The 245,076-nt window shown below is 45.3% G+C and overlaps 4 protein-coding genes across 6 annotated transcripts; 2 read left to right on the forward strand and 2 right to left on the reverse strand.

Annotated features, from left to right (window-relative positions):
* Positions 1-17,925: 17,925 nt before the first annotated feature.
* LOC119434511 (transcription termination factor 1-like) lies at positions 17,926-107,519 on the reverse strand. The gene is made up of 12 exons (XM_037701663.2): positions 105,200-107,519; positions 97,240-97,343; positions 88,914-89,004; positions 86,055-86,131; positions 85,803-85,917; positions 85,087-85,174; positions 62,693-62,835; positions 50,110-50,263; positions 43,244-43,327; positions 22,719-22,787; positions 20,759-20,844; positions 17,926-18,111 (listed from the first exon to the last, which is right to left on the reverse strand). Exons 1-12 carry the CDS (start codon positions 106,818-106,820, stop codon positions 18,002-18,004), a joined length of 2,742 nt encoding a protein of 913 aa, XP_037557591.1. The 5' UTR covers positions 106,821-107,519; the 3' UTR covers positions 17,926-18,001.
* Positions 107,520-107,742: 223 nt separating this feature from the next.
* LOC119434530 (histone H3.v1-like) lies at positions 107,743-120,461 on the forward strand. Its single transcript, XM_037701675.2, has 4 exons — positions 107,743-108,309; positions 110,938-111,313; positions 111,780-111,953; positions 119,862-120,461. Exons 1-4 carry the CDS (start codon positions 108,086-108,088, stop codon positions 120,195-120,197), a joined length of 1,110 nt encoding a protein of 369 aa, XP_037557603.1. The 5' UTR covers positions 107,743-108,085; the 3' UTR covers positions 120,198-120,461.
* A 5,889-nt stretch (positions 120,462-126,350) lies between these two features.
* Positions 126,351-155,100, forward strand: LOC119434498 (uncharacterized). Of its 3 annotated transcripts, none has more exons than XM_049671978.1 (8): positions 126,351-126,594; positions 133,393-136,061; positions 137,474-137,524; positions 137,623-137,681; positions 138,419-138,513; positions 149,449-149,517; positions 149,581-149,641; positions 153,999-155,100. In XM_049671978.1, exons 2-8 carry the CDS (start codon positions 133,394-133,396, stop codon positions 154,110-154,112), a joined length of 3,117 nt encoding a protein of 1,038 aa, XP_049527935.1. In that variant the 5' UTR covers positions 126,351-126,594; position 133,393; the 3' UTR covers positions 154,113-155,100. The 3 variants fall into 3 exon arrangements, with proteins under 3 accessions (XP_049527935.1, XP_037557579.1, XP_049527927.1); XM_037701651.2 differs by having other exon boundaries at positions 126,352-126,594; positions 133,393-136,067; XM_049671970.1 differs by lacking the exon at positions 126,351-126,594 and adding an exon at positions 126,649-127,311 and having other exon boundaries at positions 133,393-136,067.
* Positions 155,101-187,395: 32,295 nt separating this feature from the next.
* LOC119434549 (protein obstructor-E) lies at positions 187,396-213,051 on the reverse strand. The gene is made up of 5 exons (XM_037701689.2): positions 212,772-213,051; positions 199,198-199,389; positions 195,444-195,632; positions 190,394-190,607; positions 187,396-187,616 (listed from the first exon to the last, which is right to left on the reverse strand). The coding sequence occupies exons 1-5, from the start codon at positions 212,815-212,817 to the stop codon at positions 187,547-187,549; spliced, it is 711 nt and encodes a 236-aa protein (XP_037557617.1). The 5' UTR covers positions 212,818-213,051; the 3' UTR covers positions 187,396-187,546.
* Between the last annotated feature and the right edge of the window lie 32,025 nt (positions 213,052-245,076).

The following is a 245,076-nucleotide window of genomic DNA, read 5'->3' on the forward strand; positions in this document are numbered from 1 at the left end:
AGGTCCCTTCGCATCTGCGGCGATTTCAAAACCACAATCAATGCTGCCTGCATAATTGAGCAGTACCCTTTACCAAACATTGAAGACATTTTTGCGTCACTACGTGGGGGATCGCCTTTCACAACACTGGACCTTAAGGATGCATATAACCAACTCCCTTTGGATGAGGAGGCGAGAAAGTTGGCCGTGATAAACACTCACAAGGGCTTGTTCTGTTATAACAGTCTTCCGTTTGGAGTTGCTTCGGCTCCCGTGATTTTTCAGCGGCGCATGAAAACGGTCCTGGCCGGCCTTCCAGCCATGCAAGTGTATTTGGACGATGTCTTGATAGCAGAACGTCAAAACGGTAAAGGCTCAGTGCTCCGGGACGTTTTGCGCAGGCTTCAAGAGAATGGTATCAAGCTGAAGGCCGAAAAGTGCCATTTTCGTAAAGACGCCATCATCTACCTGGGCCATCGCATCGACAAAGATGGCTTGCATCCGCTTAAGAAGAACCTAGCAGCAATAGATGACTCACCACGGCCTACGAATGCGAGTGAACTGCGCTCCTTTTTGAGTCTGTTGACTTATTATCACCAGTTCTTGCCACACATGTCAACAATGTTGGCCCCGCTGTATCTTCTGCTTGAAAAAGAGCATAAATGGCAGTGGGGAACGTTCGCAGGAAAATTTGTATCTCAAGGCTAAACAAACACTACTGAGTTCGCCTGTTCTGACGTATTTCGATCCCAACAAACCTGTGCACTTGTTATGTAATGCGTCACCTTCGGGTTTAGGTGCCGTAATTTCGCACGGAATTGGGAAATTGGATAAGCCCATTGCCTTCCATTCACGTATGTTAACACACGCAGAGAAGAAGAATTATTCTCAGCTCGAGAAGGAAGCTCTCGCACTGGTGTTCGGAGTAACAAAGTTTCGAGACTACTTGTTGGGCTGCGAGTTTGTATGGGTCACGGACCACCAACCACTAGTGGGACTTCTACGAGAAGATTGACCTGTGCCCCCAATGGCGTCGGCACATATTCAGAGATGGGCTCTGTTTCTAAGCCAATATCGGTACCGCATCGAGTACAGGGCTGGCAAGGAAAACACCAACGCGGACGCACTCAGCCGCTTGCCCATGCCGATACCAGATGCTTGTCAATCGGGCACCTTGCCAGAATACATGCTGTCTTCAGAGAACCTTGACAGCTCGTTCGTGCCAGCGGGTGCCATACGGGCGCTGACGAACGCAGATGAAGACCTCAGCGTTGTGCAGCACTTTGTACTTAATAGATGGCCTAAACGCATATCACCGTGTCACAATCACCTTCAACCTTATTTTTGCAGAAGACTGGAGCTGTCAAGCGTAGAAGGCCTGCTCTACTGGGGTCATCGCATCGTCGTACCCCGCAAAGCGCGAGTCTCCATGCTCGCTGAGCTACATCGGTCACACCAGGGTGCATCTGCGATGAAAAGACTGGCTCGGACGCTGTTCTGGTGGCCTAGGTTGGATGGTGAGATCGAAAGCCTTGCACGTTCGTGCATCTCTTGTGTACAAGCGCAGTCAATGCCTCATCGCCAGGCTCCTATCTGTTTGCCAGAAACGGGGTCCAAGTGGGCACGGCTTCACATTGACTATGCCGGAACAATAGAGGGACGCATGCTGTTGATAGTCGTCGACTCCCATACCAAGTGGATCGAGGCACTTCCCGTCAGGTCGGCGACCATAGAAGTCACAATCGCGTGGCTTCGCGAATTGTTCGTTCGTCTTGGCTTGCCGCAAACAGTTGTATCAGATAACGGGCCACAGTTTGCAAGTCAGCAGTTTTCCCAGTGCATGACTGCCAACAACATAACTCATCTACGCAGTGCGCCGTACCACCCACAATCTAATGGTCTCACAGAGCGTGCGGTCCGCACAACAAAGGATAGCCTTCTCAAGCACTCGATGGTGAATGATCTCGAAACAAAACTAGCACGAGTGCTGCTAGGCTATCGACGTACCCCACTACCGTGCGGCAACTCTCCATCAGAAATGCTGCTGAACTACGAAATTTGTTCACGCTTGGATACTTGTGTCCCTTCTCTATCTCAAAGTTTCTCGCAGCCTCCCAGATTCCAGTCCGGGGACCAGGTGTGGGTGTGCAACTTTGGCCAAGGGAGGCGTTGGCGTCCAGGCATCGTCAAAAGCACTGAGGGTTCACGGCTGGTAACGGTCGACACTCCAGATGGCCTAGCCAGGCGTCACTTGGACCAAATTTTCCGTTGGGCACCTGTGTCACCCGTGGCCCCAAAAGCGGAGGCTCCCGACACGCTTGAACCCAGCCTGGACAACAAGAACCGGCCGACGTCAACGCGAGAAGGCCGGTCCAGTCCGGCCACTCCAGAACCAACTGGCGCCGTGCCTGTTCCTTTGACAGCCCTTCCAGCTGAACAGGCTCCCTGTCCCCCAAGTCCGCCGGTCTTACGGAGGTCTACCCTACAACGGAGACCCGTGCAAAGACTGCAGTTTTAAAAGAGAGGGAGAAGTGATATGAAGTGCTTGGACGCGCTGTGCTAACACGTGTCAAACATGATTGGTTTTTTTGTGTTACGTCATAGGCAAGCAGCCTATATATATATATATTAGTTTGTTCCCTGAAATATAGGTTGTCATGCGTTTGCTCTTGGGCCGCCTCCGTCACTCTGTCACCCGCTACAACACCACCATACAAGCGGAGTAACATGTTTCTGCATCCAGCAGCCACAATGCATTACTTGTGCTTCGACCAAAACGTAGCATGTTGCCTACTAGAAGCCGAAATATGCACAAGTATTGTGTGATTTGATGTAAACTTCCATCCACAAGTAGTAGTTGGAATATATGATGTAGTTATTTCGTAAGAAATGTTGCAGATCAAGAACAACTGCGCTTCAAAGCGCACAGAATGAGACCTCTATGGCCGCACTACTTGTGTAGCTTCTGCAGCATTGCCTGTTATGTGTGAAATGGAGTTTACTGTATGTTGCTAGCAGCCTCCTGAAGAAGCCACTAGGACCACACGTACTCAATTCTAACACCCCCTAAATTGTAGCGTGCAGCTGACATTAACAGCCAGAAGTGAAAAATGCCTTTACACACACACCAATTTCTAAAATCCAAGAAATTAACAATGTAATGCTTCTGGCTGTTTACTCAGCAGATTCTAATTGTAAACGAAAGAGTAATGGAAATTTGCTGTCACTTGAAAAAAAATTGGAGTTTTGCATGAAAGGTGAAGCATCGATTGCGATAGCAAATTAGTAGACAGCTGTACGAAATAAGGATAGTAGCTTTATCAGCCATATAAACTAGCAAATATTTGCTTACTAACTAAATTAACAAGCATGGTGTCACGCACGCGCAAGCAAACATGAACACATCTCGCTTGATGACCACGCACACTTGTTGTCAAAACGCTGGAGTGAGAAAGTGCGGCAGCAGCAGCAGCAGCGAGAACACAGCGCACACGAAGCTATTAGCACTCGGCACACTCTGTCCCCATTGCAGATCACTTTCAAGATAGGGCCCGCGCGGCTGCGCCATACGCCGCCCCCAACTCCCCCCAGTGCCTTGCAGCGACAAAGGACGGCAAGCTTCCTCCTTTGCGTGCACAAGAGATTGAGCCACCATCATCGGCTCACCCTCGCTTACTTTCACTCACACATGCAGCATATGGTGCGCAGCCACTATGTTATCAGGGTCATTCCACGCGAAACATCCCAGCCCAAAAAGCGACCATCTTTGATTTTCTTGAAAAAAATTGGGCTAGATGGCTATTGTGTGAATAAGGTTTTACCAAAGTATTTTGGTCGAAAAAAAATTTTTTTGATCATGTGAGCGCTCTTTGAAGTTTCTGAGAAGAAGCAATAGTTGGTTGGAGGTAATTTTTTTTATTCAAGTCTGAAACTAGGTGTAATTACAAATTTTATTTTAGCGCATTCTAGAGGCATTCTTTTTTCATATAATGTGATAACTGAATGCATTTTAGAATTTATCGCATTTATTTGGCTCAGTAAAAAAGCAAGAAATGTTACATTTTCAGAATTTTTTTTTACACAGACTGCGGAAATTTTTCAAATATATTTTTTCTTCCTTTTTGCATGTTGCCATAGTGAATGCTAAAAATAACTTGAGATTCTTAAGGCATATATTTTTTTTAGAAAAACGCCTCGAAAGTTGGCAAAAAATGGATTTTTTTGCGAGATTCAGGCCACATTTAAGCCTTAAGGTGCTCCAGATAAAAATATGTCAGATAGGTAAATATGCGCACCGACCTCTTAGCCTGTGATTTAGAAATTTTTGTTCGAGTAAATTTTGTTTGAAGCGAGAAAAACATTTTTGAAGCCAACAATCAGTATCACCAGTAGGCACTGCGTACGTGCCGCCGCTCGCCTCGTCGTCCGCTCGTCGGCAGCGCGTTGCCGTCTACTGACCAGCAGACGGCGGCTAGTATATGGGGTGATCATTTTTAAGATTTATGGAATTTTAAAAAATCGCCTGTAGCACACATCATAATTCTAGTCCTTGAGCTGGATTCTTCGGAGGCGGACAATTCTTGCACGAGAAATCGAAACGCATATTGAACTTCCTCCTTTGCGTGCACAAGAGATTGAGCCACCATCATCGGCTCACCCTCGCTTACTTTCACTCACACATGCAGCATATGGTGCGCAGCCACTATGTTATCAGGGTCATTCCACGCGAAACATCCCAGCCCAAAAAGCGACCATCTTTGATTTTCTTGAAAAAAATTGGGCTAGATGGCTATTGTGTGAATAAGGTTTTACCAAAGTATTTTGGTCGAAAAAATTATTGGAGTAATTGGAGATCGCAGGAACCGCAGAAACTCGCTGTCAAAATGTTGGGGTGAGGCAGCGCGGCACCAGCAGCAACCAAATTGACCTTCAAATTCCTAATAATTCAATAAGGATAGTAGCTTTATCAGCCATATAAACTAGCAAATATTTGCTTACTAACTAAATTAACAAGCATGGTGTCACGCACGCGCAAGCAAACATGAACACATCTCGCTTATCCTTATTATTATCCTTATTATCAAATTGTGGAATGACCCTGATAACATAGTGGCTGCGCACCATATGCTGCATGTGTGAGTGAAAGTAAGCGAGGGTGAGCCGATGATGGTGGCTCAATCTCTTGTGCACGCAAAGGAGGAAGCTCAATATGCGTTTCGATTTCTCGTGCAAGAATTGTCCGCCTCCGAAGAATTACAAACAACTGCTAATTAACTTCCTAATGAATTACTTTATGGCGCATATTACAATTTACGAACTGCAGCCGCCAAGTTTGAAAGACACATCCACTTGAAGTTAATTTCTACGATGACACCAATTTTGAGATGTTACTTCCTAAAGTGTGGGACGAAATAGGTAGGCGTTCCGGTTACTTTTGTGCTTCAATGCACAGATCGGCATTTTGTTGAATAAATCGCCGTTTTGCCCGAAAGTCGAAGCATCGATTCCCATAGCAAATTAGTGGACAACTATATGAAGTTAGGAAATTTGCAGGCACAAGTTGGAATCAGCTAGCGCAAGACAGGAGTAATTAGAGATCGCAGGGAGAGGCCTTCATCCTGCAGTGGACATAAATATAGGCTGATGATGATGATGATGATAGGCCATAAGGATACTAGTTTTAACGGCCGTATAAACGTGTAAACATACGCATACTAAGTAAATTAACAAGCATGGTGACACACGTGCACAAGCAAACATGAACACATCTCACTCGATGACCCCGGAAACTCGCTGTCAAAACGTTGCGGTGAGGCAGCAGCAGCGAGCGAATTGACCTTAGTGCCGCCAGGAGTAGAAGGCTCCTGCCTTCTACGTGGGGAGTAGGTAGGGGGGGACGTACTACTGCGGGCGGCTTTTATCTTGAAAGAGATCTGTGTCGTGAACCGAGTCCGCCCTGCGCTGTGTTTTCGCAGCTTAGTTCGCGTTGATGAGAGTGCCAGCATGAAGGTCAATTTGGTTGCTGCTGGTGCCGCGCTGCCTCACCCCAACATTTTGACAGCGAGTTTCTGCGGTCATCGAGTGAGATGTGTTCTTGTTTGCTTGTGCACGCATGTCACCATGCTTGTTAATTAACTTAGTGTGCCTATGTTTACAAGTTTACACGGCCGATAAAACTAGTATCCTTATGGCCTATCATCATCATCATCATCAGCCTATATTTATGTCCACCGCAGGACGAAGGCCTCTCCCTGCGATCTCCAATTACTCCTGTCTTGTGCTAGCTGATTCCAACTTGCGCCTGCAAATTTCCAACTTCATATAGTTGTCCACTAATTTGCTATGGGAATCGATGCTTTGACTTTCGGGCGAAACGGTGATTTATTCAACAAAATGCTGATCTGTGCATTGAAGCACAAAAGTAACCGGAACGCCCACCTATTTCGTCCCAGACTTTAAGAAATAACATCTCAAAATTGGTGTCATCGTAGAAATTAACTTCAAGTGCATCGTCTTTCAAACTCGGTGGCTGCAATTCGTAAATTGCAATATGCACCATAAAGTAATTCATTAGGAAGTTATTTAGCAGTTGTTTGTTAATTAGTTCAATATGCGTTTCGATTTCTTGTGCAAGAATTGTCCGCCTCCGAACAATCCAGCTCAAGGACTAGAATTATAATGTCTGCTACAGGCGATTTTTAAAAATTCCATAAATCTTAAAAATGATCACCCCATATACTAGCTGCCGTCTGCTGGTCGGTAGACGGCGACGCGCAGCCGACAACGGGCGGACGACGAGGCGAGCGGTGGCACGTACACAGTGCCTACTGGTGATATTGATTGTTGGCTTCAAAAATGTTTTTCTCGCTTCAAACAAAATTTACTCGAACAAAAATTTCTAAATCACAAGCTAAGAGGTTGGTGCGCATATTGAGCTATCTGACATATCTTTATCTGGAGGGCTTTAAGGCTTAAATGTTGCCTGAATCTCGTAAAAAATCCATTTTTTGTCAACTCTGGAGGCGTTTTTCTAAAAAATTATATGCCTGAAGAATCTCAAATTATTTTTTGCATACACTATGTCAACATGCGTAAAGGCAGAAAAAATATTATATTTGAAATTTTTTTTTTTTTGTTTTAGAAGTAGAATCCACTTTATTTCCAACACACTAGTTGGGGGCCCCCCAGGCAAAAAGCTGTCTCAGACAGCTTGACGGGACCTGGGGGCCTACAGAGAGCAACAGGCAGTGGATTTCACTCATTTGAACAATTATACAGTACACAGTACAAACATACAATCAATATGAGCAATATTATAAACAATACAAACAGTTAATATGAAGAAGAACTTGCTTGATACAGGTACAGCATACATGGTGGACACTACCACAGAATGCATAAATACTGCAGGAAATGAAACAGCCAGGAGAAGAAAAGACAAAAAGATCATTGCTTCATTAGGTAATCACGCACCTCTGATTTAAACGTGCCGACAGGGGCACTGAAATCAATGCGAGTTCTTAAGAGGTTGTATAGTGTTGGTATGCAGTAATCCAAACTAGATCTACCGTAATTTGTGCGTGTATGCGGAACTGGTATTAGCCTGTTATGTATGCTGTAGTCATACGAGGAATGTTCTGTATCGCTTGGAAGTTTATTTTTATACATATAAAGAGATAGTTTATAATCATATAACTTCGACGCTTTCAACATATTATGTTTAATGAATAGAGGACCAGTGGGTAATAGGCTCGGGTGTCCATTAAAGTTCTCAAAGATTCTTAGTACCTTCTTTTGGAGCCGCTCGAGTTTGTTATAGTTGGTGGTCGTTGTAGCACCCCAGACTAAAGTACAATATGAAAGACGTGAGTAAAAATTAGCATAATATATTGCATACTTTAATTTCATTGGAATTAATTCCCTCAGTCTGTAGAGGCAACCAACTGCTTTGCCTAATTCAGTCGTGAGCTTATTAACACGCGTGTTCCAAGACATTGTTTCTTCGAACCAAACGCCCAAAAATTTTTCGGAAGCAACGCGCTGCAGGGGCATTCCCTGAAAGTTTAGGGCGAGTTCGAAGTCACATTGTTTATTGAGTGTTTAAAAAATAATATATTTCGTTTTTTTTTATATTTAAGGTTAATCTGTTGGAGTTCAACCACTGTTCAAGGTTAATTAGGTAATTGTTTATTGTTGTGTTTAAGTGAGCTAAAGTTGGTGCGGAAAAGAAAATATTAGTATCATCAGCATACATGACCAGTTTCGGAGAATTAGGCACATCACACAAGTCATTGATGTAAAGTATAAACAATAAGGGCCCCAGAATCGATCCCTGAGGCACCCCGTGTTTTACCACAGTAGTCGGTGACTTGTCATCCCCGACTTTCACGCACTGTTTTCTATTGTACAGATAATTATTTATGAGATCATGGGCGACGCCACGTATACCATAGTCATGCAGCTTTGACAGTAGAATGTTATGGTTTACGCAATCAAATGCTTTCCTTAAATCGATAAACAAACCCACAGTAAAAAGTCTGTTTTCAATGTTGCTAAGAATTTCATCCTTGATTAGCAATAATGCCATTTCAGTAGATTTCCCTTTCTGGAAGCCATATATCATTCATAACACGGTATTTAGTGAGAAAGTTCTTGAGCCGTGTATTAATGACATTCTCAAAAACTTTGGACAGGATAGGCAGAACAGATATCGGTCGGTAGTTTGTTATATCACTGACGGCGCCACCTTTGTGAACAGGAGTTATACGCGCCAGTTTAAGGTCAGATGGAAATATACCAGTCTCTAACATTTGATTAATTATGAATGTGAGCGGTAATGCTATGATAGACGCCACATGCTTAATAGGGACAGCGCTCAGGCCATCCAACCCGGCGGCTACATTGTTTCTAATTCTGGAAATGAAATTTGCGATTTCTTCTGCAGTAACTGGAGAAAGAATAATTGAATTAGCCAGTTTAGTACGTGCTAACAATGGCGTTTTAGTACAAGCACTATGGCTATTCGGAGACACGTAGTCGCCAACATTGCAAAAAAATTCGTTCATTTTTGTTAGGGCGTCAACATCTGTCTTGCCTTGAGCAAAAGCTGCAATATCAATCGAGCACTGAATCTTAGAGTTGTTAGACAAATTATTGATTTCCTGCCATAATTTTCTTGGACTGTTGTATACTTTAGCAAACAGGGATTGATAGTAGGATATCTTTGCCTTTTTCAATTCAGCGTTTAATTTATTGCGGTACGACTTGAATTCTGTGAGCAGGACAGCATCACGTGATTGAACGAATCTATGGTACATTTTGTTTTTAGCTTTTATTCGCTTATGCAAGCTGGTTGTAATCCAAGGTTTGCGTATTCTTTTGCTTCGTCTAGTGTTATGTATCAAAGGGAAGTGTTTTTCATAGCAGGCTATAATTTTGTTCAGAAAGATACGGTAGGCGTGATCGGGATCAATTTGCGCAGTCTGTGTAAAAAAAAAATTCTGGAGACATAACATTTCTTGCTTTTTTACTGAGCCAAATAAACGCGATAAATTCTAAAATGCATTCAGTTATCACATTATATGAAAAAAGGATGCCTCTAGAATGTGCTAAAATAAAATTTGTAATTACACCTAGTTTCAGACTTGAATAAAAAAAAAATTACCTCCAACCAACTATTTCTTCTTCTCAAAAACTTCAAAGAGCGCTCACGTGATCCAAAAATTTGTTTTGACCAAAATACTTTGGTAAAACCTTATTCACACAATAGCCATCTAGCCCAATTTTTTTCAAGAAAATCAACAATGGTCGCTTTTTGGGCTGGGACGTTTCGCATGGAATGACCCATCACCCTTGGACTTTATTGACCCTTTTCGCGGAGCAATTTGTTTTAGAGAAACGAGATGGCGCTCACAGCGGCGCGCCATATGTCTCCTCAGCCACCGCACACGAAAACGAAACCATTACCGCTTCTACTTTGCTTCTGTGCGATCAGCTGTCAGAAATGCAACTGAGTTTTCCCTGACGCACTATGCTCCAATCATGCTAGATTGAATCATGTGGATTGAAGACGTGTGCAGTAGTGGACTGCAAAAATAGTGACTGGCATATTAAGGAATGGAATGAATCTGTGTGGCCAAGTTCGCGGACCGCTGCTGCAACTGTCCGAACGTGTTACCGGCACTTCGAGATGTACGGCTTTCCTTGAGGATACAGAAATTTGCTCATCCACCAGCCTTGTATTGCTAACCTTCAAAGAAAGGGCCTCATCCCCAGAACATCGGCAAGAGTGAGTACCACTCGTTAAACAACGACAAAGGGAGTAACGCCGCTTCCTGCAGTGATGCTACTGCGGACTTATGATTTGGAGCAATTTTTGGAGCATCAGAAATTTCATTTTGGAGTACTTTGGAGCAGGCAATTTGGCATTTTAGTGCAGCTTGGAGCAGCTGATTTTTCACATCCTTAAGTATTTCGAAAAAGCGAGTTGCAATTTACATTCAATTACCTGAATAATTACCTGAATATGTTCTCACGAGAAGCTTCGTAAACATTTCCATCTATTGCAGATCTCGTGGAGAAAAAAAATGCACTTGTGTGCATGCAACACACACAGACACAAATTAATATCATTTCCTATATTGCTAGTTTTCCCAGATGTCATCGGTAATATCCAGAAACAGAAATGATGGACACATTGGCGGCACGCAGTTATTATAACCACGTCATGCTGCGCTTCAAACAAGCTACTAGCTGCGTTTCCGGAGTAGATAACGTCCGCGATGAATCGCCAATTAACCTCGAAGCCGCGAGCCTCGGCAGAAACGGCACTTTGCCGTCGAGCCGCCTTGCAAAGCAGACGCCGCGTCGGCGCCGTGCGTGGCACTGCTAAAGTCACTGGAACCTGGAACTTTGAAAGTACCGCAACCGCCGGAGCGAGCGCACGCAACACTGCGCAGGCAACACTGCGCAGAAAAGATGAGCAGCTCTTCCTCGGGTTTTCTAAGCTTACTACAGTGAAGAACAGCACGATGGCTGTCGCAGTGGGCCCTATGAAATCCACAAACAAAACCGCATTTCGTTTAGCTAGATACGATGTAAATTACAAGTACAGTAGCCGACGGATTTTTCGGACTCCAAAAATTCGGACTTGTTGGATATTCCGGCCTTCATAGATGTACCGGCAGGATTCCCATAGAGCTAATGCATTTTTGCAAGCGATTTTTCGGACGAATCTAGGAGGCAATGTTCGATTTTCCGGACTAAATCGCTCGCTCCGAGCCACGCTACCCGATCTTGGAGGCCGCCATGTTGGATTTTCCGCTTGCTTGGCTTCCAGTGCCCCCCTGTATAGCCTTCAAGATCATTAGATGCACGCTATGCCCTCGTCTCCGAGGCCATGCCCGCTCTTCCTTGGCCGACAAAACGTTCTAAAAAGCTGCACTTGCTTTTCTTTCTTTCTTTCTTTTATTTTTTTGTTGTTGTTGTCCGGTCCATACGCTGTGTGCGGGTGAAAGCTTGCGAGAGTCAGCCAGCAACCGCAATTTATTCTCACACACGCGAGAGAGGAAGGCAGGCCGGAGGCGCGCGCGGACTTCGTTCGCTCGCGGGGCACGGGGAGAAGGCGGCGGAGACGGTGGGGAGTTGCATTCAGCTCTTGCGGCTGCTGCTGACAGAGCTGCCGCGCAGGCACCGTATCTTGAAAGCGATCTGCTATGTAGCCGAAGTGTGCGCCCGCGATCTGCGATGGGTACAAAGGGCGTGCGCCGAGTGCCAGTAGCTTCATATGCGCCGTTTTTTTTTTTTTTAGTTTTTTTGTTTCGACGTTCGCGTTGAAGCGAGAGAATAGACAGCGCGAAGGTCAATATGCCCGCGGTCATCGAGCGAGATGTGTTCATGTAACCTGTGCGCGCGTGACACCGTGCTTATTTAGTTCGTAAGCGCATATTTACAACTTTATACGGCCGATAAAACTAACATCCTTACTTCGTATCGCTGTCTATTAATTGGCTATCGCAATCGATGCTCCGCCTTTTGGGCCAAAGTGCGACATTTTTCTTAAGCCGCTATAAGCCTCATAATTTTTTTCTCTTGGGGGGGGGGGGGGGGGGAGTTTTTCGGACTGTTCGGTTTTTCGGACTGCTCGATTTTTCAGTCCCCGCGAAGTCCGGAAAATCGGTCGGCTACTGCACTCGGAAAGTGAAGCATTCAACTGTGCGCCACCCATTCTAAATGCAAAGCGATCCCGATGCTCGTGTGTCACACAAGATTTTTTCTTTTTTCGGATGACTAGGTATGAAGCGCTGCCACAAAATCGTTTATACGCGTGGATATTATCACTTTCTAACGTGGCTACTGATTTAACCGCGCCCGAAATGTTTCACACAGACCTATTTCTACGAAAATAAACGGTCCCTGACTGCACTACAAGAAAAGGGATGCTAAAACAGAATTAACCAGGTCATGTTCGTGTTGTTTTAAACAACACACGAGAAAATCTATATTTTAATTTTCAACATTGACAGGTCGATCGATCTTTATTGCAGTGGTTTTCTCACTACACTTTGTTATTTTTGACACAGCCGCCCGTATTCCGTTGCTCTTCGAGCCACATTTTGCTCAATTCTGCATATTTCTGAGCATCTCCTCGCTTTGTTTACTCAAGGCAAACGGCAGTATTCAAAGCAAATGCGCGAAGAAGCTTTCCATCACATTATCGCATTTAGGGAGTTCGATGACATACCGCAAGGAGCTTCTCAGCTTGGCAATATCAACAACTTCACCAAGTGGGAGTGAACTTGTCGCTCTTTATCCGGTGCAGCCAGAGATAGCACGGCGCTTGCTGTCGCTCTTTCCGCTTAACTGGTATCGCGAAAAGCGCTTTCCCGGACTCCCGGCGGTTGCTGTACCCGAACGTGCAGCACCCGGGCATTTCCTTTCATTTTGTTTTAAGTCTACAAAAGTTACATATACACTAAATTATACAAAATGCAAAATCTGACCTCGTTGATGACTCGTACGCGCGGCGTGTGCGAGCGATGTCTGTCTGCTTATCTCCTCCGGCGCGGCTTAGATCCGCCATCTATAGTGGAAAGTGATCACCTGACGGCAACTGACCAATCGGCGGCGCGGCGGCGCGGCGGCTAAGAGAAAAGGGCTGCGGTACTTTCCAGGTTCCAGTGACCTTAATTGGGATGTACCGTATTTACACGATTGTAGGTCGACCCATTTTTTCAAATTTGGCAATCCAATGTTGGGGGGTCGACTTAGAATCGAAATCGCACCGTGTACCGCGAGTAACGGCAAGAGAAACGAGAAATCAGGGGCACTACGGCGTGGTTACAACTTTGCACCTACGTTTTTATGGTTACGGTAGAAGCGTAGCGTAATAATTTACTGTATTGCATACATTTTGATTGCGCGCACCACGAGCGCACGGCTCTTGTGGGAGCATCGATCATGGAAGAGCTGCCGTTTAGGGGGTATTGGTAGATGGCGGAAGAGCCGTCGTTTGGGGGGTATTAGTAGTTGGCGGAAGAGCTTTTCTTTGAGATACGATTGTTTTCGACGGCCGCGCGCATCTGTCACTTCTGCTGTTGGGCTGAATCATTGCGCCTGTCATGAGTGCCAAGAACTTTCGACGCTCGTTCTCAGCAGCGTTCAAATGGGCTGCTATCCTCCATGTTGAGGAAACTAACAACTGCGCAGCGGGACGCAAGTCTGGAGTCAGTGAACGTGTGGTGCGGCAGTGGCGGCTTCAGCGTGAGAAAATTTGGCCTCTCTGGCTACTGTGTGCGGGTGGGTCCTCTCTGCGTGGGGGGCAGTACCGCGCAATGTCGAGGTGCGGTCGTTCGCGAAGTGTGGACTCACTTTTGATGACGACGTGCTGTGGGACCGCTGCAGCTATGACGGCAGCAGTACCAGTGAGGTCAACTCTAGTGACGATGAGTAGTCTTAGCAACCCCTTCAATAAATTTCCCTTGCGTGAAATGCACTCGCGTGGTTTTTCTCCCCCCCCCCCCCCAATTTTTTTTTTTTTTGAGACTTGCAATTTTGGGGGGGTCGACCTACATTCGAGTCGACTTACAATCGTGTAAATATGGTACGCGCTAGAGCTTTCTCGTCTCCTGTTTGCAGCCAAGGTTGCAACTAAGGCTCGCCCTATCGTCACGTTGAACGTTTTAATTCCCCGGTGGTGCAATTGGCGATAGACACCGTCAAATCCGAGACTGTTTGGCGCAGTTAGACGCAATTTTCGTCGATTGTATCAGGATGGCGCAGTAAATCCCAATTGGCGCACTTTGGCGCAGTTGGCGCAGGAGTGGAATCACTGCTTCCTGTAATAGTAAGTTTCGTGCATGTTATCTACACTCATCTGTCCCAAATGGCAGGAAAACTTACGCCCACTCTATCGCCGACGTATCAAGAATAAGTGAATGGGCGCACACTTGAATATATGTGCACTGTATACGCATAATAAATGACGGACTACGCCGATGGTGCACGAATGGTCGAAGCTGAATGTTTCGTGACGTTCCACAAGAGTAAGCGAGTTACTAGCTGTAATATATATTTGCTACAAGGTATTACAATATACAAAACAGCTACGTTTCAAGCGTTGTGCGCAGCAAGACCAAATCTATCGGAACTGAGCACACACGCGAGCGATTAGGCAGAAAATAATCAGCTAGTGGCCGCACCGAGGAACTTCACTGAGTCTGAAACTGACAAGCCACTGCTTCAAAATATTTGCCGAATAAAGAACAAAGAGCAAAACACACTAATCCTGACTGAATTCATGAGCGGAATGTTTGGATAGCTTGGAATACATATTTAGCCCCGCTTTTAGAACAAGCACCATATACGCTGCTTGCGCCATTTGGACATTACTTAATAAGCTCTGAAAGCGCTTTTGCATGTTCTCTGAAGCTGTCATCAAAGCTTCGTGCCGTCCACCTAGTCATCGTCTACGATATCTCCGAAAACAGAGGTAAACAAGGAGGCAACGGAGGCAAGTAATGGATGCGTCACCACGTGATCAAACATGGCAGCGCCCATGGGATCGCCACGAAAAGGGTCAATACGGAACATCACGTTGACGGCAGAAATGCGTCTGGAGTGCCAATATACAGTCGCACCCCCCTCAGAATGACAGTCGTTCCGGGGGAGGGGGAAACCGTATATAAGTCGCACCGATGTATAAGACGTACCTGTTCATTCGGTGAGCGATTAAAAAAAATTAAAGTGACGTTTTACTTCATGAATGCGGGTCACCCGCAAGCGTGTAGGTGCCATTCTTATATAATTGCGATCGCAATGATATGGACACTCCAGGTGCATTTCTGCCGTCGTAGCCGCCGCTATTTTCCGTATAAAGTCCAAGGGTGATAACATCATTCCCGTGTGCCGTATACTGTATGTGCGAGCGAAAGCGTGCAACGGTGAGCCGAATCGTGCACAAGGGAGGAAAGCGGGAAGGCAGCACGAGAGGGAGGGGGTGTGGCTTGTACTCAGGTAGCAACTGCGCTGTACCTTGAAAGCGATCTGCAGATGCGACGACTTCGGAGTCGGTCGACTCGCGGTTGGCCTGTCGCCGCTTGCGTTGCTGCTCCATAGTAAATATTCCTGACGTAGTTGCTGCTGCTGTAGTGAATAATGCCCCCACGATGAGAATGGCCGTATCGTTGCTGGGCATCACCCAACTGAACATGTCGAGCATGAACTTTTCTATATCTTTCATAGGCGTTGCAAGGGGAACGTACATAGTCGCAATCACCGTACCGTCAAAGCGTCTTGTTAAAGATGGCTATGCTAATCGCGGCGCGCACACAAGCGCTAATGCGCTCACGTGGTCATTAGGGTGACCTACATCATGTAATGAAGAAGCAAACATAAGATCCGGTGAAAACCGCGGAATAACGCACACTTTTTTTTACAATCCAACGCCGCCAACCGGGCATTTTCATACGACTCCACGAGGTGGTGCCGAGGTGGAGGGACACAAAGAAGGAGCGCCACCGGCCTAGCCTCGCTAGCCTCGAGGCCGGGCCCAACTCTACTCAGGGGGGAAGGCGACATAAAAAAAGGTTGACTGGCGCAAGAGAAGAGAGATAGTGGGGGCTCAGCCAGCTGGGAGGGAGGAGGTACCGTGTGCTCAAAAAGACGATGACGCTCGAGCCAATGCTGATGATGATAGTTTTTTTTGTACACGCGGACACAATCGTGGGGACCCTAGCCCTTAACAGCTTCAACGTAAAAAAAAAAAAAAATGGCTGAATAAACGCACACTCGCCAACTGAAGAACACAAAACAACAGATTGACGTTTCGGCACCCAGTATGGGTGCCTTGTTGACAATGAATGAATGCATGATGGTCTTTAAAAAAAAAAGTGTATACCGCCGAAAAATTTTTTTGGGGGGGACGCGACTTATACACCGGAAAATACGGTAATTGATAATCGCAATAAAAATAATTCTATCAGAGCCACAGTGAATTGGCCAGCATTCATCATCGCTGTCGGACGTCTTTAACAGCCCCAGAACCTCTCACCTTTGGTGCCCTGTATTGCAGTTGAAATACTGCATACCATGAGAACTTAATTTACAGCATGGACACAAATAATGCCTGTGAAATCACAGCTCCTACAGCTGCAGGTGATTAGCGGATGGAATTAAACACCCTTATACCAATATTCAAGTGCAAGGAAAATTCTATTTTATATAACTGATAATTGTTATACGTAACTGGATTGCAGTAAAGAAACGAACGGGACTGACATCAAAATTAATTTTGACAGGAAGTACAGTCCAACCCACTTATAACAGGTCTATTCGTTTCAATCAAGTTTCTCTGCCCCTATTCATAATACATTACACCTAGGCCCTCGATTCACCGAGGCACAGCAGCACACCCTGCACCCCCATCCTCGATTTCATGGGCTGCAAGGCAAGGTCCTGCTGCAGTGCAGTACATCACTGAACCTTACTGTGAGTGGGTGCAACCCGGCACACCACACAAGGCACTGCCCGTACCTTTTCGTATCCGGTGCCGTGTACCTTTTCTCAATCAAATAAATTTAACATTACCGGTTTTAGCAATTTACGGAGGTAACGATGAGCAGCCGTAGCACTGTGAACTTTCGTGTGTTCTATGGTAAAATAAGCCGCTTACTACAGTGTTCCCATGCCACGTAATTGGTCACAAGATCAGGCTACTAGGTGACTGTGCTGAAAGAAAAAAAATCGCAAAATCATGGAGAAAAAAATTAAGATGAGCTGTTTGTTGGTGCAGTTGGATTGTGTTTCTTAGGGGCGGAAGTGAGACGGGAAGGGCGCGCAAAGCTGGAGATGCGATAGGTGGGGCGGTGTGCACGGCACACAGACTGGTACGGCCTTTTTTTTTTCTCCCCAGGATTTTGCGTTCCTCTACCTTTCGGCACAGATACCTACAAGCCAGATTTCATTGCTATAACCAATAATGCGGCATGGGAATATTGTAGTAAGCAGTTTATTTTACCACAGACCACAGACAAAATTTCACAGTGCTGTGGCTGCTCACTGATATATTTGATGTATTGCAAAAACCGGTATTGTTAGAGGTGAATTCGCCTCTACAGCAACTATTACTGCCACTAATAAAAGCTTGTCACTCTAGCAGTTTAGGTCTCGCACTCAATTCTAACATCCGGAAGAAACCGCTATTGTCTGCTCACGCTCGGCTGCACCTGCCTATGTAGAATTTAAACCTAGGCGAAAATACTCATCGGTGTAGTAGCTGTCATGCCTCGCTAATTTCTATTAAATTTGAACACTAAACTAGTCTAACCACATGATACTTAAGGTCAGTAGCACATGTGTACTTGCTGATTAGTGCGTACTACCTTTTAGTGCATAGTTATGCCGGGACATAATCTGAAGGCAGGTCAGATTGTGGCAATACTTTTGCTGTGCTGTTGGTCCTTCAGTATGGCGCCTCCTTGACGTTAGAGCGAGCCATGAACAGAGGTAGTTGCAACTCACCTTTTCAGGGAGAGGGTGCCTTAGAGAGCACTATAATTTCTTCCAAAGTTTTTTCTTTCCCATATTTTTCAAGCAGTGATGGCAGAGCTATCTTGTATAGATTCTTTACTTTAGCTGCAATGAGAATCAAAAGTAAGTTTTCGAATGTTTCGCACAAACACTGCACATAAACATAAAAATAATAAACAGCAAAGGAGGTTGTATCCTCTTATCAACAGACCATGATGAACAAAGAAAAGTACCTCCTTAGCATTTCAAATACTCATGTCACTGAATAAACATTGGAAAATATACAGTTGAGATACTGTATTGAACTTGGACATTTCGAATTATATTAGAATCTAAATGATCCAAATCTCATGGGGTCATGTAAAAAATTCCCATAATCTGATATCTGTCACTAGGACAACTAAAATTTGTACCCTGAGGTACAAATCAAATCCATTGATAGAAATTTATTCAAAAATGAAAATCTCCAACACAATTACTTTTTTTTTTCTACACGGCACCAACCGCGAAAATGTCCAAATAATCAGGTGCTACAACAAAATTCCAAGGGGTAAAAAATATTACATTTCACAACGGCTTCAGCACAGAGTGCTATTTACTGAATCTGCTGAATATTGAATTTACTGCTGAATCTTGCACTCCAGCTCAGTCTCAATGATGTTTTTATACAGTAGACTTCGGTTAATTCAACTCCAGTTAAGGTCTTGGCCAACACCAATACATTTCTACAGGCACAAATGTTCGTTGTTTTGATATTAAAATTGGCCTTTGCCAAATAATTGGAACTTGATTTGTCAGCACACACGTCTGCCCCCAAAGGGGCTCATAAGTGGCAATGTCTATCTTGTCCGCATTTGGGGGACCGTGAATGAGTCAAATACACAAAAAAATCTCCCACCAAAAATGGATATTTTCGGTTTGCCATAGGAAGGTTTTTCAAGCGAAAGCATTAGCTTACAATGAATGATTACAGTATTTACCCAATTGTAACATGTGCCTTTTATTCCAAGAAGATCGGTCAAAAGATTACGTGCACAGTGCAACCGGATACGAAACCAAAACCATGTTCGCAACAGCCTACCATCATCGCCGTTGTCATCATACAATGGCGACAAAACAGGTTCTCGTGTAATATGCGTAGCATGACCGCTTGACGATGTTGTGCCACTTTAAGTCTTTAAATATGAAAGCTAATTCAAAAGATACATTATTTTATATGCTAAATTAGCTGCAACAAGTTGTGCAACATGTTTCTGCCATTCCAAAGAATAGCATGCGTCGCAAGATGAGCTAGCGAAGTGTTCAGTCTACGCATAGGCCGCCATTGTGTTTGGCATTGCGGCAGAGTCGTTCGATAAATCCAGAACATCAAAAGCAGAATGGACCGCACAGAGGACGACATGTTGTGGTTCATAGACAAGTGATTAAATGCTCTCTGAGAGTGATGACGATTGACATGAAATGCAAATAAATTGTCTAAATAAATTGTCATAAATAAATAAGTCTGCACATTTTTTTTTTCTTCATCATACACACAGCTCAACCTAGTTCACAATTAAATGGGATATAACAGAATAAATTGATATAAAGAACCATTTTTTCCACAGCAAAAAGTAACCAGCCATTTCATACAATGTTAACCCTTTGAGGTGCCGTATAATTCTGTCCAGTGAAAATTTAGTTTCAGAACACTTTTTGCATCTTTTGCACCCGTCACATACTTGAAATGTGTGTTGGATGTAAAAAATTGTGAAAAGCAGTGAAAGAAGTGAACCCGCTGCATTTGACGACAGATTGACACAGAGTTGGCGCAAGTTGGAATCAGCTAGCGCAAGACAGGGGTAATTGGAGATCACCGGGAGAGGCCTTCGTCCTGCAGTGGACATAAATATAGGCTGATGATGATGACACTGAGTGCCTAACACCTAGCCCTCTACCTTCCAACTCGTTGGAGCATCAACCACCCGGAGTGGCACAGACTGCAATGTAGCTCTCCTTCATGCATTTGCATTCTATTGTGTATTACACTCCTCGCACACAAACTGAAGGCTGGAGTGCTTAATTTGCAGGATTTCATTAAAAATGAGAATGTTTTAGCCAATGACAATGTTCTAGGAAGCTGACTAAAACTTGTTGCTGGAGTAGTTAGTTCATTATGCATAGGGGGAAAAAAACCAGACGAGCTTTTTCAGTCCTCTCGTGCTTGCTTGTTTTTTGCACAGTGTCTTTTTCCCAAAGCATCTAGGAGGCAGTAGAGTTTCCCTGATCTGCTGAAACATAAACTTGAAATGCTCTATCTCAACTGTAATAAGCCAAAGGCTGAACAATGAACAAGTTTAATTCAAGAGAAGGCCCGGCCGGCAGCTGCCAGTTAGAGTTGCAAACTGCCGCTTGATTTCTCATGGCCTTGCTCTATAGGCCACCTTATTGGTGCTGGCGTCGCTAAGTCACTATCACCTGATGTCACATACCTACATTCATCAAATATGCCTTTTTTCTCGATGCTAATGCCTTTAGGCACTCTTCGCGTTCATGAGTGGTCAAGCAACGCTCCATTCTGGGTGGAGTGTCGAACGCGGCCACTTAGGAGCGTGAAAAGCGGCAAATGGCATTAGCATCGAAGAAAGGCATCGCTACAAAATACTGGCCATGATCTCAAAGCAACAAGTATATTTACAAACAAAGTACTGCAAATCATCACTGCAGCTGCCGTTTAGAAATGCATCTACTGAAGTATATAAGAGCTACTTACACTGAAAATCCTTGCGCTTGTCTGGTGGGAGATAAAAATTCAGTGTGCTTTCCCAATGATACTTGGCAACCAAGGGAGATGGTGCCCTGGAAACAAATGCATTGGATTGTGAACAAAGAAAATGACACACTGCTATGTGAAGACCTCAGTTGTCGATAGGGGTTTTTAACTTATCAAGGCACTGAAAAGTTCTCAGCCTGGCCAAAAAGATACTAAATCTTGAGTACTTTCACTTTATTTCGCATTAGCTCCCCACTCAACAAAATGAGCACAAGTCTTCAGCTGCTCTTTAAACCAATAAAAAAAATTGTGAAGATTGCTGGTTGAGTTGCTGCTCCGCCACTACAATGGCTTCAAAATCACTCAAAAAAAAATTTTTTTTTTCTTTTTCAAGCTTTTTCAGGTTTGGGAACAAAAGTCACATGGAGAGAAATCTGGCAGTAAAGTGGGTGGTCGATGCAGTTAAACCCGAGTTTACTCAAAAGAACCATTGTTCTTGCAAAACATTCGACAGAACCCATGTCATGATGGCTGTTGGCGGTAATGCGTTTAGCATTGAATCAACATAGCGGCACAGCATATTGCTAGCGTCGAAACAAGTTATGTATCAGGTGTGTACTGCAGCGGGACTCCTTTATTGCATTTCCCTTTGAACACTTGGCATCATCTAGCGGCATCGCCGTGAAGCCTGCGCATGGCGTCCGAAATACAGTCGAAGTTCGATTACCTGTCAACAATGACAATGTCAACACCCATTCAACTCACTGAGGTGGAAGAGATCTCATTGAAGTGGAAAAACTCTGAGCCCATTCTTTCCCAGGGAATGTTTCGTTTCTGTTAGCTGGCAAGGCATGCACTTTTCCACGAGTTCCTTGATATTCAAGATTAGGCCAGACCAATAGACGGTCTTTCCGGCTCTTTTTTGACAGCTGGTCAAACACAAGTGTACTTCATGTATCTCCTTTGGACCCTCTTTCTCTATCACTTAAGGATAACCAGCCTATCAACTCTAAACAACATGTCTTCATAGACTGCTAATTCATCTCTGAATGATCAGGACAACTTCAGTTTCACTGAGCTCTTTGGTTGTGCTTGGCCATCCTTTCTTTGTGGCCTCAATTACTTCTTGAAGGTCAGTGTTTCCTGCAAAGTCTCTCTTGAAGTCGTCCATTGTTTCTGGTGACATGAGAACAATGGTTAGTACTTCAAAATCTTGTGAGCAGATAACTGCATCTTTGTTGTTTGTACAGTCTCTGTTCAGCAGATCTGCAATCACAAGTTCATTGCCTTTCTAGTACGTTATTTTTGACACATACCGTATTTACTCGTGTAATGAATGCACCCCCAACTTAGTCATCAAAATTTGGATGTTTTTTTTTCTCCCATGCAATAAACGCACCCTGAACTTTCTACCGTGAAGTTGGAGAGAGACAGTACAATTCGGCATCCGATATGGTGTCCCGCGGGTACGATTGTATCAGATGCCGAATCGTTCCGTGTGTCTCCTACTTTTATTGCAATAGCAATCATATGGACACTCCAAGCGCATTTTTGCAGTCAGCGCCGACGATTGCGGCTCTATTTCCCGCGTTCGAGGGAGGTAAGCGGGGAGGAAACGCACTGTATTTCGTCACCCCATGAGTGACTCTTCGCCCCATGAGTGACCACGCATTTCCTATGCCCCTAAATCTTATTTAATGACAGGCTTAACTATGAGCACACTGTGCCTGCATTACTCCTACAGTAAGAACTCCTGAGCCTAAACTTAAGGTTAAATAATGGGCCCTATCTCTTACAAACTGCATGAAATCTCACCACAATCAGCCAAATAGCTCTGTAGAATTAACAATCACAGTGCTGTTTTCATGAGTTCCTCAATGTGCGTCCCCGTGTGCATCCCTGAAAGACTGTACACACATCAGGGAGACAACGACATTAAGAAAACTGAAATGAACCTTACCATGGAAATGATTCTCCTACAGCTTCCCAGTCAACTTCAGATGACCTGCGTGCATTGAGCTCTCGCATTCTGCAAAAATGAAATGTTCAGTAACTACCCAGCTTCCAAAACCCTCCTAACGCTGTGCAAACAAATCAGCATGACTATTATGTACTTGACTCCTGACTGTGCTAGTGTCCATAAAATGAGCAGTACTGTGACATGATATGTACCTTGCCTTCTGCAACAACAGCACATGACAGCTCTGAAATGGATAAGCAATGGTAAGGTACACAGCTAGGCTATGACACTTCTCTTGGAGATGTAGGGATGGCTTGAATGAAGCATTTAATCTGTGGTTAATTTTATCCACTGTTAACTTGAACTCAATTGACCATGTAATAAGCCTATTGCATATTTTTGCTGTTTCCCAGTGAACATGTTTGAGAGAAAGACTCATGCAGCAGCAACACATAAGACTTGTCGCTATTCGATTTGTGAGCACATGGTGTTGGTGCTAAGCACATTTCACTCTTGCTTGTGTGAAAAGATCTGCAACACATGGGTGGGTTATGGTCTCGAAGGTCTGCAAGATGAGAGCTATCTATCTGGTCAACTCTTGTGGCTGACAAACAATTACCAGGGCTTAAACGGCATATTGTAACGGGCACACGAGGCACGTTCACTTTCAATTGGCGACTCAGGTGCGCCAGCATTAGCACAGCATAGTTTCCATACAGGCTGGTCTATCTCCACACAATGCCCGTTTCTAACTTATCTGCAATAAAAATTCAAAGCAAGTGCTCTGATGCACCACAGCCAGGCGATGGAGCCTTATAACGTTAATGTAGCTATCAGTATATTGAAGACCATACCACATTGTGAGGGATTTGCAACATTTGTACGTAAAAAAAGTAAGTCACTTTTGCGCATTTTACACTTTATGCCAAGATGACGTTTCTGTTCGTATGCAGTACCTCATGCAGTAACTGGAGGGTTAGCATGCGCTGCATGCTGGTGTGAAGAGGTGGAAATGGAGGATGGGGTGAGGACAAACACTACTTAAATAAATCATAATTCTGTGTGTTTAGAGATTATTATGCATTCCTAAGTCCAGAGAATAGCTTTTGGGATGAAGAATAAAGACACCAAACTATAAACATTACAGGCCTGAAGCTGTCATTGCCGTGGTGTTGCCTTAGTTATCGTTGTCAAGCTCAAATGGCTCCACTAATTCTCGACATTCTGTTCATGTTACTGGTGACCAAATTTCTCGTGAAATCTTAAACGCATTCATGCACAAAATAGTAACCAATGAGTCTTCACACTGTTATGTTTATAAAGACTTCATTTTACTTTATCATACAGTTTCTCTTCTACAAGATAGCCGAAATCACAAATATTTAGCTGCTTTAGCAGGGGGCATTCATTTTCAATTTTTTCCACCCTTTATCATTGGCTAGCATGCCGCAGCACACTGTTAGTGCCTAATAACCCACTCAGTGTAACATATGATAATAAAGGAGGATAAATCCAGATAAGAATGAACAGGTGGTCCTGGTCACCATCCCCAATTTTGATGAAATTTACTTTAGGTGCAGGTTTTGGGCCCAGAACAATGATTCTGAACTTAGTTTTGTTAAAAAAAATTTTGCTCGCCTGAAAAAAAAAAAAAATGCACAAATTTCAGCCGTCGAAAACACTTTCGCCGCCCGTTTCGCAATTTCTGAACTTTGAGTGCGCATAGAGAAACAATGGTACACTTCTCGATCACAATATTTTTTTCCCACAAAGAACAAGCGAAATGCTACCTTATGAGTATTTTATTGCACTTGGCTACAAGAGGAACGTTGAGAAAAAAAAATCACAAGCATGGTAAACGGACCAAAATACCTGTAATTCAGGAATTTATTGTTCTAGACTAAAGTGAGGATAATGAAACTCGGTGCACATAAACTTTTAAATCTTCACATTTTTTCGAAATAAGTTTCGTTAATTTGTCAAGCACTGTTGTATTTAAACATTGTACTTAAACATGAGTGGTTTGCCAAAAACATCAAAATTTGAAAATAGTTTTCTGAAAAAGGCCATTTAAAATTTTTTTTTGAAAATCACTCTGGTTGAAGTCAAGGACATTGTCTACCACTGTGCGTAAAAAAATGTTGCATTATTTGAGTACCGAACAAGTTACAATGCGTCAAATATGACCACACTCAGCCTAGCGGCCGCAACAGTGATTTCGTGAATTCCGATTTCATGAGCTATGCAAGAACTCATTCAACGCATTATTAAATATAATGCTGCCAACAAGCGATGCTGTCCTGTGTGGGTTACAACTTTTTTGAACCGCACAATTGCGCATGTTGTAGGCCATGGGTTCTCAAAGTGGGTTCCGCGGAACCCTGGGGTTCCGCAGGCCCCTGCTCGGGGTTCTGCGAGCCACTGATAAATTTTCCGTGGTCTCGCGCTAACCAAGTGGTTAAAACGGCGAAAATGAGGTGCGCTCGATCCACAGTACCTCCGTTACTCATGCCCGAGCGTCAAAAAGCATATCACACTGCGTAACAGCAACGCGCGAACTGCGCAATAAATTCGCAAGCCGCTTGTAGCCACCCAACCTTTGAAAACGGGCATTTCGCCTAAGCTTTGGCACTTAAATCTCGGAGGCCGTAATTTACCAACATGCGCATTTCTCCCGTTTGTAGATAGCGTAGGTGCCGATTGCGTGCGCACTGGCGTATAGGTTGGAGGAATAAAAAAAGAAAGTGAAGAAAAAAATGCGCGAAGCATCGCAAATACGCGCCGCAGAAGAGCAAGCAAGAACTGCGCTAGCGTCCAACCGAAACGAAGCGGCGCACTCCGCATCGCCATGCTCCTCAGTGGTAAGCGTGCGCGGCACGTGATTGACAGCAACGCCGGACCGCTTCGTGCCTAATTGCGCCCTTAAAAGACTTTATTCTTGCGTTTATCACCGCGCGTAACACCGCGTTGGCGGCATGCCGCGTGCCTTCATAAGTGCGTGGTTGCCATCCATGATTGCGTCGATAACCACCGCAGTTTCGTCCGCAGCGGTTGAGGCAAACTGTGGTTTCGTTTTCACTCGGTGCGCGCGTCGGCTGCGTGCCTTCACAAATGCGTAGTCGCCAACCATGGTAGCGTCGATAGCGACCGCGGTTTCGTCCGCACTTCTAGCGAACGATAGTTTCGTTTTGACTTGGTGCGTGCGTCGGCCGCCTGCCTTCTGAACCGCAAGGTCGCCGTCCATGATCGCGTTGATAGCGGCCGCAGTTTCGTCCACAGCGGTTGCGGCAAACAGTAGTTTTGCTTTGACTCAGTGCAAAGCTGTCGAAGATTAAGAGCCCCGGCTACAACGCGATGGACGGACAATTTGTTGGCGAGCAGCTGACTGGCGAAAAAATAATCGGGATGTACGCGCGCGAGGCCTTCGCCGCTGCTAGCGCTAATCAGTCATGAGATGACAAGAATTTCAGCTTCCGCACTGGTCTCGTGCTATATAAACATAAACAGAATTTGCTGATTCATTGAGTAAATAAAAGCGTGTTGACGTAGTTAAGCATTTGGTTATTGCTTTCTTGATACCCTCGATAATGCAACATTTCGTTAATTAGGACATATTAATTCGGTTCACTCGGGGGGGGGGGGGGGGTTCCTTGGCGCATCATGGAGCTTAGCAGGGTTCCCTGGAACGAACATGCTTGAGAACCCCTGTCGTAGGCCAATGTGGCCGAGGAAGAAGGCTGACGGTACTGTTGCCATGTGGTTGTATTTTATTAGTCTGATCTTGCACCTTTTCAACAACATGCGACATTCGATTTCACTGCCGAAGAAGTTGCTTATCCGAAGCAACTGTTCTTGCCACGAAAAACTGCAGTTCCGAGTTATGGGTACGCTTGCACTCCCACATATGCCACGACTGAATACCAGGCCTTGCAGGAACCGCAACCCATTCTCTTGCCTTCAATCGCCTGAAAGATTCAATGGCAGCTATTATAGCGTAAATTAATGTAACCTTTGGTAGCTTAGGAGTCAAAACTTGCACCACATCGGAAGCAGAGTTGATGGCACATACTGCTAATTTGATGTTGGCACAATACATACAGACACATACTTCCTGTGTCGGCGTGGGCGTGACACATTTTGGTCGCAAAGAGTAGAACTTAGCCCGACCGATTGCAGTGTCAGGATGAGCTTCCTTAAACACGCGGTAAGTTCCATGTATAGAGCATGTCATTACATGTTTCGCAATAAATTCTTTCTTGCCATCCAGTATACCATGAAGAGGGATGGGACTGCCCAAAGTCATTTTGGAGCAATTTTTGGAGCAAGTAAAATTGAGTATTGGAGCAGTTTGGCGCAGACAAAATTGCATTTTGGAGCAGCTTGTAGCTGAGTAAATTTCGTTTTAGAGCAGTTTGTAGCAGGCCAATCTGAATTTTGGTGGTATAATGAAAAATGGCAGCGCACTTCGCGAAACCACGATGAAACAGAAAATAAACCACCACAAAGCGCGTTGTAGAAGCACGCTTTGCTTATAGCTACAGCATACTATAGAATATGCAAGAGTGGGTGGAGCGGCGGCACAGCACATGTTTTCCTGTAAAGCGGAAAATATCAGTGGAACTACAATCGAACTACGTGTATATTCCAGGGCCGACGCTCATGATGATAGCGGAAAATGTTCTCAAAATATGATGATGATGATGATGATGATGTATGGGGTTTTTTGGCGCAAGGGCCAGGGATGGCCAAAGAGCGCCAAGAAATGGTATGATGAAGTCGATGATGCAGTGAATGAGAAGTTTAACATGTATCGAGGCTGTATAGAGGCCTAAAATGTTCGCTGCAAGGTACGTAAAATGTACAGGTATTTAAAATAATGTCAATAATGAGTGATACCAGCTATGACCATGATGTATACTCTAGGAAAAAGAAAAATTATAATAATAATACAAAAAAATATGTGTCGCTTCCCTTAGCACTATCACCTCACTGAGACCCTTGGGCACAAGGGAATGGAGGGACGTGCTCTACAAAAACAGTACGCTCGCAGCAATACCCTCTAGATAGAGGGAGGGCTACGAATCTCTCGGGCTAATAACATGCAGTACAACATCATTTAAAAAGTTAAGCACTGCCTTGGTTTCAAAAAGAGGTTCTGGGCCAAGAAACAGTGTCGGATGTAAGGGGATATGTTGTTGGTATGTGTCACGAGCGAAAGCAGACGACGCTTGGTGCGTACGTGTCTTGCGCCTTGGCGCCGAGCTCGCGCTCGCGAGGGGGGCTCGAGCAATAAAGAAGAAGGGTCAGGCAGTCCCTTCCTGGTCTCCACTGTGTCTGGATGCGTCTTATGCCGCCCCGGAACCCATAGAAACCGACGGCCACAACGGCACGTCACATTTGGCGCCCAACGGCTCGGGGTGAGCTATGAAGACGTTTATTCCTTTTTGATGTGGGGTCGTCGCTCGCTGCGCGTTCCTTTGGTCGAACCACTGCCTTCAGGACAGCGTCGGCTCCGTAAACCCAACATGGCGACCGCCCAGTGTTCCATCGATGTGTTCGAACAGTTGGATGACGCCGCCCGGGTGGAAGCCTACAGGACAGCCGTGTCCGAAGCAGGTGCCCTAAAAACCGAAGTGGATCAGCTCCGGCGCGAATTGGAAGGACTGAAAATAATGTTTTCGAATGGACACGACTCCGTCAAAGAAGTCGACGCACCAAAGCCACCTCTTGACCCGCAGTTGCAGGCAAGTCACGACTTCTTTTGCAACTTACTCGCTCCAATTGTGGAACGCATCGAGCGCTTGGAGTCGAAAACGCGTGAGGACTCGGACGCCGAATCCTGCCAAAGTACGGAGACGAGCGCTGCGTCGATAAATCTTCAACGCGGCTCGGGAAACCAACGCGGCAAAGCTAAAGACGAAGCTACTTTATGCATCTCTAACAGCTCGGGTGAAGACGCTCGCGACCGACTTTCAAGTTTCGCAGCTAGCTCCTTACCGCATCTTGGGAAAGATGTCACCGCTTGGTTTCATCAAGTTGATTTTTGGTTCAGAACCTTCAGCGTTCATGAAGAGGTCGCGATACCCTTCATTATCTCCAGGCTCCCAGCTAAGGATTTCACATGGATGCGCCACCATGCAAAGATGGTCAATATCGCTACTTGGGCTGATGTGAAGGCAGCGTTCCGTCGCCGTTACAACATTGACTGTGATGTAACCTCTTTTCGGAGCTACACAACGAGCTGGAGAGTCGTGTACAGACTTTGCTTACCGTAAGTTGGACCTCATGGAACAATGCAATTATCCGGTATTGCAAAAGGAGAAGTGTCAGGTCATCATGGCTACGCTTTCAGACAAGGCCAAGAAACACTTCTTTGACAAGAATTTTGAGAAACTAAATGACATGATAGACTCTTTTCTGCGCTTTGACCAGATCAGCAATACCGAGGAAAACGTTAAAGTTCTGGTTGCGGTTGAACCTCCCACATCGCAGACCACGGAACGCCCCGTTTTGGTAAAGCGTTCGTCTCGGAAGTCTATGCGGAATCGTCAGCGCAAGGAGAGCATGGAGTCTAGCGGTTCCTCAGAAAATCAGCTACCCCAGAAAAACCTACCTCAAAGGGAACATGAAGTGAAGCCGCCTCCGAAGAATCCGACTTATTATTCACCACGTGTTTTTAACAGATCACAAGGGAACACCTCCAGGATTCGTAAACTATGCTTGAACTGCTCTAGAAGCGGACATTTTGTCACACAGTGTCGTCTGCCACTAACTGCAGAATTTTTGAAGTGGCAGGAGGAATTTGAGTCCACCAGCCCAAAAGAGCAGGGAAACGATCAACTGGTGACGCCAATGCCCGCGAGCAGTCATCAGTGATTGAGCAGGTGTCTTGTTCTACAGAAGCGGGTATTTTTTCCGTTCCTGTCATCATCAACGGACAAACGTTTAAAGGCATCTTGGACTCAGGTGCCGTGAAAAGTCTGATTACAGCACCACTGGTTGAGAGACTCAAGCTAATTATTGAGCCTTCGTCCCTGCGTTTGGTAGGAGCAAGCGGCCATCACTTAGAAAACTTGGGTCAAGTCAAAGCTGTTGTAACAGTCGACGGCCAAACATTGCAGCATGAATTTGTCGTGGTTAAGCGGCTACCTCATGACGGAGTGCTTCTAGGCGACGACTTCCTACGGGCCTCAAGAGCCATCATCGACTGGGGTTCACAAAGCTTTGCTTTGTCTGTTCCTCAGATGTTACAAAAGATCCACCTCATTAGGGAGCAAACACTACCTGCTTTATCGCGGAAGTTAGTTCCAGTGGACTGGCATCGCATGTCTAGAGATAAAGATTGTGTGATGGTCATCACAGGGACAAAGCTCTTGTACGACCGCTATTCGGTCATTGTGGAGCCCATGGTTGCAGATGCATCCGAAAAGATAGTCAAGGTTTTGCTTACGAACTGTTCACCCCAAGCCATCGTGCTTCCATCTCAGATGACAGTTGGAGTCGTAGAAGAAGCAGGGGGAATAGAGGACATTGAACTCTCTGTGGAAGACTGTCAACAGATCCTCCAAGTTTCGTGCCTGCCTTCTCCTGAGGATCTTGATGAACCACCAGCCTATGCAGTTGTTGACCCGCAGCATTGCTCAATCCAAATTGGTGACGTAAACTTTAACGTTGGCACAACGTTATCCTCAAGTGAGCTGCAGGTCGTGAAGGAGTTGTTGGCGCAGCATGCTGCTTGCTTCGCACAATCAAGTACGGATGTAGGCTCATGCAAAGTTGAGCAACATTGTATTCCAACTGGGGATGCAAAGCCTATCTCCCAACGACCTCGCAGATTGTCTCCTGCGCAACGTGACCTCGTCAAGAGTCTGATCAAGGACCTCATCGATGCCAACATAGTCCGGCCTTCTCGAAGTCCTTGGGCTTCACCGCTGGTCCTAGTAGCGAAGAAAGACGGGACAACACGCATGTGCGTCGATTATCGACGGCTCAACACAGTGACTGAAGATATTGTTTACCCTTTTCCAAGGATTGAAGATGCCCTGCAGGCGCTCACCGGAAGCAAGTACTTTTCTGTCATGGACTTGGTGTCTGGTTTTTATCAGATAGCCATGCATCCAGATGACATACAGAAGACGGCTTTCGTTACACCTTGGGGTCTCTACGAATTCCTACGGATGCCGTTTGGTCTTAAAGGTGCTCCTTTCACGTGTCAACGAGCCGTCGATACAATCATTGACGGAATTAGGTATGACAATGCTCTCGTCTACATGGATGATTGCGTAGTCTTCAGTCAGACATTTGAAGACCATGTTTCGCACCTCAGGGACATCTTTTCAAGGTTCCAGAAAGCAGCTTTGAAGTTCAAACCACAGAAGTGTTACTTCTTCTGCACTGCTATTAATTACCTTGGGCATGTTGTCACAAAAGATGGTGTAAGTCCTGACCCATCGAAACTGGCAGCTGTTCAGATGTTCCGGCCTCCTCGAACCGTACAGGAACTCCAGTCATTCATGGGGCTTACGTCATACTTCCGGAAGTTTATCCCTAACTACAGCGTTACCGCTGCACCTCTACGATCCCTCCTAAAGAAGAATTCTGCTTTTTCCTGGGAAGAGGATCAGCAAGTGGCCTTTGAGACATTAAAGTGCGCTTTGTGTCAGCCGCCTGTCCTCAAACTATTCTCGGAGAGAACGGAATTTAGGGTGCAAGTACACACAGACGCATCTCGTCTCGGCTTAGGAGGTCTGTTGCTGCAAGAAGATGAAGAGCGACGATATCGCCCAGTGTTATACCTGAGCAGGGCACTTAAAGGCGCAGAGGTCAATTATTCTTCGACGGAACTGGAAGCCCTCGCTGTGAAATGGGCATTAGAACAGTTGCGACCATACTTGATAGGCCGCAAATTTCAAGTTGTCAGTGACCACCACGCCCTTTGCTGGATTTTGCGCTACAAGGAAGGTAACCAACGTCTCCTCCGTTGGTCGCTGATTTTGCAGGAGTTCGACTTTGACGTCACTTACAAATCGGGAATCTTGCACAGCGCACCAGATTGTCTCTCAAGGACACCTCCCATTGTTCCAGAGAAAGGCCAAATCCTTGCTGTATCCTATCCACCACTGCGATACTGTGGCAACATGGGTGAAGAACAGCGTGAGGACGCATTCTGTGCTAAAGTCCTGGATCTGCTTAATGGTGCATTGGGCACAAAGAAGCAACAGAAACGGGCCCAAAAGAAATTTTTGATGCACAATGAGGTACTGTACAGGAGAGATCAAGGTCCGGTCAGCAGTCGATTTCTCCTCTGCCTTCCTTCTCAGCGACAGGCTGAGGCACTTCGAGAAATGCATGAAGGAAGGTACGGTGGCCACATGGGCATCAGAAGAACATTCGAAGCGCTGAGGTCCAAGTACTACTGGCCAAAGCTCTATACGGATGTCAAACGGTATGTGAGTCACTGCGACCTTTGTCAGAGGATGAAGATGTCGACATCGCTGCCTTATGGATTACTACAACCGATAGAAGTGCACAGCCCTTTTCATACAGTTGGGATGGACATCATAGGACCATTCAAGAACTCTCGAGGATATAAATATATCATCGTAGCCATTGACTACCTCACGAAGTTTGTTGAGGCAAAACCCTTGAGGAATATAGAAGCCACGACAGTTCAAAAGTTCATTGAGCGCAGAATTGTCTTGAAGCACGGATGCCCAGCCACGATTATTACAGACCGCGGTACTCAAATGATGGCACGATCTACTGAAGCTTACCTCAAACATCGTGGCATCACACATGCTGCCACTACCGCATATCATCCTGCAGCAAATGGCTTGTGCGAAAGGGCTAACAAGACTATCAAGCAGATGATTGCCATGACTACCGCCGGGGGAGAAAAGTGGGCTGATGTACTCCCATATGTTGTATTTTGCTACAACACCGGGTACCAGGACACGGTTCGCCAAACTCCATTCTTCTTAGTTTATGGTAGAGATCCAGTGCTTCCACTAGACGTTGTTTACAGCCGCCTAGAACTTGAAGAACTGAAAGAAGATTCCAGTTATGGCGCGGTAGTGAGCGAAAGACTGAAAAAAGCTAGAGAACTTGCGGCCGCGTACATCAGACTGGCACAAGAAAAACAGAAGGACTACTTCAACAAGCACCACAAGGACGTTGTGTTCGAAAGAGGACAACTAGTGCTTCTTAAGGCTCCACCCTCCGGTGTTAAATCGACCACATGGTACAACGGCCCTCACAAGGTAGTGAACAGACTGTCTCCCGTGAACTACGAGATCGAACTTGCCAATAACATGGGAACGGACATTGTGCATGTGGAGAAATTGAAGCCCTACCTGAGCCCAATTGCAGAGATGGAACAACCGCGTGCATCGGACTAAACCGTACATGTGTCTGACGCCGTATGGATGCAGTGAAGTGTGTGGTGTAGTATAGTTCCAGTGATTACATTTATTTACGTGTGTAAAAATGGGACGACAAAGCTTACCCTTGTAAATAGTTACTGTTGTATGATTGCTCTTTAAGTTTGCTTATGTTTTAGATAATTCCTGTTGTACCATTGCGAATGTTATGTGTTGTGTTTTTAGTGTTGTAAACAGTCGGGACGACTTGTTTCAAAACCCGGCCATGTCACGAGCGAAAGCAGACGACGCTTGGTGCGTACGTGTCTTGCGCCTTGGCGCCGAGCTCGCGCTCGCGAGGGGGGCTCGAGCAATAAAGAAGAAGGGTCAGGCAGTCCCTTCCTGGTCTCCACTGTGTCTGGATGCGTCTTATGCCGCCCCGGAACCCATAGAAACCGACGGCCACAACGGCACGTCACAGTATGTTAAAGGAAAGTGCCTTCTACGCTGTTTCTGCTTCCCGGCACTCCAGCAAGACGTGGAGTACGGTCAGCCTTTCACCACATCTGCCACAGAGGGGGGGCTCAGCACCAGTTAAAAGGTATGAGTGTGTACCATATGTATGCCCTATTCTGAGTCGGCAAAAGAGAACTTCAGATCGTCGTGACTTTGTTAATGATGGCCAGTTGCCTAAATGTGGCTTATTTACATGAAGCTTGTTCAATGTTTGTTGATCCCTTAAGTGTTGCCAATAGTTTCGGAGTTTTTTGCGCAAGAATGGCTTCAAGTCTGTGGCAGGAATGGGTATGGACGAATTGCTAGGTTTTGTAGCTGTGGTAGTTGCCATTTTATCTGCAAGCTCGTTACCCTCTATACACCTGTGCCCAGGCACCCAACATATTACAACCTGTTGGTAAGAAGCATACATATTGCAGAGCAGAGTAGAGGTCGTTTATAACAGGATTTTTCTGTTTTGGTAGTGATTTTAACTTTTTGACGACACTTAGGGAATCTGTGAATATAATGGCCTTTGGGAGCTTTGCTTTTCTAATGTGTTTAGCAGCTGACAGTATTGCATAGGCCTCTGCCATGAAGATACTAGTTTCAGGATGTAGAACGTTGGATTCTGAGAATGATGGGCCAACAGCCGCGTAGGATACGCCAGCTTGTGACTTTGACGCATCTGTGTAAAACTCTGGGCAGGTGTACTTTGACTGAAGCTCTCGAAAGTGCATGTGTATGTGCGCATCTGGGGCGTGTTTTGTTACATCTACAAATGACGTGTCGCATTCAACGATTTGCCATTGCCACGGTGGTAACAGCTTTACTGGAGCCATTAGAGGAGTTGTAAAGACTGAAACACCCATTTCCTCACTGAGGTTCCTTAAACGCAGTGAAAATGGCTGTCTTATTGCAGGTCGGTTACTAAAGAGGGTGGCACTAGTCATATCATTTATAGCTGAATAAGAGGGGTGCTCCTCGTTAGAGTGTACTTACAGATAATACAAGAAACTGGAGTACGACCTCTGGAGATGCAGTGACCACTCATTTGATTCTGCGTAACGACTTTCTATGGGGCTTGTCCTGAATGCACCGGTTGCCAGGCGGATACCTAGATGATGAACAGGGTCCAGTATCTTTAGAGCGCTTGGAGTGGCAGACTGATACACTATGGCCCCATAGTCTAAGCGTGTGCGTATAAGGCTTTTGTATAGATTCATGAGGCACTTTCTGTCACTGCCCCATGTTGTGTGCGACAGAATTTTAAGGATGTTCATTGTTTTGTGGCATTTGTTCTTTAGGTGTTTTATGTGTGAAATACAAGCTTAGTTTGGAGTCTAAAATAATGCCTAGAAATTTTTGTTCGGTGTTCACAGGCAATCGCAGTCCATGCAGCTTTATGTCAGGATCCGGGAGTAGGCCTCTCATTCTTGAGAATAGAACGCAGGAACTTTTCAGTGGATTTAACCTAAATCCATTCTCGAATGCCCATGTTGACACTTTATTGAGGCCAAGTTGAATCTGTCGCTCGCAGACTGCGAGATTACAGGACCTGAATCCTATTTGCACGTCATCAACGTAAGTAGAATAAAATATATTTCGTGGCATGTATGCACGCAAAGAATTCATTTTTACTATAAACAGAGTGCAACTAAGTACACCACCTTGTGGTACACCAGGGGCGCAATCTTGTACGCGTTCCAAAATGGAACGGAGGCGTTCCGTTCCATCGAGCCGCACATGATTGGCCAATTTCAACCGCGACGTTTAAATTGACCAATCGTGTGCGGCTCGATGGAACGGAACGCCTCCGTTCTGAGATCCCTGAGAGATCCCTCAAAATACCGTAGCGCCAGGTTGTGTCATATGCTTTTTCGATGTCAAGAAACACGGCCAGAAAGAATTGTTTGTGGACGAAAGCGTCACGAATGGATGTTTCAATGCGCACAAGATGGTCGGTTGTGGAACGACCTTCTCTAAACCCACATTGATATGGGTCGAGTAATTTGTTAGCTTCAAGGAGATGTAAAAGCCGACGATTAATCATCTTTTCAAATAGCTTGCAGATGCAACTTGTTAATGCTATGGGCCGGTAACTTGTGACTGAGGACGGATCTTTTCCTTGTTTAGAGATAGGTACCACAATAGCTTCTTTCCATGAATCTGGAATGTACCCTGCTGCCCAGATGGTGTTGAAAAGGGACAGTAGTGCTACTTGTGTGTCAGGATGAAGATGTTTAATCATTGTGTACATGACTCTATCAGGTCCCGGGGCAGATTTCATACAGGTGTTCAAGGCAGCTTTGAGTTCGGCAGTTCTAAATGGTAGGTTATAAGGTTCATTGGGGCTACATTTACGGTTCAATTTCCGGCCTTATTTCCGGCCATTTACGGCCTTATTTTCCGCTACTGCTTTGTGTTTGAGAAATGCCTCTGAATAATTGGCCGAACTGGATACACGCTGAAAATGTTCCCCAAGTGCGTTAGCCTGGTCTTCAAGGCTGTCGCCTTGATCGTCTACCAACGGCAATAGGAAAGGTTGCTGACTTGATAATTTGCGTAGTCTGTTCCACACTTTTGCTTCCTGCGTGTAGGAATTTATACTCGAGATGAATTTTTCCCAGCTCTCTTTTTTAGCTCTACGTCGAAATGCGGTCCAATCAAAGCTAACATTATTTCTGGGTCACGTAAAACTAGAGCCGCAATCAACCCTGCACTGGGATAACGTAAAACTATTCCAATCTGTCTTTATTGCGATAGCAATGATATGGACACTCCAGGCGCATCTCTGCTTTCTTCGACGCCGTGATGTTTTGTATACAGTCTAGGGGCGATAACATCGTCGCCGCCCGCCGTATGCCGTATGTGCGAGTGAAATTGTGCGAGGGTGAGTCGACGATGGCAGCTCAATTTCACGTGCGCAAGGGAGGAAAGCGTGGAGGAAGGCACCGCGTGGGGAATGGAGGGAGGGAGGGAGGCGTTCTCCGGCGGCTGCTGCGTATGGCAATGGTAGGCCCTATCTTGAAAGTGGTCTGCGATGGGGACAGAGTGCAAGTGCTCATAGCTTCGTACGCACTGTGTTTTCGCCGCTTACTTCGCGGTGAAGCGAGAGGCAGTACGAATTTCAATTCACTCGCTGCTGCTGCCGTGCTTCCTCTCTCCAGCGTTTATAATGCGAGTTTCCCCGGTCATCGAGTGAGATGTGTTCACGTTTGCTTGTGCGCGCGTGACACCATGCTTGTTAATTAAGTTAGTAAGCTAATGTTTAAAAGTTTATACGGCCGATAAAACTACTATCCTTACTTTGTATAGCTGTCTACTAATGTGCATCACAATCAATGCTTCGCCCTTCGGGCGAATCTGCGACTTCTTATTCCAAATCCGCCATCAGCCCTTCGCGGTATGTCAAAATGGCTCGGGCCTCGCCCATATGGGCATAAAAGTAGATTGGAATATTTTAACAGTATACTGACCCCTGTGGATAGAGACGCCCGCCCGCTAAACCTGCTGCAGCCCACGCCTCCCTATAATATTTAGTTTGCTCACAGTGCCCTCAGCCTACTTTCTGTTGTTTTGCGCCTCAGCTACGGAGCGCCGCGCCGCTCGGCCCAATCAACCGCATTCTAGTACACTCTAAATAAATACAGCCGCCCTGGCCGTTCCGACAGCAGTGACAACAGCCAGGAGTGGCCGCGTGCCTGTCGGCCACTTCCCGGAAGCACCGAAAAGTACAGTGTTATAAAGGCCCAACCGCATGCACGCGATATTCAAGCGACAGCGACAAGCGACGCGACAGGCACACCCTGTCGCGCTGTCGTGTCGCGGCGTGGAGCAACCACATGAACGCGACATCGCGAAAAAGAGTAGCGACGGATTTACATTGTTGTGCGAATAAATGTTATCGTGCGCGCGTAAAGAAATCTCAATTTTATCAAAAGGTCAATGTTTTATCTATAGACCTAGCTAAAATATGTTATCATCCCCAGTGAAAATCCGTCCCATGCATCCCCAGTGGAACTCCGTCCCATGCTGCCATCTGTTGTGTAAAACTTAAAACACTTTCTCGGCTCTCGGTGGCGTCTCAGGCCTAACAGCGTCAAAACAAAACAACCGATCTCAATAATAACGACAAGAGAGCTCCGATACTTAGTCTTCAGCTAGCGATGAGGTAAAGCGATGACTGATTGTACTATTTATTTTTTGCTGTCACAGCAGAGAGCAAGTTGCAAGAGCGAATTCAGATCGAAGCGGGCAGATTGATTGCTGCCATGTTGTTGTGCAATCGCTGTAGCCAGCGGATGTCGTCGTGCTGACTTCCGGGCGACAAGCGATATTTCCTGGCTTGCCAGAAACCGGCGACACGACCAGCGACAGCGACGGATAGCCCTCCGCGACGGCAAAACCTGTCGCTCGTCGCCGTCGCTCGAAAATCGCGTGCATGCGGTTGGGCTTTAAGTGCGAAAATCACAAGAAACTGCACGGGAGGCGCCGTCGCATGGTCTGAGGCATGTGATCGGCCGCACTCTTTTTCGGAGAACGAATCCGCTCGCTGTTGGCGGCCACTGCTAGAGAACACATGCCAAAGCCGTTCTGGCGCAGCATGGCGCAATTTCGGTCAATTTTCTCTTCGTTTGTATCAAAATGGCGAAATTGGCGCAGGAGTCCCACCCCTGCATGAACCACATCCTTCTTATTTGGACTTTGTTGGCTACAATTAAACTCTTCTTCAGTGTAATAGTGCAATGCTGCTTCGAGATCTTTCTGGTTTACCTTTTTTTTTTTGTGTAAGGGTCAGGGCCGGACCACACACCATGATTTTCTTTGTACTTTCTAGATTTACGGATCATGTAGCGTGTCGCTGCCGGAATAACACGCGATATCTCTTTGATGTCAAGCAACTTTGGCAGCAAAGTTAAAGGACGACAATGCTCACTGAACGACTCCGAAGCTTCGAAGGCTTGCTTTAAGTTGTTCAGCCAGTCTGAACAGGTATTGCAGCTTTCTGTGTCATATGCTGCAATAAACTGGACCTAAGTGTCTTCTTGAGACCATGCCTTTCGCTTGGCATATGAGCTTCGATGTTTTTAAAAAATAAAATGTGGAGGTTTTAGTAGCGAAACATCTGGGCACCGCACATACCTATCGAGCTCTTCAACGGCCGCTTGTTTTGGAGCGAACACTTCCTGTGACGTAGATGCCTCCTCAGACTCGGATGAAACGTCATTTCCAGATGTTTCAACCAGTGTCGATGTATTCTCATGTGTCAGCATGTGCTCAGGAGCCGGGGAAGTTGAAGAACCCGCGGTCAGTGCCTTGAAGCAATTGACACAGTTCCCGCAGAGAAAATCTGTTTCTCGAACAGGAACACTTGTGTCAGGCAGGTGTTGCCTTATTTAAACAATGCCCAAGTACTCTACGCTACGAAACTTCCGCTGATACAAAATTTTCTTCTGGTGTCTCTGCAGATAGTCAGCACAAACCACGCGTTTCAGGCTATACTTTGCGGCTTCAGCCATCACAGCGGAGGAAGAAACATTCGTTGTGCACTGGAGGTGTCCTCAGAAACACTACCGGCAGACCTAATGTAATATACCATGTTGACGCACTGACAGCTTTCGCCTTTCACTTTCTACGTTCCTTATCTCATTCACTCTCCGAACTTCGGTGTCACGCGCAGGCGGACTCTGCTTACAATCGAAGCGAAACTGATGAAACGTGATTTGCCGCCACGGATCGCCTGCTAAAGATTGCTAAGCGCCGTATCGGAAGACAAAGCTTGAGGCACCATGCAACCTGGCGGCGCATTTCTTTTCTGTTTTCTTATTTTTATTTTTGGTCGGCTTCTTTATGAGTACGTCGGTTACAATTATTTTTGAACGACCTGCGTCCGACTTGCAGCACAATAGCAGTGGTACGGCCGCTAGGCTGAGTATGGTCACATTTAACGCATTGTAACTTGTTCGGTACTAAAATATCACAACGTTTTTTAACGCACAGTGGTAGACAACGCCCTTGACTTCAACCAGAGTGATCTTCAAAAAAATTAAAAATGGCCTTTCTTCAGAAAACGATTTTCAAATTTTGATGTTTTTGGCAAACCACTCATGTATAAGTGCAATATTTAAATACAACAGTGCTTGACAATGCAACGAAACTTATTTCGAAAAAATGTGGACTTAAAAGTTTATGTGCACCAAGTTTCATTATCCTCACTTTAATTAGTCTAGAGCAATAAATTCCTGAATTACAGGTATTTTGGTCCGTTCACCATGTTTGTGATTTTTTTCTCTCAAAGTTCCTTCTGTAGCCAAGTGCAATAAAATACTCATAAGGTAGCATTTCGCTTGTTCCTTGTGGGAAAAAATATTGTGATCGAGAAGTGTACCATTGTTTCTCTATGTGCGCTCAAAGTTCAGAAATCGCAAAACTGGCGGAAAAGCGTTTTCGACAGCTGAAACCTGTGCATTTTATTTCAGGCAAACAAATTTCTTTTACTTAAAACTAAGTTCAGAATCATTGTTCTGGGCCCAATACCTGCACCTAAAGTCAATTTAATCAAAATTGGGAATGGCGACCAGGACCAACTGCTCATTTTTATCTGGATTCACCCAGGAATTGAAAAGAAATGAAACTTATAAAATATGATCCCTACTCTTTTTCAGTTGTTTGTTGCACTTGGTGGAAATAACCCATTGTCAAAAAATGAAGCTTACTGAAAATTTGCTCTAACATCTTGAACTTATAACTTAAAGCCTGTCACTGGTATTAATATGCCACTTGTATATAGCACAGCCTTACCTGAGCACTAATATATATCCATCTACTTTTAGCTCTTTTTACTGTAATGTAGTGCCACGGAGTAATATAGACAGGAGCGCCGACTCCGCCGCTGCGCAACGCATTCGCTCGAGACAAATTGTGAAAAACGGATGCTGGGAACCTAGCTCACTTCTTTGCTCTCTCCCTCCGGTCCACTTCCTAGCTTTCGCACATGCTTTCTAAGCCTTCTGAGCCCAGCCTACACTTTTTGCGTAGCACCGTCTGCTGAGGCGTGTGGAAACCATCCCACTGCATGCTTCCACGTACGCATGTGCTATAGTGGTGAAAACGGCGGTGGCCGCAGTGCGGAGCTGCTGGAGTAGCATGCGTAGAGCTTGTCATCTGCTAGAACTTGGCCCCTCGGCGTCTCAATTCGACAGCAATCAAACCTCAAAATATATAATAAACACAAAAAAAAAAAAAAACACATGCACCTGCTTTTTGTGCACGTATGCAAAGCATCTGTCCATCTCCCTAGAAAATTCCTGGAAGCAAGTGACCACTTAAAGTAAAAGACAAAATATGTGCGCGACATTTCAAGTAGCGAGTGATTTCTAATAAGTACTGCAGCGAACCTAAAGAGAATGTCCTATAAGACGAAAAAAATTTTCCTTCATCACTTCGAATCGTTTCTACGATTTTCAAGGGAAGCCAGGTGCAACTCCCTAATGCTGAATGCCAGGAGCAACCAGAAGACGCCAATGTGGAAAGGCAGAACAACAACATTTTGTCTACAACTACACACACTGTAGCATTCCGTTATTCAGGCAGGTGCCGTAATGGGAATTATCACTCGTGCTTTCAAGATGATTCCCACGATTGGCAGCCGGACAGAGACCTGTTCAGCGAAGAGAGTGATTTGAATATGCCTTGTGACAACAATATTGCTGACGAAAGCAGCTGCATTGCAGGAAATGACAACAGCACAAACTCTAATAGTGCAAGCCAAAATGCACTTTTGCCAAAGAAATTTCTGCATCCAAAAAGAGTCAAGCTTCCGCCTTCATGGGACCGCCACAATGTACGAAGAGAATCGAGCGACATGAAAAGAATCACAAGAAATGAAGCAAGCGAAGCATTCGTCTACTAGAATGATGATCTGATAAAAACAGTAATAAAAGGAACCCTTGCCCTTAAAGCTTTTTTTTCACTGTATTCTAACATAGCGCGAGCCACACAGAGTGCCGTTGTACCCCCCCGGCCCCCCCCCCACACACAAGTTTCTAGTGTTTTTTTTTTTTTTTCTTGCATAGTCTTCGTATTTTGTTTATTTTGTGTTTTTTATTTGCTCATGTGCCTAGCACAATTCCCTGTAATCTCCCTTAATAAAGGCCCGGCATGCGATCTGTAAGGTATAATATGAGTAAATGAGTGAAAATGAAATGAAGACACGTTTCTTCTGCTAACATCTCTCCTCGAACTGCAATACCTATGTGTGCTACTGGCGTCAGGGTGTGCTACTGGTGTCGGGGCATGCACTGAGCAGCAGACAACACAACGAATGTGCCAGGAGGTACGGGAGCATGGCCAAGCATGGCTGTGCGCCGTTGCTATAGCAACGGCAGAGAGACTCAAGCTTGGCACAGCCGTGCGCCCATTCCATTGGTGAAATGGAGCAGCCCCCCCCTCACAATTTTCTCTCATGTTAGTGCAGTCTGGCAAACACGTGAACGGGCAACCGGTGTTTCAGGATCTGTCCCTCCCAGATGAGTGGAGCTGGCGCTCCTATATATCATACTCCATGTGTATTGCCTGAGAAAGCAGCCCTACTGTTATGCACGTTCAGACCAGCAAAAATGACGATCTTAATTGCTCAACCTTTGATAAGGTGACAATACTGAGTCACTTGAACTTTCCTTTAAAAAAAAGAAATTTGAGCACAGCTGTATACGTGTTTTCATTTCGCGATACACTGAGGCAAGAAATTTGAGAGCGAAACACAGTTTAAGATATATACTCTTTAGGTGAGGACACTCCCAAACACAATTGACCAGATAAAGTAGCAACGGTGCGTGTCCATTGGCCCGGTGATGGCAGCGGATACTTATTGGCGGGATGACGCAATTTCAAGACAGAAAAGGTTTTATCTACTGTTGCTAAACCGGCCTTTTGTGGGAAACCCAAAATGATTGAGTGACATGCGAAAGTAGGTCACCATGGTGAGGGGAGAGCGTTCGGGAGAGGGCATCGCCTCAACATTGCGTGCAGATGCTGTTCTCTGGTCGCTTGTGTTATAGCGCACTCTTTGTCCATGCAAGCTCTCACTTGCATTCTAACTGAAGTTGCGTCGTCCCGCCGATAAGTATCCATCCGCTGCCGTCACCAGGCTGATGGACGCGCAACCGTTGCTACTTTATCTGGTCAATTGCGTCTTGCAAGCAAGCCAAGAAGTGTCCCCACCTAAAGAGTATATATCTTACACCGTGAACTGAAATCACCGCACTGACTGGCAGTGGGCCAGTGCCGTCAGCACCTTCGCACAGAGGGGCAGTATGGGAACGCCGGCATGATGAATGGCATCGGAGCCAGCTGTGGAAGAAGATGACAAAGGCAAGAGCAGTGGCACAAGCGCGAGGGGCAGTATGGGAACGCTGGCACGATGAACGACATCGGAGCCAACTGTGGAAGAAGATGACGACAAACCCACAAGCAGTGGTACAAGCGTGTTTCCGCGGTTACGCCGAGGGATGGCAACGCTCTACCTAAGAACAGGCACCTAAGAGCTGCGCTCTAGAAGGCTATTGACAACTTGCATGTAATGCTATTGCTACACACAGTTCCACTTGGATAGAAAACTTCCGGAAGAAGAAAAGAAGGCAAAATGTAGATCACATGAAACTGACTTACATGCAGATCAGGTGAATAGAGTCAAATCTGTTCCACTTCCGTTGCCCATTACCAGTAGTCTGAAGCCCCTGCTGTGTCAAGGTCCTAAAGTTGAATGAAAGTACAAGACAGCATGGAACAATCACATACATATAATTCCTAAAGCCTCATCTAGAATCTAGGCATTAGCTTAATGTGTATTTTTAGCATAGTCACAGCCACTCAATCAAAACACGTGGCAAGCCAGTTGTGCTGTCAGATTTCAGAGGCCATACATTACAAATGTTTGCTTGTGTGACAGATGGCGCCAAAGCTCCTCGCATCATGTGAATAACAATTTACTAAAGCAGTGCGTTTGTTTACGTTTCTAGTTTATATGGCCACCGCTTGTCATTCGCTTCAAATACAGTGGAAACAATTCAGCGCTGACATAAAATATTGACGAAATACTGCAAGACATACAGCTTTTCGCATATGAGCAGCGTCGCATCCCACCGAGATGAGTTGATATGAGCAGCCAGGCTTCGCAAACGGCTCTCACTGGTGATTTTGGTATAGCAGGTTCTCCTCGCTTTTTGTGCCGCGTTGCCACTTCCCACTTCTTAAGTGTGCATCGTAAGAAGTGAAGAGTAGTTAATTTTATATCGCTACAGCCAGAACTTAACTAAACTGAAATCAGAAGACCAAAATCAACGTACTGTCGGCCTGGTGTGATCGTGGCCTTTATAGGCATGGAGGAAAGAACAGGTGGTGTTCTGCTGACGTGCGCATTGCACTTCGCTTCAAGTGTGCTACCTTGGAGCATATGGAGGAAAGCTAGGGCGTCTGGTGCATGACCATAGAGTTTCCAAAGCTTCACTTGCACTTATGCCACAGTAGTGGAGTTGCCAGTGCTCTCGCCTTGAAGCCCATACGTCCTTAAAGGTTCGTCATACATCAGCTGCAGTGCACCTTTAAGGGGGGACGCGGCTTTCGCATCGCGAAAAATGGCTAAAAAATCGATTTTTTGAAAATCATATTTTCAGTTTCTGTAACTCTTATTCTATCTGATTCCGAAATATCATCACTGAAAACCAAGTAGAAGTGCTCTAAAAAAATTGTTGTATCAGCCAAGGTGCCGAAAAATTGCGCGGAAATCGCGAAAAGACGGCGTTTTTCAAGCCACGATATCTTCGGAACGGCGCAGCCGTGCGCCGCCATCTTGGTCTCGTTGGAAAGCGCATTTCTCCGTCTTCAAATCTGCCGCTTCAGCTATCTCCTCCATACAGAAACAAGCACACAAAAAGCAAATGATTGAAGGTCGTGCCGGAGCCACCGATTGGCCGCGCCCGCCACGTGACTCCAGCGCGGTTCGCCAGTGGTCCGGTGTTCGCTCCGTGATGGCGTCGTCTGCTCCGCTTGTTGCAGTGTCCTCGCGAGCTCCGGACAGTTTCCGTAATTTCGACGAGTGTTAAAGCGGGCGCTACGTGCACATAGCAGTAGTGTGGCCGATCCGTTGGTTCTTTATTCTATGGCCGATCCCGCTTTTTGTGGACGTCTCAGACCCGCGGCTAAGCATTCCGAGCATCGGTGACGCGGACTTCGCGACCGAGCTTCGGGCACGGAATGCTCGGACACGCGGCTAAGCCTCTCGCGCGTAGGCGTCTCCGACTCGGCGATAAAGCACATCGCGCGCGGACTTCTCGGATCCTTGCCTAAGCATTTCGTGCGTTGGCGCCTCCGACTGCGCGACTAAGCAAATCGAGCGTCGACTCCTCGAGCCCGCGGCTACGCATTTCGCGCGTCGGCACATCGCTCAACAAGTGTCGACTCCTCGGACCCGCGGCTACGCACTTCGCGCGTCGGCACCGCGATCGTCGACTCCTCGAGGCCGCGGCTAGGCATTTCGCGCGTCGGCACCTCGAGCGTCGACTCCTCGAGCCCGTGGCTAGGCATTTCGCGTGTCGGCACATCGCTCATGGAGTGTCGACACCTCGAGGGTCTATTCCTCGGACCCGCGGCTAGGCATTTCGCGCGTCGGCACCTCGGACTGCGCTATTGAGCTTACCGAGCGTTTGGACCCGCGACCAGGCATTTCGCGCATCGGCACCTCGGACTGCGCGACTAAGCTCGTCGAGCGTCTATTCCGCGGACCCGCGACCAGGCATTTCGCACATCGGCACCTCGGATCGACCCGCGACTTAGCACATCGCGCGCCGACTCTGTTATCGTAATGTCACGATATCTAGTAATAATACCTATCATCCACCCCTTCATAAAGAGAACCTCATCATGAGCTCTGTTCACTAGGCCACTTGGGCTGGCACAGACACCTGGCTGTAGAAGTGAGGCATGATACAAAAGTACAGGCTGGAAAGCACCTAGCAGCTGCATTGCTGCCTATCTATCAGTGGCTCTCCGAACCTCCATAGCCATTTTCAATGGAAGATGATTCAGAAGGCTGCTGAGAGCCTTCATTCAGTAACGTGGTCGATTCTACCAAAAGAAAACAATGCCTCACTGACTGCACTATAGGCTGCTATCAATGAGGCAGTCTGCAGATACAACGCTAGAACTACTGTATATTTATGCCCACATAGTTCTGCACCTCACTTGGTTTGAAACCCAGGCACCATGCTCTTTGTAGAGCAGCAGTAAAGAATGCCATACAAACATGAAAAAGGCAGAACGAAGGCTCAGCAGACCAGAGGCCACATGTCCAAGAAGCCCCACGTCACAAAACACATCAAAGATTACAACTTTGGTGTGTTTTAGAGAACTGAAGAGAAGGTGCAACTTTGAGAGCCGTTTTCTCAAAACTGTTTTTTCGCCTTTCTGCTCAGTTTCTGGAGCTGATTACTTCGTTACCGTTTAGCCTATTTTGATTCTGTTTTTTTTTTTTGTCACGTTCCTTGGACTACAGTGCAGGTCGAGACAGTCTCGCATGTTTATCTTGACATTTTATAAATTTATGGCGTGGCTATTCGTTCACCCCGATTTATGGCGTGGCTATTCGTTCACCCCGAAAGTGTGCTTGGTGCGAAGGTAACTTGAAAAATGACTATCTAAAAAATTTGTGTTGCGAAAAAAAAAAGTAAGACTGTCACGACCTTCAACACGCATTGAGCTATGCAATCAATACTCAACGAGCCTTCCATCATGTTTTTTAAGCTCCCCAGGCCCTCCAGAAAGTTCAAGAGAGAAAAATTCTGCTCAATAAAATGTTCTCAAGGTATCACTCTGAAACTTTTATGGAAGTATCAGGGAGACATTCTAAACATTTGTGCCAATTTTCATCAAAATCCATGAAGAAATCAGGAAGTTGATTTTCAAAGCCACGTCCCCCCTTAACTGCGGTAAATATTAAGGCAAAGCTTTCTTTACATACTCTACCTGGTTAATGCTTGGCAGTGATTGTCTGGTGCCTCTCCAGCACAGCGCACACAAGGCATGAAAAAATCTCAAGCATGGAACCATGGACGCATCAATCATGCCAAGCAGTGCGCTCACATGGCAGTGTTTACGGGCAATCTTGTGGTATAAATACGAATGGTGGAATGACAAGACCACCAGAGATGCCTAGGCAGATTACTGAAGAAGCAGAATGTGAAAGGAGAACTGCAGCGCTATGCAGCAAACAACGTCAGGCATCAATGTCAATATCCGTGCAAATGCTTAGAAAGCTTGGCATTCTACGGTTCCACCAACACAGGCGTCAACCTGCACAATTTTTTTTGCCAATTTTCATCCCAGCGCCTTAGCACCTTGCAAGAGGTGAGAGCTGAAAACACCAAAGAAGATGCATGCAGATGCAGCCAAAGTACAGCGACTAAAAGCTACCACGTGCCTGTCACTTGACAAGCGCCTATTTCTCCTTTATATTTTTTATGACTAGACTTCAAGACTGTCACTTGACATCTCCCTTGGAGTCTTTTTCTTTCTCCATGTTCTTTTCGTTCTGCATAGCTTTTATCAGTCGCCAACTTCGTCAGGTGCGTCAGTTATGAGAGGTGTCAGCTGCTGATGTGTATCTGGTGTGCGGTGCTTTGGTGTTACTGGTGTGTGTGCAACATGACAGGCAGGTATCTTTTTTAAAGAAACCCTTTCAAGTAAATATATAATTTCTACAGTGAAGTAGTTTGAGCTCCAGCCTACGGCGATCGCTCTGCATGCTTATTCATTGCTTTCTGGACACTGTAATGCACAGGAGATAAAATGTTTTCTTCTATAAATTTAAGACTACAGCAGTTTTCTTAAATATTTATTTTTCATCCTCATGCATACGCTATATAGTATATTAGGCTTGTATCAAAGACTCTAGTTCTTTTTTTTTTAGTGTTGAGAGATTTCTTTTAATGCCAGCACTGTTTTACCACTGAATTGCTATTTTTCATTCACAAAGAAAAAAAAATGACAAGGTAATTCTGCTTAACTCATGAGCTTTTTAATGTTTACAACATCAATGCTCTATTCCATGCATTTAACCCTTTCTTTACCATGCCTATAGGAATCGATCAATTTGATCAACAGTTTTTGTACGTGTTATACATTTCTGTTGGAATTCTTCTACTAGCGACATCATGCACCCGCTGAAATGATGACTGAACATAAGCTATTTGTCAGATTTGGCAATTTTTGGCACATTGGAGAGTCTGGAAAAATAAAAATTTGACTGAAGGTATCTTTGAGATTAGGCTCTGGTGCTCCCAGCACTTCTTCAATATAAAGAATCAAAATTTGCACTTTGGTCGATTCGGCAAGATAATTTTTAAATGACAGCAGCAGCAAAGACACAGAAGCTTATCTCGGGTTGTCATTTTTCTGATCAGATATATAGGATGTTTTAACGATGTCTCAAACAACGGTAGATGCTCATGAGCGCATTATTTCGACAATTTTGTTAGAGTAATATCAAGTGCAACTTTATTTTACCACCCGTGGGTTGCTTTTATCCATCAGTGCTTCAAAAGTGTATGCACAAATTATTATGAGCAATCCTTCCCACCGTGCAGGGTTTTCACCTACACAAGAGCGCGCAGTCGATTAGAGCGACCTTCGACCAAAGCTTGACTAGCTTTCTAAGCTCTTACATTTTGAACATTCCCTGTTCAAGTGCCCTTACTCATTACTGTACAATATTGTGCAACATTCCACATTACTGCACAGTATTGTACAGGAACTGAACAATGCATGTGGAGGCCCCAGCGCCACCTGGACACATACTAGACCACCTTGCTTGCCCAGAAAAGCTGGTCGAATGAAATAATTAAGTGTGAGAATTCTTCTGCATGCTGCCTGACCTGACAACCATTGCTTAGCAAGCCTAAAGAATGGACTAAAACAGGGACTCCATACAATGAGCCTGCTGCAATGAGTAAAAACAAATGCTCCCTGTACAAATGGAACTTACCCATTTTCATATTTGCGAAGCTACTGCTTTCCCACATCGATGCTAATAAATTTGCATTTTTTTTTCCATGGTCTAACTTACAAAAGTTGGGACCCAGGTGCATATTTTGTATATTTAATATTTTATTGCGATAGCAATTATATGGACACTCAAAAGCAGATTTCTGCCGTCGGCGTCGCCGTCGCCGTGAGGTTCCGTATGACGTCATTTGGAGAAGAAATCGTCGCCGCGCGCCGAACGCTGTATGTGCGAGTGAAAGGGCGCGAGGGGCGCGTCTTTCACGGGGAGTGAACGCACGGCGGAGAACAAACGCGCGTTCTGCGCCGTGCTCGCTTAAGGGCTGCAGAAGTAGGCGTCTCTTTTCTCCTTTACAATCACCATATATGTAGAGCAAACGCGCCTTCTTCAGACGCGTGAGAGGCCGTGGGGGAGGGGGAGGGAAGGGAGGCGACGTTTAGCTGCGGCACCAAGTGCCTATTTATATCAGAGGCTCCAGCAACAGTCACCAACGCCGCACGCATTTTGAGCTAACGCGGGCAAAACGCCGATGGCGTCGACAACAGTTCTGCGTGTTGTTGCTACCAAAGCCGCTCACCTTACTTCGTATGACATTGCTGTGTTGCTATCGCATTCATTGCTTCGCCCTTAGGGCGAAACTGTGACATTTTTTTTTTACACTCAGTACTTACATAAAAAATGAGCAATTATTACTGCTATACATCCATTCCACACACCAGTGATCAGGCTATAATTTTATGTATCGCAGCATATGTTCAGACTACTACGTCTTGAAATAAAATGTTAAAGCATAAAAGCACCAAAAATGAGCAGATTTCTCCTGATAACGAAAGAGGTGAACACCTCATAAGACTTCTACAGCTTGGATATGCTCAGCATGGATCAGGATATAAAAAACACAGCAAAGAGGGTGGTAGGTGTGTTGAGGTGGTGGGTGCACCGACTGCCCCTTTTTGTGCTTAATATTTACATAAAAATATCAATTGCTGTCTTCCACATGCCAGTGGGCCCACCTCTGCCTCTTCCCAAGAGAAGCTTGTGCATATGAAAAAATCATGTCACTTGCCAACAACCTAGAAGGTCAAGGATGAAGTGCACTGTGCCAAACTGTTTCGCAAACTGGCTTGGCCCAGCGAATCAGCTTGTGACTGATCTTTTACTCTCTGAGCCAGAGGGAAGTCAGATCACAATGAACATAAACCCAGATGAACAGGAAGCTTTTTCTAGTTCAGTATCCTGGTGGGCACAGAATTAGAATTTTGAAAGCAACTTATTTAATAAAATGAGACTGAACTTGCATCCTATCTTTCTGACAAAATTTAAACATTTTCTCAGCCTGACGGCATTGCAAGCTCCCCCAGGCACATACATTTCAGCAAATAAATCCATATATATTTGCAGTCTGCCTAGTGTTAAAAGGCAAACCACAGTACAGAACTATCCTCCCAGGCAAAGGGCAAGTCAATGGCAATTTACTTACCAGCGCCTCTTACACTGAACTGTATTTCGACTTTGTACATGACGTGCAACTGCCTGCCAGTCAATGTCCTTCAGTTTTGCCTTGCCATTGCCAATCTGAAGTTCAACTGCCTCCTTGAGAAGGTCATCTTCTGATCTTTCCCACTTGCCAGTTGCTGCCAAAGGAAAAAGACGAAAACTAAACTGCAGTTGCTGCATCGATATGCCATGCTGACAAGTTCATAACATTCTAAAGACCCAATTAATGCCTACCGCATAAGCATTGCATGAATGCGTTACAACCAATTTCTCCATGCCTTTCTTATTGGCAACAGTTGGTAGACTTCAATCAAGTGCTTGCCATACTTTAGGCCTCTTCAATTTGTCGTGCCGGACTGCTCAGGACTACATGAGGCACTGCTTTCAGCCAATGGATATTGGTGCACGCAGCTTTAAACATTCCTGGGCAATCTGGCAGTGGTGGCGGCAGAATTTTTTCGTTGAGGGGCAAAGCATTGCTGTATGTTGGGCATGTTGGTACTCTAACTTGGAAAACATTTTTAGTGCCAACGGACGAGGAAAGAAGGAAGACGTTGACAACACAATGCGCTTCGTCTTCCTTCCGTCCTTATCCGCTGATGCTAAAAATGAATTCCAAGTTAGGGCAAAGCATGACTCTCTAATTTTCGTTTGGGGTGCAGGAGGGCACTCCAACATTTGGCAGTGCGTGGTGCTAAAAGGGGGGCGGGAAGGGGGGGGGGGAGGAAGGAGGACATTTTGGAGGCTTGGCCACCCTCTCGTTCACTTTTAGAGCTGTCCTTGCAGTCTGGAATGACAAGTTGAAGAGACTCCTAGACACCTGTTAAGGTTTATGGAGGTGAGGGCTAGCGAACTAAGCTATGGCCCTCAATAATGACACCGGGGAAGAGAAAGAATAAAGCGGCCCTGCAATGTGCCCAAGAAAGCCTGTTCACCGACATTAATAGCATCCCCATGCTGCGATTTTGTGCACATTGTGCAACAGATGGTTGATCTGCAGTGCTCTGATCATTGGTTAAAAAAGTACAGGGTCGTCAAGGTAAATAAGAAAAATTTTTAGGTGAAAAACGAACATACAAGATAGAACAAAAATTAAAAACAATATCAAGGCATTTGTACAAAACTTTGTAAAAAGTTAGAAAAAGCCTTGTCGATTGAAACTGTTCAATATAACCTCAGTCAACTACCACATCCTCCTCAAGCTTATAGACCAAAAATTTTAGGCTGCAGGCATGCCTCACTCATCGCTGCCCAGGTTCATCATCAGCTGCTTTACGGATACCTTCATGCCGTTCTTGGTGGTGTGGCATTTAGTGTTAACCTTTGCCTCAATGACACCCCACACATAGTAGTCAAGTGGGTTGCAGAAGGGGCTGGAGGGAAACCATAAGTCGGGGGACCAGCAAGAGCGCACAGTGTCACAAAGCCCCAATTATGTGTTCCTTGTTTTGTGCGCCGGAGTCGAGTCCCGCTGGAACATGTATGTACTTCCTTCCAGGGGCCACCTTGTACATCCAGGGCTTCACGACCATTTTCAGCACGGATAGCAGTCAGAAGTCATCCTCAGACCATCCTAAAAAATGTGGGTCGCCATGACATCACCCTTAGTGCTCGCCACACCCTTGGTGTTTCCCACCAAGGCGGGAAATTTGTTGTGCATGACTGTGGGTACGCCAGTCACATTCGGCGGATCATCGTCTTGTCTTGAATGAACTTCTCGTCTGTGAAGAACCTCAGGAAGCCAGCAGTGGCGTGCTTCAGGTCGTTTAGGAGAGCCTGGACTTTCACCTTCCTGTTAAAAGCTCAGTTTAGTTGGTGGCGGTTTCTTCGAACAAAGGATGTGCACTGCAGGTCGTTATGCACTGCCAAGTGGACTTCATACCCATATTGCTTTTCAGAGGTTGTTCATGCTGAGACTTAAACATTTGATTTGTTGTTTCAATTGCAGGGAGGATATGCTGTTCTTTTGCTTTCACTTTGCCTTCTGTACTTGGATTGGTCTGCATTGACATCTTCCTGTATGCTACACTTCCCGAGAGTCTTGGCAGTGTGGTACACTTGTGTTTTCTTGTAGCCAAACCCTGTGGTAATGTTCTGCGGTGGCTTCCCAGTGCAAAGTGATCCACATATTGCCGCTCTCCTGTCAGATTCATGGCTTATCGTTGAGGCAGTCACGAAATGCTTATTATTAGGTAGTTCATCTTTGAATGACGTTTCTGTACAGGGAAAGTGCGGCCCCTTATCTTCGCTGCATTGTTGCCAGTCTGAATGTGAAAAAGCTTTGAATTCACCTCGACAGCCTGTAATGTGTTAGTTACGTTTGCATGATATTGAGAGTACTGCGAAAAAACTATGACATTATATTTTACAGCAATTTTAACTATCGCCTAATTATCATGACCGCCACGTGGAAGATGTAACCATGGAAACAATGCTATCAACCCACTACGCATATGGCACGCTAACTTTTGCCTTGTGGAAGCTGTTTTACCTGGTTAGAACCATAGAAATGACGCTATCAGCAAGCTGAGCCGGTGTCCACTACGTAACATTAATGCCCTACTGCTGTTTGGCGCTGCAGTTCTATGTCATGCGAGAATAAAATATCCCATCAAAAGCTGCAAAAATTCTAGTTAATAGGAACTCTTAATTAGCTTGTAATTTTGAAATTTTGACTGGTTTTTACTATTCAGTATGTACCAACTGACCCAGACTGCTACTCTACAGTAACCAGCATATGCAATGCGGTCCTGTACAAAAGGTTGGGGGCCAGAGACGGCATTTTCTTACGTTTTGACTGGTTGCTCGGATGATCTCATTTTGTTCTCGCAACGATGCCAGGTGTTGTCGTTTGAGTGCCTGGATAACAGCTCTGGCTTTTGACTCAAGGTCACATGAAGGTCGCTGACAATGGGAGCTAAAAGCATTTCATGCTTAAAAGTTACACTCCAACAAATAATTTTTGAAGTAGTGTTATAGGTGGTTATTTGTGTCAGAAGTTCATACCCACGAACTCTTCTAATATGTCAGGAAGACTCCTGAATTTCCACCACCCATCCCGACTGTACAGAAATTACTCAAAATCTAAAAAGAAAAAAATTACAGCCTTTATCAAGAAGCACTATGTATTTGTAAAAATGAATTCGCTGTGTACAGCATGCCTCTCAACTCTCCTGAATTAGCCATCAGTGCAAGGATTTTGACAAATTTGTTTGGCTGTATGACTGAGAAGAATAGTTCCCAGAAATCGGAATTTCTGATTCTTGCACACAGACAGCCACTGGTTTAACCTTGTAACAAAAACCAGCCAGTAGGTGTGCCACCCTTGTCAAACTAAGCCAAATCAACAGGTTACGATTCAATTGTAAGGCTGCCATTTCAGCTACACAGCTAAGATAATTTCAGCACATTGCACTGTCATTGCTGAATTGGTCACAACCCTTGCCAAATGTAATGCTGCAGATAGGTGGTCAAAATCGTGGTCTCCAAGACTGGCACAAGGCAATGCCCTCAACAGTGCTTATGTGTCCTTCGTCGTGTCTTCGTCGAGTCTTAACAATCCATTGGCTACTCTATAACGCCTATATTAGTGTGCATACTAAAGTTCTTTTTCTTGGGTCCCCCAACTGTACAATCGCCTTAAAATCTTGACCGCATTATAATCAAATCAATTTATTTATTTATTTAATACATACTGCGAACACGAAGTCAATGCAGGGTGGATAAAATACAATATTAGGTCACAAGAAGTAAAACAATGCCAATACAACAAAATGCTGCAGCAATACAGCAATAATGCTGAGTGTGCTGTGTTATGTGCTCTCTCTCTCCTCCCTATCTTTCATTCCCCCTCATCCCGATCCCATGTGTAGGGTAGCAAACTGGTTGTGCTGAACTGGTTAACCTCCCTGCCTTTCCTTCTCCACTCTTTCCTTCCAAAAAGTAAACAATGGTGATACAACTTTTATAAATGCAAGTCATTCCAGTCATTAATGGTGCGTCGAAAGAAAGAGTATTTAAATAGGTTGGTTCAGGCAAAATAGGGGGTTAGAGCATTTTGGTGATGTTGGCGAGTAGGTCTCGTTACTAGTGGACTTGCATACAATGCCAGGTCGAGTGCCAATTTGTTATGAAGTAACTGAGAAAGAAAGGCAAGCAGTCATTTTTTTCGATGCGATTCAAGTGTAGGAGTATTATTAGACCTCATTATTTCATTTGGCGAGTCAAACGTCGAAAATTTTTTGTAAACCAACCGAATGTAGTTGGTTTACAATCTTTGGGTTCGTTCAAGTTTCTTTATGTTACATTGAGTGCAGGAATCCAAGATGATACAGGGGTACTCGAGCTTCAGTCGAATTAAATAGCAATAAGCGAGCATTTTAGCAGAGGATGGGGCGTGTTTAAGCTTGTATTTGAGAAAGCACAGTTTACGGAAAGCAGAGAAAGATATATTTTGCACTTGAAGGTTCCAGGAAAAGTTGCTGCAAAGGGTGACACCTAAATATTTATACTAGTTAGTAACTTGTTTAAGTGCAGAGGAGCCTAGCATATAACTATAAGAGAGAGGTTTTCTTGCGGTAAATGGGAAGAAAAACACTTTTTTCAACATTCAAGGTCATCCCCCAGTGAGTGGACCAATAGAAAACTTTACTGAGGCTATCATTCAGATCATCTTGGTCACTAGTGTGGGTAATTTCTTTAAACAACACAAAATCATCTGCAATAGTCTTATTTCAACATTCAGCTTTACAACATCAACAATGTCATTCACGTACAGGAGGAACAACAAAGGGCCCAATACACTTCCCTGTGGTACCCCAGATGTGACTGGAAGACAAGTCGAGTGATGCCCACCTACATCCACAAACTGTTCGCAATTGCTTAAGTATTCAGCGATCCAAGAAACAAGCAGTTCTGGTATGCCATAGTTCTTTAGCTTAAATATTAGTTTGGAATGAGGTACCTTATCGAAAGCTTTACTAAAATCCAGAAAAATTAAATTAATTTGATTATTTTCAATGGAAGAAACAAAAGTGTGAACGACCGTCACTAGATGTGTTACTATAGAATTTTTCTTTCTGAAACCATGTTGAGAGTTGGTTAGAATTTTGTTCTCAAGAAACTCATTGAGGGCTTTTGCAATAACAAGCCTAAATAGTTTACAGCAACTTGACATTAGTGAGATCAGGCGGTAGTTTTCTAGAAGTAGTCGGTCACCTTTCTTAAATATGGGCACCACACGGGCTGTCCTCCAGTCCTTCAACAAACTCGAACACGACAAGGAAGCATGAAATATGATGACAAGGTACTTTGTGAGAGGTTTGGCATATCAGCAAAGAAAAACATTTGGTATGTAATTGGGTCCAGAAGAAGTCTTAGTTTTCAAGTTATACCCGTGCCACACGGGCAAAGTAAAGTGCACTTTGAGCGAGTGCACTTCAGCGCACTTAGTGTCACTTTGGCGGCGCGCTGCTACACGAGAAAGAAAAGTGTTCTTTCAAATTGATGGTCATGGCGATCGGGAGTCAGACGGGAAAGCATATATTTGTTAATACAAAAATGTGTGCACGAAAACAGTTTATTATAGTGAGAAACAACATTTACAATCCACCTTTAGAAGCGCTGGCAACGACGTCAACTTGACCAGCAACAGTCAAAACGACTCAATTTTTCCAAACAACTGCGCAGCCGTTACCCGGCGTGGTCGTGAACAGCTCGAGAACGAGAGTAGTTTTTTGCTGTTCTTGTTTTTTTGTGGTGTGACACATTTTACTATCTTGTAATGTTACCAATTTAAAACAATGTTATTAAAAATTAGTCCCAACTTTTCTTTCAATAATACTTTACTTATTTTTTGCTCATTGCTAACGAGGCTACACACTTTGCCACCGCGAAGTGAGTTCGCCGTAACACACTCGCCGGCGAGTGCGCCCTGCAGTGTCACTAAGCGTTCCCGTGTGGCAGCCTGCGAATGACACTAGCCGCGAAGTGCACTCGCTCAAAGTGCACTTTACTTTGCCCATGTAGCACGGGTATTAAGTAGCATTGAGAGCACTCCAGGGTAACTAATAACATTTGAAAAATTTGTAATTGCAGTGTCTGTGGCAGCGGGAAAGCCATCAGTTGCAGCAGAAAATACGCTGTTGAAGTATATATTGAATTGTTCGGCAATGCCTGTTTGTTCGTTAATAATAACGCCGTTATCAGAAATCTGTGAAACTGGTTTCTTTTTCTCACTCAAGTAGTTCCAAAATTTAGTTGGGTCGGTTTTAATAACGCTTGGTAGCGTTGTACTGAAATAATGTTCCCTTGAACAATGCAATGAACTTGCAAGTCTTCCGCTGGTTTATACTATGACGTTAAGTGGTGCACAGTTCTCTTTTAATCTTTTCAAATTGCGTTTTAAATGGATGATGTCTTCCGTCATCCACAGCATTTCCTTGTGTACTTTCTTTCGTTTGTTCGGGACAAACTTATCAAGGCAATACCGGCACATGCTCTTAAAACATTCCCATAAAGCGCCAACATCATTGCTATCAAATCGGTAAAAATGCCTCCAAGTTATCAATAATTGACGCATCATCCCCACGTGAGTAATCTTTGTAGTAATGTACAGCAGTTTCTCTTTGCACTTTATGACAAGACATCGGCACAGAAACATTGACTAGTTTGTGATCAGATAGCCCGTGCTCGATATGTACAGTGTAATCAACAATACAATGGGGAAGTAACACTAAATCTAATACAGAACTGCAAGAGCCATGCGCCCGAGTCAGCTGGTTTACGACTTGGATAATATCGTGCTCTAACATTATGTCAAAGATAACATCTACGTCATTTCCGGCATCAAGCCGATCCCAATTAATACCAGGGAGATTAAAATCACCAGACAAAATTATTTTCTTGTTTTTATGCTGGTGCAAGTGAACCTGTAGTTTGGCTAGGAATTCTGGAGCGACGTCGGAAGGCCTGTATAAAGCATAGAGAATAAATGTGTGCCTATGAAAAGAGTTTGACGCACAAGCATTCGAGTTCGGCAATGTCATTCAGTACAATAGCATCTATTTGATTTCTAATAAGTACCGATACTCCGCCACCCCTAGTTAAGCAATCCCTGCGGAAAACAGTACAAAGAGGAGGAAACACGTCGTCATCAGATATTTCAGTATGAAGCCCCGCTTCTGTTATAATAGTAATGTGCGGATCGTGCTGCATTAGGAGTAATTCCAATAACTCAGTTTTATTTTTAATGCTGCGAGAATTCATATTTAACAGGCAGATCTTTTTGCATGTAAGGGCAGTATCACGTCATGCTTCTGCCTGATCATTTCGACAATCTCTCATTTTTACTCTTATGTTTCGACTCTCCTCCCAGATATATAGGTCTCTGTCAATTTCAAGTTTATGATGAATCAAGCTTACTTTTCTTCCTTGTTGCTTGTCTTGCTTTGCGCTGCTCTAAAGTAGTTTGCGTTTCTTTAATGTTGACTGCAAATAATCATTATGAATGAAAATACTGGACCCTTTAAGTTTTTTCGCATTTTCCAGTATTATCTTCTTTTCGTTAGTCTTGTAAATGTAAATTCACTATTTGCCCATCCCTTTTGCCTAGGGATGGGCAAATAGTGAATTTGAGGTTTGAAGCGAATAGTGATTTGGTTGAATAATTTTGAATCGAATAGTTCAACCTATTCACATATTACAGTAAAACCTAGTTAATTCGAATTTCACGGGTCCGAAAAAAAAATGTCCGAGTTAACTGAATGTCAAATTATTGAGGGTATCCAGAAAACAACACGCAAATGCTTACTACAAGTGGAATGGATAAGCAAATCCTTTTGCTATTTTGCACAAAAGCAGTGCAGAAGCTATAATTCTAGTCATTTCCTGAATGGTTGGCTCTCGCAGCGGCGATCGACGCCTCGCGACTTCCTTCGCAGCACGGCCGCGGCGCGCACCATCATTTGCGACACGCTTTGCACTACTGCGCGCACATCCCGATTATTTTTTCGTCATTATGCTGATCGCCAACAGATCGCACGTCCATCGCGATGTAGCCTGTGCTCTTCATCCCCAACAGCTTCATCCCAAACAACTGTTTGTCGCAACCGCTGCAGAGGAAACCGCGGCCGCTATTGACGCGATTATGAACGGCGACTTTGCGGTGCTTAAAGTACGCAGCCGACGCACGCACCGAGTCAGAATGAAAATACCGTTTGCTGCAACAACTGCAGACGAAATTGCGGTCATTATCTATGCGATCATGGATGGCGACTACACAGCTATTTAGGCACGCGGCCGACGCGTGTATTGAGTCAAAATGAAACTACTTTTTACCGCAACCGCTGCAGAAGAAACTGCGGCCGCTATTGATGCAATCCTGGATGGAGACTATAAAATCCCGTGGCCAACACGTTGTTATGCGCAGCGGTAAGTGCAATAAAGACACAAATAGGCACGAAGTGTTCCGTCGTTGCTGTCATTCACGTATGATTTCTGCCGATGACTATGGCGATGCTGACTTCGCCGCTTCATTTCGGTTGGACGCTAGCGCCGTTTCAGCTCTTTTGTGTGGCACATTTCCGGATCTTTAATGCAAAAATGTATAGCCTTCGAGATTTGCAGTTGATCTATGGCAGCCATGACGTAAAGCATAGCCTCCGAGATATGTTTTTGCACCAACCGTCTGTGGCTTCTGGCTGCCTATTCAGGAGTGCCGAATAATTAGAAAATATCGAATACCTGAATTCGAATCGAAGCGAATAGCAAATAGAGAATAATTCGATCGAATATTCAACAATACCGAATATTCGCCCTTCCTTACAGTTTTGCCCTTTTGATTACCAAGCCAGTGGATACGCCCTATCAAATCGCATTTCACTTCCATTTTATCTCAGAACACTTCCTTATCTACTGTTTCCTTGAGTAATGCTTGTTTCATTTGGGCCCTCCGGAATGCCATGACTAACAAGGTTAGACTGCCTGCTTCAATCCTCAAGGTCTGAGAATTTTTTAGTCTGAAAGCTTAAGGAATGTTCTATTGACCAGAGTGATGAATGCATTTGGCTTGCCTGGTCTGGCATAGCTGAGGTTTCAGAGAGGTTTCTTTCAAACTGAGCAAACATATGATGCAATTCACTGATGACATTCTCAGTTTTTACAAGTTGAAATTTTAGCTCTAGCATCTCATTCCGAAGGGTAGCTTGCCCATCTAGCAGTTGTTCATACAATTCCTTCTGAGTGGGGCCTGGGTTTTGCTTAACGTCGCCACACAGTAGAAGTCTACAGACGTTAACACTGCTGTACGCAATTTCAAGACACTGTGTGGGGCACGGCAGGATCACAATACAACGGTTGTCACTACAAAACGAAATATCAATATATAGCTGACCTGCACAAGGCAAAGTAATCGCTTGGTTAGCGGCATGGCAGTGCTGTGTCCGCCGTGCCCACAGAAGTAAAATCAGTGCATAGCTTCTTTTATACCGGGAGCCTCTGATGATGTCACACCACGAGGGCCATAAGGTGTCGTCAGCAGCGTCGTGCTGAGGAACAATGATGACCTCGTGTGGTTGAACGCAAGATTGTCGAGACCATCGTCGAGGAAATGATGATCAAGTTGCGTGCGTCTGGCTGTTATCATCGCAAAACCGATGATACAATGCACAAGGCAAAGTAATCGCTTGGTTAGAGGCATCCAGTGCTGTGTCCGCCGTGCCCACAGAAGTCAAATCAGTGCATAGCTTCTTTTATACTGGGAGCCTCTGATGACGTCACACCACGAGGGCCATAAGGTGTCGCCAGCAGCGTCATGCTGAGGAACAGTGACGACCTCGTGTGGTTGAACACAAGATTGTCGAGACCATCGTCGAGGAAATGATGATCAAGTTGCGTGCGTCTGGCTGCTATCATCGCAAAACCGATGATACCCTGCACAAGGCAAAGTAATCGCTTGGTTAGCGGCATGGCAGTGCTGTCTCCGCTGTGCCCACGGAAGTCAAATCAGTGCATAGCTTCTTTTATACCGGGAGCCTCTGATGACATCACACCACGAGGGCCATAAGGTGTCGCCAGCAGCAGTGTGCTGAGGAACAGTGACGACCTCGTGTGGTTGAACGCAAGATTGTCGAGACCATCATCGAGGAAATGATGATCAAGTTGCGTGCGTCTGGCTGTTATCATCGCAAAACCGATGATACCCTGCACAAGGCAAAGTAATCGCTTGGTTAGCGGCATGGCAGTGCTGTCTCCGCTGTGCCCACGGAAGTCAAATCAGTGCATAGCTTCTTTTATACCGGGAGTCTCTGATGACATTACACCATGAGGGCCATAAGGTGTCGCCAGCAGCAGCGTGCTGAGGAACAGTGACAACCTCATGTGGTTGAACGCAAGATTGTCGAGACTATCGTCGAGGAAATGATGATCAAGTTGCGTGCGTCCGGCTGTTATCGTCGCAAAACCAATGATACCCTGCACAAGGCAAAGTAATCGCTTGGTTAGTGGCATGGCAGTGCTGTCTCCGCTGTGCCCACAGAAGTCAAATCAGTGCATAGCTTCTTTTATACCGAGAGCCTCGGATGACGTCACACCACGAGGGCCATAAGGTGTCACCAGCAGTGTCGTGCTGAGGAACAGTGACGACCTCGTGTGGTTGAACGCAAGATTGTCAAGAACAGGCTGTAACCCATCGTCGAGGAAATGATCAAGCTGCGTACGTCCAGCTGTTATCGTCGCAAAACCGATGATACCCTGCACAAGGCAAAGTAATTGCTTGGTTAGCGCCATGGCAGTGCTGTGTCCGCCGTGCCTGTACTGTAGGTTGTAGGTGCCTGTACTCTAGGTTGTTCAAATAAATGGCATGTCTTGTTTGTAGCTTTATTTTTTCTGCTTGCTTTGTATGATACCTCCCCTCCCACGTCCGCCCACCTCTGCATGACAAGTCTCCCTAATTTTGAGGTCTCGAAATTGACAGGTATAGAGGTTTGGTTTCCACAGCCAAGTTCAACACCACTTATTAAAAAAGTATTCAATCAAATTTCAGCCTTAACTACACATCTCCAGTGGATGCTCACCATCAGCTGTTGCTGTGCCCAGGGACAAATGCTACGCAACAGAGAAAGTGGTTAGAGGGATTCTGGGATATGAACAGACAAGGCTGAAAGGTACAAGCAGTTATTGATAGGGAATCAGTTCTGCAAGGCACTTCTGCACTATCCACAAAAAGCAAGTGCACTTGCATCTTTAAAAGCACCTGCATCTTTAAAGGGCTCCTAAACAATTTGACATTTTTTTACACTCTCTTTAATAAACATGCACACTGTGTACATTATACAGTGACGATCATCTTTCCCGAAAATGTCGCGCTACCTGTTGCGAGGAAGCCCCACAAATAAAAACAATCTCATGCTCCTCTCCGCAGGGTTTTTTCCAGCCCCTTCGCATGTTGTGAAGCCAACAGGGTTTTGCACGTGATGTTACCAGGGTAAATTCACCAGCATGACGACTGCCAGCTGTGTATTCTGAGAATGGAGGGGCGGGTCCACTCACTCGGCACCGCTGAAGCTTTTATAAAGCTTCCATTCAGTCGGTGGTGCATGGAGCACCGTTAGAGGCAGACAACAGAGAAACCTTTCTTCTGGTGTGTTGAGGCAACCCGTAGCTTTCGCTGCACTGCAGGGAGTTGGTGAGGACACATGAAGAGGAGAGAGCACCAGTGGTAAGGGTAGTGAAGGCAAGCGATAAACCGCAGTGGTCATGTAGTCATTCATGAAATGCCTGTAACTTTACAATCAAGGCATCATTTCAAAAAAATAAAATAAAAATATTGCGGCTGCATGTTCATTGCAGACTGGTACACAGCTGCCACTATGTAACATCGAGCTCAGGGTGGTTAAGGGGCCCTTTAACTCCAGAGCATGCACCTGCCTGCTTTAAAAAAGAAAAAATGAAGTTTTTTATGGGCCAAAACCACGATCTGATTATGAGGCATGCAACAGTGGGGGACTCCGGAAATTTTGACCACCTGGAGATCTTTGACGTGCACCCAATGCACAGCACATGGGTGTTTTTGCATTTTGCCCACATCGAAATGTGGCCGCCGTGGCCAGGATTTCATCCTGCGACTTTGTGCTAAGCAGCGCAATGCCATAGCCACTAAGCAACCACTCCAGGTCGCCTGCCTGCTTTCATGAGAACATACAAAATGGCAGTAATTAGAGACTGAACAAAACTTGAATGGCTTTTTTTCTTTTGAAGGACAGCAAGAACGACCTCTGGGAGTAGGCCAGGAACAAGTTAATTCAATTTTACATAAATGTAGCAGGATGTAGCAGGTTTAACCTCTTGGCAAATTTTGACACACTTGAGACAGCAATCACATCACTGCATGTGCTGTTTAAGCCTGCTGTATTGAGCTTAAAAGCTTAAGAAATTGAAATTAATACAGGCAGTTCCTTCCTCAAAACTTACGTAAGAGCGCCTAGCAAAAGCTGCCCTCATGACATAAAAAAACTATAAGCTGAGCTTTCTACCGTTCTTATATTACATGAATACTCCAAAATACATACCAAACGTTTCTTTGTCCTTGAAAAAACGAAAAGCACTTCTCAACTGCTCTGCTGCGAGGCCCATCTTCTGCGCCATATCAGTCCATTTTGGTCCAAGCCTGTCATACAGGAGCAGCACCTGCTTCTTCTGTTCTGGAGTTAGGCTGAAACAAAAGGGTGATGGAAGTGAGAAGAGTCGCTTGCTTATTTCTGTAGCATACATAAGGGTTGTACAAAGTACAGAAGAATCTCAGTGCTGTACTAAACATGCTCTCATATGTCAAAAGCAGTAGCATTTCTGTAACTATTTTAAAAGCAGTGAACGTACAGAAGTTTTCCATATTTACAGAGGTGAAAGTGGCCAAGGATGTTAGCAGCTCTGGGAGCAACAAATTTGCCAAGCAGGTTTGCAGCCGGAGTTGTCCGTCTTGAAGTAAATCGGTTAAGCTCAACATGAGTGACATACAGGCAGATTGGGGAAGGGTGTTCTTTATTTGATTTTACAGAACACTATTTACATACCGGCTATGGCAACTAAACATTCTTCTCCTTCTTTCTGCGATTTTGCGTGCCAAAACCAGTTCTGATTATGAAGCACGCCGTAGTGGAGGGCTCCGGATTAATTTTGACCACCTGGGGTTCTTTAACGTGCACTACAACGCAAGCACACAGGCGTTTTTGCAATTCACCTCCATCGAAATGCGGCCACCATGGCCGGGATTCGATCCCATGGCCTCATGCTTAGCAAAACAGTGGGTAATCGAGCAGCTTCTCAACTGGTAGGAGCACAAATGAACCCAAGGAACCCAAACGAAGTTCACTGTATGTTGACAGGTTTCTGTTCATGCTAGTCATGAGTATTTTTCTTGTTGCGCACAAATAACTAATACCTGTGTCACACGAGCACTCGTGAACTGCCTTGAACTAAGGGGGCACGAGCGAGACTTCCTAAAGGAGTTTGATGTCAAGGTAGTTGTCATGTCACACAACCATTCGCAAGTTTTTCACAAAAGCTGCCAAGGGCACATTAGGTGCTGCTCGGTTTACATACACGCACAAAAATTTTAGCTCTAATTGCTCTTTGAATTGTTTTTACCTAAAGTTGTTTCAATAAATTATTATAAGATTTTTATGCAAAAATTTGACTGCTTCTCTAAAAAGTAAAAATCACTCAATAAACATCGACTCCTAGAGAAATGCTGGCAACCGTGTGGTTACCCGTGTTTTTGTGCAATGCGTGGCACGGATACTAATTTTTGCTGTTCTTGCTGTAATTGTGTGCCCCGACTGCAACATTTTGTTCCCGGCCACTTCACACACATTTACGAAGCACAACGGAGCACAACCATGACATGACACGCACAATAAATCTCACATTGAACAAAAGAAGCATGGAGCCTGTAAGAGTTTTAGTTTGCAAACTTCTTACCATTAACAGACTACCGGACTACCGGAGACGTAAATTTGAGTGGCTGGGTTGGTGGCACCACTAGGTGGTTCAGAGCTTCACCAGACAATCACAGAGATATTATGTACAGTATAATCTCGTTGATACGATCTTCACGGGAACCGGAAAATAAAACGTATCATCCGAAAATCCTATTATCCGAACATAATCGCATATAACAAAAAACATATTATCCCGAAAAACGTATTATGCAGAATCTTATCAACGAGATTTCAATGTATTATACTTTACTGCTGGTGTAAATTTTTGGCAGCGGTGTAATCGTGTACATGTTGCCTTTTTAAATTATTATTATTTTTTTTACAAGAACACTCATGGGACACTAAAACATATCTACTAGTCATTGTGGTTAAACGAAGCATGACAAGACATCGCTACCAGCGTCCAGTAACCCGGTACTATAGAACTGCCATTGTGTATAAAGAATTCCGGACACCCTAAAACTTTTTTGTGTGTTCAATCGAGGAGCGCCCTGGGTTGAGAGTACAGGGAAGCTGCAAGCATAAATGTGATCAAGAAGAGTTTGAGCTGATCTGTAATGGAATCAAAATTGTTGCATTTACAAGGAAGAGTAAATTAAATAAAACAAAATTAATATTTCAGTTCTATGTCAAGCACTGTGAGAACGAGAGTAGTCCCTTCCATAGAGTTTCATACAATAATTACTAGAGAGAACTCTGGCGCTAGTGTCTACGGAAGCTGCAAGCGCAGCAGTTTAGCCAGCATGGGAATGATGGTTAGGACACAGATTTGCCTAAATTTCGTCTTTCTGGCTTGAAATGGCTTCATGACTTAGTCAAGTCATCATATTCAACAAAGCACTGTGTTATAAACAATTAAATAAACATTATCACAATTGTCCGACAGCCGGATTCGAACACAGGACCTCTAGCACACAAGCCCGATATTGCAACCATTATGCGACAGACGCATACAAGTGGCATAGAATACTCTCAAGAATTTCTCGTGGCCAAGCAAGTGCGTTTGGACTTGGCCACCTCAACAGGCTGAACCGCTGCACTTAGTCGTGATTATGCGTGTTCGCAGAGTCTTCTGCATTTATAAAAGTATAAATTGTTTTGAAATTTAGGACAATGAAGACAGATAAAGCATGATAAACAAAGCCCCAAGAACATCTGAATCCAGAAGCACAAAGATCAGGAAAATCCATGTACTAAGCATCACTCCCATGGTGGCTGAACAATCGTAGCTTCCTCTAGTAATTATTGTAGGAAACTCTATGCTCCCTTCAGCTGCCAAGGGAGATTGCCAAACTACCTTCACCAAAAGTTCATTAAGCTCCCTTAGTGAAAAGGCGGCTGTGTAACACCGAGTACATCTCCCTGAACATAAAGACAAAGGAGAAAAGGAGTTAACGGGTGCCTATGTAACACAGGTATATTATTTAAGTTTAACTACCTACTTTTATTAATTTACGTAATCGATAAGGTGTACATGCAATGCTTACGGAGGATGTTCAGAAATAATAACAGCTTTTAGAACAACCTAGGACTTGTGTGGGCCAATTTTCCAACAAATAAAGAAAGCCTGCAAAATTGAGAAAATAGCACATGACAATGCATCCCCATGCCAATGATACCAGTGGTCTCATAAGTATACATTGTCACCCAGTACAGTCGAAACCACTTATAATGATGCCGGTTTTAACAATATATCGGATTAAAAATCAGTAGCCGATGCACAGACATTTTTCATATGTGTTCTATGGTAAAATAAACCATTTACTACAATGCTCCCATGCCGTGCTATCGGTTATAACAATTAAATCTGGCTACTGGGTGCATGCGAAAGGAAAAAGAATGCAAAATCCTCAAGGTAGGGGGGGGGGGGGGGATGCAAGCCTTTTTGTCACACAGGACTTTGTGCTGCAAGCACCACCCCCACACGGCACGCCTTTGTCGCATTGCCTTTAAAGAGAGAAAGAAAAGAAATATAGAGAAAATGAGGAGAAAACAAAGGTGAGCTGCTTTGCCAGTCCCTCCTTTGTTCCGCGCACTGTAAACAGCATGCCTTCGTCGCATCGCATCACTGGCCTCGCCCGCCCCTCTTCCACCCCTCCCGCCGACAAGGGGAACAGAGAGGGGCAACTAAAGCATCAAAAAGGTGGGTGTGGCGAAGCAGCTCGCAGTATTTTTTTTTTTTCCCCAATATTTCGTGTTCATCTTTTTTTTTTCAGCGCAGACACCCGGTAGCCAGATTTATATATTATTGCCAATAATGAGGCATGGAAACATTGTAGTAACCTAGTTATTTTACCATAGAACACACACAAAAGTTCAGGGTGGGCAGTTGCTCATTGTTACATTCGAGTACTGTTAAAACCGGTAATGCTATTGACCCTTTTCGCGGAGCAGTTTGTTCTAGAGAAACGAGATGGCGCTTTTGGTGGCGCGCCATACGATGCCTCAGCGACCGCACACGAATAGGAAATCATTACAGCTTCTACCTCACTTCTGTGTGATCAGCTGTCGGAAATGCAACTGAGTTTTCGCTAACACACTGTGCTCCGATCATGCTGGATTGAATCATGTGGATTGAAGATGTGTGCAGTAGTTGGATGCAAAAATAGTGACTGACATATTAAGGAATGTAGTGAATATAGGCGACCAAGTTCGCGGACCGCTGCTGCAACTGTCCGTACGGCTTTCCTTGAGGCTACAGAAGTTTGCTTATCTGCCAGCGTTGTGTCGCTACCTTTCAATAAAAAGGGCATCAGCACCGGTACTTCGGCAAGAGTGAGTACCGCTCGTTAAACAATGATAAAGGGAGTAGCGCCGCTTCCTGTCATAGTAGGTTTCGCGCACAGTATTTATACACATCTACCACAACTGGCAAGGAAACTTACGCCCACTCTTTCGCCAACGTTTCAAGAATAAGTGAGTGGGCGCACACTTGAATATATGCGCACTATATACGCACAATAAATGAAGGTACTACACTGATAGCGCACGAATAGTCGAAACTGAATGTTTCGTAAAGGTCCACAAGAGTAAGCGAGTTGCTAGCGATAATACATCTTTGCTACAAGGTACTACAACGTACAGAACAGCTACGTTTCAAGCCTTGTGTGCAGCAATAACAAATCTATCAGAACGGAGCACACCCGCGAGTGATTAGGCAGAAAATAATCAAACAGTAACCGCACCGAGGAACTTTACTGAGTCAGAAACATGAGAAGCCATTGCTTCACAGTATTTGCCAAATAAAGAACGAAGATCAAAACACGCTAATCCTTATTCAATTCATGAGCAGAAGGTTTGGATAGATTAAAATACATATTTAGCCCCGCTTTCAGAACAAGCACCATATACGATGCTCGTGCCATTTGGACATAGCTTAATCAGCTCCGAAAGCGCTTTTGCATGTTCTCTGAAGCTGTGGCCAAAGCTTCGTGTCATCCATCCAGTCACTGTCTACGATATCTCCCGAAACAGAGGTTCGCTAAGCCGCACCGGCGTCATACACATTCATTGTAAACACGGAGACAACGAAGGCACTTGAGGCAAGCAATGGACACTTCACCATGCGATCAAACATGGCAGTGCCCACGGGATCACCGCGAAAAGGGTCAATAAGTGGAACTGTGTTTCTTTCTTTCTATCCAAATAAAATGTTTGTATATTTGTCCCTGCTGCTTTTTTCACGCAACTCGGTTATAATAATTATCGGGTATAACAATGGGATTTTGTTCCCATAGACACTCCCATAGAGCCCGGCGGCCAAATTGACTGCAGCGTGCCAAGCGGTCGGCATCAATCACTTCCGTTTTCGATTTTGGGCACGCGCATTTTAAACGCTAGCTAGCACGCCGGCTGCGCCCCAACCCCCTTTTTTTTCTTTTTTCCTTGACCGCGCATAGTCTTCGTGCAGAATCGGTTTATTATTTGGTAAAAATGATTGCGAGCGATCTTGTCAAGTCCCATTGAATCTGTGCCACGTGCAATTTCACAAAGTAGACGCAAGACCCCTTGTGAAATGAGGAAATATTTATTTTGCTCTATATAAAAGCTCGTTCCACACTTTTTGTGCGTTCATGCAACGTTGTGATCCCAGGTAAGCAGTAGTTCCCGTATGAAGCTCCACCGGACGGCATCAGCTGAAAGAAAAGTAAATTAGAAGCATGTTACATTTACAAGTATGTAACAGCATGTTACAAGCACGTGTCATTCTGGTATTAAGACATGAATACTGCGTGTAGAGGCGAAACGTGCGAAAGCAGTGAATGGGCGGAAAAGCAATTGGCTTTTACATACATGGCGTATAAAATATCCGACTCATCCCAAACAATACCATAAAATATGAAAACATCCGATTTCCAAGCATTCCCCCATTTCCGGGCATTATTTCCTGCACTTTAGCAGCACAAATACACGGGCAACTTCGAGTTTCCAAAACTTGACCTCGGGCGACGCGACGGTTCGCTACATACAAGAGACAGACGCAACAGAGGCTCCCAGCCGGACCATGCTAGACGTTCGCAGAATGCATTCTACTCGCACTCAAGACAAATGCGTGGGCACAAAGCCTGTTTTCAGTCCTTTAGAACATGGAATCATCGAATTGCAAGTTTCTGATATGTTCCTCAACATTATCTTTTGCACGTTCTGCCAGCGCCAGCAACACACTCCCATGTTTTCACTCTTGGCAATCGTTCATCGCGTTTTCGACAGGCATGAGTACCGAAAGAAGGTATATGTTGTTGCAGGGTCACAAAAAACGTCACAAACTTGTCCCTCAGGTTCATTACATGCCAAACTAACTTTGTCACCACGGCCGAGCTGCTTATCGTTAACTGCATCACAGTGCGCTGTGCGGCCAGCGTGCCTCAAAAGTACCCCAAAAGGTAAAGAAATTACTTTTCAGTAATGTCTGGCATCAGCGAAAGCGGTACAAACTTCTCCTAGCAAGTTGCACTAGACTAAGCACCACGGCCGAGTTGGTTCTTGCTAACTGCGTCACAGCGCCCTGTGCGGCCAGTGTGCTTCAACAGACCGAAATAAGTTACAATAATCCCCTAGGAAGCGTCGGAAACATGTCCCAGTACGATTCACTGACTCAAATTAAATGCGCCAGGACGGCCGAGCTGTTTTTCGCTAACTGTGTCTTAAGTCTCGGTCCCGTGCTGGAAGCCTAATTGCATTGTAGACTGTGAAACAAAATTTCTCACCTTGCCGTAGTCCAATAGTGCAGTGGTGTCTTGTCCCAGTGCAGAAGGAAAGCAAGAGTACACCGGGAGCCCAGGAAACTAGGCTATACATTTTAAAAAAAAGGAGACAGTCAGGTCGCTGCGGGCGAGCGCTCAAACACGCAGCCATCCTCACTCGCTTCGGTAGAGTGTCTGGCGGATGACGCATGCAGCTGGCGTGTCATTGGCCTGTCGCTAAGTAACACAAGAAAAATAAGTCGCAAAGTTTAAGTTCATTTATACGCAAAACGTTGTAGTTCTCGCGGCAAAGAACTAAAAAAATAAAACAATGTCTGTTAATTTAATTTCACTTTCTTTTTTTTCAATGCTCGCGGCAGCTAACGTTCGGCATCAATACTATAGCGTGACATGTTTCCTGTTGCCAGTTTTTGCCAAGTGTCCCCTCTTGTTGAATTTCTTTCTCTATGTCGGCACATTCTACGCAACATTGTTGCGTCAGCGCCTGTGTGTTTTCGATTTGGCCAATGCTCCCTGCTAATTTATGTCCCAGCCCCATAAAAAAAAAAAAAAAAAAAATTACGGGGTTTTACGTGCCAAAATCACGATCTCATTATTAGGCACGCCGTAGTGGGGTACTCCGGAAATTTCGACCATCTGAGGTTCTTTAACGTGCACCTAAATCTAAGTACACGGGTGTTTTCGCATTTCACCCCCATCAAAATGCAGCCGCCGTGGCCGGGATTTGATCCCGCGACCTCGTGCTCAGCAGCCCAACACCATAGCCATTGAGGAACCACGGTGGGTGCCCAGCCTCATGCGGCTGCAGCTGTTCCACACGATAATCAACAGCTCGCAACTGCCCAGAGTGTCCCTCTGCAGCAGAACTCGCTGAATGAACCCCACATCTGGATTCTACAAGTTGAAGCCCAGTTACGTCTTCGCCACATCACTAGCTAGGAGACGATGTACCTGCACACTATTTCGGCTCTACCGCTTGACGTCGCAGAAGACCTCACAGACATCCTACTTTCTCAGCCCCAAGAACGTCTCTATGACCACTATAAGGAGGTCGTCAACCAAATACAAAGCAAAGTAAGAACGCAGCAGGCTGCAGTTGCTGCTGACGAGCTGGGTGACAGGTGGCCTGTGACTGTGGCCATGTGACAGCTCCTCAGTGACTGGGAATATGTTAGCAGAACCTTACTCCTTGAGTTATTTCTCCAATGCTTTGCCTGAGGTGCCTGACATCGCTCGTCAAGCTTGCCAGACTAAATGAACAAAAGCCAACTTCTCGCTTGTCTAGTATTGCTGTGGTGCTGCGGTCGCTAGTATATGGTGGTCACCAAACCATATGCCCAATGATACACAACTTTCATTTATTGAGAGCTGCCTCAACTCATCACTTGCAAGACCACACGAATAAATGGTGTCCAGCGTGATCAAGAGAAACAGTGCAGGGTGTCCGAAATTTCAACCAACACTATGGTCAGGCCCTATGGGGTGCGCAATCATGGCATGATGAAATCCACATAATAGTACAAGTGTTAACAAAGACCACTCCTCACGCAAAAGTATCTATTAAAATTGCGCAAAAGGGCTTCTTCGAAAAATTCAGCAACAAAGGATACTAGCTCTAAAAATTAAGAATCTGCTTGTCAATCCCAGATAGAATATTTTTGTTATTTTTTAATATTAATGGCTATTTAAAGCCGAATGCACAAGTCATCAAGTTGACCTCCTGCAATTTATATTTAGGAAATTGTAGGTAGCCACTACATTTCGTTAAGAAAAAAATTAAAATTAAATTCTGTGCTTTTACGTGCCAAAGCACGTAAAATTTAATTATGAGACACGCCACAGCGAGGGACTCCGGATTAATTTTGACCACCTATGGTTCTTTAATGTGCACCCAATCCCCGGTACACGGGTGTTTTGCATCGAAATGCGGCCACCGCGGCTGTTATTTGATCCCACATCCTCGGGCTTAGTAGCGCAATGCTATCTATAGCCATTACGCCACCACAGAAAGCACGACGCTTAGTTAAGTGGATTCCCAAAATATTTCTGGCAGAAAAAAAAAAAAGTGTCTACCTCAGCGCCCTAAAAATTTTACAATGCAAGGTGAGACACGGTGCCCAATAATTTTTTAAATACTTAAAAAAAAAAACACTTTCATGTGTGCCCCCTATAATTCAGCATATTATTACTTTTGCTCTATTTATTGTAAATCAAGAAGCACAACTTGGGGCTGATCTGAAGTTTATAGAACCTTTAACTGTGTTCACAGTCATTGTATAATCTGACATTGGCAGTATAAAACATAAATAAATGAATAAAAGTGTCACGCAACAAACACTAGGAAGAAAGAGTGGTCCCGAATTTGACAAAATGGCACTTTTGTCATGTGTTCTGCTGTAAATGTCACATTGTTGTGGGCCATCTAAAAAGATCAATGATAGTTCATTAGACAGCAGGACCCCTAATAACTTGTTTAAGGGAGTTCAGTGAAAGTATTTTTTTTACATACAAAAAAAAAAAAACATAAAAGTTGGGTCACTGCTCCACCCACTATTTCTTGATCTGCAGAACATCAATGAAATACACCCCTTAGTCTGGTGAGCAATTAATGTGCTGACAGTGTTTTTTGCTATACCAAAGCACTGCAGGAGTGCTGGACATGCAGCTTTCATCACACTGCCACGTAGTTCTTCCTATTACGTTTTACAATTAAGCACTGCACACATGGAGTAGAAATTTATGCTGTTACAGGTGTTTCTTCAAAAGAATGGACCTTTGTCAAAGTTGCAGTAGAAGCTTACTTCATCATGGCAAATTTTAAGTCGTATAGCTGCCCTATAATAGCCAATGTGGACACGTTATTACAACAGGGTTTTAATAGTGTAACAAAATGCATTAAAGGGATCCTTAAACGATTTTCACGATTTTGTACAAATGTACTGAGTCGTTAGAGTAGGTCCTTCTGATCATTAATTGACGCATCTAAGCGTGTAATTTATTATAAGGTTTTAAAAAGGTACATCGCTACCAATCGCAGCACACCAATCGGCTGAGTTTTGTGACCAAGTGACGCGACTTGACCATAACACGTCAGTATGGCCAGCTATCCGATTGGCTGCCCAAGGCGTGTCATCGATAATTTTCCCAACATTATGGTGAACAAATGTTGTTCGTAATAGTTTGGATGTTAGTTAATTTGTTTCTATAAAAAGAAAGTAACAGAAAGAGAATGCACAAGGACATGTATCACTACACTAAAAGCACTTCCGACCCACAGCAAGTGTTGTCTGCTTGTGTTAAAACGTGCTCCGTGTTGACGAGAGCTGCGCAGTCAGTGTTGGTCTTGTTCTGTATGTGCGATATGCTGTATGTGCGAGTGAAAACGTGCGAGGGGAGCCGACGACCGCGTCTAAATCTCGCACGCGCAATAAAAGCAGGGAGGAAGTGCGCCTTCTTCCGTTGCGCTCGAGGCACCGGCGAGGGAGCGAGGGGGGAGGGATAGCGGGGCGTCACGCGGTCGCGCAGGCCGTATCTTGAAAGCGATCTGCGTTGGGGCAGAGTCTAGCAGTGTAGGTGCGTCGGCGGCTCGTAGCTTTCTGCGTGCTGTGTGTTCTCGGCGCTCAGTTTGCGTTGAAGCGATAGACAACAGCACGAAGGTCACTTCGCTCGCTTCTCCAGCGGCGCTTCCACACGCCGCCAGCGTTTGACAGCGCGTGTCCACGCTCATCGAGTCTGATGCGCCACAGCGTGTACCAGTGCGTCGGCAACATCAGCTGGAAAAGGAGAGAGTGCCGGCTTGGCGGGCTAGGCCAGCTGCAGCAAGCAGGCAGGATCAGATTTGAATGAAGGGAGGGGGAAAGGTCACGCCTGCGGCGGCAAGATCGCCGGGTCGAGGGATGCAGGGCCGCCTCGCACACGGACGCACGCACACGTGCGCTCGCTTCGAATTTTATCGCGGCAGAGAAGGTGCTTCCGGTTGCTGCTCGCGCAAGAATGACAAAATTTGGGGCGAAATCTCTAGGTGGTCGGAGGCGAAAATTCATTATATCGAGGGGGTCTCCTGCTGCCACTTCGTTACGTAGAGGTCTCAAATACATGTGCTTCTATGGAGTAACGGCGGGGAATCGAAAAACTTCGTTATATCCAGGAATTCGTTATATGGAGGTTCAATATAAGCAGGTTTAACTGCATAGCAATAACGAAGAGTTTTCTACTTTGCTGCTGGCTCAAATTTTCGGCAGGAGCGTAATCTTGAACACGTCTTTTTATATATGTGATGAAGACACGTCGTCCTTCATCCCAGCGGTATGGAGGGGCTTTAGTTTACGCCTCTGCCTATCCGTCAAAACACCCAGCTCACCGGTGGTTACCGGAATACCGGACACGCTCGGCTCTGCAGCAGAATGCTCGCAACGCACGCTGCTTGATCACTCTCGCTGGGGATCGACGGCCGGGCGGCTAGCGGAGAGGTTGGAGAGCCTTTGCGTGCTGGCTCCAAGACAACCAGAAGTAGACAACAACACGTCACAACATGACGTAGAGCCAGCGAAGGCGGCGAAAGAGTTAAGGAGGAAATGCATGGCTGGGGAGGAGGGTAACTTGTAATCGTCCGTAGCTCTCTTAATATGAAACGCTTCACTTTCACAATTGTGACGCGAATGTTTTACTGTAGCTGTACCCTACGCATCTACAAAATTTATCCGAAGCGTTTCAGGGACCCTTAAAGGGTCCCTGAAACGCTTGACCATAACACGTGACGCGACTTGACCATAACACGTCAGTATGGCCAGCTATCCGATTGGCTGCCCAAGGCGTGTCATCGATAATTTTCCCAACATTATGGTGAACAAATGTTGTTCGTAATAGTTTGGATGTTAGTTAATTTGTTTCTATAAAAAGAAAGTAACAGAAAGAGAATGCACAAGGACATGTATCACTACACTAAAAGCACTTCCGACCCACAGCAAGTGTTGTCTGCTTGTGTTAAAACGTGCTCCGTGTTGACGAGAGCTGCGCGGTCAGTGTTGGTCTTGTTCTGTATGTGCGATATGCTGTATGTGCGAGTGAAAATGTGCGAGGGGAGCCGACGACTGAATGAACCCCACATCTGGATTCTACAAGTTGAAGCCCAGTTACGTCTTCGCCACATCACTAGCTAGGGGACGATGTACCTGCACACTATTTCGGCTCTACCGCTTGACGTCGCAGAAGACCTCACAGACATCCTACTTTCTCAGCCCCCAGAACGTCTCTATGACCACTATAAGGAGGTCGTCAATCAAATACAAAGCAAAGTAAGAACGCAGCAGGCTGCAGTTGCTGCTGACGAGCTGGGTGACAGGTGGCCTGTGACTGTGGCCATGTGACAGCTCCTCAGTGACTGGGAATATGTTAGCAGAACCTTACTCCTCGAGTTATTTCTCCAATGCTTTGCCTGAGGTGCCTGACATCGCTCGTCAAGCTTGCCAGACTAAATGAACAAAAGCCAACTTCTCGCTCTAAGCTATGTCCAGCCTTTAATCTATAGTCTCCGCATGTTGTAGCTTATGTGTATGAGAACACAACCCACCGAACACTAACAAAAAGTGTCAGTAACAATCACTTGTGTTCACTGGCTACAATGCAGCTGCTATACAGCATCAACTAGCATTAGAAAAAAAAAAAAAAAACACACACACCTCCATGGCGAACTAAAGCCTTCAATTCTTTGTTGGCGTGTACCCTATGTGCTGGGTTCGCTCCTGCGACTTTCAATATTTTTTACTGTAGCATAAAAGTTGCTTCCCGTACGGTAGACCCTGCGTATAAAGAATTGCGCTGTGCTAAAAGGTCATGCTATCTTGCAAGTGCATGCAGGGGCTAAGCGTGCAGTTGTGTTGAGCCAGAAGCCAGTGCTGCATGTAATTTATGAATCTATTCTTTTATTATGGAAATTGAGAACAATTATTATGCAGGAAAGCTGACTTGCAGTGCTGTAAAGAGCCTAATAAATTCGTGGGGAACCAACTTACGTGAATTTGAAACTCGAGCAGTTTAATCAGTGATTTTCCATGACTTTACTCACTAAAATAAAAAATACCCTGACATTTCCACGAATTTTCCAGCTGCTCAGAAATTCGACTTTTCCAGGTTTTCGAGGTCCCTAGCACGGCTGCTGAATAAAAAAAAGGTGCGGCCTGCTGCGTCGCATCGCCATCAATGGGCAAGCGCGTCTCGGCTAAGTTGACAGTCGTGGCCGCTGTTTTTGGTGAGGATGCCACTGCTACGGTACGCAAGACAGATGCCGGCTTGTGCTACAATGTGGTTGCCTCAGGATTTATGCGTGTTGGTGTGCTTTTTCGTGCGCATTCTCATGTGCTTTTTTTTGTGTGATCGTGTGTGTGAGCAGCTTGCCTCATGTTTCCTGTGCTTGAGTACGGTTCTTTGGTGTGCGTGTGTGTGGCAGACGGTTTTTTCTAGTGGGTGATGCCGCGAAGCTGTTGTGGGCCGCTGTGCAACTGGAACGTGAGAAGAGACGCAACTGTGAAGTACCACGAACTCTCCTGCGATCTACAGCGTCGGGAAGCGTGGCTGAAGAATATTTCTCGACAAGGGCCATCAGGGAAAGGAAGCAAGTGGGAGCCAAGAGTCAGGTCGCTGGTATGTTCATTACATTTTACTGAGAATGACTATAAAAAGAACACGAAGATTAGGCTCTTGCTTCCGACTGCGGTCCCGACTGTGTTTCCCGGTTATCCGCTGTACATGCAAAAAAAGAACGCACAGCCCAGGAAACTTTTCTTTTTTTTTTTTCGAGCCCAGGAAAAACAGCGGCCACAACTGTCAACTCAGCCGAGACACGCTCGCCCACTGGCGGTAACGGGACGCAGCAGGCCGCACCTTTTATTATGTAAAAAGAGCCACGAATGGATTGATCAACTCTGGGCTGTCCAGAAGGCCCACAATGCGGCAGTGGGGCTTGGCCTTCCAATCCCAATGCGGGAGCGGCCCGCAGTCTTGCCCCTATGAAAACGGGATGAAGATTCTTCCGGACCTCAATAAATTTTACTACCTACCTACCTAGCGGCCGCGCCACTGCCAGCGCAGAGAGAATATTGAAACGTGCGAGGGGAGTTCGGTTGACGAGAACAACGAAGCTGGGCTGGATCGGGTGCCACACCGTGGACTGTTTTCGCTGAGCGATACCTTCGCATTCATCATCTTGTAAATAAACGCGATCCACCGTCTTGAAGAAACACGTAAATCCACTCCCGATAATTCGTAATAGAGCACTTCTTTTCATTTCAGGTGAGTCGAGCGGGCAGCCTTCATGGAGAGCATTGAGGCTCACTCTACAAAAGATTGGCACTCCTAGGGCAGACTTTTCACATATGTGGGGTAATCGGCACTTCTAATAACGACTTCAATATTCAACCTGTAATGTGCAACTATAAAACGCGTTATTTACGACCTGATTAGAGTCACTGTCGTGCGTACAAATGCGGCTGTGGGAATGCTTCTCCGTGAACGGCTGTACCCGAGCAGTGGCGCCAAAGCGGGCGCGAGGAGAACTAGGCCCGAGACGCCGTTTCGGCTCCACGCAACGGGCCGCACCTTTTTTTTTAATCCAGGGGCCGTGTCACTAGCCACCCTGGGCATTTCCCATACAAGACACCACAGCAGCCACTGTCACAGCTGCTTTCGTCAACGGCTGGGTGGCTTGTTTCGGCTGTCTCACTAAAGTTACGACTGACCACAAAAGACAGTTTGAATCCGCCCTCTTCACTGCTTTTGTGGCTATACTGGGCCTTCATCATATACATACCACAGCCTACCACTCTTCTGCAAATGGCATGGGTGACTTACAGCTCAAGGCCGCACTTTCCAGACATGAGCCACAGGAATGCTGTACTGCCCATCTTCTGATTTCTCCACTTGGCATTCACTTCACTTTAAAAGTGTATATCAGCTGTTCGGCAGCTGAACTGGTGTACGGCGTTCCCCTGTGGTAGCCAGGCGAGTTTTTCTCTCCATCACCAGATTCGCCACCGGACATTTAAGACTACATTGTTGATCTTCAGTTTTTCTTATATGATGATGCTGCCATTCAGTTTCACAGCCACCTCAGCCCTCCTAGCCAGTTTTTCTTACATGACGATGCTGCCATTCAGTTTCACAGCCACTTCAGCCCTCCTAGCAAGGAGGAAAAACAGTGCGGTCTCTCATGTAGTTTTAACAAAAGAGGACAGTTTCAATTCAAAGATGACTGGCCTTGACATCTCTGCCTTCAGGTACCGACAGAATATTGAAACCTACAGATTACATTTACTGCATATGAAAGTGTTTTTAGTGAGTGTACTGTACCTGCAACAAGCTTTGGATATACCGCATTTACCCGCATATTGAATGCACTTTTTTACCACAAAAATATGCGCAAAGTTGGGGGGTGCGTTTACTATGCGGGGTAAAAGCTTTAGCGATTTTACACGCAAGCGTAAGTGGCCCGCTAGTGAAATTGACGATGGGATGTTTGAGGCCGCGAAGGAAGCAAGCACCAGAGGAGGAAGGCGCCTAGAGGTGGAGTATAGAATCGTGCGCCAGGGAAGGTACAAAGGAGCGCACTGAGAGCGCGGCAAAGCAACACCACCTAGAGGAAAGCTTAAGTGGTGTTGAGCGAAGTGGGGAAAAAGAAAACAGGCGAAGCATCGCGAAGGAGGAGGATAGACGGAGGCGCGCTGGGCTGACCTCCTCTGGCGGGTGCTATGGTAGCTGTGTGCAGAATGGACATACCGGGTTTGTCTCGTGATAACATCATCCTTGCGCGCCGTATGCTGTACAGTAAAATCTCGATATAACAAACTTCAGGGAACCGCGGTAAATGGTTCGTTATTCTGAAAAGTCGTTATAGTGGAAGTCCCGAAATTAAACATTCCGCCCATTAACTTATCAGGTCATAAGTTGTCACCATATGAGCTATCCACGAAGACGTCGCTGGTGGCTCTCGGCCCGCAATGTTGCTATTCGCCATAGATTCCGGTGCCACACACCACCGAAGCACCGTGTGATAAGACTGACGCGCTTAAAACAGACGCTGACACCGAGAAAACTACCGACAAAAAGGATGTTCCATGTTGCCTCCAAAGCGCAATGTTTCTTGTTTGTTTATTTTCACAATCCTTGCCGTGGACACCGCAACTGTCTCGCTCGAGGCGGACACCTGAACTATTTTAAAGCGCAAGCGCGCATAACTGACACCGCCCGAAAAGTACGAAGTGTGACCGTGTGGCAACCCCGCGAGTACGGAGGTTACATTTCTTGGCGCGCGTAGCTAATACGGCTGCAGAAAGCGCGAAAGAGGAGCGCGGAAAGAAGGGCGAAAGAAGGAAGAGACGCGCCTCTGTTGCTAGGCGACACTTGTCTGGGCAGAAGATGCGCTAGCAAAACCTGATGAGTCGTCACCTCAGCTAGTGTTCGAACGGTCCTGCGCGTCACAGTTGCCACTTCGGGTCCTTCTCAGAAAGAACGGCTCGCCTGACTGTTCAGCTCACCCACTGTTACTCTGCCTCGGAACGAAAAAGCGCGAGTCGAGAGCCAAAGTATTTTGCGGTGATGCCCGAACCGATGCGCGCCTTCTGGCCCCGCTGGTCCTGCTGCTCTACTGAGCTGCGCTGTTGGAATATCCGTCCACACGGGGCCTTAGGGCACACTGCGCCGCTGTAAAGCGCAAGGGCGCCGTCCTAAACCAGGGACCAATCCATTGCAACGCACGCCGGCATGTCATCTGAGGGCTGGGTAGTACGGAAAAGGCATGCGCGAGAGAACCTGTATGCGCGTGCAGGTGACAGCCGTTTCCCTTGTGACATGCGGCTGTCACCGATTGGCGTTATCATCGCGCTGCTTTCGGGTCTTTTTCGGAACTCGTGGAGTGATTATCGTGCGTGGGCGATTGGCCTTTCGAGAGGCAGCCGCTCTGCTTTCTGACACGCCGATGCTGCGTGCCAGTGTAGTTTTTTTTATTATTATTATTTTTTTATTCTCAGGCGCTGTCTCAGGTTTTCCGGACCTGTGCGCTGCGGCGTACGCTTTCTGCGCCTTGTCATCTGCTAGCCTCCTGTTTCGGCTGCCGTAACTGGATATACGGAAATCTAAGAATCCCAAATTTTGGAATATGAGCTTGCAGTACTGAGGCGTTGTTAACATGACAAGGAAACTGAATAACGATGGTTATTCTGAAAGGTTCGGTATTCTGAAGTTCGTAGTACTGAAATAGTGAAATATTTTTACATTGAAACTAAGAGAAGTCAGCAGGGTATTTCTGAAAAGTTCGTTAATGTGGGGTTCGTAGTAACGAGATTTTACTTATGCGTGATTGAAAGCATGCGATGGTGAGCCGACAATGGCGGCTCAATCTTGCGCGCATAAAAGTGGGGAGGAAGCACGCAGTTTTCCCACCGGGGGTAAAAAAAAAGGGAGGGGGGTTTACTCTGATCACCACATGGTGTTGGACCTGCATTTTTTTTTACTTTCCGAGTGCCGTATGGCCACTGTGAAAGCGATCATGTCAACCTGGAATACATCAAAAATCAAACAGTAACTTTAATCGCCCACTCATAAAAGTATAAACCCCAAGTACAAACGACGTGATGGAGATGGCTGTCACGTTCGCTTGTCGCCTACAATTGGTACCCCACTTGAGCTACAACTTTGAACGACGACTCCCCAGTGTTTCCGGTATGAGGGCAGCAAATATGCGCCGAAACTGGCGTGATGCGTGCTTTATTAATTTAAGTTGATGCGTTTTACTGTAAAGAGCAGCATAAAATATTTCTGAAGATCTTGCAGTAGGTTCGTAGCCTTGCATGTATCAAAATTTAGTCGTTTGCTCATTCCGTGTGACAATCGGTAGTACCCGACTAATGTACAGCCTCCCGCATGTTTAACTATAGCGCAAGCGTCCATCACACGTCATTTTAGCGCCTTAAAGTGGCGATAATCAGCGAGACCGGCAGAAGTACTCTCAGGCACATTAAACACTCTCCTGTGCAAGAGTTGTCTAATGCGATGTTCCCGTCAGGAGGATGCACGACCATATTATAGTGTTCTAGCGCGATACAGTTAAATATGCGGGAGGCTGTACATCCAGTTCCGGCTTCGCGCTATTGGCTAGTTGCTCATAGCACTTCCGAGCGACAAGCGACGAATTCTATACTCTTATCTCAGTGGTTCCTTGCAACTGTGGAAGCTACACAAATTTTTAGCGAATAGAAAGGCCGAATGCCCCTCGAGATGCGCTCATCCGCACCGCGGCGTCTGTTCAGTGTCTGCTTGCCATCCTGTCAGTACGTGCTCCATGGTTGGTGAACTAACGAAAAAAAAAAAAAAAAACGCTTGGCTGTGCCAACCATAGACTGTCATGCGAAAGCCATCGCAGCCGTTGCCAAAGACCTTGGCCTTGCGATGCTGGTATGCAACATCCGCAGCTAGTCGGGCTTGTCACTGTTCATCCGTTTCGGCAACGCACTTGGCACGGTTGTGCAATCTGTCGTTCTCCAATCACTTCTGTCGTTCTTCGGCAGTTTCATTGGCACGTTTCAAAGCCATGAATTGTCTTGTTTGTTGCTGCAGTCACAATCGCTTGCCACATCTTCGTCAGTCAACTCCTGCTGCCTCTGTCATCGATCTCGTTGTTGTTCGCTGCGCTTGGCGCGACGAATCTCTTTAGACATTTCCAACGATGATCCTGATTCGCTTTCCATATTTATTTCACACATACGCACGCAGGCATTTGTGTGAAAAGAAGACAAAGAAGAGGCTGTTCACACGAAATGTGCATATGGAGAGGCTTCACATAGACAAAGGAGAAATCCAGGTTGGTAGGCTAGTAGTGCTTTCACCTTAAAAATGTTTTGACGCCGTAACCGTAAGCCATGTTTACATGCATGTGACAGTGGGGCTTCCCTTCACCTGTACGCTTTCCCTGCAGTTACCTTACAGCTTTCTTAGCAAGTAGTAAGGGCAAACGCTCTCATCAATGTTCATCTGCACCAGAGTGTCAGCTCGGCGTCTACTTGGCATATGCTCGCTACCATCATCACGTACCATGCTAGAGCGGAGGAGTAAATCAATGATGCAGTGAACAATGAGGCCCTTATAGCGTGCCCGCATTGTGAACGCATCACCAGTGCTAATACTGTGGCGCCATCTGCTCACTAGAAATCTAAACAGTTTTATGGCTTGATGCCGTGTCTGAAGTCCTAGAAGCGTTAAAATAAACAGCCGATCTTGATACAGTGTAGACCGCTTATAACGTAAGTCGCCGGAGTCGTGAATGTCCGCACTATAAGCGGTACCGCACTATAACCAAAGCAACAATTTTCAAGGCCCACACATATGCAAAACATGTGCATCGAGCCGCCACGCGTAAGCGACAGTCGAAGAATGCGGCTAGAACATTTGCATTCAATTTACAGTCGAATCTCGTTAATTCGAACCAATCACGCGGCGGCGCCTCTGACCGACATTGCTCCGGCACCGCCATAGAGTAAAAGCTTAGGGGAGACCCCTCAATGTCGCGCGCGAACCAAAAAAAGAAAAAAAAAAGTGACGGACATTTCACCCTCTCTCAAATGGCAAGGTCGCCGATTCTGCGTTGCGCCGGAACATGCGTGTACGTGCCGACGTCTCAGCCACGCTACCGTAGCCATGCGTAGAAAATGGCAGTAAACCCTTCTTTCTCCTTTATGCTTCCTATACTTTCTAGTCACGTGTTGACCTCGCACGCTGCAGCTATGGCGCAGAGGGAAGCAGCGGTGCTGTCCCAGGCCGGCCAACGAAACTACCCCCACGCCGGCAAACGCCCGCTTCCTGATAACGGCAGAAAACGAAACTTCGGGTAGCTGGTGCCGGGCCGGCTGTAGCGGCGGCGGGCGCGCACGGTGACAGTCAAAAGTGAAGGAGCTACGAGGGAGGGCGAGGGGAGCCACCGAAGCGGCAGAGTTGCCAAGGCGAAATCCGCGTCCCTGCCACCCTCCTCCCTCACATTCCACGGTCTCCGCGTGCGCCCTTCGCCGTGCCGTGCCGGCGCCACCCGCTCGCTCGCTGAAGTTTCGTTTACTGCCGTTATCGTGAAGCGAGCGTTGGCCGTTTCGTGGCCCTCGCTCACTATGCGTGCCGTGATATTTCACGACTCAACTCGCACTCAAGATTCTGGTTTTAGCCTCACTGGCTGTTCGTTCGCACCACGTGCCCTTCTCCTCCACTTAGTCTCTTTCTTCCTCGAGCACTCCTTGGGGCGCCCGTTTGAGGGGAGTGTTCGCCGTCTCCGCTGACTTCTGTACTCCCAGGCAGCCGCACTGTAACATGTATTTCGTTTCCCGCAACTGCACTATAAGCGATACGTGTATACATGGAGTGCTATGGGAAAATTAACGGGAGTCTGAAAAGACCGCACTATATCCGGTCCTGCACCTATAAGCGGTTACGTTATAAGTGGTCTATACTGTAATTATGACAAAACATACAGGCGAATCTCGATAATTCGAACTCGAAGGGGCCCGAAAATTTGTTCGAATTAACGAAAGGACGTATTTTTGAAGTATTCGAGCACCATAGCAAGATGAACGAACGGTGCGAGTTGTGAAATTTCACGGCGCGCAAGCGCATAGCGAGTTGCGCCCACGCCAGCCAACGCTCGGTTCCCGATAACGGCAGAGAACGAAACTTCAGGGAGCGGACGGCGCCGACATGGCGACAGGCGTGCACGAAGACCGTAGAAGGTGAGGGAGGAGGGCGGCAGGAAAGCGGATTTGACCTCGGCAACTCCGCCGCTTCGGTGGCAGTGGCTTCGGTGGCTCTCCTCGCCCTCTCACAACTTTCTCGCAGCTCCCTCATCTTCGACTGTCTCCATGCGCGCCCGCCGCCTGTACAGCCGGCTCGGCGCAGATTAGCCCGCTCCGTGAAGTTTCATTTTCTGCTGTTATCGGGAAGCGAGCGTTTGCCCGCCTGGGGTCTCTCCTAAGCTTTTGCTCTATGGCGGTGTCGGAGCAATGCCGGTCGGAGGCGCCGCCACGTTATTTGGCGCGCTGCTGAGAGCATTGTCGGTCTACGGTATGTTCGAATCAACCGTCGCAAATGCTTTCACGTTCAAATTACCGAGCGTTTTCGCCCATTAAAATACACATAACTCTGACGGGACCAGAGCGTCAGTTCGAATAAACCGGCAGTTCGAATTAAGCGTGTTCAAATTAACGAGATTCGACTGTACTTAATGGTTTGACCTGAGCTTGAGATGAGACTTGATGGTGACAGATTTTGCCACTTGTTTCTTGCTCACAGGGCAGACAGCCAGTAACAAGTGCGAATTCAGATCGAAGCAGGTGGTCGGCGTTGTATGGGCACTGCCATGTTGCTAGGTGATCACAGTTAGGGTGGCTATTATGGCCACCGGCGGTAACTGCCACAAGGTTCTCAATATATGACTTGCATGCGCAAAGGTCCTAACATGTAACGTAGCGCTGTACCGTATCATGTAGTGAGCAAAAATGAAACTCTAGTGCAGCCCATATTCAGCCTGTTACGCCGGGAACTATATTCTGCAGCGCAAGGATATTGCTTGTGTGCACTTCGTATCTTCGGCAGTGCTGCAAAATACTTGTGAGGTGGAGTATAGATTTCCAGAACCGAGCGATCGAGCAATAAGAACAAGCGATCTGTTCGCGCAACGACCCATTTTGTTGCTCAAAGTTGTTGCTCGTCGCCGTCACGCACAAAATCACTCTCATGGGGTTTGGGTTAAATTCATCTAAACGTGTTTTCCTTTTTTTTTATGTAATTTGTTTCGTTTTTTAGACAGAATTATTCTTACATTTCTTACGGCTCCTTCCATGCAGAAAAAATTGGTTGGCGATTGTACTTTTTTTGCATCCAAGATTGAATTTAGTGCAGCGAAATTTTGATACATAGTAAAGTGCCAATTTTACGAACTTTGTTACATTAAGGTTTCACTTTAACAAATGCTTGGTAGAGTACAGGAGTAATTTAATTAAAAAATTCGAATCTAGCTGTGCATTGTGGTGGGTGCAGGTGTAAGCCACGCTTTAAGTGACAGCCATAACAGATTGCCACTGTGATTAGAACACAAAAGAAATCTCTGGAGCATTTCATATTAAAAAAACAACAGATGCATAAGCCAGCCTTTAGTGGTTTTGCTCGACAGAGTTTGCCCTTTTGAACCTACGGGCTGCACAATCTGGAATATCTGAAGTTTTGTTTTGTCTTTTGAATACAGTGTAATCTTATACGATCTTCACGGGAACCGGAAAATAAAGTGTATCGCCCGAAAATCGTGTTATCCAACATATCGAACCAAATCGTAGTATCGGGAAAAGAAAAAGAATTGTGTTATCCCGAAAATCGTATTATGCAGAATCGTATCAACGAGATTCCACTGTATAAGTTTGCTTAGCATTTGCTGCTATCATTTTTTGATCTGTCGACATTGCCACATGCATGTGCTAACTTAGCATTCAATAACCCACTCAACCTTTTCTGTTCAGTTGGTATTCAGCACTTCGTGTCTGTAATTGTTTCCTTCAACAGCATATCTTTTCATCCCACACTTCGTTCTATGCAAAACTTTTAAATCATTAGGTGAATGGCAGAAAAGAGTTTGTAGATGCAAGGGTTTTCTCATGGTATTTAAAATCTTAATTTTTGCTGCCTCAGAGAGGCATTACAACTGAACCAGACAACTAAAAATTTTTTTAATGAGGAGAGCACACTTACACTGCCTTTGCAGGAGGGCCTAAAGGATTCAACAAAATACGAGCCCGCATATATGCTGAATGGATCGTTCTGCGTGGCAGTCCTCTCCCTGAAAGGCACAGAATGCTCTGGTAAACATAGATGCCACTGCTGCATCACAAAAATTACAGTACTCTGTATTGTTCACCATAATCACATGCATTTATGCAGGTTCACATATTTTTCTGCTGTTTGCTTCTGTGTTCCACATAATATACATTGAGCCTCTATTTCCATCATAACATACACAATCCAAACAGACTCTAGAGTGAAATCTGACTGACTCGGTACAGGAATGCAACCTGTTGTACCTGTGAAGCACAAAATGTTTTATTTGTCTATGATGGATATTAGATGTCCATTAACTACCCAGTGCCGACTTGTTGAATCAAGGCAAGCAATAAGATCAGGATGCTTTATTGCCAAATTATTTAGTTTATGAAACTTGAGCATTACTGAAAATTTGGAAAGTAAATGTCTCAAGCTACAAAAACCACAGGTGGTGAGACCTGAGATAATGCTTTTGTGTATGCTTAGACTTACATGCCCAAACAGCAACACATAATTCTTTAGGTTAGCTTTCCATCCAGTTTACTAAAAAGACACTTCTCAAATGAGCAAATATTAAATTAAGTTTCTGAAAAACATTCAGCATCTAACTAAAATTTCTGATATACATATAAAATAACACACATTACCCAATATTCGCAGCAGCTTCTCTTTTTTAACCAAGTCTTTTACTTCCTTCTGTAACGCCTGGTCATGATCTCCACAGTGTCCCACAATCATGTAAGGGTAACGAATGTTGTAATACTGCAAAGAAATGGCAAGTAAATAAATAAAAGTATGTTTCTGTTTCTAATTATTGAACCTGGGGTTACATGGCAGATTTCACACAAAATCCTTTAGAATATCAACTACCTATGTGCCATGCAGTAAGAGCCACTTACGTTTGCTATGTCATAAATGTTCCTGAGCAGAATGCGGTCCTCCTTAGCTGTGTACTTTCCATAATCAATAGTAAGCCCTGCAATATAATTATTGTGACACAACCTTTCTCATCAAATATGAAAAAGACACGAAGATTTCATTCTGACACCAGAATTCATGGATCAGTGGAAGAACAAATATGTAACTTTCTCAAAAGCAATGAGGTACAACACTGTCACATATTTGCTGCAAAGATAGTTCTAAAATTTCACTTGATCACTAAAAGTTCCAAGACAAATGCACTCTGTTTTCAAGGTAAGCTTGAAACTATTGCACAGTTTGTTAGAAATCTCCAAGATTTGCATAAAATCAGAGTACTGTATAGCCTACTTAGTGCTTATAATACGAACTAATTTTAGTAATACAAAATAAGCTAGCAGTATTTAAAATGACTATGACAGCATGACAACTGACAAGTGGGAAAGCTCACACATGGTCACATCAAAAGTTAGCACAAATTACTGATTCATGCGGTGTGAACTGTGTGTAAAGATTCATGGCTCGTGATGGGGGGTTATTTACAAGGTTCCACTCTGACGAAATTGAGCCCATGTTTGGCAAGCCAGTCATTGGCTGAATGAGTGGCTCAGGGAGCAGCAGCACACTAATGGCCTCATTAATGCGCCTGGTAACATGGCTGCACACAAAGCAGTCAATTGTTCTGTTTAGAAATGATGATGAACACAAGCTCATACCGTGCTTACAGACAAAGAAGGATCCTGCATCAAAGAGACATCAGTTTCAATTTCAAAGCAACAGCTTGATATTTTAAAGGCTAAGTAGCCATTTGCAGGTATGCTCATGCAACGCCTTCATGCGTGGCAGGCATGCATGCTTTAGGCTGGTGCATGGCTTCTAGATAACTAATCTTCTGTGCTCTTATATTTTACTGCAACAGCAGTAAAAAGCTCGTAACCAGGTTGGCTACTTCTCTTCTTTCTGTTTATTTATTTATTTTTGTTTTGTTTTTTATTTCTTTCAGTACTCTCAGGGCCAGAGGCATTAGAGAGAGGAGGGGCATACAAAATCGGCGGCAGTTTCCTTAAATTTGTTGACATCAGTGATGGCAGCGATGAAGGCAGAGAGACGGTTCCAGTCATTTCCAGTTCAAGGAATAAATAAATTTATACAAAGGCTAGTTCGGCATTGCGGTATTCCTACCTTGAAGTTGTGGTCAGTGCGTGAAGATATATAAGATGGAGGGAGGAGTAACTTATCTTTGAGAATAGGGTTGGTACAATAAATTCTATGAAAAAGACATAGGCGAAAATATTTACGGTGCAGAGAAAGAACGGGAAGACCAAGTGCTGATTTCATTGCAGATATGCTTGCTGTTCGAGAATAATTTGAAACGATAAAACGGGCAGCGAGGTTTTGGACAGACTCTAAAGTGTTAAAGTTATCTGATTAGGATCCCAAATGGAGCATGCATATTCTAGTTTAGGCCTTAAGCCCAGGACGAAAAGGCGAAATTTGTTGCAGCCATGCAGTGATATAGCTGCAATGATTTTATGTATGAATCGAAGTCATCAGCCTAAATTTCTCGATCACAGTGGGTCTAAACAAGCTGTGGGAATGTATGCTGCAATAAGAGAATGCTAGTCCTTCTCCAAGAATTATCACATGGCAAAGGAAGAGCATTTTCTTGTCCTGAAATCCTCAGCTAAAGAACTGGCCATCCAGTTCAACAGCATTGTTAACAGACCATATTTGATGAGCTTCGTTTCATCAAGCTGACCCAAAGGTGAGAATGAACACAAATTCACCCCCCAGGCCACCTAGTCGCACTCAAGCTGTAGTTTTGAGAATGCCAGTTGTCATCATTTTCAGCGGGCACAGTGTTCTTGCCCGATTGTTACGGGTCTAAACTAACGGGGAGATGTAACAGGGTGCCATTTAGCAGCACATGTAGTGTCCCTGGGCAAGTAGAGAGCAAGCACATGCGCACCTGCACACCTTGGCAATAAATGCTTTTTCTTCCCAGCCAGCCATCTGGAGAGTCATGTTTCTTCACACTCCGAGCTCACAACAAATGTCAGGCCAAATAAAGCCTGAACAAAATATTTCAGTTGCAAAAAGTCTCTTGGTTAATGCTAATAAATGGCATGCTGGAGTCAGGCTGCAAACTTATTTCTGTGTACCAGACTGCCGAGTAGTGCACACATGGGTGACAATTATCACACGAGGATGACATGTACTTTAGGTCACTGACCCTGGCCCACACTATGCATTTTCCAGGTGGATCCAACCTTGTAGATGCGGATGTAACTTACTTATCTTGGAGAAACAAGTGGCAAACAAATGGCAGTGCCACTAACCATGGGTGCTGCCATATCAACATTAAAATGATTGCCGTCAGGTTTAAATATGTGCAAGATGGCTAAGACATCTTTTTTTTTTTTTTTTGGCCCTGTCATATATGTTCATTGTGACAAGCAAAGCAAATAGGCCCAGCCTAAACAAGTGGAACCCTCTTTGGTGATACTGGTAGAAATTATTGATACAAGTACAGGTATTACTAGGGAGATATGGGCCCGTGAAACAGGCTCTATGAGAAGACTTTAGCACTAATTTTAGAAAGCATAAGTCTCTCGATAAAGCTATAAAATCACAGTACAGGCGGTTCCTATGCTTATCCATAATATCAGGGCCAGTAGTGTACAATTATAACCTTCAGTCTCCTGCCACTTCCAGAACAAAAGCCCATCTGAATTTAGTAATAATAATAAATAACACTACTATTTAGAGTATGAGCTGAATGATTTTAAATAATGCTGCTATGTTAAATGCATATCTAAAATACTGAAATAATACGGTACCTGTCTCTTCCTTGTAGCACCTTAATGCTTCTTGTGATGGCTTCGTTTTGTCATGGATGGAAGGGAAGCCATGTTTGCCATGCAAGTATTCCTAATAAAAAAAATAAACAAAAATGCCACAGAAGCTATAAAACAGAGAAGTGCTGCAGGTTATGCAAAGCTGACATAAATGAACTAACCAATTTACTTGTTGCCATGGGCAACTACTCTGACACTAATTAGAATTATATAATTTTACTGATTTTCAGATTTGATCGATTTATTAATTAATATTCATTGGCACAAGGGCCAAATATGACCAAATAGTGTCATGCAAAATAGTGATGAGTTGGTAATGGAAATATGTATTGCGAATGGTAGATGTAACATGGCTGTAAAGAGGCCTGAAAATTATTCGCTACAAAGTATAAAAAATTTAGAAGTATTAAAATGATGACAATGAATAGTGATGTGTGCTATGACAATACAAGTTCCCATACAAAAAATGATGTAAAATGTGCCGATAACAGTAGCACTAGTGCCTAACCAGAACCCTTGAATGCAAGGACTGGGAGGCGTGCTCTAAAGAAATTCACAGAAGAAACCTCTAGTGAGAGGATTTGCTACGAATCTATAGGACTGATAACTTGCAACATACCACTATCCTGTAAAAAACTTGAACTAACTTACTGTCAAAAAGTGGTTCTATGCTTGTCATGGCATCCCCATGAGTGCAGATATTGACTGTGGAAGTTTTGGTGTCCAGCATTCATGCAGCATTCACCTCTTCAGAATAATGTTCACTGTATAGAGTTTTCGTTTCATATTTTTTATATATATCTGCCTTTATTTTCCTGTTATATTTAACTATGTTTACTACTGTTATAATGCTGTTTTACTTTAGCCACTACATTTGCTTTTAACCTGCACAGGAGGTCCCCCTGCAACCTAGTGCTCTCGGACCTCCTTCTGTATATTCATCTGTACATTGTTTTTTGCTGTGAACTTAATAAACTTGATTCTGATTCTGCCAAGAAACATTGCCGGTTGGAGAGGAATGTGTTGTCTGTACCCAAGGGGAAAATACTTTTCTCTTTGTGCTTCCACTTCCCAATATTGAAAAAGACATGAAAGACCGCGAGTGTCTCGCCACATTTATTGTAGATAGGAGGGTCATCACCAGTTAGCAGGTAGGAATGTGTGCCATAGGTGTGAACTATTTTAAAACAACAAAAAATAATCTCCATTCGTTGTATTTTTGTTACAGGCTCACATTTTCCCAAGTTGGGCTTAATAATGTGTAGTTTATGAAGTGCTTCACTGTGCCACATACATTGCCAATAACTTCTCGGTTTCTTCCATAGGTAAGGCTTCAAACTTGCGGTGAGGATAGCTATGGAAGAGCTGCCAGCTTTCGTTATAGATATGGCAATAATGTCACCAAGAACATTACCTTCGATGCCTCTATGCCCAGGTACCCAGCATATTATGACTTGTTTAGATGCACAAACAACACAGCAAAGTAGCAAATAAAGGTTGCTAATTACAAGGTTTTTTAATGTTTTTGCAGCAACATTAAAGCTTTAACAATGCTTAAAGAATTGGTAAATATTACAGCCTTTTGGAGTTTGAATTGGTCTGCGTGTTTCACCGCCCACAGTACTGCATAGGCTGTAAGGATGTTTGTTTGGGGGTGGAGTACATCGAATTCTGAGAAGGATGCACCCACTGCTCCATAAGACATGTCATCATGCGATTTTTATGAGTCCTTGTAATATTCAGGGCAAGAGTACTTCGACTTCAGTTCTAGAAAGTGCATTTGAATGAGTGCATCTGGAGCTTGTTGTGTGACTTCAATAACTGATGTGTCACATTCTACCAGCTGCCACTGCCACGGTGGTAGCAGCTTCACTGGAGTGATTAGGCACTGTTCAAGTAGTAGAGTACCCATTTCTTCACCGAGTTTCTTCTCACACGCAGTGAGAAGGGCTGCTTCACTGTAAGTCAGTTATGAAAAAGTGTGGCACATGTCGTATCGTTTATGACGGAATAGGAAGGATGTTCACAGTTTGAATTTATTTTCAGAAAATATGTAAAACTGGCATATGACCTTTGAAAATGGAGTGACCACATGTTTGTTTCTACATAAAGGCTTTGTACGGGGCTTGTCTTGAAGGGTGCAGTCGCGAGGTGGATTCCTAAATGGTGAACAAGATCCAGCATCTTTAAAGCACTGGATACAGCAGACTGATAAACTATTGCGCCATAGTCATGACATGTCACTGCCCCATGTTGTTCGTGGTAGCAGCTTTAATAAGTTCATTGTTTCATACATGATACGGCCACCCCATGATGCCGAGCTGTTGCCTGAAGTTCAGCGAGACTAAATTGTCGATTGTACGCCTCGTTTCGCGCACTTTTGCATTCAAGGCGCTATCGCTCTGCAAGTTCTTTGAACCTCAGGAAAGTTTCCGTGTAATGCGATGCACTGGAGATTTGTTCAAAGTGTTCAGAAAATGTGCCTGATCTTCCAGGCTATCACCTAGTGTATTTACCAGGGGCAGAGGGTGTGAGTGCCGACCTTTTAATTTATTTATCCTGTTCCACACTTTCCTTTCATCTGCGTAAGAATTTATATTGAATATGCACGTCAACGTGTTTTTCTGCCCTGTGACTTTATTTGTTTAAAATTGATGAGGCTTCCGACAGTTGGAGAATTATGAAGCAATCCCCAAGTTTTGTTTTGATTTTTGCATGCCTTCCGGCATTCATCATTCCACCGGGGGACGCAACCTTTATTAGCTAGTCCATTAGTTTACTTGATACATTTCGTAGCAGCATCAAATAATAACACTTCGTTAAATATGTCACAGCATTGCCTATAGCCCTATACTAAAAGCAGCAATGTCTTCTCGACTTAGGCATGTAATCTCTTGATTTAGTTCTAAATTGGCTGAATCGACTTCCTATAAGAAAAAATGCAGGGAGTAAACATCCCATTTTGTTAGATTCAGAACTATACGGAAGTGGTCACTTCCATAGGGATTCCTAATAACGCTCCACTCGAGGTATGGCATAAGTGTACTCAACACTATGCTTGAGTCTGTAGAGCAGTATGTTTTGTGTGTAACAATGTGGTACGTTGGTTCATTCTTATTAAGTAAACATGCACCTGAAGAAAAGAGAAAATTTTCTATCAGGCACCCTCAAGCATGGCAACATGAGTCGCCCCATAGAGGGTCATGAGCGTTTACATCACCAACAATTATGTATGGCTCGAAAAGTTCATCGATGAAGCTCTTAAATTCGGTTTCATAAAGTTGATAACTAAGAGGAATGCATATATAGAACAGATGGTTACTAGCTTATCGAACAGCACCGCTCAGATGGCAACTGCCTCAGAGGCGTTCAGAGTTTTAACAGCTGGCACTAACTTATCAACTATACTAGCCACACCGCCCGACAAGGCAATAGTGCCGTCGCGGTCTTTGCGGAAAATGGAATATTGCCCGAGGGAGTTTGTTTGTGTTGATTTCAGGTATGTCTCCTGGAAACACAGCACCTTTGGAGTAATATTGCAAAGAAGGTCTTTAACATCATCAAGGTTGTGGATAAGTCCGCTGACGTTCCCCTGCAATATTTGTGTATCCATATTAAGAACGGTATTTATGATGTGTGTTTAGGTCAACATAGCTTAGGTTACAGGGCCCTTTCTGGGCCCCTTAATGCGGGGTTTGTCTTTCTTGCCACAGTCCTGAGACTCGCGACGGTCCTTCAGTGCTGGCTGTGCTCTATGGCTAGGAGTAATGCACATTGCCTCTTACAAGGTGCTAGACGCCCGCTCTTGGGTGCGGTGTGTTTGCCGTGAAGGCCTCGTCTCAACAACAGACAAGGCCTTGGAGCCTAACAACCCGGAGATTGATGGGCCCTCCTTCAGGGACGGCGAAGCAGCGCTGGCTGCTGTCGCCAAGAGAGCTCGTGGCACTGCCACGCCCACACTCTTTGTCGGCCGGGCAGATACCGAAGCCTGCTGCGGCATTCCCCCTTACACACCGTATAAGCATACCCTGCGGTATGAAGGAATGAAACATGTTGAAACGAAATCTTATCTTTCACTCTAAGTGTAATGATATCTTATTCTTTTTTCCCCGTAGAACATGATTGGGAATATGCTGCATGACCACCATTGCAGTTAGCACAGTGGAGAGTGCAAGTGCAGTTGTCAGAAGCGTGTTCTTGTCACCACGTTTTGCACAACTCAGCCAGCCTTGGCAGCATTGCAAGCCATGAACAAATCTTTGGCACTTAAAACACCTACGTGGATTTCGGATGTATGGTCTTACTCATCTCTTTGTGTGCCCTGTTTCAGAAGATTCTGGCAGCACACTCAGAGAAAAGGTGAGGATGAGGTGTTTTGTAGAAATTTATTTGTTGTTGCATTTGATCGTTAGTATTTGCACTTTGACAACATCCTGTTGCTTCCATCTCTCGAGTAGTTCCTCCCCGTTCCGTTTCAAGAGACCATCATTTGATATCACACCTCTGCATATGTTCATTGAGTGATGTGGGATTACCGTGATTTGAACATCACCAAAACCCACAAAATTTAAAATCTTTTCATGTTGGAGCATGTCGTGTACTATCATGATCAATATGAAAGGGAACACAGGAGTGCATGGCAGATAGCCTCGAACCCTGCTATGGCGATGTTTTCGACGGCGGCCGCCGTGCAATGTGGAAAGGGGGACTCTGTTTTAATAACTGTTGGTACTCCCACCTAGGGTCTGTTGAGACAAAGTGCGGTACTTCTAATCGCCAGCACACAGTGATAACTGTTTGGTATTGCGGTTACTGGTAACTTTGTGCGCCGAAGCGTGGCCAAAAGTAGCACTCTTTTAAGGCGTAAGAAACTCATCGCGTCAATTGATATAAAAAAATTTGATTGAAAATACGAGCCGAGGTCTAAAAGTTCTGTCATACGGTTGCACAAAGAAAAAAAAAAGAAAAAAAAAACACATGAAAGAAAAAACAACGACTCGCTTTAAGTCACTGTGGCACATAACCGTCTTACCAGCTTTCGGCGGCCAGTGAAACGCCGTAAGCTGCCGTTTTCAACAAACGCAGGCGCGGTAGGAGTGCCAACAGTTAGCGGAAGGGCATACCCCTTTCCCCTGTTTTCGACAGCGCCATCCGCGTATCGCTCTAGCTCGGTTTCAAGGCTATTTGCCACGCATTCGCGTGTTCCCTTTCATATTGCTCACGATAGTACCTTAAGAAACAGGTTGCCCCTAGCCATTCTAGTGACTTTGTATCCAGGACCCAGTGTGCCGGTGAGAAATTTCATAACAGTGAAAGGAGAAAGGGTTGAAGCCGAGGCTAAAGCGGCGTGTTGGCTTCGCCGAGGGGCCTTAAAGGTTCAATACGCTCAACATTGGCTCAACCTCCAGGACCCCTTTTCCCCGGACACGGCTAAGCCACGAACGGTTAAATGCAGGGGGGGGGGTCCAACCCCCATGCGCACGAGTCTGTGGTATCGCAACACACCAAAAGCCTGCTTACGCAGCCACCCCTGCAGGGACTGATGTTCAGATCTTTTCATCAAAGTTTTACATCCATACATGGTCACTACTAATCTCTCATGCTTCGTTTTTTTACAAAATGCAAATTATTCTCTAAAAGTACTGGCTTAAAATTTTTGTCTTGTTTTCTATTTCTTGAACAGATAGCTGCTGGCTTTGTGATTATGGTGTGAAGCCTCTTGGAGTGGATACTGTAATTGAGCAACTGCCTAAACTTTGGATTAGGTGCGTCAGAGCCAACAATGCTTGTGGGGGCTCAACAGTCATTTGATGTAAACCCTATTAGCTTTTTTTCTTCCTGGCTGATGTTCAAGATAAGGTCTACCCACTGCTGCTTCTATCTAACCTCAATATGATGATGATAATTATGGTCTTGCTCTTAGCTCCAACGACCAATGTGAATGAGCATATATGCAGAAGATAATTCGCCGTCTCTAGATCGAGGCTGAAATGACCAGCATCGTGTACAACATGCTCTGACAAGAGAGGTTTGAGTACTACTGGTATATGCGAGGTACTTCTGGGCAAATCTGAGTTATGTTGACAAAATCTGCATATATTGCAAAATAAACCTTGAAGATTCCCTTTTCATACCTATATATGTTCCGATTCCCTCTGTCCAATTCTACGTGCAAAACAGAGATATTAAATAAGGAAGATTGTTCGTGCTTGCCTTGTATATTAGTTTACAGACTCGAAAAGTTCGGAAAAAAGCATAAAAAAACTAACTACGAGCAACATCAAAACATACATACAAAGGTCAAACTTCTGCAGCAGTGCTTTGAAGTTGCACGAACATGTTACACAGTGCACCTCATTCAGAAAAAGACCTTGAAGCAATCAAGAAATACAACCATGTTCACCTTCCTTACTTTTTACATTCTGATGAATGACTGCCATATGGCATAATGTTTTATATGTACTATCAACATAAATTCAAATGCAAACAAGTCAAAAGCTACTAGAATGAGTTGTTACATTTCCAGGTTCCCCTGCATTCTAGATAGTGGCCTGATTCAGGTCTCAAAATGCACATTTGAGACTTCACTATGCTTAGAAACCTTATGATTACACACAAGTGTTTTGAATCGTTTGTTCCTGTTCGTGTTTCAATTTATGCTGGTTGTATATTGCAAGGCCTGTGTTGTGTAGTATATGTTTTATGGAACCTACCATCATTTATCAAGCAAACATAGCTGAACGTGGCACTGTAGTGAAGGCTGGCTTTTGGGAGCATTTCAATTGTAAGGCTGTACAAATCCATATTACGTGGCAGATGCTTGTACGAAGCCACGTATGCTTTCAACCTAAAATGTGGCAGTGGTGCACACATTTTGTAACTTGATTAGATATAAATTTTAGCAGAAAATTCCATGTATAACATTTAGCTTAACAGTACACGTTTAATCTTCTCTATTAAACTCAACGATAAAGAAAAAGCTTGTGAAGCTCTTCATCCATGTGATTGAAAAGTTTAAATAAACAATACAAAGCACTCAGGTTAGCATGCCTTTTTGACATCATAAAAACTTTGGTTGAGCCGTATATCCCCATTGTCATGCTACTAACAGCAAGAACAATCATATTCAATTTGAAAAGCACCAAAAATACATAAAGCACCGAATTACTACAAAAAAAATCAAATTTTATCAAGGAAAATTGTACTGATGGCTGTGAAGTTTCAGCAGTAATCAGTAGCTTAAATTTTAACTGCCTGCTGCATTCTCTGAAAAAGCGAAAACTAGAAATTTCCAAACAGTTACTTTTAGCAAAGAACAAGATTCTGCTTCTAGTGTAAATTCATGCATGTTTGCAGATAAAATTACACTAACAAATCCCATTTCTTTGCAAGCAGCCAGAATGTTAACCAGCTGCAAGTTTCTCAGCTACAAGAAAGGCAAGACCAGAGCAGTATTTACTGTAATCATGTGCAACTGTATACAGGGAGAAACCTCTACAAATGGGAAGAGTACACAGATTGTGCGGACACAGCTGCAGTGCTGGCAGCAAGCAGCAGAGAAATTTCAACACATGCGCATACAACAAAACCTGCAACATTTCATCATTTGCTGCTGAGGAATCTGAATTTGCCACAGCAGGAGTAAAATATGTTGCCATCTTTTTGAACATTTTTTAAAGCAAATACGAACTGTTAAAATGTGCAAAGAGCAAAAACAACACATTTGCTTATTTTTTAATCGTTCAGAGAGAGAAGCGATATTATGAAACAAGTATAGCCTTCTACAGCACTCAACACATGCCAGCAAAGACATTTAATCATGTCAGTAGCAAAACTACTAAATGAGCCCACGCACCGGAAAGTGGCATGTTAACTGGTCTAATTTGTGCAGAATTCAGGGCTTCTACTAACTGTGGCACAACCTACCATTACACAAATAAACTAAACATACCACCAAATTATAATTGTCAAACGAAAACTGCTCATCTGCTTCTTTTATTAAACAAGTCAATAGCTCCAAAAAGCTGCTTATAGGAAATATAGCTGTACTTTGCGATGGATAATGATTAATCACAACCGGCATAGCTTAAAGAACTCTGCAGCATTAGAGTGGCAGTGGTCAATAAGTTGCATGCACAACCTTCTGCACATTGTGTGCATACACTGATTATGCCAGTGGTGGGTAGTAAATGTCAAATAAGAAACATATCTCGCATTTGGGTGAGAGGAGGGTGTGATATTCCCTACCACACTCTACCCTCACTAAAGTAAAACTCCAAACACTCGTGCATGCACAATAGATACACACCAAAAATTCGGGATCAGTAGGAGAGCTTGACACTTCGCCATGCTTGCGAAATGCTGCTTCCGATGGAGCTGTGTCAAAGAGCTCGAAGCATGGCTCATTTAATGCTGAAAAAAAAAAGTGAATATTTTAAACAAAGTTCGGCAACATTAAAAAAAATGGGCTAGGGGGAGTAGGGATAAATAAACATAGTGTCATGAACCTGCTCATGAAAACGGAACACTTTTGATTACCACAATTCATTAAATTGTTGCTGCTACACCGATTTTTATTTTTATGTCACACTTCCTCAAGATATTACAATATATAGAGAGATAGAACACTGCAACTATTTAAAAGGTAGATTGCTAAGTTATGTATTAATACAGTTTTGAAACAGAGCATATCTGATCTTAACAATTGATACAAATGAAAGCATAGCTTTGAGGAAAATATACAGGTCACTGTGCATGTGATTATTGCTGTGCCATGCAATGTGGCTTTCGTGGCTCACTTTTGGATCTACGAAATTTTATAGAGTGGGCAAAGAAGAAATTTTTTTTTTCTCAGTTTCTATGTGAGCTTTCATGTGCAAAGCTCTGCACTGTTAAAGAGAACAAGTGGGAATGGGGTACAAACAAGTTTCCCTCTGTGACAAGGCTGGAGGTCAGTGGCAGTGTTTAGCTGCCAAAACAAAAACACATCCACAAATTTCATTAATTGTTATGACAGCAACATTACAAGCAGGTAAGAAATAACTTCAAGATCGACACCACGCTCAAGCCCCCTGAAATTAACATCGTGGCTAGACCACTGCTGCGAATGCTTGGATCTTCAGGTGCAACAGGTGGTGCTCATACCTGCCTGCATACCTGTATGCTGCATTTAAGAGAAAAATTATTTTAGATTTATTAGTAAATTACGCCTCTATAATACCAGAAAAGCTATTCTTGCCATGAAAAGAGGCTAGGTAAGCTAGGAAAGATGAAAAAATGAAGGAAAAGTGGCAAGGACCCCTTTAAGTTCCTGCACCAGTTTGCTGTGACATCATGAATTTTGACAGCAACTGCTCGGGCTTAGTTAATTTTTTACCGGTAAAGATTGGCTCCATCCTCTGTCAGAGCATCTGAGATGTGATTCATGATAGCATGCATGGTTGTACTTCCTCAAGGCACACCATCACGCTACTCTGAGAGGAGTCTCTATTGCATATCTGACTGGTCACCGACTATATTAGGTTGGTCCTTCTTATAACCATCCATGCGCTTTTGCCAAGCTGTGCACTGTTGAACTAGGAGCATATTAAAAACTAATGTGTATGTGGCTTTACTTTTAAAAATTTTCTTTGCAAACAATTCAGTCACTTGTTATATAACATTCTGGTCGGCTTTAACCATATTATTGAAGTCCAGGGGAAAAAGTCCCAGTTTCGCCCGAAAGGTGAAACATCTAATGCGATAGCAAATTAGTAGACAGCTATACGAAGCAAGGATAATAGTTTCATCGGCCGTATAAACTTGTAAACATTCGCTTACTAACTAAATTAACAAGCATGGTGTCACGTGTGCACAAGCAAACATGAACACATCTCCCTCGATGACCGCGGAAACTCGCTGTCAAAACACTGAAGTGAAGAAATGCAGCAGCAGCAGCAGCGAGCGAATTGACTTTCGTGCTGCCTCTCGAACAATGCAAGCCCTCGGTGGACCTAGACTCTGTGCTCATCGCAGATCGCTTTCAAGATAGGCCCTCGCGGCCTCCGTCAGGGCAGAGACCCCAGCTGCGGCTGAGACCATAGCCGTGGCGCTAGTAATAAAGCAACATCACAGAGTGGGCAGGGAAGTTCATGTCGTTACCAACTCGCAACAGGCCTGCCGTAACTTTACCAACAGACAAACACCGGTCTGGCGGCTCAGATTCTAGGCCCGAGGCTGCAAGAATCCCATCAAATCAGGTGGACGCCGGGCCACGCGAGACTGGAGGGGAACGAAAGGACGAACGCCTTAGCTGGAGCGCTAATCAACCGAGCGGGGCAAAACCAATCGTCTCATCAATCCCCACCCTTTACCTTCGTGCCACTGCCATCAAATTACTGCGACCGACTCGAGATCCAGCGACTAAACCACAGGATTTACCCTCCCCCTCACAAAAAGCTCAGCACTGAAGAGGCAATAGCCCTCAGACTTACCCAAAAAAACACATTCCCAAACCTACACAGATACAGCAAAATATACCCACAAACATATCGCGGCATCTGCCCCTGGTGCGGCGACACACGCCCTGCACTCTTTCACATCTCGAGGGGGTGCGGAGGCAAACCTCAACATTTAAAGACGCCTAACATGTCATTTGAGCGGTGGTAGGTACAGCTGACCGGCGATACCCTGGCGGGACAAGAAGCTCTCGTCCAGCATGTACGTCGAGCAGCCATGGCCAGTGGAGTCCTGGAATGTGGGCACCACCCACTCGTCCTCAAGATCAACGACCTCAATGGTCTAAATCAATGTCTTTTCTCTCTCTCTCTTTCAAGATAGGGCTTTCAAGCAGCCGCCAGAGATGAACCGTCTCTCCCCGGTGCCTTGCGCACGTAACAGCTCAGCCTCGCACGCTTTCACTTGCACGTACAGCATATGGCGCACAGAGATGATGTTATTGCCCTTGGACTTTATACGAAACATCACAGTGACGGCAGAAATGCGCCTGGAGTGTCCATCTAATTGCTATCGTAATAAAATACAACAGTTCAAGGGAAGGACTTTACAAGATGCTAGACATGATAATATAAGTGATCTCAAAGGAAGGCTGTTCAAGATACAGTTAAAACTCGATCTAACGAAACCCAATTTTACGAAGTTCCCAATCCTAACGAAGAAATTTCCATTCCCCGGCAGGTACCCATAGAGTTCAATCTTGTCATCAACCTGAATTAACGAAACTAAAGGCCACTAAATCCAATTTAACAAAGTGCTTCCTGAAATAAATGAGTAAAAAAAGCGGTGATTTCTATCTAACATTGACACAGATGGGTTTTTCTTCGAGCATGCGCTCTAACGCTATTGCGTTACAACATCTAGGCGCCCTAGTCACGGTCTTTGTGCCCGCGTCTTTGCATATCGGCAGCCTGTCACAGCGTCACGTGACCTGTGACAGGCTGCTTGTGTGATGTGCATTGCACATCACACAAGCAATTCGGGCCGCCCTGGCAGACTTTTCACATGCGCCAGGCGTGGGTCAGCAGCAAATACAATGCTGCGGTAGCTTTTGGGTGTCGCCATGCTACAATTTTATATTTGGAAGGACCGAAAAATCTCTTGACTTTATGAACCTCCAGATTTAACAAAATAATTCGAGTGTGGTGATCACTTCGTTAAATCGAGTTTCAACTGCATTAACATTCCCATTATAAGTGAAATACTGCAATTTTATTGTAACAGGATGCACGGTGAAATGTGAAATGATATGAGGCAAGTTTGATTTAGTTATTGATGCTGACCACTAGGACAAATACTCCTTCAGTGTTCAGCAATACATTTGTTAATAAGAGCAAAGAAGTAGCTTGCGCAATAAGAAAGAAAAACAAAGTGAGACGATAGAGGGCGCGTGGCATGGGAGTTCTTTGTCTTCTTGCTAGAATAAACGGCAGTGTAAGACACGCTGTTCTCGCCTCTTCGAGTGTATTGTCCTTCGCCGTACTTGAAGCCTAGTCTTGGGACTTTACAACATCAGTACAAATACTTGTTGGCAACAAGTGGACCTACCCAACATACCATTTGAAGAACAATGCCTGATGTGATAAGCTGGCATTTTTACATTACCATGCAGTTTCAGACTACACCAGCTAATTAATAAATATTAGCATCATTTTGTACTCTTAAGGTGTCCGGCCTATGGCAAAGCCAATATCGCAGTTCAAGAAACAAATTCATCTGCTATGTTGTTGGCATTGGTCATTTTACTGGGCATCACTTTTCACGCGAGTGTTGGAACTTGTATGTAGAGACAATTCATATTGCAAGTCCAATGCAGTTAAATTGAGACAGTCTCAGATTTCAATTTTTGTAACGGTTTCCTCCTGGAGGCTGTTCCAATATTTTTCTACAGGTGCAAAAATAACTTGAAATTTTTTACGCAGTTTCTGGGAAAGTTGCAAGAAGCGCGCAGTCACACACACATGCAGATGCGCACAAGGAAAAGCACTGTTACTTCACACACCCCTTAGAATTACCAAAGGAAAAGAGGGGCCTGTTTTAGTAAGTGACTACCAGAGGCCAACAGTCACTGAAGGCAAGGAAACCATAGAAGAAATGAAGAAGAATTTTGCTTGAAGCAGGTTAGTTGGTTTTTCAGGAACTAAGCATCCAGTGCAAACATGAGAGCCCCCCCCCCCCCCCCCCAACACAAATTACCTTCATTCTTTTTCTTTTTTTCTCATTTATAGCACGTCATTTCTTTAATGATGATTTACCTTTACACACAGCCCACAAGCAGCAGCAAACAAACAAGAGCAGACTGACAAGCGACACATTGCTTTCAGATCACAGTGACTTTCTGAGCGACTACACTGTTGCTGATCACGCCTGCTTCAGGTACTTGTCTGGATAAACTTGGTCGAAGAAGGTACCCCACTGGTGCTCTTTCACAATCGGAATACTTCCAAGGGCATTGTAAGAGACGAACAAGCAGAACGTTTAGGTGAAATGAGCTTATTTATCGTAAAGCTTGACAAATCTTAGTATAATCATATAGCGAGCCTGAATTCGTAAACATTACAAAAAATTAGAGAGAGTTCGCAGGTATGCTCTTGGATATGGCTACTGGCCACTTTGTTAGGTGCTTTCCACACACCTATAATAAAGTGGGTTCCAATTTTAACAGTTTTTGAATTTGAAATTAAGCACAGATACCGAAGCCTGCTGTGGCGTCCCCTTACACGCCGCATCAGCATACCCTGCAGTATGAAGGAATGAAACACGTTGAAACGAGATCTTCTCTTTAACTCTAAGTGTAATGATATCTTCTTTTTTCCCCGTAGAACATGATTGGGAATATGCTGCATGACCACTTTCGCACAAGGGAGAGTGCAAGTGCAGTTGTCGGAAGCGTGTTCTTGTTCATCACATTTTGCACAAGTCAGCCGGCCTTGGCAGCATTGCAAGCCATGAACAAATCTTTGGCACTTAAAACACCTACGTGGATTTCGGATGTATGGTCTTACTCATCTCTTTGTGTGCCCTGCTTCAGAAGATTCTGGTAGCACACTCAGAGCAAAGGTGAGGATAAGGTGTTCTGTAGAAATTTATTTGGTGTTGCATTTGATCGTTAGGTCTTTGCACTTTGACAACATCCTGTTGCCTCCATCTCTCGAGTAGTTCCTCTTCGCTCCGATTCAAGAGGTCATCATCTGATATCACATCTCTGCATATGTTCATTGAGTGATGTGGGATTACCGTGATTTGAACATCACCAAAACCCATGAAATTTCAGATCTTTTCGTGTTGGAGCTTGTCGTGTACTATCGTGCGCAATATGAAAGGGAACACAGGAGTGCGTGTCAGATAGCCTCGAACCCTGCTATGGCGATACCCGGCGGCCGTCGTCAAAAACAATGTGGAAAGGGGGACGCTGTTCTAATAACTGTTGCTACTCCCACCATGGGTCTGTTTACACAAAGTGCGGTACTTCTACTCGCCAGCGCACACTGATAACTGTTTGGTATTGCGGTTACTGGTAACTGTGTGCGCCGAAGCGTGGCCAAAAGTAGCACTCCTTTAAGGCGCAAGAAACTCATCGCGTCAATTGATATTAAAAAAAATTTATTGTAAATACGAGCCAAGGTCTAAAAGTTCCGTCATACGGTTGCACAAAGATGAAAAAAAATAAATAAATAAAAAACATTAAGAAAAAAAAGTGACTCACTGTAAGTCACTGTGGCACATAACTGTCTTTCAACGGCCAGTGAAACACCGTAAGCTGCCGTTTTCGACAAACGCAGGCGCGGTGGGAGTGCCAACAGTTAGCAGAAGAGCGTACCCCTTTCCCCTCTGTTTTCGACAGCGCCCCATCCGCGTATCGCTCTAGCTCAGTTTCGAGGCTATTTGCCACGTGTTCACATGTTGCCTTTCATATTGCTCACGATAGTACCTTAAGCAGCAGGTTGCCACTAGCCATTTTAGCGACTTTGTATCCAGGACCCAGTGTGCTGGTGAGAAATTTCATAACAGTGAAAGGAGAAAGGGTTGAAGCCGAGGCCAAAGCGGTGTGTTGGCTCCACCGAGGGGCCTTAAAGGTTCAATACGCTCAACATTGGCTCAACTTCCAGGACCCCCTTTCCCCGGACACCGCTAAGCCGCACACGGTTAAATGCAGGGGGGGGGGGGGGTCCAACCCTCCATGCACACGAGCCTGTGGTATCGCAACACACCAAATGCCTGGTTACGCAGCCACCCCTGCGGGGACTGATTTTCAGATTATTTCATCAAAGTTGTACATCCATACATGGTCACTGCTAATCTCTCATACTTTTTTTTTTTTACAAAATGCAAATTATACTCTAAAAGTACTGGCCTAAAATTTTTGTCTTGTTTTCTATTTCTTGAACAGATAGCTGCTGGCTTTGTCATTATGGTGTGAAGCCTCTTGGAGTGGATACTGTAATTGAGCAACTGCCTAAATTTTGGATTAGGAGCGTCAGAGCCAACAATGCTTGTGGGGGCTCAACAGTCATTTGATGTAAACCCTATTAGCATTTTTTCTCCCTGGCTTAAGTTCAAGATAAGGTCTACCCACTGCTGCTTCCATCTAACCTCAATATAAGGTGTAGATCGAGGCTGCAATGACCAGCATCGTGCACAACATGCTCTGACAAGAGAGGTTTGAGTACTACTGGTATATGCGAGGTATTTCTGGGCAAATCTGAGTTATGTTGACAAAATCTGCATATATTGCAAAATAAGCCTTGAAGATTCCCTTTTCATACCTACATATGTTCCGATTCCCTCTGTCCAATTCTATGTGCAAAACAGAGATATTAAATAAGGAAGATTGTTCGTGCTTGCCCTGTATATTAGTTTACAGACTCAAAAAGTTTGGAAAATAACTACGAGCAATATCAAAACATACATACAAAGGTCGAACTTCTGCAGCAGTGCTTTGAAGTTGCACGAACATGTTACACAGTGCACCTCATTCAGAAAAAGCCTTGAAGCAATCAAGAAATCAGTTCACTTAACCAGTAATTCTCATCAAGAGATACAACCATGTTCACCTTCCTTATTTTTAACATTTTGATGAATGATTGCCATATGGCATAATGTTTTATATGTACTATCAACATAAATTCAAATGCAAACAAGTCGAAAGCTACTAGAATGAGTTGTTACATTTCCAGGTTCACCTGCATTCTTGATGGTGGCCTGATTCTGGTCTCAAAATGCACACTTGAGACTTCACCATGCTTAGAAACCTAATGATTGCACACAAGTGTTTTGAATAGTTTGTTCCTGTTCGCATTTCAATTTATGCTGGTTGTATATTACAGTGTATATAATCATATAACAAGCCTGAATTCGTGAACTTTACAAAAAATTAGAGAGAGTTGGCAGGTATGTTCTTGGATATGACTACTGGCCACTTAATTAGGTGCTTTCCACACACCTATAATAAGGTGGGTTCGAATTTTAAGTTTTTGAATTTGCAATTAAGCACAGTCCATTTGCACATTTTCTTGCAATGCCAGTTATAAGGACTGCTTTAGGCACCTCATGTAATGAATATGAAGACCTGAAAAATGTTACTCATCAATTTTGACATCTTGCATGCACACAAATGTGTGCTTGTCATGTCACTGCACCTCGGCGGTGTCAGTAATGCAAACCATCTTTTCCTTGTTTACCTGTGGTTCTACTGAGGCAACCTTGTAATTTCGGAAGCGGATTACTTTTCCTAATTGCTCAAATTTACATAAAAGACAAAAAACACAACTCACCTGCAGTTTTTCCCACATGGTTCTGTTTGCTTGGCTTCAGTAGAATGTCAGATTTAGACATTGGCGTACGTTTTTTTGAACTAGACATGCCTGGTGAAAGGCTTGACAAGGAAGCCGTTTGCTGCGTCTGCTCTGGTACGCTAACACTAGACATGTCCCCACCACCCCATGTGTCAGGATCACTGCCGTTGCTGCTAAACAGGGCATCACTTTCACCTGTTAAAGCACTTTCAAATCTTGGGGATGCAGAAGTAAAATTGACCGCACCCTCTTCTGACAATATCTTGCCCAATTTGCAGGAGCTGTGAAGCGTCAGCTTTTTCTTTGTATAACTGGCATCTGCACTTTGCACAGTACTGCACTCTTCTGGTACCAGCACTGCTGACGTGTTCTCCATCGCCTCAGGTAAATCCACATTGATATCAGGGTGGATATCCCAAAGCAATGCATCACCATCACCTAGGTTGGCCAGCTTCCGCTTCTTTTTCTGTGAAGAAATCTTCAGAGCTTTTGGTTGGCTTTTGTCCTTCCGTGTATAAGTGTCAGTGTTATTACACTGAGATGGGTTTTCACCCTCAAAGAGAAGTGATGTTCCCAAACCAACTTTACTTGGCCTCTCGTGCCGAAGGTTTAAATGAAGCATCTTCTCTGCAGCATCTACATGTCCTTCAGCAGCACTTGTTTTGTACATTTTCCTTTTATGTTGAGTTGCCACATCGCAGTTTTGATCGTCCATGCAAGATAGCACTGCACTACTTCCACAGTTACGAGTACTGTTGTCCTTAAAATTTCTCATTTGCTGATCTGCACTTCTGTCAGCCTGAATGTACCTTTTGGTATCCTCACACCTCTTTCTGGATGGAGTTCCTGTAGTTTTACATTGGCTATTGCCTGCATCAGAGATTGTGGCTTCATTCTCAGCTTCAAATTTAGCACGGTCATCTTTGGCATTTGACAATGCAGTGCCATACTCACGAGTCTTACCACTGTAATGCAGTGTGTCAATTTCAGTACGACAGATGCCATGCTTTGCTTCATGCTTTTTTTTCTTTACCTTCTTGCTGTCTGTAACATAATATTCACAAGTATGTTCATCCTCCGTTTTCTTCAACTTTCTTTCATGCTCGTGAGCTTCATAAAGCAATTCCACATTATTGCCATGAACTTCAAGGCCTACCACAGTTTGTTGAACACAAGGCACCCCCTCTACAACTTCACTGCTACCTTCAAACACCCTTCGTTTTTTCACCTTCTTGTGTCTCCTTTCTTGACCCGCCTCCACAATTTCATCACTAGCGAAGGGGTGAGGGTTTAAGGTTGCAGGATGTTCTTCAGAAAATATTTCTGTTTCAACAAAATCAGAATTTTTTACTGCAACGTCCTCGGATTTTTTCCTGCGTTTATGTTTCTTTTTTATTTCGCTGTGCTCATCACTATCATACATGAATTCCCAATGGGCTTTTTTTGTGCTCTTTTTGTTAATACCAACTGCTTCCCCAATGAAAGTTTCCTTAGCCTCAGTAGTTGGTGATGCAGTACACAAAGGTGGCTGACGCATCTTTTTTCGTCTCCGACATTTCTCTCCGGTGCTCTGACTTCCAACAGCTTCATCCTCGCTCATGTCGATCTTTTTTCTGTGGCTGCACTTAAGTGCGAAGCGACTTCGTCAAAGAACACAGTGTCGACGAGGCTTTAACGGAATATGCAGGGTGAATGACTTCAGTTAATACAACGTTGTCCTCATGTCGTACACATAGATTGCTGTCAGTGTCAATAACAAATGTGACGTTGCAACTCACCAACGTGCTTCTCACATCTTCATATGCTCGACTCGAGAAGTTTTGTTCATTCTGTAGGTCATTCTGCTGCGCACTGGTTGACAGCAAGCGAGTTCACGCATTTCACGATCGTCTGCGATACGTTCACGCTTCCTCAGTAGTCGCATGCATCGAACGGCTGTGTGGCTATTGCAAATCTGCTGAATAGCTAGCTAGACGCACAAAAGGCACAAGCGCAACACTCGATTCACTCGCCAACAAAAAGGGTGAACCACACTACCGTTATCAAGGATGACAGCAGAGAATCTGCAGAGGGTGGCGTTTAAAGGTTCAAAACGTTCAAAACAACGCGGCAATCTAGGCCCTTCAATCTTCCTGCGCCTGTACAGTAGCACGTTCTGTGGGACGGCTTCGAGTTTCCGCGTGGTTTTTCGCTACTCTGGGCAGGGAGAGCCGTCGCTAGGCGGCGGTGGGGGAGGCTTACACGCGCGGGGTGAAAGTGAAATACCTGGCCAAAACGCTAGTGCCATTCAGGTTCTGCTCTCAGCACACTATATATAAAAAAAGAAAGAAGTAATATATTCTAGGCACTATAGTTGAACAACGCGCGGTCGGCGCATTTCGTTGAGGGCCAGAGCACCAACGCGCTACGGCGTCACTTGGCGCCACTATCATGCCTTCTCAAAATTCCCTAAACAATTCTATCCCTAGGTACATACAGCTAATCATAGAGTTAACTCTATGCCACGTGTTATGGCTAGGTACTAAGTTGGTTCTTTAATCTATGGTACTACTAGGTACCTAGGAGCGTAGTGTTGTGCGTTCTTTATTCTATGGTTGTGAAGGCATGATGGTTGGCCTAGTTGGGTTGGTTCTTTATTCTATAGTCCCTAGGCCAAAAGAACTCGGTGAACTCTGCAATATTCGTTTTCCCGTGCTTGTTGGAGCGGGCTTTTAAATATGTTACGGAAAGAGTGGTGAGTGCAACGAATGTTCGTACTTTAAAACAAGTGCAAGAGTTGTGTGCGGGTGGCCGTCGACACTTCAAGCAGTTTGCTTTGAACTCTCATGCCCCGCAACGCAGTAGAACTGCTCAGTTTTGACACACATGGCATCACAACGCTTTCTACACTCAAGTGCCAGCTTTGCAAGCCGCAGCTCAAGCTCATCGCGGCCGCGTCCAGGCAGCGGCCAGTGGCGAACTCTTGCAAACTGGGCGATGTCAAGATCGTCATCGGAGGCGTCTCTCAGTTCGACTATGTTGAAAGAAAGTGATCATGAAGATGACTTGCCTAACGAGTCGCAGGCGCGTCAGCAACATTCACTAGCAAGGTCAGTATTCGAGCAAGCTTCTGACTGGTGTTGCAGAAGTCGCGGGGCGCGGTAGCGCTGAACTTAGCGTTACAAGTTGGGGTCTGGGCGTGATTATATTTCTTTAACGGTTTATGGGATGCGGAAGCGTTAAATGGTTCGTTGAGCGAAAAAGCCGGTGTCTGTAGCAGCAAAACGGCACCTAAATTCCCTTTGGCTGCGGCGCCACGGCACGAGCGCGCCTCGACCGAGTAGAGCGGGCGGTACACATGTTTTTCGCTAGCGCGCCAGGTGTTGCGTGAGGGAAGAAGGCATCGCCGCAACCTAGGTCACCCTTGCTCTCGGAAGCCTGTGTCATCCGCGCTTTCCCTGTCCGCTCAAGCTTTCGCCTGCGTTCCAACTGCGCCTCAGTAAGGCCAAATCAAAACGCGCTCGCTTGCCCGCGAGGAGTTCATAACTCTAAGGACCGCTCAGCGGCGTTCAATGGCATTAACGCTTTCGCATTCACAACTCGTAAGAAGTGCTTAGGTGTCCTCGTTTTTTTTTTTTTTTTTTTGCTAGTTTTAACAACGTGTCATTATTTCGTATTATTGGCGGCGGGTGCCTCCAGGACACCAAAGCGGCAACGGGGACACCAAAGCTAGAAACCGGACTGGTCCATGGGTTGGGTACCAATTTTGTATGTGAACACCCCCTGGCACGCTCCAGCCTCGGCGGCCCCAACCCACGGACTGCCCTGCTTCCAGCTTTGCTCCCCCCCGCTGCCCCTTGGGTGCCCTGGGGCTGTATTCTGAAACGTTCGCCTAGGCGAAATCAGCATGCGCGCTGATTGGCTGGTTGAGCAAATTGAATGACGTCGGGCTCAACCACCCAATCAGCTCATCCAATTTTGCTAAAACAGCCAATCCGCGCACGCCTGAAAGCGAAAAAAGAAATTTCGCCTAGGCGAACGTTTCAGAATACGGCCCCTGGAGATCCTGCGCAGCCCGCTTTATGATAATCTCATGTGCTCTTCTCCTGAAGCCTCCGTTGCCGGTTACATGTGCCCTCCTGGAGCAGTACTAGTAAAAAACCCAGTCTATTGTCACGACGAATAAAGCACCCCACAACGAAAAAAGCCCCCCGCAACTTCTGCATCACCAGTCAGAACCTTGCCAGAATTCGTGCTCATAGTTTCATATATGAAACTCGAACTCTGGTGCTCTAGTGTACTAGATTAGTTTATACATTGTACAGAGACAAGACGCTTGTTTAGAACGCGCTCCTGACAGCCTAAGCAGCAGCCAAAGCATTAGGCGACCAGTAGGCCATGAGGAGATGTCATCTCGTAAATGTAGCCATGCATGCATGCATATGCACATTCTGCCGGTTTCGTACCATGTGTTATAGCTAATGTCGCCAGCGTAAACCCGCCATGGTTGCTCAGTGGCTATGGTGTTGGGCTGCTGAGCACGAGGTCGCGGGATCAACTCCCGGCCACGGCGGCCGCATTTCGATGGGGGCGAAATGCGAAAACACCCGTGTACTTAGATTTAGATGCACATTAAAGAACCCCAGGTGGTCCAAATTTCCGGAGTCCCCCACTACGGCGTGCCTCATAATCAGATCGTAGTTTTGGCACGTGAAACCCCATAATTTAATTTCGCCAGCGTAGCCCAGAGCACGCACCTCGTGCTCTCTAGACGAGTGTCTTGAACTCTGTACTAGCGCCATTTTATAAGTCGGTGAACCTAACATTTCGTATGGGTCGTCTAACTTGGGGCATTCGTTTAAGGATGGTTTAAAACAGTAATTCAGTTTCTCTTGTGCTCTTTATGCCAAAAATTAGAAAAGCAATTCGTCAGGCCAGCTCTATGCAGCAGAGTCACTTAAAAAAATGGTGCAAATTTTGCTCTTCAGCCTTAGCTGTTCTGTGCACTGCCTTGGCTTGTATTACTGACATTATTTTTACTAAAATGCAAAAGGCGATACTGAAGATGATAGGGATCCTACAAAGGCTGGAAAATAAACTCAATGTTACCACGATTAGAAATGCTGCTCTTATTTCTGTAAAAACTAAGCATGCAATGAGCGCAGTTGCGGTAAAAATTATTCCAGAACATTCCTCTCTGACATCCCCTTATAACTTATTGTAAATTTGGCTTGTCTCCGGTTGCTTGTAATTAATAATAGGTCTGTATGGAAAGAATACAAGCTCTTTATTGACTCGGAAAGTGCTACCTTCAACTGAAGCTTTTTGCTGGGGCCTTATATGATAGTATGAACTGCATAGGCATCATGGTGTCATAACTGTCTGTTGCTAGTTGCCATAAGTTACTGAGCTGCAACAGCCTAACCTAGTCAACACTGTACACTATATTGGCTGCATGGTTTCGTTTGGTTTGTTTTAGTAATACATCTAATTTGTGTGCATTTTTTGTGTGCTTATGTTAATACTGTAACCAGCCTCACTTGGAGGGTTAGCCTGCAACAGAAAGCAATTCAGCCAAATTTTTTTATTATTGCATTAGATTCCTCCATCATTTGCAACAAAGTTACATGAAGTGTTGCAAGTGTAGGCAAAAAGCACAAAGCCCATAATTCTTAGGCATTATGTGTAGCAGTTGTTTTCTTTAATACGGGAGAAATTGCAAACCTTTGGTCATGCAGGAGCCCCCAGAGTCCACTGAGTGGCAACGCAAAATCCAAGTTACAGCATGAAAACGTGAAAAGGAAGCGAACGATAAGTGGAGCTGGCTTGCCTCCAGAAATGTCACCGAGAAAAGTATCCAGGCCTAAGCCTGAGAAAGTGGCAAGTTCCAAGGCCTCTCCATATTCTACCTCAGTAGCCAGTCCAGTAGTTGCAACACCTCGCAAATCATTCTGGAGTACTTCTTATCGTGAAGAGGCTGCTTCTGATTCCTCGGCACAAAATGTTCAGAGTGACAGGAAAAGTGTACCTGAAGAAAAATCTGCTGATGGGTTCAGCAGAGCAAGGAAGGGACAAGCTAATACAAGTTCGCAGTTTTCTACCAGAAGTCAACAGGTAAGACACCTGTTGATTAGGATAGGAAGTACCACTGACTTTGAAAAAAAAAAATTAACACTTCCAGCTATTAGTTGCTAGTATGAATCTGGCCATTAGCAAACATTTTCTAACAGCTAAAAAATTGTTTTGCATTTCTTCTGCTCTGGTTCCCCTGCACATGGCTTGGATGTAAAAGCTATGTGAAAATAAGGCTAGGGTCAAGAGTTTTTAACTTAATGATGACTGCTACAGTGGCTGCCAGTTTGCAGCAACATGGGTTGTGATTTGTTACACGACATGCTGCAAATCGTAATGTACATGTATTTTGCTCTGGCCGGTATGAGATGACAACTCTACTGTCACTTTTCAGCATTCCCTTAGCTTTGAGTTTACCCATATATAAGTGTGGTTATTGCAAATCTTTAAAACAACATCGTTAGCAACGCCTTGTCGCATGCAGTTGAAGACCTAAGAGGATTTGCAGGATCCTGCACCTGGTTCCTCTCGTCATAAAGATGCCACTTCAGGGCTTGAAAGAACACTGGCCTCAACTTCAAGTAGCAGGATGACATTAAAAGAAAAGCCTGCTGTCAAAATCAGCACAGTAAGGCATGGACATGAATCTTCCACTTACCAGTCAACAAGTAAACGCAAGCAGGTGAGTGTAGATATTTCTTTAAAAGAAAAAAAAAGATAAATAAAAAGTGCATTTCATCATCATCAGCAGCAGCAGCCTATATTTATGTCCACTGCAGGACGAAGGCCTCTCCCTGCGATCTCCAATTACTCGTCTTGCGCTAGCCGATTCCAACTTGCGGCCATAGTGTCTATGCTACACAGCTGCGTGGTGTCCGAGATTGCACAGGTGTGCCGTTGCGATCTCAGGTCATGCCAAGGAGCTGCATGTTAGTTAATGCATCACTTCCGCAGTAATGACTGTGTTTGTCTCTCTCTCTCTCTCTGTGTCCCCCCCTTGATGTCAGTATTAAAAATGGCTGTTTTTGCAAGCTTTTTAGAAACTTCCCCTGGTATTTCAAACGTCAAATTTTTCAGAGTGTCCTCTATATCTACATTATCTTCAACTAGGTTTTTTAGGTGGTCGAAAATTTCGTTGCAGGATTGCTTAAATCTTGTGTGGAGTTTGAAGTGGCTCAACGATGTCAGTGTGGCTTAAAGTACCTGAGGCCACTATTGACACATGCACACACCCATGAGGAAAGGTGCACAAAGATGTCTGGTTTGCCGAAAAACCTTATTTCTTCTTAACTTAGGTGCACAGCCTAAAACTGACAAGCACACTGTGGGGAATTTCAGGTTTCAACTGCAGTCCTCAATTATAATTTACATGTGTAGGCTGCTGTGATTTTTTTTAATTTTTTTTGAACTCTTGGGTTCATATACTTTTGCTCACAGGTGCATAACTCATCCCGTTCAAAAGGCCCATCTGCAGTCGCCTGTTAACGTGCTCAGTCGTGGTTACCTCTGGTATAATCCTGATACTTGCATTCCTGAAAATGCCATTGTTATCCTCTATTAATCAGGCCATGCTGCTTAGTAGACATGGAGGGATGAGTATTTTAATGGCAGGAAATATATATCTCTGCCAGTGCTAGTGCTTTCTGCACTAGTTCAGGAAGCACAACACTTTCGACATTCTTTATTAATGTGCACCCTTAAAGGAGTAATGACATGAAAATCTTGTCTCATCTTTTAAGCGAAGCGTTATTGGCTCATAAGTTTTGGCGGTGGTGGTGGTGTCACGCAGAAAAGTGGGCCGATCCTGGTGATAGTGCAGAAAGGGTCCAAGCTCAATGGTACATACCAGGGGGAAAAAAGAAACAAAGAGAGAAAGGAAGAGAGAGATAAAGAAAGAAAATCGCCAGCCCTTCCCCTGTCGAGAAAATGGGGGTATGCGAAGGTTGTCGTGTGTGTACTTGACCTACTACTTTCCCTTCCCTTTCCTACTACTTTTGTTTCCCTTTCATGCAACTTTTCCTTCCGTTGCGTTGTACGTTTTCTTCCCTCGATGCATATATTTAATAAACGTTTGTTTTATTACCATGACATGTCGTGAACTTTACGTTACCCTGACGAAGGTCAGATACACACACGACAAACTTCGCATACCCCCCTTTTCTCAACAGGGGAAGGGCTAGTGAATTTTTCCCCCCTTTTTTTTTATAGAGCTCTTGACTTCATAATTATAGTAAGAAGCCTCAATTCCTCGAGAGCGCCATAAATAATGAATTGTAGTTCCTTTTAATGTGACTCAATATTAACAAGTACAGCATAGCAGCTTTGGATGATAAAAAGGAGACTATTCACATCACCGAAAGCGGAGGAGGTACTTGCATGGTATTATCAACAGCTGAAGAGCGCTCCAGTGAGCCTGGTGCAGGGATTGAAGGCTGTGCAATGACCATGTTGCCAAAAGCTGCCAAATTGGCCCTTCCAATTGTACACTTCTCTTGGAAACGAAGCGGTACCTGCGCTTCCCTCTTGTCCTGTCGAGTGCTGAATGGATTCAGCTTTCGGCAGCACGGTCATTATGTGTGTACGTATATGCATCAGTGGTATTTGGTACTACGAGAACACCACATCAAGTTTTGGTGAAGTGAATGGTCTCCTCTTTTTCACGTCCAAGGTTATGCTGCAGTTCGCAATTACACTTTTGAACTGGTCACATTGAAAGGTAGCGTAATTATTTCTTGCATCTTTGAGGAGTTTGGGCTCCATAGTGTAATTACCCGCCATGGTTGCTTAGTGGCTATGGTGTTGGGCTGCTAAGCACGAGGTCGTGGGATCAAATCCCGGCCACGGCAGCCACATTTCGATGGGGGCGAAATGCAAAAACACCCGTGTACGTACTTAGATTTAGGTGCACATTAAAGAACCCCAGGTGGTCCAAATTATTTCGGAGTCCCCAGCTATGGCATGCCTCATAATCAGATTGTGGTTTTGGCACATAAAACCCGAAAATTTAATTTAATTTTCTTTCCATAGCGTAATTACTAGGTGAACAGCTATCCATTAAAGAATTAAACATGTCACAAGTTTTGTCATTACTCCTTTAAAAAAGGAAGAGTTGGGTCTTGGACCAAATATGTTTTTTTTTTTTTTTTCAATCATTATTATTCAAATTCTGCTGTAAGATTGTAGATACATGTAACTTTACATGCTTATTTTAAATATATGTGAGTTCCATTTTTGTTTAATTTGATTTCCTTTATATACAAGATTTCCTGACTTTATCTTGTGAACTTTGCAAAAAAATAGTTCTTCAGATGTTCTTAAAAGGCATCAATGGCTCTTGCGTGATTCGAGAAATCTGATTAGACAACCTTGTTGTACTGTCTACTTTCGAATATAAGTTGCGAGACTTCCAAAAAATGTTTGACGTCAATACTCGGGAGAGTGTTTTTTTGCAAGTGGGGGGGGGGGGGGGGGCAACTCTTGTTCTAGGGTAGACAGATCAAATTAAAACAAAATTAGATAAACAAAGATAGGGCTTATATTTGAAATAAGCACATAAAATTACATGTATTTACAAGTTCTCATCACCATAACTTGAACAATAACGATTTTAAAAAATTTAGTCTAGCACTTAACTCCTTTCTTAATTTGACTGTCAAAAGGCCCATCTGCAGTCGCTTGTTAACGTGCTCAGTCATGGTTACCTCTGGTATAATCCTGATACTTGCATTCCTGACTATTGCTCCTATACTATGCTCCTATACTATTGAACTTTGATGTTATGCGGGAATCAGTTTCCCGTGAGTTAAAGTACAGGCATCTTGCAAGCTCTTTGTAGCCAACGACATGGTGCCATGATTGTTCATTACTGGTTTTGGAATGGAGGTGTTTACCGCTTTGTGAATAAAACAGCCCATCTAGATGGCAGGAGGAGATTCTGTAAGTTCGAAGCCTGGATAGTTGTCAGCAAACATTTATAAAGGTTCTGGATCTGTGAGTAGTCAAGACACTGCATTTCTAATAACTGCATGTCCTAAAGCACCAACAATCTTCATTGTTAATGTTAAGCATGAGCTTGACCAGGCTTCCAGGATGCCTTGGCATGTGAAGACGAATTATGGCACAGTGAGACTCGAGGTGCCTGCCCGGTCACTTCCAGGTTTCTACTCCAGGCAAAAGGTAGCACGTCAACATGACCAACAGTAAAGTTGCAGGGAACTGTTACTGTATGTGCTCAAGCATATGAAGAAGCCGCTCTTGTCGCTGGCAATGTTTTGTTAGTGCATGAGAGAGGGTGAAGTTCCTTCTCCTGGAGAATTCTTGCTCTCAGAGCACTTAACCAATAGCTTTTGCCCAATTTTTGTAACAGCTTAATGTGGAAGAACTGAAACTTGAGTGAGTAGGTAATTATTCTTGGTTAAACTGCAGTGCACACAAAAGACAAGAAGGTTAACACGTTCACTGCGGCAGAATTTTTTTAGGTCCTGATTTACATGCGGCATGACCCACCAGTGGGTCACGGTGTTCTGCATCTTTCTCAGGCTCCAAAGAGCCTGAGAAAGCGCCGCCACCATTGCTGCTAGTGATCGGCACCTTCATTTGAAAGATGTTTACCTATTTTTGGCCTTTATCGTGTGGTCTTGCGGTGAACCATGAAGTGCTGGCCATCAGAAAGCGGACTTAGCTTTCTTTTTTTTTAATAAGACTATTTAATTATTAAATAATTATATAAAATTAAAACTAAGTAAAGCTGCTCGGCAGCTTTATACAATGTTTGCATGTTCATCTTAAAATCCTACTCAGATTGTCGTTGAAGTTTACTCATTTCAAAGGTGTCACTTGAGTGCAGAATTGCAGCATGCATGTTTAAAATTATAGGTGGCAGTTTAATCATAGGTGACAGTTTAAAATCATAAGTGGCAGCTTTTTGTGTGTGGGTCACAGGTGGGTCACGCCGCACACATAATGCAAACACTTTCATTGAGTGCGTCATAGGGTGGGCCACAGCATTTCAGCTCGGCCAGATATTCTTGTATTTGTAACCTTATAAAATAAAAATATGTGCTGGCGTGGAGCAGAGGTAGAACACCCGGCTTCTAATCTGAAGGTCGTAATTCGAATCTTCCTCCAGTCCACTACATTTTCAGACATGCAGTGGCGCCTCACACCGGCAAAAAAAAAAAAAAAATTTGCCGAGAGCTAGTGGGGCTATACTAGTCCAGGTGCAACCAAATTAGGAAGGCCCACTAAGCTTCAACAAAGTCACTCCCTCACCAGAACAGGAATTGGCCTTCCTGGTACAGTATTCGGCCACCACCTCCATCGTGTCACAATTAACCCATGGCCCTCAGTCCCCAGCGGCTGCGGAGCACTTGACCAAGGTGGCGGTCAGACCTGTGACGTGGCAGAGAGTGCTAAGAATCTCTGGATCCGGACAGACCGCCACTGGAAACTGAATCTGGCAACGTTCAACACGCGAACGCTCTCGAGTGAGGCTAGCTTAGCGGAGCTGTTTGAGGATTGATCAGGCATTGCCTGGGATATATTGGCCTTAGTGAGGTTGGAAGAACTGGTGAGGCCTATACAGTGCTGACTAACGGCCACGTCCTCTGCTACAGAGGTCTTCCAGATAAGAGAGAATTCGGGCTAGGATGTCTAGTCCATAAGGACGTAACGGGCAACATTGATGAATTCTACAGTATTGATGAGAGGGTAGCAGTCGTAATAAAGCTGAATAGGAGGCACAGAATGAAGGTAGTAAAAGCCTACGCCCCAACCTCCAGTCACGATGATGAAGAAATGGAACAGTTTTATGAAGATGTTGAATTAGCAATGAAAAAGGTGCAAACTCAGTATACTGTAGTCATGGGCTACTTCAATGCAAAAGTGGGGAAAAAGCAGGCTGGTGAGCAAGCAATTGGCAACTACGGCATCGATTCTAGGAATGCTAGAGAAGAGATGTTGGTAGAATTCGCGGAAAAGAACAGGCTCCGAATAATGAATACGTTCTTCAGAAAGCGCAGCAACAGGAAGTGGACCTGGAAAAGCCCTGATGGAGAAACAAGGAATAAAATAGATTTCATACCCTCTGCCGATCACAGCATAGTGCAGGATGTAGAAGTGTTAGTTAGGGTAAAGTGCAGTGACCATACGTTAGTGAGGTCTAGGATTTCTCTCAATTTGAAGAGAGAAAGAGTAAAATTAGTCAAGGAAGAAATGGGCCAACCTAGACGCAGTAAGGGTAAAAGCAGACCAATTCAGGCTGGTGCTCGCAAACAAATATGCAGCTTTAGAACAGGAAGATGAAGACAACATAGAGGTAATGAGTGAAACTGTAACTAGGCTGATCTCAGAAGCAGCAATTGAAGTGGGAGGTAAGGCACCAAGGCAACCAGTAGGTAAGCTTTCCCAAGTGAAAAAGGAACTAATAAAGAAACGACAAAAGATGAAAGTGGCAAACTCGAGAGATGAGATAAAATTCGCTGAACTGTCAAAACTGATCAACATGAAGAAAGTAAGGGATATTCGAAATTATAATGTGGAAAAGATTGAGGAAGCAGTAAAATAAGGACGCAGCATGAAATCAGTGAAAAGAAAACTTGGCATAGGACAAGGGACAAGGCAACATGTATGAACTGAAAGATAAGCAGGGTAATATCAGCAATTTCGATGACATAGTAAAAGCAGCGGAAGAATTCTATACTAACCTGGTACAGTACCCAGAGCAGCCAAGCTACTTTCATTCGAAGTAGTGATGAACAGGATACAGAGGCACCTTCTATAACTAGCGATGAAGTTAGAAGGGCCTTGCAAGACATGTCCAGGGGAAAAGCTGCTGGAGAAGATGCAATAACAGTTCATTTAATCAAAGATGGAGGAGATATCATGCTTGAAAAGCTTGCGGCCCTTAATATGCAATGCCTCGCGACTTCGTGTACAAGAGAGCTGGAAGAACGCCAACATTATACTAATCCACAAGGAGGGAGACGTTAAAGAATTGCAGAATTATAGACCCATTAGCTTGCTTTCAGTATTGTATAAAATATTCACCAAGATAATTTCCAATAGAATCAGGGCATCACTTGACTTCAGTCAACCAAGAGAACAGGCTGGCTTCAGGAAGGGGTATTCTACAATGGATCATATCCACATCATCAATCAGGTAATCGAGAAATCTGTGGAGTACAATCAACCTCTCTATATGGCTTTCATAGATTATGAAAAGGCATTTGATTCAGTAGAGATACCAGCAGTCATAGAGGCATTGCGTAATCAAGGAGTACAGGAGGCATACGTGAATATCTTGGCAAATACCTGCAAAGATTCCACAGCTACCTTGGTTGAAAGTTACCTATCAAGAAAGGGGACAGGCAAGGAGACACAATCTCTCCAATGCTGTTCACTGCATGCTTAAAAGTATTATTCAAGCTCTTAGACTGGGAACGTTTAGGAGTGAGGATCAACGGCGAATATCTCGGCAACCTTCAGTTTGCAGATGACATTGCCCTATTCAGCAACAAAGGGGATGAATTACAACAAATTATTGAGGACCTTAAACGAGGAAGTGTAACAGTGGGGTTGACGATTAATACGCAGAAGACAAGATAATGTTCAATAGCCTTGCAAAGGAACAAGAATTCAGGATCGCCAGTCAGCCTCTAGAGCCTGTAAAGGAGTATGTTTGTCTAGGTCAATTACTCATAGGGGACCCTGATCATGAGAAGGAAATTAACAGAAGAATACAATTGGGTTGGAGTGCATACAGCAGGCACTACCAAATCCTGACTGGGAGCTTACCACTGTCATTAATGACAGTGGTAGAATGCAATGATTGTACGGTTTTCTTTTCAATTGAAAAGAAAAGTGTACAATCATTGCATTCTACCGGTGCTAACATATGGGGCAGAAACTTGGAGGTTAACAAAGAATCTTGAGAACAAGTTAAGGACCGCACAAAGAGCTATGAAACGAAAAATGTAAGGCCTAATGTTAAAAGACAGGAAGAGAGCGGCGTGGATCAGAGAGCAAACGGGTATAGCCGATATTCTAGTTGGCATTAAGAGGGAAAAAATGGAGCTGGCCAGGCCATGAAATGCGTAGGATGGATAACTGGTGGACCATTAGAGTTGAAGAATGAATACCAGAGAAGGGAAGTGCAGTCGAGGACAGCAGAAAACTAGGTGGGGTGATGAAGTTAGGAAATTTGCAGGCGCAAGTTGGAATCAGCTAGTGCATGAAAGGAGTAATTGGCGATCGCAGAGAGAGGCCTTCGTCCTGCAGTGGGCATAAATATAGGTTGATGATGACAATAAAAGTTATATCTCTGCATTCAAGTGCCGTAAAGTTATCACAGCCGCAAGCAGATGAATACATGTAATTTGGCTGCCAGATAGCAGGAATATAGGCAGTGACCCACGACGCAGTGAACATGTTACCATAAGAGGGCTTGGTCTTTTGTGCACGCTGCAGTTTTAACACGAAACTTAATGCAGCTTTCTTTAGGCACTGAGCTGCTATTCTTACAAGGGCTTGTGAAAATGACATTTAAGCACTTCCATGCTTTATTGTAATCAATGTCCTTTGTTTCCTGCAGGTTACACCGAAAAAAGCTGTGAGAAAGTCAGTAGGACACAAAGTGATGCGAGAGATTGAGCGTCACCGGTCATCTACAGCGACGCTTATCCCCTGCCTTCCATTTGCTCGTCTCGTGCGCGAGATTCTTTTTCGTATAACTGGTGGTGATTTTAAGATGCAGAAACTGGCCCTGAAAGCACTCCATGAAGCCAGTGAAGCATTCATTGTGGCACTTATGGAAGGCACTAATGTTCTGGCTCATCATTCTCACCGTGTCACAATTATGAGCAGGGATTTAGATACTTTGCTTACCTTGATAAAAAGCTATGGCAACCTGCAAGGCTGCCTCTCCTAAAGGAATTAAGATGCTTCTAATGCGAAATAGTCATCCACTAAAATGAAAGATTTGCCAGGTCTGTGTGGTAAGAACAAAAATAGTGAGAAATTTTAATGGCTTTTATTCTGCTTAACTCATAATCACGTTTGACTTATCAAGTTACATTGGAGTGAAATTTTTATTCCCGTGCTTGTGTTTTATTGTATACTATTTGAGCTGTCAAATAGTACAAATAAAGTGGTATAAAATCTGCAAGGTGACCTCTAACTAATATTCACTGAATATTGGCAGTATGTTCTTTGCTATCCATTCAACATTTAGCAAAAACACCCAACTCCTTACGGTCGCCGCTGGTGATTGATGAATGGGGTTTGACATCCCAAAGCAACACAGTACTATGAGACATGACATGGTGCAGGGCTCCAGGTTAACTTTGTCCACCTGGGTTTCTAACTCGGTAATGTGCACACAATGCTTGCGACGTGAGTTATCTTACATTGCACTCCCGTGGCTGTGGCAGCTGGGAATCAAACCCACAACCGCGTGCCCAATAGCAGAATTTGGCTTCTGAGTCGCCATGGCAGTCACAGTGGACATTCATTCATCAGGCACTTAAAGGTATGTACTCTGAATGACCGTGAGGCATCCCGGGTATGTCCGTGTGCTATCTAAAACTATTTAATTTGTGAAACACTTGACTAAGATGGCAATACTGCTCTGCTGTTAACTGCTCTCAACTACTGTAAACATGCCCTTCACTGTACAAAAGTGCCCTAATATCTAGACTACTTTAATTGTAGGCTATACATAGGCTGCTTGTAGTTTGTCAAGTTTCAAAAAACATTGATGAGCACCAGAAATGCTGTGAGAAGCCGTAGTATGCTAGCATGGCATCCTCACTATATACTCTGCATGAAAACACTGTGGCAGCATCCATTCCAAAGCAGCGAACATATTCGAAGTATGAGAGAAGCTGCACCAATAGTCAATAGTGTGTTGTCTGGAGATAAGTCTTCAGTACCAAATTATCATCCGATATCTCTTGCTAGCACTTTGTGTAAGTTGTTCGAACACATTATCCTAAAACATAACCGTTTTTCTTGAGAAACTAAATTTCTTGTCCCCTAATCAGCATGGATTTCGTAGCGGTTTGTCCACTATTACACAGCTAACCGAGGTAGTTCATGACCTCACACTTAACATCAATAATCGCGCCCAAATGGACATGATTTTACTTGATTTATCAAAGGCCTTTGATTGTGTATGTCACAGTAAACGAAGAGGGATTAGTTTTTTTCATGGATAAAAGATTTTTTACCCGCCGGGGTGGCTCAGTCAGCTAAGGCGTTGCGCTGCTGAGCACGAGATCGCGGGATCGAATCCTGGCCGCGGCGACCGCATTTCGATGGAGGCGAAATGCAAAAACGCTCGTGTACTTGCGTTGTAGTGCACGTTAAAGAACCCCAGGTGGTCAAAATTATTCCGGAGCCCTCCACTACGGCGTGCCTCATAATCAGAGCTGGTTTTGGCACGTAACACCCCAGAAAGAAGAAGGATAAAAGATTTTTTAACCAACCGATGCTTTTCGAAAGTGTTAAATCAGAAACAGTCCTGGTAACTTCTGAAGTTCAAGGTTCCGTTCTGGGACCACTGTTATTTCTAATCTTTATAAATGACATTACAGAAAAATTGACTAGTATCAAGGTCTTTGCAGATGACTGCATTATTTATAAGGAAATTCACAGCATCACAGACCACCTTAAACTCAATGCATCCCTTGATAAGCTAATAGACTGGTGCGCTAAATGGCAAATGTCCATTAATCTAAAAAAAATCCGTAACCATTGCAGTAACACGTAAACAGAACCCGTCCCAATTCACTTGCACTATTAATGGTAAACCACTAGCGAATGTTGAACAACATAAGTGTTTAGGAGTGACGTTGACGTCTGGCCTGGGATGGGACACACACGTTGCCACACTATGCAAAAAAAAAATGAATTAAAATTAAATTATGGGGTTTTATGTGCCAAAACCACGATCTGATTATGAGGCACGCCGTAGTGGGGGACTCCGGAAATTTGGACCACCTGGGGTTCTTTAACGTGCACCTAAATATCCAACACTATGCAAGCTGTTCTATGTAAAAAGATGTTTAAGAATGGCAGCCACATCCTCAAAGCTACTAGCATACACTACATTCGTAAGACCAGTGTTAGAATATGCTAACACAGTTTGGTCTCCTCATTTCCCAACTAGTACAACAAAATTGGAGTCGGTACAGCGCAAAGCCATAAGATTTGTGTATAACAAGTATAAACGCACGGACTCTCTCACTAACCTTCTGGCTTCTGGCGTTAGGACACTATCCACAAGGGCAAAGCAGGCACGTCTCAAGTTTTTGTACCAACTGCTGCATGACAGCTACAAGATAGATGTGTCTAAGTATGTCGCATTTTCACAGTCGCACCAGACTTGTCATAAGCATAAATATACATTAACTAAATATTCTTTCAACAACGACTCGTTTGGCCAATCATTTTTTTCCACTTACGATACGCGAATGAAATCGGTTAAAGCCATACGTCACGGACGCCGAAGCAGTGTCCGCTTTCACAGCAAAGTTAGAACATACATCTAACCTGTAGTACCATTGCCATTGCCGCGCACACTCTCTCATTTGAACGCTAGTTCCGTTTTCTTAGCTTCCTGCACTTATACAATGTATTTCCTTTCCTAATATTTGCTGGTGATGGCCGATGAAATGTGTACCGGTTTTCTTGGTGAAAGGGGAAATTGCTTATGCTATTGCACATAACTTCGTTCTTGTACTATCACTTACTTCTTTATTCCATTCCCACTTTTGTAACAGATTGCAATCCTCTGCCTGGTTGTGCTTCGCTTTTTTATTTTTCAGTGTTATTTCGTGGTGTTTGCACATTGCGCATGATCGATACGGCGTAGATTCTCTTTGCTTGGCAAACTGGTTGTAATCCTTCCTCGGTGGCTGTGCTTCACACTTTTCTTTTCTGGCTTTTCTTTTTGTGTGTGCAGCATGCATGTTTTCGAAATGTTAATTTGAATTTGTGTGTGATCTTTGCTTTAGATACTCTCTATAGAAGCTTGCTATCTTTTCTTTTTTCTCGAATAATATTTTTTTCTCTTGTAAGCACGACGTGCTTGATTGTGCACTGTTAAACTTTATTACAATATTGATGTTTTTTGCATGGAAAACTGCTTAGACCACATTTATTGCTTTAATGCTACCCTGGCGGATGTGCTTTGGTATTTCTTTTTTTGTACAGTGCGCATGTTTTCAAAATGTAGATTCTTTTTCTCTCTTTTTTTCTTTTTAAACATGATTATCTGTGTAATGCCCACCTGGGGTGCGATCGCACAAACAGCTCGCTTTCCGCACGTTCGGTTTGACTGCTATGTCACAAAGTGGGAAAGCTGCGGTACCGCCCCGCTGTCTCTGACGGCCGCTGACGCAATCACAATTCTGACCGATCACGAGAAGGCAAGCGAAGGAATGAAAAAGCGAGCTGTTTGCGCAATCGCACCCCTGCTATGCTCTCAACTGAGAGTGGCAGTATTGAAAATAAAATTAAAATAAAATAAATAAATATTGCACGCAATAGGGACTCCTTCCCTTAATTGTGCGAGATCTTAGATTGTGTGTGATTAGTAGTCTTAAAGGCTTTGTAAAGAATTTCTAGCCTTTTATGGTCTGTAGCACTGAACACACAACTTCTTTCTATGATGTAATAAATGTGAAGGTTCAATGGACTTGGACACCCACTTTGGCATTATGCTTTATGTTCTATTATGTAAGGTTACCCAGCATATTCTCCTGCATGGATCCTTGGACACATGTGCTGTCAAATTTCGGGACCATAGTCCTTTAATTCATGTCTGCATGTACTTCAATTGGTATAGTGCGTATGCAGCTAATAAACTGAGATCGTTGATACACCTGGTTTGGTCTTACAAACTATAACAAGCATAAGACTTGAGCAAAAAGAAGAGCTATATAAGAGCTCACAGTAAACATAAACTTGCCACATGAACCAAATGGAGTACACATTTTGTGCCTCTGTAGGCTATGAACTTGACAAAGTTTCAACATTTTCAGCTCCAATGCATGTTTGCAGCATGTGAAGGAACCTTCTGGTATAAGTGGACAGTTTGACACTGTGGAGCTTCATTGAAATATTATTTGTAGACTAACACATAGTCACAAAAGTCAATTAGGCATAGTATGCATTGGCATCAACCTCTGAATATGTATACTTTATTTTCTGCTTTTGTTGACACTTGAAGCATATTTCGTTTTGTATTCTTTTGCTTTAATGACGTAGGTAAAATCCACCATGTATTTACAGTGCTAGCAATTTTTCATTGGTTTTCTTTCAAAGGGTTGGCTGTTGTATTAGGGTGTCCAAGCTATTATGCATCGTATCTTCTAAAGAGACAGGCCATTCTATGCCAAGATAACCAAGTGCATATTGTTCACAGTTGAGTAGAGCAGCCACAGTAACTTTTCTGATGCAATTGAATTCATCAATTGCAATTAGCTAATTTTTTTAATTACTTCTCTGCGTGCTGTCGATGAAGAACTTGCAGAAAATTGAAAGAAACTTAAATCTGGCATGTTTTCAGCCAGGTACATTTTGCCCGTTTATTTTTTTCCAGCTGATAATTTAGAGGCCTGCGAGAAATAATTAAAAAAAAAATACCATGTGACTAACTGTTCGCCCGCATGTGACCCACGGCCGCTGGATAAAAACACCGTGTTTTTATCCAGCGGCCGTGACAGGAGTTAGCAAGCGCACTCTTTCCACGACGGATCAACCACACCTCTTTCCTTATCAAGAGCAAAAGAAGCAATACTAGATATAGCAGTTGAAGCACTAGCTGGATTACATTTAAGAAAATGTTTTGGTCTTCGCAGCTGGGAGCACAGTCTCGATTCAATACAGGCAAACTTCACAGGAAAATTGAGCCTGAGTAGAACTACCAGCGGCTGCGCCACGTTCCTCAAAATTCGTGCTCAAGCACGTCAGTTCACTTACTCGCGCATTATCCACAACAGCACGTCCCACGAAGGACGCTTAAAAAAATCTTTGCACGGCAACGGCAGCAAGCGTATAGAACGATCAAGCCTTTCGATCATTAGAGAAAAAAGTGCTGCCTAGGTGAAAGCACACGTGTGCATACACAGCAAATTCAACAAACAAGAGCAACAGCCTGAAAAACGGAATAGAATGCAGGGCCGGTATTTTGTAGCGATGCCTTTTCGCGCTTATCGCGCATTGACAGTGGTCAGTGCGACGGTCCGCTTGCGTTATCAACGGGATCAGCCGGCCGTGAGCGGTGGATGATAAGACTAGTATGGAATAAGTCGTAAGGCATCGCTACAAAATTGCGGCCCAAGTGTAGCTCGTGAACGCAAGCACAGACATCATCCGGTTCTTTCAGCGCAACTAGAATATTGCAGCACGTAATCAAGTAAGGAATTATAAAAGCAACAAGAGTTGAAGCAGCGCGCGCAAAACTAGGCGATAAGCTGACACTAGAATAATATTCTAGCACATAATAAAGTAAGGAACCATAAAATTATGTTTTAACTTAGCACAAAAGTTTAAGCAGCGCGCGCAAAACTAAACCGGAACATGCCATACTCGTTTAAACTAAAGTCCCTATATATTTTTGTGCTTTCTATTTTGCAGGAAATCTAGGGACTTCAGTTTAAACAACGACGACGTGGGACTAGCCGGGGTGGGTGTGCGCGATGAGTTCGCATCGTTCGCGTCCTCGCCAGACTTCCAATGAAGTTCTCTCACGCTCACGCACTCAAACCACTTGATAACTGGGCTGTTACATTCATGGTATATATATATATATATATATATATATATATATATATATATATATATATATATATATACACAGCAGTTTGTTTTCATAGAGTTTCTAGTGAGAAACTCTATGTTTGCGTGTATGTTCGTTTCCTTCATACAACAGTGTAGAAACTCTATGGTTTTGACCACGCGCGTGTCAGCAGTTATCGCCAAAAATTTTAATTAAATAAAGCATTATTTTAATTTTATCTTGTCGAAATGCTCACTCTAAACGTTCAATTTTTTTTTTTTTTTTTTTTTTTTCGTTTAGCGCACATAGAGCGCTGCCATCGCAGATGCTAGATCATCGCAGCTGCTTTAGCCAATCACATAGATTGGGCGAAAATTTAAATGCTGAAACTTTTGCAGCTTTTCCCACTGCATGATCATATGTGATGATTGCGTGAGCACATCAGAAGTTGAAATGTAGTGTCGGGAAAGCAAATCATCGCTTGAAAATTCCGGAATATAGATTGAAGCGAAAACTGCAGCATCGAATGGCATTGCTTCAGGTTGGTCAGCGTAAGATTGATCCTTGTCGTCAAACGTCACTCTGTTTCTTTTGGTTAACTCTGGATTGTGGAAGTTGATTGTACTTCCTTTTTTTTTATTTTTTTTTTGTTTTGCGCCGGGGAAGTTTTGAATGTTTCTTTGTTCTCTGCGTTAAGAATATGCTCTGCATGCTCAGGCCCTGAGCTTACCCGTGGCCTTAGCAGTCGGTAGCATGTGCGATAATGCTGCAAATTTAAATTTGCGCATCGTGCTGACTGGATCGTAACTTGCGTTTTATTTCTTCTACATTTAAATATACTCTAGTTTCCCGGGCATATGGTACAAGGACGGGTCTAAGGTTAAGGGAACACAGACGACACGGGCGCTTGTCCCGTTCTCGCGCCACTGCCACACCAGCCTTCATACACTGTTCTCCTCAGTTACGTCTCCTTGCCGGTTCTTTTCAACTGAGGCACGATGATCTGACCACCTGGGCTTCTTCGGCGCGCACAGGAATCTCTGAACACGATTTCTCTCATCTCATCTTTGTAGGAGTAATCTGAGCGTCAGTTATAAGCAATTATACTTTTGCATACACGGGGAGAGCACTGAACATGATATTGTTAAACGAAGTTTCAAATGAGTTGATATGTTTGCTGCACATTCCTGAACCTTAATTTGGTACAGGGCAACGGCGCACATCCAAAACTGCCGACTGATCATACCAGTGCACTCAGGTGGGCCACTAGAGAGTCTTGGCGTGACCATTTGGTAATTTTAATTTTCAAAAACAAATCAGCTGTGCTAAAAATTTAAATTGTCAAAAACAATACTCTAGATGCATTGCTTTGCTTATTTTGTTGCATTATGTTTGACTGGTGCAGAAGCTGTCATAACATTTTTGATAGCTTTATGACTGCAAGATAGCACATATTATGGCTCATACTGGATCCTGTTATTTCAAGGCTTCTGTTGGGTTTCACTATTATTAACCAATGCCCACTGGCAGATCTGACTTAGGGTAGCAGGAAACCCTTCTGTGAAAAAGTACCATAAAGAAATACAAATCACAAAGCAGCAGCCTCTGAAGAGAGTTGTATAATCTGGCTCCTAGCTCAAATTTAGAGCTCTCTGCATGTGCTGGTAATTGAGTTTACGCAAAGCTTAGGGGTTAGTTGGTAATCTACAACTAAGCATGAAAAGGAGGCTGGGATAACCAATAATCCTAATTTTCTGCATCTGTTTGTTGTCCCTATCTTTTCGTGCATGTTTATGGTTGTTGTAGGGTTTCTGTAGCTCTGAACCACTCTGATGTTAAAGTGGCAGGGCATTCAGGCTATCAGATTTGTTTTGTGTAATGTGCATGTTCTGCAGCGATACATTAATCATGCTGCAATTGGCACATGTCAATCTTCGTGATGCTGACAATAATGTGTGACGGTGACTTGTATGCTTTTATTATTAAAGCCCACACCTCTAGTGGGAAAGCACACATTCATTCATTTTGGCATAACTAGGGCTGAATATGAAAACTTGCCATGAAAAACAAGTTTTCAAGAAACTAGAACTTAAGAGTGTACTGAAACACATTACTTGAAATCTGATTTTTTTTTTTTTTTTTACTTGAAATCTGAGAAACCCGCTGTTATTGGTGCTGTGGCTTTCAATGAAAATATTCCTGAATAAATGTTTGAAAAGGGGCCAAATATGAATGGAAATATGAGTGCAATGTTTACATTCCCCTTAACTCATTGGTTCCTTTCAGCTGGAGTAGCACTGATAGAAATGCTCTGAATACCATTCCTTTCTTTCTTTTTATATTACTTACCATGGTAACTTTTTGAGATTGGCATCTGACAAAGGTGCCTGAAAGTGACAGGTTGGGCGAGATGGGTTAACAACCGCTACTTCGCCGTCTCCTAGAAAATCTGGAAGCATGTGCATGCATCTGCAATCTTAAAGTCGCGAGTTAGTCATAGTCATGCACAAATGCCCAGTGGCTGACATCTATGGGCAGTCATGCTGTCTGTAATATCATTGCTGATGTAATATATGACAGAAAAAGAGCAAGAACCTTGAAAGCAGCAGGAGAGAGCAAACAATCTATTGTGCGAAATTGTAGGCTTCGTGCTGCATGCAGCAGAATATTTGGCTCTCATGTTCACAGTAGCATTGTCTATAGATTGGGAACAGTTCCTTTGCATGGTCAAAAATTGTTTCAATGGCCCTTAAAGGTTAGCTTGGGGGGGGGGGGCTTCATGTGTTGTGGCTAAGGCTCAAAGGTGCTGTATGGGTGTTTTAGTTATGCACTCACCTCCATCTTGTGCCTCTACTGTGCTAGTGAGGACTTGGCAGGTGGTCATGATGGCAGTCTAGGTGGAAAAAGTGGGCTTACATGCCAAATAAGATTATTTGCCCTTACGGATGTAACCACTAAGAACCTTCTGAAACCATCAAAAATCAACTGCTGCCAGTTCAGAATGGGCAAATAGGAATTCAACTTGTTGGTTATTTCATCTGGGAATTTTTAGAGAATTCATAAGATGAGTGATTCTTCTGAAATGTAAAAATGACAACTTCGTCAGTGATGCCACAGTATCCAGCTCTTGTAAATTGTGTATGTATGCCAATGAAAAGGGCCAAACAGCCTTCTGATGTTGCCTACCAAGCATTTACAGTGGGAAATGTCTTCTCAATTTGACTGCTCGAAGCAGCTGGCATATTTTGCAAATGTAAATGGTTATGCAGCTGGAAAGTGGTGGTGGTAAATTGCCAAGATGAAGCATTTGTGTTGCTTAATCAGTCTTTGGAATCTTTGAGTACACCGGCATATTAGCACTTGTGAAAAGAGCAATAGCTTGCAGATTATGGCCTTGACAGTACAGAAATAGTTTCATGGTTCGAAACTGTGTAAAAAGGGCTTTCACTAGTAAACTTGATGCCACTGCTCAGACATCCAGTTTTTGTGAGTTCTTTTAGTTACACTCAAGCAAATAGCATTTTTGCATTTAAAAGCAAATGCTTCCCTTGTGGGGAAGAGAAAACCTTGTATGGGAAAGGGGAAATTTGCTATTGATAGTTTAACTGTCTTACTCAAAGCATAACTATTCCATGGCAGAAGGGGAGCCTTCAGCACTTATAGGTGGTCTCCTTCCCAAGGACTGAACAAGCCTAATGCTTGTTAGTTTCAGCACACTGACAAGAAGCGACATATTCGGCATGACATGACTGATGATCATTGTAGCCAGCTTGTCATTGAAATCTGCTGTATAATTGCAGAGGTGAACTGCTTGGGGTCCTAGCTAATTCATTTTATTGCAACAAAAGTTAAAAGCTTGATACTGGGTTTGCTGCGTCTGCCCATTCACCTGTATTTTCCATTATGCCGCCAGCGTCATGCCATGTAACTGTTATGTCGTCATTGTCGGGCAACGTCTTCATCCTCAGGTTTACTCTCACTATGTGGCAAAGAAAAACAGAACTTTGCCCACCAGCACCACTGTGGATAAAACTCGTGGAATGAAAGAGCTGAATAATGTTAAACCTTACCACTGTTTTTCTTGTCATACTTCTCCCTTCATACACCTCTCCTCACTGTTCTTCCCTCTTCCTCGTGACACCACTGCGTCAATTTTTCATAGTCTGCTTCGTGTGTTTCATGAGCTGCTGTTCGCATCTCGGCATGGCTTGTGAACAGTGTGGTTAGTGTATAAACATTGCATGACAACAAAGTTGTGGCCTGTGCAGTGCATAAACATAAGCGTTCATGATATTGCATGTTGCATAGAATGACAATAAACAAACTTGCCCACATCAAATTTAGTTTCATAGCATTTAATTAACCAGTTCACAAAAGCTTCATTCTACATAGACTTCAACATGCACGTTGGATCTGCATAATTTTCTTTATTTGTCAGAAATTGGCATGTTTGTAGCCTTTACCACTGGCACTGCTTGCTGAGCTCTTATAGGTTGTCTGCCATTTTGCATCTTTGCAGGAGAAAAAGTTGTTTAAGCATGTTGCTGCAAGAAAAAAGAATTTAGCACTTTTGCTTAAGATTTATGCAGTTTTTGAGTATATTCCACTCAAGCAGTGCGAGTATAACATAAAAATGGCAGGCATAATGGTAGGAAATGTTTGTGTCCGCTAAAACATAAATTAGTTGCAATTAGAATGAAGTGAAATAATTTTTTGTGGTCATGGTTACGTGAAAGTGTGTCGCTATTTCCATTGTTTTACATATCTGGTATAAGGTTTAACCCTCTCTTTGTGGCTTTAAATGGTTGCCACTTGTAAAATCAAGTCCCCATCTTTTTGGTTCCTTGAAAAAACAAACAATGTTCATAACATTATTCTGACAAGAAATATTGTCATTGTTGTGAAAAGGCAAGTAAAGTTTTGTTGAAATCATCACAGAAAAAGAAAAATATAAGTGGTACATTTTTTGAATATTCTGCTAGAAAAAGCACTTTTGATAGGGGATGCTGCCCAATAAAGAAACTAGAAATTAGGGCTGGTATTCCATAAAGATTCCTTTTGTTCAATTCTATTCCTTTACTATTCGAGGTTCATGGCTGATTGTTACCAGCGATAACGTCTGCGGGGTGTCGCTTGGACCACTGACAAGGCACAAAAAGGCATTGGATTATAGAATCGTTACATTAGCTGGCCTAGGCCTCCAATGACAATTTAAAAAGTATGTTGAATGTTAATGAACTAAAAATAAAAAATACTGGTATTGGTGACGATCATGCACCAAGTATACCACCAATTTTAAAGTCTGCTGCTTCTTGTACAAAGATAAAGTGGGTTGCCAAATCTGCACCATGCTTGATGATAGCACTATGTATTGAAGGGAGCGAACCTTGGTGGAAACACCATAATTTTACTGGTGAAGCAGAAATATTTAGGGTGGAATGTATTTCCAAATGCTGCTAGCGTGCATGTGCAAATTTTGGAGTGAGCATGGAGATTGCACAACACAGCTTTAGATTGTTGTTCTGCTTGCACTTTATTAGTTTCCCTGTTATGTTTACATTCGGCACAGAAAAGCTAATTGCAAATGCTTTATTTAAAGCTCTAGCTGAGCAGTATAGTAATATAATGTGATGATGTTTTACATGTAGAAGGTACATCTGAAATACGATGGACACTGTAGCGGAGGGCTAAAGATTTATTTTGATCAGCTGAAGTCCTTCAGTGTGCTCTGAAATCTTGGTACAGCCGATACTCATTAAAATGAAGTTAAACCCGACGTGAAAATATCTTCATCGACAAGTTATCTTTTGTCCACTTTCATGTCCTCTTTTCTTTATTCTTATCTACTTCTCAATTTCAACCAGAGCTAATTAGCCCTGTGCTTTCCTTGCCTTCATTGCCTGCTGGCTTTATGTGGTCGTGATTATCAAAAATCGAGTCCCTCTATTTCCATTCTCCTCATTCATTCACATTGAAGGCCTCAAATCTGGCAGCCTTGATGCCATTAGGTAGCATACAAGGGTTTATTAGCCACGTGCCTGCTCTCCTAAGTTCATGCATTGGGTGACGCCATCGGGCAAAAAAGGATGTTCCACATCAGCCCACCATGGCTCTGAGTAGTGCTGGCTAATACTCCCAGGGCTAGTTCTAGTAAACATAAATACCCAAGTTAGTGGACAGATTGATAGCCGTAACACAACTGGTAGTGCAACGCCCGTGTAATGTGGAGGTTGTGGGTTCGGCACCGGCAGCATATGTTATCTTTTTGTACACTTTCATTTCTCCTTTTCTTCATTATTTTCTACATTTAAATTTCAACCACAGGTAATTACCCCTATGCTTTCCTTGGCTTCATTGCCTGCTGGATTCATATGGTCGTGAATAAATCATTACCTGCCACGCACGCCCTCCACCCTTCCATCCTTTATTCAGGATACATTCCACTTCCTTCAAATCATAGATTCCATTAATTCAGCACAGACACTCTCTGATCAGTCTATTCTTGTAACTTTGGCTGTCTCTCCCCTGTACACGAATATACCTATAACTGAAGGGGTTTAGGCGCTCTCTAAATCACTCAAAGATAGCAAGCACATCCCTCTGAAGTCTACCGCTCTTTGCTGAAGCTAGTCCTCATCTCTTAACTATCTTGAATTCGATTCAACCTGCTACTTACAGATTTTCGGCACCAGCATGGGAACCCTTTTTGCGCCGACTGATGCCAATATCTTTATGAGACAGCTAGAATCAGAACTATTAAAATTATCCCCATTAAAATTTGGTACCTATCTCCACTACATAGATGACATCTTCATTATATGGTAACAATAATTTTTAAGACCCTGACGAAGACAAGTCTTCTTGTCAAAATGTTGGCTTAAAGTGACATTCCTTGTTCGACTACTACTCATCACACCATTAGAATGTAATTGTCATGTCTAGGAACCAAACCAGCAACCTTGCGCTTAGCAGCTGAACAGCCAATACGGCAGGTGTTGCTGAGCAGTCATTTGCCTGGTTGTGAATAGGCAAAGGGAAGTGAAGTTAACTGACATCCATTTCGGGAAGCAGTTTTCGAGTGATGAATGTGTAACATGTCTATGCCTTTTTTTCTCTCATTTTTTTCTTTCAGCATATATGCATGATACATGGGTTTAGGATAATATCTATGTTGATATGATAATATCTATTGTCATGGGTATGCAATTGATTCCATAAAGCAGTTTTGTTGCTTTGTTCTGAGTTCAACTTTTTTGAGTTGTGTGCCTTTATGAAGAAAGTCCTGCATGAGAAGTTACATCTGCTCTTGTTTTTTTTGTTTTTTTTTTTACCCTTTCAGAATGGAAAGCCAGAAAACGCCTGTTTTAAGGAAGATACCATCCTGGTTGCGGTCCTTTAGAATTTCAAAAGATGCATCAGTGCCTGAGGACAAGGAAGGCAGGCCTGCTTCCTGCCAAACAAAGCGGTTTCTTCGTTCTTACCGCCGAAGTCTTGGTTCAAAAAAGAGTGGAGAGCAAGGGGAGGAAAATAATCATGAAAGCCAAGATGTTGCTAGAGCATCTCTGATGTCAATACGTAAAATTTGGGCTGAAGAGGCAAAGGCACAGGCATTTAGTGAAAGGAGCACATCTGAACGAAGATCGAAGAAGTCATGTGCTCTGAGGAGCAAACTTCTTGGAAGCCCAAGTAAAATTCCCATCTCGGAAAAAATGCAGGCACATCAAAGAGGGCTTCAGTCTTCTTTGAATCACAGCTGCAATTCTCCTAACAAAGAAAACTTTGCTCCACCATCTGCTGCAAAATGCAAACACTATGGGAACCAAAGTTCAGTAGGAAGTTCTGATGGTAATCTTGCCTCAGAAATTGTGTTGAGTGCCGCAAGGCATGCGAAAAATAGAAGAAGTTTGGCAAGAGAACAAGATGTTTGGAGAAAAGCAGTCAACAATATAGGCCTCCCTAGAACATCTACAGAATTGGGGCAGTTACCCAAAGTTTGCAATGAACATTTGCTGGGGCTATCGCCAGTCATGGGGCCGCCAAGGAATCAAAAGCATGAAAGAGTTAGAGATTGGGTATTATGCAATGGTGACTGGAGCAGTGGCATTTCAGCACAGCATGCTTTGCCTTATATGCAGCACAAGCGCCAACCAGGTCACCTTGCTATGGAGGAAACAGTTCCAAAGTCTGTTGACTGTGCTCCTAAAGTTCCACCGAGAACTTACCTTGCAAAACTGGCGCACGCTAAGGCACATCTTGCAAAAACTGCAGCCCCTTTGGCCAATTGCAAAATTCCAGCAGCCACACAAAATCTTGGTGGAGCTAAAAGTGGTATCTCTAAATATGGCCATTCTCTAAGCAATCAAGCAAGTCAAGACTGCTCTTTGCTTTCAAGAGTAGCACAAAAACAGCAAGTACCGCATGAGAGACACAGGAAATTGTGCGCTGAAGTTGGCACGCGCTCACAGACACTTGCCTCAAGACTTCAGCAGCAGCCAAAAAGAGCTGTTAGGCCGCAGATTCAGCATAACCCAGTCTATAGCATTGATTGTACATCAAGAGCGCAGAAGCTAAACAAAAACTGCAGCACTGGAGCAACTGATGTTATGGCTGATGATGAGGCTACAGTTCTGAACTGCAGCTGTGAAAGGTGCCTTACGAAGTTTAATGCAGCTGGCAGACAAGTGCCCGGGAGGAAGGGTGACTTTCATACTAATTATCCACATGTGATGGGACAACTAGCACTTAAAAACTGTTTGTCAAAAAATGGTAAGAAAGCTGCTACTTTGAGTCATCATTGCGAATGCTGCCAATTCAAGAAGACATATGAGGAATTAAAGGTTGCTGATGACAAAGTAGGATATTCAATGCACACGAAACCTTCATGTGAGAAAAATTTGGACCAGGCAGCTAAATGCAGCACTAGCAACAAGCATGCATTTCAGTGCCAGGATGAGATAACCAAAGTCATTGAGGAAGCTGTAAAAGCAAGCATTGAAAAGTTGTTATCAGTGAATTCAAATCCACAGCTGAGTAAGGCACGATCAGTGGAAAATCTCCACGAGCAGGCAGAATGCAAGAAGGCTGTTGCTTCACCTTTGAAGTACATTCTTCTCTCGTCATGCAGATCTGGCACTGCAGATTCCCTGTTAGACTCTACTGAAGAAGTTAAAGTGGACAGTGGCATTGCGTCCTATCACCAGTCATGTCTCACTGTGGGAACAGTGAAGAAAGTGACAAATAATAGCACTGACACTGTGAACAGCTGTTCACAGTGGCACCAGACAAAGGTTGTCCTGGAGCGAACTGCATCACTCCCATCATTAGTAGAAAGCAGCAGTCCTGAAAAACTAAGAGTATCAACTGCTTTCATAAAGCTTGTAAAGAGGGTGAGTTTAGGCCAAGGTAATGAAGGAACTTCATCACATCACAGCTCCTTTTTAGATGTGACAATGAACCAGGGAAGCGTGGCATCACAAGAATCATGCAGCCAATATAGCAGTGGTGGTACTGAAGGTTGTTGGCAGACTGCTGAAAGTCACAATGCAGAAGATTCTTGTAGCCAGTCAGAAAAAGTTTGTGACTCAATGGTTCAAGATGAAGGAAATGTGTCAAGCTCACGCACTGCTGAAAATGGCCACCTCGGAGAAGAATATAAATTTCAAATGCAGCAATCGGCAAGTCTACCAAGACTTGAGCTTGACTCGTCTAGCTCAAGTATAGGTAGTGCATCAAGCCGAAAGCCACCCGATGGCTGGGAGAGAACACCACCATCTGATGCACCTGATGTAGTTGATATCAATGATGATGAGCCATCTGAGCTAAATCCTTGCATACCTGATGCACAAGGAGAATGCTTCTCAAGTGATAGTGAAGGAAGTGATGACCAGCACATTCTTGAGGAGGTGATCAGGAAAGGCATGGGTATGACACCACCAATCAAATTACCAACCAGATGTCCGAAACTGGTGAAAACTCCTAGAAAGTTCAAGTCAGCTGAAATGTTTTGTGGTAAAGGTACGTGCATTTTTGTGTATGAATATGTGAAAAAGTATAGGGTACAAGCGCAAATACTATGATGTTCCTGAACTGTTCTTGAGTAAAATTGATGCACCTGCATCATGTATGACAGGCAAAAAAACTGGTGAAGCAGTATTTAGTTAACTTTTTTTAGTGCACAAAAAATTAAGTACAGCTTCTGATAGCAGTAACAGAAGTAATATACATCAAGCATTTGTGACTTGGCTTACTGGTAAAAGTGAGATATTTATTTGCATATCAGTGTTAACATGTTCTGCAAGAATGTGCAAGGTGGACATACGCGTGAAAGGGAAAATTGGAATGCATTTAAAAGTAACACATAGCTACACGGAAACCCATGCAGGTTCCTTGCAGCCTACTGCAAATTTATCGTATAGGTATGTCGTACCTGCCTCGAACAAAAGACATCCTTCATGTGCACCATCTCTCTTATTAGGCTAGACCCCTTTTTACCCTCTTTTTATGAAGTCAGAAGGCAGCCAGTGAATTTTCTCACCCTCAGCAGGATTCAAACCATAGTGGCACCTCTCACAAACAGGGTATATTCAGAACATGACTTGCCAGAATTTCCGAGTAACTAAATCTATGGAGTACATAGTCTTGTATAGGACGAGTTGATCGACAAATGCTTTCAAGTGCAGCATGAATATTAAGGGGCCCCTCTCCAGGTTTGGGCATTGCAAATAGACAAGCCTTTTGTGTAGATCACATGGTGACAATCGTGTCTGCAAAGTATTACACCGATGTATGCTGTAAGAGCTGAAAATTCAGATGAAAGTCTGTGTGCCCTTCTAGGAGGAACCATTCTCTCTGCCTGCAGTGTATGAATAGCCAGCAGCAGTGGAAGAAACTCTAGTATTCCCATGAAATGCAGAACTCGCAGAAGTGCCACGAGAAATGTACTGCACAACAAGTGATGAATTGATGGGAACAAATGGGAGAGGTGATGATTGTGACTTAAAAATGTGGGCTCTCAGCTTTGATATGGGAGAAGAAAGAGGAAGAATGTCACTTGCACATGCTGGTAGAGACAATGGGAGAGAATCTCTGCTGTGGACAGGGCAGTTTGCATTCTCACACCATTCACTGCCAGTATTTCATTTGCTTCGATCTCCGCTATTGCTGAGCCTTCTTTTTTTTTTTTTTCTTGTGGTAGGTCACTTCGTGGACAGCACTCTACAAATTCCAGAGTGTAACCAAACTTCCTAATGGGGCCTCGTGAGAGGCCTGTTAATGTCTCGATGCAAGCTGCATTGTTTGCTCTCTGTTTGGAAAGTCAAGAGCACTTCTGTGGCACTACACTAATGTAACTCTTCTAATTACACTTGTAAAAACTGTTATCTTCCAAGACATGTTATTTTTTACTTTATTTCACCTTTCAGCAAAATTGAAGCTGGCTGCCTATGTAAACAGTGGACATGTCACTGTACATGGTAAGAATTTGTGCATGAGCACCAAAAGTTACTATAGTTTTGTTTCTGTTGTATGTTTTACAATGGTACTATGTGACGTGTCTGCTTTTCTATTTCAGTCATCAGGGCGGCTAAGTTGGTGACTTCCCGAGGAGGATCTGCAAATGCTTACATTAAGGTAGTAGAACAAACCGCTGACTCTGGCACTGATACCTCTAGCACCATTATTGATTACTGTAGAATCCTGTTTCAGTGACTCGGCAAAGATTTAAATTGCACTCCTAGTTAATGTGTCAGTTATAATTAAATGCCAGTGATTTCCTTTGAAAAAAAAAATCAAATATAAACAACGAAACCTGACAAGCCCTTTAACTGACGTAAGTGGTATTGGTGTGTCAGAAATGCACCATTTTGATAGGACCACATTCGTCTATACCCAAGGCTACTGGTGGTGTTTACAGGTATACCATAATGCATGTGTTGTCCTCTGTGCGTCTGTTAATAGCTAAATTTGTTGATTTCGCAATTTTGTGGCATCTGGATATGTTGGTGCAGTTTAATACACAATCGACGCTGGTAATTCTATGGATAGTTCTAGACTATTGTTTGTGCACAGAGACTTATAACTTAGTTCTAAAGCAGTGTCGTTGGTTGAAGTAAGCTCTTGGACTTTGCTTCTAAAGAAGCTCCTTCTATAGTAAATACTTGGCCTTTGCTGATTGGTTGTAACTTGGTTTTATTGTAATGTGCAAGTGTTATAAAGAAAATAAGCTGGAGGTTATTGTTTTTTATATGAGGCAGCTAGGTAACATACCTATTAGGTCGGAAATGTTGATTATGTTTTGATGTTGGAAGCATTCTCTTAATTTTGATCATGTAATAAATAAATCCACAATGTTCTCCTTTAACTTCTAGGTCTCCCTCCAACCAGATCACATAAAAAGAGCTCACTGGAGAACAGCTGTTGTGAAGTCAAGCAGAAACCCAGAATTTGACCACAAGTTTTCATTGTGAGTGTGAGGTTCTTAAATTGTCAAATCAACTTAGGCCTTATTGAAATACTGTAACTAAAAATTATTTACATTCCGGTGGCTTTTTTTTACTAGTTATAAAAATACTGGCATGTAAATTTGTTCGTTAATGACTTTTTCGAATACTGTTTTGATCGAACGTTTGGCAAATGGGTGACTAGCAGTGTAGTAGTACATATTGACACGTGTACTTCTTTATCCTTTTTCCGGGGACTATATTTCACCCACTAACCTAAAGTTATCGCTCAGTGCAAGACATGCCTGGATGATTTGGAAGTCATTTGAATGTTATTGTTGATTTTATGTGTTGTGTATGTTGTTGCTGAACTGTAATCAGACTGCATACACGACACGAATTGTGTAGTACCTTTTTTGAGCTGTGTGGGTACCAGCAATTACGCTGGAACGTTCGACAAGTCATGTATAAAAGCCAATGCGCTTAATCTGCAGATCAGATTATTGCCGATCGCTGACTGTGATGGCTGCTATCATTGTGCTTCCAGCGTCACTTGCTTTTATGGGCACAGGTAAGCCCAATTAAAAGTTGGTTTCATGATTCACAGTTTCCCTGCTGTGTTCTTCACCGTCACTACATTGTCACACTATATTAGCTTGCCTTGAAATTTGAATGGTCTTGTTTTGTTAATTTCTTAATGTTACATCATTTATATAAACCATTGTTGAAATGCAACCTTGTTTAATTTGGTGGCTGTAAAAACAGAACGCCATTAAAGAAGTTGCAGTTTACACCCAGCGGCTAATGGTTGTACTATTATATAATTTGGTGACCATGCACTGCAAGAAGTTAAAGAACCTCTTGTTGTGGCATTTAGGATGGCTGGAAACATTAGCTATAGTGTAGATGTAGTAACTATGCAATAAATGCTCAGTTTTATTGTGGTATTTATTTATTTATTTTGTAGTTGTGTAAACAAACATGCACGTCAGGTGTACTGCCATCGCTTTTCATTAATAATGTGCAAGACTAGAGCCTGAGCTGTTGATGCTGGCTGTTTGTGTTGCTAACCGTCTCTTGGCTGCTTAGTTTTATTAGTAAAACCCCCATTACACCAATCACCGTGGCGCTGGTTGTGCAAAGAAAAGCACAGGCGCATACACAAAGGGGTGAGGATAAGCAAATGTGTGTGGATGGGGTGTGCTGGCTAAAGTTTTGCCGTAAGTCAATGGTGCAGCGACTGGAGGTGGTGGAGGCACAGTGGCATTTGCAAGCGACAGCGGTGCGGGCACTGGTGCATGGGCTGATGGAAGTACTTCTGGCATCTGCTGCTTGATGGAAGGCTGAATCATTAGTCAGGTAGCCAAATGTTCCAGTTATGCGAGGGAGAAGAGACTGCTGGCAAGCCATCTCTTCATGCATGAACTTCTTTATCTGCCTAGCAAGGTTAACTGATCATTTCTGAGAGCCAGGCCAGCTTGTCTCTTGAGGAAGAATGTCGAACCAAAACCCATTGCTTGCAAAGCTCATTGAAGCTTCGGCACACGTAACAAACACCAGAGACAGTTTTTATATTCTTCGCGATAAGCATGTTAAACATGTCATCTATTCCCTTTAATATATGTGCTTGATTTTTTCCATCTCAGGCACCGATGGGTCCACTCGTTTGCATAAATCAACAACATCATCAACGTAGCTCGTGAAATTCTCACTGGCCTGCTGTGTTCGAAGCACTCGCCGTGGCTGCTTAGTGGCTATGGCATTGCGCTGCTAAGCACGAGGTCACGGGATCAAATCCCGGCCGCGGCGGGCGCATTTCGATAGGGGCGACATGCAGAAACGCCTGTGTATCGTGCCTTGCGCGCATGTTAAAGAACCCCAGGTGGGCAAAATTAATCCGGAGTTCCCCAGTATGGCATGCCTCTTAATCAGATCATGGTTTTTGTACGTAAAAACCCCAGAATGTTTTTTCGTGTTCAACTTCAAAGACATTATTCAGCTTGACGCTTCTGGACAGCAGGGTGGTTAAACACCTTAGTGAAAAAACGGTCTTGAATACAGACCAGGTTCTGATATGCTTGTGGCTGCAGTACCATAGATTGGCTACAACAATCAGTTTGAATATGACTTTAAGTCTCATGCTATTGTCTTATTGTGCCAGCTCACCTCACCCTGTTGTATGAAGACAGGTAGTGTTTGATGTCCTGGTCGATGGTGCTATGGAAGAAAGCCAGATCTTGATGGCGTGTTGCACCAGAGCAGATGAAAACTGGTGGCACTGCAGGTGATTGAATGCTGGTGTCATTCTTGCAATCTTGAAGGCTATCCAGCATTTCCACCAGTTTTAGTTGGGGTTTTATTCTATGCGCAAAAACACAGTCAGTCAGTGCCAACAGCGCAGATTCAAGCCTTGTGCTCTGGTGACAAACAATGGCAGCCTGCTTAACCTGTATGTTCAGCTGCTTCACTACAATTCATTTATTTATGCAAGTAACCTGCAGTGCCTAATGAAAGGCACTGTTGTAGGGGGGTACAACAGAATTATGCATACATACACAGACGGAATAATGGACAAAAGGCACAATAAACATGGAATGAAACTAGTATTAATATGAAAAATGAATGGAGCGCTCCTTCTTACTCACATTTTTTAGTGTGCTTGGCTAGCTTATCCTACTTAGCTATTGTGCGCAGGAAGGAGTTTAAAAAAGCACCTTTGTGACATTGAATTTTCCTAATTTCAAGTGCATGGTCACGACACCCAGATAAAGAAGAGAGAGAGCTAACAAACAGCATGTTAAAGTAGTTTAGCCTTAGTGAGTATGTCACCACCTTTAGAAATGCTTTTGTTTTCTCGAAAGAAGTATGTTTTTTATTTTTGGCATTATTTTAAGCACTTTCTCCCATACAACAAAAATGCATTGCAGAAATTGTTTCCTCCTTGTTTCGTTCAAATGGTAGAAGCAATTTTTGAGATGCCAGCGACTGCAATTGTATGGTGTCCGAGAAACATTTTTTTTTGTGCGCATATTTGAATGAATGAATGAGTTTATTTTCTCCTGTTTACAACAGAAAGGAGAGAGAGAGGTTTACTTGAAGAAAGGCAGAGAGGTCGCCTTGAGCGTTAGTTTGCTCTGGCCTGCTACTCTACACTGGGGAAGGGGGGAGGGGATAAAAAGAGCGATGAATGATGATGATAAGATTAGGAGGTGCGTATATACATGTCCATCACGTTGAGGTCATACTAGAGCCGTGCATGGAGTCCAGTGGCTTGAAGGAAGGCTAAACAGAAAGGAAGCAGAAGCTAAAGGCCATGTGGCCTGACAAAGGCTTCTGCTCCCACAACAATTTGGCACGCAGGCCGTACGCAGCAACATGTATCATTCAGACATACTAAAATCAACTGGAGTATCGCGAGACAGAATATTATTTTTGTGAAACAGAACATGTCTACAAGAAATATGAATAACCGATAGAATACTCAAAGTACGATACATTTTGTTTCAGACCAACTGCAACCTGAAAGCAAAAGAAACAAATGACTGACAATTTATACTGCGGTTCTAATCAGACAAACTCAATATTGTTCAGAATGAGAAAAGTTTTGTATGATTTATTCGAACATTCCATAATTTCATCTTCAAAATCACGCAGGCGATTTAGTAGTGAAGGTGCCTGGTAACTGACTACAGTGTACACCGCTTATAACGTAAGTCGCCGGAGTTGCGAATATCCGCACTATAAGCGGTACCGCACTATAACCAAAGCAACTATTTTCAAGGCCCGCACATATGCAAAACATGTGCACCGAGCCACCACGCGTGTGCGACAGTCGAGGAATGTGGCTAGAACGTTTGCATTCAATTTACAGTCGAATCTCGTTAATTCGAACCAAATCACGTGGCGGTGCTTCCGACCGGCATTGCTCCGGCACCGCCATAGAGTAAAAGCTTAGGAGAGATCCCTCAATGTCGCCCGCGAAAAAAAGAAAAAAAAAAAGCGGCGGAAATTTCACCCTCTCTCAAATGGCAAGGTCGCCGATTCTGCGTTGCGCCGAAACATGTGTGTACTTGCCGACGTCTCAGCCACGCTACCGTAGTCACGCATAGAAAATGGCAGTGAACCCTTCTTTCTCCTTTATGCTTCCTCTACTTTCTAGTCACGTGTTCACCTTGCACGCTGCGGCTACAGCACAGAGGGAAGCAGCGGCGCTGTCCCAGGCCGGCCAACGAAACTGCCCACGCCGGCAAACGCCCGCTTCCCGATAACGGCAGAAAACGAAACTTCAGGAAGCTGCGCCTGCACGGCGGCGGGCGCGCACGGTGACAGTCGAAAGTGCTACGAGGGAGGGCGAGGGGAGCCACCGAAGCGGCGGAGTTGCCGAGGCGAAATCGGCTTCCCTGCCGCCTCCTCCCTCGCATTCCACGGTCTCCGCGTGCGCCCTTCGCCGTGCCGTGCCGTGCCGGCGCCGCCCGCTCCCTGAAGTTTCGTTTACTGCCGTTATTGTGAAGCGAGCGTTGGCCAGCGTTGGCAGTTTCGTGGCCCTCGCTCCCTATGCGTGCCGGGATATTTCACGTCTTGCACTCAAGATTCTGGTTTCAGCCTCACTGGCTGTTCGTTCGCACCACGTGCCCTTCTCCTCCACTTCGTCTCTCTTTCTTCTGCGAGCACTCCTTGGGGCGCCCTTTTGAGGGGAGCGTTCGCCGTCTCCGCTGATTTCCGTACTCCCAGGCAGCCGCACTGTAACCGGTATTTCGTTTCCCGCAACTGCACTATAAGCGATACATGTATACATGGAGTGCTATGGGAAAATTAACGGGAGTCTGAACAGACCGCACTATATCCGGTCCTGCACTATAAGCAATTACGTTATAAGTGGTCTATACTGTAGTTGTTTTCCGCAATTAGGTCTTATTTTTGGTGTTCTCATGTTATGTTGTCGAAGGCTATAGTGCGGATTGGTGGGTACATTCAGGATGTACTGGGATTTGTTTTGTTTAATGTATTGCAGCAACTTGTAATAATACACCTGGTTTGCCTTTAACATAGAATGTTTTATAAAAAATGCTGTGGTTCTAAAGTTTTGTACAAGGCCATAATATCCCTCGAATGCATGTAAGACTCTTTTTTGCAGTACTATCAATTTATTATAATTTTTTTGCGAAGTAGTGCCCCAAATTAATATGCAGTAGGTTAATCAAGAATGAAAGAGTGCGTAGTACAATAAACATTGCAACCATGGATTAACCAGAGTACTAAGTCTGTATAAGCAACCAACAGTCCTGCTTAGTTCCATGGCAAGTTTGTCGATGTGCATGTTCAAGGCCAAATCCTCTTGGAACCACACTTGAAGAGCAGCTGCTGCTTCAACGCCTGTCAACACGCCAGTGGCTGTCTTTATGTTTATCTCCGTGTTCTGTCTTTTCGTAGATGTTAAGTCTCTAACTTCATTCCAGACTTTCCTAGGGTCATTTTTTATTTTAGCAAATAACCGTTCATAGTATTTAATTTTTGCTTGCTTTAATTCACCGGTGACCTTATTTCTGTATTTTTTGAAATCGGTGAACAATTGCGCACTCCTGCATTTTAAGAACAAGTGATACATTGTTTTTTCTTGTTATGATTTTTAACAAAGCAGCATTTATCCAGGGTTTTCGTATTTTTTTGCTCCTCTGATTGCACAATTTCAACGGAAATGCTTGGTCAAAGCATGTAATCATTTTATGAAAGAACAATTCATATGCGGCATTTGGATCTTGTTTTTCAAATACACATGACCAGTCTGTTGATAGGATCAGAGCACGGAAATTTTGTAATGCACTTGCTTGGAAACTACGAATCTGAGCTTTTTTTCTCCTTCCCCTCGTTTGTGCGTGTAAGGAATGAAACAAAATACAGGCAGATGATCACTTATCTCAGCGGTCAAGAATCCCGCAAGGCAGTCAGTTGGGTGTACATTGGTTATGCATATATCAAGCAAGGTAGCCGTTTGTGCCGTTAGCCTCGTGGGTTTCGAGATTACGTTTGTGCACGTGAACGAATTGATTAGACCAGCAAACTGGCTGGATGATATGTCGTCCGACAACATATTTATATTTACGTCACCCATTATGATAAAGGGGGAAGACGAATGGCTCAGGAAATGTAGTACCTGTTCTAGGAAATCAAAGAACGTCAGTTTGTTTCCCAACGGTGGGCGATACATAACCACAACTGTGACATGTTCTAAGCGTACCATTACACATTCTACATTATTCGTTACAAGTGAAAATTCTGGAATTATCTCATGTACAAGGCACTGTTTAACATAGACAGCCACGCCACCTCCTCTGCACTTTGTTCTCACTAACCCATGGTATGTGTAATTTTCACAGTATGGGGGTTTACCATTCATAGTAAGCCATGTTTCACAATACAATAGGATATCAAAATTGTGCGCGATTGACTCAAATAAGCAATTCAGTTTGTCCTCTTTGTTTTTTACGCTCCGCACATTTAGGTGAAACATCTTTAGCAATTTACTGGTATGAGGCACTAATTCATTGAACGACTGGATATCATAATATGTGCAGTTCATATGGTGAAACTAACTGTAAAAAAAAGAAAAGTAAGCCATGGCGCTCACATTCTTCAATGGCCTTAGCCTCTTTCGACATTGCACAAAAAAAGTGTACGTCAATGCACTAACAAACACCAGCAACAAGAATCAAACAAGTACAAGAAAGCTGATAGGTTCGGCAGCAGTGCACAGAGTCTATGATTTATTGGCTAAATAAGGATATTCCGCTCACCTGCAAAAGCAGAGGCAATATTTAGATGTGGCTCCGTAGTGCACTGCTGCCGAACTGAGACAGGTGCTCGCTCCGTTAACAGTTTTATGCTGTGGTTTGGCGCTCGTCCGACTCTTGCGCAGTCGCTGAAGAGTAGCTCCGGCCACGTGATTCCGATCACTGTTGTGGTGTAGACACACGCGGCACTGCAGACGTCAGAAGGGGCGATAACACGTTGGTCGAGTCCGGTTGCGGGCTGCAAAAGCAGAGGCAATATTTAGATGTGGCTCCGTAGTGCACTGCTGCCGAACTGAGTTTGTTTTTCTCTAAACCTAATTTTCTGCAATTTCTTGTAAACTGAATACTGATAACTTCATTATGAATCAACATTTTTCAGTGAAGCTTCCTATTCTTCATTACACATTAGGCTGTGAAAAAAGAACTAGAATAATTGAAAACAATTGATGACTTTTAATCTTATCGTGCTTATTAAACCATTATCATATAAAATGGCAAATTCTCTTGTTTATTTTTTTTCATTTTTTTTACCATAAGTTGATAATGCAGTTGCAAATGCCAGACATCCTAGTTTATTGCACAGCTTGCTTATTTGACATTATAGTACAAAATTGTTTCACATTCTTGCACTTCAGTTGCAAGTTATAAGCGCCGCCACGGCAGTATATGTCTTTTATAAATGAAAAAAAAAAACATTTTTATTGCTTAGCTCACGTGAACGGCCTCTGAAACTGCCCTTTAGAAGATAGACACGAAATAAAAATTTTAAGTGTTCTTTAATGTTTAATTTCCTTTGTTAAAGAGTTGGCCAGCCTAAACTACCTTTGATAGCTGTCTAGAATTTGCACTTTGCTAAAAAGTGTGGCATGGCTTTGCATACGGTCAAAAGCAAAAGGTGAGGCTCTGAAACGCAGATTTTGTACTGCAAAAGCATACTCAAAATGGGTTCTAACGTTTACAAAATACAAAACTTTCGTTAAATTTGTTCGTGCATTGTGTGTAGCGATCCACATCGCCAGTGGCCAGGGCGCAGGAGAGAAGAAGAAGACGAAGACAAGCTCGCTAGCGAGAGCGGCTCTCAGTGGCCCTGTACTATGATTACTGCCTCTATTAGCTTACCTAATGACTACTAGATTCAAGAGATATACAATTATTCAAGACTTTTTGAACCCAGCTGTAGCTAATTTTTCAGAATATCAACACCTCCTATTCCCTTGGCCCACAACTTCCTTCCACATCAGAAAAACTGAAATCATCTTTACCCGATTACGTTGTCGAATACCAATATTAAACTTCTATCATCACAGGGCTGGTCTAGTGCCCTCCCCTCTGTGCCCAGTCTGTGGAAAAGATGAAACCATAGATAATTTTTTCATATTCTGCTGCTGTTTTTCTTCTTTAAGGAAAAACATTTTAGAATCAAGGTTTACACAGCTTGGTTTAAGCTTTTCAATTCTAAATATCCTTTCTCTAGGAGCCTCCTCTCTTGGAAAGTGCCACAGGGATATTTTCTCAGCCGTGGAGGAATTTATAGTTGATTCAAAGAGATTTTCTTCAATTCTTCAAATTTTACTTTTGTTCATTTCCTCCAGTTAACTTTACTAATTTTAGTATTAACAAAGGTTGCCTAATACCATCCAAATTTTGGGCAATCCCCCCGCAGTGGTTGTGCGCCATCAGATGAAGCCTACCATACCATACCATTAAGAATGCCGCAATACACCAATAGAGTCAGTATGTTTACGTAGAAACTTTACATTGGCGCAGTCAAGGTCTGGTACCTGCAAATGAAGATCAAGTTCGACATCACGCGCCGTGAGGGGCGACCCGTCATCATGGGCTTCCAACCAGATGGTGAGAGATACGTCGGGATCAAATCTCGGCCGTAGCAGCCGCATTTTTATGGGGGCGAAATGCAAAAATGCCTGTGTCCCGTGCATTGGAGGCACGATAAAGATCCCTTGAGGGTCAAAATTAATCCAGAGTCCCCACTATCGCGTGCCTCACAATCAAATGATGGTTTTGGCACGTAATACGCCAGAATTCATTCATTAAGCAAGGATTGTTTTCCTAGAGAAGCACCTACTCGTAAAGAAGAAATTATCCCCAGTCCGTGCAGACTACGTTCTCATGGTGCCCTCAGCACTGCAGCCAGAAGTCCTGCACGCCCTGCATGATGATCAGACAGCAGGGCACCTTGGGTTTTCCCGTACGCTCGCAAGGATACAAGAGAAATATGTTTGGCCGTGCCTGACCGCCAAGACATGCCGAGACTGTCAGCGACACAAGACGCTACCAAAAAAGGCCAACGAGATTGCTACAGCCAATCGAGCCTCCTTGCTTATCGTTCTAACAAATCCGGATCAACTTATTGGGGTTCTTTCCGACGTCAACATCTGGGAATAAGTGGATTGCCATGGCTACCAATTAGTTTATTTGCTACGCTGAAACAAAAGCCCTGCCTAAAGGTAATGTGACCGAAGTGATAAAATTCATCGTCGAGAAGGTCCTGCTACGACATAGTGTCCCGGAAGTGCTAATCACCGCCTGAGGAACGACTTTTACAGCGGCGCTTACGCAAGAGATTCTGCAACACAGCCACAGGAGGATAACTGCCTAACGCCCGTAGAAGAATAGCCTTACGCAGAGGCTGAACAAGATCCTCACCGACATGTTAGCAATGTATGTCGACGTCGAGCACAAGATGTGGGATACCGTCCTTCTGTACGTAACCTTCTCTTACAACACAGCGGTGCAAGAAACAACGCAGATAACGTGATTCAAGCTGGTTTACGGAAGTTACCCGACAACGACTCTTGACGCCATGCTGCCACACGTCACTGATGGAAGACAATCTCGACATCGGCGCTTATCTGTGGTGCGCCGAAGAAGCACGACAACTCGCCCACCTTTGCATCAAGAACCAGCAAAGGACAGACAGCCTACACTACAATCTTCGACAACGCTACGTGGAATACCAGCCCGGTGACCGTGTTTGGTTTTGGACTCCGATACGCAGACGAGGACTTGGAAACTTCTGAGACGCTATTTCGAACACTACAAGATCATCTGACGTATTGTCGCACTAGACTATGAGGTCATGCCAGATGGCATTATGGAATCTCAGCGGTGCCACTCGCGACCTGAAGTAGTCAGTGTTGTGCGCCTTAAGCCCTTGTACCAGCGCTCACGAACTCTGGGACTTTGTTTGTTTGTTGTTTTTCTTTACTGTGATGAGAGGAATAACTTGGATCGTGTTCTTATGGGCTAAATAATGTGGAACAAATGACACATAAGTGTCAAGGTGGCATGAAGGAAAGCAAGAACATGCAGCACTCTCCTTTTGTACATTTAAGTGATTATAGCATGTGAGAATTGCAACATTTAAGATTTAGTTTGGTTTATCTTGCAGAATATAAAGAAATGTTTGAGTACAGCAATGAAGCAGAAGAAATTGTAGCTGCTTGTTTATGTACACCCTCAGCCAACATGAAAAGGAACACCTCCTCTATGATTGAACTGTGATTCCTACAAACATGCAAGTCAGAATCTCACTCACTGCTACTTGTTATGTTCTCCTGTTGAGGAATCCTGCTCATGAACTTTTCTGTATTACAAGCACACACAAGGAAAATTACTGACTTTGAACCCAAATCCGGTGTTCTCGTTCATATTGGATGATCTCAGTGTGCATTCTTATTTTGTGTGCACATCACGTGTTTCTACACATTTTCCTGCCTGATTTCCCGTGGCTATAGAATTGTAAAGACATGGTGAAAATAGTGCGTAACCTATTTATGGTGCAAAGAGATGTTGAGAGCACAAACAATTAATATCCATATCTGCTACAACAGCTGTCTCTGTACTTCCCATTCTTTCCTCAGTATATGAGTTTGTGTCAAGAGATGGATCGCTCAGAAAAAAAATAAAAAATCGTCCATGACAGCTTAATGAAGCCTAATGACAATATTTGGAGGTTTGTTGTAGAGCTAATAGCTTAAAGCAGGGTCTCGGCTCATCTTCAGTGTGCATTCTTATTTTGTGTGCACATCACGTGTTTCTACACATTGTCCTGTCTGATTTCCTGTGGCTATAGAATTGTAAAGACATGGTGAAAATAGTGCGTAACCTATTTATGAATGAATACTTTATGCATCATTTTTATTCCAGTGAGCTTATGGCAGAAGATGCTGGAAAACGTCTCTTGGTGACAGTATGGCATCGAGATTTTGAAAACAAGTAAGGTTATTTGTGATGCCTCTGTTTACTACATTTTAATGGTGCTTGTTTCTTTATTTTCAGGCGCAGTGAGCTTCTAGGTAGTATGTCTTTTGGAATGGCAAAAGTCCTGAACTCCGACCAGGTGAGGGAGGCTTGAAATAACTATTACCAAATCAAATGGCCTCGCACTAAACGTCTGTTATACAAGGTGTCCCAGTTATAACTTTAGCCAAAGCTTAATGTTAAGCTGGTGCACTGTAGGAGGAGACAAATAAAAGCATGTTGTTGGCCACTCTAAGGAGCACGTAATGCAATTTTTTATTCTAATTGCATAATTAGTCCAGATTAATTACCTTCTCAACTATTAAATTACAAAAAATTACAGCAGAACTCATCTCACGATGACTGTCGATGGCAATGCGAATAGCAATCGAGCAATGCAGTGACATGGTATATTCTTGAAGTCACGTTCATTTCAGTGCGCAATGTTAATTCTGAGATTTTCGTTGATTCGGCTATATGGGACATACTCCAATATCTTCCAACTTTGCTATGGCACTTGCTTGCCAAGGTTGCCCATGAGCATGGAGGCATGACGACGACTCTATGACACTGACACAGTGACGACGGAATGAGGAAGAAGGAATGATATTGATGGAATGACAAAGGCGTACAGCAACGATGACATGACAACAATGACATGTGGATTTTTAAATTATGAAGATGGTATAATGACGACAATGTTACGACGACGACATGAGGACAATGAGATAACGACGCTGTGTGACAATGCCGGTGTGACGACGACGATGTGACGACAGTCGGATGAAGAAGCAAGAATGACGACGATTGCACGACCAAGACAGCATAATGACGACGGTATGACAACGAATGTGTGATGACAACTTAATGACGATGGCTTAACAGTGACAGCATGACTAGGGTGCCATAATCAAGTTTTAATGATGACAGTATGATTACAATACAATGACAAAGAAAGATTGACGTCGATGGAATGACGAAAGCGGTATTGTGACCATAGCATGATGACAATGGGATGTCGTTATAAAGTGATGACAATGATAAAATGACAGCATGACCACGACGACATGATGACTACTGTGTGACGACAATGACGTGATGACAGCGTGATGAGAGTTGGATGACAAAGCAGGAAAGACGACTATGCATTAACCACGACGGCATCATGACCCCAAACACATACCTAGTCACTCAAGCTATTCGGACCACTGGGTCGGAGTAGAAGGCATGATGACGACAGTATGATGAGAGTCGCATCACGAAGCTGGAATGACGACGATTGAATGACCATGACTGCATCACTACGGTGGTTTGACAATGAATGCATGACGACTGTATGACGATGATCGTGTGATGACGACGGCATGACAAGTGTCGGATGACAAAGCTAAAATGACGACGATGCAACGACCGTGACAGATCACGACCACAAACCCATGCCTACTGGCACAAGCTGTTAGACAACTTGGGCGACTGGGTCGGGGTAGAAGGTGTGACGACGATGGCATGACGAGAGTAATATCAGAAGGCTGGAAAGACAACAATAGAATGACCACGATGGCATCATGACCAGGAGCACATACCTAGCGGCGCAAGCAGGTAGACAACTTGGACTACTGGGTTGGCGTAAGAGGCTAGATAGGTAGGCTCAAAGTGGCTGAAGTAGGCAAAGAATGCTATTTGCATTAAAAAGCTTTTGATGAAAAAAATTGTGGCACGCTCTAAAAAGTGCCGATTCAGCACTTTTTAACTTTCTCCCTGTTAAGCAATAACAATAAAAAAGGATGGGGTTTTACTAAATGTTGGTCCCTCTTGTAAACTTGAGGACTCAACGGGAGGTGAGTGAAGCCATAAGGAATTGCAGCATGAATAAGCTCAAAGAAAAGAGGATGGCATGTCGGCAACAGAATAGCCGTATTATTCATGAATCTAAAGCAGCCTTGGACACAGCCGAACTAGGAATGTTCACTGCTTTTATTGAAAGGTTTGAAGCAAACAACCCTGACTTACTAAAGATAAACTCGGAATATGAAGAGTACATTAGTGACGAAGAGTTTGCCGTGGAGTTTGCAACTGTCATGAAGAACTATGATGCGACAAAAGAGATGCTAGGTCATCTTAAGGCACGAGAGGCTACGTTGAGAAGCTCTGCGCAGATATCTGTATCATTTACGGCAATGCCATCAGCCAGTATTCGGGAAAGAGTTTAGGTTCCACGCAGCGGCTCTGTCAAAGTTCCCAAGATACAGCTTCAGTGCTTTGATGGAGAGATCTGCAAATGGCCGAGCTTCTTGGAACAGTTCAAGACTTCTGTACATGAATGTGAAAGTCTCACTAAAGGTGACAAATTTCAGTACTTGCATACCCTTTTATGTGGAATAGCAGCTGCATCCATAGACGGCTTGCAAGCAACAGGAGACTGCTGTGACGATGCTGTCAACATTCTAACGAGATAATCTTGAACGATACGACGAGTGTCGCCAAAGCATCTGTCACAGCAGAGGTCTCTACCATCAGTGTCTTCGCAACACGATGCTCATGGAATGCACCGGCTTATAGACCATGTACAGTGTCGCATCAGGGGATGAATTAGACTCAAGATCAGCTTTACTGGTTACTGAACAATGATGACAGACATTCTTCTCAAGGCTTTGCCAGCAGATGTAGTCGTGGGTAACCATCATCAGGTTGCAAATATGAAGCTATCAAAAGAAGTGCGCGTTGCCACTGACTCTGCATTGGAGACAACTGCAACTACAGGAACTATGCTTACAGAAAATGAACTTCAAGACCTTCTGGGATATCTCCTTGTGGAGATATCCCAGAAGGTCTTGAAGGTATGGAAAGGTGTGAAGGTATGGAAAGCAGGGAAAGAAGTGGCCTGGGTGAGCAATGAGGCAGGCCAGGCAGAAAGCATTCCACTGCGAAGAACAGATCTCAGCTACCCACTGCTGCTGTTTTGTCGTCTTCAATAATTAAAAGATGTGTTTCTTTTGCGGCTATGAACATGTGGTTAAAGTTTGTGACTCGTCTCTCTTCAAGGAAGAGAAACCGGAAAGGCTTACCAAGGATAAACGCTGTTTTCGCTTTACTAAGCGTGACCACTTGTCTAAGAATAGTCGTTGAAAAATAAAACGCGATAAGTGTAGCAGAAGACATGTACAGTGGAATCTCGTTATGCAATTTTGCATAATACGCTTTTCGGGACAATACGTTTTTTTCTTATGTACGATTTTTTTCTTAAGGTATATATGGTTATTTTCGGATGATACGTTTTATATTCCGGTTCCTGTGAAGATTGTGTCTACGAGATTCCACTGTATCGTCCGTGTGTGATCCAACGTGGGGACCAAAACGGAGTAACCCAGCTACAGCATTAGAAGCCAAGAATCTGCACACAATTTCAACCCTGCATAGACTCCAAAGTCTTGCTGGAGACCTTCCGGCTGTGGGTAATCTCTGGACAGTGCTGCAGCTACATTAGAGGCATCATTGATGGAGGGAGCCATATAACTTTCATCCGTGAAGACTTGTCTAAAACATTAAGCCTCAAATCACTTGGCTGTACTACCCTTCATCTAAATACATTTGGTCAAACGACTTCCAATCCACAAGACTGTTAAATTGTGGAAGTTAGTAATCGTAGTATGTATGAAGACACTGTATGCACAGTTGCAGCAATTGAAGTGCCATACATATGTCAAGACTTGACGCAGGTTCCAGCAGAGAGTGAATTTGTTAAGGCCACCGAAACAAACAGACACAGAATTGCTGACAAGCTTCTTCAGCCAAATATGGTCACAGTACCTGGCATCAGCCTATTAATTGGTGTGGACAGTCTGGGGATATTTATGATGGGAGAAATTGAACGCTACGGTCACAACTCTGACTTGGTGGCTCTTGGTTCAGTGGATGGATGGTTGTTTCAAGGGCATCTCACAGTTGACATTGCTGCCAATACTTATGTTACACAAGTAAACACAGCATGTGAATGAAAAAACAAGCCATCGCAAGCTTTAAAGGGTCTGATGCATGCTGAACAAAGAAACTCCCATTTATATACTGCAAAAGTGCATAAAAAATGGCCACAGCAGCCATGCAGAGTTCAGCCACTACAAATGAGTGCTGAAGAAAAGTAATGTGTCACCTTTCCAGCTCTGTTTCTATGTCTCCCTGTGACCACTTGGTCTTGTTTGAAGCTTGTAGAGTTTTGTAGTGTTCGTTTCTGTCTTGGAATGCAGTTCTAAATCCTGACTGTTTGAATTCCGAAGGAATTTTTTTGTGAATTGTTGTAAACCACCATGCTCTTGTCCAAGCATAGCACTGCTGAATGCATACAATATATATATGTATATATATATATATATATATATATATATATATAATATGTATTTTACACTGTACAAGGCTGCTTATGTGCCTGTGCCTGCTTTCACTCGGACTTTGAATTTTTGCAGCACGTGAAGGGCTGGTACAGACTTCTGCGGCAAGACCTTGGAATGCGTAGGCACTTTGCAGCACGGTGTTCAAAGGGAACATGCACAAGGATCAAGGCATTATCTCTTGAATGAATTTTTACCCCATTCAAGGAAATGTATATGTGCCCTTGGTTTGTTAGACACGATAACTCACTGTGCTTGCGAGTGAGCAGTGACTGCAGGTAACAGTTCTTACAGCAGGATACTTCATAAACACAAGCTTCACTGTATTTTTGTAAGCAGTGAAGGTTCATTGCCTTACATAAGAGAATTGTAAAACACAGGTTGCTTTGTTACATTTATGTTTCGTGACATGAAGGAAGTCGGCACACAATTGTCATGTATGCACTGCAGGCAGTGCAGGTCAGTAACTTAAAAAAAAAAATGCTTTTCAGCTGCTTGCCTCCAGTGCTTGAAGACAGCAAGCTGTATTTTGCAAAAAATGAAACATTGCTTTGACAACATTTGCTGAGCATGAACACATGAACATATAACTGCTTGTACCCCATTCTTGATGTGTTAAACTGTGCGACTTTGCTGAAGAAAAGAAATGTGAAAGACTATGTTACTAGCATATATTGTGTGGTGACTTTATCATTTGTGCAAGACTATGCTAAGTATATGACAGTAAGAGGATAGAGGGTATGGTGTGAAGTGCGTTATTATTATTTTTTTTTAACAACTTTTCATTTGCTACACAGAAAGCATCACACAGGAAGCATCAAGAAGGCATGACTGTTTTGTTGTGTAGATTTAAGCTTAGTATGTGTGAGTGGCTGTAGTGGTTCCTTCTCAGGGTAAGCTTTAAATTTCCTTTGTTATTTTTGTATAATGTTGGCTGTTGATTTTTGTTTTCAAGTGCAATTTTTTGTTGACTATTTTTCATTATATTGTGCCTTATTGTTCTCATGTACAGAATTAACTACTCTTTCAAATCAATTCCCCCATAACAAACTTAACTTTTCCTAGTTTTGTACTGGTTGTTTGTTGTATATCTTGTTTACAGTCTTGAGGATGGGAAAAACACAATCAGTGGTTATCAGTGTTCTGTAAGTGTTAAATAAATCATATTTTCCTTCAAGTGTGTTTCGGACATAACAGGCAATACATGGAGTAAACAAAACATCATATTGCTATCAAACTATGTTTATACACAACCTGAATGTAATTGATAAATGTGGCAGACTTGTGTGCTGCGGTATTGTTGACATGGTGTACTTGAGTTGATGGCTTCGAATTTTCAGTGGGTTGTGTGCAAATGCTTTAAGAAACATTGTTTTGTTCCAATTGTTTCTTGTTCTGCTGTACATGAAGTACAAATATGTACAGTGTGATACACCATTACAAGAATCACACAAGTGCTCTGCTGGCACATGGGGGGGCACTTCAGCTATGGGTAGCAGAGGAAGCAGAGCCCATGTGCTGCACAGGCATGCAGAGCAAAACCAGCACCACCTACCACAGGTTGTCTGCTGCAAAGCCTAGTTTTTCTAGAATTGCTAGAGTGAAATTTGCTGATACTCGGCAGTTGCTTGTTCCCTTTAACAGTTGATTTCACTGTACAAGGAACAGCTGTAAGTTATCCCAAGCTCGAAAATGCTGTTAAGAAATTGCTGTTAAAACTGCATGCGACTTGGCATGTAATGTAGCCCCTTCACATGCTTTTATCTGCATGCATCAAACCTATCATGATACTTTACTGTATGCTGTACTGTGCCTTTGTAGGCCATGCTTTATAATGACTTGCATCAGTATACAAGAACACCTGAGTTTTCATGTGCCCTCAACCTTGTAATAAAACTTAAGCTTAGGTTTAAAGCATTGAACTGTTTCTTTGTATTAATTTAAGTGAGTGCTGTGAACAAGTTTCATGCCCCAAACTGTTCATGCCCCGAACTGGAGTGTCTTGGCAGTATCGAGGATGGAAAAGCTATATATAGGGAAATCGAGAAACCAAGATAGCTGTTGAGTTCAGCAGTTGACATGCCACAAACAGGTGCGTGGACCAGGGCACTTTGCACCACACATGTGCACGTATTGTACTAGAAATGTTTTATAACACTAGGGATTATCTAGCTCCCTTAAAAAGTACCTCTTCGCCATCCCTCCAAGGCAGGAGCGAGATGTGTGAGCTGCAGCTGAGAAAGCTTGCCACAAATGCCCACTTTTAAACAACGAACAATAGTTTGTAAGGATCCTCCCAGATTTTTGTGCCACTGTGGGTGCGTGGAGTGTTCGTAGCCGCACAAAGTTATCTGTCCGATCGCTCCACGACGACTGGCTGCTGCCCGCATAGTTCTCCTCAGCTTTGAATAGCGCTGCTGCTCAGAAGTGGGCAAATGCCCTCATTTTGTGTTCCTCCCTCACCTTCACAATGCAAGTACCGTTCACCTCACCCTCATGCTGAAAAATTTTATCGCCCTCCCCCTCACCCTCAGCACAAAAAGCTTTACCCTTCCTCCCTCACCCGCACGCTGAAAAGGCTACCATCCTTCTCTAACCTTCCGCTTTCTACAATTTCAAATAAGCCATTTGCTCGAACAGCTTGACCTGCGAGCTTAGTTTACACACTGATTGTCTAGTGCCATTCCTATTGTCAAAGCATTCCACAATGCTTTGCTTTTAGGCGCATGACCATAGGTTGGCAAAATAAACAGCTCATTCAGGCTTGCTCACAAATTATATTTTTTGCTTAGAGCTCACTCGGACTCACCAGCATTGTACTCAGCTGGGATCACTTGGACTGAGACTCGGCAAAATTCTACTAAGCCAGGTGCACTCGGACTTGCTCAATCAGACCCAGAAAGGTCTTCTTGGATCACAGATCTCGCGAACTGAGACTTTCTCTTGAACTGAACATATCAATGACAAAAATACCTTCATACCAGACTAAAATATAAGGAATGCAGAGGAATTACAAACGCTAATAATTTAGAAAAGAGTATGCACAAGAGTTGTTAATATTGACACGTCAATTCAGTGCATTTCCGTGTGTTGTGCAGTTCCAGTTTGCTTGCGCTTTATTTTACGCGCCTTGGAGGATTCGGTGGGGCGAGACGAAGACGACAAAGAAGACGTGCTGCTCGATCGAAGCTGTTCTGCTGTGTGGCCGGTTGTTGCTTGTGCTGTTATTACCGTGACAAATTGGGGGAGGTACTGGGTACCATCCTATGCCCTAATTTGACCTCCTGACGCTTCAAGTCCCTCCCACCATTCCCACGATTCCAGAGGAAAACCGGGCACTTCGCCACAGCTGCCGCTTGCAAGGACTACCTCCTGAATACGGGCCATTGAGCCTGTTACGGTTGACGTATGACAGCCCGTTCAAAATAATTAACTGAGGATGTCTCCCCAACGTGCTTGGTTGTCGCGGGCGGGACGCAGTAGTTGCTGATCCCTTTGTGTGCAGGTGCGGGGAGGCGATTAAGCCCGCCTTCCACGAAACGTTCTTCCGGAGCATCGGGACGCAGTAGTTGCTGATCCCTTTGTGTGCATGTGCGTGGGGGCGAATAGGCCCGCCTTCCACGAAACGTTCTTCCGGAGCATCGGGACGCAGTAGTTGCTGATCCCTTTGTGTGCATGCGCATGGGGGTGAATAGGCCCGCCTTCCACGAATAACGCCTTCAGGAGTCTTGGGTTGCCGCCAGCGGAGGCAAGCCCAGGAAACGTCGTCTAGGGGAAAGGGAGCTGCCCACCATCCACGAATGACGTTCTTCGGGAGCCTCGGGTTGCCGCCAGCGGAGGCAAGCCCGGGGAGGGAGCTGTTGCCGCACCCCTCGACTGGACTTGCCTGTCACGTGACGGGAGCAAAATCCCGCCTCGTTGTTAGAGGGCCTATTTAAGCGGCCCCGCCATGTATTTTTCATTCATTCTCTTCTTTTTCCATCCTTCATCAACATAAAATAAACCGTGCAAGTGTCGCACTAAAAATCGTCTCGCCCTGCCTGGCCGCCATGGTCTACCGGACTGCCTGCAGCTTGCCGGCAACGCTACGCTACCTAGAGGTGACGCCGGTCGAGGTTGTAGTAGCAGGCGCCCCAACAACTGGCGGATCGCGGTAGGATGAAACCGGACATTAACGCGAGTCCAAACAAGCCCAGTAAGAATGTCCACCACAGGGGCAAGTACGAATCAGACGCAAGAGAGCGACACAGTCCAATCCACTTCAACTCTGAGTGTTGTCTACGCAGCGTGCGTTCCGAAGTCATTTCATGGTGATGTGTTCGAGGACGTCGAGGATGGGCTTGAACACTTCGACCGAGTCGCTGCAGTCAGTGAATGCGACAACTCTAAGAAACTGCGCTACGTGTACTTTGCCCTTGAGGACTACGCTTGGACGTGGTTCGAGAATCGTGAGGGCTCCATAACTAGCTGGCAAGAATTCCGACGACAGCTTCGCGAGACTTACAGCAGCCCCAAAAGGAAAGAAAAGGCCGAACAGGCTCTGCAGAGTCGGTTTCAGAAGCCAAATGAAAGCGTACGTGGCCATGTTTGTCGAGGACATGTCCCCCTTGTTCCGACGTGCTGATCCAGGTATGGCCGAGACAAAGAAAGTTTGTCTCTTAATGCGAGGGGTCAAAGAACAACCCTTCGCTGCACTCATGCGCAACCCTCCAGCTACCGTCGCTGAGTTCATAACTGAAGCAACGACAATGGTACGAGCGCTGCAGCAACGCTCCCAACAGTACGACCGCCAAAGCACCGTCGCCGCAGTGTCATGTTTCACCTGCGGACATGAAGCAGCACTCCGAGCGCTTGGGCGATGCGTTGTGCGCGAAGAGCTTGAGGAAGTTCGCAAAACTGCTTGTCAGCCGACTGTTACTGCGCTTGGTGACATCATTCGTGGCAAAATCAGGACCGTGACCCAACCATTGGCACCAACGCGAGCGGAAGCCCCAGTCCTGACATATGCCGAAGCCTTACGGAGTCCTCAACCATCTATACGGGACGACGTTTGCCTTCCCCTGTTTCAGCTCTACCATGTAAATTTCCCGCTACAAATGTAAACTCGTATGAGTACGTAGGCCCGAGAGAGATGACACGGAAATCAAACGTGTGGCGCACCTCGGATAATCGGCCACTTTGCTACCACTGCGGCGAAGCGGACCATCTGTATCGTCAGTGCTCTTATCGGAGGATGGGCCTTCAGGGATTTCACCCTAACGCGCGTCGACCAAGTAATGGCGAGCACCCACGCGAGATTGAGCAGTTCCTGGCCTCTCAACAGCCGTGTTCTCCCGCACAAAGACGCCAATCACGTTCACCATCTCCTCGGCGCATCATCTCGCCTAGCCGTTACTCTACGTTTTCTGATGTTCGCAACAGGTCCCCAAGTCCACGCCCTTGTCAGAAAAACTGAGGACAGCGACCTCCGGGGGTGGGGCCGCTACTGATCGTCCTGACAAACACCCTCCGACATGACAAGTTCACGACGACGATTTATCTGCCACGCCATGTTCTGATAACGACGCAGGACTTTCCGTCGATATTACCGTAACCGTCGACAATTACCAGGTCACCGCCCTCGTTGATACCAGCGCCGCCGACTTCGTTATTGTTGTGAATTGGTGACTATACTCTCCGAATGGTGACCACACCATGGAATGGTCCCCAACTTCGTACGGCGGGTGGTCATCTCGTGACGCCGGTTGGGAAGGTGCACTGCACGAGTGCATATCTGCGGCTCTGCCTTCATCGGATCTTTCGTTGTACTGCGGGAATGTGCCAGGCAGCTCATCTTAGGAATGGACTTTCTTAGAGAATATGGGGCCATTATTAATCTTCGAGAGCTGTTGGTAACATCTTCGCGTAACGCAAGCTCGCAAGAATGCAAATCACACAAGATAGCGTTGCATGTCTCTGATGATTCCGTGACCGTACCACTTTGTTCCAGTGTACTGGTTACCGTACGGTAACCAGTACACTGGTTCCAAGGGCAGTTCGGTCCTTGTCACTAACTACGTAGTTAGTGACAAGGACCGAACTGCCCTTGGAATTGTTGAAATCAATGTGTCCATCCTCTTCTCTCGTCAAGTATGCGTCGCCCGCAGCCTCCTCGAACTGACAAAACAGCCTGCTGAAATCCTTATCACGAACTTCAGTCGCGAATACCAGCACTTCACGAGGCGCGCTGTTGTCGCTTACTTCGAAGAAATCGGCGACGCGAGAGCCAGCCTACTACGTACGCGCAGAACTTTCCTCCGTCCCACAAGATGACAAGCAGTCTATAATTCAACTCGATGTGAATTCCGAACTATTGGCTTAACAGCAAGATCTTCGCTCTCTTTTGCTTTCATTTAGGGACTGCTTTAACACAACGTCAAAAATCAAGCAGACACCCGTTGCGAAGCACATAATTATAACCGAACCCGCCGAAAGACCCATCCGACAGCATGCCTATACCGCGTGTCTCGAAGAGAACAAGACGCCATTCGTGAACGAGTCCAACAAATGCTTGCTGCGACGACATCAGTCAGCCATCTACAAGCCCATGGGCGTCACCAGTGGTGCTAGTTAAAAAGAAAGACGGCACACTGCGTTTCTGCGTTGATTATCGCAAACTCAACGTCACAAAGAAAGACGTCTATCTGCTTCCTCGCATTGACGACTCGCTGGACCGACTTCGACACTCCCGATATTTTTCATCCATGGATCTGCGTAGTGGTTATTGGTAAATCGAGGTCGATAACCGTGACTGGGAAAGACCGCATTTATTACTCCTGACGGACCCTTTGAATTCAAGGTTCTTCCTTTCGGCCTGTGCAGCTCCTGCGACATTTCAAAGAATGATAGACACTGTTTTGTCCGGTCTTAAGTGGCAAATGTGTCTTGCATAGGCGGAAAGTTTTCATTTTTCCGGGGGGGGCTGGGGGGGGGGGGCTTGGGCCCGACCAGCTTTCCGAAACCTACCAATGTGTGTTTATATATATATATATATATATATATATATATATATATATATACAGGGTGTCCCAGCTATCACGCAGCACAATTAAAAAGAAAGCGGAACGGCGTTTCGCGAAGCAAACCTACTGCGTATTGTTTCCAGTACAGGGGAGTAGCCCCTCGTAATTTTTTCGTAACTAAGATTTAAATATCTAATTCAAGAAGTACTGTCCTAATTATCAAAGTGTCAATGAGAAAATTGTAGAGCATCATAAAAAAACTCCCGATACAGCTTTCTGTTGCTCAATACGTGCTACATAAATGTGTTTTTCCGACTGTAAAAGTAGCCCGCGAATAAACGCAGAATTGCCGCGTGACTGGCCGCTCGAGGCACTTTACGTGTATTCGCAGGCTTCTATCACGCTAGAAAAAACACTTTTATGTAGCCCGTATTGAGCAACAGAAAGCTGTATCGGGAGTTTTTCAGGTTGCTCTGCAATTTTCTCATTGACACTTTGATAATTAGGGCATTACTTCTCGAGTTGGATAATTAATTACAATTATCTAATTAAATCTCATTAACGAAAAAATTATTGGCGGCTACTCCACTGTACTGGAAACAATACGCACTACGGTAGGTTTGCTTCCCGAAACGCCATTCCTCTTTTTTTAAATTGTGCTGTGTGATAGCTGGGATACCCTGTATATATATATATATATATATATATATATATATATAATATACCCTTTGCTAACAATTTTCTATTTCTCGCTTTATGGCGAGAGCAATTATATCGACACTTCAGGCAAATTTTCGCTGTTGTCGTCGCCGTGATGTTCCGTATTAAATCCAAAAGCCATGTACATGAGCGACCCATACCCTGTGGGTGCCGGAGAAAGCACATAACAGTGAGCCGAAAGGGATGGCGGCTTGATGGCCATTATCTTCCCACGCGCTCAATATTCAGGTTAGTTGTAGGTCACGTAATCAAACGTAAATGGGAAGGAGAGCAAGCGTCTTCTTCTCTAGCCCTGCCGCAGCTGTGAATGACTGTGCGCAGCTGGCACTTATGCGGCCCGCGTACCATATCTAATTGTTGGTAATTATTGGTGGGGTGCAATGATAAAGGACAACCAGGGATGGCTGCTAACTTGATGCGCACTGTCTTCCTTGCCGGGCTGTCTTTCCGCGCCCCTAGTATTGCAGAGTTAAGAGACAAAGGTCATTGCAGATCACTGACAGAGGCCGTGAGTAGTGGACATAAAAATAGGCAGATAAGGATCATGAATCTAATTTTCAGAGTTGCGGTGAATCGCGCGGCTGTACGAACCGTTCGCCTCCGCTGCCGGCGTTCTTCATAATGCTTGCCTTGTGAAAGCGAGTGCTCGAGGTCATCTAGTGAGGTATTTACAGGTTTACATGGTCCGTGCATTACACTATGCTTACTATTTTAATTTTAGGTGAATGTTTACTACAATTTATATGACCACTCTAACTAACGTATAGACTCGTGTAAGGGCCGCACCTTTCTGTCGCGACTTTGACGATCCTTTCATGGGACCGGGCCATTTGACCTCATTTTCCAACTACGATTCCTCCATGGTGTTTGGATTGACCTGCAGTGCACCTCACCGTACAGGAATCAGAAAGAAATCTGAGCTGTCATCACCTGCTATTAACAGAATCCTCGAATTATGTAGGTAACAGAACTTCGGTAATGACAGTTTAGGGGCGGGGGTCGGCGATGGATCGCCGGGGGGGGGGGGGGGGGCTCAGCCCCCCAGGGAAAATTCTGGAGGAGGCTCGAGCCCCGGAGCGCCCCCCCCCCCCCCCCCCGCCCCGTAGTTGGCGCCTATGGTGTCTTGTTTATTTGGACGACGTTGTCGTTTTTTCGGAGACTTTTGAGCAGCATCTTCAGCGTCTTGTGCAGTGCATTAGATGCGCTCCGAACTGCTGGCCTGTCACTCAAGCCCGAAAAATGCCACTTCGGTTACGAGGAGCTGAAATTCCTTGGTCATGTCATAAGCTGCGATGGAATTCGCCCGGATCCTGAAAAAATGCGAGGTTCGACGTTTTTTGGGACTTTGCGCGTATTACCGTCGCTTCGTACCAAACTTTTCGAAAATAGCTGAGCCCTTGCATTATCTCACAAGGGACAATGGCACTTTCGTTTGGAACCCCGAGCAATATCGCGCTTTTTGTGACCTACAACAACGACTTCAGATTCCTCCAATCCTAGGTCACTTCGACGAAGATGCCGACACTGATGTACACAAGACGCAAGCAATGTCGGTCTCGACGCCGTCCTTGTGCAGCGGCAAGAAAGTACCGAAAGAGTGATCGCCTATGCTAATCGTATCTTGTCATCGGCCTAGTCGAAATACTCGACTAAAGAAAAAGAATGTCTAGCTATTGTGTGGGCGATATCCAAGTTCCGACCATATTTGTACGGAAGACCTTTCAAAGTAGTCAGTGACCACCATTCGTTGTGTTGACTTGCCGGTCTCAAAGACCCCTCAGGCCGCCTTGCTCGATGGAGTCTTCGCCTTCAGGAGTTCGACGTTGCGGTTATCGATAAGTCAGGAAGCAAGCACACAGATGCCGACTGTATGCCCCGCGCTCCTGTAGAAACGACTCCGCCTGAACTAACTGAAGACAGTTTCCTCTGCGCCGTCACAGCGTCTGACTTCGCTCAGCAACAGCGTGATGACCTGGAGCTTCGACCGCTCATCGACTACCTTGAGGGCCAACTTACGCAGCCACCACGGGCATTCCGACGCATAATTTCGTCGTTTTTTCTCCGCAACAACGTCTTATACAAGCAAAGCTTTGACTCCAGCTCTCAAGCCGATCTTCTGGTGGTGCAATCTGCGATGCGAGAAGAGATCCTGCATGCTTGTCACGATGAACCGTCTTCTGGCCATTTGGGGTTCACGCGCACTCTCGCACGTATCCGCCACAAGTACTACTGGCCTAAACTGTCCCGTACCGTCAATCACTACATGAAGACTTGCCGAGACTGCCAGCGGCGCAAGACATCACCCATAAAACCAGCAAGGCAACATGACCGCAAGAACCTCTATGACGCATCCCACCGCGCAGTGTTTTTCCGCCCGGGCGATGAAGTGCTACTCCGGACTCCAATCCGCACTCCTGGCTTACGCGAAAAGTTTCATTTTAGGTTCATAGGCCCATACAGAGTCTTAAAGCAGACTTCTCCCGTTAATTATCGCGTCCAAACTATTGTGGTTCCAACTGACCGCCGCTGTCGCACTGCCGAGATTGTCCACGTCTCTCGCATGAAGCCTTTCACAAGGCGTTCGCCGTCCCTTTAAGTTGCGGCCAGGCTGGCCGCTCGCACGTGGGGGAAATTAGTGTGGGCATTTCTTAGTGACTTCTTCATTGGCTGCACATGTTTATCATCTCATCGGCTTCGTCGTCTTCATCGCTTGTGGGGACTCATCTTGAGACTGATCTGTGCCTCGAGTGTGATCGATCCGCCGCGTCTTCGGGGCGTAATAAAGGTCGTGTTAACGCTACATCACAAGATGTGTGTGTGTGTGTGTGTGTGTGTGTGTGTGTGTGCGCGCGTGCGTGCGTGTGTGTGTGTGTGTGTGTGTGTGTGTGTGTGTATGTGTGTGTGTTGTTTGCCTTGCAGAAACAACGCTTTGCTTAACTTCTGACAAAAGCTTTTCATTGCTCAAGTGTGCAGCCACTACGCATCAAATTATGCTATCATCCTTGTTATTAAAAAAATGATATTTTTCGAAACTAAAATTTCGTTTACGAATTAATTGATACGTTTATATAATGCATATGTTGATGACCTATAGCTGGTACGTGACTTGGAAAGACGAACAGCGCTAAGAACGGGGCTAGGCAAAAACAATACAGTACACTATCGTTTGTCTTCTTGTTTGCATTTTGCAGCCCAGACTTGTTGCAGCCCAGGTAACAGTGGAGATAACCGTTGTTTTCCAGCCAAATCTTCTAATGAAGATCTGGCTGGAAAACTGGCGACGCACATCCATGGCTACGCACAGAAGAAGGCAGGCACTATTTTGCAAGTCGCCTATCAATCACGCTTTCGGCGTTGTGGGCATGCTATATTATTCTACATTTAAAAATACAGGAACAAAGCTTTGCGCTTGAACTTCGATAGTGTCATATGATGCAAGTTTCACTCACTTTCGGTGAACTGCTGTCCTACTTGTTTGAAGAGATGTTTGGAAGCAACTTGCAATCATGGTGTTGTAGTCATCACGTGACGGCGGCGACGCATATTGTTATTTGATCCCACTCGGGAATTGATGAGGCAGACAGTCGAAGCAGGGCTGCTTCCTGTTTAGAAGCCTTTGAGAAAATTACGGCATCCGTAGTTCGCAGTAAAATAAGGGCCAGTAGCTCCGAGAGATTTGAAAGGGTTGTGTCTCCTGACACCCGGCTATTCTGAAAATTGCTGAGACGTTTAGTTAGAATGGGCTTTCCGCAGCAAGCAGCACGTGTTACGACGGGGTATAGGTGAGCCTCAGCAAGGCGACTGGCCACGGCCGTATGGTGTTGAGCAATCGGGCAGTGACCAGACGCTCTCCCTATGTCCGTAACTATCCGCCAACTTCGTTCTTGATGCCTTTTAAGCGCGTCCCCCCCCCCCCCCCCTCGTATCCATCACTCCACTCCTCTTCTTACAATTATTTTCCGTTAGGCTATGTCGCACTCTTTAAGATTCACCAGGTTGTTGAACGGCGCTGCGGCCCCAACATTCCTTTATTTCTGTTTCTGCGTGGTCTTCGAGGCTATTGAGCTACCTGCCCTCCCACTTATTTGTTGTGGCCGTTTCTTAATTAGCTTCCCTGGCCCATCACCCCCGTCCTTGAAATATTTTGCCATGTGCCAATCAGCGTTCTGTAGGTTTTTCCTTCATGTCCCGTTTTTTGCGCTGTTTTCATTCTTCGCAGCATGTATACAAACCAGCCTAACAGCAAGCTCTTTTCAAGTTTATTAACATAATGAAAGTCAGGGACAAGGGAAAGAAAAAGAAGGGGGAAGAAAAGAGGGAGGGGGTTCTTATTATGCGTTTCTATAGACAAGCAAGTCGCAATATTTTCACAATGCTTTTTTTCCGCGTAGCGTGGTCGACGATTCGGTCAAGTACCAGAAATGAGAAGCTCTTCGATGACACAAATGCTTGGTGGGGAGCAGCAACGTCCCCAACTTTTCTACACGTGCCCGTCCCATCTTTACCTGCGTGTGGAATTTTTGACACTTATCCCACCTGAGCAGTTATGCTTCACACGATACTTAATGAGGTAGTGGTGCGCCACGAGTGGGGCCGCAATGTTCTGTGCATTGGAGAGAAAATCGCCCCCATGACCGCCCCCCCTCTCCTCCCTTCGGACCGCCACTAGCCCTCGCCTTGCTTTCACACATTCAAGCAGCTTTCCCTTTCATCCATGTCGCTCTTTCTGAGCCCGCCTCCTGAAACTTTCTATTCCGTGGGAAAGGGGGCCGGGGTTCGTCAAAAAATTTCGGGGGGGGGGGGAGGATTGTTCGACCCCCCAATCCCCCCTTTGGCTACGCCAATGCTGTTAAGTGTTAGAAAAATTTCAAACCAAGCGCCGTTTGCCCTTCTCGGCGCCGCGCTCCCAGCCGGAGTTCTGACGTATATCGCGCAAGTGCGCCTACGTACTTGGCAGTGCTGTGACGCCGCTCATAGTAACACGTGCCTTCGAGAATTATTCAAGGCAACATCATTTATTTGTTTAATCTGTTGCTTCGCCAGACGAATCAAAGTTTAGAGAAATAATAAAACATACAAACCGAATGTCTGCGTGTTTTTGTTTTACTTCGTTTCGTCTGCTTGTTCCCACGTCTTGCAGTCACGCGGCCAGAGAACGAAACTATGTCATTTTCTGCCTTGTTCCAGCGATGCGATCATGCTATTTCATCCTCTCACGCCTGCCTCATTGCACGATCGTGATTGTGGCACTGATCAGGGGTTCTAGTGCAGAGCGCGCAAAATCGTCCGCTGCACGAAACTAGACAAGCGCAACAGCTCGCACGCGAGACCGTAACCGGAAGTGCGCCACTCACCAAAAACGCGCGCGCGCGAGAGAGAGAAAAAGTGGGGCCCATGATGTATTCGTCACGCGATCCTCCGGTAGCGGCCACCCTTCCTCCGGTATGGGCACGGAGCAAGCATTATGGGAGAACGCAGGGAAGGAATTTCGCTTGCGGAGGCTAGATGGCCCAAGTGGAGATGTTGGCTGTCACGGTGACGATCGCCTCCTGAGATCATGGGTTCGCGCCACTTTAAATATTTCTACCTCTGCTATTAATGAACTAATTTGAAAAAATATTGTATTAGGATACTCCTTAGAGAACACGTAATAACATCTAGTGTATAACCAAAATTTGCTATGTGCCCTTTAAGATGCGAACAGGTTATCAAAGCTGAATTTTCTTGAATGCATCATGCCAGCCGTTGTGGTTCTGAAACTAATGTTGCATTTGTCAAGCGTGAGGTCACGTCTTCCATTTATGCCACAGCGGTTGCATATCGGCAGTGGGCAAAGTAAAAAAAAAAAAAAAAAAAAAAAAAAAAAAAAAAAAAAAAAAAAAAAACCATCAACTTTAGTAATAATTACTACACTTTGCTGGTAAATAGACACGCCTACATTAACGCACTGAAAAACCGAAGCGAATACTTTTCCAGCAATACGTATATGTCTAATTCAGCATGAAGCTGAATATTATTTTTTACAATGTATGCCTACATGGATGGTGAAGTAGATGGAACAGGAATCTATTTGCTGAGTGCTGCGTGTCATGTTTCTAATGAATCCCTACTGGTGTTTTTCATGCCGGATGTTTCAGGCTGGTTACGGGTATTTGAAAACATAATTTGTCGGAATTCACGAATATATACTAAGCGACTACGTGTTAATCTATTCAACTATTCTGCTGTGCTTATTCTTGAGAATCAGTGCAACAGCTTAATTGACGTTGGGGAGGTTGAGCTAAAACACTTAAGCTGAATGTTTACTGTAAATATAATGACGCTCGACTGTCGTTGCCATGCGCGAGCTTAAGAATAACATAAAATAATAAATAATTAAAATAAGAATAAGTTTTGTTTGTACTGTAGGCGAGATCTAGCTGTATTACCGACATAATTTTTTCATCGATGGCTATCAGTGCCCGAAAATTCTTAAACTCAAATTTATTTCCATTTAATTAGCAAGAAAAGGTGAATTACTGGGTGTTTATTTCAGATAAAGTTGTGCGCTGACCGGTGGTGATCAGTGAAAAAAAAGTTAACTCGGAATGGGACGCCAAAAAGTCGCCGTCACTCCTCCCGCTCTCGTTGCCGCTTTGGCAACAGCTTTCAATAGGTTTAGCTACAGCTGAGCTAGCATCGTCTTTTGTGACTGTAGCCAACTATAGTGGAGATCAGTCATGTAGCCAGTTAAAAGTGGGCTTCTACGTACGTCTGCGCTAGAGTAACTTCCTGCCAGCGCACTTCAAAACTTTAGACTTTAACCCCACCACGGCATACGATCTGAGTGACTTTTGTGTACGTCAACAATATGAATCGCCTTTTCCTCTTTAGCCTCACAACGTCACCGCACCCTCCCTCGCCTCACCTCACAACGTCCACCCTCCCTCACCGAACCCTCCCGAAGGCGATCTTCACGTCACCCTCACTTCACCACGTGAGGGTAAGGAAGGCCCTCGTGAGGGTGAGGATGAGCTGAAGGCTGCGTCCCATACACCGTGGTCCCACCGAACACACCAAATGCGTGCGACCGTGATGTTATGTCAGTGCCCGCTTAATTGTCGCTTCTTTAGCGACCTCCTCCGGAAATTCAAGGAGGCGTATATATCAGCCGGATTGGAAAGCGCCGAGAAAAAAAAAAAAATTGTCGACGATCGAGTACCTGCGACTTCACGACGCTTCCTTTGGGGAACCATGCAGTACCCCTCTCGGTTCTCTCGCAACCCAACGGGCTGGCGAACACCCGATGGAAGCTCAGTTTGCTTCGGTTGCCGACGTGTTAGTCACATTTCCCGCGTCTGCCGCAGCACTTGGACGCCATCATTACGATTTGCCTTGTAGTTCTTGGTTAGTCTCCTGTCGTTGGAAGACCCCACCTCGTTCATCTCCGACTCGTCGTTCTCCTTGCCCCAAGTAGCGGCGCTCACGCGGTCTTCGGCAAACTGACGGGTGGAGCTCTCAGGGGTGAATCTCTGCAGAACCTGCCAACGGATAGGAAATTACTTGACATCTACGTTGATGGTGTCCCTGTAACTGCTCTGATTGATACCGGCACGTAAATATTCGGCATGAGCGAACGTCTTCGTCGACAGCGGACAAAAGTCATGACCCCTGCGGCGTCCTGTCTTGTAAACGGGTCGTCGACGCCATACCTGTACGTGTTCTTCACTGTTCTCCAGGAATGTCCCCATGACGTTATTCAGGGCCGGTATTTTGTAGCGATGCCTTTAATGTCATAATGCCTTTTCGCGCTTATCGCGCTTTGTCAGTGGTCAGAGCGACGGTCCGCTCGCGTTATCAACGTTGATATCGTGAGCGGACCGTCGCTTTGACCACTGAGAAAGCGCGATAAGCGCGAAAAGGCATTATTACTTTAAAGGCATCGCTACAAAATAGCGGCCCTGGGCCTCGATATTTTCTGTCAGGTAATTCAGCACTTATCGATTTCTTCGCTGGACTCGTTCAGCTCGATTTACCTTGCAGTGGTGGACCGGTATTTTGTAGCGATGCCTTTCCGGTAATAATGCCTTTACGCGCTTATCGCGCTTTGTCAGTGGTCAGAGCGACGGTCCGCTCACGATATCAACGGGATCAGCCGGCCGTGAGCGGTGGATGATAGGAGTAGTATAGAATAAGTCGTAAAGCATCGCTACAAAATCGCGGCCCTGACCTTCGCGAGGAAGTTCGAATAGATTGCGTTCCACCGAGCACATTCGTCTCGCCCCTCAGGCAGTAAGGACCTGGGCCGGTGTTTTGTAGCGATGCCTTATGACTTATTCTATACTAGTCTTATCATCCACCGCTCACGGCCGGCTGATCCCGTTGATAACGCGAGCGGACCGTGGCTCTGACTAAAGCCCTTTAGCTCTGACCACTGACAAAGCGCGATAAGCGCGAAAAGGCATTATCCCCGGAAAGGCATCGCTACAAAATACCGGTCTTGAGTTCTCCTGTCGCCCTTTGCATCTGTCGCGCGATTACGTCGTCTCTCTGGTCCATATAACGTCGCTGTTCCTCGCATTGTCGTCACTGTCAGGAACAACTGTACCTACCTACTCCTCGATCGTGAACTTCGGAACATGTACCCGCATTCTACTGCAGTATATATCGCGTTAGGTATCCTGTCCTGTTCCCACGACTACGACATTTTGGTCTTGACTCCTAATGCTGTGTGTACGTCGTCTCACTGTCGGCGTTCACCTTCATCACCTTCAGAAGCATGGTTGTTTTCGATCTTCCGCCTGAGTACGCCGACCGGCTGTTGCCTGCTCACCTTCAGCGATAGGAAACGGATAAAAAACCAGCGGAGCACACGCGAGGCCAGGTGAAGAAGACGACGTCCGGGACTAGCTGGAACTTACAACTGAAAGAATGACGCCTGAATGACGGCCACGTGTCACATGCGCAAACTGCCATCGCAAGAGGCCAATGTCTTGGTCAATCTATAATCAACAGTGGCACTAAGGAAATTCATCTCTTTATCAGTGAGACACAGAGACGTGTCACTAACGCAAGTGGCGTACGTTTTTTCTAATTATATATATATATATATATATATATATATATATATATATATATATATATATATATGAGGAATGCTTCCAGAACCCCTCTTTCTTTCTTCGTTTTCCCGCGGCCTAAGATACTTGTGTTGCCAAACACAGGTGCGCACTCGCACTGTCTACAATGACTTGACAAATGAGCGCAGCCTTGCGTTCTCGAACGCGATCGTTGATACACCGGTCAGTATGGCCGATGTATGCTTTTCTACACGATAAAGGAATGTGGTAGACCACTTGTATGGCGCAAGGCACAAATGTCGCCTCTGTCGGACCACCCGTCTTTTTCCGGCCGCGTCGACTCGTCCCTGACGAGTTCAAGATGGCACGTACAGTACGCGCGACAGCAAGCATTATGACCTGTCTCAGCCACCCACTGCACTGTTTTCACCAACGTGGACCTTGTCAAGTCATGTCACCAGAGAGATATACAACCTTTGTCCGTAAAGTTTCGAGACTGATTTATTTTATTCTCTAGAAATAATTCCCCAAAACGAATGTTGGTGCGTATGTGCGTATGTAATGTTGGTGCGTATGTGCGTAAGTGTATCTTTTCGGGCTAATCTGAGCTATTTATTTTAATTGCTGTGGCAGCCACTAGATGGCACTACATGTAGAAAAATACGTTGTCACTAGTCGTCTGCGCATTCTACTGTGAGTGAATGTGGAGAGATGGACGTCCACCTCGAACAGCGTGTAAACATAAAATTCTGTGTGAAGCTTGGCAAGACAGCTACACAGACGTATGAGCTCCTTCGTGACGCTTACGGAAACGAAACATTATCGCGGGCGCGAGTTTTCGAGTGGCACAAGAGGTTCGTTTCGGGGAGAACATCGGTGGAAGACGACACAAGGCAGGGGCGCCCTGCAACCTCATGGAATGAAAACAACGTGGCTCGGATCAGGGAGATCGTACAACAAGACCGAGTCCACATGCTATCGGATGCTCTCGACATTAGTAAGACAACGTGCCACCAAATTTTGCGTGAGAACTTGGGGAAACCAAAGCTGAATGCCAGGCTTGTGCCGCACTCCCTTACACAGGACCAGAAGGACACGCGGGCATCAGTGAGCGCTGATTTGCTCTCCGAGGCAGAGAAGGATGCTGCATTCGTCGACAGCATCATTGCTGAAGGCGAAACATGGTGTTTTCAATGCGATCCTCAAACAAAGAGGCAGAGCGCCGAATGGCGGTCCACAAGCTCTCCGGCGTCGAGAAAGGCGCGGCGACAGAATACCAAAACAAAGACGATGCTGATAGTTTTTTTCGATGCCAGAGGTGTCATACACCACGAGTTCGTCCCACAAGGGCAGACCGTGAATCAGGAGTTTTATATCCACGTGCTTCAACACATGCGTGGTGCACTGCGACGCCGTCGCCCTGACTTATGGGCATCTGGAAAATGGAGCCTTCTCCACGATAACGCAAGGCCGCACACTGCTCTCAGCGTGACAAAATTTCTCGCCAAGCACAGCATTACTGTACTTCCCCATCCGCCATACTCGCCTGACCTCTCCCCATGTGAGATTTTTTCCTGTTTCCTCGTGTTGTAAAATACGTGTTCTGTAGTCTGAGGTATATCGCACTCCTCGAAGTCCGGACTGTCTGCACGGCCGATAAGGTGTAGGTAGCGCCGAGTGAACGCCCCATCTTGTAACTCGTGCAGCAAGTTTGCGTAACTTCTTTACTTGCTTCAATAGCCTATCTAGGTGGAATCTGTGAAAATAGCAATGACATCTTGACTCGGCTGCCCCTAGTATATCAGAATGGAGCTCGATCGCGTCTTAGCATATCGCGACATTGCGGTCCAGGAGGAACGGCCAAACGTATTCATAGGTGCGCCGCCAGTAGTGAGAAGACGCTAGGTTAGTGAAGAATGTAGGTGAGGACAGTAAAGAACCCGATCGGCACCTCGACTTCCCCATGGGAAAGTTTGAGTGGTGCTGGCTAACGTACCTCCCTGTCTTTCCCTCTGCTATCCTCCTGTTTCTCCATGAACGATGTTACGGTGGCGTTGTGTTACGGCGGCCAAAAGACATTCGCGCATACTCAATCCAAACGGAGCCATGATGGCCGGCTTCGTGATGTCCGCAAACTATACGGGTACCAGATGACGTGGTTAGGCAAGTCCGCAATGCTTGAGATTACATGCCTAGCTGCACCTCAACCAAGGACACGATTGCAGAAGCACGCGTCTGTCAAATAGGCATTTACTGCCTCTGAGAACCTCTACGAGTATATCTACGACTATTCACTCGCACCGAACGATACCCTGTCTCGACGATTCGCATTTCGCTTCCAGACAGTTTTCAAGATCTCCTTCAGATCATGAGCCTGATATTCCCTCAGGTTTCGCTCCGGCTAAGTAGCAAGCGTACCAGCATGGACGTTGTCAAGACCAGCAGTGCATCTCTCTATTCGGGTAATTAGTAAAAATTGCGTATACCCTCATGTGGCCTTGCGCAACTTGCCCCAACAAATAACTGCAGAATATGACGCTTCTACGGGGTGATCCTTTCTAGGTTTTGCATAATTAAAAAAAATTGCCTGTTGCAGGTAACACAATTCTAGTCCTTGAGTTGGATTATTCAGTGAGGCGGACATTACTTGTACGAAAAATTGAAACACATATTAAGTTAATTAACAATAATTCACTAATTACCTTCTTAATTATTTACTTCATGGCACATATTGCAATTTACGAATTTACAGAATGACACCAGTTCGCCATATATATATATATATATATATATATATATATATATATATATATTTTTTTAATTTCGCTCCTGCACAACGCTCGGCATAGTTCCGTAGCACTACTTCACCGCACAGCGCAGTGGCGGTCGTGCTTCAAGCAGTCGGCACACGCAGCGTGGGACTGTAACGCGAATTTCCTCAGCACCTGAGCACCCGACTATGTTGCCCCGCCCCCAAAACAATGATAAATAGTGTATTAAATTTGCCTTGTCTTCCTGTATAGCTCACGAAGGCATCGCGATGCTGCCGGGTGCCGAACATCTCAAGCGCTTTCGCCATACCCTCCTCCGCTTTCCCCCTCATAATTCCGCTGCACCCTCCTTCTCCGCTTTCCTCCTCGCGCTCTCTTCGCTCTCGCCGCTTTTTCCATCCCCCGGTGCGCTCCGCGTTACCTCTTTCCACCGCTGCGCTCGTTCTCTCGGTTACGGGTGACAACGCCGACGCCGACGCCCGCCGCAGGAACGGGCGCCTAAGAGCTGCGCTCTAAAAGCCTCACAATTTCGAACCAATCTCGGCATGCACTGTCTCAGCCAGACTGACATCGTACCCAGTGAAGCAAGAATATAAAGTGTGCGAGTATAAAGAAGTCGCTCGGTGAAAACTGGCTTGAAATGAAATGTGTGACAAATCAAAGTCGACTTTCAAAGTTTGGAGCAAGTAGAATAAGAAAATTCGGGGACATATATTGCGTTCGTTAAGCACACGACACTGTTCTTAAGAACAAAAGGTTTTTTTTTTTTGCGGTGCACATATTATAGGCAAACAATTATGATGCTGACGACGATGATCCCCTAGCTGTCTTGAATGATGATGATGATGTGTAGTGTTTAATGGCGCAAGGGCCAGCTATGGCCAAAGAGCGCCATGACTTATGGTGATGGGTTCTGAATGTATTATGGATGGAGCGTGAATGTGCTATTAGAGTTAATTTGCCTCATCCCCGGCGTCCACCTTACTTCCCATGCACGCCTTCTCATCAGCTTTATAACGCAGCTCGCAGGTTCAACTGTCGAGGTTGTGCAGCGCCACACTAAAATACTCGTTACTTGTATATTAACTGGCTCGCAGAACCATGTTTCGCAAACTTGAGCAAACTTTGGAAGCCCGTCACGTGAGAAGAATTTTTTTTTCAACAACAATGCACTGAGAATTAAATGAGAGAGAGCAAGGTAGTAAATAGCCATGATTTTTACACGAAAATCTAAGGTAGTCGAGCGACACGTCTGGGACACTTGGCGTGGCGTGATTCTATACCAAATCTGACGATTAGTAAGCACAACGTTCTCGACGACCAATCTACATCAACGGCGGCGGAGATTGTAGCTATCCGTGAAGCACTGTGACTTAAATAAAAATGAGCTCCCCGAAGAGGAGGCAGAGATGGCCCACAACAATGGCCCGCTACGGAAGTGTCCGTCCCATTGTCACAGACCCCGGTGAACGAGGCGCAGACGCCGGACTAAATTCCAAAGCCGACTTATCAGCTTCCGAAAATAATCCCACGAAAGCAAGGACAATTAAGAGTGGGCCCTCTGGTGCGCCAGCGAACGCCGGTTGCTGTCCAAAGACCGAGTCAGAGCCCAGAGTTGTCAAAACACAACAAAATATATTCTTCACACAAGGCAGTTACACACACACTTGCACACTTAGGCTAGACACAACACAATACAAATCAGATGGGTATTAACAAACACAAGAAAATGATTAACGACAAGCACTAAGAGTCCAACACGTAAAGTACAAAATAAATAGGAACACTAAGTGTCCAATCGTATTCACCGTGCTGGTTGGTCTTGGAGTCAGACGATCTCGGCGTAACTTGGGGGCAAATCTCGAAGAAGGAACTTCTTCCGGAAATGCAGACGCTCGAAGAACCCGTCGACTAGCTTGCCGGGGAATCCCCTTCTTCCGCAGACGCTCGGTCTTCACGTTACATCACTTCACCGGTGCGGACTGAACTCCTGAATTCCTGGATTTCCCTGGATTCCACCTAAACGATTCTCGCACGGCGGTTATATAGCTTCCACGGGCGTTCTCGAACTTTCCTATCGGTGTCGTGATCTCGTAGCATGGCCAAAGCCTGGGAAGCTTCTACTCTTTTCTCTTACCTTCGACCGCCGCTGTCGGAGGTTGAGGGGGGGGGGGGGGGTTGATGATGATTCATGCTGTTGGCGCGCGCGCTTACGCTGTAGTTATCTCTCTCGACTCGCCGGGTGAGAAGGTGTCTCGGCGCGCAGGTGTGCTCTCTCTCTCTCTCTCTCCGGTCAACGTCGCTCCGTCGAGTCTCTTCCAGACGTTTCGGCGCCGTTGTTAGCGTCGTTGCTTGAGGCGTGTGCGCTCTCCTCCTCTGTTGAAGTTGCCGCGGGGCCGGCGTGTTCTTTCGCTGGCTTGCGCGACACTCGAAGCGCGCTTGGATTACGCGCTCTTTTGTGACACTGCCCCCCACTTTAAGAATATTATGCTATAATATTCAAGAAAACACAAAAGAAGCGCGCACAAAAGTCCGCTACACACGAGTCCGTAGGTCCATAAATCAGTTCAGCTCAAATCACACATCACTCGCGATACATCGAATGCAAACACAAGTCACACAAGTACACTTGGACTACACAATAACACATCGCTCGCATAATTAGTACACTTATATTACACAATAACACATCTCTCGAGTAACAATTACACTTGTACTATACAAAAATACATGTCTCGCGTAACAAGACAATCATTTGAAATATAACATGTGCAACAAGTATACAAAACTATGACAGGGTAGTTTACAGAACACAAACAAATACATAAACAAACACTCGGTGCACTCAACCAAAACACTTTGCACCACACACTAATGGTCAATGGTTCTTAAATTTGAACTTCCTGTCCTTGGTTTTTCGATGGTGGTGTTTGGCGTGCTTATGAGTCCCGGTCGGTTTATTTTCGGCATCGGGCGTGGAAGGGATCTGGAAAGGCTTTGCCTGAACCTTTGCTTGATCTCGGGTGACAGCCGCCGCGGTGTTCCCGTCAGATGTTGATGGTTTTCCGCGTGGCTCTTCAATCGTCGATGTTTCGATCTTCAACTCTTCTTCCAAAGGTTTCGGATCGTCTGGGGCGCGAACTCCCTCGACGTTTCCTATGATTAGGTTGTACAGTGGGTTGTCCATGCAAAGCGCAGTGACATTCCCACTGTAATATGGGGTATCGACCTCAATGTTGGCTTCAGCAAGCTTCCTAACCGTACCGTCGATCAGGTAAACTAAAGTGGTTTCGCCCGTGAGCCCCTCGTCTTTTACTAAGTCCCTTCGCACGATCACTGTGCTGGTGCCGGTATCTCGTAACACCGTAATTTGTTTTCCTGCCATTTTTCCGGCAAGGACAGGCATTCCCTTATCGGGAAATTCTGGGCGTTGTGTCATCACCGCATTAACGACCGGAATTCTTTTTCCGTCTCGAAGTTCTACAAAGCCGTCGTTTATGTCTTCTTCTTGATGTTTTGGTGGGGCATACACACAGGATGCTTGGGGAGTTTCCTTCACTCCGTTGCGACATGAATCGGCTTTGTGCCCCGTTCAACCACATTTAAAACATTTAACCTCATTGGTGCGCGTAAAGTTGGTACGACAACTGCTAGCATGATGGCCCAGTCGGTTACAAAGATAACACCTCGGAACAGGCTTCGGAGGGTTTCTCCTTTCATCGGATGCCGGTTTCTTTGCGTCCTCTGGCTCCTCTTTTCTAATCTTGGAGAGATTGGTGCCTCCCTGTGCTTCCAAAAATTGATCTGCCAATTCCAACATATCTTGAAGCGATTTAGCTTTCCTTTCTTTCAGATAGAGTGACAGGCTCGGGTGGCAACTGATGAGGAACTGCTCCTTGATCAGAAGCTCTCTAAGCGCACCGTACTCCTGTGCAGTCTCTGAAAGTTCGGTCCACCTATCAAAATAGTGACTGAGCCGCGCGGCAAATTGCGTGGCAGTCTCGCCATCGGCGGGCTTTCCAGTCCTAAACTTATCTCGGAAGCCTTCTACGGTGAACCTAAATCTTTTCAGTAAAGCAGCTTTCACCCTTCCATAATTAGAGGCATCGGTTGGCGTCAGCCGACCGTACACACTAAGTGCTTCGCCACTCAAACACGTGCTCAACGCAGCGGCCCATTGATCCTCTGGCCAATTCTGGCTTTTAGCAACTGTCTCAAATCTGTGCAAGTAAGCATCCAGATCATCTTTTCTTTCATCGAATGCCACAAGCAGTTTGCTTGGGTTCAGACGGAAACTAGTTTCTTCCCTTTCAGTGCTATCGACTCTTGCCTGGGCGGGAGCGTCTGTACGCTGCTGCAATCGAAGTCGTTCGAGTTCTAACTCATGTTGTCTCTGTCTTTCTCTCTCAGCTATTTCAGCTTCCCTTTGTTCTTTTCGCTCCATTGCCTCTCTTTCTCGCTCCTTTGCTTCTCTTTCCTCTCTTATCTGTCGCTCCTTTGCTTCTCTTTCCTCTCTTCGCTCCATCGCCTCTCTTTCTTCTTTGGCCCGTTCGGCCGCTAGCTTCTCTCTTTCTACAGCTTCTTTTTCCTTCTGACTAACCCACTTCCGTAGTTCCGCTCCGGAAAGACCCATCTTCTCACCAAGGGCAACTAATTTCTCAAGATCCATAATGCCCTTCAAAATTCAAGCCGCGTGCAAAAAATATCTGCCTAGATTTCAACAATCGAACTGCTCTCTGCACACAAATTAGCGAACCGTGGTGCAACACTCAAAATCGTTTACAATAGCAATGTAAACGACCCTAGGCTCTTTCTCCCTACTATGGACACACAATTTGCACCAGAAAGGTCCTGTCGTGGACGCCAGAAATATTGTCACAGACCCCGGTGAACGAGGCGCAGACGCCGGACTAAATTCCAAAGCCGACTTATCAGCTTCCGAAAATAATCCCACGAAAGCAAGGACAATTAAGAGTGGGCCCTCTGGTGCGCCAGCGAACGCCGGTTGCTGTCCAAAGACCGAGTCAGAGCCCAGAGTTGTCAAAACACAACAAAATATATTCTTCACACAAGGCAGTTACACACACACTTGCACACTTAGGCTAGACACAACACAATACAAATCAGATGGGTATTAACAAACACAAGAAAATGATTAACGACAAGCACTAAGAGTCCAACACGTAAAGTACAAAATAAATAGGAACACTAAGTGTCCAATCGTATTCACCGTGCTGGTTGGTCTTGGAGTCAGACGATCTCGGCGTAACTTGGGGGCAAATCTCGAAGAAGGAACTTCTTCCGGAAATGCAGACGCTCGAAGAACCCGTCGACTAGCTTGCCGGGGAATCCCCTTCTTCCGCAGACGCTCGGTCTTCACGTTACATCACTTCACCGGTGCGGACTGAACTCCTGAATTCCTGGATTTCCCTGGATTCCACCTAAACGATTCTCGCACGGCGGTTATATAGCTTCCACGGGCGTTCTCGAACTTTCCTATCGGTGTCGTGATCTCGTAGCATGGCCAAAGCCTGGGAAGCTTCTACTCTTTTAGGCCGTTTCACATGGCGCGATTGGGGCGAAAAAAATCGTTCTGTCGCGCACGTCGCAGAGCGATTTTCGCTGGCAGCTTTCACATGCGTCTTTGACCGCGCGATTTCCGTCACAGCGACGCCCAAGGTTGCTCCCTCCTCACAAAGTATCCATGCCTGCATCGTTAAATAAAAACAACATAGAAACTAGTCAAATATTACAATTTCATATTATTTTTTTGAAAATAGAATAGTACACAATTTTTCAGCCTTTAAACGCGTTGAGACTGCGATCGCTTAGTCCGCAGTTGCGGCTAGTGAAAATGCTGCACAAACCGCATAAGCGTGCGGCGTGGTGGGGTGGTTTTGTTTTGTACACTCTAGTTGTGTTGTTACGGTACGATGGAAGCCACAACTCTTCTCCTGCAGGAGTATTTGCCTCTCCAAAAGAAGAAGCTACTATTAAGTGTGCAAGTGCCTGGCACAATTTGTAGCAATGAAGACGTTGACGACGGCGACGATCGTGAGGGTACGTGCCGTATGTTGAATCGGTGCATGCATGCTATCCCGACCTGGATAGCATGCAGCTTCTCCTTTTAAATGCGAGTGCGAGCTGGAGAAAGAAATTGCTGATGAAGCTCCTGAGCCACAGGCGCTGGTGGGTACGCTCTGTTAAAACATCATTGAAACTGGTGCGCGACATTGCTCCGCTGAGCTTCCAACACGCGGTAAAACAAGAAAGTGCCTATTTCGACGGCGCTTGCTGTTACGTCACGTTGCTCCACCCACATCGCGCCGATCGCTGCGACTCAGCGACGGAAATTCCAACATGTTGGAATCCCGTCGCGGAGAGCCTGCGACGTCGCGGCGGTCGCTGAGCGACGGAATTCGCTGTGTCGCTGTGTGAAAATCGCGCCATGTGAAACGGCCTTTTCTCGTACCTTCGACCGCCGCTGTCGGAGGTTGAGGGGGGGGGGGGGTTGATGATGACTCATGCTGTTGGCGCGCGCGCTCACGCTGTAGTTATCTCTCTCGACTCGCCGGGTGAGAAGGTGTCTCGGCGCGCACGTGTGCTCTCTCTCTCTCTCTCTCTCCGGTCAACGTCGCTCCGCCGAGTCTCTTCCAGACGTTTCGGCGCCGTTGTTAGCGTCGTTGCTTGAGGCGTGTGCGCTCTCCTCCTCTGTTGAAGTTGCCGCGGGGCCGGCGTGTTCTTTCGCTGGCTTGCGCGACACTCGAAGCGCGCTTGGATTACGCGCTCTTTTGTGACACCCATATTCTCCACCAGACACTAATGCTCTATTTTATACTATAGAGGTGGGCGAATATAACCTTTTTTCGAGTTCGAATCAAAAACGGATAGTAGGGAGAGATAAATTTATTTATAGATAATACAGAAAGGCAGACAGGTCGGCCTGAGCTGTAACTTGCTCTGGCCTGCTACTCTACGAAAACGGATAGTAAATACCGAATATCGAATAGTTAAACGAGGACGCATATATTACAGCAGGAATATTCATTTCGGTATAATTAAGTACCAAGCATGTACTGACTAGGTCGAAAAAGAGAGCTATTAGAGACAATGAATCAGTTTTAAACACAACATTACTAATTCTCAATAAAAGAAACTGTACGAATAGGACCTCAACATTTTAGAGCATGGATAACAATAAGCTTTCCGGAAATAAATGGCTGCTGTATGACTAACTTTACAGAAACGCTTAATAAATGCTTGTCGAAAGAAGATCAAAACTTGTGGTGAAAAGAAAAAAAAAAGCTTTTGAAATACTTCTGTGCCGTAGACACATGTAAAATAGCCAGTTCCAAAGAAAACGTCACTGCTTGTAGCGTAAAAGATACATGACTACATGACTAGTCTGCCAAAACAGTAAATGACAGCCTATAATAGAAAATCGCGGGTTTTCATGTAGGCTTCCGAAGGGGAGCCAAGAACAAAGCGTGTATTACCAATTTTGTTTCTACATTGCTCTAAAAAATGTTCTCATTCTTTAACATCAGAGAATTCGCGATACATAGTTTAGCAGACGGAGAACAGTAGGAAGGCTTAAACACCAGGTTGCTGGGAGATATTTGGTTAGTTTTCAATATTCCAAAGTACCAAACAGTTCATTTTTGAATACGATTAGTTAGTGTGTAATCTAAGCAAATATAGGAACAGCGTGGATTGTGGTATTGAGTGGCAAATGCAGCACACGACGAATAAAAATTAATAAGGAAAATGCACAGATAGACTAGGGAGTTTTACAAATAGCGCAACCACGCGTCTTTTCTCACCCAAATGGACTCACTCTGCTTGCGCTGTTATGTACCCCATTTTCGTTGTTTTGTTTAACCTTTTGCGTTGTTTTCTAAGCCAGGTTGTTTGCGTTTTTTAAGTTGGTGCCTTTCTCCCTCCTATTAAAGACATCAGTTCGCTGTCTGATGCGATGATTTCATCATCATTGAAAAAGTGTTCGTACGGGCATTTGATCTGGCAATGAAGTCGTCGGCAATCTTAATCAAATTGATTTTGCGGGAGAGTTCTTTGTGAGCGTGCAAAATTGCCAGATGGCTCAAACGGGCTTGTCCAGTTGTCGACCGCAAGTACATTTTCAGTCGGCGAAGGGAAGAAAAGGACTTCTCGGATGTGGTCGACGAGACCAGTATGGCCAATGCAATTTTTTTAGCTTGGCATTTCCGGCAAAAGGTTTCGCAGGTGTTCGCCCTTGCCCCCTCGTAAATATGTGCACGACGTCCCCAAATGTGTGCAATGATGCCGACCTTTTGGTGGCTTAAAATGTCAATCAGCATATCTCTGTGCAAAATCGGGCGTCCTGGTTCAGGGTCGTCACCTTATATAACTATGTTATATATGCTTCGTATTCCTTCCCTATGGCAAGCTGCTCAATGTGGGACTTATGCTGCCCCATATCAGGTGGATACCTGTTGTTTACGGAAACAGCACTGTGTCAAGTACTTCATAGAACCTCTGGCGGTACATGTCACTCACTGATGGAAACACGTGAGCTGAGGAACCTTCTTTCGCCTAGCGGCTAGAACACACGGGTCCTCAACTTCTACTTTTCCTGCCTCTGCCATACATATGTGGGTCACGCGCTTCATTTTGAAGTTAATCTGCGCCGTGTTGAAGCTTGGGCCATCCGAGATGGCTGGTCCCGTCGCGTGCGCTGTCTCCCTGCGCGCCTAGTTTTATGTTTCCGCTGGTGCTTATACGGTGGAAAATACGCTTCCTTTTCAGCGTCAGACGGGTTCTGGCGAAGTACCGATAAACGAGGTGCCCACTATTGATTTTGTCGTTGGTGCTCATGCTGTGTTTGTAGCCGGTGCACATTGCAACGCCCGCAGCCGCGGTAGAAGCGAGCTCGACGCCTGTTTTCTATTTCTCCTTTTATTGCGACAGCAATTGTATCGACGCTCCAGGCAAGTTCTCGCTGTCGTCAGCGCCGTGATATTCTGTATAAAGTCCAAAAGTCATATGAGTGAGCAACAAATGCACTGTGGGTGCGAGAAAAAGCACGTAACACTGAGCCGAAAAGGATGGCGGCTTGATTGAAATTATCTTCAAACGCGGTCAATATTCGGGTTAGTTGGAGGTCACGTGATCAAATGCGCGCATGGGGAGGAGAGTAGGCGTCTTCTCATCTATAGCTCTGCCGCAGCTGCAAATTACTGTGTGCGGTTGACGCTTACGCGGCCCGCGTGCCATATCCAATTGTTGGTAATCATTGGGGGGTGCAATGATCAAGGGCGAGCAGGGATGGCTGCTAACTTCATGCGCGCTGTCTTCCTTCTTTGGCTGTTTTTCCGCGCCCCAAGTGTTGCAGATCGCATAGCCTAAGTTAAGAGACAGGGGTAACTGGCGATCGCTGACAGAAGCCGTCTTGTAGTGGACATAAAAATAAGCAGATGATGATGATGAATCTAATTTTCGGAGTCGCTGTGAATCGCATGGCTGTAAGAACCGTTCGCCCCCGCTGCCGGCGTTCATCATAATGCCAGCGTTGTGATAGTGACTGCTCGTGGTCATCCAGCGGGATATTTACAGGTTTACATGGTCCGTGCATTGCACGATGTTTGTTATTTTATTAGTGAGTAAATGTTACTATAATTCATATAGGCGATATAACCAACCGACTCGTGTGAGGGCCGCACTTTTTTGCCGCAATTTTGACGACCCTTACAAGGGATCAGGCCCTTTTAACTAATTTTTCCAACTACGAGTATGAAATCCGCTGTAAACCTCCGCGATCGCCTCCTCTCGCCATCTATAGTCGTGTACAACTTTAGAAGGCAGCGGCATTTGCCCCTCAAAGGCGGATGCGCACGAACATCCACTAATGGGCGTGCTCTTTAGACTGACGTCATGAGCCGGGCGGCCGGTGACCCCGCCGACGAAGGACATGGCAGCCCGCGCTTCGAGCTGGGCCGAGTCGCGTCAGCGGGACTATTTATTTAGTCGTGGTGGAAATCGGCTGCTGCGCTTCAGTGATCAGGGCGGGACGCCTCTCCTGTCTTCTTAAGTTATAACCGACTTTTTTTATATAATTGCGATGCGCGAAAGTACGCTGCGCGGGAAAATTCGCAGTGGAGCGCGATCGGAATCGCGCTGAACGCGATTGCATCTCGGTTGGATTAAAAAAATATATATTTGCTTTCAAGTTGGGGGTGCGGCTCTTACACGGGTTTATACGGGAACAATCTTTTTCGTGTAATTGTCTTATGCTTCGCTATCATTAATACTGATTCACCGTTCCGGCAAAACTGCAGCCTCCTTTTTTTTCTTCTGAGTCCTAGTAGAAGCTGAGCTGCGCGTGACTGCTATTGATTCTGATTTCAAGTGAATCCGGCTTGGCCTCACTTGGTTACTAAGTTAATTATATATATTTATGGCCTCTGCATGCACGTTGCGATGTTTCAATCCCCAATAAATGGTGTCAATTATTATAAGTTTTTTTTTTCATGAGTCGCTAGCATTAGCTACTGGAAAGAGAAGCAATGCTGAGGCATATAATTCACGTGTATTTCACACACCGTTGATAAAAAACTCTGCCCGAGGGGTCACTGAAGTCTGCAGGCCTTTTTCAGTGTCAAAAAAGTGTGCAAAGCCATTTTAAGCGAGTTGAACATACAGCAACATATTCTCTAGACATAGGCTATCCACATCATTAGAAATAATTGTTAGTTGGCTACCTCTTTCTCTTTCAAAACATCAAATTTTGTCCTGTGTACACATTGAAATATAATGTATCTGTGCATGGTGTTCCCAGTGGAAGTGAAAGATGTTGAAGTGAAAAAATACGGATGAGCGAGCCGCCGTTGGTGCTTCTAATGCGCATGTTTTCCTATTGCCAAGATTTTCAGAAATAAAGCGAAATTATGAATAAAAGCCGTGCACGTCCGCGTCAACAATGATGCAGTGAGCTTTTAGCCACACTCACATCTTAAGGGAAAATGTAGAGGCACCTCAAAAGAAACCACAAACGGTTTGGGTAACAGGACTCTGGTACTGCAGGGGGGGGGGGGGGGGGCTGAGCCTCCCCCCTCCCCCTCGGAAAAATTTGGAGGGAGCTCGAGCCCCAAATGTTCGGAGAACATTTTCAGGAAGCGCACCCAATGTGATCGATCAGCTGGACCAGGGGACGCAAAGTAAAATAAGGAAAACGGAAGAAAGTTAACGACCTATTATTGAGGCCGGTTTTTTTTTTGCTGGCGACAAGGTCTGGCTCTCCGTGGCCATAGGGACAGTGGTCCTATAGATTTAAGCAAAGCCTGCGCTGAAAATACTGGTATTTTCAGAGCGCTTCTTCGCATGCGAGCTGATTGTGGAGATACATATCTGAAGAACCATTTGGAAAGTTACCCCAGTAATGCCTCGTATTTAAGCCAAGATGTACAAAACCAAATTATAGAAATTTGTGGTGACATTATCAAAGAAAGCCCAGATTCAAAAGTAAACGCTGCAGGCTGCCTCTCTATACTTGCTGATGAAACGACAGATATTGCTGGAATCGAACAGCTTACTGTTTGGGCAAGGTACCTAAACAAGGATGCCAACGATATCGAAGGAGTGTTTTTAGGTTAGAGAACCGAAATAGATGCCCTCTCTCATTGCGACTGCAGGTTCTATGTGAATGTGTACCAACCGCTGCAGATTCTAGTCACTCTTCCAGTGACCACTGCCAGCGCAGAGAGAATATTTTTTAACATGAGATTACTAAAAAAAAAATACTTGCGCTCTACAATGTCTGAGGAACGCATGGTTAGGCTGGCGCTTCTATACACCCACAGAGACGTCGGCGTCAACGTGTCTGAAGTCATTGACCACTTCACTAAACTTCCCCGCCGAGTGAAGTTCGTCCTTTAGATAGCGAAGCAGCAAAAATCAATGCAAGTAAAAAGCTCTGTTCCTTCAGGTCCATAAACTCGTAATTATAAAAACGTATGACTGCTCATTAGCTTTTAAAACCGCAGAAATTTTCGCCGTTTATTCTCATAGTTAGCATCATGATCAAAATTATCACGCGGATACGAAAATTACGAGGACATCAATAACCAATTTTGACCAACCTTGCTCATTGAAAGCCCAGCTCACGCGGCGTTTCCCAAAAAACACACTCGGATATTGGGTAGTTCAACTTGCGGCATCGTCTGTGGCTTTCGTTTGGCCTTTTCTTTCCTTTTTAGCTACCTGCCTTTACTTCTTTTTTGAACCGAAACAATACCTTTCTTTGATATTGGATGCAGAATATTTGTTGCCGCTCTGCAGGCAGTTAAATTACACATTTTCGCACTGATTTCTGCATTATTCCTCTATTATTCTGCCCATATGGTGCTGTCGCGACCGCTGCATGGCCCAAGTACATATCACGATATCCGCGATCATAGTTTTGTTCTTGCCTGGATCATCTGTCTTTCTATGCGTAAAGTTTAGTATCTGTGACTGCGCAACATGTTTATCTGTCTTGTTTGACGCATTATATACAGTGACGTTTGCTTAAATACGTAGATTTATTGGATACTTATACGTATATTTAAATATCTTGTTGCGAGGTTTTGTGTATACAAGCAGTGAACTTTGTTTCCAGCGACCCTTTTTCCCTTTATCAAGTTGTATCTTCGCATTTGTATATTCCATTTTATCTTCGCATTTCTAATGTATATTTTGCGGAACTCCTGCTTTTTATATGTACTCACTGTTGCGACTGTAATCTCGGTGTAATTATAATACACAGCCAGTAACAGATACTCCTGCGCAATCTAGAGCAACGAATGACTGCGTCACTGAGGTTTTTCCCTGGCCTTTGAATATGTACAAAAATGTAAACAAGGTTCTTGAATGACATTCATCAAAATATTTGTCCTCAACTTGCTCATTTCATGGCCTTAACGTTTTTCATATCTGCTGCACGCACTGCTTTGCTGGTTTCGAAGTGATATAGTGATATAGTGATATAGTTCTAATGTTCGTGTGATACTTTCTTTACTTAATAAATAGACAAAAAAACGCGGAAGAATTGATATGAGTTATGCCTGTCACAATTTTTGGGACATACGAATATATTTCTTGTATGAAAAAAATACATATTTTACTTGACAGTGCGTAGCGTTCAATAATTCGCTTGCAGCATCTAACGTACAACGGCATTGGCAATACAGTTATTATTCATGTATTGGATCCCACGACAAATTATATGAGTAGGAGGGCGCGCTGCAACGTGAGCCCTCCCCCCCTCGAATGAAATTTCTGGCTACGCCACTGGTCCTATTCTACGTACGCCGAGACGCGCTGACTTAAGTCGAATGGGGTAGCTGGAAATGAGCGGTAGCTGGAAGACACCGTACAAGTGCTTACCTTGCAACTGTATACATGACTTGTAATAAATAAATGTTCAAACTTGCGCTGTGTTGAAGTGGTCTTTTTTGAGTTCGCTCTCGCGATCACACCGTGCGTGACCAAAACGCGAGGCTCGTCTCCTGCAGAGATTGCTCGAATGGATATTGGCTACTGGACCTTCCGAGGGGGAGCGGCAGCTGAGATACACGCCGGTCAGGTCAAGAGAAGAGAAGTGTTATAAATAGGCTAATATGACCGCTAAGGCTGCAGAGTATGCCACAATCTCCACTAGTGTCATGGCATAACGAAGTGATCAATGAGAAAGTGTCGGACGCTTCTTGACATTGATCTTATAGTGACTTACCTTGCCGGCTGCTTACAACCCGTACGAATAGTACGTGGTGCCCGCAGCGAGAGCCGAATTTTCCGGTTAGAGTTTAGTTAGAACTCCACTGAGAATACTCATTTACAAAGTGTTGGCCGACATCAATGTGGGCGTGAAAATTTACGCGCTGTAATGAAACGACGACAGCTTGACTTCATGAAATTCGCAATTTATTCGAATTTCCCAGCCCTTCACAGTGCATCCATGGACATGCAGGAAAAGGGCGTGACTGAAGGGAGAACGTTGTGTACAGTTTAATGAGTCGGGAAAATGCGATCAGATCATCTAGCCAAATGTCTCGCTTTCATCGTCCCTGGCGCCGAAGCGTCTGGCGCTTGTTGAAAGGGTCCTCCTGTGCGCCGTAGTAGTTTTCACTGAAAAAAAAAATTAACAGAGGTCATCGCTTAGACTTGAGGACCACGTTATGTTTTATAAGCTGCATTGCCTTATGCCCCTTGTCACCATTCGGTAAGAAGCATTCTGATGCCATTACGCGGCTAGAATAATGGTGACGTTCCGTTTATCCTTACCGTTTACCGATCTACAAGTTGTAGGGAGAAAATAACACGCTGCACTGCAGTGTTGGTACATATGTAATTCCAAAGTAAACGTGCTGGATAGAAATGAGTTTTTTTGTGTATGTGCGGAAGACAGTTGGTTTCCGCATCAAAACTGCTTGCACGAAGTGCGGTCTGTTTTGTGGATGACCGTTTTAGATAGGCACCTGTGAAGTCACGTGATCAGCGAGAGTGATGGCTGCAGTGGGGGTCAGTTTGAAGCGCCACAAAGCCCATAAGATTCCTTCGGGCGTCCAGGTCATCCGGTGTGTTCTGTTGTCGCCACTGTCATTCAACGCTTTAACTAGCTGTACTAAGTGCCTATGTGACAGTGCTCTAATCTGACATCAGGCTAAACAAGCAGTAAGGCGTCATTACCTAATTAGAAAACAGTCACAAAAACAGATAAGTCGCTGAAGGAAATCCATTTTTAATGTCCTATTTAGGGCAGAGCAGTGACGGCTGTGAATTATACTGCCTGAAACCCCTGCAGCACAAAGGTATTATCATATATTTGCCGCTTTAAGTGCGCAGTTTGCTAATATTTATGTAATCTACAATCTTAGGGGCAGTGGGAGAACTTCTCCGTTGCCTCTTTCTTAAGTAGAAACAAAAGTCGTAAGGTATACTTGTGGATACGTTGCAGTTTTCCTAATAAAATACTTTTAAGCCTTTTCTTTCTTCTTTTTTCGCAAATACAACTTCAGGACAAACCTAAGTAGGGCGAACGCTAATTACGCTGTTGAACAGAATAATGTGCCGAATTTAGGTTATGTGCGAGGTTTGAATAGGAATGCAAAAATAAGAAAGCACGAAAATTTTGTTTAGAAAACTGTGAAAAAGCCGGCAAAATATTATAAAATATTATATAGCATATCAATCTAGAAGTAACTGTAGATGGGGGTCCATGAAAGGAGATGTTTCCACTGGTTACAGCAAGACATTGCCATTGTGTAATATTTACCTCAGATTTTTCACTCGCTCAGATATACTTTATGGCTTTTGGAATTCCCATGTGGCAAACATTAAAGCTGCTCTTTTACTCCTTCAGTGAGGAGAGGCTGGTGCGTTGCCTGCGAACTTGCAATTTCTGACTTTTTTTTTTTTGAACAGCTTCTGCGGTTCGTTGTTACGTCGTCAATTTTATGTTGCGGGTTGGCCATGGTGATACCGAGGTGAAACAGCAGGGCGTATTAAAATGCATTGAACGGTTGCTGAAGACCAGCTATGAGTACACTCCATTCCGCCACCCGCTAGCAGTTTGCGTGCTGTAACATGCCGAAGGTAACCTAATTTAGGCGATTTAGCGTCTCAAAACAATTCGAGGGCCATGAAAGACGCCGTAATGTGGGGCCCCGGAATAATTTTGACCACCTGAGTGTTCTTGAACGTGAACCCAAACCACGGGAAAAGAACCTTTTTTTTTATGATTCCGTTTATGTGCGGCTTCCGCGCCAGAAAATCCATCCCACGATCTTGTGTTCAGCAGAAGAATGCCATAGCCACTGGATCAGCGCGGTGAGTGATGTCAAATGTCCGCATGTCATCGTCTAGTGAATCAATTAAATGACTTGTTTGAAGTGCCGGTCTAATTGCTAATGCTAATTATGAATCAAGAGAGCCCGCTTTCGAAAACGATGGCAGGAATGCTTCCAGAGAAATTGGAAGTCAATGGCAGCAAGAAACTCTCTACGGAGCCTTTCCATGATATATTGAGGCCAAAAGCTAAACCAAGGCCGATGAGACACTTCACAAGCGAACTTAGCTGTATGGAACAGCTACTGGCAACATTTTACCTAGCTATTCAGAGGGCCCATTCAAAGGGCCCATTCAGAGGGGTAAAAGCTAAAATGAAACTATAGGATTAAGCGCTTGTTTTGACGCCTGGAGATGAAACTACGGTGTACCTATTGAAGAACGCTCCACAGATATGCCTGTCTCGTAAATAGCGTGCACCTTCGTGATCCCTGAAATCAAGGGCTAATTCTGTTCATCGGGCTGGCACAAATGTTCATGAAAAGAGTATACAGAACGTCTCGCTCAGCTTTTGAAGCTAGCTAGCTTTTGTTGAATTGCGGTGAATTAGAGCATTATGTAACGGTACTGCATGACCTTCCTGTCACTTTTCATTCATAAACGTCGAATCTTTAATCTAACAACAAGCGATGAATGTCAAACTTGCTCTCAGGAAAGTGATGAACTTTGAAGATATCGCACATCACATGACATCATAAATAATATAGATGAAATGATAGTTGGCAGGAATGTCTATACTAAAAAAAGTGACACATACATCAGTTTAACACGATTCACCTCAACACCGCCTCATTATACTGGGTAAATTTTGGCCCTATTTATTTGTCCGCTTTTTTATGCTCAGGAAGCAAAAAAAAAAAAAAAAACCGAGAAAAAGAAAAACCTTTTCCCTCAAGAATGCACTTTTTTTTTCCTTGGCCATTGCATCGATTGTCTTGGAATGAAACAAATGAGGAATAAACGTAGTTTAAAAGCCTTCGGGGCATATATACAATTCCCTGTGGAGACGTTATAATTGCCAGAAAAGTTATTGCTTTAGCAGATAGACGGCAACCTACCAGCCGGGCACGTTGACGGGGTCGTCACAAGTTTTTGTGGAGGGGTTGAAGACAGTGCCGGCATCGCAGGAGAGGAGACGAGGGAGTCGCTTGCCGTAGTACGTGGCCACGCACACAAAGTGCTTGGCGCAGTCGCGCGGGTGCGCGTACGGTGGGTTCACGAAGTCCTGAAGCTCGTACGCTGTCGGCTCGGGACACTGGAAGCCCAGGTACGCTGCAGAAACATTGACATCAGATGTATTTCGCTCATAGATTACAAGAAGCGCTAGTTCGTCGTTCGCGTCTAGAGTGCGACACGTTCATGTATCTGATATCGTGTTTCAAGTCGTATAGCGCGACTTAACCGTATTCGCTTTCTAGAGCTACAACTTAGTTTCAGACAAGTTTGCTCTTCCATTACGCCTTGTTAACACTAGATAGCTGATGAAGTCCTGAATACTGCAGGACCCCTCTATAGTAAGAAGAATGCGAAGCTGGAGATTTAAAGGAACCTCTAGCGTTTAACAAAGTTGAACGAACAGTGATACTGAAAGCTGACTTTCCTGTAGTGTCGTTGTGTAACGCGCCAAAGCTAACCAATGAACACAGATTTTAGCACAAAACCTGCAAGCTGACTTGCAGTGAATTCGAATCGTGCTCTCGTGGAATGTGTCAAAATTAACAAGAACGCGAGGACGCAGTGAAAATGGTTCTACATTTTGTACATTTTAAAGCTTTACCAACCAATAATTAACTGCTAACCGGGCTGTTCTCATCATAAACCACGCGAGCACACGAGGCGTAGTTTTTGAAACAAATGGTTGGTCATCATAATGGCACGCATGTGCTGTTCATAAATCGTCAAAGCATAATTAATTGACATGACCGAATACCACTGAGATACGGTTGTTGTCGTTTAATGTCGAATACTAAGTACCTGAGAGTTTCAACAGAAGCCCGGTAAAAGCGATTAATAGTAGCTGTTATGTCCAGATCTAGTGTACATACAGACCCGAATCGCTGTAACTAAGTCGCTGTAACTGAGTCGCTGAAATGCTAATACGGAAATGGAAGGTGTGAGGCGCTATGCAGGAAGGCCAGAGTTTGGCAAAACTTGGTACCTCCTGAGCTCTGCAATGCCCTCTGATGAGTGAACTTATAGCATCAAGACATGTAAATCCGGCGTCCGATGTGTCTTCAATTTCACTCGACCATTATCACTAGAACGTCACCTCATAGGCGATCGACAAAGTCGGACCTACTGCTGTATATGTGCAATGATGAATAGTGGGTGACGCTCGCGGCATTATAATTAATGTTCATCCCGGTTCATTTTGCGTATATAGGTGCGTTGCAGTTTTGTCATGTTCTACAATTTTTAGGGCGGCTTACTTCTTGTTGTCTCCGCAACCTTTTTCTCTCGAACTACGGTTACGCGGACTCAGGCCAAATATAGAAGTGGGCCTAACTATGGATTTCCGGCATAGTAACAAAGTAAAGGACTCTTATAGCACCCACGATCTTTTTGTACGAGTGATTCATTGCCTAAACAGCACAGAAACATTACGCAATTGTAGGCGATGTTAGAATAAAGCCATCTATTGCACGACAACGTTACTGTAGTGTCGAAATTAAGGCAACAACGCTATTGTTTTGATAGTAAGTGCTAAAGTAACTGAAGTAACAAATGCTGATTTTCGACAAATACTAGCTTCATGTTAAAGTCAGGTGCGTGACAATTTTCCCTTTCGTGAACCTTCCTCCACCTTGCGGGCTTCTGCAGAACTGTTATGCCGAACGTTGATTTTATATAACACTGAAGGCAAAGACTAGAATTCAAATACACTGTAACGCCAAGTATACAGCAAGTATGCAGCATTAAATTCCGTCATTATTAAACACACATCAACAGTGGTGGAATGTCAGGAAGTGTAAAGCGTACTTCCAGCGCCACGAAGCCGGCTGTTACTCGTAACGGCCAGCTTTCTTTCTTTGGCACTCTTTTGCGATAGGCCGTATACTTGCACAAAAATGTGTTTGTGGCTATATACTCAAGTAGCTATAAAACCACACCCAAAGATAACTTTGGGCTCATCAACAAGATATACGACACTTCGGGCGACTCTCTTAGGAGGTGCATAATCATAAGAGAAGATTGTCTGCATCAGTACTGCGTATGGTAACACTTCTACATTCCAATTCCTGCGACGCGTTCGCGCGTTCAAGTCGTGTTGCGGGCTTACAGTTGGAAGATCGGGTCGAAGGTTTCGTTGCCTACCCCATTCCACGCCGCCCCTCCAGTAGCAAACTTGAAAATGTTGGCGTGCTTAAAGCGTTATCATTTTAATAACTTGCCAAATGAAACCGAGTTATGTTGCGCAGTTCTTGGATACGATAAAACCCTGTCAGAGCGTAATAATTAAATTACAGAAATAATATTTCAAAGATGAATGCACATAAATGTAACTCAGAACTGAAAGCTCCATCAAGGACTAGAATTCAACTTTTTTCTTTCTTTTTGCAAAAGCGGCAAAAGCCGTTTTTAATGCCGTTTAAAGCAGAGGCTGCTGATAAGATATATCTTGACAAAGCGAACTACGAAACCTATGAATATCACTGCGGCTAAGGCATGGGGCAAGGATCGAATACAACTACCCAGGACATTCCATGCACCTGCTTGCATACGAATAGATAGCGGAGGTTACGAATTTGGGCCTGTATACATAAAAAATAATTTACTCTGGAACTGCTCGTCAGAGCAGGTGCCAACCAGTCGAGATGTAGGCAATATTATAAGCAAAGACGGCTGGCCGATAGCAGACGGCACTTACCAGCGAAAAAGCTCTGTGAATTTGGCCCCTGATGTACGAAACCTTAAGACGGTACGCATTGCTCGTGCATTTTGGTTTATCAAATGCAAGCGGCAAATGCCAAGTGAGCGGCAACATTTCCACGTTCTCTTGCAGCTTTCGCAGTCTACCTTGCAAACATTCTTTTTTTTTTTTGGGTGCAGCCTAAAAAAGCGACAGAAAAGCGGCACAAAGAAAAAAAAAGAAATTTCTGGCGTAGCGATAAGGTCGCCAGAAAATTTTACTTTTCGTGACTTCCGTGCTCCAAAAGCTTTTGCAGTCGGCTGTACATCTGCAGGCCTGTTTCCGCGCTGTAAATCAAAAGGGCGCGATGATGGGAATCCTACTGCCAGGAATTTTAATCCACAAGCCTCGTGATATGGAGGCACACTGATTTCAGGTGGCAACGTCGAACACCTCTGAGGCAAGGTGCCGCATTTTGTAACGATTCTTTGCGTTTTCCAATAGTTTTTCCCTTCGCCACTGGTTCGCACTAAGCCATGCCCCTGCTATTGCCGTGATCGGCCACTCGGTGGAACGGCGGATAAGAAATTAATAGAATCGGAGGGAAATAATCCTCACAACATATGGCACCTGGAATAACCACAACAGACTCGGTATAATCTAAGGATTCCTTCCGCTCGATTCTATTACTTTCTTATCATCCACCGTTCACGGCTGGCCAATACCGTTGATAAAGTGGGTGGAATGGCGCTCGGACCACTGACGAAGCGCGAAAAGGAATAGCATTGAATACAATCATTACACTATTCCGGCAGTCAGTTGTTCAACGGTGACACTTGATTCAGGAGCTGTGCAGTAGAGCATTGCTCAGGCCGATTTTTTTCAGCCCGGGCCTGGCCCGGGCCAGTTTTTAAGTTGGGCTGCCCGGCCGAGCCCGATCAAAACTTTTATGGCGAGACCCGGGCACGGCCTGGGCCCGGAAATAATCTACTTTACCCGCCTGGCCCGGCCCGCCACCTCTTTACCTTAGGCCCGAGCCCGGCCCGAGCCCGACTCGAAACCGGCCCGAACCCGGCTCGAGACCGAAAAATAATGTTTTTCAGAGTTGAGACGCCCGAGAATAACTGCTGCACGTTACACGCACACCACCAGAAAGCCCGAGCCCGGCCCGGGCCCGGGTCAAAAAGCACACGCCGTGCCCGAGCCCGGCCCGAGCCCGTGAAAAAACTGTTCTACCCGGCCCGGCCCGGCCCGGCCGGGCCCGTGGGGCTTTCGGGTAAGCCCGAGCCCGTGCAGTGCTCTACTGTGCAGTACGGATAGGCTCGATCAAATGGTCCATGGAGGCGTCGTATACCCCCTCACACGGAGCCTCCGCATCGCCTCATCCGCCTAACGGTTAGGCCGCCTGAGAAGTCTAAACCACGCGGCAGAATGAGATCTCGTGTGGCGTGGCGGGATAGTCTTTCTGTGAATGAGGATATCGTCCTGAGGCTCACTTAAGACGCCGTTTTTACAGGTCCACTCCTCTGATGAACTGCACAAAAATAATGCGGCTTGCTTGCACCAAATATGCGAAACGTTTTTGCTTCTTTTTCGTCAAAGTAGTTGTGTTATCCAACCGTCCCGTCAATTACCTCTCGCATTCAGGTAGCCCCTAATCATGATTACACGTGTATATGGTTTTCGGTGCTATTGTTTTTTTGCCCTCAGTAACTGTTGATTGATTGATTGATTGATTGATTGATTGATTGATAGCGGATAGAAAATGTTGCCAACAAGTAAGGTATGTCGCCGACTTCTCCACAACGTTAAACTGTTGAATGAACTTTTGATTTGAGTGTCCAGCTTTGTTCGTTCTGGCTTCATTTTTTGACCGCGAAGTAGCGTAAATGAAAACGTCTATGCGAATTTTCGTTTTTCTAAATAAAACTAACTGATTGTCAGTGATCCGTCACGCTTTTTTCCTTGTCTCTTGTCTTCATATCTCGCGTTGTTTTAAATATATCACCACACTGACTCGGCCAGCTGTTCTTACTTTTGTGGGACCGTCACACGCGCGGGATGCTGTTTGGACCCCACGGTGACCGAATAGTCTTTATGTAGTAAAGAAAGTAGTTGCACAATCTATTTTCTTTTAGCCGGATTCAGCGCCACTAATCCCAGCTGTGCGTTGAAATTGATGCGCTTGGCTGTAAATGCGACGAGCATGCCCGTGCATAATTTGAAAGAGAAAGAGAAACAAAATGCGTATGTGTTACCTTCGGCGTCGCAACGCTCTACCAGGTCGGGCCAGTCGCAGATGCCGCGGCGCTCGTTGAAGGCCAGTCCCTCGGGGCAGTCGAAGGGGAAACCGTGACCATCCACGCAGTTGTAGAACTTGCCGCAGTTGGTCTCGTCCGCGTACATGCCCCAGCGACGGGGGCAGTTGCCCACGCCCTGCGCCGGTTCTGCAACAGCGACACACGCGCAACTCCAAGCTCAGGGCGAGCCACGCGAGCAGCCCCAGAACCATGCACGCACTCCCACCAGAATTCGCCCACCGTGGGCGACCCACTTGTCAGACTATGCACTGAAAAGGGGAAGTCCTTTCTCCCTTCCTACTTAAAGCAGAATTTCTTCGTAGCTACAAAACAAAAGGAAGCCACGCAGCGCGTTCAAGGCCGCCGAATTCATTACCTGACGGCGCCTGTTCTGCCTCTCCTCCATGACGCGTGCATTCTTGCTCACTGCCAATTGCTCCCACCCCAAACAATGACCGCACTGGTTCAAACACGATCGTGCCATTCATTTCTCCCACACGCACCTTCCCCTTTCCTTTCACCAGCGCGAGCCGGCAAACAAGAAGCGAGCTAAGTAGCATTGCTTTTATAATAATTTAATTCGCACGCTTTATACCGGGTGATTCTGGTTTCTTCGTGTAGCAGATGCGTACCACTCTCGTGTCCTTTTGTTTCTTCACCGTTCACCCCGAACATGCACGGGGAGATCATATCTTGGCTTGGACGTGCGCTTGGCATCCGTGACCACTGAGACCTCTGTGCTTCGTTACTCGTAGGACTGCGTTCACTGTATAGTAAATGCCCCCGAAGACCTTCGCCGCTCAGGGTTTTCCGCGCTGAGTTTCTGCAAGCGCGCACTGGGTGCCGAGTTCTCTGGCAATTAGCCCGAAGAATCGGCTTGTGGGCCCACGTTCACCAACTTGTTTACGCGCACGCTTCCCTTTTTGTTTTTGTGCTCTTTTCTTCAAAGTGAACATTCCCGGTATGTTTTTTTTTTTTAGCAATGTCAGGCACCCCCCGAGTAATGATACAAGAAATAAAAAGCAGGCAATAATAATACATGCCGTCCTTTCGTCTGTGCAACTGTTGTGTATACTACATCGCAAGACGTCAACAAAAAGACGACGAGGAAAAAAAAAAGCAATGCGAGCCTATATATATATATATATATATATATATATATATATATATATATATATATATATATATATATAGATTCGTATGTTCCCCGGGGTCATATTGGGTTATTGGAGGATAGTTATGGGATATATGGGCTTTTCCACGATGCCTTTGCAAGGGTATATTATTACCGCTAGTGCTTGTCATATTTTTTTTGCACTATCAGCGATTTTTGTTCTTAAGAAAACTGTTTGAATGAATTCAATAATTGCACTGGATAAGGGAATCCGTCACTATTATACGCTAATGTTTCTCTTAACCATTTCTCTGTTTTCCGTAGTTTCTTGTTTAATTGCTTTGTCAGCTGTCGCATTTGTACAGTTAGGAACCAACTCAACCAGTTTAGCATCACCTTAGCCATATATGCATTCATATCCCAGTGCAAATCTAAGCGCTGGACATGCCTGTGATGGACATAACGCACGGCGCGCAATGCTTTTTTTTTAACCTAAGGGCTTTGATAGTTTTGCCAAAACTAAAGTTCTGGTGCTAGATAAGCTCAGCATTCACTTTTCGCAGTGCGCTGTTGCTTTTTGCCGGCGTCATATATATATATAGGCACAAAACACGAGCATCTGTACGAATGCTGGCACAGCGGATAGACTCAAAACTCAGTAACTCGTTGAAAGCACCTTCAACCAGGCAGCCTGTTAAAAAACGCTATCATGTACGGAGGTCAACCAACAAATCTCTCGACGCGCATACATGGTACAGCGGGCGACAAACCAAACGATGGGTTGACGGTTACCCAACCCTGACAGTATTCGGTCGCATCACAACATTCATCTCGATGCAAATCGATCACAGTAACAGCGCGGTGTAGCTTGAGATAACAGTACAATTACATCATGCTTCCATGCCAACTCGCCTAGCTTTCGATATGGGACACAGCTTCTTGAAATAGCATTCCCAGTCAAGATTACGTGCGTTCACGCGTCGACGATATGAAACGTAGCCAATAGCGAACGTTTATGAAAGGCTAAAACATACACGAAATACACTGTTATTAAAAGCCTACAGTCGTTGCTCGTGAGGCTGAATGGTTTCTTTTACTGTTAATTGCAGGTCGTAATATTGTGTACATTTCTGCACTGCGGCATCATTTCGTTGCGCCGTACATATTATATATTTCCTTGATTGAGGCTCAAGCTTCTGTCTGATATGTGGACAATACCCATTTTCTTTTCCTTTCCTGCAGGACAATGTTATACCTGTTCACTAGATGCTTACTAAGCGTCGACTGTGAAAGCGATGAAATTGTTGAATCTGAATGCGTCACACTAAATCACTGCACGGCCTGCAGGCAGCGAAGGCTATCGTGGACAACTGTAGCTAGCTAATGAAATACAAAAAAAAAAACACGTTATCTGTACAGGCAGGTAGAATAAACGTGCATCTTGCTTACAGGGACCAACGGCCACTTCCCACTTCCTTCGCCCAGCACGGAAGCAGCCACATCGTTTGTTCTGCCTTGATTTACTTTTGCGCGTTTACCTTTGACATTTGAAAGCATTCGCGCATTCCTCGTCGGGCTTCAGACTTACTGATTTACATCTTTACACGAACATGAGGTTTCTTGATGTTAGATTACGTCGGCATGAGAAAGTGGATTGTCCTCATTTTTGTTGTCAAAGGGCACAGGCTCAAAGGTCAGACACCTGGTTAGTATCTTCTCACAACATAAATAAGATTACTCATTTGCCTTCAGTGGTCGCAGTGTGCCGTGCGACCGGCGCACCGAGCTGGCTGACCCATGCGTCAATGGTTTGCAATATTACGTGACCACTACCTACGATTTCCGTTATGCAACGAGGAAGCCTGCTTCAAACCCGAAGCCGCACTGCAAAGCGTAAGCTTTGAATTCGTCGCATTAAATAATGATGTAATTAATTAACTGAAGCGCTATCGAGGTAAGAGAGACAGTACTGTAATTAATGGGTTGAGCGGCTATCAATTAAATTAAACGAATCAAGACAAAAGATTTTTGTCAGTACTCTCTTAAGCGACTACCACGTTCCGTGGACATGTATCCATCATATTAGATTCGTAGTAACTGTCCTCACATACGCAGTGAGGTGCCCGACAATGTTCACAGTCTGTGACGCAGTCCGGATGACTTATTAAGAAAGAAAAATAAAGACACGAGAGTGCTTTCAAAGCTATCGGACACGAAGTTTCCTTTCTCGTCATTTTCTTTTCTCTTTTCCTCAGTACAGGGTAGACAACCACACATCCATTCTGGTTACCCTTCCCGATTTCCCTCTATCTTATGACTGTAGGAAGCGAGGGCAAAGCATGCACAGGTAAAAGAGGGAACGGATGGGGAGCGAACATGCATGGCCTGCGCAACGCTGGGGGATCGCCATGGGTGGGCGGGGACAGGGAATTTCCTCGACAATTCGAGCCTATCCAGCAAGCTCCTTTCACTCGCTGGCCTGACGGCCGGTCAGCAGGCCTCGCCTCGGGAATACATATGTTTTGCGGGCGTCTCACGGGTGAGGATCAGTGCAAGGCTCGGCCCAAGGGATGCTCGGGTATCTTTGCTTAGACTTACGCATGTATGGCCGGTTCTGGCAGTTGATGTCGAACGGAAGGTCGCAGCGCAGATGCTTGTAGCTGGCCTCGTCATTGAAGACCAGCCCGTCGGGGCAGAAACCTTGCACCACCGTGCCATTCTTGCACTCGTAGTAGCTGTCGCACTGTGTCTCGTGCGGGAAGTAGCCGTTGGTCGTGCACTGGCACCGACCTGAGGAGCGGACGGAGCGATCGCACAACGTTAGTGCGTGTCTTGCGGACATAGGAGCACGAAAATAAGACTGACCTCGCACGTCCTTTTCCTGTGCCGCGCATTGCATCATCGTCGCAAATCAAATGTGTATGCCGATTACCGAACTCGTACTGTACGCCGACCCCCCACTAACATGGTCTACACGACAAAATAAAAACCCGTCCCAACTGGCATTCCATTCGGAAATTTCATTTTACGTACACACTGCCAACCAAGTCATATTCGATAGCAGAAAAGAAGCTCCCAAGACAGCGACTCAACCCTTCGCCCACATAACTTTTACAACAGGCATTTGCTCATAGCTGCGCCCCTGCTGCCTCATGTCTTTTCTGGCACAGCATGTTTGCGGGGGTAAGAACAATAACTCAATTCCTTTACTTCTGTGACGCCTGAGAATCTACGGCACAAAAGACAATAGCGGCGGCGATATTGGTTAGGCTTGGTGCCTCTTCGAAACTCCTCACATCTTCATCAAGTTGGGCTCCTTTACTGTGCTAGAATAGAACACGGCAGTCGTTGGGACAGCTATTGCACTGTGTTTGCACTGGATTGTCGACCTCGAAGCAGGCGTTCATGGTCCGAAAAAAAAAACAAAAAAAAAAACAACAACCTTATTGAGAAAATTATGAAGAACTTCATTTTCTCAGTAAGTTTTTTTTTTTTTTTTTCGGACCATGAACGCCTGCTTCGAGGTTTACAATCTGAGTTGTTAGCAGCGCTACGTGTGGCTGTTGTGCGCCTCTTCTGCGTCCTCGTCTTTTGCGCTGTTCCTTAGTTCAAGATAGTTCTCATATAGAACTTTAAAAGTCAGTTTCTTTTTCTTTCCTTTTCTTTTTCTCGGTGTCCTTTTGTGGTGGTTCAAATGGGCAGCTTCGTTCCTATATCTGCTTCTTAGCTTAATCAAGAAAAATAAAGAGCAGGAAGTGCACCTCACCGCTTGGTTTGCGTTCTGGCGCCAAGCGAGTCTGCTTACCACGAATCCCCCAACAGGTTTTATCCCAACAGAATTGAGCACAAACGGATTTCCGTTCAAGTGCATACCATCGTTGCGTCAGGCTGCAGCAGTTTTGGGACAAAACGTAATTCACCACCCATGTTATTCTTATTTTCACCTAAATGGTTTTGATAACAGCCTCCAGAGAGTCCTCTGTGTCACCGGTTTGTATGAAAGCTAGTGTAACCTATATTTCATACCTTGTGTCAGCGCCAAGGCACACAGGCGTGCGAGGGAAATAAGTAAGAACCTGCCAGAAGTGTTGTGTAGCACGCGAGCCAGAAAAAGACAGGCTTCCCACAAAAAAGAAAAATAGATAAAGAAAAGGAGTCTGGTGTGCTTTGTTCCTCACGCGTTGAAAATGTCGCGTTCGTTTAATGGCGCGAGAAACGTATAGGCACAGACAAGCCGGTGATGCGTATAAGGTGCGCGACTGTCGGCGTGTTTCAAACACCGGTGCAAACGCTGGCTGGCACAAGGTCACAGGTTCGATCCATGGTCGCGTTGGCGGTCGTATTACACCGTACGATCAATCTGCACTAATGCCCGAGCCGTACAATGAAAGCAAAGGCCAGAGCACCTTCATTATGAAATGTGATCCAAATTCAACTACAGGGTGTTTTTTTTTTTTGTAACTGCACCATTTTTTTTAAAAATTGCCTGTGACCACACAATTCTCACCCTCGATGAGTAGGCCTTTACTTCTACGAGAAATCTAAATGCACTTTGAAAATTAATATCTCGAAATTAGTGCAGTCCTGAGAATTCGTTCCAAGTGGTATCACCTTGCGAACTCACCGGCTATAATTCGTAAAGTAAGCCGCAAAGTAATTAATTAAAACGTTTATTAGCATAATTAGGGTAATTATTCAATTAAATGTTTCAATTTCTCGTAGAAGTAATGGCGGCCTCATCGAGTAATTTAGATCAAGGGTAAGAATCGAACTATTTGAAATTTGGTGCAGAAGAAAAAAAAAACACAACATATACAGCCTCATTTCTGTGGCTTCCGTCCTGAAACGGGTGCTGCACTCGGTCAAGGTTCACTAAGCAGGCCGGACGTTGAATCGGTTCATGTGAACAGAAGATGGATAATCACAATCGAACGTATCATTAGCGAAGGCAACCGGCCAATCACGCACTTTTAGCGGACGAAAGGGTTTTCGAATTGGGCCCCTGGTATGTTGTCGCAAATGTGTTCTTACAAGCAACCTTGAACAAGGATCTAGTGAAGCGAGCAAGTACGCTTGAGGCAGTAAATCTTATAACAGCTCGGATAATGTAGATGGTGTTTATCGTCGAAACGACTTCGTCCTTGAGGAGGCGGGAAAAAAAAAAGATTTTGGCACGCGGTTGAAAATTTGCACGACACGGCTTTCCTGCTTTTGTGCTTATTTACGATCCGGCGCGCGGCTGGTTGGCAGTATACCGTCTTCAAATAGGGAATGTGCAGGCCTGACGCTAGCCTGTTAAAGGTGCCATACGGTTTTGTTCATTCGCGGTTAGACTTTCCTTGGTTTTCGTTCCGTCACCGCTGTCACGAGCACTCTTCGAAAATATTGACAAAAGCGGGCCGGGATCCGTATGTGTACCACGTTCGCTTCACTTGCGCGCGCTTATGGCCGCTCCGAGGCTGCTTGCGCGCGAGCTTATCCTGCGCCGCACATCCGGTTTCTGCTTTCTACTTTAAGAACACTTTTGTACTACGCACATGAACGTATAGACAGTCAGTTCCAAGTTAAGCTTCCAAAAATATGTGACATATATACGAAGTGCATTCCAGTATACTGTACTATAGCAACTTAAAAACGATAGCACATCTTCGGTGTGATTGTCGTCGTTTTAGTACGCAAAGGAAAGTCCTCAGAACCACGCTCGACAAGATAGACAGCCGTCCCCTTACGGAAGCCAGAATTCTTGGTCCCTGGTCCCAGCCGACGTCAGAACGAACTGCTTTAAAAGCGCTAGTACGCTTTTTAAAAGAAACAGGACTTCGTGAAAAACTATAGAATTGTGCGGACTGACGTGTGTGTTTTTTTTTTCTTTTTCTTTTTAATCTTCTCTTGTCTTCTAATCTTTTATCGCCTTACCCCACCCCCCTGTGCAGAGTAGCCAACCGGACGCTTAACCTGGTTAACCTCTCTGCCTTTCGCCTCTTTTTTTCCTCCCTCCTCCTTCCTAAAAACGAATGCCTGAAGGCTAATCTTTCATTTAATAGATATCGCTCTATGGTACCACACTGGGCACTTTCTCGCCGTACACAAACTACCGAAGCTATGCAGGCTTGAATACTAATGAGGAATACTCTATGGATGAACGACTTCGTCTGCATTATTGCAGCTTTATTTTTGGCAATTGGGAAACAATTCTAGACAACAGATTTCATGGGTATACATCAGCTAACACAAATATTTAATTAACGTTGAATTAGAAAATTAGGAATTCAAATCGCAGATGGTCTTTCGTGTATGCACGCAAAGTTTCAAGCAGAGAACGTTTAGCCATTTGCTTACAGCAACAATTCTAAAACTTTATTTACCGATCGAAGGAATGTGTTAAAGGCCGTTAAAGGCAATTTGAAATCTTTTACAGCACCACCAACATACCTATAACCTTAAAGCTTCCCCAAAATGTTTCTTCAAATGCGGGCCATATTTCTACGAAGTGTTATCTTGATACATTCAGTAGTTTGCAAACGGCAGACGTTTTAGTCCTTGGTAAAGGCATGGAGAAGAAGCCCAATCAGCACAAATTTGGTAATTTCCTGGGGCGCCGGCCCAAAGGATCTATCGTTTTAAAATGGATTTTCATTATCACGCGTCCTATGCAGTTCTCAAATGACGCACTGTTGTATATCCCATGCAGCTCAAAGCGAAAACAAAATAAATGAGGTAATTTCCCTCTGATTACTCCGTACACTTCTATCTTTCCCCACCAGTTACCACTAATACGTCCAATATCTCCGTACATATATCACTATGCTAGCGCTAATGACTTTATCTGTAAATTTTCGACATTAGGAATGGACATTCTCCACCGCATCTAGTCGCAATAACAGCTTCGCGTGCAGTTCAGCAGGGAAAAGGGGTACAGCAAAGCGTTCTGCATCTTTACACTCGACCCCTCACGCCAAGCAATGTTTAACGGTTCCGCTCAGTGCTCAAACGTGTATTGGCTATTTAGCCGACAACGTGTGCAACAGGGTTATACCTCAGAAGGAGCTGGGCAAACCTTTCGTGACCTCTGACACAGTATAGAGGGGGCGAGCCCCGCTTTTATACAGACCGGTCATTTACAGAAGTCTCGTGCATGCCTTTTATCTTACGGTCGCAGGATGCGCCGACTGAACATGTACAAAGCACTCGCAGGTCAAATCTTCTACAGCGGTTAATGTTTTTCAATATCTGCTTAGGCTGGAAGAGTGCGTTCTCTCTGAGCGTGCAAATGACTTGTGGGAATTTTTGTCCATTGCTCCACGTCGTCCACGTCGACCAAAGTGCTGCTGTGGAAACGGTTACCTGGTTGCCTTTTGGAGCTACTCAGAAATTCCGTGTCAATATTAATGCAATAACGTGTCCATGGTATACATATATGGCTTAACTGCAGGTGACCAAAGATAATAAGCTGCCTCCCATGCGAGTGCGTGACTCTCGTAGCCTTTTCCCACGTGGTGTATGCATTAAATGCCGCTGTACATATCGAGCCATTACGTGCTGCCATTACCGCGTCTAATTTTTTTGGCAGGCAGTACGTATAATTAGGTGCAATTATGCATACGTTACGTTAGCGCTTACAATACCGCGTTCACGTCTGTATACTATATATGATTTCTCCGTTTATTGATGTACCTACACAGGTGAGTGTAGGTACATGGGTCGTCTCAAGGGTCGTCGCGTCTACGAAGCGACTGCGCTAGCAGGTTACAAGGTTAAGCATTATTTTTATGTGGCTCTCTCCTACTTCACTTCAATTATCCGACAGTTAGCACTAATTGTGGCCCTTGTATACGCAGTCGCTATGCAGTTGACGAGACCACGCCAACACTCGGTAGTCTCTTCCCGCTGTTCTGCAAGAAACACACACACAGACACTCCCTCTCTATCTCCTAATTCTTGCATCGCGCGCTTCTTGCATGACGTGTGCCGCGCGAGCGCAAATGGCGAGAATCTGCGCACACTCATGGGAGCTGAGAGCGAGAACTAAGGGCCAACTTATCTCACTGTGCTCTGGGCGCCGTACGCAGACAATCCCACAACTGAGTACTGAGGGGGAGGGGGGGGGGTCGCACTTTTGGCGCGGGAAACGAAACTTCACTACGCGACCTCGCCAGGCAGCGGCGACGCTCGGCGTATTGAGAACTTGCCAAGAGAATCGACGCAGAGCTGAGAAACCAAGGCTGCGCACCGCGAAGGAGCAAGTAACGCTCGTCGCTTCAGTGTGTGTGCACGTGTACAACCTCTTTCGTTTTTGCCCTCGTCGTCTATAGAGCTTGCATTCAAATATGCAACAACTCGGCCGAAAAGCTTCGCCCACGTCGCCAACCAAGTGGTACCGCCCACGCGTGGGGTATACCTTATACACATATGCTATACAATAATATACCTCCGCACTTGAGCAGCATCTAGCTGTCCCTGCCTGTCGCAGTAGCGCAGGACAGCTGGGCTAATAAAAGGCGTTGTTAACCTAAGCGTACGTGTTCGCCGCAGACGCTGACGATTGCCCGCTGAACGACGGCGGCAAAACACGAATAGATTTATACGGCCGCTATCCGGCGGATGGTGTGGCCCACTCGAACCTAGGAAACACTCCTCACAGAGCACAACGCTATGGTGACCCTTTGCCACTACGCTTATGTTTCAAGTATTCACTATACGCGTGATCTCTTTCAACGACCCGCCCCGTCAGCTCTCGTTGTCAGTTTAGCCGTCAGGAGTTCCCTTCTACAGTTGCCAATATTCGCATACACCTCTTTCCTTTCCTCCAACCAAATCTCTCCCGTCCAGATAGACGCGCAATTCATTGTTAAATCAACGCGTCATGTCACCTTGACAGGCTTCTCGTATCTTATGCAAGATGATTGCCACGAGACACGTTCTCGCAACACATACAGCGCTCACGCGCGATTGTATAACCGTCGCGTTCATCAAAAATCGAATGGCTCCACGCAACAACGAGTATTCCATTTTATGTACGATTTTGGTAAAAACTGGAGAGATACACTGTCGTCTGCACTTTGCTGTGTAACGGCACGAGATCCATTATTTGAGCAAATAACGTTTGTCGCTGGAAGTACCATTAGAAACGATTTGTGTCAATGTATAGAGTTCGCTTCCAGTACAAAACCTTGCCCTAGTCGGTTCACGCGCTGAAAGAATTGATTAACTGATTTGGGTGAAGAGGCTTATAGCTCTTTGGACAGCAGCAGCTCGCAGGTGGAATGCACCTCACCGAACAGTTCTAAGGCGATATGGAAAGTTGGTATGCCATGCTGCTTGGTTCGGGGATGCAATAACATACAGTCCTTGCTTCCGTTCGGCGCTTGATAATTTTAAAGAATAACGGAACATACAGGCCACCCCTCCGACGTGATGACACCATTAGAGATGCTAATTTTTGCGCTCGTACTATCACTTTCTTGTGCTTCTCATCGTCTTCGCCTGACTTAACAATATTCATTATGCATTTAGACAACATCATAGCCACTGCTAACAGCTGGTACTACAACACTGTTGGAATTTCTCGCCCCGTTTCTTTCTCGTTCTCTTTATTTCTCTTCTCTTACTCGCTCAGGGTACTTTTCCCCTTAACTGTATAATGGACCCATACATGATGTCGACGACGCAAGTCCATCTATATATGTGCCAACCGCTCTGTTCTTCGTCATATCTCTCGCGCGTCACGTCGTGGCCGCTGCGATGTAATAATTGAATAGCGGGCCCGACGGGTACGTGTACGAGAGAGAAGCGCACCGCATTGCGTGAAGTCAGCTGTGATTTTGCCTCATTTAATTCTGAGCAAGTTTCGGAACGAGTTTTCCCCGTCGCAGTGACACGCGTGGACAGGCGATCGCAAGAGGCGCGCGCAACCTTGAATTCATCCCGCACTCCGTCTTCGATGCATCGCATCGATAAAAAGCGGACCAGACCGGTCACGAGGCAGAAGAGACGAAATCCATGTACTACTACGTGGGCGAGGCCACATATGCGCTGCGAACCTTGGATCCAGTAATGAGGACTGCATTCCGCGACGAAGCCGCCAACGGTACAGAACGTCATTACTCAAGGATCAGCGGTCTCGCTGCGGTGCCGAGTGGATCCCGCTCAGGCGCGCGAATAGCAAGCGCCTATACCAAAGACAGCCGCCTCCGCGCGCAGACCTTTTCTCGGTCACACACGGAATGAATTGGGGCTCAACTTAGCTGCCGAACGGCACCTCGATTTATATATATATATATATATATATATATATATATATTCGTTCACTGTGGGCACCTGTACGTCCACGGCATGACGTCTAATAAGCAACACGACGAGTTACAGGCGCCTGGAAGGCGATCAGGGCAACGAGGAGCAAGCTGGTGAAGTACACGATCGTTCGGGTTCGCGTCTTGGAAACAGGCAAAGATGAGTCGTGCCTCTAATTGTGTACTCCTCCGGTATTTAACAAACGAAACAGCGATATTCCGGTGACGTTACCTGACGCATGCCGGAGCGAACGCGTGTTGACGTCACGTATTCTCATATATAGGCACCACACATATGTTGTTTGTTCCCGACATTCCTCTACCGTTCGCGGATTACGTGTGCGCGAAGACGACTGCAGAAATTTGTTTCTCGAACACCGCCGACAGCGCGTACACGTACACTACCAAGGTGTCCGCGAGTATGCAGCATGTAACCGCAGCGTTAAATTCCGCGGCGCGTGCATCGTAAATGAACTTGGGTACAAAGCCCCCGACCTGCGTGCACGAACGAGGGAAGCGTCGTTTCGACATGAGCTTTCAGGAAATGCGTGTGTGGATGACCCAGATGCTAAGTTGCGTTCTTTTTTTCTCTCTGCGAAGGAAGCGGCGACAAAAGTACGCATAAGACGATACAAATTCGTTTTGTTGCACATCCACGAAGAAAGCGCTCGTGTCACCACCCGCACTGCTGCGCCACCCACTTCTTTAGCTCTTGCCAGATGTGCAATGGTATAAACTGCGCGCGAAAACGGGCCTCGAAGAGTTCGCTCATTTTTTTTTTCTCCCTAAGCTCCGCCAGACAGTGAAATACGTGTGGCCACGGTCGCCTTCGCAGAAGGAATAGTTAGAACACTGACATACATAGCACGAATATCCGCAATGCTCCCACGGCAGTCTTGAGCTACGTATGTGGGATGTGTGGAAGTATAATGCCAAACATTGCGGCTGACTGCATTTCATACGCCGCATTTCGTGTCGTATGTATAAGGCCATAAAAAGCTGCACCCCAACACCACCCAAGTGTTTACACAGAGTTACTGCGTCATGTAAAACACAGAATTCGGGATCGCGTTTTCAAATAATAGCTGAGGGGAAAAGATTGAGGAAGTGTAGCTTTTTGCAACATGACCTATACAACCAATATTTCACAGCGGCATTCCGTATCTGGGACCAGATTCACAAAGCTTTTCTTTTGTAAGTGCTCTTTGCCATTGGCTGGCCGCCTTATATAATAGTATGTCTTGCATCCGGATTGGCTGAAATTCTTTCTAACGAACAATTTTAGCGTAAGAAGTCTTTGTGAATTCGGGCCCTGATGCACAACACCTCGTCGTCCCTTCGCATGAACATCAGGGCCCAAATTGACAAAAACTTCTTAAGCTTGAATTTTTCGTAAGAAATAATTTTAGCCAATCTGGATACCAGACATATCATTATCGAAGGCGGCCAGCCAATGGCAAAGCGAACTTACGAAAGAAAAGCTTTGCGAATCCATGGTGCTTGATGTTCCTAAAGTGCGCGAGACGCTTAAAATTATTCGCCTGTATCCAGAACGCAGTGAATGATTGAAATATACTGAGGAATTGACGAATGTCAATACAGTCGCCCGTCAGTCGTGATAGCGAAAATACTAGCGAAAGCGAGTAGCCAATGAGGCACAATTTTCAAGAATTAAACCAGCTTTGTGAATTCGGCCTCTTACTGGCGGAAATCGCGCACTGTCCAATGGCTGCAGGAAGGGGGAAAAAAACAGTAAACGAAAAAAATAAGAAGACAACAGGTAGGCCGAAGCCACACCGCTTAGATCGACTGCGCAGAAATAGCGTTACTTTCCCAAGCATAAGTAAAAGACCGCGGTCTCATCTCATCCGGAGTTAACTTCGGTCAAATATATATCTACGGTATAGTGAACTGTAGATCCCGGCGCCACTACAGAAAATTAATTCGCCCTAGTGCCTAGCTGGGCCAGCGTACCAGGACGAATTTTTCTTCACCTGTGAAGCTTTCCTTCTAAGTAATGCGCTTAGGTTTCCGTTGTAGCTCCGTTCTACAGTCTTGTGGATGCTAACTTGCCCTTTCATAATCTGCATGTGTTGTTTTTCGACCTTGCTAGATGTCTACACCGTTGTGGTACATGGAAACCAGAATTGACTAATTAAGTTTTAACGATATCAGGATCGAGCTGGTATGGATATGTGTCATAACGAAAACGCGAACGACGATCAAACGCAGTCACTTTCGCGGGCTATATAACAACATAGTTTTGTTTGCTTTCCTTTCACAGAATACATGACAAGCTTCTGCATGTATACAAAAAATAGCGTCCTGAAGATGTGCAAACTTGACTGTCTTTTTTCTTTTTCTTGTGCTTGTTCAACATTCCTTGCATCGCAAGCACATTCGGTTTAGCTTGGCCATACATCAACAACGATCTGTGCATCGACCTCGAGCTGGCTGAGAGCGTGGCGTTTCATGTGGCTGGGAGCGCCAGATAGGCCGCGGCGTCGTCCGAGCTCGCGTCCGTGCTCACAAAGGAGCACGCGATGCGGGCAAGAGCTGCCACACTGCGACCGAAGCGTGAGACAATGGCTCCTGCGCAATCTCGCATATAGGCTGCACTAACAACCCCTAGTCGTCTCATAAAGAAACACAGAATGGCCGCGATGGCTATAGAGCGGTGTCACAGTGTTCCACTGCATAATAATAATAATAATAATAAAAAAAGAAAACAGCGAGGCGTCTTATGTTTGAATAGTGAACACGCAATCAGTCATTCTAATATACCGGGTTTTTCAGCGAACACTATCAAAAATTTTTATAGGTTGCCTGTGGCAGATGGCGCAATTCTAGTTCTTGGGCTGGTCTGCTCGAAGAGGCGGACATTCGGTGCACAAAAAATTGAAACGCATAATCGACTGATTAACAAAAAAATTACTAATTAAGGTTTTAACTAAATGCCTTATGGCCCGGCCCATATTGCAATTTGCAAATTGTAGCCGTGGAGTTCGTAGGGCGGATTGACTTGGAACGAATTCTCAGGATGACGCCAGTTTCGAGATAATAATTCCCGAACTTTGCCGAGAAATGCATCGGCGTTCCAGTTACTTTCTTAACAAAACGTACTTTTATGCATTGAAGCACAGAAGTAACTAACAGCGCGTATATGGCATCTCCCACCCTACACAGCTTGCGCATCAAAAGACAACGGACGAGCCCGGTGTCAGGGGTCACGGATGTGTCGTGTCTTTTATTACATTGAGTATAAACGACCATATTGCCGGCGGTTGTGCTGCGGTGGGGTGAGGAGAAGGCGCAAACTTCGAACAGCGCTGCCCCGCCCACATCGGCACACTGAAAGCGAGACGGCTGACTGATAAAATTGGCAACGAGTGACTTCTGATAAATTGGCAACTGGCGACCGCAATCCAGCAAAATCGGCTATCGCGCTGCGTGCTCAAAATATGGTCTTTTCTCGCTGTGTGGAAGTCAGTATACGTTGACCGGGATTTCGTTTTATCCACGTCAACGGAAACAGCCAATTTCATTTCAGCAATATCCCGTTCAGTCGCGAATTATGATGCACCGACAATAAAGTGTTTAGGTTATGCATCGCACTTTAGATAAAATCCAAGGCGCTGCAGACTCAAGTGGACGAAAATCCAGATTGTATAGGATGCTCCTTGTGCATATTCTAGTGAGTATTCGCAGTTACAGAGTGATTAAATGTTCTTCTTTTCTTTCTGCCGTTTTACGAGCTAAAACCAGTTCTGATTATGAGGCACGCCATAGTGGAGGGCTTCGGATTAATTTTGACCGCCTGGGGTTCTTTAACGTGCACTACAACGCACGCTAAAGAACCCCAGGTGGTCAAAATTAATCCGGAGGTCAGTCATGTCACTTCGTTTTTTCTTCATAAAAAGATGAATCACCGGCTAAAATTACTTGCACACGTTAATTATTGGTTGCAGGCAAGGAAAAACTGTTCCAACACTATTGCTGACGGAACAGAGCACGTCGAACGTCCTGTCAAACATGGTAGTGCTTTTAGTAAACTGGTTTTGTGTAGCAATACTGTGCAGACTAAAGTGAACTGCTGTCATATTGGTAAGTATAGTGTTCAATTCACCCGCAGCTCAGCTTTATTTTTCTTGCCACTACTGGACAGAGCTGGCAAAAACAAATCGCTTACGCGAATGTGTGTACCTTGATTGAAGGGGATATATGCGCTCTGCGTGTGCATCAATACGTGTAAATCGAGTACGCAGTGAATTATACAACTGTGGTTTCACCTGTAATAAGCAAGTTCGTACTGACTGCTTCGCTTATTCGAACGGTTGCCTTCACACACGATAATACGCTATCAATCAAGCGTCACTTTTATATAAGGAGGTTAAGAAGGATAAATCGATCTTCATACAATCAGGCTAGATAAAAATTAACATGTTTTTATCTCTCTGTGGATAGGGCACATAATATATACGATTAACTGCCACTTACCTGTACGCAAATAACTTTCTAATTTTCGCCCAGAGGGACTGTACGAACGTCGGCTTAATCTGGTAATAGCACCACATAAAACTTACAGAAGCTGTTATTTGGTTAAGTAAACATAATTAGTCTAGTTAAAAATATAACTCGTATAATAGAACGAGAAGAACAATGGGATAAGTCACGTTTACAATGTTGTGCAGCATATAAGCAAACCACTTTTGGAGGAGAGGTCTGATTTGCGACTTGAAGTCGGTAAACAACAGAGATCACTCAATGGAGGCTGTTGTCGAATGCTTCGTACCAAGTGTATGGGATACAGGCTCCCAGACAACTTTCACGCAAAGCTCGACCTTGATTTTCCTAGTTATGCTATTGCCTTTTACATGCACGATCGCACAATATCGTACGATCCCTCACCTAATGTTCAAAATTTTTAAAATAAACGATTCAGAAACAGCAAGAAAGTGTTTACGGAAACATGTGTGCATACGTTTTACATCGGTTTATCAAATGATGTTACTAAATAGGACCCGAAAAGAAAGAAGGACACAAACGTCACAGGCCCGCTTGGGTCCCGCCTTCTTCTGAGTTCCATAATAATAGATCAGATTTTGCTGAACCAACATAATGAACTGACTACAGCGCAATGTAGTGTTTCAGCATGACATATATTACCGAAGAGCGAAGAAACTGTGGCTATTACTGCACTTTTTTTTTTTTTTGCAGATGATCTACCTAGAGCCCTAGACATAAGAGGTGTTTATATTACCTAGAACCTTATACATAAGGGGCGTTTATATGTATATCATCTGAAAAAATGTAAGCACTCGAAAATACAGCCCGCATTGTACTTTTCTTAGAGTGTTTTTCAGTACTTCTTGATAAAATACGCATGACTTGTAGGCGGTCTTGTGAGCCCGTGGAAGGAGGGCAAGTGTTACTGCCAAGTGCCCCATATAGAAATTACGGACGTCTGCTAAACACATCTAACAATCAAAGCGAAGGCGGGTTCTTTTTTGATCCAACGCGAGAATGCGCGTTCGCTATGCTCGCTTTTCACGAGACTAAGGTCAAACGGCGACAATTTATCACGTCACCTTGGCTCTCAGCGCCGCGTGAACCCAGGGAGAATAAATACTTCGAAATGAGATAAACGAAACTGAAAACGAAACACGGACACAGGTACCCTACGGTGCACGAAAGCGACAGCCGCTGTTCGGTGCCGTGCTCCCTCCTGATCGAAAAACCTCGGGCTTTCAAAGAGCCGCGAGCAGCAAAAGGCGCAGTGAAGACAGCGGAAAGCCCCCAGCCAAAAAAAGGTGGGCCCTCCGCGTGCCGGCCGAGCTACAGTGACCAACGCGCACGATCGCCGCCGCGACGGCGGAGACTCACCGAGGCCCAAGAGGCCGACGAAGATGAGCACTGCGTAGAAGAGCATCTCCGGAGTAGCTGTGATCCGGTCGGCTTTCACTCTCGCTATGGTAATGCGGCGGCTGAGCGGCGACTCCTCAAGAACTGTAGGAGGGCTCGCTCTCTCCGAATCTGGGTCACGTACGGTGGCGCGTTTGCGTGACCCTCGGGGGTCACGACGGGGACCTTCCTTCCCCCATCACCTCCACCGCGAATCATGCGCAGCTTTTCCGTGCGGGTGCTGAGAGAGGCTCGCGGCCAAGCAGGTCGGCGACGGATATGGGCACCTGCGGCGGCCAGCCACCACACAGCCACGCGACCGGCATGCCGGCACGGAACTCCCGGCGCATGTCACGACGGTCAACAGCCAAAGGGAAAGCGCTTTCGGTGGAGGCTTGGTGCGCGCGATCTCGCTCGCGACGATGAACGGGCCTGCCGGCTCTGCGGCCGCTGATCGTCCGTCAATTGGATAGCGGGACAGGAACTGCGCCCTGGCGCGCTCGTGGTGACGCGCATCAGCGCGTTTACTATTTGCAATCGCACGCTTTCACTTTATGCTCGATGTAGACGGTACAAAATGTGCAAAGCGATCTGACAACTACGGAAAGTCACCGTAAATTGACTTTCTATAAACTTCATTTGCCTTTCTTAAACTGGCAAGGTGTAGCTGACCTAATTATTGTTCTAACCTAATTTTTGTTCTTAATGATTAGAACAGGAGGTCCCCTTGCAGCCTTGAGCTTTGGGACCTCCTTCTGTATATCCTGTAACTGTGCTTTTATTTTCGTGAATGGATAAATGAAATTCTTCTTCTTCTTAAAAGCGAAATTTGTAATAACAATATAAGAGAGCACTGTAGCCTTACACTAGGAATGACAGAGAGATACACTCTTTTACAATATAGGCCTGCCTTTGCATCTTGTGAAGCTATGTGTCAAGTATATATGTGCTCTTCAACTGCTTGTAAGCAAGAAGAAGAAGAAGAAGTGAGAGATATATAGAAATTGGCACAGAAAGCACCTGTTTGACAAATGGCAGAGGTGGCCCAACGGCGGCGGGTACCTGTCCTGTAAACAGCGTCGATTTTACACATTAGGGCTGTCGTCACATTGTCCAAAAAGCGAAATTTGCACTCCCTCTTTTTTTACCGACTGTTGTTTACGCACGTCAGCATTATGCACTCGCTATAAGATGTGCACAACAGCGCCGCCTGAAAATGAGAGTGATCTCTGGTGTGGCTGACGAAGTGAAGATGAGAATGAGGGAGGGCCTACGGCTACAACGTGGTGAATGTGAGGGCGAGGGTGGTGTGAGGACGACGTTCAGGCTAAAAGAGGAAATCCAAAATTGATGAGATTTTGCCCACCTCTGCTGTTGACAAGCTTTCTCGAGAAAAAAAACTCGCAGGGAAAGATGAACGCCAAATTAGTTTAGATGTACTGGTAAAGTATTGTTGCAAATATTTATTTAGATCCATTGAGCGGAAAAAGGGTTTGGTTTTATTAAATCGAAGCTTTAGTGCATGGCTAGGAGAAACGAAAAAGCGTCTGTCCGTTACCTGTCCACAGAAAACAATCATCATCATCATCATTGGCTCGAGCGTCGTCTTCTTCCGCAGCTGGCTCGTTGGCTCATGCTCGGCACGCGCTCGTGCCACTGCTCCCGCGTTCGTCGTCGTCTTCTTTCACAGCTGGCTCCGTTGCCGCTCATCATTTCAGCGTAGAATTTCACTTCACTTCTGTCGTCGTAATGGGGAGGCCGCGTTTACGGGGGTATGAGCCATTGTTTAAGAGGGTATGAGCCATTCATTGTCTTACGTGACGGACAGACTTAATTTTGAAGCAATTTAATTTCGAAGAATCGCAAGCGGCAATGGCGGGCGAATGCTACTAACCACGCCGCCAAGCAAACTCGAGACATCGAACGCAAGCGACAACGGCGGACTGCGGGTATACCGTCAGTGACGTCGTTCTCTCCGTCGCAGCCGAACGTGTGTGCAACCTCATAATTGAGAAATACTTTAATGAACCGTCGGGATTAACCCAGTGATACACACCGGGGCCGCACGTTTCAGCTTCGCTGGTTAACCATCTCTACGGAGTGCTTGGGCGGTGATTTTTGCATGAAACGAGGGCAAATGTTTTTTTTTTTTCTTGAACCTGAGCGCCGGACATCAGTGTGACGCCTCGGATTTCAAAGTACTTTATCATATTTGGGCCATTTTGGTTCAGGAAAAGTTTTCAGCATTTTTAGGTTCAGCATTTGGTTCCCTTAGAATGTCCATGTGGCCATTCTTTACTGATAAACAATTAACTAGACTCGGGATAACAAAATCCATAACATCACGGCGAGCTCGTGTGGCAACTTCAGGGCGACTTCGCCACACGTCTTTCGTTCTTGCGTTTTGTCTGGCTTACCAATTTTCTTTTCGTGGTAAGCATGCCTGTTTTCCTATTGTGGAAGCATGATTCGCTAACACAGCTTAAGTTAATTTTCTTACTTAGCGTCCTTGTAACGCTCCGTCTCATGCGTATATACAGTATCACAAGTCCGCATCCACACGATAAAAAAACAAAAAAAAACATTTGAATTAATTAAGCTACTCTCGGTAAACATGCCTACTGGGGAGTCAGCTAGGGCTCACATAAGCGTTTCTGGAAGCGAAGGAAGCCACATGACGCGGCTTTGTTATTTGATGAAGTGGCTGCCACATCCACGCAGTGGGGAAATAGCCTATGCTATCAACTCTCGAGCGTTTCTTATTACCGCAGCGAGGGCGAAGAACCACAAATTCAGAAGTGACCCAGTCGCGGGCTTTTATTTCTAAATAATAACTTCGAGGAGAGAATGGCGCCTTCACTGGCACCGGTTACTTCTCGTCGAATACAGTCAGACTCCACGAGCACAAGGTTTTGCTCACGAGTCCAGGAAACCACAGAAGGTGAACATGTACAGTTGCAAGTGTTTAGAATTGTCCGAGAGCACATACAGAAGTTCAGTTTCGTAGACGAGTGCATGAAACGCAAATACACATATACCAGGTGTTTCATTCTATGTAGAACACTTTATTTTTAAAAGAAACTGTCGTATCTAAGCCCCTGCCGCTTTTTGCAGATATAGGCTTTGTGGCTAGGCGGACATTACCAGCAAGAAACCTTTCCAGGACCATTTCGCTAATTATCGAAAATGTGCTAATGAACTTTCTAATTACCAACTTTAGGGCACATGTTGTAATGGCGAAATTGAAGTCGAGGAGTAGTGAAGTCAAGTCAGCTCAGCAGAAATCCTAACACTATCATCCCTTTGAGATATACAATCTTAAAATCTGCTACGAAATACATTGGCGTTCCAGTTAAGTTTCCCAAAAGCGTGCCTCTAGGAGTTCAGGACGATCTTTACTAGGATACCGAGGCATATTTTAACAGATTTTGGGGATGGATATCACGAAACTTTGGATTTTTGCTATACAGACATGGCTTCACTGCTCCTTGGCTTCAATATCGCAACTACATATGCCCTAAAGTGAGAAATTAAAAAGCTGATTAGCATATTTTAGGTAATCAGTGAAATGATCCTCGAAACCTTTCTTGGTGCTTGAATGTCCTCCTAGCCACGTAGCCTATCTACAAAAATGATAGGGGCCTAGATGTGACAGTTTCTTTTAAAATAAAACGTTCCGCATAAAAAGTAACACCTGGTAGACATGACACGTTACATATGCCAGACTTACGTGACACATATACAGGGTGTCCAAACTATCATGCACCAAGGTTTAAAAATATGCAAATACCACCTAGCTGTACAGAGCCAAGGTAAGGTTGTTTGCCATCGCTTGGAGATACTCAGTTTATTTTTTGCATTCCGCCTAATTACATAATTAGTCCGAATTAATTAATAAACTTCTCAAATATTGTATAGCAACATGAAAAACTCCCGATACAGCTTTCTGTTGCTCAGTGCGTGCTACATAAAAGTGTTTTTCCGAGCGTGAAGGAAGCGCGCGAATACACGCAAAGTGCCTCAAGCGGACAGTCGCGCGGCAATTTTGCGTGTATTCACAGGCTTCTTCCACGCCGGCGAATATGCGCCCGCCAGTTTTTTTCGCATCAAACCCCCGTTTTTTTCCTGAATTAAAAAAAAAGAAAACTGAAATAAAGGTTTTGATTGAATATGTTTTTGGTTACATGCGGTTATAGCAAGCGATCCCTCATGCTGACCGACCTGAAAGACGTTTCACGACAAAACAGGCTGAGCACATCTTCGTCTGCGTGGCTTCAAAGGCACTGAGCTTCATCTGAAGACGGCTTTTGGCCAGGCTTATCGTAGCAGCTCATTCCCACAGACTGTCGCTTCGGGTAACGACAAGGCTCGTGTTTTCGTGATGGCTGATCTGCCTGAAGAAATGCTAGCGGTGATCGGAGGAACTTCCGCTACGGCTTGCGGCTCCACAGATGGTAGACAAAGTGTTGTCGTCTGCTACTGCATCCCGAGCGTACTTTCGAAAGCGCCCGCTCGGTGGCCATCAGTGGCGTCTCTATAGGTGGTGCACTAGGCGTATAACGGCAACGGCATCTTCGACAGCCGTTACGCGAATATTGCATTTCCAACCTTCATAAACATTTGTGCTTGTCTGCGGCACATATTGTTGTTGCTGCGACTATACAGAGCCGAGTGCCTATTCACAGCATCCCTATAGAGAACAATGTCTTCGAATCTTTAATGAACCGCAAGCATATTCAACAATAAAAGAATTTTTAGTATTTTGCAACGAATTTTAGTAGGACTTGACTTCCACTGTAGTTATTTTTTTCTGAATTCTTAGGTTGGCAGGTCTGGTGAGTTATGAACATGAACATGGCCAACAGCGTCACAAGTTTCGACCATTGGGGCGGCTGAACTGCGTGACATCGTAATTTTAGTCATGCGTTTCTACATCGACGGGACAGAGAAGCGCCTTCATCCTGCCTGGAACCAGAACGACATTACCTATGGCAATTACGTCGTGCCAGTAAAGACCGCTGTACGACGTTGTAAGTAATTTGGTCGGAGATGTTTCTTGTTATATTTTGCTCGAAAATGAAAAGCCGCATGCCCCCAATGCCGCCAGCATTCCTTAGCCTGAACTGATGTTTACAGTGCTACAAGTGCTACTGTGCTGTGCAGTGATTGTATGCGGTGACAGTGACCGACTTTGATTGTGTGTCTGTGCTCCCTTTCTTTCTCGATCTCTACTTTCCTGTCACTGTACTGCCCCCTCTCCTCTCTCCCCAGCGTAGGGTAGCAAACCGGACCTTCCCCTCTGGTTAACCTCCCTGCCTTTCCCCTTTCTTCTGTCTGTCTCTCTCGTTTCAAGAATGTGCCTGAAAAAAAATATCTCACACCCTACGAACAGAACATTCTAGTACAAGAGTTTAATATAACTAGATGTGCTAAAACGAGATTACCTTATAAATTTATAAATATGATTCTCTACTGTGTGTGTGTGTTTTCTCCACATTTCTTGCAGAGTCTGCATTGCTTGCATTTCCGTGGAGCTGATCATTCACACACATGAAACGAAATAACGTTACTTACCTTAATTAACATTACTTAATAACGTTACTTATTTAACGCCGAAAACGCGTGCCCCACACCCCCTACTCCCTCCCTGTCATTTGTGACAGTCGCGCAGGCTGTCGGAGTTGGAAGCGCAAATACACGTTCGACAGCTTATTTTTGCTTGTCTGTGTTCAGACTGATGACGACAGTGCAGTACGTTGTCTGATCGCGCGCGAGAAATAATAGAAGACAAGGCCATTCGCGGAACCCGCTTGTAGTGTACTAGCTCTTATTCCCGGACGGTCTTGAAGCGTGTAGGCACGTGGCCTTCGCAGACGTGTTGTCTCAATTTCTCTCTCTCTCTCTATCTGCTTGATTCGTTACGAGAAAGAAAACAAAAGGTTTTAAAACAAGCACGTCAGCTATACTATAAGGTGGTTCGACGTTTAGCAGGGCTTTTGATACAAGAGATCCGAGTTGCTGTTGAGTGGCGTCTACGAGACCGCGCGGCTCGCAAAAATAGCGCACGATGAAATGCACACAGCGTGTGTCAGCGGCGTCCTCAATCGCGCTCTGGCTATGCGAACCTCGCGAAGTGTTTCCAATACGGTGCCATGGCGCAGCGACTCTTGATTCCTTCTCGTGAAGAAGCTTTCGGTGCTTGAAGAGCAGAAAGATGTATAATATGTGGGTCGACGCATAGCGTGACGAAGAGAACACGGCACGGTACACGGCCGCGTATAACGCGCGGAAGCACACGTGTGTAATCCTCGTCTTATAGCATGCATGGCGGCTCAATATTCAGTATATTCATAGGGTTTCATACTACAATAACTAGAGGAAAATCTGACGTTGCAACCGTTCAAGCACCATGCTAATCATGGGTACTGCGTGGATTTGTCTACGATTTGGCATGGATTCGTTGAGACTATCAAAAAGAGTGGTCATGACTAAGAAACACCCGGTCAAGCGGGAAGAAAAATACAAAAGAAAAGCGTCGTCCGCAAACTGTTCGCGGCGCCACCACTTAGTCATCTCAATCTTGGTAAATTTTCTGCTCTACGATTAGTTGCATCCTTCCAGTTTACGTTATACAACTTTCATTTCGGCAAAAGTGACACCTGACAGCATTATAAAACCCGTATAGTACAACAAAAGTGAAATAATTTGTTAAGTGCTGCACTATAGACATAGCCCAGAATCGTTTAATAAATATAGCACCGACAGTCTTGAATCTTTTCGTGATTTCAGTATTTGCTGTTATTGCACACTAAGTTTCCTTCAAAAGGACAGTGCTTTCACAAACAGGCATAGTCCCATATACAAACATAAGCGCTGGCGTGTGAATCACTGCCGTAAAAACTACGGTAAGCAAATATGTTTTCGGCTACGTACTTACATGCGTTGCTGAATGAGCTTTTGCTGAAGTGACGTCGTAAATGCGAGAGGCAGCAGGTGGTGGGCTGTGACCTTTCCCGCTCTCCTTGTAATGATTACCCTTGCAAACAATCTCACCTGAAAGTGCAACGGTGGGGAACTGCCCAGCAGTTCTTCGCCTCACAAGTTCGCCAGGGACTATCGACGCTCCTTATAAAGACAGTGACAGATGTTCAGTTAACTGCTCGATTTAGTTTTGCGACTACTCATGAAGCTGAGGCCCAATTTCTCGCCGATCAAATGCGTGTGAAATGCAGAAATGCTGTCGTTAGGCGACCAAAGAGCCGATTTTAATTAATTGTCATTTTAGTTACAATAAAAATGTTAATTTACAATTTAGACTGTTCATTCTTTTACAGGAAATTCGCAAAGTGTCATAGAACCATTACGTCGAGTCAGCAAGTCCGTAACTCCGCAAATGTAAATAAATAAATAAATAAATAATAATAAATAAATAAATAAATAAATAAATAAATAAATAAATAAATAAATAAATAAATAAATAAATAAATAAATAAATAAATAAATAAATAAATAAATAAATAAATAAGAACACGTCTCACAGTTCTACCTAGTACTACACAAAACAGAGCCCCTTTAAAACAGAAAATCAACAGGTTAAATTGTTGAACCGGGAGCTTATGTGTGAAGCTGCCACTTCGGTTGCGCGAGTTGTATACAAAAGGCCTCTCCATTTTTTTACCGGGATGTTCTAAATTAAATTAAATTAAATTATGGCGTTTTACATTTCAAAACCACGATCTAATTATGTGGCATGCCGTAGTGGGGGACAACACACGGGCAGTGGCGTCGGAACTTATTTTTCACTGGGGGAGCGGGAAAAAAAAAAAATAACGCTACCAAAACGTCATCGTCATCATCATCATCATCATAATTTATACTCCTTGAGTTCCCAACATATAATAAATAAACACAATCAATCCACAGACATAAAGGCAATATTATAAACAAACTACAATTTGGTTTACTAACTGCGGCAAATAAAAACGTAGTGCTTGAACTGTATGTTTTGTGCGACGTGCTCTCAAGTGTTTGTTACCGATATTCTATAGATTTCGCCAGACTGTCTTTGTGTACATTCATCATTTGACGCGATTCCGTTTACCCACGGTAAACGAGGTTGTCAAAGCTTGAGATTAAACACAAGAGAGCTGGCATTGAGAAATACATACATCAATGACATGGTACGCTTGTCGTTCAGGTAGCGTTGGGATAGCGGTAGCAAACTAGAGTACGCATACGAAAACACACGTGTATGGATATAAGTGTAGAAAAGAGGAAAGTAAACCAGTCCGATATCTTCTCACTTGTTCGCACTTCGGCGCCATAATCTACTTCAGCAGCGACATTAGCATATTCAAAGCGACAGCCAAAACATGGATTATGACACATCAGAAAATAAGAACTTCATTTTCAGCCGCGTGAGACACTGCTAGCCATGCAGGGGGAATAAGGTTAACTTAATGCTTAATGATATGTATCTTTAAAACCGTTCTCTGCGTAAAAAAAAAAAAAAAAAAAATACACGTGCTCGATCACCTGTAGAGCGCTGACTTCAGAAACGAAAATTGTCTGTTTCTTTCACCAACATATTTATGTTAAAGGAGAATAACAGATATTTTGTGTGCGACCACAGAAATTTTTTGTAGAAGTGTTTGCAATTTTGCCCTTTGACTAGGGCAGCCGTGCTCCCTCATTTGTAGATGAGGGGGAGCACTTCCCCCGCTCGCCCTGTTCCGACGCGCCTGCACACGGGCATTTTTGCATTTCGCCCCCATCGAAATGCGACCGCCGTGGTCGCGGGAAGAATAAAATATCAAGTAGCTTGATGCACACACGAAGACAAGCGCACAAAGATTAGAGAGTTTTAGATTAGGGGGACGCAAGCGTAAGGGTCCCCTAGTGCTTGCGTCCCCCTAATCTAAAACTCTCTATTGTCTCATCTACGGGCACTGGCACTGAAAGCACATAGAGCACATACATAGCAGTTTACGACATCAAGGCGGTGAGTTCTCAAAACAAAACGGATTCTTAAACTAGCACGGGTATTGAGATAAGCATCGTCAAACTTTGAGCAAAATGCACTGTGCACGGTACCATTTACTTGGTACGCTAAGGCATTTCGTTGGCGTACAAGTAAATTAAGAATGAAATATATCGCTCATATGCATGTCCTGTAGGCGCCAGTTCAAGACTTTTATCCTCAGATGCGTGCAACGGCCACACGAAGTAGTGGTAGTGCAGTTAATGCATGCCTGCTTATATCTCAAAAAAAAAAGAAAAAAAAAAAAAAAAAACTAAATGCTTATACAGCATTCGTGGTAGTTTTGGTTTTTTGTGCGTGGTTACAACATGAAATATTTCGGCACCTATACTTACTATATTTTCCGGTTACAATATCCAAAACCTTGCAAAGCTCTAGTTCCCGTTTCGAATCAGGTGGTTAAACCGTCTTTATTTAAATAGGAATGACCTCGAGGCTGGAGGAAAGCATCGAACGTCTCGTATCATATCAAAGAGCCTATAAGTCGACTTCCCGCATGTAAGATGCACAACGTGAATGTCATTTCGGGAAGCACATACCCTTCTCGAATTTAACTTTTTTTTTTTTGTCTGTGCTCCTGCCTCCTGGCAGATGATATCAAATATAAACAAATTGAGCTAAATGAGAAGCAATGTATACATACGACCTGGGTATTTCTTTACATTGTTTTTTGTTACATGCAACGGGTGTACAGTGCACAATTTAAATATGTTAGTATTTTAATGCGCCACGACATTCTCTACTCAATTTTAACCACACTAATTACGATACCCTTGTTATTTATAAACTTCTGTTGGTATGTAATTACCTGTAAATTGTGTATACTTAATTGCCAACCAACCTCAGTGTAAAAAGGGGAGAAAAATGTAATAAAAGACCACGAAAGGCCGTTCAAATTATAGCAGGCAAATTTGTCCTCGAGAACGGCGTTTGGACAAACAGCAGCAATGCGATGAGGTAAAAGAAAAAAAAAAGTTTGTGTACGAATGAGCCACGGATCACTTCTATTAATGGACGAGTCTGCATGCATGCATATGCCAAACGTAGAACGATTAGCTGCTGCGTCCTCATATTAGAAATTATGTTTGGCGCGTTATAGGCGCGCCAAAACGCGTGAAGAAGTATTTCTTGGAACTTGTTAGCTCGACGGGGGCAGGACTGCTCGAAATTTAGCGAGGGAATCGCTTAGTGCGCGTGAAAGATGTTTGTCGCCCTCGTGCGTGCGCAGAATGCTGAAGGCCTCATCAATGACACGCAGCTGCGACGAAAGCCGGCCGGCTGCAAAAGCGATGCTTTATCTCGATTTCTTGCGCTTATAGGACGAGCCATATCGCAGGCATTCCCCGTCGAATAAATGAGGCTGTTATGTTCTATCGACTACCAGCGTGTCGCTCACTTCCAATTGCTGTATCTGTGTTCTTTGTGTACATTTTAATATGTATACATTGCGAGGTATACCGTTTAAACGTTAGCTTTTCCCATTTAATATGTTACGCCGTAATTTTTCGGTAAAGAATAAAGCTAACGATTACATTCGTGAGATTAGGCTCAAGTTTTTGGCCCCACGGTACTTGAATTATCTTTGAACACGTGACCACGCCGCCATTGACTCCTCTTCCCGGTAGCGGACGACGTATATAAAATTGCAGAAAGCGCTCTTTTCGGTTTCTGTTAGAATTATTATTCGCCAGTGATGCACCGCTTTCAACCGAAAGCGCGAACGACCCGCCGTGGTGGCGTATAGTGGCTATGGCGTTGCTCTATACTAAGCAGGAGGTCGCGGGATCGAATCCCGGCCGCAGCGGCTGCATTTCGATGGGGGTGAAATGCGAAAACGCCCGTGTACCGTGCATTGGGTGCACGTTAACGAATTCCAGGTGGTCAAAATTAATCCGGAGTCCCTCAATACGCCTCATAATCAAATCGTGGTTCTGGCACGCGACACCCCAGAATTTAATTAGTTAAAGCGCAAACGGAACGTTAGTGCTGGAGATAATTTGCACGCGGTCTTATTTTATCCTGATGGCGCAGAGCGAGAACTGCGTGTCGGGGTGTGTGCGTCCCCCGATGAAGCGACATCCGACTACACGTACTTCTTTCTCAAATTTTTTCTTTTCATAACAGCAGATAGCTCTTACCGCTGATCGGTGCTGTGTAATCCGTCGTGACAGTGGTTGTGTGCGAGAAATCTGTCGATAATACTGTTTTCAGAGCCATTAAAGATCTCTGTTGTTTTCATTGCCTCGTGCAACTATCGGTTATTCTGAACGCAAGAGACTGATGGTCCCCGGAGATGCATAAGCAGCGAGAACAGTCAGAGCTATATACTATAGTATACATAAAGGTCTGCCGACTTAGCTTTACGCTATTGTTATATTAGCTTAGCGGTCACTGGATTAGTCATTCGAATAAAAAAAAAAGGAAAGAAGTAATTAAAATATTGCGCCCAAAGTGGCCTGGTGTTTTTCGCTCCAACGAAAGCGCAGTCGATTAAGGATATTTCGGTGTGATTTACGTGATCAGGGCAAAATTTGCAGTGAAACAAGACCTGATTAATTCCTGTACAATTTACGCAACATGTAGGAAAATGCATTTACATGGGAGACATTCTTGGTTTACCAACATGACTGCATGCGCAATCCATTGCGATTACGCGTACGTACGAGCCCTGACGTCTTCTCCGGTTAATAAAATGCGCATTACCGGACGCCAAAACTTCATTAAGTAACGCGACAGTGTGGCCACACCACAAGTGTACGAAAGGACAATCAAAATTGTCTCTAGCTCAATGCTCGTAACTTGTAATAATGCATTCATATCGGAGCTAAACACCTCTTCTTCAAAGCTGTGTAGGATAACATGTAAAAATAGTCATTAATCTATGACAGAAAACTATTTATTTGCTAAAAGGCACTGCCCGCCCAACCCGCGAACTCGTGTTTACCCTTATCAGTAGTATTCGGCACTGCATGCAGGGTGCACTGATATCGCATAATGTCGGAGGATACTTTTTCAGGTGTACCACGCAACGTTTTGCTTCGCATGTGCAATATGTTATCCGATACAGCCAATTGAATTAGCACAAGTCCATCCTCACTTTGCGTGAATTCAGGCATTCGGCTGCACTCAGAAGGCTTCGTATGGCGTCGGAGCCGGTAGCGCCACCTCTATTGCGGTCTGCAAACTAACCGCTGTAAACCGCATACAGGTTGACACAGCTACAATATATCCGTGTCTACCACATCGCGAAGGAAATTTAAGTGAAGGGTTATCTCGTTCCAGAGTAATGTCCTCGCATGCGTTCTGGTGAGCCTGGAGAAAAACTACTTTAGACACAAAAAATCAACATGCAATTGAAAAATTCAGCACCACAGTGAACAAGTATTACGCACGTTGATGTATTTGTGGGTGGTCTAGGTGGAGTATCATTGCTATGATTATTCTTCCTGTATACGAACCATTTGTGTGGTCATATAAAATTGTTTTCTACTCGCATCGTCACAAATCACCAAAGGCGTATTGTCTCCCTTTACGTAGCTCAGAACGCAACAGAAAGTATCACTATAATCAGCGACTCCCAGGCAGCCTGCCGCAACTTCGCACGAGTCGCATCTCTCACCAGGCCAAGCATATTCTCCTCCAAGCTACATGTCCTCTCCCACCCACCACCGTCGTACGAACCCCTGGAACACGAGGATCTCAGAGGCAACCAGCGTACCCACGCTGTAGCATGTAGCTCGCGAGCATATTAACCGAGCACTGCGAGACCCCTTGGGTAACTGGGATGGAACCCATACGTCTCCATAACCACGCCATGTTACATTACGGACTATCAGGCAATCTTACCCTCCACCACACAAATCACTCCACCGAAAAGAAGACTTAAAACCAACACATTCCCCCGTCTTAGCCTCTACTACGCTATCTACCCCATACTATACCCTAACAATGCCCCCAATGCGATGCATATGCGCCACTATATCACATCACCCGGGAATGCTCCCGCATACCTACCCTCCCCCCATACTCAACCCGATGCGTGAACAGTGGGAAGCCGTGATGGTCAGCTCATCATTACAGGACCAGCGCCGACTAGTCTGGCAAGCTAAAGGAGCGGCTAAGGCGACAAGGATCCCGGAATGAGGATTCCTCCAATTGACGTCGACCCGGTAGCAAGAGAAAGATGAAGCTTCTGGCCGACGTCCTCCTTTATTCATTAAACGTTTTCTTCCTTTCTCTCTTATTCTCAGAACGTAACAGCTGCATAATTTTCTTTGTGACAGCGTGACAGAGGCTAATTTTGTAAAGACAGCATCGCCCCTTTACAAGTTATAGATGTCAATGGCTGCAGCTCGTTAGATTGCATCATTCATTGTCGCCATTCCGGTGGCGCAACCCCAAGGGCCGTTGACGCCGTACGGTCTTCTTGTCAACCGTACATCACGTGTTCGTCATCAGCTTGCAGGAAATGCGCAGTTGGAGTCATATCACTCCCATGGAAACGTAATTAGACGCATTTGCACACAGTGCTCGCCATATTTGGCAATTAAGCTCTGTAAAGAAGTGCTATCCCCTCGTAATTAAACGCGAACAGGAAGAAACAATGTAGAATGCGTATTGCGTTTAATTGTACTTGAAATTTCTATCCGCAATCGTGGCGTAACTTGAAAAAAATTGTGCTCTAGCCTCAAAACTAAGCGCCTGTAAGAAAATGAACAAAGAGAAAGGCGCCTTATTGCTTTCTGTTCCATTCACCCTGGCATGATACACCTCGATTTTCATATTTAAACAGAAGTTGGAACGCCGTGATTTCAGCGCTTTTGTTATTTTGTTCGCACGCAACGGTTACATCAACCGAAACAGTATTCAGAACATGTATATCCTAAAAAAGAAAGAAAGAGGTCGCTTATGTGACAATATATATATAGACTTGGTGGAAAAAGATCAACTGCAAAGCTATGTTTTTTTTTTTTTTCGTCACCGTTTTTTCCACCAGCACATACCCCTACTACACACGTTTAATTGCATCCCTCTGGCCGCACACCGATTATATTATACGCACTTATTTAGCCTTCAACGCAGGAATTAAGTGTCGATGCATATCGCACTACGGCCACTGAATGCTGCAGCAGAAAAAGCCTGAGCCCTGCTCGATTGAGGAGAGTGTGAACCGGCCAGATGCAAGCGCCGCCTTCTAGTAGGCTGGAAGCTCTCGCGCGAACTCGTCTTCATCCTGTATAAGGTCGTAGCGTTCGGCTGACTGCGAGGCCAGGTGCATTCCCGGACTTGTCGAATGCGATGCGGTTGGGCAATGGAATCTGTGAGCGACTCTGTGGCCGATATTCCGGACACGTCGAAGACCTCCGGGTGGCCGCTTGCCAAAGAAGCCCTTGGCGCCGCCAGCGCATGCAAGGTAAAAACGTGCGCACTCGCTGATACCCCCCCTTGCGGCACGTTGTGGTGCTAATAACCAGTCTCTGTGTATGTTGCTTCTGTTTGCAGCACAATAGCTCAGCCATAAACACCTTCTCCGTAGTGAATTATAAGGCCGCGAGACCTATGTCGAAGGCGAATTAGAAGTGTTTAAACTTCTTTGCATACGGTTTTTCTCTACTTGCTTTTCCTTTTACGCAGCAAGCAGTCATAGCAGGTGACAGAGAGGGAACGGAGCGCACTATAAAGAGACGGGCGGTCCCAAACATGGTCCGTTAAGATGAGCGCACACGCTATCCAGGAATATTCGAGGAGAAGGGTCAGCTAGGGCCATGCGTATACATAAAGCACGACGAATGGTTCGGTCCCGTATGGCACGACGAATGGCCCGAAGCACGTATGGCTCGGTAGATGACAAAACCGTGTTCGCAAACGTTTGTACCGGCCAAGGAAAAACGAGATAAGGTAACAACGCTGTGAGCAGATAGCGCGTTTAACAAAAAACACTTTTGATAGCGTGCACGTTTTTGTTTAGATGGCTAAGAATACGTGACCTCGCTTAATTTTTTATAGTTAGGTATGTCACGGTTACAGGACAAGGCCTTGCTCCCCGCAGTTCACGCTTAAAGCATCGTGTGCAAAAGGGAACAAAATAAGAACGAGGGGAGCGGAGCGAAGGGGGTGCGCAGGGTCTCTTCGGAAAGTTGCGCACGCAGGAAGTGCCTCGCTCGTGAAACCGTCAGACACGATGTGCGCATCCGTGCGGTCCTACCCTTTTAGCGCACACTCGCAGCGGAAACAGCGAGCCGGGCTTAAAAGCCACGACAGTTCCTTCTTCTTTTTTTTTTTTTCTTTTTTTCTTTTTTTTTTTTTTTTTTTTTTTATCCGTGCACGTATGCCTGTCGCACTTTTCGGTCGACTCGCCACGGTCGGATGTGCTTTGGGAGCGAAGGCGACAAACGGGACATAGAGGCGCGCGTTCAAAAGATTAAGGCAAAGAAAAATGTTAAAGAGGCCGTCATTTTTAGGACTTCGTGGTTGTCGTTTACGCGCGACCATGTCGACGCATGCAGCGCAGGCGACGGCTCCAAGGCCGTGACGGTCTGCGTATACCTAAAGGGACACTTAGGAGCAACGCTAAATCAGTTTACGCCGCTAAAGCGTTGTTTCAAAGCTCTGTTTTTATTCATTTAGCGGGAAAACAAAGTTTACTGTTATTGGACAAATAATAGCCAAGCGTCTTCTTTTAAAGCGAATCATTCTTCTCCGAGTGCAGCCACTTTTTCGCTAGTGGGCGAGCGGGCGGGCGGGGTTTATCGCCGGTTTGGTGGGCCGATCCCAGTGATAGTGGAATCTAAAATTATGTGCCACAGGGCCAACTGGGTATGCACACTGGGTAGGTGCACTGGAGCCACTGGGTGTGTGCCACTGGGATTTATTTCGCTTTCAATCTGATGTCTTGCCAATAGAAACATTCTGTTTTACTTATTTTAAACATAAACACTATATACAGTATATAACCTCTACATAAGCGTTTGCTACACAACAGTTACATTATCCATACAACCGTTTTCTACAACTGATGAATGCTTCGCCTTACGTAAAAGTCAACTACAGTTGAGTCTGCCAATTTTTTTCTCACATTTTCACGCCGAAACCTGAGCGCCGGTGTGTCAGTGCGACAAGGATTTCAGAATATTTTCTCGTATGTGGGCCGTATTGGCGCAGGAACATTCTCGAAACCAAGGGCGCGGGTGAGGTATTCGTGCTGCTTGAATATTCTTACATTTAATCTTACCCTGACTTCGCAATACATGTTTTATTTTAATAGCTCACCTCACATGCCATGGCTTTAATATATACATACATATAGCAGAATTCACGCACTTTACAGCGAATGCTTTTAGGCCACTATACAGCCGAGTTACATCCTTACCATTTGCCATTGACCGCACCATCGACTACCTGATATCATTTCACGGCGATCTTTGGCCATCATTGGTCCTTGCGCCATAAAACCCTCCACATCAAAATTCTCGAAACTTCCTAGGTTGATTTTGGTTTCTAACGAACGCAATGCAGGTGCTTCTTTGCTGATAAACAACTAACTAGACCCGAGTAGACGCTGCTAAAATTCGTGACGTCATGGCGAGCTGATGCGGGAACTTCACGAAGGCGTCGCCACGTGAGTTTCATTTTTTTTCTTTCTTTTTCTCTCCCCCCCCCCCCCCCCCCCCCCGTGTTTTCTGGCTTACCACGCAACCTCTCATGGTAAAGTGGCCGCCTTGCTGTTACAGTAGCGTGGCGAAAAAGAAAGAAAGTCTAAAAATGATTAAACTCGCATAACTGGCTAAAAAGCTCGCAGGCGACAACGGAGCTGAAAAACAAAAAGACTAATGCGAAATTGACAAACCCTGAATTTGAGACCCATGAACCAACTAAGCTAGTAATTAAACAGCTGTGCACATCTTGCGAACGAATTGCATAATGTGAACAGCGAACAGCGCACCTGAAGAAGCATAGATTAATTTGCTGTAAGGTGGAGCACGATTTTGATTAAGTGTATGTATGTATGTATGTATGTATGTATGTATGTATGTATGTATGTATGTATGTATGTATGTATGTATGTATGTATGTATGTATGTATGTATGTATGTATGTATGTATGTATGTATGTATGTATGTATGTATGTATGTATGTATGTATGTATGTATGTATGTATGTATGTATGTATGTATGTATGTATGTATGTAATTAATGAACGAGAAGAAAGGTAACCGAGAGGTTTTTATTTTTCATATCATTTTGTTGGTGTCTAATATGATATGACTATATATATATATATATTACCTCCTATGCACCATCCTACCTTTGCATACTACTTTTTGGATTTTGGGTGAGACTACTTATTTAATTTGTATTTATAAAAATGAAAAGTAAGGGGCAATGGCTACTCTTCTTCACTTATCTACGAATTGCTTTTGTAGCTCCGACGTATTAAACAAGTACTTCTCGCTCACTTTATTTCTCAATAGCGCGGAGGGGGAAAAATTGTCGCAGTTTCACCCGAAAGGCGAAGCATCAATTGCAATAGCAAATTAGTAGAGAACTATACGGAGTAAGGATAGTAGTTTTATCAGCTGTATAAACTTGGACATGCAGCAGCACCAGCAATGCGCAGAACTGTTGTCGACGCCGTCGGCGTTTTATCCGCATTCGCACAGAACGCGCGTGGCGTTGGTAACTGTTGCCGGTGCCTCTGGGGGCGGCTCGGAGGTTTTCGACGAGATCAGAATGGGACACTTGTCGAGCAGCGTCGGAAATCTTACCTACCTTCTCGCCTCACAACGGTTTTATATAAATACGCATTTGGTGCCGCAGCTAAACGTCGCCTCCCCTCCCTCCCTCCCGTCCCCCCACGGTATTTCGCGCCACGGAAGAAGTCGCGTTTGCTCTCTATAAGGTGATTGTAACGGAGGAAAGAGACGCAGCCCTTCAGGGAGCACGGCGCAGAACGCGCGTTTGCTCTCCGACGTGCGTTCGCTCTCCGTGAAAGCGCGCGTCCCTCGCGCCCTTTCACTCGCACATACAGCGTCCGGAGCCAGGGCTCTCCACGCGCCTCTAAGACATGATTTCTGCATCAGATGGATGGCCTCGCGGCCTCCCAACCCACCCCAGGCCTGTCAGGCCCGGTACACCACCCCCGCGGACCACGCTGCACTAGAAGGCCTACCATCTCGGCCTGATACGTGCCGCCACAGCCTGCCGGTTTGCCTCGCCCAGCCATGGTGACGACTTCACCCTATCCCCTTTCTCTCCCACTTTCCCCTCCCTGTTGGCGCTGAGCCGTGCTCCCTCAAGGGCTGCAGAAGATAGCGCCAACCTTTCCCTTTCCATACGAACCACTTCCTACTACGCGGCGACGATTTCATCGCCGTTGACGTCATACGGAACCTCACGGCAACGGCGACGGCGACGCCGACGGCAGAAATCCGCTTTGGAGTGTCCATATAATTGCTATCGCAATAAAAATACGTATAACCTACTAATTACCTACACATTTTTCCTTTTTCTTCTTTTCTTTCTTTTTTTTTTTTTTGTAACGCCTACTGTTACAAGAACGCGTTTTTTCTTCAGTTTCGATAGACACAACATCGTTGTTCTCCGTACTTTTTTGCATTGTTTCTCTCACTGGTCCCGCTATGTCAACGCTAAACGACGCAAGGCGCCAGAGTCCACGCGCTGCAGGGCAATGGTTGACTGCTGCGCGGTTCCAGCAAAATACTAATATGCAGGTTTTAACGACCGTAGTTCTTTCAAACGAAACGTGTACATCCTCCTCTACGCAATATTGCTTTTAGAAAGATTGCGTTCTCCGCAGTATGCCTCAAGGTTGCGCTGCAGAAAGCAGACGTTTCTTCATTTAGGAAAATTCTCTCGGGCTAACGATTCGCCCTCACTTTCTTTGTTTCTTTTTTTATTGACATACATGTCATACCGCCTACTCGGCGAATTAAATTCAACGGCTGTGACAGCTACAGGGCAAACGCGCATCGAATAAGAACGTAGGGACATGAAACAAGCTTTTGCTCATTCTCCGGAGGCATGCAGGAAAGTGTTCGCCTCTTTTCGTCTGTCCCTCGTGAGCTTCAAGGTTCCGTTCTATCTCGCCACGCGTTGGGCTTTAGCGAGCGGTCGAACGGATTATGCCATATTGGTCGGCAGAATGTGTGTATATTCACTCACCGTTTTTTTTTTTTTTTTCAGAGTATCCATACTCCCTGGATCGCACTCATGCGCAGTCACACTCGTGGATACTCACTCACGTTCGTACTCCCGCCCACTCATACTCACCAACTCATTCCGATTTAGTTACTCCCATTCACACCTTGCCGGCACCCAGTCACGCTCACTCACCGGCACTCACTCACATACACATATACTCGCGTCCACCCTTCCTCACTCACTAACGCTCTATCTCACGCCTGTGAAATGAGTGTGGGGCGAGTCAATGTATTCGCGAGTGAGCATCAGACGTGTACGTGACGAAGTACGTGTAATAAATGATTTGTAATTCAATTAAATGTTCTGGAAAGTTTTGCAATTTAACGATCACTTTGTTTACTCGGTAACGCTCACTCTAATACAATTATTTTTTCCGATAATCAATTACGTGCAACCAGCTACTTTATTGACGAGACAAGCTGTAACAAGCGACGCAACTTTAAGAAACTGAATTTGGCGAAAACTGCAGTAGAACGGCCGAGATCATGCCGCGCAGCAGCCTCGCGAATGCGCATGTTCAGACAGGCAACGCCGGGGGCTCAGTATTTTTCTCATTTCGACGCTCTGACCAGAGGTTGACTGATGAACTGAACACGTGCTGGTATGTCTCGATAGCCAAGGCCACTTAGGACGATGATGCCCGGAAATTGCATACGGACAATTTTTTCAGCATTTCATTGGCCCAACTGGAAGCCTCTTCTCCAAGACCCAGCAACAATGAAGCGCTACGCTTCAAGAGGACCCAGATGATGAGTAACCACAATATTGTGCGCAAGATCCATATACGTCACAACACCGCCCTACCCATCAGAGCGCGCATCATGCGGACTAACATCTCTCTCTTTCCCTCTCTTTTTCATCCTCGAGAAAGAGAACGAGAAGAGGAAAGGTAGGCAGGTCGATCAGACGAGCGTCCGGTTTGCTACCCTACACTAGGGGCAAGGGAAAGGGGGAATAGAAAGAACAAAAGAGGGAGAGAGTAAGCACTAAGTGCACGTGGGATGATGCACAGGGACACTATAAGCGGTCTCTTAAACCGGCGCACTTCAACCTTCAACCGATTACAATTTGTTAGTGCTAATGGTCATAACTCATCCTTTACTGACGTACATTTTGGCGTTCCTCAGGGGTCCGTCCTTGGACTGCTTCTACTCTTAATTTACATTAATGATCTGCCTTCCGTTGTTTCCTCTGACATCTTTCTTTTCGCTAACGATTGTGTAATATTTCGTGAAATTAATACTGATAGGGATATTAACACTCTCTAATCTGACATAGTGACTCTGTCCAATTGGTGTAAAATATGGCGAATGGACCTAAATGTCAAAAAAATGCAAGATTAGGCGTGTCACCCGAAACACTAACACTCCTCCTATTTATCTTTTGAACAGTGTTCCATTAGAATTCGTAACGTCTTACAAATACCTAGGTGTTCATATGTCATGTAATTCAAATTTGACAGTGCACACAGAAAACATTATTAACAACGCTAACCGTATGCCAGGATACTTACGTCACAACTTTTCCACCGTTCCTTCTTCAGTTAAAGTAATACTTTACAAAACCTTAATACGACCAAAGCTTGAATACGCTGCTTCTGTATGGGATCCTATGCATGTAAAATTAAACACTGCCCTGGAACTTGTTCAGAATAACTCGACTCGTTTCATTCTCTCCAACTACAATCGTACTGCTAGCATAACAGGTATGAAAGCCAGCATTTCCCTTCCGTTTCTAGCAGCACGTCGAAAAATTAGCCGCTTGAATTTATTCCATAACATATACTACCATACCTTCTTCCCGACATGCTTATTCTATCACGATGATATATGTCCCATCACATTGATAATCGCTATAAGGTAGGTATTACATTTTGTAAAACGAAAACATTTTCTGAGTGTTTCCTTCCGCGCACAGCAATCGAGTGGAACCACCTTCCTGCTGACATTGTATTAATCATTGATAACCAACGTTTTCGCGAAGCACTAACCACCATTATTTAAGTATACATGTCTGTTTGAAATTGTTATTATTATACTTACTGTATCTTGCCACTGTAACTGTTTCTAGTTTTTTTCCCACTCCCCTCTGTTATGCCTTTGACCTTGAGGGTAAATAAATAAATAGTGTACTAGTGAACGAATCGCTTTTTGTGCCAGTGAAGGGCGTATGCACGATCTGAGTATCTTTGACTCAGAGAACGGTCTCGAGTCCAGTCGGTTTAAAGTTGTCCTGGAAGAGAGGTGTTGTACGTTGTAGCGAGCACAGGTACACAATAGGTGCTCGATGGTTTCCTCGCACCTACAGGAATCGCACATCGGACTTTGGGCCATTCCCGTACGATAGGGGTAAGCGTTCGTGAACGCCACTCCCAGCCACAAGCAGCACCTGAGCAAGGTTGTTTCGCCGCGGGAAAGGCTAGATGGCAGTTGTAGTCGTTGCAAGGGGTCCAACTTAAACAATCGCCATTTGAGGGCACTTGAACTAAGGCAAGCTCGAGAAAGTTTTCAGTGTCGCTGCTGACGTCTCCACAACAAGAATGAGGGACGATGACCAACGAACTTTTTTTAAAAGCAAATGTTGGTGCAGATTAGCACTGTATTAGTGTGTACTAGTACACTCTAACTGTCTGAAGGGCTGCAGAGGACGCACTGAAGGGACAGACCAGCTAGTTCGGTTTACTGCATCTATGCAATATTAATAACAGTTCAAAGGAACGTAACATAGAAATAATTTATTACTATTGAGTAATATTCCTCAATTACCTTCGTGGGGCAGTAATTTATAACTGGAATAAATTACATTTTAAATGAAGTAATTGTAATCAGTTACTTTATACATCGAAGCCATTAGCCTCTCGTTGGTCGGAATTTTTCGTGTCTCTGGACAAAAAACTGGGCCGATCCCGGAGGTAGTTCAACACCGGGCCGACCCGCGGCGGAGGTGAAGCAGGCTTCTAGCACTCAGCGAAGTGAAGCGAAAAGTGGATAAATTCTTTAGAATCACGCATACGACATACAGAACAGTATTCGTTTCAATAAGAAAGAAGCACAAAACAAGCGTCCGAACCACATATTTGATGACTAGCCCGCGAGAAATTCTATGCCGCTTCGCGATGCATGCGTCAGTGGCGCAATGGTTTCAATATCGGGCTTCTGTACTCGAGGTCCTGTGTTCGAATCCTGCCGTTGAATATTTTTCATATGTTTATTTTTATTACGCAGTACTTTGTTGAAAATGACGAGTTTACAAAGTCGAAGAGACGTTTAAAGCCAGAAGGACGAAATTTGAGCAAATCCATGTACTCACCATAATTCCCATGCTGGCTGAACCAACACCACCTAGATAGCACAAGGCCTGTTCACTCCCATCCATGACGTCATGCTACCTGGCCCGACTAATCTAATGGAGACCCTCCCGAGTAAGCAACAGTAATTTTGACGTCATCGCTTTCGTCACGCCAGCCTTGGCAATGGAAATTTCGGGCCAGGTAGCGCGACCTCATGAATCAGAGTGAACAGGCCTTGAGTGATCTAGGTGGTGTTGGCTGAACCGCCCCGATTGCACATCCCGCAGACATTCCCGTTGTAGCGCTGCTATGGGCAGACCACGCAGAGTTAGGCCTCCCGAGGAACCACAGCGACCTCAAAGCGATTATCACTGCCATTACTCTAAAGTAATAAAACATTTCATACACCAATCAGCAGGTGTAGTGGTTTTGCAACAGCTTCGCTTTACATCCATTTTCGCAGGGTCGGGATGGCGAGTCAATTTTTTTTCTGTAACGTGTACAAGTCTGGTGAGTATGCAGACTTGCATGGATTCCATTTATTCGGATGCCCAATGGAATGAACGTGTGGCAGAGCTAATGCCCTAAAATCGTCCCCGGCCCATAGTTTTCCGTTGTCCTGCCTCCGACGCAGCAAGAACTCATATGCATTTTTTTCCTCGGCTCATCCCCTGCTGTACCAAATAGGTTATCCATGCCAACGTGAACACCACCCTGATGCCACAAGCGTTTCGATTTCCGTTCTTGAGCCACAATATAGGAAACAAAATGACGCTGAAATTACATTCGAAGTTGATGACACACTCGCCAGAGTTGACACACTCTGGCGAGTGTGTCAGCTCGGCTGACACAGATACCGGAAGAACGAAAATTGTGCGCCACTGAGGATTACTATTAAATGCAACACTAAATTTCTGGTCGTTCATTCAAGTTCCAGAGCCGTTTGACGACCGCCAGCTGAACCCGACGCGACCTACCCCCTCCGCACTCATGGAGGTCGCAACCCACACTTTGGGAAACGCTGCCGACACGAACCGGTCTATCTAATACGCTTCATGATAACAAGTTGCAAAAGTGGCGCCACGAAGCTCCTAGATGGCCGTCCTCATTGCGTGAAGCGCGGGAATGTGCTTGTGGGTGCAATTAACTCAGTTATAACACTACTGGCATATTCAAAAGCCAAGAATAATGTTTGCGGCCACGTTTTTTCACATGTTTTCCCACCGATGAGCATTATACTCGAAGCAATGGATCGCGAAGAAGAGGACAGCGCATGTGTCTGGCTCTTTCTGGATCCACGTTAACACTATGCGTCATGGAGTTTACTTTGCTCACTAACGAGCAGCTTCTCTATGCGTGGTGAGGAGGCGGTCGAGCACTCGCTAGACGCACGCTTGTGGTGCGTACACGAGTGCACTCATCATTCTCGAGTACTCCCAACCCCGCGTTTGCGAATGTCATGCGCCAACCGTGATTGTCACTGCGACGTGTGCGGCACATATATTTTTAGAGAAGAGGCAGCCAACCAGTGTTGTTTCCAATGGTAAATTTCTCAAGAATTCAACGAAAGTCTTTCTTTCTTTCTTTCTTTCTTTCTTTCTTTCTTTCTTTCTTTCTTTCTTTCTTTTTCCCAGACACTTCGTGGAGTGCTGCACAGGACATGAGTCCCAATCTCACACAGGAAATCGGAAGGCAGAAGAAAGAGCACGAGCGGCCTAGATGTACACTACGGTCAATGGAACACCAAATTGGTATTTCGGTACTTATTATACAGCTTTGTTTTGACACGAAGGCCTCAGTCATAGGCGTACTTTGCCGGGGGGGAGGGGAGGGGGACAAGGTATGCCATTTGCCACCCTCCCTCCACCCCTCCATTTTCGTTATAAATAAAGTGGCCACGTAAGTAATGCATTTGTTTACTACGTAGCTCTTGCTTGAGTAGCAAGGATTGTCTTTTGTGCCGCCTCGGGACGCGCTGTAGCGGACGACGCGCGGGATTCACCGTATGGAGGCGGGTGGGGGTGGGGCAAAGTATGCCATTTGCCGCCCCCCACCCTCAATTTTCGTTATTAATAATGTAGCCACGTAAGTAATGCATTTCTTCACTACGTATCTCCTGCTTGGGCAGCGAGGATTATCTTTTGTACCTCCTCGGGACGCGCTGTAGCGGACGACGCGCGGGATTCGCCATACACACTCGCGTTGCGGAGAAGGCGTGATGCTGAGGAGTTCCTGCCCTAACAACGGTCAGCTTGCGTTACTTGCATCACACCCAGTTTTTTTTTTTTTTTTTTTGGGGGGGGGGGGCGCTATATCCGCATCAGCAATTATAATCAGCCACGCCCAACGATTGGTGTGCCTTACGACATCAAACCGTTGGATTATCAAATGCTGAACTATATTGATTCTCCGTCCAGAGATAGCCTACATAGCGTTGCAGTCTCAGTATTGTATCACCATCAAAAACCTAATCAAACCGCTTATAGGTATAACTGTCAAATTTCATCGTGTAATCACGACTTGTCGTAGATATGTTCGTGAAGATAACCTTTGTCGAACGTGCAGAGCCATTTCAGACTTTGTCCATTTCATTTTCAGACTGTTCCTAAATAAGAGCTACACTATTACTTGTTTTTCGGGAGGAGTAAAAACAGCAGATATTTAATATTTTGAAGAAATGAAGGCCACGTTTAGGGAACGTGTACCGAAAATTTGAACTGTGTAGGTTGCTTATGTGCGCAGAAAACCGTTACTGAATGCTCGCTTTTTTCCCAATGTTTATGCGTTATACACAGCATTATAGTTGTTTTCCCTTGGTATCGTCGGTAAATTATGCGGGGCAAGGTGTTTACATTTATTCTAAGTACGAAGCAGCGTTCTGAGTGATGAGCGATAAATGTTTATTTTGTGTAGGTTCATTACAGCCTTTATAGAAAGTTACTCATTGATCGAAGCGTTCCAGGATGTCATACTGCCGCTAATCGAAATGTTTCACGAACTCCTAAAACAACAGCACGAGATACGGACTTGAAATTCCCTGAAAATATGGAGAACTTTAAGCACAATGTGTTGCGAAACTTCCCCTTTCCTGCTTTAAATGCAAGTGTTGCAGAGAGTTACTAAACCCTCGTTTTAGAGCGCAGGTCTTAGGCGCCCGTTCCTGCGGCGAGCGTCGGCGTTGTCTCTCGTAACCGAGCGAACGAGCGCAGCGGGAGATGAAAGACGGCGATAGCGAAGAGAGCGCGAAGAGGAAAACGGAGGAGGAGGGTATGGCGAAAGCGTGAGAAGAAAGGCGTAGTGCCGCGCAAGACGGGCTTTACGGCGACGATGACTACGAGATGGCGCAAGAGTAGCGCGCGTCGTCTGTATGGAAACAAAACGCTGCATGAGCGGAGGGCTGTCTGCGGCGGTTGCTGTGAATCGCGCCCCCGCGTCACCCCCCGCGCTGCCTCTCGCGATCTCACAATTAGCGAGGCAGTCGCGCCACACTTCGCTCCGTTTGCAACGTCCCGCACGAGACAGATTGTCCGCGCCAGCCGATATATCGCGAAATGAAAACACGTCTAGAACTGCGCTCGAATTTCGCATTGGCGAGTATGGTAATCGTCGGTGAATTTCGTAGAGCACAGCTCTTTTAGGCGCCCGTTCCTGTGGGGAGCGTCGGCGTCATTTGTAACCGAGCGAACGAGCACAGCGAAAGATGAAAGCGAACGCGGCGCGCAGCGGGGGATGAAAAAAGCGGCGAGAGAGAAGGGGCGCGAGGAGGAAAGCGGAGAGGAGGGTGCAGCGCAAGCAGGTCATACACTAAAACTTCTGGAGTGGCAGCCGTTACAGCCGCCCATACGGGAGCGAGTGAAACCACCGGCGGTCACATTGCCGGGGACAAAAGAGGGCGGTGGTGGTGGTGGAAAACTTTTATTGAGAAGGCCCGAAGTAATGAAAATTAAAAAGCAGCGTTGTGGGCGGCCTTCAGGCTGCCGGTTGTGGCGTCCAGGCCATGCCTAGTCGCGACGTCCTCTGCCCAGGTCACCAGCCGGAGTTGGAGATCCGGCTCGGTGCTGGACAAAGCAGCCTCCCACTGCTGCGGACTGGTTAGGTGCCAAGAGGCAGGGGGCAAGTGTGCGGGCAGGAGAATAAGATGTGATCGTAATCGGCGCGGGAGCTGTCACATAAGCGGCAGGCCGGCGAGTACGTCCCGGGGTGGAAGAGGGCAAGACGTGCAGGAGTAAGAAAGGTGTGGGCCTGAAGGTGGCGCCACAAGTGTTGGTGGTGCTGGGAAAGGGATTTGTGCGGTGGGGGGAAGGTGAGACGAGATAGGCGGTAGTGCAAGGTGATATCGTGGTACGTGAGGAGCGCATCGCGCGTATCCATTCCCGGCGGGGGCGGGCTTGCTCGGTCAGTCGAATCGCGAGCGATGGAATTGGCCGCCTCGTTGCCAGGATGGGCCGCGTGAGCGGGCACCCAGATGATTTGGATTGGGCGAGAGGGAACAGTGTCGGAACGCAAGATACCGGAGGCCGGGGATGCCACCCGTCCAACCGCGTAGTTGTAGACTGCAGGCTTGGAATCACTGAAAATGTATTCCGCGGAGGTTTGCGTGATGGCAAGGGCAATAGCTGCCTCTTCGGCCTCGACCGAGGTCGAAGTGTATACTGAGGCAGTAAGAGTGGGTCGAAAAGAGTTGTCAGTGACTGCAAGGGCATGGGCTGGGTAGTGGCGGTACGGGGCGGCATCCACGTAAGCCACGGCGGGTTGCCGTTCGTACTGACGCCAGAGCGCGGAGGCTCGCGCTGCTCTACGGGACGGGTGGTGTTCAGGGTGCATATTCTTAGGGAGGGGATTAACGGTTAGCAGGGAGTAGACGTGGGAAGGGATGGGCAGTGAGGTGGGAAGAGGGGTAAGAGGAGGGTAGAGAGAAGTGCGCGACCAGGCCGAGTGCGGGAGAGGCGGAGGAGCTGGGCCGTGCGATGGGCCTCCGTCAGCTCTGTAAGGGAGTTGTGGACGCCCATCGACAGTAACCGAGCCGTTGAAGTAGATGTGGGAAGAGACAGGGCCGACTTATATGCCTGACGAATGAGGCTGTTGACTTTGTCTTCCTCGGTGCGTGAAAGGAAAATATACGGAAGAGAATAGATGAAGCGGCTGAGAACGAAGGCCTGGACTAGGCGGCGGAGGTCGTTTTCGCGCATGCCGTGGTGACGGTTGGCAATGCGGCGTATTAGGCGGATGGTCTGGTGTACAGTGTTTGTGAGTCGAGTGATGAGGGTGGTGTGCTTGCCATTGGACTGAAGAAAGAGTCCGAGAATGCGGAGAGTAGAGACGAGGGGAATGGGTGTGCCGTCAAGGGAGACTGTGAGTGGAGAAGGCGACAGGGGGGCCATCCCCGAGGCAGAAAGAGCAAAAGCTCCGATTTGGCCGGGGAGCAGCTCAACCCGACAGACCGGGCGTGAGTCGCCACCGCGTCCACGCCCGCCTGGAGAGTGGTCTCCATGTCGCCAAGATTGCCGGTGGTCACCCATAGGGTGATGTCATCGGCGTAGAAAGCATGAGACAGAGCTGGGATAGTGCGTAGTGCACGTGCCAGCGGGAAGAGGGTGACGTTAAATAGAAGAGGGGACAAGACAGAGCCTTGGGGAGTACCCTTGTTGCCAAGGGAGAAAGAAGGAGAAGAAAGTGGGCCGTACGAGATCTCGGCTGTGCGGTGGGCGAGGAAAGCGGTCACGTAAGCATGGACACGGGGTCCGACATGAAGGGAGGAGAGAGCGTCCAAAATGGCGGTGTGGTGTACATTGTCGAATGCTTTGGTAAGGTCCAGCGCCAGGATAGCTCGAGCGCGTTTGTGGTGGGAGGGGTGTAGGACATCCTCGGAAAGCTGGAGCATGACATCCTGGGTCGACAACTGGGGACGAAAGCCGAACATAGAGTCCGGATATAGGTCATGATGATCCAGATAGGTCTGGAGGCGAGCCAGAATGACGTGCTCGAACAGCTTGCCGAGACAGGAGGTGAGAGAGATGGGGCGGAGGTGCTCGAGGGCAATAGGTTTACCGGGTTTGGGATGAAAGAGACACGTGCATGGGTCCAGGAGGAAGGAAGAGTACCAGCCTGCCAATGCTCATTGAGAAGGTCAGTAAGGGCTTCGAGGGAGGGGGTATCTAGGTTTCGGAGTGCCTTGTTAGTGATGCGGTCCGCCCCCGGGGCCGAAGTGGTGCGGAGCGTGAGTAGCGCCGCACGAACCTCTCCCAGGGAGATGTCCGCCTCAAGGTCAGGGTTAGGGGAACCGGTGTAGGCGGGAAGAGTTGTAGGGGGGTCGGTGCAGAGGTAGCGGTCCCGGAGGGCCGCCAGGAAGTCAGTATCGGTGAGTGGGGAGGAGTGAAGGAGATGGGATATATCCTTGCGCTGGGGTCTAGCAGCACCCTGAGAAGTGACCACGTGTCGCGGAGACCCAGGTTGCCGGCCATGCGGTCGCATGTCTGGCCCCACTGTTGTCGAAGAAGAGAGGAGCAGTGCTCCTCCATGTCCGACGCGAGCCGGGCCAAACGGAGGCGCAGGCGGCGATTGTGTTTCTGAGCCTGCCACCGGCGGTGGACAGCGTGATAGGCCTCCCAAAGGTGCAGTAGACGGCTGTCTGCCGTGGTGGAGTGTGGTGCTGCAGGGAGTGTGGATGTGGCAGTATGGACGTCTGCCAAAAGGGTCTCAGTCCAGGCAGAGAGATCGATGATAGGAGCAGAGGAGGAAGTAGAAAGACGAGTGGAACGGAAGCGGTCCCAGTCAACTATCTGGGTGAGACGAGTAGAGGTGCGAGCAAGGGAGGGGAGAGGGAAAGTGGTGCAGAGGATGTAGTGATCGCTACCGAAGGAGACTCCAGTATTAGACCAGGTCGGATCGGCTACATTTTGGCGAGGGTAAGGTCCGGATTGGTGTCTCGTTGGACACTGGATCCGATCCTGGTGGGGCGAGCGAAGTCATTAAGGACGGAAAGACATTCATTGTGGATGAAAGTCCAGAGCGAGTGGCCCTTGCGGGTGTTCTGGGGGTAGCCCCAGCTAGTATGAGGTGCGTTGAAATCGCCCAGAACGACCATGGCGTTGCGGCCAGCGCAGGAGAGCGCTTTGCGGAGGACGAGGAGTAGAGGGGCTGAAGGGGCTTTGGGAGGGCTGTACACATTGAGAACAAAGAGGCTTGCCTCAGTGCGACGGCGGGGAAGGATTTCGAGGAGGAGATGGGCACGCCTGAAACGTCCAGCTGGTGCAGCACGGCAGCAAGGTTACGGTGCACCAGGGTGGCAACGTTTGGGTGGGTCTCAGAAGAAGGATGAAAGGAGGTGTAGTCGCGCAGCTTCACGGGAGCTAGGGGTTCCTGGAGTGCTAGGACAGAGGGGAGAGTGTCGGGAGGGATGTTCTGGAGGTGGAGCTGCAGGGTGCTCCGCTTGCCGCGGAACCCCCGACAGTTCCACTGCCAGAGATTAAGGTGCGGGGGGTGTCTGGCCATGATGGATGGCAGGGTCACCGGACGGAGTTGGGGTAGGTGCCGGGGGGAGGGGGGCGGGGAGCGAGAGGTGCGCGAGGGTGGCCTCAGTCGCGCTCTGGCGGGCCTCTAGGACCGCGACCCTGGTGTCTAGGGCGGTAAGGTGGATTCGATGGTGGCCACGCGGTTGTCGACACTGGCGATGCGCTCCTCAAGTCGCACGAAGCGCGCCATGACGCGCTGCTCAAACGCCTCCAAGAAGGAGGTTGTTTTGCGAACGATGTCACGCTCGGGCGCTACGTCATCGGAAGAGGGTGATCGGCGTTTGTGCGGGGGGTGGCGGGTGGAGAGGAGGCGCGCGATGACGCAGCCGAGGGTGCCGTGTTCATTGGCTCCTCTGCTGGCGCCAGCTGAGGCGGCGTTTGTGAAGGTGCGGTAGCTGGGCAAGGAGAAGGAGAAGGAGCGGGGGAGGACAGACGCGCTAGCGCGGCCTGCAACTGGCGCGACAGCTCCTGAATTTGTAGCTGCTGGGCAGCGATAGTGGCCTTGAGGGCCGCGGTTTGGGGGTCCGACGTGTGAGGCTGCGATGGGGGCGGTGGGGGCGGTGGGGGCGGTGGACGCCTCGGACCTGGGCAGAGGCGGGAAGGAGACGGAGCGGTGGCGGCTGGCAGACCGGGCACCACGGGAGGGAGAGCGGCGGCGGGAAGGCCGAGAGGTCTTGTGGATGGGCCCGGTGGGTGGCGCTGGTGGGGGAGGCTGAGGCTTAGAAGAGGTGGCCGGAGGTGACGACGGGCCGTTCCGGTCGAACCGGAGCTTGCACGGACGCGAGCCCGTGACGTGGGCTCCCCTGCACAAGATGCAGCAGGGGACGCAGGTCGGGGGCTCGACTGCCTTGTGAGCCTGGCCGCAGCGGTGACAGAGGGTGGATTTGGGCTTCGTGCACACGTCCGCGCGGTGGCCGGGAGCCCAGCAGTTAGTGCAGGCCTCGGCTTTCGGGCGGAACGGGTGGCAGCGGTAGATCCCGCAGTTGAAGACGATGGCACTGGGGAGTGTTGTAGTGCCGACGAAGGTGATGAGGATAGATTGCGAGCGCCCCATCTGGCGTGCGTCGGCGATGGCGTAGGGGGTGTTGACATTCATGGCTTGTAGATCTTGGACGATCTCGTCCTGGGTTTGGGAGTCCACGGCGTTGTATATAATGCCGCGGAGGGCGTTGTCGGGTGCTGCCATGTAGGCACGCAGGGGGTAAGAGGTGGGACCCAGGCGGAGTTCCGATACCCGAAGGTAGAGACGAGCGCGGGGTTCAGATGGGGTGCTGATAGTCAGGGAGTTGTTGTACGGATTGATCCGTACACGGTCGGCGGTGCGGGCGGTGGCATAGTCGATGGTGGCAAGCGTGCAGAGGATTTGTAGCAGGGCTCCGTTAGTGGTAGTGCGGAGGTCAAGCCCCCCTCCCGGTCTGAAAACGATTTTGAAGTCCTCTGCTGGGAGACGAGGGAGGGGAGCGTGACGACGGAGAGTGGTAGTGCTGGGGGTGATGGCTGGCGGTGGAGTAGGGGTCTTGGATGGGGGCGAGGCAGGCGGCGTTGAGGCGATGGCCTGGTGGGCCGCGGCTGCACGGTGTGCTTTCACACCACGGATCCATCGTGAGTCGGCTTCGAGCTCAGCAGGGGTGATGGAGACGCCTTCGACTTGGTATGCCATGTCGGCGGCTTGGATGGTCACGAACGGTTTCGGCGGAGGTGGTGAAAACGGGCGGCGTCGGCCGCAGGTGTAGCGTGGAACGCAGCTGCGCGTTGCGCAGGCGCTCGGAGTCGAGCGTTGCGCGCTATGCTTAGCGCGTCGGTGGCGTAGCAGATCACAAGGGTTCGAAAAGGTCGAAAATGGTCGGAGTCATTGGCCGGCCGCCAGGTCGAGGAGAAAAGGGAGCCGAGACGGACGCCGCTTTCCCTGCTCGTGGCCTTGGTGGTGGTCGTTGTTGAGGAGCTCGCTCGAAACACGTCCGGCCTGTTCGGCGGCGGAAAGGCACACCAAAAAAAGGGGCCCAGCATATAGGGGCCGCGGAACACGCGCGGCACTCGAGTGCGTTTTCGGTTCCCTGATCAAAAACTGCACAAAAAATATTTGTTTATCTCACAAATATTTTACTTGCGATGAGGAAATCTAGTTACAGTAATATATTTTAGTACATTTATTTTTGTGAGCATGAAAGCATTTTAATGATTAGGTTCTTTTAATGCGTAAGCATTCTTTGGCGAGTACCCACCCC

The sequence above is a fragment of the Dermacentor silvarum genome, chromosome 1 (assembly GCF_013339745.2).
Source record: "Dermacentor silvarum isolate Dsil-2018 chromosome 1, BIME_Dsil_1.4, whole genome shotgun sequence".
In the NCBI taxonomy this organism is placed as follows: Eukaryota; Metazoa; Arthropoda; class Arachnida; order Ixodida; family Ixodidae; genus Dermacentor; species Dermacentor silvarum.

What these genes read in the sequence shown, in the direction of transcription:
- LOC119434511 (XM_037701663.2), bottom strand. Translation starts at nt 106,820, where the DNA reads ATGAGCGAGGATGAAGCTGTTGGAAGTCAGAGCACCGGAGAGAAATGT. An exon ending in CTACTGATCCCGAATTTTTG is followed by an intron (nt 89,005 to 97,239) that starts GTGTGTATCTAT and finishes TTTTTTTATTAG; the next exon opens with GAATACTTGCATGGCAAACA. An exon ending in GGCCCTCCTGCAAAGGCAGT is followed by an intron (nt 62,836 to 85,086) that starts GTAAGTGTGCTC and finishes CTTTTGTTTCAG; the next exon opens with CCTAACTCCAGAACAGAAGA.
- LOC119434530 (XM_037701675.2), top strand. Translation starts at nt 108,086, where the DNA reads ATGGCATCACAACGCTTTCTACACTCAAGTGCCAGCTTTGCAAGCCGC. An exon ending in CAGCAACATTCACTAGCAAG is followed by an intron (nt 108,310 to 110,937) that starts GTCAGTATTCGA and finishes TTGGTCATGCAG; the next exon opens with GAGCCCCCAGAGTCCACTGA. An exon ending in CAACAAGTAAACGCAAGCAG is followed by an intron (nt 111,954 to 119,861) that starts GTGAGTGTAGAT and finishes TGTTTCCTGCAG; the next exon opens with GTTACACCGAAAAAAGCTGT.
- LOC119434498 (XM_037701651.2), top strand. Translation starts at nt 133,394, where the DNA reads ATGGAAAGCCAGAAAACGCCTGTTTTAAGGAAGATACCATCCTGGTTG. An exon ending in TGAAATGTTTTGTGGTAAAG is followed by an intron (nt 136,068 to 137,473) that starts GTACGTGCATTT and finishes TTCACCTTTCAG; the next exon opens with CAAAATTGAAGCTGGCTGCC. An exon ending in TGGACATGTCACTGTACATG is followed by an intron (nt 137,525 to 137,622) that starts GTAAGAATTTGT and finishes TTTCTATTTCAG; the next exon opens with TCATCAGGGCGGCTAAGTTG.
- LOC119434549 (XM_037701689.2), bottom strand. Translation starts at nt 212,817, where the DNA reads ATGCTCTTCTACGCAGTGCTCATCTTCGTCGGCCTCTTGGGCCTCG. An exon ending in CGTCGGCCTCTTGGGCCTCG is followed by an intron (nt 199,390 to 212,771) that starts GTGAGTCTCCGC and finishes TCCGCTCCTCAG; the next exon opens with GTCGGTGCCAGTGCACGACC. An exon ending in CCAGAACCGGCCATACATGC is followed by an intron (nt 195,633 to 199,197) that starts GTAAGTCTAAGC and finishes TCGCTGTTGCAG; the next exon opens with AACCGGCGCAGGGCGTGGGC.